General features: G+C 41.4%; 1 protein-coding gene across 13 annotated transcripts; it reads left to right on the forward strand.

The window, feature by feature from the left end:
* The first annotated feature begins 9,967 nt into the window (after nt 1–9,967).
* Nucleotides 9,968–204,930, forward strand: fam49bb (family with sequence similarity 49 member Bb). Of its 13 annotated transcripts, none has more exons than XM_080193839.1 (13): nt 9,968–10,032; nt 125,502–125,537; nt 153,212–153,324; nt 157,718–157,800; nt 171,583–171,704; nt 172,598–172,703; nt 181,851–181,987; nt 183,683–183,760; nt 187,874–187,990; nt 188,193–188,272; nt 200,467–200,593; nt 201,175–201,245; nt 204,176–204,930. In XM_080193839.1, exons 4-13 carry the CDS (start codon nt 157,728–157,730, stop codon nt 204,237–204,239), a joined length of 975 nt encoding a protein of 324 aa, XP_080049965.1. In that variant the 5' UTR covers nt 9,968–10,032; nt 125,502–125,537; nt 153,212–153,324; nt 157,718–157,727; the 3' UTR covers nt 204,240–204,930. The 13 variants fall into 13 exon arrangements, with proteins under 13 accessions (XP_080049965.1, XP_080049964.1, XP_080049960.1 ...); XM_080193838.1 differs by lacking the exon at nt 9,968–10,032 and adding an exon at nt 10,130–10,222; XM_080193834.1 differs by lacking the exon at nt 9,968–10,032 and adding an exon at nt 10,340–10,434.
* Nucleotides 204,931–288,358: the final 83,428 nt, after the last annotated feature.

Raw genomic sequence — 288,358 nt, forward strand, 5'->3', positions numbered from 1 at the left:
TGCTCTTTGGTTCCTATATCATCCCTTGCTACCACCCTGATGCTATCCTTAATCAGCAGAGCTACGCGCCCCCCCCCCCCCCCCACTTTTTCCTCCCGCCTATCCTTCCTAAACACTTGATACCCCTGGACATTCAGCTCCCAGTCCCTGTCACCTTGCAGCCACGTCTCTGTAATGGCCACCAGATCATATCCATTTGTGCTGATCTGCACCACCAGCTCATCCACTTTATTCCGAATGCTTCGTGCATTCAGATAAAGTGCCTTCATCCCAGCCTTCACCTGGACCCTATTTGCCAGAACACCACCAACCATACTCACTTTATTATTGGGACATCCTCGGCCTCTTCCCTTACCTGTACCCTCTCCTTAACTTTAGACCCCGTAATGTCACGTACCCTCGCACCCTCCCCCCCACTAATTAGTTTAAAGCCCTACCTACAGTCCTATTTACACGATTCGCCAGGACTCTGGTCCCAGCACGGTTTAGACCAACCCCATCCCACCCGAACAGGTCCCACCTACCACAATACTGATGCCAATGCCCCATAAATTCAAACTCATTCCTCCCACACCAATCCCTGAGCCACCTATTCACTTCCTTAATTTTATCAACCCTACGCCCATCTGCATACGGTTCAGGTAGTAATCCAGAGATAACCACCTTGTCGGTTCTACTTTTTAATTCCATTCCCAGCTTTTCATACTCCCTCCCCAGATCCTCAGTTTGCATTTTACTTACGTCGTTGGCACCCACATGTACTACAACGACCGGATTCTCACCCTCCCACTCCAGGTTCCTCTGCAGCCCAGATGTGACATCCTGGACCCGAGCACCAGGCAGACAACACACCCTTCTGTGCACTTTGTCATTGTGACACAGGACAGTGTCAATACCCTTAACCCCACTATCCCCAATTATGACTACGTTCCTTATCACCTTCTCTTTGCCTATATCCTGCGTCTGCATCACTGTACTGTGTGCAGTTTGCTCACCAACCTCACCTTCCTCGTTCTCGTCCAGACTGGAAGCAAGAACCTCAAACCTGATATACAGATTGAGAGGCTGAGGCATCCGGTCCCCACCGTCCTTCCTCCGGTCCCCACCCTCCTTCCTCTGGTCCCCACCCTCTTTCCTCCTCTCAGCAGCCCCCTCTTGTTCCTGACCCTTAGAGTTAGCCAGTCTAGGGGGTTGGATGTCTCTTGCACCCCATTGACAATGGCACCCTCTCTCCCCCTGATGAGCCTCAGTGTCTGAAGCTCAGAGGCCAGCTCATCTACCTTGAGCTGGAGCTCCTCCAGCAACCTGCACTTACTGCAGACATGGTCACTCGGAAGGACCTTGGGGTCCACCAGCTCCCACATCATACAGAAACAGCACATCACATGCCCCTCCATTATTCACTGTAGTAGTATTGAAAATTTCCACACGAACTTACCTGGCCCTTTTTCTCCCCAGCCCTTTGATCCTAAGCCCTAATAGCTCAGTCTGCTTCCCTCTCACTCCGCTGCCCGCTCTGACGCTGCCCGCTGTCTACACCAGGCCTCCTTTTAAACCTGGTGCTGTTTTAAAGCCTGCTGACCCACAAATCCCTGCTATCCACTCCCTTAGAATTCTTAAAGCGGTAAATACAAAAAGACCGCAAAAATGCTTTTAAATGATTTAAACAATTCTACAAGGTAAGTTCTTATTACGAAAGTGCTTTAAACTTATTTAAACAGGTTTTTAACAGGTAATTTCTTATCTGACTCTCTGCTCCCTCACTAACACATTGACCATTTGAGAAGAAGAGAGATACCCCAGCAGCCAGTTTTGCCATCAGGAGCTATTTTGCCATAAGGAAATGTTGCTGACTGTTTTAGCACTGAAGTATTTGGTTGTCCTGTGTTAGGCACCACTGGCATCTCCATGGAAACAGGTAGAACTGAACTGCCTGTGTCTGAAGAGCCACCTTCATTGTGGTTTTGGCTGACAGCAATCCTGTGGAAGCACCACAGATAGAGGAGCTACGCAGCGCCACAAGAATTTGGAAGCTTCCTGAAAGATTTGATTAATAATTGACTAAATTTATGTGCTAAATGTTCAATTATCTCGACTTTGTAAATTGAATATTGGCATTTGTATAAAGGGACTTAAAGGAGAAGGGATGTGGTGAATGTTCTTTTAAGGATCAATCTGCAGAGCAAAGGTCACATGACTTGGTGAATCAATTGGGGAATAGCATTGGGGAAAACCCTGGAAAGCAGGGCTTCTGGACTCAGAGCCACCTCAGTAGCTGATTGCATTTTAATCTTAAACAAATTAGTTGTGTTTTTTCCTGAATAGAAAAAAATGAGCATCTGTAAATTTGGTGGCAAAAATAAAAAATTTCCTCAGACCATGAGTAACAGTTTAGATTGAAGTTGAGAAAGGAAGGAAGTACTTACCAAATGCCCCTTTTTGTCCAGACAGATCCATTAGACTCCTCCATGGAGGACTGGACACAATATGTAGAGCACCTTGGGTATTACTTCCAAGTGAACAAAACAGGAGAGGAATCCAGGATACCAGAATCTCATGCTTCCTTCTTGGCTGCGAAAGAACAACAGGAGTCCTGCCAGCAGAGTTGTTAATAGACCATCATCTCAGAATGAGACTGAGTCTCGTGTTTCCAAATTGGCTGGGAATAGGCCAGCCAAAGCAGTCAGGAGGCATGTCATAATTCATATAATTCAACATGATTGTTTATGGTGTCTGATGTCGTATATATGAGGAAGTTTGGTACTGGGTCGAGTTGGATCCATGAAATTGTTGTCTCTAAAACTGGACGTCTGTCTTATCAAGTGGATGTAGAAGGAAGGATTGTCCCAAAACACATCGACCATTTGAGAAAAAATGAAAATTCCCAGCAGCCAGTTTTGCCATCAGGAAGTATATTGCCATCAGGAAATGTTGCGGACTGTTTTGGCTCAAAAATACCTGTCATCCTGGCACAACCAATATCTCCATGGAAATCAACTGCCTTTGCCTGAAGAGGTACCTGTCATTGTGGTTTTGACTAACAGCAATCATGTGGAAGCTCCTCAGACAGAAGAGCAATGTCGCTCCACCAGGATTTGGAAACCCCAGAAAAACTTGATTAATAATTGACTAAATTTATGTACTAAAGTTTAATTTGATTTGATTTATTATTGTCACATGTATTGGTACAGAGTGGAAAGTATTGTTTCTTGTGCACCATACAGACAAAGCATAACGTTCATAGAGAAGGAAAGGAGAGAGTGCAAAATGTAGTGTTACAGTCATAGCTAGGGTATGGAGAAAAAGATCAAATTAATGCGAGGTAGGTCCATTCAAAAGTCTGATGGCAGCAGGGAAGAAGCTGTTCTTGAGTTGGTTGGTACGTATCCTTAGACTTTTGTATCTTCTTCCCGAGGGAAGAAAGTGGAAGAGAGTATGCCTGGAGTGTGTAGGGTCCTTAATCATAGAAAAAAAGAATCATAGAAACCCTACAGTGCAAAAAGGGGCCATTCGGCCCATTGGGTCTGCACCGACACAGTCCCACCCAAGCCCTATTCCTGTATCCCTACATATTTACCGACTAATCCCTTTAAGCTACGCATCATGGGACACTAAGGAGCAATTTAGCATGGCCAATCAATCTAACCCGACATCTTCGGACTGTGGAAAGAAACCGGAGTACCCGGAGGAAATCCACACAGACACAGGGAGAATGTGCAAACTCCACACAGACAGTAACCCAAGTCAGGAATCAAACCCAAGACCGTGGAGCTGTGAAGCAGCAGTGCTAATCACTGTGCCATTGTGCCACCTGTGCTGGCTGCTTTTCCAGAGTCAGCAAGAAGTGTAGACAGTATCAATGAATGGGAGGCTGGTTTGACTGATGGACTGGGCTTTGTTCACAACCGTTTGTAGTTTCTTGCGGTCTTGGATACAGCAGAAGCCAAATCAAGTTGTGATACAATCAGAAAGAATGGTGTCAGGAGTGAAATGGTGCATCTGTAAAAGTTGATGAGAGTTGTAGTGGACATACCAAATTTTCTTAGTCTTCTGAGAAAGTAGAGGTGTTAGTAGGCTTTCTTAACTATAGAGTTGGCATGAGGGGACCAGGACTGGTTGCTGGTGATCTGGACACCCAAAACTTGAAGCTCTCAACCACTTCTATTTTGTCCCAATTAATGTAGACAGGGGCATGTCCTCCACTCAGCTTCCTGAAATTAATGACTATCCCCTTCATTTTGTTGACACTGAGGGAGAGATTATTGTCATCGCACCAGTTTACCAGATTCCTTATCTCTTTCCTGCACTCCATTTCATTATTGTTTGAGATTCAACCCATTGCAGTGGTGTCATCAGCAAACTTGAAAATCGAGTTGGAGTGCCGGCACGGTAGCACAATGGTTAGCACTGCTGCTTCACAGCTCCAGGGACCTGGGTTCGATTCCTAGCTTGGGTCACAGTCTGTGTGGAGTTCGCACATTCTTCTCGTGTCTACGGGGGTTTCCTCCGGGTGCTCCGGTTTCCTTCCACAGTCCAAAGATGTGCGGGTTAAGTTGATTGGCCATGCTAAAAATTGCCCCTTAGAGTCGTGAGATGTGTAGGTTAGCGGGATTAGCAGGTAAATATGTAGGGATATGGGGATAGGGCCTGGGTGGGATTGTGGTCAGTGCAGACTTGATGGGCCAAATGGCCTCCTTCTGCACTGTAGAGTTTCTATCATGAAGGAATTTTGCCACATAGTCACAGGTGTATAAGGAGTATAGTAAGGGGCTGAGGACACAGCCTTGTGGGGCACTGCTGTTGAGGATGATCGTGGAGGAGATGCTGTTGTTTATCCTCATTGAGTGGGGTTCGAACTGTGAAGTTCAGGATCCAGTCACAGATGGAGAAGCCAAGCAGTTTGGTAATGGGCTTCGTAGGAACTTCATAATGATGGATGTCAGAGCAACTGGACGACAGTCGTTAAGGCACGCTGCTTGACTTTTCTTTGATACCAGATGATGGTCATCTTCTTGAAGCAGATAGGAACCTCAGATTGTTGTGAAGAGGTTGAAGATATCTGTAATTATCTGGGACTCTGTAAATTGAGTATTGGCATTTGTATAAAGGGACTTAGAGGGGTAGGGATATGGTGATTGCCCCTTTAGGGATTAATCTGCAGAGTAAGGGTCAAATGACCCAGGGAACCAATCAGTGAGCAAGGTGGGGATCACCCTGATAAGCTGAACGTCTGGACTCAGAACCATCTTGGGAGCTCATTGCAGCCATAAGACTGCAAGCTTGTGCACATTTTTAACCTGTAAGTAAACGAGTTGTATTTTCCCTAAATTGGTGCCAGGCATCTTTACACAAAATGAAGGAGAAGATTATCCCACTACTATCATCTCTTCCCTTTGAAACAGATAACATTAAAATAGTGTGCTTTGGCAATCCTTAAGTGCTCTTTTCTCCATGGGCAATAATGCTGTTGGCCTTTAATGCCACTTTAAATCAATTTGAATGTGAAACATGAAAACAATTGAGAGCTGCATCACAGCACGTGTGTTAATATGAAATATGAATGTCAAATGAGATTCAGTCTCATTCTGTACAACACTCAATACTGTTAATTCAAAACCTGAAGTGAAACACTAAAATGAATGTGTACACTGTACTAAATGAGCAGCGATCCTGCTAAATCCAGTAGGATCTGGTTAGAGTCCAGTAAATCCCCTTTTTCCATTGCCTGTGTGCAGGAGTTACCACACATTTTAGCTAAATGGAAACCTCCAATTTCTGTAGGCACTGTATTTGTAATTTTGTATTCAGTCTCTTACACAGTCCTGTAACCTAGATAGTTGGCCAAGCTAGAAGATGAAATTCAATTGATAAGCCTTTGATCTGTCTGCTAATAGTGATTATAGCAGTCCACATGTTTGTTTATATTGCTTATGAAACTGGATACTGTTATAACTATTCTACTAATGTTTGAGATTTTTGCATTTTCCCTCTTGTACATCCCTGATTTTAACTGCTTCCCCACTTGTGAATGTGCTTTCAGATATCCAGCCCAAAGCTCTGGATTCCCTTTCCTAAATTTTTCTATCAATGTCTTCCTCTTCCTTTAAGACATTGCTTAAAACCTACTTCTTTGACCATGTTTTTAGTCCTCTGTCCTGTTGCTCTTATTGTGAAATTTACTGATTACATTAAACTATGTTCAAATACCCAATGTAAGGTAGAACAAATATTTTCAAGGACCTGGGATCAATTCAGAAAATTGGACAGCAGAGTTCAAATAGATATGACAAATGAATATGATTTAAAAAATCATTAGGGAGTGGGATAGCTTGATCTTGGGTTTGCACATAGCTCAGCACAACATTGAGGGCCAAAGGCCTGTACTGTGCCGTACTGTTTTATGTTTCTGTGTAAAAACCAAAATGTATACAATGGATGAGTTCCTTTCTATGATAGGCCTATTAATTAAGTTAATTTGGAATAAGAATCCGTGTGGTTCCTTGATGTCCTTTAGGAATGGAAATCTGCCATCTTTACCCATTGTTGGGTTCTGCTGACATGGAACAGAGACCCAATACTGTACATATTTTAAAACCTTATCCTTCTTGTTGTTTCTTATTTTTAAACTGGACTTTCTACTGAACAATGACAATTAGGATGGTCTATCTCAGAGTTATCTCCAGCAGTCTTCAGAATGAAAGAATTCTCCCCTCAGTTTAGGAACTGTCATCTTCATTGTGTCTAAAAGACAACCTGGGACTGGTTAACCAATTTATCTCCACTTCTGTGGAGAAAGAACAGAGCTAATGTTTCAAGTCTGGATCCAGACTCAAAACGTTAGCTCTTTCCATAGATGCTGTCAGACCTGCTGAGATTTTTCAGCATTTGCCGTTTTTGTTTCAAATTCCAGCATCCACAGTAATTTGCTTTTATAAAAGAATTCCTCATTAGACTCTTTTAGGAAACTGGGATTTTAGGAAACTGGGATTCACGTGAACCAACATTCAGTTTTTTCTGTGATCCCTGTACTGTCAACATCCTTTACGCTATTTCTTCTTTACTGTGTGAGTGTGGAATGGGGCTTTGTGGACACATCTTTCGTGGATTTTGAATGTAAAAAATAAAGTAACCTTGTGAGTTAGTATTAACTTGAGTTTGCAGTGGATTATTAATAAAATGGAATCATACAAAAATTAAGGGGTTGGGAAAATCATATCACCACTTACTCGTTGAAGCAAACTAATTCAAAACACCTCCTGCTTATGGATAGATAGTAAGAAGAAATCAATACTGTTGGAACTGATTTCCTCTCCTGTCCGTAATACCAGCCTGGTCCATATGTGACCCCAGACCCAAGGCAATGAGATTGACTCTTAACTGCCTTACGTAATGACATAGCAAGCCATGCAGTGATAACAAATTTTTTACGATAAAGCCCGACCTAACAGCATGTGGATGTAGGTCACCACCTTCACCACCTTCTAAATGATGATGTCATCAGCGATGCCCAAATCCATGAATGATTGAATACAATAGAATTATGAATTTGGACAAAATTCCAATCCCCATGTGGTTTGATCAAGCACCTCCACTAAAAGGGCCCCACTAAAGATTCAGGTTGACATGGATTCCACAAACTGATCTTTAAAACAAAATATCCAGTTTCAACTGAAATATTAACAATATAGGAAAAAAAATCAAACAGTGGTATCCTGTGGTGCCCTCCCATCTGAATAGGGTACGATAGATGGTTCCCATTTTAATTGTTATAAAAAATTGTGGGATTACACTTCCCCAACCACACTGGGATACAGATCCTTCTCATTGAAGAGACAATGTCATTAAGACTTTGGGGAGTCTTCCCGTCCCTTCCCCACATATTGGTATTTGAACAAAAGTAATAAAATTAATGTAAGGTTTATGTACGTTTGCAGTACATACATTAAACACACTGATTTATGGGATGATTTGTACTCCTATTAAGGCAAATCTGATCCTTAGATGCATTTGATTACAAATGTTAACAAGTTACTTTAATACTTTGTAACTCATTGGCAAAGACACATTTGGAATTCAAGTTTTAGTTACCCAATTCTTATATTGATCAACAGTTAGGATTAATAGAGAGATGGGGTTAACTCTGGGATTCAAAACAATACATTATAATGATCAAAACAATAGAATACATTAGAAAAAACAATTTGAGAGGCAATGTGTCTTTAAAATGTTGAAACAAAAAGGAATACTTTTCACTTAAAATATGACAGTAAAGCAAAATGATTGAGATAATGTTTTCCAAATCATTTTCTGGCACAATCAGAGTTCTGAATGCTGAGCGGGTTGACAATTGGCATTTTCAATGTTTAACTTTTTGTTAAATTTATAAACATTTGCAACTTCCCAAAATGTCAGTTTTCCAACAATGTTTGATGGAACTGGGAAACATCCAGGCTGAAGAGATGGGGACTGGCTTGATACATTAAAGTACTTAGGTGGTTTAAAAAAAACTCATATTAGCTCATTATTCTTTTATCCTAGATTTATTGGTTCAATAATCCACAGTACCAGACAAGCAAGCGTAAAATGAGTGATCTCCAATCAACTATTGCAGGGAGTTTAAATAAAGTCTCTAAAAATTTGTTTTAGATGTGCAAGTGCCTCATATCAGTTATGTGGTTAATAAGAAGATAAATTGATTAATAAAGCATACAGGATCCTGGGCATGAAAAGTAGAAATATAGAGCATAAAAACAAGGAAGTTACAGTGAATCTTTAGAAAACATTGGTTCGATTTCCCCTGGAGTATTGTGTCCAATTCTGGGTGCCACGTTTTCGGAAAGATGTCAAAGCTTTAGTGAGAGTGCAGAGAGACTTATTAGAATGCTTCCAGTGAAAAACAGACTTCAGTTATGTGGAAAGGCTGGTTTTGTTTTCTTTAGAGAATGAAATGGCTGAGAAGAGATTTAATCGAGTTGTGCAAAGTCTGAGTGATCCGTTCAGAGTAGATGGAGAGAAACTATTCCCACTGCAGAAAGGGTCAAGAACCAAAGAAAACAGATTTAGGTGAATGGCAAAAGAACCAATTATGATATGGATTTTTTTGTGTTTAGGATCTGGAAATGCATTGCCTGAGTGTGTGGTGAAGCCAGATTCAAGTGTGGCTTTCAAGAAAGAATTGGATAATTATCTGGGGAGGAAAAAAAGACACAGGGCTACAAGGAAAAGGCAGGGAAGTGGGGCTAGGTGAGATGCTCTTGCAGAAAGCTGGCACGGACATGGTGGGCCGAATGGCTTCCTTCTCCACTGTAACCATTCTATGATTCTATAACGGAAAATATCAATCCTCCAAATTCTGCAATATTGATAGGTCCGCACTAATATGCAATCCGGTCCAGATCTCACCTTATCCAGTTAAATCCTAGTCACAGACCGCTAACTTGCATTGTGCTATCGTTCACAACTCGCATTATGTTAGAGAAAGTTACTGATAGCATCAAAGGATAAGCCTCAATGTCAAAGCCAGGCATTCAAGGTGACGGCACACATTTAAAGGGACCCTGTCATTGCTTAAGCCATAGTACACAGATACTTCATCAGAATTGTACTCAGAGCAATAGCCAATTATGTGACACCATTCTGGAACTGTAACATGTCTGCTGGTGAGAGAAACATCGTTTGTTCGAAGTGTAATTGCAGGTTATAGAAGCGAACAGGAAATAACATTACAAAATGCTGTGCTACTGCAGAAATAGCATTTGCCCAGTGTCTTCACACTGGCCATGGCGCAATTAATTTCTAAGCTTTCAGATGCTGTTACAGGAACTGAGACTGCTGCCTCCCCAAAGAAATTCCAATGCACTGACAACGCCCCTTGTAAAGATAGTCTTCTGAAACAGCCCACTTTCGTCCTCGAGATAAACAGGATCGCTACACAATCATTGTCCAGTCGTAGTGCTAGGAATTTCCCTTTTTTTTGGAAACGTACGTAGATTGATTTTCGAATCAGTGGCAACTGGTCTGATGTCTGGCAATGTAAGCTCGTTATTTCGCTAATTCATGCTTCCTTTTCTCACTCGCAGGAAAGAGCTGCGTGATTGTGAAACCTTGTCTAGATTAGCTCTATACTGGTTGGACAAGGTTTTTTTTAATCCACCTTTTCCTCCACTGAACAGTGAGCAGTTCTGTGTATCGTGTATGTCATGATTTTATACATATATGAACGGTAAGTATCAGGACCAAAGCGCTTTTGGCAACTGATTCCATTTTTAGTCATTTTGTGACCTAGATGGTGTTACAAACCTGAACCAAATGACGTACAATTGACCAACCCGGAAGTAACAGTTCTTGCACTTTCAGCTTGAAACTGCCTTTTATTGAAGATTACTTCCCGTTTTAACAAACTGTACGCTTTTTTTCTCTCTTCCTCTCGGTAAGGTACTGTGCGATCGTTTTATTTTTCATTAATGAAATCACGAATACCGTATAAATGTATTATTGTTTGTGACTGTGCTTGTTAGAATATGATGCACAGCCTTAGTTGGATAAGATGAAAATCCTCGCACCTGGGGAAGAAATTGCATTAGAATTGTGCAAAGGATCGTGAAGGAGACAGATTTTGCAACGTTTTATGTAGTTTTCTAAACAATACAAGAAATGACATTTTGAATTGTGGCAATCGTTGATGTAGATACATTTCCGCAGTGTCCTGATTTTTCAAATATATTTCTTTCCGGATGATACTAATTCGGATCTCAGTGAATGAGAAGCATTCATAGCCTAAAGGTTGGAGGAGGATAGTGCAGCTGTAAGAGGGTGACATTTCCTCTAGGTCCAAAAGCCCGCCTTTGAAAGCGATGCCTCCTATTTTTGTCTGCTTGTTACTGTTTCTGCAGTGTGTGTAGGCCTGCTTTGCAAGATTTAAAAATATGTTCAATATCCAGCATGTACAAACTGGTAATGCAATAACATTGCACAGTGGAAATAAGTTTTGGTGATAATTACTTTTCAGTTTGTGGACATTGACCTTAATGCTTTTTATAAATGCTATAAATGTTTTATAATTTTGCCAAATGGAAAAACAATATTTTTAATTCATTTTCAGGACTGGAATAGAGTTAAATTTAATACCATAGAAATATCTTCTATAGACTTTCTTTACATTTATTCAATGATCATAAGCGTCATATGTGATCAATGGTAAAATGACATACAATTCTGAATTTTTCCTATTGTCTACTAGCCAAAATGTGTTATTAATTTGACTTAATTTATTCCTTTAAATCTGTCCCTGTCAAAACTGAGTGGTACAAATTAGAAATATGCTTTTGGTTGGGAAGAACATCAAACCTGCATGGAATGATATAGTGATGATCTTGATAGGCGTCTCAAAGATGTAACAAAGTGTGACTTTCTTGCATAATGGATGGAGGAAAGCAGGAAAAATTAGTTGATGAGCCACCCTAAGATGCGCTTTTTGTACTTTGCATGGTCAGTTTTAAACTAAATTTGGTAGAGATCCCAAAATGCATCACCAATCTGATCTGTGTATAATACCAGGATATCTAAATGAAAATGTTATATATTAAGAGATGTTCTGTGACATTGCTCATGGTACATCATGGGACACAGTCAGACTTGATGTCAGAAATATGATGGTTCAAGTGTGGACATTGACAGGAAGCGTACATTATATATGAGACTTTTAATATGTTACCAGTGGCATTCACGTGTCAAGTTAGACTATCTTGTGTTGTTGGTACTCACTCTTACCTACTTGAGTCTCTCTTTCTCTTCTCTCCCTTGAACTTGTTACTTCTCTTTTTTTGTTGGACTGGGAAGCATGGGTTGGTATGGCATTTGGAGTGAGTGTTAAGGAAAACATATATGCTTCATCTCTTCAAATCCATCACATTGCTTAACCCATCATCTCCTACTGTCCATTGCCCTTGCTGCCATTCCCTGATGACCACCATTATACCCACATCTTCCTCGAAATAAATGACTTACCTATCAAATTCTCATTTCCTCCCTTCTTCTTCTCCACATGTATCTCACTCTCTAAGCTGTTTTATAGAGACGGGAACAATATACTTGCAATGCACAAGGCAGTATTGTTGAAAGGAAGTGGCATGTAAATTGACCTGATGCTTTACGGCCTCATGAATACATGCTGAGGTCAATTATAGACCTGTCATCTATAGACCTGTACAGCTATCACGAAAACCCAAAAAAAATTTCTCTGTGGTAACTTATTATTTTTTCAATGTTTATAATTCAAAGCCCTTTCCCCAAGTTCCTGAGCTGTCCTTATCATTTAGAACCATAGAAAATTACAGCTCAGATACAGACCTTTTGGCCCTTCTTGTCTGTGCTGAACCATTTTTCTGCCTAGTCCCACTGACCTGCACCTGGACCATATCCCTCCACACCTCTTTCATCCATGTACCTGTCCAAGTTTTTCTTAAATGTTGAAAGTGACGCTGCATTTACCACTTTATCCGCAAGCTTATTCCACACTCCCACCACTCTCTGCGTGAAGAAGCCTCCCCCCTAATATTCCCTTTAAACTTTTCTCCTTTCACCCTTAACCCATGCCATTGGTTTTTTTCTCCCCTAGCCTCAGTGGAAAAAGCCTGCTTGCATTCACTCTATCTATACCCATCAAAATCTTATACACCTCTATCAAATCTCCCCTCATTTTTCTGTGTTCCAGGGAATAAAGTCTTAACCTGTAACTCAGCTTCTCAAGTCCCGGCAACATCCTCGTGAACATTCTCTGCACTCTTTCAACCTTATTTACATCCTTCCTGTAACTAGGTGACCAAAACTGTACACAATACTCTAAATTCGGCCTCATCAATGCCTTATATAACCTTACCATAACACTCCAACTTTTATACTCAATACTCCGATTTATAAAGGCCAATGTACCAAAAGCACTCTTTATGACCCTATCCACCTGTGATGTCACTTTTAGGGAATTCTGTACCTGTATTCCCAGATCCCTTTGTTCAACTGCACTCTTCAGAGTCCTACCATTTACCCTGTACGTTCTACTTTGGTTTGCCCTTCCAAAGTGCAATACCTCACATTTGTCTGCATTAAATTCCATTTGCCATTTTTCAGCCCATTTTTCTAGTTGGTCCAAATCCCTCTGCAAGCTTTGAAAACCTTCCTCGTTGTCCACTATACCTCCAATCTTTGTATCATCAGCAAATTTGCTGATCCAATTTACCACATTATCATCCAGATCATTGATATAGAAGACAAACAATGGACCCAACAACGATCCCAACAGCACACCACTAGTCACAGGCCTCCACTCAAATATTTAAATAAATATTTATTTTCCTTATCTTTAGCCTTTTGGGACAGGGGATCCTATGTTCTCATATCCCTTTGAGTAAAGATCTTTTTTCTGGATTCATTTTTAACTAGCTTCTCATACCAGAGGGAAGTGTCTCTTCCTCTTTGCCTCTAGCAGTTCAATTTATTATTTTCGAACACCTTAATCAGATAACCTCCTCATAGCTGGGAAATATAATCCAAGCTTGTCTAGTATAGCGAAATCCCTTCAGTGCACATCTTATCCTGGTAAATCATCAGAGAACTTTCCCTAATACTTGCATATCCTGTCTAAAGTGGGTACCCAAAGTGAAATATTTGCTCCAAATGAAGAATTAATTGTTCAGTAGTACTTTATTGCTTATATGTACTATATATCTATAGTGCCAGTAGTTCATTTGCTTTTTACATCCGTGAATTAGCTTGTAAATGGTTTTGATCACTGAACCCACAATACTTTGATTGTGTTCCAAACTGCATTTCTTGCATTACAAGGTACTGCCTGTAGTTTATTACCACAGCAATTTATATTCGTACAGTGACTTTAAGATGAAAAAATTTTCTGAACAAGTATATAGTAGAAATAATGGATACTGAGCCATAGAGAGCCTTATTAAGAAAAAAGAAACAAAATTTTGGTCATAGTTGGTTTTAAAGAGGGTCTTAAAAACAGAGATTGGAGTATTTGTTTGAAGGAAATTCTTCTGGAACAAAGTTGAATGAAGGCATGGCCACAAGTGATGGTGTCAGGGGAGGTGAATTTGCAAAAGTGTTCTGAATCATCAAAAGTATGGAGTCAGAAGCTTAAATCAGGCCAAATTAAATGATTAATTGTTTTAATGGTTTTGGAGTCTTGTTCAGCCTTTGATGATGATGATGATGATGATGTAGTTAACAATGAGTTTGTGGCATTGGTCTTTCCGCAGTTTTCCTACATTAAACTGCATTGGCTTATTGCCTAATATCTTTATTGACCTATTTGAAATTTTCTGCTCTTTATCAAAGTTGGTTATGCCTCCTAACATGCATCATCTCCAACCTCTGTCATAAATGGTGTATAGTGGACACCATTAGTTGACTGTTTGTGAATTTGAAAATATCCCAGTTATCCAACTTTTTGCTTCCCACCTTCTAATTAGTCTCATACAAAGTTGTCACCAATCCCGTGTACCTCAAATTTTGCAAGCAATCGATTGTACAAAACCTTATTGAGTGCTTTTCAAAAGTTCACCTGAATGGCTAACAGAAACTCTTAGGTTAGGAACGTTGGAGCAGGAGTTTGCCATTCAGTCCACCAAGCCTGCTCTACCATTCAATATGATTGCGGCTTATTCAAGACATTGAAGTCTATTTCAATGTCTTTTTCCCTACACGATCCTTTATGGTGTTGGTATTTAGAAATTTGTCAATCTCAACTTTAAACATATTCAACAGTCCTCTAGGCTAAAGAATACCAAAGGTTCACTGCCCGCTGAGCAAAAACATTTCACCTCATCTCGGTCTGAAATGGCTTCCTCCTTATTTTGAAATTGTGTCCTCTGGTTCTAGACTCCCAAATCAGGGGAAAGACTTTATCTGCACCTATCCTGTTTATCCTTTTATTTTGTAGGCTTTAATGAAATAACCTCTCATTCTTTGAATCTCTCAAGAAAATGGCCCCAGTTTGCCACTTCTCTTCAAAAGACAGTTCCACCATATAGAGAACAAGTCTGTTGAACCTACATTCCATTCCTCTATGGCAATAATATCCTTCCTAAGGTCAGGGACCAGAACTGCTTGGATTACTCCAGATGCAGTCTAACCAAAGTTCTGTACAATTGATGCAAAACTTGTTACTGTTGTACTTAAATCCTTTGAGATAAAGGCTAACATACCATTTGCCTTCCTAATTGCTTGCTGCACCTGCATGTTAGCTTTTAGTGACTTAGTGGCAAGGGCATCCTTTGTATATGTACACTTTTAGTATCTTACCATTTAAGAAATAATCTGCAAATCCATTCCTCCTACCAAAGATAACCTGATATTTTTTCCACATCATATTCTGTCATGTTCTTGCCCACTCACTTATTTTACAAATCCTCTTGAAGCCACTTTGCATCTTCTTCATAACAAATATCCCACCTCACTTTATGTCATCTGCTAACTTGGAAATATTACATTTGGTCCCGCATCCAAATCACTGATGTAGATTGTGACCAGCTGGGGCCCAAGTACTTATTCTTATGGTACCCACTAGTCACAGCCTGCCAATGCACAAATGACCACTTATTCTTACTTATTGTTTTCTATATATTACCCAATCCTTAATCCATGCCAGATATTACACCCAAACCCACGTGCTTTTATTTTGATAACCAACTTCCTGTGGGGAACTTCATCAAACTCCATCTGAAAATCCAAGTAGCCTATGTCCACCGACTGCTCCATTTACCAATTTTATTAGTAACATTCTCAAAAATTCCAACAGGTTTGTCAAACATGATTCTACATTCATAAATCCATGTTTACTATGCCCAACCAGATCATTATTATCCAAGTGTCCACTTACCACAAACTTCATAATATATTTCCCTACTATTGATGTAAGGCTAGCAGACCTGTAGATCTCTGTTTTCTCATTCCCTCCCTTCTTAAATAGTGAGGTAATATGTGTTACCTTTCAACTTGCAGGAACTGTTCCAGAAGAAATTAATGATGATCACCAATGCATCCACTATCTTTTTAGAAAACTCTTTCAACACTGGAATGCATGACATCAGGTCCTGGGACCTCCAGTCCCATTAATTTTTCCAATACAACCTTCTTACTAATTTCTTCCAGTTCCTCATTCTCCCTAGTCCCTTAGATCTTCAAGTGTGGGAAATTTCTTGTATCTTCCTCAGTGAAGGCAGACACAAAGGCTGGAATTTTACGAGTATGAAGTGGCCAGAATTGGGGCGGGCGAGGCTCGCAGAACAGAATTTTCTGTTGGCCTCGGGCGAGATTTTATGAGCCTTGCCCGAACGAAATCATAAAATCCTGGCCAAAGTAATCGTTTAGCTTTTCTGCCATTTCCTTATTCCCCATTATAAATTCTACTAATTCTGACTGTAATTAACCTACATTTGTCTCAGCTAAACCTTTCCTTAATATGTACCTTCACAGACCATTTTTATATTTTTTGCTAGTTTACATTCGTATTTGATTCTCCCTTACCTTATCAGTTTCTTGGTCCTCCTTTGCTTTATTCTAAATGGTCCCATCCTCAGGTTTACTACTATTTCAGGCTCTTCATAGGCCTTTTCTTTTAATCTTATATAATCATTCCTTTCTTAGCCATGATTGGCTGACTTTTCTTTTTGGTTTGTTGTGCCTTGAAGGAATGTATAGTTACTGTAAACTATGTAATAATTCTTCAAAGATTATCTATTGCCTATCTGTCTGTCATACCTGTTAATGTATTTTTCCAATCCCCCCTCAGACAATTTTCCCCTCGTACCTTCATATTTTCTTTATTCAGATTTAACACTCCCTGGCTTCAGAAAAATTCTATATTATGGTCACTCATCCCTAAAGGTTATTTTACAACAAGATTATCAATTAGCCCGTTCTTGTTACGTGCATGATTCAATATCTAGATTAGCCTGTTCTTTTAGCTGGTGTCTCAACAAACTGCTTTAGAGAGCCATCCTTAATACGATGCAGAAATTCATCCTCCACAGCGTTAGTGCTCATTAGATTTCCCCTGTCTATATGCAGATTGAAGTCACCCAGCATTACCCATGCTACATGCTTCTCTAAGCTCCTGATTAATACCATGCCTCACTACCATTACCGTTTGGGTACTATGAACAACTCCTACCAATGTTTGCTGTCCCTTGCTGTTCCTTGACTGCAACGAAGAAACAGTATTCTGTTCTTCCAAACTGAGATCTTCCCTTACTAGTGTACCGATCCCATCACTTATTATCAGCGCAGCACCTCTTCCTTTTCCTTGTCCTTCCTAAATGTCAAATATTCTGGAATATTCAGTTCCCAGTCTTGATCACCCTGTAGCTGTTTCTGTAATGGCAATTAGATCATAGCCACGTACCTCTGTTTCTAGTGAATGCTGGTGCATTCAGGTAGAGTGCCTTAGTTTTGCCTTTTTGATATTTATCCTGGATTCTAAATGTAATTGATAGCTTACCTGCCATCTAATTTCACTTGCTACTTTTCTATTTACTGTTACCAGCTTTACTTCCTTCCAATCTGAGCCACCCCTCAGGCTCCCACCACCTGACCAACTATTTTGAACTTTCCTCTATTGCACTAGCAAATCTACAGGGATATTGGTGGCAATCCTGTTAAGGTGTAACTTCTCCAATTTGTGTAGTTTGTGACCAAAAGAGAAAATGCTGGAAAATCTCAGCAAGTCTGGCAGCATCTGTCAGGAGAGAAAAAAATCCAGATGACTCTTTGTCAAAGATCAATTTGCGATCGAGTTGGGCCTGCTACCCATTGGGCTAAGTGCAGTCTGCCTTGATTCTGTGGCATTTCATTCCAATTGTTTAGTTAAATTTAGGTACTCTAGGCTTCACCCATCATAGTCTATCACATCCCACGCACTCATCATGCCCCCGTGCCAAACTAATGCCAAGCCATGGCTCCCACCCACCATCATGGTCTCTTATATCCTCCAGACCATCTCATTTCTGTGTTGCCCCCTTCAGAAATGCCTTCTAAAGATCCACTGTAATGGCATGAATTTCTCTGTACCTCATCTTTCTTTCTTCTATTATAGAGATCAAAGCTAAATATTCAAATAGTTGCTCCCTTAAGTCCATATCCTGTATTATTGCAGTACCTTACTCTGCTTTGCCATATTCTTTATTTTCAAGGACTTTAAATAAATATTTGCTGTTGTCCCTCACCAGGATAGCAAGATTCTTTATATTCTCCTCCTTTACACTCCAAATTATTTCCTTGGTCAAATTCTACAATTTTCCATCCTTATCACTATTTTTAACCTTTAAATGTGTCTTCTACTTTTATTTAAATTTTGTAAACCAATCTGCACCATCTCAGAATGAGCTCTTTCACTTTTCAGGATTTATAAACTGCACTATAAATTGTTTCATAATACACTTAAAATAATTAGGAAGTCATAAGTATTTTTAGAGGTTAATTATTTTAGGATCATATAAATACATTAAATTGTTTAGAACAGGTGACAAACAAAAGAGAAATCAGCAGCAGATGCCTTTTTTTCTCCTTTATCATAATCTGGTGACATTTTAAAATCTCACATTTCAAATATAAGACACTGTAGAAGCAAGATTGTGAGTCTAAATTAGTAAAAAAAATTAATGGTGGTTGTCAAAAACACAAATAATTTCATTGTTAAATGTACACATGTTGTTGTAAAATAAGTTTTAAAAAATATTTTTGATATGCTTGTGACCTTTAATTTGTAGTTAAAACAGAAAACACAGGAAATACACAGCAGGCCAGGCAGCATTAGTGGCGAGTGAAAGAAAATTAATGTTCCAGATCAATGACCTTTCAGGCTGATGACTTTGTTTATCTCTATTATCAAACTAAGAAAAAGTCAGATTGAAAAATAAAATTTAAAAACGGTTTTAAAATATTTGATTTGTTCACCTTTTTCTCCTTTCATTGATTAGTAGAAAAATGACAACCAACTAGACCAGCTCCCACAGTTAAGTGTTATATTCTAATATAGCAAATGGCCTAGTTCCAATTTCCATCCTCTTGGTTTATAATCAAACTAAATAATTAAAATGTAACATAAAAAGGAGAGGAAGGTCATGTATTCTGAAACGAGGCTTCGAACTGTGGCATCATCTCACTCAAGTCCGTTTCTTGCATCACTCTGACAGTTCCAAGATCATTTGTACAATGCTAACAGATTATTTTTGATATTTCTGTTGTATTAAACTTATGTCACCTTAAGCTTGTTTTCTTCCCAAAACTAAGGCTTGGTGGAAATTTTGAATCAAAACTGACTCAGTCTAGAATTTGCATGACTTTTGAAAGCATTTTTGTGGTTTAAAAACTACAATTTTTATGAGTAAGTTTTGTTGCTAACTAATCACTTTTGCAGTGTAATGTTATTCAGTAAATTTACAACCAAATTGATTTGATTTATTATTGTCAGATGTAGTACAGTGAAAAGTATTGTTTCTTGCGCACTATACAGACAAAGCATACGGTTCATAGAGAAGGAAACAAGAGAGTGCAGAATGTAATGCTACAGTCATAGCGAGGGTGTGGAGAAGGACCAACTTAATGAGAGATAGGTCCATTCAAAAGTCTGATGGCAGTAGAGAAGAAGCTGTTCTCAAGTTGGTTAGTATGTGACCTCACATTGTGGTTTGGATGATTTTGTGCACAATTAGATAAATGGTCAGTCAACAAGGTGGCCACTGACGGAGGCCAGAAATACCAGATAAACTATGCTGCCCCAGCCATTCACCTCTGTACATTTGTAGACACAAATGGCTATGGGGCAAGCTCTGGTCTGGCTGGCCGCTGATATAATTAATTTAAATGAGCACAAAACACTGTTGTAATTGCAAATAATTACTTTATTGATTAAAGTTTGGTCATAATTACCAATAATAACTGTACTAACAACTAATTGTTGTAGTAGAATAGTTAATAGGAAAATGATTAATAACAGTGCAACCAAGGGTAGCAGATGAATGAAAATACATGCAAGTTGCCTTCTAAACCACACACCGCCCTGACTTGGAACTATATCCTGTTCCTTCATTGTTGCTGGGTCAAAATCCTGGAAATCCCTTCCTAATAGCATTGTGGGGTTACCTACACAATATAGACTGCAGGGGCTCAAGAAGCGGCACGATGGCACAATGGTTAGCGCTGCTGCCTCACAGCTCCAGGGACCTGGGTTCAATTCAAATCTTTGTGTGGAGTTTGCATGTTCTCCCCATGTCTACACGGGTTTCCTCCGAGTGCTCCAGTTTCCTCCCACAGTTCAAAGATGTGTGGGTTATGTACATTGGTCATGCTAAATTGCCCCTTAGTGTCCCGGGATGCATAGGTTAGAGGGATAAATATGTGGGTGTCGGGGCCTGGGTGGGATTGTGGTCAGTGCAGACTTGATGGGCTCAATGGTCTCCTTCTGCACTGTAGGGTTTCTATGATAAGGTGGCTACCACTACCTTCTCAAGCGCAGTTAGGGATGGGTAATAAATGCTGGCTAGCCAGCAATGCCCTCACAATGATTTTTTAAAAGTTCAAATTTCTTTTCATAAGTTATTGGTTCTATGAGGATTGTAACAATGGAAAACACATTCTATATGAGCATTCTTAACAGTATGGAGAATATATAGAAGCTCATTTTCCTAACGTTGGTAAATTTTTCTCCTTGAGCTGCTGAAAAGTTTTGGATACCTCTGTTCACTGGTTTTGTAACCAAGGAAGGCTATAACGCTTTCCACAATACCAACTTCTTTACACAGTGTATCTAAGTCAGTCCCTTTAAGATTGCACATTTGAGCACCATCACAAGATTATTCAAAGGACATAGCATTCACAAAGGTTAAGTTGAAAATTCTGTTGTGAAAGCTAGTTTTAAGTCATATCTGTCGCCCATGTACTTATTGACTCTTCTGTAGAAAGTATAAAGTCTCTCTCACGTTTTCCTGCCAATCTGTCATTCACTGCAAACCCAAAAAACTTGAGCCAAATCCTTCTCTTAGATTCCTATTCAAGTCACTCAAGAGTTTGTACACCAAGAGGACCCTGAATGACTTAGCCTCTAAATCTTCAATATGCTCCTTGTATTCTTTCAGAGCACTGCAGAGAAAGGGGAAGTAAAGCTCAGCCACTTTGCTATCCTTGTTCATGATGCATCTCTAGAATATTTTGGAGCAATCTTCCTCATCTACATTTGAAAATGGATTGTCACAGGTTGTCAGCATTTCTGTAAGTTGACAGTAACCAGTAACAGGGAAGTCACCTGGTCACAATGTGACTCAATAGATTGCAGTCCACTTCAACAAAGTCATAGATTCCCTCAATTGCTGTGTTCTGCTTACTAAAATGATCGAGTAAGCACGTACTTGAGAATGATGTTTTCTGCATTAACATCAAAGTTTTCCAACATATTGCAAGAAGGTATTGAACCAAGCAGTTAGCTGCAATTTGCCCTTTTGAGTACCTTTTAGTTTTTGGTACATGCTGATATGATTTCTGTAATTAATACTTGCATTGTCAGCTGAACATGTAGAAAGCCTCCCTTGGTTGAGGTCGAAAGGACTGTGTTTGGATAACGTTTCTGTTCTGATTTCTTCTGAGATTTCCTGGTTATTACTGTAGAAATCCAACAGTAAATGCCAGACCCCCTTCTCAAAATTGAAGCCTTAGTTCTGGGGAAGTTGCTGCACCATTGTTTGAGGCATCAGTTACCAAAGAGAATAAAATATATTTGCTTTAATGTAACCTAAGTGCTTCTGTTCAGTGGCACCGGAAGTTTCCTGTTCAGTGCTTTCACCTTTTGTTTTCCCACATTTCAGGTCAATCACTATGGAGGAGATGCTGTAGCTTTCTTTATTACATTTTATGCTGCAGTCAGTTCTCCTGTAAGTTTGGTAGTGCCTCAGCAGCAGTCACTGTATCATTTTGTGGTAATGCAGGCAATATAAAAAAAAGCCCAATTTAGAGGTTTATAAAATGTTGAGAGGAATAGATAGAGTGGATTCTTGGAGGCTATTTCCCAGGGCTGAAATGGTCGCTACGAGAGGACACAGGTTTAAGGTGCTGGGAAGCAAGTACAGAGGAGATGTTAGGGGAAAGTTTTTCACTCAGAGGGTGGTGAGTGAGTGGAATCGGCTGCCGTCAGTGGTGGTAGAGGCGAACTCGCTGGGGTCTTTTAAAAGACTTCTGGATGAGTATATGGGATCTAATGGCATTGGAAGTTAGATAGTTCTATGGCTTGGTAGGTATAGATGTGATTGGCGCAACTTGTGGGCCGAAGGGCCTGTTTGTGCTGTAGTGTTATACGTTCTATCATGCATCTGCACTTTGAGTGTTAAATTTGTGCTTTACTGACGTAATTTGCTGATTTATATCTCTCCTTGGTGGCTGACATTGAAGTCACATCAGTACAAGGTGCAGATTGCATAATGCTCTTCCCTTTTGTTTTTTGCTGTAAAGTCACTTTCTTTTGACCATTAGGCATTTTGAATTAGTATAAAGGTGTCCCAACCTGGAACAGTATTTGTGGTGGTGTTTAATTTGTTTTCAGGAATGGCGTGAGGTGCCTTGTGCAAGATCCAATGAGAACATCATAACAGGAACTAGCCCAGTCATAGTATAACACTTATTAAAGACTATTTATTACAATACAGAAAAGACATGTGCAGGACTATAATGAACTAAGTACTTTGAGAACTACTAAATGCACCCAGTAGAAATGAGCCTTTTTTATCCATAGTACATTAGGAGGTCTGAACTCTTTCAGGACTTCCCTCTTCCCAAACAACATCCAATTCAATAGATCTATAAGGAAAGGATAGCTTATAGTTACCATACTCTGTACGATTGAGTGGTCATTCTGGGAATGTGTCTTCTTGGTTCAGAAAAGATATGGGAGAAAACATGAGCCCGCATTCGCCGTCCATGTGAATGCTGGCAGGGGCTCAAGATCTGGAAGTCACAGTTTTCCTGTGAGATCTCAACTTTCGGATCTTCCCTGCCCCAGCACCTGTGATGTCATCAGGTTCATGCCTACAGTGGGTATGAACCTACTTTGCATGCGTTAGCATACATTTTGATCTTATTAATCCACCACCCGCATGCCAGATATTGACACCACACTGATGTGATATTATGTCGGTGTGGTTCACAACAGACATTGGGGTCTCTCTGGGGATGCAAATGTTAGTATAGCTCCCAGGAGAGAGGGACATGGCCAGCAGTGCTCTGGCCATGCCTCTTGGTAAAAAGTCTGACAACACCAGGTTTTAGTCCAACCTATTTACCTGACGAAGGGGCTAACCCGAAAGCTAGTGAGTATATTATCAAATAAATAGGTTGGACTAAAACCTGGTGTTGTCAGACTTTTTACTGTGTTTACGCCAGTCCAACGCCGGCATACCCACATCATGCCTCTTGGCACAGGTTGGCACTGCCAGGTTGGTACCATGCCACTCTGCCACCACAGCAATGCCAACCTGGCAGTGTCAACCCGCTCCAAATAGCGGGCCCCAGTAGAAGCCAAAAGGAGGAAGATTAATGCTGCTGTGCTCGTGAGCTGGAATCAGCCCGACGAAGCGGAGGCATTGGTGATGGCCGTTGTGGGGATGGTGGGGCTCCAACTGGAGGGAACGGGGCCAATAATTGTGGAGGAGAGAAAGGGCCGATGATCTTGGGGGTGGAGGGTTGGAATTACAACTCAGTATTAGGGGTGGGTGGGAAGTAGATCCCCTGAGGCCATGGTGGTAGGGTGAGGGGAGGGGAGGGGAGGTTTATTGCAGTTTTGATCGAAGCACCCTTTAAAGATGGCACCCTGATCTCTGAGCAGCCAGGTTTTGCTGGCATACTTAAGCACTGTCCACTTCTATGATGGCATTTTTTTTGGGGGCAACCCCAAAAGCTTGTGAGTTTACTATTAAATAAACTTGTTGGACTTTAACCTGGCGTTCTGAGACTTCTTACTGTGTTTACCCCAGTCCAAGGCCGGCATCTCCACATCATGGCATTTTTTTTGACAGAGTCTTGTAGAATCTGGTGAGAAAACTGACTGGTTTCTCTGGGGAGATAAACAACAGATAGTAAGATTTCGCCCATGGTTTTTAACTGCTTCCAGAAGCAGTTGCGGAACTGTTGTTTCTGCACTCATGCTTCTGATCTGCTAGCTAGAAACGATTTACAGACTGCTAGATGGAAACAGCCTCCCTGCTTCCATTGAAAAGGCTGCCAATTATACTATTATTTCCCTTTCATGGTTCTTTCTGTGTATTTGCTGTCTGTCTCCTCAGCTTCTGTAGTTCTAACCAATTAACATATGTATATGTTTCCTGGGTGGTGTAATCACCTATCCCAAAGTGTTTCTTATTAGTAGGGTAGAGTATTCTCTGGTCAATCTAAAACTGCTGATCTTGTTTTTGGAACTCACATCCAATGAGATATCTTTTGAAATGCTGGTGGCTTTTAACCTGCTGGCACATTTGGGACTTGTGTACAGAATGACTTGTTCAGAAGCTAACTAAATCGCTTAAAACCTAGTTTAGCACAAGGATACGCACAATAGTTAAGAAAACCCAGGAACAATTTGGACCAGCAGTAGTTGTAAATGGGACACAACTATTGAGAATACTTGTTAATATATACCAAAGATTGGTCTACTTCTCTGAACTAGTGCACACTGAGATTCTTGAGCACAATAGCAGCATAACTAGCACTCTCTACACTATGCAGAGTTTTAAGATATAGTACTCAGGTTTTTAAGGCTTTGTAAATGCTAATAGAAGAGTAAGAGACAGTGGGACACTTGTTAAATACACATTCCTTTAAAAAAAAGTTGGAAAATGGATTGCTAAAGAAAAATTTTACTTTGCTGATTGTAAATTATTTGATACATATTTGGTTAGGTAGCACAGGGAATGGATGATGTAACATGATGGAAAAGTCAAGCTCCAAGACTTTGTATTGCTGTATAGCAATTGAAATTGAATTGACACTATGCTTAGTTACTTTTTAAAATTAGTTCCTTGTTGGAAAGGGGAACATTTATTGCCCTTGAAAAGGTGGTGATGAGCTACATTCTTGTACCACTCCAGTCTATGTGATGTTCATACTCCATTAATTCTAGGGAGGAGCTCCAGGATATTGGCACATAGATGATGAAATAAAAATAATATATTTCCAATTTAGGGTGGGGTGACTTAAGGAACTTAGAGATGGAGATATTCTAATGTGTCTGCTCCCTTGCCCTTCTGGGTGATAGAGATCATAGATTTTCATAGGTGGAACAGTTTGCGCCTGTTGCACACTGCTGCTGGATGGACTGAATGTTTAAAGTGCTGGATGGGATGTCAATCAAATAGGTTGTTTTGTCCTGAATGACATTAAATTTAAGTTCCCATCCAGACAAATAGTGATTATTCCGTTATATTCTTGATTTGTGCCTTGAAAATGGTGGGAAAATTTTGAGGAGTCAGGTGGTGAGCCAATTACTACAGAATACCTAGCCTCTGATTTGTTCTTGTAGCAACAGTTTTCCAGTGACTGCTCCAGTTATGTTTTTGGGAAGTGGAGGACCCTTCATATGTTGATTTGGGGGCATTTACAATAGTAATGATGTTGAATGTCAAAGGGAGGTGTTTAGATTCTTTCTTGTTGCAGGTGGTCATTGCCTGTCACTTGTGTAGCACAAAAATTGCTTGCCACTTTTTGGCCATAAGCCTTGTCCTGGCAAAAACTAAAGGAGAATTTGAGGGTAAAAACAGAAGAAGAAAAATCAGATGGGTCATTAACTTTGAGATGTGGACTTTGGGAGGCTTGAAGAAAGCCTGAAAAGAAGCAAGATGGTGCCAATGGCCCCACGATAGCTATGGTAATGATGAACAAATGAACCTTATTAGAAATGGATCTTCTGCTAAATAATCACAGACTGGTATTAAGATTGACAATGATGCTGGCAATGGCTTACAATTTTCAGCATTGTGTATTAAGAATATTGTATGTATGTGACTTCTCTAGGAATAAAATAAAAGCATTAGGAAATGCCCTATTACAGTTCTATGTATCATAGTAGTCTCCCTGTTATCTAGAAATCTCACATGCTAATGGTATCTTTGAGAAATCCTATGTTGTAGGTTCCAACATAAAATTGTGGTGATTCTTTAGTGACACATTTTTTGGTTGAAGTGAAATTTAACTTTGTACCAGTACCTTTAGAGATAATTGGACTACTTTAAAATATATATACGCAATCCCTGAATTAATAGCAAGATTCCTTGGGGCAATAAGAATTCTTGAAGTCCTCTGTTCTTCTTGCCCTTTATGAAATGTTTCAATAACTGGAAGATAATTCTGGAAATCGGCCTGCCAAAATTATGCCTTACTTAATCCATGGTGATTAGGACCATTATGACTTTTGTTTAGCATTTTGCAATTCTCGCAATCATTTAATTCAGACGTTATATGATTATAGTATAGAATATATTATTTGACCTATCTGCAGAGATTCTGTATGTTTTAGTATAATCACTTAGCTGGAGGAACCTTCTGAACTTAGGAAATCTCTCTGAATGAGCTTGCAGAAATTTGGAGTTTTCCATACAGATGTAAATCATAGAACCATAGAAAATAGAAGCAGGAGTTTGTTTCAAGTGTTGCAATCCTGGATTCAACACTTGAAATCCTGGTAAATATTCAGATCTGTGAAAGTATTAGGCTCTTATTTGGAATTTTTGTTATAATAATAAAAATTGCTGGCTATGAAATCACAATATCATGGGTTTGAGAACTACTCCTAACTTGTATGGTGAGACTTGGAGGCTTGTGCTGTATTCGAGTTCTTAGACAAGAGCCATTACTGCATCAAATGTTACAGGATATGGGTTCACGCCTGCAATTTTCGTCATTGTGAGTTCTACATCTTACCTGGGTTGCCATCTGGAGATGGCAAATGATGGTAAGGCATCTCCCAGCCTAGCAGGGAGAGAGATAGTTGGAAGCATTTCAGATACATAGTTGGATGCCTTTCAGATACATTTTCTAAGAGGCCATATTTTGATCATTAATTGGAATTTTCTTACTCTTTTGGTCAGACAATTAGGTGTAGTGCAGGATATATAAAACGGGAAAGCATAATGTATGTTGTATACGAATACAAAGACTGGAAATTTCAATCATAAGGTGTATAAGCTGTCAAATACAATGTGCATAGTAAGATTATTAACACATTACTATCCCAATAGACCTGTAAGAACAGGATTATTGTTAGCAGTTGATGTTTGTGTGTAGTAATTCAGTCACATGCCAGTTTTGCGTCACCAACACCCTTTATTGTACACCAAAGGAAAAAGCCACTCCCATGGTATAGTCAGCTAGTCTTCACTTGTGCCCTACAACACTGGTCTGGGTAGAGTTACAAGCTTAAGTATCCCTGCTGGCTGCTTCGCATTGGGTGAGCCTCTGCTCACTCAATAAGGCAACTTGTATTTTCCGGTGGCCTTCGTGGTCATCATAATTGTTTGATTGCATAACAAACCAGTCATAGGTGTCACTGGCAGAATGTGGTGCACTGAAGATTATTCAGAAAACCAGTTTATGTGGATGTCTATTAATCATGATAAGAAACTAGGGGGCTGTTTGAAATTCAGGGATTTTTGAAGTCGTGGAGACAATTTGAGTGTTGGTGCTCTATGGAAGCTGAGTGCTATAGCCACATGGTGGATTTGTCTGTTTTGTTTGAAATCTCATGAAGATACTTAATTTGGAACATTGAGATGATAAATTAAGAATGGTAATGAGATGTAAAGATATGGAGTAAGGATTGGCACCACAGCTATCCTGCATGACACTGTTGACACTGCATCGAGTTGTGGTTTTGGAGGACTTGGGCGGAGGAGGTATGGTCATGGAGAAATTAAGGTTACGGCTTAGCGTTAGACTTTTGGGGATATGGGAATTATTTTGTACTGAGAATTGTGGGAATTGTTGATGCTGAGAATTGTGGGAATTGTAGTTGCTGAAAATTGTGTAGGATCTGAGAAGTCACCACTGTTATCTGCAGAAACTGCTTTTGACAACTACTGTTGTTACTAATTTCATCCTAATATAAAATGTAGGGTGAACCTCTCAAAAATAATCCTATGAACACATTAATCATTTGTGCATGAATATCACCAATAATAATTTGTAATTCAATGTGTTTACATAATTCTGCTTTCATGTTTTATTTATTTGTACTGGTATACTGAAAAATGATTGCAAAAAATAACCAGTTTAAACAAGAGATACTGAAGTCTCCTGACATTTCAGGTTGAAAATTGGTGGTGTGAGTGTTCTATAACAAATTTGCATATCTGAAAAAAAAATTTACGTGATAACTATATTTGTTGCATAGCAACTTGCAGATGCTGAATCAGCAATAAGGGATTCAAATATGGATGGTGAATTTATTTTTAATTTGGTGAAGCAATGGCAGAACTAAAATTTTGGGTGTGAGCAGTATGTGATGAATATATGCCTATTTACCATCACTCAGAATTTAGGAATTGCAGTATTTTTATAAAGTAAACAGATGCATTTCATGGTTTCAAGTTTTAACACAATTAAATATTGCTACACAGGCAAGGACTAACCTGGTTGTCATGTTTTTTCCCTCTTTTTGAAGTTTCCTTGCAGCTTGGGCCTTTCATGGCTGTTAGATGATCTGGAGAGCAGCTGGAGGTCTTCTGTGAAATCTTAACCTTAAAATTGTCTGGCACAAGAAAGAACCTGCATTTATATAGTGTATTTCATGACCTTATGGCTTCACAGTCAATACTTTTGAAGTGGATCATTGTTATAACAATGGGAAATGGGCATCCAAGTTCAGTTGATGATGCTGAATTCTATTTGGCTATCCCAACTCTACAAAGTCACTAAATTGGTACATTCTTGGTTCAGTGGTAACACTGTAGCCTCTAAGTCAAAAAAAAGTCATTTTCCAGATATAAGTACATAATCCAAGATTCAAGTACACAATCCAGATACTTCAAGGTAGTACTGGTGGAGTGCTATGTTATCGAAAGTGCTGCCTTTAAACTGAGACGTTAAATTGAGGCCTGTTTGCCCTTAAAGAAGGGTAGAAGAATTTTATGGTGTCCTGGCCAATATTTATCCATAGAATCATAGAAATGTTATAACACAAAATGTAGCCATTTTGTCTCATCATGTCTATGTTGGCTCTCTCCTCTGTGCTCTCTCTGCATCCTTGCGCATACCTCCTTTTCAGACATTTAGAAAATGTAGAAATATTCATGGCACAGAAGGAAGCTACACTGCCCTTCTAGTCTGAGCTGGCCGAGTAATGAACAATACAGCCTAATCCCATTTTTCAGCAATTGGTCCATAGCCCTGGATGTTATGGGGCTTCAGGTGTCTATACTTAACTGAGCAGGCCCTTTGGCAAAGATCTGGGACATTTGACAAGACGTTTAATCATATGGTCATCTATTCAATAAACATCTGTGGTTTTACTGAGGAACACCTTGCTCGGTATTAGTGAGTGAGCAATTACACTTATTATGAACTGGGGGCTGGAATGTGGAAGTGGGTACATATTGAACTAGTGCAGTGAAGGAGTTTTCAAAGAAATTTGTAGACTTCACTTGACTATTAAAGAGCCAATTTTTTATTGGTTCATGGAAAATAAATTTCCCCCACTGCAATGTAATAGATAAACAACAAACTCAGTTGCTTAATTAACTATTTTTGTAGAAAAGCTCATTTTAAATTCTCAGTATAAACAAAGCACAGGTATTTTAATTGTCTAATGAAACTTATTATTTGTTCATATAAGTTATTACTTATAAGTTATCATAAGCTATGACTTATTATTTGTTCATAAGAACATATATTTTTATGTTCTTATTCCTATCTCAAGGAAAAAAACACCTTTGATCATTTTCATTGGAACCGATTATTCAGAGAGATTTTTTAAATTCATCTTCCAGCTTGATATGAAATCATTTGAAAAAACAAGCAAACATAAATGCTGTTGGAAGCACACTTACATTGAGGAAAAATAACATTTTATAAAATATAATTCTATTCAAATTAGTGGTTTAAATAAAAATGCTACATACAATCATACGTAATCATATCCTTTCATCTAGCCAGCATCTTTTTCAAGTGAAAATTAATAGCATTAAATTCTGAAATCCTATTTTGCACATGCTCAGATTACAACATTGGGAATAGCAAGCATATTTGTACTTGTTAATGCCCTTCAACTGGCAGATGATTCTGAGAAAAATAGCAATGCAAATTAGTTTTGTAAGAGAGGTTCAGCCCTCTATGTTAAAATATTAAGATATTCAATGGCCATTTTATAGATACAGTTAATAATATTATTATGACATGTTTTTATTTTACAAGAAACCTTTTGAATTGATGTGCTTAAGCTTGTTGGGAAAAAATAGCAAAAGCAAGATGCATGAAAAACTATTTTGGTTTATTTTGATTGGTTCTTTTTTTTTCAAATTGTATATTTTTGACTTTTCCCAGGCTTACAATATTTTGTGATTAAAAGGATTTAGGTTCTCTGAGTAATTTGATTTGTTGAGTTCTTTTCCCTCTATTCTTTCTTGATAAATTTTGCTGACCATTGATAGATATGTTCTTTTAATTTAGTGTTTTAAGAATATGATAAGGGTGAAATTTATACATGTACATAGATACTATGTGATTAAAATGTATTCAGTTTATATCTTTAATGGCATTTTTAATGGAGAATCCAAGGTAGTGTTGGTTTGTTATTTTACATCAAATGTACAGCACTGAAGCAAGCTATTTGGCCCAACTGGTCTATGTCAGTGGTTTTCCTTCACGTGACCTTCTTCCGATTGTACTTTAACTAATGCAACCAGCAAATTTTTCTATTCCCTTCTTCATCGTATACATATTTAATTTTCCCTTATGTACATTTATATTATTTGCCTAAACCACCCCATATGGTAGCAAATCCCATATTCTAACCATTCTTTCAGTAAAGAACGGACTTAATAGCGACTTTCCCATATCAAGCTTTAGACTTCTTCACTAGTGGAAACATCTTTTCTATGTCCACCCTGTTAATGTTTCTGTGTCCCTCACTCTTTCATAATTTTATAACCCTCTATCTGGCTATTCCTTAGTCTTCTCTTCTGGGGAAGAGTGCTCCAGTATACACCTGATGATTATAATTTCCGTTACAATCCCAGATGATCTTACTCCTGGACAGCCAGGTCCAGAATGGAGCTCTGGTTCAACAGACTATAACTTTACTTTTTTTCAGAAACATAGGTGAACAGAGTGACATGACAGTAATTAGCTTTCTGCAAAATAATATAACATTTATTAAATATGAAGATGGAGGCTGAAATTTTCCTGTCCCGCCTGCCATGGGAATTGGAGTGGGCAACGAGGGGGGACTTTGGAAAGGTCTGTTGACCTCGGGCAGGATCTTACGATTTTGGGACGAATGAAGCTGTGTCCACTTTGGGATTATAACATAATACTCTTTCACCCCACCTATATCTTCACAAATGTACACATTTGTTTAAGGTACAGAATATATTGTATACTATATTGTTCTCAGTAAATACATACCGCCTGTAAACCAACAAGTCACTGTGGTCACACACACCGCACTCTGAAATCAAATGGCATACACCATCCAATACAATTTCTGTGTATTTTTCATCAAATTCCTCCAGATGATTATCACAATATGAGCCAGCTGGTCTCACTGGAACTCTAGCTTCCACATGAGTGTTTCCAAACTTCACTCTCGAAAAGACATGTCTTCTCCCAAACAGTGCTTCATTCAGATGCTTCTAGGATTTCAATCTCCTTTCAGTATTCTCTGTTTTGAATTGCCGTGTACATTTAACTTCCACACAATCTCTAAGGTACACAGCCACACCAACAGAACATCACTGCTTCACCAGCCTTAGAATTATCTCAGGTGTCTGGATTTTCATAGTTAACTTCACCAGGTCTGCACCTTTCAGCTCTAACTAGGATCCTCTTTCTGCTCTTCCTTTAACTTTCGTTAAGAGTACCTTGTTCAATTTTCCTTTTGTGTCTTTGATTTGTCTTCCCAGAACTTCACTTTTCATTCCCTGGCTTCTAAAATATCTGTTCTTTAACTTCTGTGACTTGCTTTCTTCCCAGTACTTTATTGTTCTGCTCCTCTGCTTCTGGCAGTCTCCTGAGAGATGTTTCCTCTTCGGCTACTGAATTCCAATTGCCTTGGGTCCAGTTTAAAACTCATCTCAAAAGGTCTTTCTAACTTAAAGTGGTCCCTGATTGCTAAGCAATAACCCAGTCCTTCTTTACACTTGTTTATTTTCATGTTGCAAACATATAACAGTGCTGGCACAGTTAGAAATGAAACCAAAATCCCCATACAGGCCTTGATCTTTAACATGACTCTCATTAAAGTTTTGACCCTTTCTTACATAGACACACACAATTAAACTCACTTAAATATATACTTTATTGCTAATATCTTAAAATACAAATATAGATTACTTAAAATGATCTGTTTTCTGACATCTAGTTATGGAATGATACTTATATTTTTTTCTTTCATCTTTTCCAGTACTTCTATATCCATTATGTAATACAGGTTCAGAACTGTGCACTGTACTCAACCAAGGTTCTATACAGGGTCATCATAACTTCTCTGCTTTTCAGCTTTATTTCTCTAGAATTGTATCGCAATGCTTGGTTTACATTTTTATGGCCTTGTTAACCTATGTTGCTGCTACTAATGATTTGTAAATCTGCAATCCTAGATTGCTTTATTCCTCTAGTCTATTTATATTCCATGTCATGGCCTTCTTATTTCTCCTCCAAAAATGCACCATTTTACACTTACCTATGTTAAAATTCATTTGCCATTTATAAGACAATTCTGTAAGTTTATTAACATCTTCCTGTATTTCTTTGCAGTTACCCCATATGAAAATTTTGAAACTGTATTTCTGATTCTGAGTCTAAATTGTTTCTGTAATTGGTGAACAACGGTGCCTCTAGCACCAATCCTTGTGGAACACCACAGGCTGACGAAACCAGATTCCAGTCTTGCAGGTCCCACTGTGTCATGCTGGGGGAGGTGGGTGGGGGTTCTCAAACAATCCCTTTATCAAAAACATCTTTTAAAAAGAACCCCCATGAATTTGAACCCTCTATTCCCCCCTTGCAATGCCAGGGGGCAGTGCCTAGGCATTGCCAGGGCATGACCTTCTCCCCCCCCCCCCCCCCCCGCCACCTCCGGGAGCTGTACTTACCTGTGCACCATCATTTTCAAAAATCTCTTGTAAATCCCGCTGACATAATGTCACACTAGCGAGGTGGGGGAAAATCCTTATGTGAGGGGACAATTCAGTGGGGAGGCCTGCTAAGTGTAGGCTACTGTATGGTAATGGAGTTCCTGATCTTTCATGATGGGAACCCTATTATGTCATTAGTGGGAACAATAACAGGGGAAATCCTGAAAGCAGTTTTAGGACTCCCTTGATTCTTTTCCCCGACTGCCATCTCCGCCTGCCAAAAACAGGGGTAGAAAACCCAACCTTGTATCTCAAAATCTAATTGACAGTTTCAATAAAACTTGATACTTTGAGGGTATGGCCCAAGGAAGAACTGTTTAATTTTTGGCAAAGATGTGGATATAGATCCTGGTATCTTTTAAAGGTTGTTAATATTGTTGTGGGTTGTTTTATTTGGATCATTGTTGACTATTTTAGAATGTTATGGATTGTCTAAACTGCTATGGTGGAATTTATCATAGCTGTCAAAATGTGAGCAGAATTTTCAAAGCAGGTTGTTGGATGTGGATTGGCCTGGTGCCTTCTCAATGAGATGGAAGCTCTTAATAAAAATCTATTTTTATTATAGAGCACCAACCAGGCAGGGAAAAACTCAAGAAAGAGCTGTGTAATTATAAAAATATTGAGTTAACACAGCATGGTGCAATATGTACCCTACTGAGTGTCCTCTTCACTCCTCTTTTTATTGATTGATGGTGTTTTATAGTTGGCTAATTTTTATTTCTTTTGAAATATATTTCTGTTGCTGTTCAATTCTTTTTTTCCCCACTGGTATATTGTCAATATTGCTTCCTAGTTTATCTTTGCTTATCCTATTTTCATCCCTTTAAAACTAGCATTTATCCAATTTAATTTTTAGTCTATGAGAAATACATTAGTGATACAACCATTATCCTAAAGTTTATTATGTTATGGTCACTAATACTTAGGTGTTTCTCTCTGCTAACTTAACTGCTTTAGCTAATTTTCCATTAATAGATCCAGCAGCGATTTTTTTTTCTTGCTGGACTTCTTACTTATTAGATGAGTCCTGTACACAGTACAAATTCCACTCCTCCTATCTATCCACTCCTTTCCCTATCTATTCATGCCAGTTTATTTAGGAGTGATTGAAATCACCTTGATTATATTGTTTAGTCAGTCATTGCATGAATTTGCTGACAATTATTCCTTTCTCTTTCACTTTTAGGTGGTTTGTAGAATATCCCTATAGGTATGACTGATCTTTTATCTCAATTTATTTGGATTCTGTTTCTATCTTAATGTTAATTGTGCCTCTTTATCATACCACCATTATGCTAACTCTATTTTGTGTAGCCACCTTCATTATCCTTTCTAAATATGTTGTAGCTCACAATATTTAACTAATCCTGTTCTTTATGTCACCATTATTCATTCATCTACATCAGATTTCTCCCTATGAATTACTGTATTTGGTTCCCTCATTTTGTTTTGAATGTCGTACACATTTCTGTTTTTTATTAATCATTTCTCTTCATTTTTTAAAAAGATATTTATATTCCACAATTCTATCTATTCCCTTACCCCTTACCTTGATCTGAGCTATACCCTCATCCCTTTAATCTTTTGGCTTCAGCCTTATATATTTTAAACATCCTGTCTTATGAGTTTAAAGTTTTGTCCATAACTGGAATCATCCTTTCTGTTAAGACTCTGGACAAGGTGGAGTCCATCCTGGAAGCACAGATCCTTTCTGTTCCATTACTGGTGAAAAGTGTCCCATGAAATGGAACCTCTCCTTTCTATCTCATTAATGCATTCAGCTCCTGATATGCCTTTCCCAATGCCAGTTAACGTGTTGTAGATATCGCAACATTACCAATAATGGGGCTTTGTTTTTTGATTTAGTTCCGATCTTCCAATACCCTCTTAACAGCTCTCCCTGTATCATTGATCCTGACATGGACCCTGACCCTGGATCTTCTACCTCCCCTTTCAAGTTCCTCTCTAGTTGTTCCTTCGTATCCTTTACCCTTGCATCAGGTACGCTGCACAACTTCTGGGCATCTCGGTTACGTTTTTCCTAATTACTGAATACTCTAGAACTATAATCTTTCTGTTGTGCCATACTTGCCACAACTTTAGTCTGCCATCTGCTCTGTGGTATCATGGTTAGCATTCTAACAATGTCACAAGTACATTGTATCTTTTCAATAGGACCAGTATCTGCCTTGTTCTCTATCTCCTCTTAATTCTTCCTAGCCTGCTAACTTCATGAATGTGCTTTTTTCTGAGATGAGGTACTATCCAGATATCTCTTCCCCCTCCTTTACATGTCAGAGTGTATCTTTCTCTCTCCAGCCCAACGACTTGATATCTGAAAATCTTCATTTCCTGCAGGTATAGTCTAAGACAGTCTTAGAACATCTATCCCAATATGCTGTCTGTGTCACCATTTCTAATTATTTATTTGTTGGCCGTCATTTATTTCTGGATCTAATAGAATCATGGGAGGTCTAGCACTGGATTTGTTTCTTCAGTAATTTACTAATTATTTCTGTATAATAGATTTTCAATGCAAATTGAATTTTTTTAATATTGGTTTTTCCTGTTCAATTTATTTTTCTCCTTTGATATATTTAGGCTATTAACCTCTTAAGACTGTTTCTTTACCTGAAGGATATCATTCTCTTAATACGTCAGATAAATGATAAATTAAGCACTTACCTCTAATTCATGAATTCTGGCACTCCCTACTCTGTGCTAACCATGTGTTTTTTGAATTTTTGAAAACGTCTTATCGAGTATCTGTTATCTGTTGCTTCTTTAGCTAGTGCTGAGATTCCCCTGTTTTTTCTTTGCTGTCACTACTTGTAAATTAATGCTTTAAGGTTGTTGGCATTTCTATCATGCAATGCATTGTTAATCTGTTAGCATGAATGGATAGTTCTCGGATGTGGTAGCACTGTGTAGGGAGAGGTCCTGAGATCTAAGAACATGGGGAGCAACTTGCCAACTTTGAGTTGTCCCAAAATCTAGCATCACTGGAGATTCTATGTCTGACAATGGTGAGCAGAGGAGAGGGTCTGTGAGCACCATAAATTAACCAGAATGGAGGCCTACAGGAAAGGGTAAATGTTTGTTGCCTCAGTTTGAACTGAGACACAAGCAAGTTAGTTAAACATAAAACATCTCTGATATCCCAAACCCCAGGAGATGAATTGTTTCTCACATCTGGCTGGTAGTTTGGACTTGAATAATCTGAACACCAGGGTTCCAGGGACTCAGGTATGAGAAATAGTTACACAAATGGGTTATCTTTCCTGCAATTTAAAAGACCAAGGAATGATTTAATTGAAATTTTCAAAATATTAAGCGGAACTGATAATGTAGATAAGAACTATTGCTACTGATTGGAGTACTTAGGACTCGGGGATAAAGCCTAAAATATAGTCAGTTCTTTCAGGAGTGACGTTAGGAAATGCTGTACATGCAAAGGGTGGGAAAAGTTTGGAATTTTCTTCTCAAAATGGCAGTTGTTACTAGGTCAACTGTTAAATGGGATTTAGATTTTAGTTAACCAAAGGTATAAAGGATACGGGGCAAAGGTTTGATCTGAAATTAGCCATGTTCTCATTGAGTGGCAGAACAGGCTCCAGGGGTTAAATAGCCGACACTTATTCCTATATGGTAGAAGGTTAAACGTTCAGGAACAATTGGGAGTCAGAAGAGTCCTACAATCTGTCAGCACTTATGCACTTGACAGGGTGAGAATATGCTCTTGATTCATTCTCCACTGTTGACTTCCAGCTCCATACATATTTATGACCGTAGAATCATAGAATCCTATAGTGCCGAAGGAGGCCATTTAGCCCATCAAGTTGAATTGATGAGTCTAATTGATGAACAGTCCCACCCAGGCCCTATGGATAACGTCATGCGTTTACCCTAGCTAGTCCCCTTAACACTAACGGGCAATTTAGCATGGATAATCCACCTCACCCACATATCTTTGGACTTTGGAGGAAACCCACACAGATGCAAGAAGAATGTGCAGACTCCACACAGAAAGTGACCCAGACCGGGAATCGAACCCAGGTCCCTGGCGCTGTGAGGCAGTAGTGCTAACTACTGTGCCATCCATACGTACTCTCCACAGAATATGGCTCAGGATAGTGCTCAATTTTATGTGGCTGTTTGGTTGTCTGAGCTTTTTATGCTCAAAATTGGCTTTATGCAGAGAGCTGGACTGACAAATAAAGAATGCCACATGTTGTTTGGGAGCAAATTGGGTTAAGATGGCTTGGAACTGAAATGATGTCAATGGGTTATGATTGAGTAGTAAGGCTCTGATAAAGGGTTACAGCATTTTGAACAGGCCAATAACAGATTTTTAAAAAAAATATTTAGGATAAGTAGGTTGGCAGTGTTGGATTGCAGGACCCTAGCCAGATGACAACAAGGTTTTTAATATATCTCCAATCATGTTGATCAGGGCTGCACTAGAAACTCAAAACACCAGGCTCAGCCAAAATTGAGCATTGTCTTCAAGACTTCATTGATAGGCAGGAAGGTTTCTTGCGATACATCGGACAAGTATTGAATGATTAAATGGTATGGACTAGTTGGGCTTATATTGTTTGAACTAATAAAATGGTATCAGATCTCCCCATTGTCACAAAATAGCCATGAGTTACTTTACCCAGTGTGATTAAAATGTGAAACTCTCAGAGTCATTGAGACGAATAGTATAGAGGCATTTAAAGGGAAACTAGATAAGTACAAGAGGGAGAAAGGAACAGAAAGATCTGTTAATAAAAGCAAAATACTACAGATCCTGGAAATCTGAAATAAAACTAAGTGCTGGAAAAACTCAGCCAGTCTGGCAGCATTTCTGGAGAAATAGAATTAATGGTCAGAATTTTACCACCCTGCCTGCCATGGGAATCGGAGTGGGCAAGGGGCAGACCATGGAAAGGTCCATTGACTTCTGGTGGGATGTTATGGTTTCAGGCAGAGCGAGGCCGTAAAACCCGGCCCAATGTTTTGTGTTGAATATGACTTTGTCTTCAGAACAGACAGATATGTTGATTGGTTAGTTGAGGGTGAAGTGCTGATCGGGTGAGATGAGGGCGAAGTGCTGATCGGGTGAGATGAGGGCGAAGTGCTAATCGGGTGAGATGAGGGCGAAGTGCTGATCGGGTGAGATGAGGGCGAAGTGCTGATCGGCTGAGATGAGGGCGAAGTGCTGATCGGCTGAGATGAGGGCGAAGTGCTGATCGGGTGAGATGAGGGCGAAGCGCTGATCGGGTGAGGTGAGGGCGAAGCGCTGATCGGGTGAGGTGAGGGCGAAGCGCTGATCGGGTGAGGTGAGGGCGAAGCGCTGATCGGGTGAGGTGAGGGCGAAGCGCTGATCGGGTGAGGTGAGGGCGAAGCGCTTATCGGGTGAGGTGAGGGCGAAGCGCTGATCGGGTGAGGTGAGGGCGAAGTGCTGACAGGATTAGATGACGGTGTTTGGGAGCAGACCCAAGTGGAGCATCCATAAATCAGTGGGGCAGAGCTCTATTTATGCTCTAAATCCTGTGGCAATGACAGTTGCATTCCCCCACCCCCCGACCCACAGAAGGTGGGCACACTCAAATAAATGGTTCAAGACAAAGTTAACAAATGATGTAACAAATGATTCAGGACAAACAAAACAGTATGTGTTTAAAAGGAAACTGTTCCAAAGATTATAGCATCCCTCTGGTGCAGAAGGAGGCCATTTGGCTCATCGAGTCTGCACTGACCACAACTCCAACCAGACCCTATCCCTGTAATCCGATGTATTAACCCTGCTAATCCCCTGACAGTAGGCTCAATTTATCATGGTCAATCTACCTAACCTGCACATCTTTGGAATGTGGGAAGAAACTGGAGCACTCGGAGGAAATCCACGCAGATATGGGGAGAATATGCAAACTCCACACAGACAGTGACCCAAGCTGGGAATGGAACCTGAGTCCCTGGCACTGTGAGGCAGCAGTGCTAACCACTGTGCCGCCCAATGATCAGTGTGCCAATGATATGGCATCCAATACCTAACGGCCCTGAAATGGATGAAGCAAACCAGTGGGCACAAGATGAAGCCACTGCAAAGTGGGTGAAGAAATGTCAGTGATTAGAGGAGTACAGGCTGATGACAAGTGTCAGTGCCGGTGACTAAAAGGTTCAACTGGCGAGCAAGAACAGAGTTGAAGGTGGACGGAGCTGGCGCTAGGACAGTGTGGAGCAGGCACAGGGCAGGTGGGCATGTCTCGCCTATCTGTATGCGATCGGCACCAGCGAGGCCTGCATGTATGGAGCAATTGAATGCGCGGCGGCAGCAGCAACAACAGGCAAGTGGTGGCATGGCGGTGTGTGGCGGTCACTAGGACGGCGCGGCGGCATGTTGTACCTGAAGGGCGCGGCGGTACCCTGGAGCCGGCACGGTGTGAAGGGAAGCGCGAGCCCTGCAGCCTGTTTTAAGCTGAGGAGCTCGAGCCGGGACGGTTGGTGCGCTTGCTCGCAGGGCAGCGGCTCGCGCGGCGGCGGGGGCATGGGGGGCTCGCTGTGAGAGCTCGCGGGCCGCAGGTGAGAGGCGGTGTGGGGGTGGGAGTGGATCGGTCGGTCGCCCACCCACCGGCGAGGCGCGGCCTGGCCTCGGCTCACAGTGGGCGTTGGGGAGGGTGGGCAGCGAGGAAGCACACCGCGGGGCTCATGCCGGCTCAGCGTGCCGTGCCCGGCCTCTACCATCCGCGGGGGCAGCCCGGGCACAAGGTGACAGACACCGATGGGCTGCATTGGTGAACACTTCCTGGTCAAATCAGCCCCCTCCCCCACCCCCTTAGAGGGCAACAGCTGTAAGGGGTCGGGGGGGGGGGGGGGGTTGGTGTGGGTGATCTTGCCCTGGGGGAAAGGGGTGGCGGGTGGGGAGTGGATCCAGGTTCTACCCTGGGAAAAAGGGGATCTTGTCCTGGGAGGAAGGGGGAATGGTGCTCTCAGGGTGTGGGGGAGGGGACCATTCCCCTCTCTTTGCCCTCAGGGTGTGTGTGTGGGGGGGAATAGTGCCCTCAGGGTGTGTGTGTGGGTGGGGGGGGGGGAATAGTGCCCTCAGGGTGTGTGTGTGGGTCGGGGGGGGGAATAGTGCCCTCAGGGTGTGTGTGTGGGGGGGAATGGTGCCCTCAGGGTGTGGGGGAGGGGAATGGTGCCCTCAGGGTGTGGGGGAGGGGAATGGTGCCCTCAGGGTGTGGGGGGGGGGGGTGGAATAGTGCCCTCAGGGTGTTGTGGGGGGGGGGGAATAGTGCCATCAGGGTGTGTGGGGGAAGAGTGTCTTCAGGATGTGTGAGGGAATAGTGCCCTCAGGAAGTGGTGGGGCGGGGAGGAATAGTACCCTCAAGTTGGGTGAAGGGAGGGGGAATGAGTTTAGGCTGGAGATGCAGTGTTCTGGGTTAAATGGAGATCAAGCAGGGAGGTGCGGGGGAGAGAGAGATCCTGCCCTGGGTGGAGTGGGGAAAGGAAGTGATTCTGGAGGCAGCACTGGGGAGAGCGGGATCCTAGTGGAGAGGGTTTTTGTTGGGGGAAGAGAGGGAATTTGCCCCGGGAAGGTGGAAGAGGGTCAAAGATGCCCTAGCCCAAGGTAGATGTGAAAGTTGAAGAAAAAGAGGTTGTACCAGCATGGGGGAGGGGAGTGGGCAGAAGGAATGGGGAGATGGGTTGTATCCTGATGCCTCAGGGGAAAGAGGGGTATCCTGTTGGGATGGGAAAAATCCTGCTTCCTGCTGGAACTGGGGAGATCCTTGTTGAGACGGTGTGCAAGGAACACTGCCGAATGTGATATGGGGGGTGGGAGCCTGCCCATTGTGATGGGGAGTCAGGGACCCTACAAGGAAAGAGGGGAAAGACGAAATGGGGGTAATCCTGCCTGTTGTGGGAGAAAGAGAGAGAGGGGAACTGGGACCAAGTTAGGGAAGAGAGGGATTTGATTGTGGTGGGTTGGAGAAAGGATTGCCCAAAGGTAGGATTCTGCGGGGTAGAGAGAGAGGAACGCTCTACGTGCCTTGGATATGTTTTAGGAGAGGAATGCTCTCCTGGGAAAAATCTGTTTATCGTACACCCGCAAAATGATAATTTCAAATTCCCAAAGAACCTTTGGCTCTCCATTCATCACAGTATTTCTGCAGCTGCACATCTGCTCAATCATAGCCTCTCTTCAACTTTTCCTGAGTGAAACCCGTCTACTCTCCCTGTTCAGCTTGTATCTTCACTCTCTCAAATCCTGTCAAGCAGACTTGAATATTTAAAGGTGTGTAACTGGTTATGCTATGCATGATGTGGATATGCTGGCGTTGGACTGGGGTAAACACAGTAAAAAGTCTGACAACACCAGGTTTTAGTCCAACCGATTTATTTGATAGTAAACTCACTAGCTTTCGAGGGGTTTCCCTCTTCTTCAGGTGAATGGAGAGTTCTGGCGGGAAAGCCCTTGAAAGCTAGTGAGTTTACTATCAAATAAATCGGTTGGACTAAAACCTGGTGTTGTCAGACTTTTTACTATGCTATGCATCACAGCTTTGGCTGGATCGCACAAAATCAATATCACATCTTGCTTTTCTCTCCCAGAGTTGTTCATTATTCCAGATCACCATGGACAAAGATAACCCTCGGCTCCTCTTCCCCTTGACAAACTTCCTAGGTATTGTCCCTCATCTCCAATGCTTTGATGCCTTTTTAACCAAGCTCGGGACTGTCAGTTCAGTTATGTCAGCTGCTTCTCTAGCCTATCAAGCTAAACTTCCCCCAGTATTCTGCCCAGGCCAGCATTGAAATCTTTCTAATTTCTTTCCTAACTCCCGTTATGGCCTTGCTAAGCTTACCTGCCCCCCACCTCCCCTTGTTAGCTGTTGTTTTAATGGTTTCCTGTCAAGTACTGTTTCTGTCCATATCAAATCTACTGTCATTGTGCACATTCTCTAACAACCCTCTACCTCTCTTTCAGTTGAACCGTGTCCAACCTTCCTTTCCTCTTCAGTTCCTGAATGTCTTGTCGCCTTTGACATCTGTACCAATCTTTCCCACAATTTGATGTTTGAATTCTTCCAATCATATTTCCACCCCTGTAAAAGCATTAACATTTTATGAGTGTGGCAATGGTGCACTATCATTCCTAATTCATTTTTACCCTTCTGCAGTCTTTGACATAGTTGATCACACCCTCCTCCTGCAACCACTTTGTTATAAATCTGGATGGGAGTACACTCATCTGGTTTTATTCCTGTATTCCATTCATAGTTTTTCTTTGTGTTCCAAAGCCATTACCCCTGGAATTCCCTGTTACTCTGGGAGTCCCCAAGGATTTATCTGTGGCCCTCCTTTGCGTGACTCATAACTCATTTGCACGTTTTCCTATGGTGGCAACATCTAAAACCACAACATTAGGCTCTTTGTGTATGGTGACAACAGCAACTTGATTTCACTAACTTGCATCTTGCTGCTCGTCCAATATCTACCATTGGATGAGCATGGATTTACTAAAAATGGAAATTGGGAAGATTGCTTTTGATACTTGCTACAAACTCCATGCAACTGCCAGTGACTCTGTTCCTCTGGCTGCTGCCTGAGGCTGAACCAGCCTGCGTGCAATCTTGGTGTTCTATGTGAAGCTGAGCTCTATTTCCTATATCCTCTTCGTCACTGATATTGTCTAAATTCATCTCTAACGTTTCTCCTCATGCCTCAACTTTGCTGCTGAAACTCTTCTCTATGTCTTTGTTGCCTCTAGTTTGACTATTCTGATGCCGTTCTCTAAACTCTCAGCCCGTATAAACTTGAACTTTTTCAAAACCTTATTGCCTGTATTCTAAATCATCCTGTTTATCCTTCAGCCTGGTCCTTGTTAAATTGGCTTCTAGTGTGGTAACATCTTGATTATGAAATTTTCATTTTTTTTTCAGATTGATTAGCCCTTCCCATCTCAGTAATCTTCTCAGCCTTGAAACTCTCATGAGATCACTGCTTTCCTCCAATTCAGCCTCTTGCACATTACATCTTGCTTTACTGTTGGTGCATCAAACCAATTGTTGAGGTTGTAAATGTAAACCAGTGATCACAAGAGTGTGTGAGTGGGTAATGTGAATGTCACTATGTGTTTCAACAGGAAGGTTCAATATACTTGCTTTGGGGCAGATGTTGCCTTTGGAATCGCCTGTGGAAAAGTTTTTTTAGGGTTGCATGGCTTCAGGTGTACCTCATTATTAACTTTTATCAGGCAGGACTCCTTTTTGCAAGTTCTTATGTCTGAACAAAAATCAATGAGCATTTGGCTGAAGAACTGAGACTGAAAATTAGCTGGGCTAAATTTTATTACTGCCTGTTTACTAGTGCTATTTTGGCCTGAAATTCTTTGTCAATTATGTTCTTGGGACATGTTGGTTCACGTATGTTGAATATTATTCATAAAATGCATCACGACATGAGTTCCCAAGTTGCTTACAATGTGTGTTTAGTCATTGACTTATCTGAAGGTTTCTTAAATGTTAGAATGTGGTAAGATGGCAAGAAATGTTGATTTTTTGGGGGATATTTATATGGCTGGAATTGTTTGGTAAGATATCTCTCAACAGGAGGCACGTTACAGGAGTTCTGGCATGTGGATGAAGAGGCAGTGCAACAGCATAAATGGAAAAGCAAAGTACTGCAGATGCTGGAAATCTGAAATGAAAGCAGAACTGCTGGAAATTTTCAGCGGGTCAGACAGTATCTGTAGAGAGGGAAGCAGAGTTAACATTTCAGATTGATGACCTTTCTTCAGAAATGGAGGCTAGCATACTGTCAAAGTGACAGAGTGCATCAAAAGACAGAGGTGGGAAGAGACTGAGCAAGGGGAGAGTCAGTAGGTTTGGGATAGGAATAATCAATTCATGGGGAGAGGAATAGGCTTAAATGATAAGTATAGCAGAGCAATTCTGTTTGTGAATCTTGGAAGCAGGTAGAAGTGGGTTGTTTAGATTTGGTGGATTCAGGTTAGAGACGTTGGAGAGAAGATCTCCAGAGGAACTGATGTCAGTGGTGTTTTGGAAATGATTGATTGGTAGTGATGTGATGATCCAAGAGGAGGTAGAAGGAAATGTCAGAGAGTAGGCATTTGGCCTCTGCTAGGTAGAGATCAGTTCCTAAAACAACAGCGACACCCCAGTCAGCAGGTTTGATGATGCTGTTAGAATTCGATCTGAGAAAACAGGAAGTTGAAGGAAACAGTTAGAGCAAATAAGGGGAGTAGAGAAATAGAGATGGCTGCTGTCTTGCCAGCAGTTCTCAAGGACAAAGGGGCAGACAGAGAAGGAAAGGAGAGGGTGCAGAATGTAATGTGACAGTCATAGCTAGCAGAGAAAGATCAACTTAATATTCAGTAGGATTACGGCTGATCTATGCTTTGATTTTCCACATTCAAGTCTTAGGAACCTATCTACTTGTGCCTTAATATTCAATGTTTCTTGCCTTTACTGCCTTCTGAAACAAACTTTCAAAGGTGCATAACCCTCTGAGAAAAAAAATCTCCTCACAACTGTCCTAAAAGGTCAACCCCAAATTCTAAAACCATGTCCTCTAGTTCTGCCCTCGCTCACAAAAGGAAACAATCATTCCACATCCACCTCGTCAATACCATTCAGGATCATGTATACTTCAATCAAGTCATCCCTCATCTTCTAAGCTCCAGTGGAACCAGGCCTAGTCCTCATAAGATAATCTGCTCATTCCAGGTAACATAGAATCCCTACAGTGCAGAAGGAGGCCATTTTGCCCACTGAGTCTGCATCGACCCTGCGACAGAGCATCTTACCCAGGCCCACACCCTACCCCATTCCCTTAGCCCACTGCCCACCCCATTCTCTTAACCCACTAATCCTCCTAACCTACACATTTCAATACACCAAGGGGCAATTTAACATGGCCAATCCAACTAACCTGCACTTCTGTCTAGTAAACCTTCTCTGAACAACCTCCAAAGCATTTACAACCTTCTTGAAGTAAGGAGACCAAAACTGCATACAAAATTTGAGATGTGACTTAACCAATGCCCTGCATAACTGAAGCATAACATTCTTACTGTTATGTTTAATTCCTCTCATAATAAAGGATAGCATTCCATCAGCCTTCTTGATTATATGCTGCACCTGCATACTAACCTTTTGTGACTCATGCAGTGTAACATCTAGATCTCGCTGCATTTCGCAGCCATTCTCCATTTAAATAATACTCTGCTTTTTTATTTTTCTTGCCAAGGTAAACGACTTCACATTTTCTCACATTATTTGCCATCTGCCAGATTGTTGCTCATTCATCAACCTATCTACAACTGTCTGTAACCTCCTTATGTCTTCTTCTTTTCTACCTTTCTTTGTGTATTCTGCACATTTAGCTACCATTGCCTTCACACCCCTCATCTAAGTCATCTGTATAAAAAGTTGAGGCCCCAGTACCTGCGGACTCCACGTATCACATCCTGCCATTCAGAAAAAAACCTATTTACGCCAAGTACAGCACACCTACAGGCTCCCCTTTATCCACAGCACATGCCACTCCTTCAAGGAACTCCAGCAAATTGGGTAAGCATTGTTTCCCTTTCACAAAACCATGCTGATTCTTCCCAATTACCTTGCCTTTCTCTAAATGTCCAGTTAAAACTTCCTAATGATTGATTCTGACATCTTCCCCACAACGAACATCAAGCTAACTGGCCTATAGTTCCCTGCTTCCTATAATTTCACTAAGTTCTCCTCTCCCTTCCACCTCTTGATTTACAGTTATTACTGGAATGTTTTTTGTATCCTCTGCAGTGAAGGCAGAAGCAAAATATTTGTTAATTTCATATGCCATTTCCTTACTACATACCATTAACTCCAATGTCATTCTCTGGAGGACCAACATTCACTTTTTAAGTACCTACAGAAACTCTTGCTATCTATTTTTACATTTCTAGCTATCTTCCTCTCGTACTCTAATTTATTCCTTCTGATTGACTCTGCCATTCTTTATATTCTGACCAATTATCTGACCTGCCATTCATCTTTGCGCTGTTATATGCTTTTTCCTTAAGTTTGATTCTTTCCTTAACTTCTTTGGTTAACCACAGAGGTTGGTCTTCCCCTTAGAATCTTTCTTCATAGTAAGAGTAAACCTGTTCTGTGTGTTCTGAAATATCCCCTTAAATGTCTGCCACTTCATCCCTATTGATCTGTGCTCTAGCCTAACTTCTCAGTTCATTGCACCTAGCTCAGCTTTCATGCCCGCATAGTTGCCCTTATTTCAGTTTCAAATTCTAGTCTTCTCCCTTTCAAACTGGATGCAAAATTCAATCATACTGTGGTCTTTGTTGCCCAGGAATGCCTTCACTCTGAGGTTATTAATTCTGGCACATTACACAATACCAAGTCTAATATAATTTGGTTGATTCCAAACCCTGTGGGTGGGTAAAATGGCCCATTGGGCGGGGCAAGACTCCTGGCCAAAGATTTGGGATGCTAGGAAAGGCGATGGGAGAAGAGTTCAGCTTCTTTCCAAGCTCAAAATCCATTGAGGTGGTGACATAAGGAGATGAAGCTGAGACTTTTGCTAAGGACAGATTGTTCCAAGTTCCAAGAAGAAAAATTGGTGAGATTGAGAGAATGGATAAGGTCAGAGGGAAGTTGAGAGAAAGCAAAATCCAGAGGAGGGTTTGTACTTTTGAATTTTGAAGTATCAGTTGAGTGTTGACTGACAAGCAGGAAACAAAGGATTAGGATTAATGAGCGTTCTCCGATTAAACAAAGATTGGAAGCGATGGGTCAATTTTGTTATATGTGGAGGTAGGTTTTTCAGTTCAAAAATGTGCTGAATACACCAATAGAGAATTTGGTAAACAGGAAGGATCTTGAAAGAAAACAACAGATTAATAGAATAAAAAGTTTATTGTCAAAAAGCCATTTAATGTGGAGATGGCAATGTGATATATTTTTGAGAAAAATAAATAAGGAATTGGACTATCTGCTCAACGGAAAACACAGAAGAATATGATTGTATAGAGACTGAGGAGTTCAAATTATCCTTATAAAAGTGTAAGGCCGCATAAATTAGGCTATTTAAAAAAAGTAAGCATTTGAGGTAGTATATGGTGGAAGGATAGGGTAAAAGACTGAAGAAATAATACATTGATTTATTTAAAATATTGATTTGCCCTCAGTTGGAGTATTATATGCAGTTCAGACTGTCCCTTTATAGAAAGGATATTAATGCTGTTGAGGTTGTTTAGCTTAAATTCACCAAGATGATTGATGTCAGGGATGAAAAACAGTAGTTAGTGGGACTTGAGATCTGGAAATACTTTCACTGACACACGGAAGATTTAGAGCTTTTAATTACATGAAATGTTTTGATTCAGCAAATAGGGAAAACTTGTGGAGGAGTCGGTGATGAATGAGTTATCACCATTAGTTATGAGTGTATAGGTGAGGAAAAATTTGTTTGGCAGGTATTTGGAGCATGGAATACTTAACTTCAAATATTTCTCCAGTTTTCCCTTATGCAATGCAATGTTTTCTACTTCACCCACCCTACATGGCAGAGAATGGATGATGCATGTTGATGGAGTGTGCAGACAAGGCAGTGAATTTTTTGGATTGCTGTAGCAAAGAATTGGAATAGAGATAATTAACCAGTTGGATTCTTAAAACTTCCATGGTTCTAAAGTGTATCCATTTTCCTCTACTCCATCTATTCATATTTACCATTGGCAAAATGATGAACTGGTTTAATTGTTTAGAACTTAACGTTCTGTGAGACATTAAACCTTATTGCTATATTGGAATGACTGACTTGGTGCATTCTATGGAGACAGACTCTTACAGTAGCTAACTATAATGGCACTGTTCTTTTAGCTCAAAGTGAAAATTCAGGAACCAGATTATTCCCATTGTCAGTTCTAATTTACTATGAAGCTGAACTCTTCTTAAGAGGGAGTGAAGTTCATACAGTTAAGCCAAAAAGAGAAAAAAGAACCAGCAAAACAGGTGAGCAGGATGAAGACAGTTACTCAAACGTAGTGACTGGAATCTTACCACCATTTATACTGGCGGTATTTTCCCATCCTGCTGCAGTGAACAGAGATTTGACTCGCCGCCACATTTTCTGACCTAGCTGCAGTGGAAATGGCAGATAAGATCCCACTAGTGAATTTTGTATGCATATGCATAAAGCATAGGAAATAAAACAAGTGAGTTAAAGTAGAAACTTAGCTTAAAGGGTATGATGTATTAGATATTACAGAGACTTGGCTACAAGCTAAAAATAATTGGAAACTCAATATTTCAAGCTATAGGATCTTCAAGAAGGATGAGAAGTTTGGAAAGGATGTGATGTACCAGTGTTGATAAGACTTAATCCAACCGATAAAAAGAAGGAATTTTAATTAGTAATGGTGAATAAACAGTGGGGACATGAGACTGCTAATCTTGATGGGGTAATGGTAGGAGTGAATTAATAATGAGACCAAGAGAAGCCTCTCGTATGTTGTGGTTCAGGTTAGAAATTCCACAATGAGAGAGAGAGAGACAGACAGACACTTCAGCTTGATGACCTTTCTAAAAAACTAAAACTTGCAGCTCAGAACTGAAAATGAAACAACTTCTGTCATCTGACCTGCAAACATTCTTCCTCCTAACAATGCAGGGTCATAAAACTAATTTCCAAAGTAAAAATAAACAAACCCCATTCAAACCACTGTAGGACCAATAAAAGGACTCCTCTTGGACAACTCAGTCCCACAATGAGAGCTGAGAACTACAGAGAACATGATTTAAAAGAACTCTTAAAGGTGCACTAAAGGTAGTACTGGTATAACAATCTGGATGAATTAATAAGGAAATCAAGAGAAGTCTCTAACAAAAACAACATGGTTATGATAGAGGTTTAAGTTTTCATTTAGACTGAGGGTATCAGAAAGCTCAAATTGTAAAATTTCTCGAATTTTCAGTCAACAGAGAAGTGATACTGCGAGTTGCGGAGCTCGAAGAGAGATGCTCACAGAGACCTTGTAAGCTCTGGGGGGTGGACTTCATTTTTCCCCTTGCTAATTTCATTCTGGCAATGGATATAGGAGATCTCTGGCATCCAACTAGTGATGTCATTAAGCAGACAGTTGCATTGCAGAATCCTAATAGACAGCAAACCTGGAAATAACACTCAGATTTTAGCATTTGCTTTTTGTAATTTACAAAACAAAAATTAGGATGTACACACTGGATTAGAGTAGAAACTGAAATAAGCTTTAAAAGACACAATTATTTTAAAGATCTCTTTTTTGATTTTGGAATAGTGTAATTTTGCCTTCCAAAAATATAAGATTAGTTTTTCACAGTCAGGGATGTTGTTCAGGAGTAATTATTGCTTAATACGTCATCAAAAACCCAGTTACACTTCATTCAACAATACAAATGTTTTCAAAGTTTTTTACAGCAAGATGATAGAATAAGGAGTGCAAATTCACATCCGTTCAGTGTTTTTTTTTCTTTATTGATCCCTATTGCAATGACTTCAACTCATGCAATGGAGTATTAGGGAATCACTGACAGCAGTTTCTCAGTTTTTGCATTTAATTGCATAAGGTTGGATGTCAGAAGTTGCTGTCAGTTTCTCAGAATAATGACGGCAAACATTAACTGTTATGCTGTTATTATGACTGAAATCCAGACCAGTGTATTTAGAAATAATAATGGAACTGGACATATTGATTTTAGTTTTGAGTAATGAACGAGAGTTGGGGAAAATCTTGTGAATAGGGACAATAATATGATTTGAATTTAATATTAGGCTTGATAGCTAGAAGGGAAAGTCTCAAACCAAGTTTTTAAAGTTTAAAAAAATCTTCAAGGGGATGAGACATAAATTGACTGCAGTAAACTGGCTAACTTATTAATAGGTAAACTTATAAATGGTGAGAAGTATTCAAACAAGTATATGGTGTAATGCAAAACTAGTACATATCCCTAAAGGCCAAAAGACTCATTTGTGTAGTTAAGCAATCCGACTGAACATGTGAAACGCATAACTTATTGAAGTACAAGCTTAGACACAAAGGAAAGACAGAGTGGAAATACAGTAGGCAAGAAGAGCTGTAAAAATCAACAAAAGGACAGGGTTAAAAGGGGATGTGCGTCCTTAAAAAAGATAAATGCAAGTAAGACTATAATAGACAAAATAAATAAATGTTCGTTGTGTTAATTATGTATTTTGGATCTGATTTCACAGTACAGTAAAAAGACAAAATACTACTGGTACCACTAATCCTAAAAAGAATGAATGGAAGGAACTTGCGGTAAATAATAGTTTAAAAAAAAGTAATGGAGAAACTAATAGGACTTAAAATAGCCAAATAGTGTCTGACGGTTTGCATCATGGAATTAAAAGGAAAATTGCAGAACACATTAGTGATACATTTTCAGAGTGCTATTAATTTGAGAATTGAACTTTTTGGATTGGAAAATTGAAAATGTCACCCTGTAACCTAAGAAAAAGAAGGATAAATCAGTCAACTACAGACTTTTCAGTTGTAGGGAATTACTGAAATTTGTTATCAGGGATGGAGTGCCTGTGCACTGAGGTAGATATGTGTTCATCGAAGAGAGTCAGCATGGATCTGCAAAGGTAATATCTTATAGAACATAGAACATAGAACATTACAGCGCAGAACAGGCCCTTCGGCCCACGATGTTGCGCCGACCAGTTACAAAAACAATGACCCACTAGCCTATACCAATCCCTTTTCGTCCATAAACCTATCCAGAGATCTCTTAAACGCCCCCAAACTAGACGCATTTACAACTGCAGCAGGCAGGGCATTCCAATCCCTCACCACCCGCTGGGTAAAGAACCTACCCCTGACATCCGTCCTGTAGCTACCCCCCCTTAATTTAAAGCCATGCCCCCTCGTGCTAGCTTTCTCCATCCGAGGAAAAAGGCTATCACTATCCACCCTATCTAAACCTCTAATCATCTTATATGTTTCAATAAGATCCCCTCTTAGCCGCCTTCTTTCCAACGAAAACAACCCTAAATCCCTCAGTCTCTCCTCATAGGACCTCCCCACCATACCAGGCACCATCCTAGTAAACCTCCTCTGCACCCTCTCCAATGCCTCCACATCCTTCTTGTAATGCGGGGACCAGAACTGCACACAGTACTCCAAGTGCGGCCGCACTAGAGTAGTGTACAGTTGCAACATTACACTGCGACTCCTAAATTCAATCCCCCTACCAATAAACGCCAATACACCGTACGCCTTCTTAACAACCTTATCTACTTGATTCCCAACTTTCAGGGATCTATGTACACACACACCTAGATCCCTCTGTTCATCCACACTATTCAAAGTCCTCCCGTTAGCCCTATACTCGACACATCTGTTGCTCCTACCAAAGTGAATTACCTCACACTTCTCCGCATTAAATTCCATCCGCCACCTCTCGGCCCAGCTCTGCAACCTATCTAAGTCTCCCTGCAGACTATGACACCCTTCCTCACAATCTACCACACCTCCAATTTTGGTGTCATCAGCAAATTTACTAATCCACCCAACTATACCCTCATCCAGATCATTAATAAAAATTACAAACAACAGTGGCCCCAAAACAGATCCCTGAGGCACACCACTCGTAACTGTACTCCATGATGAATATTTACCATCCACCACCACCCTCTGTCTCCTATCTGATAGCCAATTCCTGATCCAACTTCCTAGATTACCCACAATCCCATACATCTGCATTTTCTGCAGAAGCCTACCATGGTGAACCTTATCGAACGCCTTACTAAAATCCATGTATACCACGTCAACTGCCTTGCCCCCATCCACCTCTTTGGTCACCTTCTCAAAAAACTCAATAAGGTTAGTAAGGCACGACCTACCCGCTACAAAACCATGCTGACTATTTCTAATCAATTCATTACACTCCAAATAACTATAAATCCTATCCCTAATAATTTTTTCTAAAACCTTGCCCACAACAGAAGTAAGACTCACCGGTCTATAATTCCCGGCAAAGTCTCTGTTCCCCTTCTTAAACAATGGGACAACATTCGCTATCCTCCAATCCTCCGGGACTACACCAGAGACCAATGACGACCTGAAGATCTGAGCCAGAGGCTCTGCAATCACCTCTCTAGCCTCCCAGAGAATCCTAGGGTAGATCCCATCCGGACCAGGGGACTTATCTATTTTCAGCCCCTCAAGAATTTCCAGCACATCCCCTTTATCAACCGTAATACTGTCTATTTTACACCCCTGCAACCCAATGTCCTCCTCAGCTATATTCATGTCCCCCTGCGTGAACACCGAAGAGAAATATTGGTTCAATACTTCTCCAATCTCCTCCGGTTCCACACACAACTTCCCCCTGCTGTCTGTAACTGGCCCTAATCTTGCCCTGACCAACCTTCTGTTCTTGACATACCTATAGAACGCCTTAGGATTCTCCTTAATCCTATCAGCCAAAGTCTTCTCATGTCCTCTTTTAGCCCTTCTCAACTCACTCTTCAACTCCCTCCTAGCCAATCTAAAGCTTTCTAGTGCACTATCTGAGCCCTCCAATCTCATCTGAACATAAGCCTCCTTTTTCTTTTTAACCATCGACTCAACTCTTTTAGTGCACCACGGTTCCCTAGATCTACCAAATCCACCATGCCTGACAGGGACATACCTATCAAGGACTCGCAGTAGCTGCTCCTTGAAAAAACTCCACATTTCAGACGTTCCCAGACCCTGTAATCCCCTAATCCAATCCATGCTTCCTAACTCACTCCTGATAGCCTCATAATCGCTCTTACCCCAGCTAAAATTGCTGACCCGAGGTTCATGCCTATCTCTTCCCATCACTAAGGTGAACGTAACCGAATTGTGGTCACTATCACCAAAATGCACACCAACTTCCAAGTCTAGCACCTGGTCTGGCTCATTTCCCAGCACCAAATCCAATATAGCCTCACCTCTAGTTGGCCTGTCTACATACTGAGACAAAAAACCTTCCTGCACGCTCTGTACAAACACTGACCCCTCTAGCGAGCTAGAACTATAGCAACTCCAATCAATATTCGTAAAGTTAAAGTCCCCCATAACAATTACCCTATTACTTTCACTCCTAACCAGGATTGTCTCCGCAATCCTTTCCTCAACCTCTCTAGAACTTTTAGGAGGTCTATAAAAGACTCCCAACAGGGTGACCTCTCCTCTCCTATTTCTAATCTCCGCCCATACTACCTCAACTGACAAGTCCTCATCAAACTTTCTCTCCGACACTGTGATACAGTCCTTGACTAGCAATGCTACCCCACCCCCCCTTCTACCTTCTTCTCTACTCCGACTAAAGCATTTGTACCCCGGAACCTGCAACATCCATTCCTGACCCTGCTCTATCCAAGTCTCAGAAATGGCCACAACATCAAAGTCCCAGGTACTGATCCACGCTGCAAGTTCATCCACTTTATTGCGAATACTCCTCGCATTAAAGTACACGCATTTCAAACCCTGCTCCGCCCCACCCCCACTATGCCGTGCCTTGCATTCCCCAACTATGCCCCCCTCACTTTCACCCCCTTTCCTCACTATCCCTCCCCCCCTCCGAATCAGTTTAAACCTTCCTGCATCGCTTTTGCAAATTTACCCCCCAGGATATTGATTCCCCTCTGGTTCAGGTGTAGACCATCCCTCTTATAGAGGTCCCACCTTCCCCAGAATGAGCCCCAATTGCTCAAGTACCTGAACCCCTCCCTCCTGCACCATCCCCTCAGCCACGAGTTCAAACTTTCCCTCTCCCTATTCCTCTCTAAACTATCCCGTGGCACAGGCAAGAGTCCAGATATAACTACTCTTTCTGACTTCGCCTTGAGTTTCCACCCCAACTCCATAAATCTTTGCTTAATATTCCCTTCCCTTAATCTCCCTATGTCATGTGTCCCCACATGAACTATAACTTGGGGTTGATCTCCCTCTCCCCTAAGAGTCCTGAATACTCTGTCCGATACATCCTGGACCCCAGCCCCTGGTAGGCAACACACCAGCCCAGAGTCCCTACCCTTACCTCCAACTCTCCTATCCGTCCCCATAACTGTGGAGTCCCCAATCACGAGGCCCAATCTCTTACCCCTAACCACCTGAGGCTTGCCAATAGGCTCACCCCCAGAGACCTGCTCCCTTTGGCTATCCCCAGTTGATTTCTCCTCAACTGTAGCCTCCAGGACCGAAAACCTATTTTGGAGGGGAACAGCCCCAGGGGATTGTCCCCCCAACTGCTTTTTGCCCCTCTTCCTGGCAGTGACCCAAGACTTATTCCTAGGAGTGACTATCTCCTTATAACTCCTTTCTATGTCCTGCTCCACTTCCCGAATTATACGGAGCTCCTCTAATTCCCTTTCCAGCTCCTTTACACGCTCCTCCAGAAACTGCAATCTAACACACTTCCCACAAGTAAAATCACCTGAAACACTGTGGGAGTCCCTCACTACATACATCCCACAGGAGATGCAGCTTACAGCCTGAACTGCCATCCCTGAATCAATTACCAGCAGAAAAGTAAAAATATATATAAAAAAAAACTTCCCTCACACTTATAATTAGGTTAGAGGAGGTGGAAGGGTGGGATTCTCTACCAGTGTAGAGAATCGGGAATCCTCTCTACACTAATTTATAGTGTTAGGGGCACGAGAAAAAAAAACTACAACTACCGGTAAGCGTCCTAGTGACGACTTCCGGTTTCTAACTAATTTAAAAAAAACCGCCGAAACTCGCGACTTAGCACTAAAAATAAAAAGTTAAACGGAATAAACAGAAAAATATACCTTGTTTTTGCCTCCTCGCACGCCCAAAAATCGCTGCCTCTCGACTCTGCTCCACAGGAACAATGAGGATCTAGTTATGATCTAGTTGAATTTTTTGAAGCAGTCACCAACATGATCATTTGGGAATCATTATTGGATGTTGTCTTCCTATTTTTCCAGGATATTTGTAAGATTTTATATTGCAGATTATTAGTAAAAAAAAATAGTACACCAAATTGAAGGTAACCCAATAGCATGTTGGCAGTTGATCAAGAAGTAGGGGAGAGAATTGGGATAAAATAAATAATCTTGAATTGACGGAATGTGAACCACTGTTCCCTGAGATTTCTACTGAGGCTTCAACTTAAAGTATAATAATGACTTAGAATTGAGTTATTAATTCATGTTTGCAGATGGTAAGTTAGGATGAACAGCAGTTTGTGTAGAATGGAAGGGTGAATGGATGAACCGGTAGATGGAGTTTAATCTCGAGAGGTGTGAGGTCGTACACTTTGGATTGAAGAGAGACAAATATAAGTATTAATGGTGAAACCAAAGGGATTTGGAGTTCTTATATTATTATGCCCTTTGTCACTAATCATGAAAAGCTGGTGAATAGATAGAAAAAAAATCAAAAATGCTTATTGCCTTTATCTCAGCAGCATTAGAACTCAAAAAATAGGATGATGTTCTGTGGTTCCACAGAGTCACGGTCAGACATAATGTAAAACACTTTGCATTCAGTTTTGGGTACCACATCTTGAGGAGCCTGAATCTTGGATAAATAAATTGGATAGGAGGTGGCTTGTATGGAGCAAAACACTGGATCATTTAGGTCAAATGGCTTAATTCTGTGCTGTAAATTCTATCCAAGTTGTACCAGGATGTTGCCTGGTATGGAGGGCATTAGCTATGAGAAGAGGTTGGAGAAACTTGGTTTGTTCTCACTGGAGCGACGGAGGTTTCGGGGAGACCTGATAGAAGTCTACAAAATTATAAGAGGTATGGACAGAGTGGATAGTCAGAAACTTTTTCCCATGGTGGAAGTGTCAATTACTCGGGGACATAGGTTTAAGATGTGAGGAGCAAGGTTTAAAGGAGATGTACGAGGTAAATTTTTTTAGACAGAGTAGTGCGTGCATGGAACTGGTTGCCGGGGGAGGTAGTGGAAGTGGATATGGTAGTGACTTTTAAGGGGCACCTTGACAAGTACATGAATAGGATGGAAATAGAGGGATATAGTCCCCGGAAGGATAGGGGGTTTTAGTTAAGTCGGGCAGCATGGTCGGTGCAGGCTTGGAGGGCCGAAAGGCCTGTTCCTGTGCTGTAATTTTCTTTGTTTAATTGATTTGGTTTACATCCTTTTAATTCCATTTTGAATTTGCTTTTGGTTCCATAATACTTCATATTGTGATATGATACTGTGCCTTTAAGAAATGTATTTTAATCATGTTTCTTGTATGGGACATGTTTAAAATTCAGCTCTGTTTTATATGGTGCCAATTTGTCCAGGCAACAGGCAGCTCAAATGTTGAGAATGCTGGATAATGACTGATTTTAGCTAATGGTATGTTTGTCTAAACAGAGTTAATGCATTTGTGTTTTTTGGGTTTCAGTGTAGGATGCTGAACAATAAATAAAAGTTAAAGCATCAAACTAGAGTGAATGAATGTCCTCTCTTGTCCGGTATTTGCAACTTTATTTGCTCTGCTCTAAAAATTTGGAAGCAAACTAATGATCAAATTTTCAAAGCTTTGCTTCAGACTGACACTTCAATCTTCTTTATCCAACTGCCCAAGAGTCTTTCAGTGCCTAACCACAGACTATTTGGCTTATTCAGAGTGGCTACCAGATCTTGGCAACCTGCCTGAGTATTCTTCAGACTTTTGTTTATTGCCAGTGTAGTCCTTTCTCAAGTCTAACTTATGATCATTCACCCAGGCCCATTTCTTACCTGACTGGTAACAGTGTCAAATTATCATTTAAGTTTAGCCTACCTTACAAACCTGGGCTTCACTGGGAGAGTTTCCAAACACACCAGTGGATAGTACTTTCCTATACACCAGAATGTGCTAAAGTAGAAGAACGTCCTCTCTTGTCCAGTATTTGCAACTTTATTTGCTTTGCTCTAAAGATTTGGAAGCAAATCAATAAACTAACACATATTTCAATCTTCTGAGACCTTTCTTACGTTTGGAAGCAAGGCATATTGTTTAACTGCCTTTGTTGTAAGAGCGGGAAATATAGCTGCTGCCCTGGAGAAAGTAAAAACAGGTATTAAAGTCACCTTTGATTTCAATGGACTGGGATGTTTAACTCTCGTGGTTTCCTGAGGCTTAAGAAAACTTCCAAGGTATTTGATAGATTGGTATATGAAATTGGATATTAAACCAGAAAAATACAGGTTTAGAGGAATAATTAAAAGTTGAGCCGAAAAGAGGGCTTTGATGTTTTTTGAAAGAATAGAGTGGTTTGAGGAAGAATTCCAGAGTATAATAGTCATAGTGAAAACACTGCTGCAGTGGTGAGGTGCAGGAGATTGGGAATCAAAGCAATGGAGACTTTGGGCAAGGGATTGATAGCTAATGAATGTTGTGTGGACAGGTAAAGCAAGGTAATGGAGTGGAAATTTTAAATTTGGGACATAGGTTCCCTACTCCACAATGTAGCTCAACAAGAAGGGGAGTTAGGAACAGACGAGACCTGGTAGCCCCTGCTCCACTGGATCATGATGGATTATCAGTCCCCTTAGCCACATTGAATAAGGTGCCAAAAAAAATTTAGCCCTCAAGTTTTATTTTAACAGCTTAACCTGCCTGCAACAAAAAGGCTCCATTTTTTCACCAACTTTGCTGAAACAATAGTTGTTAAATTTTATGCATGGTTTTTCACTTTGGATATTAAAAGAGAAAGGTGGAGGATGCCCATAATGGATCTCTTCTCTTTCACAATTTCTCTACAACAGAGAACAAAGAGCAGTACAGCCCTTCGACCCTCTAGGCCTGCGCCAGTCACATTGTCCTATCTAGGCCTGTATCTCTCTATTCCGCCCCCCCCCCGTTCATGTATCTTTCCAGATAAGTCTTAAATGTCGCTAATGTACCTGCTTCAACCATCTCACTTGGCAGTGCATTCCAGGCCCCCACCACCCTCTGTGTTTAAAAAAAACTTCTCCCCGCACATCTCCATTGAAGTTTCCCCCCTTATCTTGAACTTGTGCCCCCTTGTAATTGTCATTTCTGCCCTGGAAAAATGCTTCCAACTGTTCACCTTATCTGTACCCTTTAAAATTTTATAAACTTCTATCAGGTTGCTCCTCAGCCTCCATTTTTCCAGGAAGAACAATCCCAGTTTATTAAATCTCTCCTCATAGCTAATACCCTCTATACCAGGCAGCATTCTGGTAAATCTTTCCTGTACTCTCTCCAAAGCCTCCATGTCCTTCTGGTGGTGTAGTGACCAGAATTGGACACAGTATTCCAAATGTGGCCGAAACCAACATTTTATACGATTGTAACATAATTTGCCAATTTTTATACTTGATGCCCTTTCCGAAGAAGGCAAGCATACCATGTGCTTTCTTCATTACCTTTTCCATCTATGCTGCCACTTTTAAGGTTCTGTGGACCTGCACGCCCAGATCTCTCTCTCTCTGTCTATGCCATAGCACATGTTGGAAGTTTCTGCCTGGTTCTCATATGATGAAATATTGCAGTGCACGATGGATACCGCAGTTCCACAGAAAGAGGCCAAAAATTGTAACTGGAACAATTCATTTCCTTGCCAACTCCCAAAATGACAAGTAGTAGCAGAATGACACCAGTACCTGGACCAGAATTTGCAATATCAGTCTCAGGTCAGATGTTCTGTGGGTAGCCTAGATAGCAAATTACCAAATTTACAGGTAAATGTTACTGATATTTACTGTGTATTTATGACATGAATGTTGTTTCGTGTGTAGACTTGGCTTTGAGTAGAATGACTTGTGTCACAGGGCGTGAATAACAGATTAGTGCTGTTGAGATTATTGCAAATAGAATGCTAGGATAAATTGCCTGGGTGATTAAATTAAAATACACAAGATACTATATTTCCTCTGTGCAAGACCTTGATTAGATCTCATTTGGAATGTTGTATCAATTTCTGCACCCCTCACAAGGTGAGGAATATAGAGGCACTGGAAAAGTTCAAGGGAAGTTCATTAATCATAGAATCAATGGTCATGTCACAGAAGGAGGCCATTCAGCCTGTTTATCCTGTTCTGATCCTACAAGAACAATTTAGCTCGTGCTGTTCCATAGTATTTTATAGCCCTGCATTTTTCCTTTTTGGGTTAGGTGCTTTACATTGATCTTTTGAAAGCCATGATTGAATCTGCTTCCATCACTCACTTGCTACATAAAAAATGTTTTTCCTCCTGTTTCCTCTTTATCCAGGTTGATACCTAATTTAAAGACCCTCAATTACTATTATGAATTTAAGAAATTTTTTAAAAACTCCTATATTAAAAAAGTAGACTTGAGATTTGATAGATCAGACTTAATCCTTTAATTATTTTAAAACTACGTGGATTGGGTATTTGAGTTAGATGTTTTAGGGAAGGAAGAATGATATGCAATCTGTGGGTATAAAACTAGATTAGATGTGTATTTCATGTCACAGAGTTGTTGACACCTAGAGCAAAATAAATGTGCAGTGCATGCAGATTGGTTGTAGACATTCAAGAGGAAATTGGGCGAGTTCCTTATTGCGACCAATATCACTACAAATAGAAGATAGGTGGGCGTTGGGGCTGTGTTTTTTAGACTCTAGATGTTGTGGCCTGGAACTTCTTCGTTCATCTTTCGCAGTGTGTGTGGGACAGGCAGATGGTTGGAGAAACCTCTCTTAAGCTGGTTTAAATTTTTTATCTCTTACCTCTTAGAGGTTGTTTGGCTGGCAGCTTTGGGGAAAAGAATTTGGGGATTTGATTTTGTTTCTGTTAGTTACTCATTCCACATTTCCTACTTTTTCATTTGTTCAAGCTTAGTCAAACATGTATTTTATTGATTGTTTTATGCAATTATGTGTTACTGGCCACTAATAATTAAGGTCAATAGTCATTAGATTCAGCTCCTTTTTAATGTTGAAATGGACATTATATTGAAAATGATAAAATAATTAAACTATGTCCATCTTGCAATATTTTTAGCATTGTAGATCACAGCATAAACACAACCCCAATTTTTCAGTGCCAAGATCATATTTTTCTATATACCCAGGGTATAAGTTGATCTCCCTTTTCAGCTTTGAAGTGCTACCCATGCATTAGTATAGTTGTTGGCCTCAATTTTGGACCCCAGAAATGCATTTTTACTTATCTTGTACTGTAAATCGGCAGATGAGATCAAGCAGGTGACACAAGCAGGTGTTCAAAGATACATGAGCATTCAAGACACATCCCCATAGAGCAGACCATGTATGACATGGCAAATGACGAACAGAAATGGATTCCCCAGCAAAGCATATGAAGTATAAAGCTGATTTCATGCAAAAGTCGTAATATTTGCTAACTTGTCAAAAAAAACTGTGCTGTAGTGAGGGAATTCTGTGTTGATGGTAAAACTGGTGCAAGAATAATGAATCTGCCCTGAATATGATGCCTGGGATAAATGCACCATTAGAATAGAGATTAAGTCACTGGTCTAACTTTGGGAAGCCTGCGTTGAATGAGCCCTTGAAAATCATCAGAATGGTTACATTTTCACCAGAAATGCAATGCATATAAATGTAGATAATTGGACCAAATCTAATCTTGAGTCCAGGATAGATTTCACACTTATAGTTGGTGTAGACCAAGATTGCTGAAAGACTACCAAAAGACATCAATACCAAAATGGACAGTTTCGCTGCACAATGGTTAGCATTGCTGCCTCACAGCGTCAGGGACCCAGGTTTGCTTCCCATCTTGGGTTACTTTCTATGTAGAGTCTGCATGATCTCCCCATGACTGTATGAGTTTTCTCCAGATCCTCCAGTTTCCTCCCACAGTCGGAAAGATGTTCTGTTTAGGTTCATTGGCCACGCTAAATTCTCTGTCAGTGTACCCGAACAGGTGCCAGAGTGTGGTGACTAGGGGATTTTCAAAGTTACTTCATTCCAATGTTAATGTAAGCCTACTTGTGACACTAATAAATAAACTTTAAGTTAAACTCAAGTGATTCATCATCAGAAAGTGCCCATTAACTCACATCTGCAACATGAATGAAACACCTCTACATTCCCAGCAGCCAAACAGTAGTGGAAAAGTTCAAAAACATTTCTTGTGAACACAACAGGACATGAGAAGACAAGATTCAGGTAGCACTGGCCAGCATAGCCAATGGAACAAAATAAAAACTTGTAATAATATTCAAACATAAAAACCATGTTGAATGTCAAATTTCCTGAAGGGGTATTTGTGCGCATCCTTGATAACAGCTGGATGGATGGGAATGGAGTCAAGTTATGGACACAATAACGTATGGAATAGACTTTCCAGTGGCCTATTGTGAAGAATGCCACTTGTTAGTGTGTGACATGCTGATGTCCCACATAACCATTGTGATCAAGAGGTGTCTGTGAAGAAAAATTTAAGTTTAAAGTTTATTTATTAGTGTCATGAGTAGGTTTGCATCAACACTGCAATGAAGTTACAGTGAAAATCTAATATTCGCCACATTCCGGTGCCTGTTCGGATACAGCAAGGGAGAATTTAGCAAGGCCAATGCATTTAACCAGCACATCTTTCTGACTGCGGAAGGAAACCGGAGCACCTGGCAGAAACCCATGCAGACATGGGGAGAACAACTTCCAGAATATGCACAGTGACACAAACTGGAAATTGAACCTGGGTTCCTAGCACTGTGAGGCAACAGTGCTAACCGTTGTGCCACCGCACTGTTTTGCAGTTATGCCAATGTCTATGTTCAACTTTCAGGATGCATGCTTCAACAAGCCATTCAAAGATCATGATTATGTCTAATGAAAAAGATAGGTGGTTGACAGAAAACAAAACCCTCACTGAGTGGAAATATGCCTGCTGCACCAATTTGATTCAATTCAATAGATGATGAAGATTTTTTTTAAATGGAGGGTTGATTCTGAAAGTGAAACACAACATCTGATCTGGAGCAGAATGAATTTGATGAACTCTGCATTGAATTCTGAAGATGATGGGTGGAACTTTATAATTTTTGAGTAAGTGTCAACACAGGTGAGAAAGCAGCATGTAGCCTACCAGTATCACTATCTACTTTCCCTGCCGTATTTGTTGACATGCAAAAAGGTTAAGGAGGTGGGTCCCACAATGTCACATCGGCAGAGCAGGCTCTAAGTGAACCCATCCTGCCAGCAACACCAGCTACTAAATGACACTCTGATGTCAGAAAATAAAAATAGAATGGGGGAAACCTATCCCCTCCCCCATGGATATAGAATGCCCTTAACCTTGGCGCTGCCCTTGAAATGACCTGCTTCCCCCCCCTCCCCCCCGCCCCGCCCCATACTTGGTGTATAAATCAACCTTTACTTTTGAAAGATCTTTGGATGCTTCAAAGGTCAATTTAAATGCTGTAATATGTAAGTAATTTAATCAGCAATGGTGAAGTTGTGTTTTCTAACCTGGATCAGGGCAAACATCAAAAATTTGTATCAAGAAATGCAAACAAAATAAGTCGAAAGAAGGTAAAATAGTTGGCACGTGCTGAGATTGGAGTTTGCTTATTGCATGAATTGGAAAATTGAGATTGTAATTGTGGCAAATAGCTAACTGATGCTTATCATATTTAGTAATAGTGGATTTATAGAACAGAAACATGGCAAATGATGAAATAGAGGGAGAAACAGGAATGCGCATGTAGTTCAGAATTGGGCAACATTTTTACTCTTTGGAATCATATATTTGTTGGAAACTAAAATGAACTCAACCAAAAGAAAACTAGTTGGTGAACAAGGACGATGAAGTACTGCATATTGTGCAGGTTTTATTTATTTCCTGAACAATCAAATGAAGGCAAAGTGTTGTGAATGCTTCCATCAGTTGATGTGACAATCTGATAAGATTTCTTCCCCTGGCTGATTACAATTTTAATTCTCAATTCAGTGTGAACCACCTATTTGTAAAGCACAATGCCTAGCTTTTTTATTAAATCATGTTGTAGATTGCTGAGAAATCTGCAGATTGTTTTTGTATCACATAACTGATGTGATAATATGAAGATTCTGCTTCAACTTATAAATTCTCAGAATCCATGTTATTAATGCTTTGTCAGCTTCATATATATTTACAGTATGTATCCGTAACCATTAAAAACAAAATGGTGGTTGATGTGGCTCGTTGCCCTTGCTTTGTCTTCTGGCTTGATGAGGCTTCTCTTACGTAGCAAATGACGTCAGTATTTGGATTTTCTTAAATCTGTTTATTTACACTATTTACATCCATGACCTCATGGTAAGTATGTTATTGTCTGGACAATCTTGCTTTCTTGGAACCTCTTGGTCACCTGACCCAGTATGATGCTTATATCATAATTAACATCATTGTCTAATTAACATAACAGCCCATTACCCTACAACTTCCCCCCTGCCCACAAGTATAATCTCAAAACTGTTAAACTATTTTAACTATTTACATTTCCACCGTCTGTATCCCAAAATCAAGATTGCAGGTTGAATGTTGACTCAAACTGTGGATGGTTGTCTGAGACGCTCCAATCGTAGAAGAAGTCCTTAGTATCAACCAACTTGGTTTCAGCAAGGACCAGAGCATAGGGGAGCAGGTACTGGACCTTACCATTTGCATTAAAAATGCCTTTCAGGAAAACTTGAGGCACATTGGCCTCCTCCTGGAGCTGCCATGAGCTCTCACCCTTGAGTGACTAGAAGCACCAGATCACTGTTGAACCAAAGGTTCAGAGTTGACCTTAGAAAGGCAAAAAGTATATTGAAAAGACAAGCCAATGGCTTAGTACTGGCTCTAACCCTGTTCAACTTGTACACAAATGATCTTCCAAAAATTACCTCCCAAAAATTCATATATGCTGATGATAGCTGCCTTGCAATTCAAGCCCCTGACTTCGACACTTTGGACTGGACCCTAAATGATGACTTGTCGAAACTTGAACAATACTGCATGGAGATACAAGCCAAGCCCTTCAAAAAAAAGTATACAGCTTATTCCATTCTCACAATGAAAAGCTAATAAAGAGCTCAACATCCAAATGAGTGTCTATAAGTTAAAGCATAACTGAATTCCAATATACTTCGGAGTGACCGTAGCTAGGACGCTGACTTCTGGGAACACCTAAAAGCAACTGCAGCCTAATTCAAGTCCAGAAACAACTTGATTTGGGATGTTGCTACCCCATCCTTGAAGGGCAGCACAGTGGCGCAATGGTTAGCGTTGCTGCCTCACAGCGCCAGGCACCCAAGTATGATTCCCAGCTTAGCTGCCTGTATGGAGTCTGCATGGGTTTCATCTAGGTGCTCCATTTTCCTCCCACAGTCTGAAAGACGTGCTGGTAAGATGCATTGGCCATGCTAAATTCTCCCTCAGTGTATTTGAACAGGTGACAGAGTGTGGCGACTAGGGGATTTTCACAATAACTTCATTGAAATATTAATGTAAGCTACTTGTGACACTAATAAATCAACTTTTAAACTTAAACTTTAGCACTCATTCTTACTTAATAGCAGAATACTGCAACCCTGTTTGGTCAAGATTATCATCATTCACACACAGGTGCAAGCATGCGCGCGCACACACACACACACACACACACACACGCACAGAGTTGACACCCAGCTGAATGTTACCATGTGTATTATTAATGGAACACTATGCTCAAGACCACTTACTCCCTTGGGATGAATTTCCCCACCTGGTTGACCATGCTTAAAAATTTTTGTCACACACTTCGGCTGTGGAAATTTTTTAATTGCCTTGGTCTTTTCTGGGGGAGGTCTACTGTTATCCTTTTTTTTGGTGTATAATATGGCCTAAAAATCTGATAGTTTTCCCAAACTTGCACTTTTCAATCAAAGCGAGGTCTGCTTGTGCAAGCACTTTTAAAATCTCTTGGATTCTGATGGTGCTCTTCTTTGGTAGCACCATGGATGAGCAGGCTGTTTGTGGAAAATTATTCCTTTTCTACCTTTGAGCGTATTGGACATAATGGGTTGAATGATTTCTGGCACGGAGGAGAAGCCAAAGGGAAGTTGATTGAAACAAAAGTGACGGAAGGGGGGCTAAAAATGGCCAACATCAAGGTTGTTGACAAAGGGGAATCTGTCAAAATGTGCTGTTGGTATCCAGCTTCGTAAAAGAACGCTTCTGAAGAATTTTGCCAGATTCTCATCAACAAAAGACATTGGGTGTATCTCTTTGAATGACTTTATTTGACTGTGCCAGGTCCCAACACAGAGCCTGATTTTGTCATGAGGTTTTGGGACTGTCAGTAAGCCATTTTGTTGGCGCAAAACAGCAAAATTCACTTCTTGATGCAGCATACTGTCGGTCTGCTCTTGACTGACTTGATTAGCAGATGTGAAACCTCCAGGTGGAAGTAAGGAGACAGCTTTGGCATCTGGGAGTGTAGTGATGTGGCACTCAGTTTTGAACTTCAACAGTCCACAAAAAATTCATTCATAAATATGGCTTTGCTGTCATCCTGTATTAACTTATCGACACTTTGTAGAAGATGAAATCCTGAACATGTTGTCCTGCTGAGCGAAGAAAGTTGCTGCTTCTGTAGGATATGAAGCTTCATTAATTCTTTATCTTTATATCTAAGAATTATAGTGAGCTGATGCTTCACTTTGAGTGTGTGCCTTCTGGTTCCTGTAGCTGTACTTTTGATAGCTGGATTTCAGCACCATTAAGTCAGTCCAGTTTGTCTGATAAGACCGTGACTGCAACCGCAGTGTTCAGTTTAAATTCTGTGTCCTTTGACTTCCAGCTCTACAGACTAGAATTGGATTTTTGCTTTCTCCCAGGAAACCTTCATCATCAATGCTTTTATTTGCAATTTACTGTATTTCAGAATAGTTGAAGACTTCAACCAGTTATCTTCCCTTAAATTATGCTTTAGATCTCCAGAATCATTTTAAACATCTGGCCTTGCCACAGGTAAAACATTCGACTCATCCTGCTTTGTGCTGATGCCTTAGGAACATTTTAAAATAGTTGGAAAGGACTTTCCAGCCCCTTCCGTGGTTTTGGTAGTCTTTTACACTGGCTTTTCAGTTGGTGAAGTTCTACTTTGGGCCTACATACTGGATTGACCCCTTCTGTCCCTCAGTGTTTACCCAAAGTACAGTCTGATTCTGCTTTTGCAGCTGTATTGGCCTTGCAAACTGCAGGCCTTCTCTGATGTGAAATCCTCATAGACTTATCAACTTCTGTTTTGCCAGGACATCATCAGCTGTGGCCCCAGTCGTAAAAGAGGACTGGCCTGGTGTTTTGTGTCCACTCATGTAAGCCTGAAGCTGTTCAGTACCCTTCAAACTTGTCACCAGAGCTCCCAAAGTTGTCTTTGCTGTGGGACCTCAGTGTGTTTGAATGGTCCTGGAACGGGTAGCATCTATTCAGTGTAGAGATTGTGAGTGGTTTATTTGCTGTCTCCTACCAAGATAAGTCTATTTTTTGTTTTTCTTTGAGAAGCTGAGCTGCTTGTAAGTCTTCGCCTGTGTTCTCAGTTTTCTTAAATGGTGGCCTCCCCCATGGCTTGGCTTGTTACCCTTTACTTTTATTGTATTCTGGCTTGTTGAGGTTTCTCTTACATTATGAGTGATTTGGAGGGCACCAGTATTTAGTTTTTTAAAAAAACTATTTATGCTATTTACATCCAGCTTCAGATGGGCAATTACCCTGCACTGAGAACCATCTGAAAATTTCATTTTTAAATTGTGAACTTCAGATGGTTTCAAATTGAATCAATTAACATCAATAGTTACCCAAAAAAAGGTTAGAAGAATTAATCCAGCTTCTGACACCCTACCTCCCAAACCCTTATTGGACTCTTGCCGAATGTATTTGACTGTACAAACTGACTTTCTCCCTGGCTTGAAAGTGGCTGGACCTTTTAAACTTACCTGATTTATGATAGCTGGTGCTGTTAAAAAAGGAGGCTACTTTCCAATTCTATAATGCTTGACTGAAGGAGTCACTGCTCTGTACAGTTGTCACCCAGTCTGAGTCAGAAGGTTAGGCAAACAGCATCACCAAGATTTTGAGGTCAGAAAGGAGCAGAGTGGTTATCCGAATTTGATTGATATGCTGTGGAATTTGAGGCCCATTTTTCTGCATCATCTTCCCTTGTTGTCTTGGTCATCTGATCATGATGTCATGTTTACATCATAATTAACATAATTGTCTGATTAACTTGACCGTTAACCATTTACAATTTAGAGACTTTAAGGACTCTGGTAAAGGCAGCTTTCAGCCGTTGCATCTCCTTTTTTAAATATGTATCTTGTTGGTAGGTTTTAAATGATTGTGGTTCAAGGATTTTAATTGCTGAGGAGTATTTTTATTGAATGGTTATGTACATCTGTTGGTTTAATGTTTTTAGCGTGGCTTTTTTTTTGATTATTGCTCAATTTCATATCTAAATATTACTTTTCTGCTTTGCTATCATTTAAAATGACTGGGTATGTGTGTAGCTCAGCAGCACTATCTAGTGGTAAATGCAAAGTACGTTGTATTGTAACTTATTAATGGCAATCTATCTGCAATGACATAAAATTGTCTCTTATTGTGCATAGAAAAGAGTTTGGTAATACTTTTACCTTCGATTTTGCAGCACAGTATTTAGTTCATTAGCTTACACATTTCAAACTCACAACACCATATTCAACTTGATAGGGATGGAAATTCTAAGTTAAGGATGTTTAGATGATCAAATATATGCTAAGATTTTGTGATTATGTTGATTTTCAATTTACTTTGAGAGATTTTATATTGTATGTTTCATTACTTCAAGACATCCCAACGAGTTTTACAGCCAACGAAGTCCTTTTGAAATTTCACTGTTCTAGTTATTTAGTTGATCAGAGCAGTGCTTACACCTTGACTAGTATGACATTACAATATCCGCATTTCTAGTTACGTCTTGGATATCTGCATGTAAAACATCCTTCCTAAATAGCTTTGCTCAATTTTGAAGTCATTAAATCCAAGTAACTCAGTCATTGGAAGCAGAATAAGAAATTTGTTTTGGCTGCTGTGAAGATCTTCCAACAAGTACCATCAAACAATGCTGAATCTAATGTACCTACTGACTCCTTTTAAAAAACTGTATTCATGAGGAAACCTAGAATTTGTCTATAAATTTATGTGGGGCACTTTATAAATTGTAAAATTATATTGTATAAACTTAATTAATTCTGACATCTCTGGTATAAAAATTGAGATTCCACGGTTCTGTAAACTCATTGAGTGAATAAATGGACCAGACTAAAGAAAATCTCTGCTCTTGAAAATTAGTAAACTCAGCTGGAGCTGCAGGAAGGGAGAGAATAATGAGAATACAATTGGTGTTATAATGAGTATTCTTGCTCTTCATTGCATTTTGAAAACACTACTGGATGTGCATATTTAGGTGTTGAATGAGAGCAGAACTGAATTTGGTTTTGATGCATTCTTTTTCATACTCTCCTTTCCCCTCCTCTCTCCGTGACTCTTTCTCTTCCCTCCCCAAGCCAAATAAAAACAATGTAGTTCTGTTCTTTGCAACTTGTACACAAATAATGGTTATTTATGCAAATTATTCAAACATGCCTCTTGTCCAAGAAGGGACAAGTGGCATACTAGGATGATGTATTTTTTTTCTTGAAGTCTAAGCATTTTTCTGATGCTGATCACAGTTTGAAGGCTGTTCCTGTTGGCAATCTAAAGTATTTTGTGAGACAAGTACTTCACTATACATGGGTCAGTATACTCAAGTTTAACATTTATCCCTTAATGTACATGGTTCATGGCCCACAGTCTTTTCTGTTTCTTCTAAAAACTGTCAAATCAATATGTTTGTCCAAATTATTTGGTAGGTTGTATAGGTTCAATAATGTATATTGGCCCTGTGAGAAAACAACAAATAAGCATAATGTTTAAAACTAATAAGCTATTTAGATAGTCTGTTTTATGTTTACCTTACAAAGTCACCGGGATTTTAAATAAAGCACAATTGTCTATTCCGATGGTCAAAAAGGACCGTAGGAGGAGAGGTAATAAGCCGTGGGTAACAAAGGAGGTGAAGGAAAGTGTTAAATTAAAAGCGGAGGCGTTTAGAGTAGCTAAGAGTAGTGGGCGAGAAGAGGATTGGGAGAGGTTTAAATGTCAACAAAGATTGACAAAGAAATTGATAAAGAAGGGTAGGAGAAACTATGAAGCTGGGCTAGCGCTTAATATAAAAAAGGATAGCAAGAGTTTTTATAAGTATATAAAAAGGAAGAGGCTGGCTAGGGTGAACGTTGGACCCTTAGAGGATGAGAAGGGGGACTTAGTGGTAGGGGATGGGGAAATGGCTGAGGTCTTGAATAACTTTTTTGTTTCGGTCTTCACGGAGGAGGACGTGAATAATTTGCCGGGTGTTAGAGATGGAAAGGCGGTAGGACTGGAGGGTCTCGATGACATTACTGTTACTAGAGAGGCGGTGCTCGACAGACTGGAGGGGCTGATTGTGGACAAGTCCCCAGGACCAGATGGAATGCATCCGAGGGTTCTGAAAGAAATGGCAGAGATGATAGTGGATGCCTTGGTGGTTATTTTCCAGACGTCGCTGGATTCCGGGGAAGTGCCGGAAGATTGGAAAGCGGCTAATGTTACGCCGTTGTTTAAGAAGGGTGCCAGGCAAAAGGCGGGGAATTATAGGCCGGTTAGTTTAGCGTCTGTTGGAGGTAAAATGTTAGAATCCGTCATCAAGGAGGAAATAGCGAGGCATCTTGAGGGGAATTGCTTGATAGAGCAGACGCAGCACGGTTTCGTCAAGGGGAAGTCGTGTCTGACGAATTTACTGGAGTTCTATCAGGATGTGTCTAGGGCGGTGGATAGAGGAGAGCCGGTGGATGTGGTCTTTCTTGATTTTCAGAAGGCGTTTGACAAGGTACCTCACAAGAGGTTATTGCAGAAGGTAAGGGGGCATGGAGTTGGGGGTAGGGTGTTAGCGTGGATAGAGGATTGGTTGTCAAATAGGAGGCAGAGAGTGGGGGTCAATGGGTGCTATTCGGATTGGCGGTTGGTGACTAGTGGAGTGCCTCAGGGGTCGGTGCTGGGGCCTCAGCTATTTACCATTTATATAGATGATCTGGAGGAGGGAACCGAGTGTATGGTGTCGAAATTTGCTGATGACACCAAGATTGGAGGAACGGCAAATTGTGCGGAGGGTGTGGAGAGTCTGCAGAAGGATCTAGATAGGCCGGGCGAATGGGTCAGGAACTGGCAAATGGAATTTAATGTTGGCAAGTGCGAGGTGGTCCACTTTGGTAGGAATAATGGTAGGAAGGATTATTACTTACGTGGAGAAAAACTGCAGTAGGCGACGGTGCAGAGGGACCTCGGGGTCCTTGTGCATGAGTCGCAAAAACCCAGCTTGCAGGTGGTCAGGAAGGTGAATGGGATGCTGGCCTTCATAGCGAGGGGGATTGAATATAAAAGTAGGGAGGTCTTGCTGCGGCTATATAGGGCACTGGTGAGGCCGCAGCTGGAGTACTGTGTGCAGTTTTGATCGCCGTACTTACGCAAGGATATTTTGGCCTTGGAGGGAGTACAGAGGAGGTTTATTAGGCTGACGCCGGAGTTGAGGGGGTTGAGCTATGAGGAGAGGCTGAATAAACTAGGCTTGTACTCGTTAGAGTTTAGAAGAATGAGGGGAGATCTCATTGAGACGTATAAGATGATGAATGGGATGGATAGGATAGAGGTGGAAAGACTCTTCCCGCTCAGAAAGGACAGTAGGACTAGGGGGCACAGCCTCAAGATAAAGGGGGGGCGGTTTAGAACGGAGTTGAGGAAGAACTTCTTCACTCAAAGGGTGGTGAATCTCTGGAATTCTCTGCCCGTTGAAGTGGTGGAGGCTACCTCGCTAAATATTTTTAAGACGCAGGTTGATGGGTTTCTGATAAGCGAGGGGATTAAGGGTTATGGGGAGAGGGCGGGAATGTGGAACTGAGCCACGACAGATCAGCCATGATCTTATTGAATGGCGGGGCAGGCTCGAAGGGCCAGATGGCCTACTCCTGCTCCTATTTCTATGTTCTTCTTATAAGTGTCATTAGATTCCATTCCAGATATGGAGTTTGGAGCTCCTGCAGTGACTGAAGTTGTGCATAAAGGATTGTAATTTGGAATATGGAACACCTTTGTTACAGCCAATAATTTGACATTAACAAAATGTTAAGCTGAGACAATGACTTTTGAATCCTTCTGATGCCGAGATTTTAAAAACAATGACAAGAATTTTTAATTAGAGTTGTTGCTGGACCAAGAGCCAGAGTAGGTTGGCATGCATAATGGTGATGACTGAATGAGACTTGATGTGGTTCACAAAATAGGGGTAATTTATTAAAATGCAAATATTAATTCTTGAATAAAATCCAATGAAGAAATGTGAAAATTTTACCTTGAAAGAGGCTGTTAATAGTTTTCTTTTGCAATTTTAAAATGTATTTACTTTTATTAGTAATATTTTGTGCTTATCGTATATGCTTTTAATTGTATTTGGGATCAATATAATGGTCATGACAGTAATTGGGCAAGTCAATTGAATGAATGCTCCAAAATGTAGTTGACAAAACCATGTTAATTCACAAGAGGTTGTCTGCTTTACTATCTTTGTTCTTTTTAAATATTTAAATCTTTGAAATTTAAATCCGATTCACTGATGCAGTTCATTTCAGTAATGCAAGAATTACATTGATATTCATTGATATTTCAATTAGCATGTTTTATTCTTCTACTTTTTGCTGAAGGTTTAGCTCTTAATAAATGTGGTATTTATGTTGTCCAGACATTGTGAGTTTTTCATCACCTTGAATGTGACCTGTAATTTGGATTCTCTTTGTTATAAGAAATTTGAAGTGCTGTTAATTCACAATTTTTTGGGTTTGCCATGCAAGCATTTGAAATAGTATATTCAGTCTGCATTTTGAAAGAAATTGTATAATTTGGTCTGCTATTTTTCTAGCTAGTTTATTTTCAAAGGGACAAGCTAGTTAATGCAGTCTGAAATAGAGAAGTTGCAGATGTTGGTGTAAATGAGGCTGTAGACTCCCGATATTGCAGAACTCTTCCTGTTCCTCTCAGCTATGACTATTTCCCTGTTTTTAAGCAAATATTTCCTTTTTATGCTGTATAGTTCCTTTTTCTACATTAAATATTATAAATGTTGAGAATGTTCTCGTTAGTTATGCTGTCATGAAAATAACTAAATATTTTTAGATGGTATAGCTAGCTCTATCTATAAACAACTATGTCAATATGGTTTGTTTTGCTAGCCTGATTTGAAATTTGAAGGCCAAAATCAAGGTTTACTGTTTTATTTAAGTTAATTTTTCAGCTGCATTTTATTAGCACTGAATTTGCATTTAAGTGTTATCTAGCTGTTAAACATTTTCAAATTTTTGAATTGATTGCCCTCCCCAGCTCCATTCTTATTTATTTAATCTCAGGCAATCATCTGTGAAGGTTTCTATTCCGGCTCCTACATCTATCCTTGGGCCTCTCATCCATATGTTGTCCTTCGGTGATCCCATCTGAAAACATTGCATCACTTTCCACATGCATACTGGTGGCACTCAACTCTAAGTGTCAATCACCATCTATCTTGATTCTTCACACTATTCTGTAGTCTCTAAATTGTCACAGTTCCTTTTTGACATCCAGTGCAGGATTAATTAAATATTGGAAAGACCAAACCCATTCTCTTTGATTCTCCCCCACAAACTCTATTTATTAACCACTGACTTCACCCCTCTCCTCGGCAACTGTCTGAGGCTGAACCACTTTGTGTGCAACCATTGTGTCATAATTGAGCTTGAGCTTCCAAATATATCTGTGCCATCACTAAGACTGTCACAAAGCCTGCTGATGTTATCTGGCAGGGTGTCCCAACCTGGAACACCAGCTCATTATGGTGTGTAATTTTGTTTACAGGACTGGTGTGAGGAGCCACATACGGGACCCAGTGGGAACAATAACCAGTCCTATTGTGGTACAACACTTGTTGAAGAATATTTCTTATAATAAAGAAAAGACACATGTACATGAACAGGACTATAATGATCTAAGATGACAGTTATGTTTATGAACTACTAAGCACATCCACATTATTTAAATAGAAATTACCCTTTTTTGATTCAAAGTACATTATGAGATCTGAACTCTTCCAGCACGGCCCTCTTCCCAAACAATATCCAACTCAATAGGTGTATAAGTAAAGGCCAGCTTATAGTTACCATTCTCTATATGTTTGAGTAGTTATTCTGGGGACTGTCTCTTTGTTCAATGAAGTTATGATTTTAATTGCTTCTATGAAGATTTCTGCACTCTTGTTTCTGGTCTGCTAGCAAGAACCAACTCACAGGCTGCTGGAATCCACCTCAGGCTGCGAGGTGGAATCTGCCCCTCTGCTTCCATGAAAAGCTGCCAATTATACTATTATTTCTCATTGATGGTTCTCTCTGTGTATTTGCTGCCTGTCCCCTCAGCTTTGGTTCTTCTAAAAGGTTAACTTATGGATTCCTTCCCTAGATTGGTGCAATCACCCAGCCAAGGTGTTTCCTATTAGTAGTTAATAGTATTCTTCAGGCCAGGCTACACTGCTAATCATGTGATTCACCTCCTGTGCAATACCTTTTGAAATGTTGGTGGTTTTTAATCTCGTTATACACCTCTGTGACATCATCCATCTCTGTCTCATTCATCAGCTACTGAAACTCATTTATGCCATGGTTACCTCTGTATATATATGATTATTCTAATGCACGCCTGGTCAGCCTCCACATTCTACCCTTCATAAACTCCAAAACTGTACTGCCCATTTTCTTTCTTGTACCAAATCCTTTTCACTCAAAATCACTGTGCTTGCATGACCTATTTTGGCTTTTGGTTAAGCAAAACATTGATTTAAAAGATTCTCACTTGTTTTCAGTTCCCTTCATGGCCTCTTTGTTCTCAATCTCAATAATCTCCACCTGTCCCTTAACCCTAAAATATCAGCATCCCTTCAATTCTAGCCTTCAAAACATTCCCAATTTTAATTACTCCACCATTGAAGACTGTGCTTTCAGCTGTCAACGCTTGAAGCTGTGAAATTCCCTTTCTCCATCTTTCCCCTCTCTATCTTGCTTTCCTCCTAATGCATCTTAAAAATCCACCACTTTAACTAACTTCAGATCATCTGCCCTAATATCTCCTCATGTGGCTCAGTGTCATGTTTTGCTTTATAGTGCTCTTGTGAAGCTCCATGAGAGATTTAATGAAGTTGAAGATGATAAATGCAAGTTGTTATCATCAACTTGACTTATTTTCACAAACATCAGTAGTTGAATAAGCCATTTGGGAACAATGTGAATACCAGAAAACAATGGCTGATGTCATCAATTGGCAAATCATAGAATCCCTGCAGTGCAGAAGGAGGCCATTCAGCCCATTGGACTTGCACTGACAACAATCTCACCCAGGCCTTATTCCCACGTATTTATCCTGCTAATGCCCTTGACGCCAAGGGGCAATTTAGCATAGCCAGTCAACCTAACCTGCAGATCTTTGGACTGTGGGAGGAAACTGGAGCACCTGGAGGGAAGTCCCCTGCTCTTACCACCTACCATTGGCATGTGTTGGATTTTGCAGGTTGTTTGCCTGTGCATTATAAATGCACCTTTCCTTGGTCATCAAATCCTGGGGTTGAACTTGAACCTAGAACTTCTGTCTCAGAGGCAGGGACTCTACCCATAAGACCATGCTCAGACGTACATAAGCCAAAAACCAGTGATGGCCCACTGGCAGAGTTGAGCATTTGCCAGTTAATTAAACTTTTACTGCAATTTGTTTCCAGAACAAATAGATTTCCTTAAGCAGGATTTTGTGTCCTAAATCTGAAATTATTCTAGACCAGCCTGCACTGAAAGTGTAGGATACAAGAATAAATACTACTTTTGTTGTTTGATCAAAAACAATGACATAGGTTCTATGAACCTATGTAAAAAAAAATTATTGATCCTAATTCACTCATTGAATTTCATTATTCAAACTTAAATTCTAGTGACCTGTCTTTCAGTAAACAGTAAACTTGACGTGATTTTAAGCTAGACCAGGTAGTGGTCGTCATATTGGGAAAGGACAAATTAAATGTTCTTTTCCTATTCCTAAAGCATGTGTTAATCATTTATATATAAAAATAAAGAGCATTGTGGCTGCTTCAGGATCCTAGTAATGCATATCATGTAAGTGTAAGAGCACATCCTGAAATTCCACCCTCTCTCCCTTGGAGAAATGGCTGGCCTTGACTCAATATTTTCCCTCAGGAATATTGCTAAGATTGGTGGCTTTTAAATGTAGATTATTGATTTTTTGTTTCACCAATGCCATGACAATTTCCATTGCAATGTATCCTGCAATGCGACTGATTCATTCAAATTGTTATCCTGGAATTTAAGTTTCAATGAGTTGATTAAATTGTGATGACTCAACTACCAATCCTCAGAAGGCAGATTATTGATCGGTTACAATAATTTTCCTCAGCTTCTGCTATAACTCAACAGTGTACAGCATTTATTCTGGTTACACATATAGCAACAATATACAGAATTCTTATGGTGCAAAAGGAGGCCATTTGGCCCATGTGTTTGCACTGGCTAACCAAATGTGCAACTCTCTATCATTCCCCTGGCTTCTCCCCATAACCCTGCACGTTATTTCTTTTCAGTATTTATTATACTCTGTACCTGCTATCAAAGTTGGCATAGTTGGAAGCTATAGATACTGTAATTGGCCAGCATGACACACATTTTGAACATAATTTGACCATCAGTTCAAATATCTGTAATTGAAAGAGTAATTTAGCAAAGGCAAGCTGCAGGTTTAACCAGTTTTTTTTAAAGCCCCACATGTGCTAAAATAGAAGCGCTGCATTTTCTTTTGGGTTTTTCTTGCTTCCTCTTCTGACACTTGGTAAGCTTCCTTTTTTGTATGAGACAGGCTTGTAGTGAGGTCACTTTTACAGAAATGAGGAAGTTGAGGACAGTTGCAAAGTAACATCCAGCTCACACTCATAGCAGAAAGTTAGCAGAGCTGTGTCTTTTATGATATCTGTCAAAAGAATAACTGATAATTTAAAGGCTTTTTTCAGTATCGAATATTTGCTGCCGCCTCAGAAGGTTAGTATTAGGTTGATTTCTCTAGATTGAAAATTGTAATTTTGTTATTGCCTACATTATATTTCTTTCACATGGTTTAGTCAGTACTGATTCTTTAGAGTTTGTGCATGTTTTCTTGGTTCTTCTGGTTAATGTTGCTTTAATTGTACTGTAATACTTTGAGAATAGTTAATGACACTTCTGTATCAAAAAATCACAAAAAAGATGATCAGATGTTATGAATCAAAACTGATCTATTGTGCTATTTTAAGACTCTGCTGCTCTTTAACTGCTTTGTTATATGCTTCACTAAAAGGTATTTACTGCTGGCTTGCTTGTGCCATCAATCATCTGAATAAACCAGTTCTCTCAATGTGGTAATAATGTTTTCAAATGTTTAGCAAACTTTGCAATCTAAATGACTTCCTCTTAGTGGACTATAGGTTACATGCAGAAAATGACTTGATGAGAATCATCTTATTCTGTCTCTGTAAATAATAATGTGAGAAATATAATTGACAATTAGTAATGTAATTAAAAGTCTGAGCACTATGCCTTATGGTGAAGTATTACTGATAGAATAGGTAAATGTAAATTATGGATTTTACTGAGTTTGGGTGGGACAGTAGTTAGCATGACTGCCTCACAGTGCCAGGGACCCGGGTTCAGTTCCGGCCATGGGTGACTGTACGTGTAGAGTTTGAACATTCTCCCCGTGGGTTTCGTCCGCGTTCTCCTGTACCCTCCTACAGTCCAAAGGTGTGCGGGGTAGGTGGATTGGCCATGCTAAATTGCCCCTTTAGTGTGGGCTTGGGTAAGATGGTGAGTCGGTGCAGACCTGATAGGCTGAATGGCCTCTTTCTGCACTGCATGAATTCTATTCTATTCTATTCTATTCTACTCTGTGAATGTTAACCCTTCTGCACACTGATTTAACAACTTAGCATGATTTTGTTTGCTTGATTGATTTTATGCTAAGAGCGAAAGGAAGAAATTTGGAGGGATGATGAGTTTGGGCAAAGAGTTAGATATTTAAGAAGGTGATTAAAAGATGTCAGTAAAATAGAAGGATAGGGAGATTTAGGAAGTGATGGAGAAAATTAGGAAATGAATTTTAGACCAAGTTTAAGACATGGCTTCCAGTTGTGGCCTCCCCTTGAGGGCAATTAGGAATAGTCAACAAATGTTCACCTAGCCAATGTTCACATTGCATGAAAGAATTTTAAAAAGTATGACAAAGAGAGGGTGAATGCCAAAGAAAATGGACCAAATATATTTAAGGATGGGATGCATTATCTAACTGAAAGAGGTTAAAGTGATTTGGAAGGGCAAAGCCTGGGAGGAAGCATTTTAAATTTTAGACTTGGGGATTTTAGGATTGGCACAGAAGAGTTCTGGATGAACTAACGTTTATGGAGTGTGCGAAGCTGTCAGGAGAGTATAAGATTAGTCAATTGTCAAGGTGACACGGACATATTGTGGGTTTTTGCAGGCGATGGGCTGAGGCAGAAGTGGGAGGAGGGAATGCTATGGACATTCAGCTCTAGGTCAAATAGGATATTGAAGTTGCCAACTTTATTTGAACCTAAGCATGATCGAAGAAGAGGATGGAACAGATGGCAAAAATGGAGATGCTCCATTGTATTTGGAAAGATACGATGAACAGCAGAGATACAAGAAGGGAATACCAGAAATACAACTTGAGGGAAATTATGAACGCTGAAGGAGAGAAATTTGTTTACATAGCAATGTTCATGTGGTCCAAGGTACGGACTGTTCCAGGGAATTGAGGCAAGCCTGTATAGTGAAGCTAGAAGTAATACCAAGCAAATTAATTTCTCCCCTAAATGCTTTACAGTTATACCACAAGAGGTATTTATATGGATCAACCATACTTAGCCCAACTCGGTTGTAACTCTATCGATGTGGTGTGAATGTGTGGCTTGCCAGCTCAGATGAGCACCTCAGTGCCTGGTATTTTGTCCTGCCATCTGGTCTTCAGAAGCTTGCAAAGGCAGTTTAAGTGAAACTGATTGAGCTTCTTGAACATTGTAATGGTGGTGGCTAGGAATGGATAATAAATACTGGTTTAGTCAGTGACGCTGACATCCCATAAATGAATTTTTAAAAATTGCCCCTGAGAAGGTGAGCTACCTTCGAGAACTACTTCAGTCCCTGTGGTGTAGTTACATCTACAGTGCTGTTAAGAAGGGGGTTTGAGGATTTTGACTTTGCAACATTGAAGGAATGGCAACATAATTCCAAGTTAGGATGGCGAGTGACTTGGAGGGGAACTTCCAGATGGTAAGGTTCCCCTGGTGTTCCTCTCAGTTCTAGATTGAGTAGCTTCCTGTCCTTGTGATAATGAGAAAATAGAGCTATTTAGGGGTCTTTGTATAAAAACACTAAAAATTAGTGGGCAGGTACAAAAATTAATTTAAAAGATCAGTAGACAGGCATAGTGGTAATGTCACTAGACTCGTAATCCAAACGCTCAGGCTAATGTTCTGGAGAAAAAAGGACAGAGAATGCTGGAAAAACTTAGCAGGTCTGGTAGCGTCTGTGAGGAGAGAGAACACTGTTTATGTTTTGAGTCAAGCTCTTCATCAGAACTGAGAGAAAGGAAACATTTATTCGATATTATACTGAAGAGATTGGATCTAAAGTGTACAAAGAACAAAGAACAGTACAGCACAGGAAACAGGCCCTTCGGCCCTCCAAGCTTGTGCCGCTTATTGGTCCAACTAGACCATTCGTTTGTATCCCTCCATTCCCAGTCTGCTCATGTGACTATCCAGGTAAGTCTTAAACGATGCCAGTGTGTCTGCCTCCACCACCCTACTTGGCAGTGCATTCCAGGCTCCCACCACCCTCTGCATAAAAACGTCCCTCTGATATCTGAGTTATACCTCGCCCCTCTCACCTTAAGCCCATGATCCCTCGTGATTGTCACCTCCGACCTGGGAAATACCTTCCCACTATTCACCCTATCTATACCCTTCATAATTTTGTACACTTCTATTAGGTCTCCCCTCATTCTCTATCTTTCCAGGGAGAACAACCCCAGTCTACCCAATCTCTCCTCATAGCTAAGACCCTCCACACCAGGCAACATCTTGGTAAACCTTCTCTGCACTCTCTCTAAAGCCTCCATGTCCTTCTGATAGTGCGGCAACTGAACACAGAACTGAACACAGTACTCCAAATGTGGCCTAACCAGCGTTCTATACAGCTGCAACATCAGACTCCAGCTTGTATACTCTATATCCCGTCCTATAAAGGCAAGCATACCATATGCCTTCTTCACCACCTTCTCCACCTGTGCTGCCACCTTCAAGGATTTGTGGACTTGCACACCTAGGTCCCTTTGTGTTTCTATACTCTTGATGGCCCTGCCATTTATTGTATAACTCCCCCCTACATTAGCCCTTCCAAAATGCATCACCTCGCATTTATCTGGATTAAATTCCATCTGCCATTTCTCTGCCCAATTTTCCAGCCTATCGATATCTTGCTGTATTGTCTGACAATGCTCATAGCAAGTCCAGCCATCTTCGTGTCATCCACAAACTTGCTGATAACACCAGTTACACCTTCTTCCAGATCATTTATATATATATATATCACAAATAGCAGAGGTCCCAGTACCGAGCCCTGCGGAACACCACTGGTCATAAGAACATAAGAAATAGGAGCAGGAGTAGGCCATCTAGCCCTTCAAGCCTGCCCCGCCATTCAATAAGATCATGGCTGATCTGAAGTGGATCAGTTCCGCTTTCCCGCTTTTGCCCCATAACCCTTAATTCCCTTGTCTATCAAAAACCTATCTACCCATGACTTAAATATATTTAGCGAGGTAGCCTCCACCACTTCAACGGGCAGGGAATTCCAGAGATTCACCACCCTTTGAGTGAAGAAGTTCGTCCTCAACTCCGTTCTAAACTGCGCCCCCCCCCCCCCTTATCTTGAGGCTGTGCCCTCTAGTCCTGCTGCCCTTTCTGAGCGGGAAGAATCTCTCTACCTCTACCCTATTCATCCCTTTCATTATCTTATACATCTCTATAAGATCCCCCCCCATCCTTCTAAACTCCAACGAGTACAGACCGAGTCTATTTAATCTCTCTTCATAGTCTAACCCCCTCATCTCCGGTATCAGCCTAGTGAACCCCCTCTGCACTCCCTCCAAGACCAAAATATCCTTGCGCAAGTGCGGCGACCAAAACTGCACACAGTACTCCAGCTGCGGCCTCACCAGTGCCCTGTACAGTTGCAGCAAGACCTCCCTGCTTTTATATTCTATCCCCCTCGCTATACAGGCCAGCATCCCATTCGCCTTCTTGATCACCTGCTGCACCTGCAGACTGGGTTTTTGCGACTCATGCACAAGGACCCCCAGGTCCCTCTGCACCGTAGCATGCTGCAGCTTTTCACCCTTTAAATAGTAATCCCTCCTACTATTATTTCTGCCAACGTGGATAACCTCACACTTGCTGACATTGTACTCCGTCATTGGAAATTATAAAATTAACATTGTGGAATATTATGAATCTGGGTATTCTAAGTTGCAAGAATGGAGTATTGGAAATTCATTCTCGATCCTGATAAACTTACACAGATCTTGACTTGGGTAAATCCTGATTTGAGCATTAAATCATGTCTTTAATTCAATGCTCTTAGATAGAATTCAAGGACTCTCGATGAGTAGAGCCTATCCCTTGTCGTTATACCTGACTTTGTTGTTTCCTGTGTCTGTCTTTATTACACCTGTTCTTTAATATAGCTTCACAAGTGCTAATGTTAGGTGATGTAGATGAGGAACAAAAGGTTGAATTATCTACAACCTAATTCAGTCAATTTATTTAGACTTTTGAGATGATTATTTGTGAAGGTTATGCCCTTGACACACAGTTTTGCCTTAGCACAAATTACAGAATTTTTCATACTTGCAAATTTATAAGTTGGCATTTTGTGCCTGAAATACATTTTTGCCTTTGTTTCATAACTTTTGAAAGTGATTTAAATTTTTAAAATCTTTTTTATTTCTTGTTCACCCAAAGCCTCCCTTAAACATTTTGATCTAAAATGAGGACCTGTAATGTGTAGTGAGGTGCGGGAAGAGAATTGAAATTGGAAATGTGTAGTAATGAGCAAAAAGTCCAGATTTTATTTGAGGCTTATCAGCAATTCCTGCTGTGTAGGAGATGATTCATAATAGTCTTGGAACTTGAAAGAATTTGCAATCAGGGATCTTAAAAATAAATTGCAGAGTTTCTGTACTTGTGAAAAAAGAGGAAGGAGACCCGATTTCAAATGGCACTTGTAAAATTGTAGTTTTTTTTTGAAGAACATGTTGCATTTTTACTTGTCACCAAGTCATTTGTGCAAACCATAAAGTAACAAAATGTTGATGTGCTGCATTATAATGTTTGCTGATACACTGAGTCAGAATAAACTGCAGGCAGCCAATTATGGAACTATTGTGTTGTTACTTGCACCTCCTTCCACGCCAGCTTATTGCCTTTGCTGAAAAGTTTGGCCTGGATTTTATTGTTCTTTAGGTTTCATACAAATATGTCTTGCATTTGAATTCTGTGTTTGCGCCATTTACAGTGATGAGGGAATTACTTGAATTCAAGAATGCAATCTAAAACTGGCTCCCTTGGCCACTGCTCCATTTTATGGAATGCAGTTCTTAGTGCAATCTCATTCTTAGTAGTGTCATATCATGAGTCCAAAATATCATTAATTTCAGCACAGACCATAATACTGGTGTCTGGCAGGTAAGGACACAAGTGAGGATTTGGCCTTTCTTTTCCAAGCCTTCACTAATTGTAGCAGGGTTTCTGTAATGATTAAAGTGTCAGTATGGAACCATTTATGTGTTGATTGCAAAGAACTCTGTCTTGATGGGCTTTCTTGAATTTAAACACAGAGGTTAGTTTTTATTGTGCTAAAAACCCACCAAGGTAAGGATATAAAGATATTTAAAAAGGTAAACATACATCCTGACCTTAGTAACACACACTCTCAAAAATGTAAAATTACAAGTCAAAGGTTAGCTCTTGACCAAATTAAGATTCAATGAAAAAAGGCAAAAAAAGTTCACTATTCTTTGCTGGTGTTTGTGAATAAAGCAGTTTTTTTTCATGGTGGTCTTGAAATTCTTGTGGGGTTGCAGCTGATGTCAACTGCAATTTCTAAAGACCACTTCTTTTAAACAGTGATTTATCTTTTCCATAAGTTGGTACTATTGCACCTAAGCTTCCTTTCATTTTGAAATTCTCTATATTGTTGATGGATTCCATATTGTAACACTGACAGTACTCTGAGCTTTACAGCAGGGAGAGAGATGTTATTTGTCAATTTGCAGACTTGTGCTATATTTGCTAAAGCAGCCAGAGTGTTGTAATGAAAGACATTTTAAAACAGTAATTCTGGAACACATGGCCTCTCTGTCAAAGATGTATTCCACAGAAGGTAATTGATCAGCTCAAGTCTGGATAGACCTTGACTACTGTTTTGTGGCCTAGATGGTTAATTTCTTTCATGTTGCAGCCAACTGAATAGACCATTCCTTCAGTGCCATTTTTTCAATGATGCGCTATACTGACACATTGTGTATTTGAATATGTGAAGCAATCTTTCAAATTGCTCAAAATAAACTTGAGTTCAGAAAACGTCAATCTTCTTCAGTCCTTGATTTCTTATGAAATGTGAAAAAAGAATTCCACCCCATTTTCATTGTCACCTTTTTGTCCAAGGTGACTAACTCTTGTGAGAAAAAAGGAGCACTTTGGCACAGTAGATTGTGCAAACAGGGAAGGGGGTGGGTATTAGATGGTGTTGATGAACTTGTGAGCAAACCTGAGAGAGGGACATGTTTATTGAGTTAAAGCTTTTTTAAAACAACTCGAAGGAAGCAAAGTGTGTTGAAGATTATTTAAATTAAATAACATTGGATAAACTCTATTATTCAATAGGTTTGTACAGCTAGCTAGGCCAAGAAGGTAGCTGATCTCGGTTGAGCAGTGGTAGGGATGCTACAATTTTGGATCAAGCCAGTCTTGAACTTGAAAGGGAAAAGTGAGCCAAAATACCAATCACCATCTAGTCCTCTTTGTTTCCAATTGATTTGAACAGAATCAATTTAGGCTGTGGTGTGGATGAATAGTATGTTGATGTTTGTTTTTCCACTTAGGTATTATTATAAGAACAAAGAAAATTACAGCACAGGAACAGACCCCTTGGCTCTCCAAACCTGCAACGACCTTGCCTGATTGAAGTAAAATCCCCTACCCTTCCGGGGACCTTATTCCTCTATTCCCAGCCTATTCATGTATTTGTCAAGACGCCCCTTTAAAGTCATTATCATATCTACTTCCACCACCTCCCCTGCAGCGAATTCCAGGCACCCACCACTCTCTGTGTAAAAAAAAGAAGTGCCTTATTTATCTCCTTTAAACCTGCACAACTTAAACCTATGTGCCCTCGTAATTGACTCTTCCACTCTGGGGAAAAAGCTTGTGACTATCCATTCTGTCCATGCCCCTCACAAACAGTGATGTTGATATTCCAATAATACTATCAAGAAAGAGAGAAAATTAAAAGTGGAAATCCTTTTTATAATTTAGCATTTCTCTGTTATTTTGTTTTCCATACTATTCTCTCCCCGCTTATCCTTATTTTGAGTGAAATCCACTGTCTCTATGAATTATATTATACCAGGCCAGGTGCAGCTAGGGTTACATGCAGATTAAAGCTTATTTTCACTATCTCAACAATGCAAATCTGGATGTTTTTTAAATGTGTGTCAGTGGACGTTTTTAATTTTCATTTCCTGATTTAATCAGTTCTAGCCTATTCATGAGACACCTGCAGCGCTGAAAATTCTTTCATTCCATGACCTTTACATTTGCATTTTTCATTCACAATTTATGATCAATCTCAGTGTTTTCATGCGAGTCTCAACTGTATGAGCATTTTCAGCTGTTAATTTTTTTTTGATAAAATGCTGAAATACAGTGCAAATCATTGAGAGAGCTGTACTAATGCTGCATACCGACTTCGTGAAGGAGACCTATGGGAAGGATGCTCTTTCTTCATCCTGATAGCAGCTGGGTTTAGGTTTGGCTCCTCAGCCTGTAAGCGTCAGTGATCTCAAACTAAAAGCTCTTTTATATTCTGCTGGGCAATGTATCCAGTTTCAGCAAAGCAACATTTGTGCGTAATTCTTTTTAACATTCATACAGGGGGTCTGGTCTTGCTATGTGTACTTCACTTTGCTTCTCTTCAAAGGCTCTCCACAACACTGTGTGTACAACTAATGTATCCTCCTTCCGCCTTTTCAGTTCCTTGGTTCAAATTTCACTCTGCAATGCCAATGTCGAGCTGATCAGACTCCCTGAATTGATGAAGCAATACTGTGTTATCCATGTTCTCTGCAGTCTTTTAAATCTTCTTAATGGAACCCCCGAGGGGACAAATATACAGGACTGACTCATTTGCTTTACATTATCAAGGCAGGCTCTTTGTGCTCATTGTACCTCTTTGGTTCAGGCAATGTGTCTATCTGGATTGTAGAATTCATTCTTGTCCTTTCTTATAATGCAAGCTAATCAAGGTGTTTTACTAAGGGTGCATTAAAACTGCAGCTAAATACACTGGTAGCTATAGTTTGAATTAAATCAAGCAAGTCTGTGTTTATGTTGCTCAGCTCCTTCCTGGCTGGAACTTGAACTATCTTGTTTAATGGAGTGCTCTCGACATGCCTGACTGAATACTTGTGTGTGTGCAGAGCTGCTTCTGAAAAGTTTGAAAATGGAAGTGGGTGGAGAAGAATCTCTGCTCTAAATACTTGTATTCAAGTCAGGTAAGTTCACAAGAGTATTCAGGGGTCTACTAAAAAGTCCACTGTCAATCCGTTTGAATGGGTGCTGATGACTTCAGTACTAGTATTGTTCTGTTAATCAGCCAGCAGAAACTAGCTTCTATGGAACAAGCTCGAAGTAATTTCAGTTTCAGCTGCGTTGTAATCTGGCCCAAATTGTTGAAGTATGTTACACATGCCGGTTGTCAAATCAAAAAGTTTCTGTGTGTTGTCCCTTTATATATGTGCTTATTTTCACAAAAATGTGGTTTCAAGATATATGCTGATATTTTAGCTGCTCTTCTGATTTGCATTAAGGAAACTTGTGGCTTTGTTTTGTACCCTGCTTTGAATGTATGGAATGAAAATGGTTTAAGTAGTGATGGTCTCCCAAACTTGTGCTCAACAGCATAATTGAAATCTATCATTAGGTTAAAGGAAAAGTACTGCAGATGCTTGAAATCTGGAATTAAAATGAAGCGCTGGTAAACCCCAGCAGGTCTGGAAGCATCTGTGAAGAGAGAAAAGTTTTGATCTTATTTTACTCGTCATTAGGACTAGGGAGAGGGTGATGTGATGAGTTTTATGCCGATGAAAAAGACAAGGGGCAGGTGAAACAAAATAAAAGGTTGGGATAGGTTGGAGCTCAGGAAATATTAAGTGACAAAGGTGTCATGGAACAGAGACAAAGGGAGTGGTAATGATAATATTGAAGAATAAAGCAGGTGTTCTTGGTGGAATAAAGGTCAGCACTGCCTGAAGTCAAAATTGCAGAAAAAGGGGTCAGTGGGGGTGGGGAATCAAAATGTTGGATCAAGTTCATGGTCTGAAGTTGTTGAACTCAAAAGTGATCCAGATTGCTGTAAAGTGTCTAATTGGAAGATGAGGTGATGTTTCTTCAGGTTGCTTTGGGCTTCTGTGCAACATTGTAGCAGGCCAAGGACTAAAATGTAAGCATGAGAGCAAGATGGTGAATTGATATGGCAAGCGACAGTAAGATCTGGGTCATGTTTGTGGACCAAGTGAAAGTATTCCACAAAGTGGCCATTCAGTCTGAGGGAAGTCTTCCCAGTTTAGAAGAGGCTACACTGTGAGCAGTGAATACAGTGGTCGAAATTACTGCTGCACCTGAAAGGAATGTTTGGGGACTTGGACTGTGAGGAGGTAAAGGGTTAGATGTTACATCTTCTGCAATTGCAAAGAAAGGTGATGTGGGAAGGGGTGTTGGAGGATTGGAGCAGGATGTCATGGAGGGGACGAACCTTTGGAATGCTGATGGGAAGGTGAGAAGATGTGCTGAGTGGTCATGCTGGAGTTGGCGGAAATTGCAGAGGATAAGCTTTTGAATATGGAGGCTGGTGGGGTGGAAAGTGAGGATTAGGAACCCTATGATGGTTCTGTGAGAAAGGGGAAGGATTAAGTACAAGATTGTACAGGATTGAGGACCCTGTCAGCTACAGTGGGGGAAAACCTTGATTAACGGAAAAGGAAGACTTGTCAGAAGCCATTGTGGAAGATAGCATCATCAAAGCAGATGCGACAGAGGTGAAAAAACTGGGAGGATGGAATGGAATTCTTCAGGAAGAAGGGTGTAAGGAAGTGGGTACAAGCATACAAATGCTGCCAGATCTGCGAAGTTTTTCCAGCATTTTTATTCCAGTTGATTATCGTAAATAAGTTGTTTACCCTTAATGTGGTCAATTGTTGGAATCATTAGTGTTTTAATTCTATCATTAACAGTCTACCAAATAGAATGTTGAATTTGTGGCACTAAAATGGAATTATATACTTGCCTCCCCTTCAGAGTTGATATTTTACAAGTGGGTGGGCTGAGTAGAATGCACATTTTGGTAAATGTTTTGGTCTTAGCAGCCATGTTAACGTGGGCTCATCATGATCTTCATTCTAATTGGAATAAAACAAATACTTGGGAATGTGGTGCTGTGAATAAAGATAGTTCTGCAAGCAGACCGGTTAGATTGTTAACTACTTTTGTTCCAATGCAGTGAATGCACTGAGACTTTTCATTGTGACTTCAACATTACTTACATTTTGTGTAGCAATATGTATTTAAAATTAGGGAATATTAACTGTTTCTCCAAACAGGTGTTCTCCTTTAAAGGATCATGGCAAGGGTTGAAGTGAATGCCTGTAGTACATTGGGGAAAAATAACTCCTCAATCTTTCTAACATATAACATGCACCTGGATAGTTCATAACATAAGGAACTCAGTTTTTTAAAAGAAAACTAAACCTTTCTTTCCATGCAAGTGGATGAAAGTTTTCAAGCTATGTGTTGTGGAATTATGAACAAAAAATGATTAGTGTAACAGACGTGGGAAAACAAAGTGTTGGATCATTTAGATTACTCAGCTCAGCACAATTCAATGTAACAGGTTTCGAGGGAGAAGGAAAAACACTTAATCAGCAATTTACTGGGATAGAAATAAATAGGGAAATTTATCTATGAATAAACTTTAGGAATAATCCATAAAATTTACAGCAGTCGTTCTCGATTTTTGCTTTTGAGGTCCCCCCCTTCAATATTATAAAACTTCCATGGACCTATGTAACATAGCACAAGTAATTTTTCTGTGAGCAAAAACATTAAGAAAAACAAAAATAATAAATATTGTAAAATTTGTTGCTGAATTCTGTTAGATTATGGAAGCATCTTTGATCTCAGATGCATGGCATGTTCACTGTTCGTCTGACTCAGTCCTTTGTTTTTACTGATGTTATTGCTAAAATTCTGGATTAAGAGTTTGCACTAAATATGTCCAATCCTTTTAGTGTTCAAGAAGAAACAGTACTGTAGCATTGAAGCATTCATGCCTGGATTCCTTACTCTCTCCAATATCTGTGCTCTTTACCAAAATTCTATCCTTATACATACCAAAAGTTCAAACAAAAGGGTTTTCGCCAGCAATTCAGAACCTTGATTTGGCTGGATGGGGGTGGGGGTTAGCATTGAGAGAGAATGTTAATAAATCAAACATCATGCAGTCATAAAATTTCATTTTTGGATTCAAACAGTCAAGGTGCATTAAACATATCAATGGCAGTTTAGTTTTAATATTGAATTGTTGAATTATGAGAGAGGCGTGAGATGACTGGTAATAGTGCTAACTCTGGCTGTTTATCAACAGTTGGCAAATCTGGAAGTTTTATTGGTGCTGCTGGGAGAGACCACTGGGCAGTGGCCCTTTTGAAATTTTCTTGTAGACCCCTGATTGAGAACCCCTGCCTGAGAGCATCTCTCCACTCATGGTCTGTCAATATATTATTTCACATTAGTTTTTGCAGTAATACCATAGATCTTAAAGGCATTTCACGTTTAATTCAACTGTTGCAGATTCGGAATTTAGGTGACCCAAAGATTGAAAGTTGGTGCTGCTGATGGGGTGAGGGAATGAATCATACTTTTGGTTTGTCCCGGTGGATAATATTGTTATTCACTGGGGAATGCACTGAACTGCTCAGGAGTTGGCTTTATACTCAAATCTGTCCTGAATTATGCATGCTCAATGCTAGTTAAATCAAATCTTCTCAGGAGTCGGAATAACTGATGTTATCCATGGGTCATTAATGTTTTCAGGTTTATGGCTGGAAAGTGGAGGAACTTGTGTTGTAAGGTAAATTTTAGAAAGCAATTTGTGTTAAATTACAGTATAAAAATGTGGAAATTTGTGCCTATTGGAGTGTAGACAGTTAAGAATTAGTAAAATTTTTCTGTAGCTAAGTTACATTCTATGTAAGTGATTCAACTTTGGATAAAATGTTATTTTTTAATGCACTTGTTTTATTGCAAAAAAATTGATAAAACATGCAGACCTATCATTGTTTATGCTGCAAAAATGTCTTCATTGATTGCCAAGTGATGTTATACTATGTTTTAAGGGTATGTATAATGTTTCGCTATCTCGGGACTTTTAATAATTTGTGTGGCATTTTGACGAAGGCATGAAGTAATTGTTCAAGTCAAAAATAATTCATATTGTGTGCCTGGCCTCATAATATTGTTAAAAAGGGACTGAGTTCTTAAATTTATTGGTTAGTTTCTCTGCATTGGAAATATTCTGTTCATTGTACTTCTGCCACATTCATTCTATTTTAAACAAATCTTCATATTTGAAACAGCCCTTCTCAATCCTGACATCTTAAGTTTTATTTTTTCTGTAATATGATTTTGTTCTACTTTATTTAACTGACAGATATTCGCTGTAACATATTTTAATTATTATGCATTTTTCCGATTACACTTCAGAGGCCATTCCATTTTTGAATTTAAGTGGGGTACTCTGGGATGTGTTATTGTGGTTGCTACCATGATCATAGAGGTTGAGCACTGAGTGATTCAGGAAACTGATGGGTAGGAGAAGATCTGCTGGTCCATTGAGATTGTCTCATATAGTCTCACGGGACGAGTGAAACAAGTTCTAGAAAATCAGTGTGACCATGGGCAAAACCAGTCAAAATTCCAGCGGAAGTTGGGCAAACTTCTGACGTTCTGCTCCAAAATCTGCATAATGTTTATTTTGATTTTGGTTTGTGCCGACATTTAGAGGTTGGTTAGATTAGTGCAGTACAATCATAAACACTAGGAACAAACCGTTCAGTCCCTCAAGCTTGCTTCACCAGTTAGTAACATCATGGTTGATCTTCTACCTCAGCTGTACCTTCACACACTCTTTGCATCTCCCTTGATTCCTTTAATGTCCAAAAAATCTATTGATTTTTGACTTAAAAATGCATAATGACTGAGCATCAACAGCTGCCTGTGGTAGAGAATTCCAAAGGCTTGCAACTGTTTGGAGCGAAGAAATGTCTCCTTGTCTCTGTTTTCCATGGACAACCTTTTACTCTGAGACTATGATCCATAATCCGTCATTCTAAATTCCTCAAACAGGGCAAACATTGTCTCAGCATCTGTCCTATCAAGTTAAATTATGCTGTCAAACCTTTAAGAATTTTATATGTTTCAATTATTCTTCTAAACTCCAGGGAATATAGGGTTTGTCTACTTAATAGTCACTTAATAGTCTTAGATGTGATCGGCGCAACTTGTGGGCCGAAGGGCCTGTTTGTGCTGTAGTCCTCATAAGAGAATTCCCTCATCTCTAGAACCAGTCTTGAACGTTCATTGCATTATCTCAGGAGCAAATATGTCCTTCCTTGGATAAAACAAATCACACAGTGCATCAAGTATGGCCTCACCAATGTCCTGCATAATTGTAGGAAGACTTCTTTACCCTTGTACTTCAATCTGTTTGTAATAAAAGGTCTCCTAAACTTTTCTTACATAATTGGTTGTTGTACCTGCCAATAATGTTCCGTGATACATGTAAAAAAAAGTATTCAGATCCCTTCCCAGGTCAACATTTCATGGTGTCTGATTATTTACAAAAAATGCGCTTCTGAAATGTTTTTGTGTCTTCAAAGTACCTGTTTAATGTTTCTTCTATTTCCTCATTCCCCATTATTAATTTTGCCTCTAAGGGAACAACATTTACTCTTGAATCCTAATTTCTTGGTGATCTTTGCTGAATTTTAAAATTATGCTAATTCTCACAACTCTATTTTTAGCAACATTATAAGCCTTTTCCTTTATCTTGCATTACCTTTAATTTTCTTATTGGCATTAGCAAATTTGGATAACTTTTCCTGTGGGTTGTTTTATTATTTAAGAAAATTTATAATCATTACAATTTATGATTTATTTTTAAAATGTTTGCCACACCCAAGCTAATCTCCTTTCTAATTGTTTTCCTTATTCTATCCTTCGGGGCAAGCCCCCCATTCTTTTCCATTTTGCCTATCTTTTCTAAAGGTCAAGTGAAATCCAGAAGCTTGTTTGGGTTGGCGGGGGGGGGGGGTGTTTTTTTTTTAAATCTTTTAGTCACAGGTAGGCTTACATTAACAATAACACTATAGCAAAATTACTGTGAAAATCCCCTAACCGTCACATTCTAGTGCTTGTTCGGGTACACTGAGGGAGAATTTAGCATGGCTGATGCACCTAACCAGCACGTCTTTCAGACTCTGGGAGGAAACCGGAGCACCTAGATGAAACTGACGCAGACATGGGGAGAAACTGCAAACTCCACACAGACAGTGAGTGACTCAAGCCAGGGAATCGAACCAGGGTCCCTGGCAATGGTGAGGCAGCAGTGCTAACCATCAGGCACCATGTTGTCCACAGTGATCCAATCCTGAAAACTATATCCCTAAAGGCTATGGGACCAAACCCTATTCTATTTGTGTTATTAATTCATTTGTTTTGTTATGAATGCTTTGTGCATTCAGATATAGTACCTTTAGTTTAATTATTTTTTGATCATCTCTCTGAGGCCATCCTAGCCGTTAATTTATTCCTTCTTGACACACTTTGCTGATTTTTTTTACTCAAATCATTCAGCTGAACTACAGCATTGCCATTTCTCTTGCTTTTATATGTATCCTTGAATCCTCCCAGGCCAATTTCCACCAACCTTTTGTTAATTTAAAGCACAGTAGAACATTGTTTTGTGGCCTCAAGGGAAAGAGCGCTTGTGGTTGAGTACTTTCGTTGATGAATGTAGTTGTAATGCCAAAGCAGAAATCAAACCTTGGAGGACAAGAGAATTTGAATAATACTGTTTTTGAAAAGCAGACCCTGAGACATCAGAAATCTGATCAATCGTACAAGGTCATTGTAATTTGTCCGTATTGTATGGCATCAGAATTGTTGTTATAAAGTGTTGTTGAAATTATGGTAATTTAGTGAGAAATTCCGTATGCAACCAGTCTCTTCCTGCAAATTTAGCAGTGTTGTCAGCTCTCCATCTCACTCCAATCAGTTAATTTTCCTCACTGTTGGTGATGAACACTGTTGTCGTCCAATATAGGATGTAATGAAAGAACTGTTGTACCAAAAGTTTACTTCATGAACAAAGGAAAGATTACTTTGCCATTTGAAATATCATTTGAACTGACAGTTGGATACAACTATTTGATGTGTTTTCTTTTCAAACTCTCATGATATTTTCTAGTAGTGTATGTTTTTATATTCAGTGAGAATTATAAGAATCAGATGTGATCTGCTGGAGCTGCTTCATTGTAAGTCTTTTAATCTCAGTGAAATGCGATGGAATTAGACTACATCCCATTTATTGGTGGAGTGTTAAAGAGCTAGCCAAATACCTGAAAAACACAGCCAGTTGAAGACTTTGCTGACACTGTGGTAATATCAACAGTCTGATCATTTGCTTTTTGGTGCTGCTATCTCTTGAAACATTTGGGAGAAAGATGCCATTGATAAAACAGGATCAGTTAAATTCTCCGTAGTATTGTCCTAAAGAGCTTTATTCTGCTATGTGGAAGGGACATGTTATGGTCCTTGCATACTGACAAATTGGATGGAATCTTCCCATCTCACTTGCTACAGGAATTGTAGTGGGTGGGACATGAACCATGCAAAGTTCCTTGGGCAGGATTTTCGGGTCTTAGGGTGAGTGCTGCTGGAAAATCCCACCCATTATGTCTGAAGGTGAGGGTATGGAGACCAGCTTGTGGACTATAGATCTCAATTTAGCCCAACTGGAGCCACCAAAATCCATCTTCATCAGGATTTTATCTGGTGCCTCCAAACTATTCATTGATAGTAGTAGCAAAGCTAAAGAACTACCTGCACTTTTTCCCCCCTATGATTTGACCAGCTTGGACCTCTCATGCTGTTGGAATTGCCAATGCACCTTTGATTTCATTGCACATGCAAAGATGGTTAAAAATGTTTTGCAATTTCTGAGCAACTATGCATGTCTAGATCTTGTTGCTAAATATTTGATGATGAAGAACAACAAATGGGTCTTTAAAACACTGATTCGAAAGATAAATAAAAGTTGTGTAAGCACCATAGCATACAGAATGTCTAATTGCATGGTTTGGATCAGTTAACCGGAGAGAGCATGTTAGCAGTGTTGTGCTATGCAGCCAAGTACTGTACTTACAGCTTGTCCATTAATGTGTTAACATCATGAACAAATAGTTAAATCATATAAATTTAAGCATATAAGGAGACCATTTTAGCTTCCTGCGCCAATGCTAAATCTGTATCAGTGCTCTCCACTGTAGTTCTGATTTTCTGCTCGTATAGTGACTTAATATTTTCCTTCAAGTATTTATCTAACTGAATATTTCTATTTACTTTTAATTAAAATAGTTGAAAAACTTTAAAAACCACTTATGGTAATGTATTTACTAACTCTTCATGTGGCAGCCACACTCACTTTCTTTGTGCTGCTAAGTTTAAGTTTATTAAATGTATTTTTTCACTTAACTGATTCACTGACTAACAGGAAGAGATCTTATACTGCATTTCAAAGGTGTTCATAATTTCAACCATTTCTAATGTAGTTCCTTATAAGCTTCATTGTTCCAATGAATAAATCTCAAATCTTTGGAAGGGATTCTCTGGCCTCCCAGCCACGTGTTTCTAGGTAGTGGGAGGTGGTGTGCCATTTGCTGGCGGCGAGATTCTGTGGTCCTGCTGCTATCAGTGGGATTTCCCATTGAAGCCACCCCATGCCTCTGGGAAACTCATGGTCAGGGGTGTGCTGCTGGCGAGACCAAAGAACTTTAGGAGGGATGTGAACGCATTCGAGAGGGTGCAGAAAGGATTCACAAGAATGATTCCAGGGACGAGGAACTTCAGTTATGAAGAAAAATTGGAGAAGTTAGGACTGTTTTTCTTGGGGAAAAAAAGAAGGCTGAGAAGAGGTTTGATTGAGGAATTTAACATGAAGGATCCAAACAGAGTAGATAGGGAAACACTGTTCCCACTCATGAAAGTTTGGAGATTAAGAATGAACAGGCATAGATTTAAAGTGACAAGTAAAAGGAACTACTTTACGTAGCGAGTGGTTAGAGTTTGGAATGTGCTGCCTCAGAGTATGGAGGAGGCAGGTTCCATTGAACAATTCAGAAGGGAATTAGAGTGGTATCTGAAAAGAATAAATGTGAAGGATTACACAGAGAAGGTGAGGGAATGGTTTTCGGTGAGTTACTCTTATAATGAGCTAGTGCAGACAAGATGGACCAAATGGAGACCTCCTGCACCGAAACAATTCTGGGATTTTGTAATCCAAATGTTTGAATCTATGTTGAATCTTTCTTACTGCTTCAGTGTTCCTTCTTTTGTCTGGCCAAAGCTGCACACACTGTTCCAAATGCAAATATAAATGTTACATTTCATTTTAGCCTGACTTATTGTGCTCTTGCAATTTCAAAATTCTGAAGTTCTTTAAGTAACACATTATAATAGCATCCAATTAATGTCAGATAATTAATTCCTTAAATGATATAGTACTACTTATTTATTTGTTTCGTGTGTGGGTGCCTAAAATCAAACAGTTAAAAATTTTGACATTGCAGTTTCAATCTTGCTGCAGCACTTCCTCCTTTCGGTTAGTTGGTTTCTGCATCACATCAGCCACTGCATCTTGCTTCCGTTATCTGAAGGGCTCAAAAGACTGATATTAGCCTACGTTACTTTTATTTATGGTTCTTTTTATTCCAGTATCCACAATGCACCTAATCCTTTGACTCCTTTTTAGACACTCATACTGGCCATCTTTGTGGCTCTTTTGAGAATTTATGAGTCCGTGCTTCCTATTTCAACCATTTTCTTTCTTTTTCTTGGTCTAGTATTTCAGTTGCACTAATACTTTTACAATGATGTCAGCTTGTCACTTATTACCAGTATGTTTCAATTATTTTTCAAAAGAGTTTAATTATTTTATGAGGGCATAGGTTTAAGGTGAGCGGGGAGAGATACAGAAGTATCCAGAGGGGCAATTTTTCACAGAGGCTGGTGAGTGTCTGGAACAAGCTGCCAGAGGTGGTAATAGAAGCGGGTACAATTCTGTCTTTTAAAAAGCGTTTAGACAGTTACATGGGTAAGATGGGTATAGAGGGATATGGGCCAAATGCAGGCAATTGGGATTAACTTAGGGGTTTAAAAAAAAGGGTGGCATGGACAACTTGGGCCGAAGGGTCAGTTTTCATGCTGTAAACTTCTGTCTATGACCAAGTTTGCAGTCAGTTGTTCATTCAAAGTCAGTTTTTTGCACTGAAAAATAATTTAAATCAAGGAGTTAGAAAAAGTAACAGGCAACTTTTTGCGCAATTCAAATGACCAAGTAATTCAAATTAAGTGAATTTGAATGAACATGAGCAGATTGTAGCTCCAAGCATTAGTTGTGCTTTTGCTCAAATACTTTATGATCTCATGTTAGCATGATATTCAAAGTTATTATTCCCTCAACTTATCCAAATCATTGAAACCACTTCTATCTGTTCTTCTGACTGGAATGTGAATTTCTTAAATAAAAACGGCAAATGCTAGATAAACTCTGCAGGTCTGGGAGCATCGGTGGAGAGAGAAGCACTGTTAATGTTTCAAGTTCATATAACCCTTCGACAGAACATTTTGGTGGCCTTCCAGCCACACGTTTCTCGGCAGCGAAAGGTGGCGTTCTTTCACTGGCGGAGGGATTCTCTGGAGCCACCGCTGTCAATAGGATTTCCCATGTTGCCACCCCACACTACCGGGAAACCAGCAAGCAAGAAACACACTGGTACGAATGGCTGTTGTCTTCTGTGACAACATGACAAAATTTGTAAATTCATCAACTTTCCAGACTCTTATCGACAATGAAACTACTTCTCCAGCTTCCAGCCTAAACATGTTAAAGAAGCCATCCTCTACAGATAAGCCCTCCGTATATACAGGATCTGCTCAGATGAGGAGGATCGCAACAGACACCTCCAGACGCTGAAAGATGCCCTCATAAGAACAGGATATGGTGCTCGACTCATCGTTCGACAGTTCCGACGTGCCACAGCAAAAACCACACTGACCTCCTCAGAAGACAGACAAGGGATACGGTGGACAGAGTACCCTTCGTTGTTCAGTACTTCAGCAAACTACCCAGACTTCAGGGGAACAGTGACCACAACACAACACAATGCTGCCACAGCAACCTCTGCAAGATATGCCCCATCATCAACATGGATGCCATCATCTCACTTGAGAACACCATCCACCAGGTACATGGTACGTACTCTTGCAACTCGGCCAACGTTGTCTACCTGATACGCTGCAGGAAAGGATGTCCCTAGGCATAGTACATTGGGGAGACCATGCAGATGCTACGACAATGGATGAATGAACAGCGCTTGGCAATCACCAAGCAAAACAGTTCTCTTCCTTTTGGCAAACACTTCAGCCGTCATGGGCATTCGGCCTCTGATCTTCGGGTAAATGTTCGCCAAGGTGGCCTTCACGGCACACGACAGCGCAGAGTTGCTGAGCAAAGACTGATAACCAAGCTCCGCACGTATGAGGACGGCCTCAACCAAGATCTTGGGTTCATGTCACATTATTTGTAACCCCCATGACTTGCCTGGGCTTACAACATCTCACTTACTGTCTTGTCTGGAGACAATACACATCTCTTTAACCCATGCTTAATGCTATCTCCACTCACATTGTCTGCACCTTTAAGACTTGATTAGCTGTAAAGACTCGCATTCTGATCAGTATTCTGTAAACTGAGTCTGTGCCTTTTATATGCCCTGTTTGTGATCAGAACTTGCCACTCACCTGACGAAGGAGCAGCACTCCGAAAGCTAGTGGCGTTTGCTACCAAATAAACCTGTTGGACTTTAACCTAGTGTTATGAGACTTCTTATTGTGATACATTAAAGCAGAGAGACAGATGTATCTGGGGGAGCCATCCACCTTCATTCCCCAAAGCCAAAATTCCCCAAAGAAGCACATTCAGCTCCGCTCCTATAGTTGCTGGGTAAAGAAACCCTACTTGATTAAAACTGTTTCTTTCATAAAAGTTTATTTCTATCTCATGCTGACCCGTACAAACTGATCATACTGGCCTCCCAAATCACTGTGCAAGTGAACAGCAAGAAGGATTTTTCTTTGCTGCCCCTTACCCATATGCTTTTTCAGCCCCAACTCTGCCATCATCACCTTCCCTAGGCTTTTGATGGTGAATACGCTGCTTTGGGGAATTTTGGCTTTGGGGAATGAAGGTGGATGGCTGCCCCAGATACATCTTGTCTCTCTGCTCTACAGTATGTCAGGCAGGTCTGTGAGTCCCATTTGTCATTGAGTATGGTAAATGTGAGGTGATAATGGCTGTGGAGCAGGGAGAGGTGTTCATTATTAGATTGATGTCAAGTCATGATGCTTCAACTATCATGCTTGTAGAGCAGCCTTGATGGATCAGCTGGTCTTATCCTAATTGTCCTATTTGGTTGTTCTAGAAACCTGTAGGATGTTGAAAATGCTTAACCTGGAGGAACAGAGTTCATGCAAAGTTACAGTGCCAATAATCATTGGGAAAAATGATTTGAGTCAACACTCAGTTTACATGGGGATCATTTGAGAGTTGCTTCTGCTACCCTTTTTATAGGCTGAGTTATATGTACATTTATGGGAACATTGTCGAGGTAGAATAATTGGGCAAAATTAAGGAATATGTTGGAAGAAGAATTGAACTTAATAGCATAATACTAACATTTTGGAAAATACATTGTCAGAGAATTTTGAAGTGAATTTTCCTTTCCTTCTGTTCAGTATGGAGAAACTAAATGAAAAAGTTTGTCGCATATTCAAGAAAGGTTTCAGTTATGTTGAAAGCTATTGGCGAGATTGTCCGATTTCATCTGTGGCCATCCAGCTGCAAGTGACAATGGAGAATTTAGCGTTCCAGCCAAAACTTCATTCATTGCAATGCCACCAGAGAATCCCAGCCCTAGACGAGACTGGAGGTTTTCGGCGCCTTTCATGTCAGCAGCACCATAGAATCTCAGTCGTGAAGGAGGACAGGGGTTTTTGGTAATTATAAATTTGGAAGTTCTAGATGTGCAATAATAGTTGGTTAATCAGTCAGGTTTTAAACTAGATTTCAAAAGCCTTCTGTCAAATTATTTCATGTGCAACTGCACAGTGTACTGAAATATATTGTAAAGTCATTATATTAAAAAAGACTGCGGTAACATGACTTATGCTGTTGTTGCAATGTTTTATTATTTTAATGCTTGCAATGTAATGTCAGCTGATGAAGAAATAACATGGTTTCAGTTTTATTAATTCACGTTCTAACTACTTAGTTTGCGAATAGGTGAGCGCTGTGTGTGCCCTAATGTGCAATCTTGGGATTCTTCTTGTAGAGTTTCAAAGCTGGGAGGCTGAGCATTTCACAGATGTGTTGTTTCTGCTTTTTCTTCAATCCTCACCCCATTTTGCTTTGTTCCCTCACATAATTCCCAAAAAAAAACACCAGAACTTCAGCTGGCTGATTTGTGTATCCATTTGCGGCCTGAGACTTCCTCTAAAAGTTAACGGTCAGCTAGCTGATTTCTGTATGCATTGGGTCTCTAGTTTCATGACAATTCCTTGTTAGAGAAATACATTTGTAGTGTGTTGAAACTACTGCAACCATGATAGTTCAGGTGCACATTGTGCTATTTCTGGAATTGGTGGTGTTGGGGATATGTGAGAGAGAGAGGGAGAGAGAATTGTTCTCTGAATGTGAACAACATTGGCTAGAGTATTTAGGATCCACCATCCACAATTGAACTGGATATGTGTATAGGCCAGACCGAAGATAGTAGGTTCCTTTTCTTGAAAGACATTGGTGAACCATTTGGCTGTTTATAGCCCAGATTTCATGAATTTAGTTTTTCAACTTGCTGTGTTAGGATTTGAGCGCTCAATTTCTGGGTTGCTACTCCAATATCTAATATCATAAATGTTATAATACATTTGTGGTTTTAAAAATATAAATTCAGATTGATTTCATTTTTGGGAGTTCTAATGTATTGTTTCAGGATTTATTTTGCTGGATTGAGATCACATACAGTTTTTGGAATATTATGAGAAACTTGAAATTGGTGAGTGATTGGTAGAGTGGCTAGGGAATATTTAAACTTTAAAAGTGTGTAGGTAAAGTTTGATTGGTTAAAATATTGTTTGCATGTTGTAAACTTTGGCAGATTGGGCCTGCATAGATTTAAGTAGAAATCTTGTGGTTTGAAGGACTTACATTTCCTAATGGCACCTGAAAAAGCTTATTTTCACACCCAAATGCAATTCTTTTGAGATAAATAATCTTTACAGTGCTAATATATAATTGCTCACCATTAGAATATTAATAAGTCGCTGCTTAAAATCAGTTTCCATTCAAATTTGACAATGAGACTAACAAAGAGAGCATGAACGAACCATCCGGAAGTATCACCCACATGCAGGCGTGGTGGTGCATGACGCGGCACTTTGGGAGGAAGTGTGGCGCACTTCTTTGTTGGGCACCCAAGCTTTGTTAATAAACCTATCCAAATAAGGACATAGATAGGAGCTGCAGTGAGCAAATTTAGTTGCGTTTCATTTGAAAGTTAGTTTTGGCCTATTAATACTGATGAATGCAGCAGCTGTAAGTATTTGAAAGTGCACTGCTCCACTTTTGCATGTGATTTAGGTAAAAGTTAAGAAATGAATTGTCTGGCTAAAATTTTCCATTCAGAATTTAATCACCAAAGTTGTACATTCTGGTAGATCGTGATTATGAGGAATATCCCTTCATTCTGAAAAAATAGCTTTTTGTATGTACAATGCAAGCATCTTTGCCTTTAAATAGATTTGACTCTGAACAATTCCTTTCTCTTGGTAAATAAGATTTCAGCCTGATTTCTAGTGTCTTACAAGTTAAAAGTTAGCAAGTGGTGTTTCGATTCATATATTTAAACAGTGGTATGCTATGATAGCATTACTCTTTTGAAATGTGTACTAGCTTACCCAGTTGCATTCTCGTGCAGATTTTGCTTTTCAGTGTTTGCAATTGCAGTAGACTTACTGCGTTTAGCTATAAATATATTTTCGGTCTACTAGAATTTTTTTGTATCACTTTGCTTGTTCGATTTGCATTTTCCATCAGAGCTCCAGTAGGAAGTAGCTTTGAAATAAAATAGAAATTATGTTCAAGAATGCCCTTTTGAAGTAACTATTTCAATTACTTTATGCATTAAATATTTTATTGTGACATGTTGCATGGCACAATGGCAATTTTGTTTATCCAGTAAAATGTTTTCTTACGTTATATTGGGCGAGAAACGGTTCTTGTGAGGTGAACATTTGTAAAGGGCAGTAAAAGGCCAAATACATCATAGAGGCCATCCCACTTAATGATGCAACCTTTACACACCGTCATCTGTCTTTTCTTTCCTTTTTTACCCCAGTGCAATAGTGGATTCTCCTAAGAGAGGTGAAGCAAAAACCACCTTTGACCAATTTAGGAAAACAAAAAATCTGAAATTTATCCATGTTCAGGAGATGGTGGGCAAACTGCAGGAGACTATGCTGACTGGACAATGTTAACCTCAATGACCTACCTGCCTTTGATATAGACATTTTCTACCCCTGAACAATCTGTTTAGCTGCCCTTGGGATTCTGCATTCATGCCAGCAATTGAGTTGGGATTATCAATGCTACAAAAAATAGCACCTTTCAGTAGTTAACCCAGTTTTAAGCTTTTGACTTATTTGCACAGATTCTAAATTTTCTAACTCAAATAGCTTGTCCGTTGGACTAAATCAAATCCTTTAATTTCTGGGGAGGACCTAGGCTTTTCTATAGTTTAAAATAAAATTCCAGCTTTCTCCTCTGCACTGATTACTAAGGACCCATGAACTAGGTTTAAGCCCGGCTGAATTTTCCACCATGTGAGCATGTGAAAACAGTATATACTATTGTGAATATAATTTGATCCAGTCTTACAAGGGCATTATTTCTAGTTTTAAAATGAATTTGAATGCCTGATTTTCTTTTTATAAAGCCTCAATATTGTGTACTGTTATGCAACTTTGAATCATGCATTGAAGTCCTTGTTCCCTCTCCTGAACAGTAGCCTTGAGCATTCAAACCTCTACAGTATATACGTGTGCATTGAGTTGCCTTATGCAAATTCATCATATATATGTCTATAGACAGCTGTAGGAAGCCCAGTCCTGTACTTGCATCTCGCAGTGCTAGGGTTAGCATATAACTCTGAAAATTTACAGGGAATTTTACCTTTGCTTATATCTAGTTGCTGACCAAGGTCATGATGGATAATGATCCTAAAACTGATTCCTCTGGAAATTCACTCATGATTAACCTTCAAATCAATCATACCTGTTTCCTAACTTTACAAGTGTTTCTTTTTTTATCCAGTCCAAAATCTAACCAATAATACTTTCTTAATAACCTTTAGTGCGGCACCTCCGTGTGGCATGTACAAACTCCACAGTGTGGAGTTTGCACATGCCACAGTGTGGAGTTTGCACGTTCTCCCCGTGTCTGTGTGGGTTTCCTCTGGATGCTCTGGTTTCGTCCCACAGTCCAAAGATGCGTGGATTAGATTGATAGGCCATGTTAAATTGTCCCCAAGTGTCAGGGGGACTAGCAGGGTAAATATGTGGGTTTGCAGGGATAGGGCCTGGATGGAATTGTTGTTGGTGCAGAATTGATGGGCCAAATGGTTTCCTTCTACATTGTAGCGATTCTATTATGCAGTATGTCAACAGGTGGATTTTTCTAATCAGAACATAATTTCAAACCAATGGAGTGAAAGCTTATGTCTGTGGCTATGTGGTTCTGTTGCTAATAGAATTTGAGAAGTCTTGACCCAACTGTAATGAACTCAGAGTAGAACTAAGCTGTCAAGCTTGTTGAGGAGTCATGAGAATGGCAGTTGTATGATATGTAAATGTTACACTATTTAGTTGCACTAGGGTATGAAAGTTTTAAGCTGCTTCGGCCTGCAGTGGTTCATAGTGAATGCTGAGTTCCTGAAATAGAAAAATGTTCCATTCCACTAACAACCCAGATCATCTTCAATACGAACATTCACTTTAAGCAAAAAGCATAGAAAATGTTCTGCTCTAATGGCTGCTGAATTGTGTTGCCTACAGGATTTTCAAACTATGTAAAGAAATAGTTTTTAAAAACTGGCAGTATAATGTTTTGTTGAAGCAGTGGTTGAGAAAGTGGCACCAGATTGGTGTAATGGTAAGGAATTATTTCTGCTGCAATTTATCTTTTCTACAAAACATTTTCATGTTTGTTTTGAAAATGTTGTTAAACTTGCTTTTGAAATAATAGATTTTAAATTTCCAATAGTAAGTTAAGGAAAATAGTAAAGCAGGAAAAACACATTATAGTACAAAAAGAATGGCAATGTACAAAATAGCTCCTCAAATCAGCTTGGAAGCCCCTTATTCTGTCACATGACATAATGCAGTAACTACCATCCAACAATATGGCTACTATTTTGTTCAACATTAATCAGTTTTTCTTGTGATCATAAACTTACAGTACTGTGAAAGGAAGCACAGGATGGATAGCACTTTCAGTGCCTAAAGCATGTCTCTATTACAGATATGTTTGTACCATAGTGAGTTAACTTGAATGAAATACAGCAGATTCCTAAACATCTAGGAACAGCAAATAAAGTATTAAATTATTTAATTGAAATACAGCTTTTAGAGTGAAATGAAACAAATTGTGTTTTCATTTTAACAGTTTGCCACATCCTGTTCTGGCTGTGAGTTCCTGCTTCAAATTTGTTAAAACTTTAGTGGCAACTTCACATGTTCAAAGGCCACTACTTGTCAACAGTTATATGATAATGCAGTATGAATTACTGACTTGTTTTGCATTAACATGTTTAAATGTTAAATTTAGCTGTATCTTTAATTTACTGTGGCTTTCCCAGATTACGGTGTTAATGTAGCAGTTGTGACAATTTTTCCTGTTCTTTCAACTTGTATTTACAAACCGGTGCTGATTTCTTTTATATTATTCCAAATTGAATTCAACCAAGATGTCATTCTGAATCATTGAATGTTTAGCTAATGTGCTGTGAAATTGCAAAAGTGAATTGTCTTTACTAACTGACACTACAAGAGTAGGTCAAAGGCTAGGAATCCTGCGGTGAGTAGCTCACCCCTGACTTCCCAAAGGCGGTACACAAGGCACAAGTCAGGATGCAATGGAATACTCTCCATTTGTCTAGGTGAGTGCAGCTCTTACAACACCCAAAACTTGACACCATCCAGGTCAAAGCAGCTGGCTGGATTGCTTCCCCCTACCTCCTACAACAAGCACTGTGGGTGTACCTAAGCTTCAGGGACTGCAGTGGTTAAAGAAGGCAGCTCATTACCACATTCTCAAAGGCAACTAAGGATGGGCAATAAATGCTGGCCTAGTCAATGACAGCCACATCCCAGAAATGAATAAAACAAAAAATTCCTCTTTGGGATTATATATGAACGAATTCAAAAAGTGGGTTCATTTTTTTGATGGCAAAATGTTTTTTCAGCTTTTTTGCTTGACTGGGAGCTTTTAAGTTTGCTTCTGAGAGTCTTGAGACACCAGGCCTCCAAAGTCTAACTTACAAAAGACCAATATGAAATCTGAGTTGAAGACAGCTAAGTTATACTGGTGTTGCATGCCATTATGCAGTGAACGCCTATCCTAATTTACACTCATGGAACATAAGTTTTCTGGAGCAATCCCAGGGGCAAAAGCATCCTAGCCCATTTGGGCAGTTTAACACTTGGGTTTGCTATAGAACATAGAACACTACAGCACAAACAGGCCCTTCGGCCCACAAGTTGTGCCGATTACATCAATACCTACCAATCCATAGACTTATCTATAACCCCCAATCCCATTAAATCCCATATACTCATCCAGAAGTCTTTTAAAAGACCCCAGCAAGTTCGCCTCCACCACCACTGACGGCAGCCGATTCCATTCACTCACCACCCTCTGAGTGAAAAACTTACCCCTAACATCACCTCTGTACTTGCTTCCCTGCACCTTAAATCTGTGTCCTCTCATAGCGACCATTTCAACCCGGGGAAATAGCCTCTGAGAATCCACCCTATCTATTCCTCTCAACATCTTATAAACCTCTATCAGGTTTCCTCTCAACCTTCGTCTCTCCAGGGAGAAGAGTCCCAGCTCCCTCAACCTATCTTCATAAGGCATGCCTCCCAATCCAGGCAACATCCTTGTAAATCTCCTCTGTACCCTTTCAATAGCTTCTACGTCCTTCCTATAGTGAGGCGACCAGAACTGCGCACAGTACTCCAAGTGGGGCCTATGTTGTGCTGTTTTTTCAGTAATCAGTGCGTGCATCAATGGATTAATACAAATTCTGTTGTTCAGTATGAAAATGAGGTTGAAGGCAAATTCCTTAATACAGTAGCGTTTTTGGAAGAGGAACACATTGGGTGTGATCTTACCGGCTTGCTGCACTGCTCGATGAATATAGCGAGCCAGAAAGGTCGCAGCAAGATGCAAGTTGGTTTGTTATCCCCCAGCCATATTCAGCCAGCAAGATTGACTTTGCACCTAAGCCTATTAACATGAAAGTAAGTTGACTTACCTGCTTCTGCACAGCATCTTCTGGCCTCCTGGAATCTTCCCCTGTCATGCCGACAAGAATGACAACAGGTCTTCACCACTGGAGATGAGGTGCCAAGGCCAAGCTGGTGAATCGGAAGTCATTGAAACTCCTGGGTGGTCGGGGGCATGGCCTGGTAATTCCCATTGGGCACTGGCACCTTGGCATTGATTAACTACCAAGCTTGTACTCCCAAACAATCCCCCGATATCTCCAAGTATACTCATTTTATCTCATATCCATGATTCAGGAGCAATTCTGTAAGTATTAACATCAATGATTCTCCACTTATTTAATGGCATTATGATGATCTTGGCATGTTGAATATAGTATTGTGAATAGGCCCAAAGCATTGTAGGTTACCCTTAGAGATACCATAGTCGTATCATATAGTAAAATTTTAGCTTTTCCAATCCTGACTGACCCATCTCAGGGAGGGTCCACTTGGACATTGGGTAGGTTTTTGACATCCACAGGTATTAAGCTGGTAACATCTAATATCTCTACAATCAAATCTTATATATTACGTGTTTACATTGTTCTTGACAATGATGGCCCTAAAAGCCAGGTTCTATGACATTGAATAAATATTTCCATGAACCTAGCATTTGAACTGTATATCCCTTAAATGCTCACTGAGTCTTTATCATCTGAGTCCCACCTCAAAAGATGTTATGAACAGATGGCTCCTTTTATTTCCCTCGTGAATCACCAGGCTGTGGGGAGGTTATAGTACTAGGTTCTCATCCTATTGTCTGATCCTTTCTCAGATGATCCACAATCTGGCTCAGTGATTTGGGTTGACATGATGACTGGTGGTCGCTTGATCCAGCGTCCAGATGTTGGGTTTCTTTATCCATTCCCTTGTTCCTCCAGTGGCAGCTGATGTATACCATAGTCATCAGAGTAAATAGATACCTATGAAAACATAAATGCTGGTCCCCACCAGTCAGATGGTCGTCAGGTTTGTTAGGGTTTTCATATATTTTTAACATAGGATAATTTTTTCACAGACTTCCTGTCTTTGTATTTACAAGTGCATGTGTATCACCTGTCCTAATTACCTGTTATGACCCATGCCATTGGAGACCATTGCGCTCAGGTCCCATCTTCACCTTCACCCCATGGCCCACTTGTATTTTGCTTGAATAATTAGACTGATGCTCCTTTCTGCCTGACACTCTCCACTTGCAGATCATTTCACTCAATATCATTCAAAATAATATTATGCTTAGTCTTAAAATATTCCTCATGCTTAGACTTGAAATATTCTCCATCTCTCCATTTATCTGCATCCATCCAATAATCTGCATCCAATAATAGATATTCCTTACCAGGTTCATTTGCTACTCGGCCCTTAAATTGTTCCAATTTAAATGATTTACCCTTTCATTTTAATGTTACCTTTTTTACAGATACTGATGTGTTTAGTTCTGTCCCAATTGTTTTGAAATAAGTTTCTGTATGGAGTATGTGTTAGTACTTGATCATGTGATGGTGCTGTTTGATTCTACTGCTCCCCTTTAACCATTTCATGCCATGTTGTTTGTCAAGTAGTGTGCATGTCAGCGACCTGTTCTTGAAGCTCTTCCAAACCCTTAAATGGTCAAATCTTTGCCCTTCTATCCACATATGGTCCAGATGCCTTGGATGGCGGTCAGTATATCAAATTCTGCTCTCTTAAAAACATAGGCAAGGAAACAGATATCACCAAGAGAAAGCCATCAATTTACTAGCCCATCTATACTTTCACTAGAATATACATCAGTGCCAAGTCGAAATATTCCAATTAATTGAATTGTATTCAATATCCCAATTCCTTTATGCTGTTTAATTTCTAGTCTCTATCTTCTCAATTACTTAAATTTTTTCAGTGTGCTTCATAACATCTATAAAACAGAAATCAAACTTTTTTCTATTTGATTCCAGGCAGTAACATATTTTGATTACTTGTTCTTTGTCTTAAATAGCATCATTTTTGAGGTAGCTTGCTTACAGCACATTTTCCTTTGTCAGAATTGTCCCAAATTCAAAAAAAAGGTTTTGAGCTTTCAAATGTCCATTAGTGCCTATGTTATTTCTTCTTTTTAAAAAAAGCTTTGTTCTACACCCATAGCTAACTACCTAAACTGTGTTTTTATTTTTTCCCTCTCTTAGAATCCCTTTAAATGACTGTGTTTTATCACCATTGTTGTTCTCATTATCCAATATTATCCATTAAATGAATCACACCTTTGATTCTGTCCTACCCTGTTCAACTATCAGCTGTCCTATAACATCTCTTCTATTGCCCTGTTGATTTCCTCACATCTCATCCACACATCACATACGTGGTCTTTTCCTTCATCTATTCCACCAGGTTATTTCCCTCGTCCCTAACTATAATAATCTGCCAGTTTGGTGGCAGGAGCAGGCTTTCCCATTGAGCCCACCTTGCATCTGATACAGTTTTCAATCTCCATATATTCAAAGTTTGTACCAAAGTGGGTTCTGTGTTTGAAACCATTTCTCCCGGCATTGTGATTGGTTCACTAACTTTGAATATCCACACCACACAGTCAAACTAGAATGCTGTTGAGTCACTATGGTGGTGTAATAATTCCCATCATTATCTGACAGCCCTAAAGCTGGTGCTGTTGTTAAAAGTTGTTTAATAGTGGTATAAGCAATCTCGCACTCCCCCGCCCATTCTATCTTTTGTAGTTCTTCACTAGAGGCCCACCTACCCCTTTACCAGATTTTGATTCAGGCTGATAATTTCTGCTACATTGAAAGTCTACAAATAAATTCTTGAATTTCATGAAGCTACTGCAAATCTTTTTTTTGTAGTTACCTGCAAAACAAAAACATGACAATTCATCCTGCTTGGGACAGAATGGGTTAATTAATCTGAGCACATCTAATACTTCAAAATTTTAAAATTTTGCAAGTCCCAGTTCCTATGTAAAAGAAACTAATCAGCTGTTAACAGATAGGGATTAATTCTCTGCTAGTTTCAAAAGGGATGGAGTAAAGTTCTCAAATGGATGTCATTATGTCATCATCCCTGGTCCGGGAATCATTCTCACTCTCTCTCATTTTCCCCATTATCTCATTTCAAAATCGTCCTTTTCGTGATTCTATTTGTCAGGAATAAATCTTTCGGCTGGATGAAAAGTTTTAACCCAGAATCAATTCAACACCGGATTTGTCATAATCATTTCAAATATCCCAAATTTTAATCAACCATTCCAATTAAAACTATCTTAATTTCGCGTGTGAATTTGTATCCAGTTTCAAATTCCCACATGTTTCCCAAAAAATCTTGATATTCTGTTTATGGCCATTGAAACATGAATCCAGGTCCATAATCTATGAGAAGTAACTTCATCAATTATACTTTCATTTTTTTTTAATCTATTTGACTTAAATCACAAATTATGATCGTAAAATCATGCAAAAAGCATTAAAGCAGAGAAACTTAGCACCCACTTTAAAGCAGCAATGAATTCCATAAGCATTCTCATGGTTCTGTTTTTAACCTTCTAAATTCCTGTAATTAAAAACACATTCTCTCCCCCAGATGGAAAAAGCTTGAGTTCAAAACCAAAATAAACGAATCTATGAATGTCCAGATAACTTGTAATTCAACCTTTCCTCATGGTGGCACAGTGGTGAGCGCTGCAGCTTCATTGCAACAGGGACCCGGATTCGATTTCTGGCATGGGTCACCGTCTGTGTGGAGTCTGCACATTCTCTCCATGTCTGTGTGGGTTTCCTCCAGGTGCTCTGGTTTCCTCCCACCATTTGAAAGATGTGCTGGTTAAGTGCATTAGCCATGCTAAATTCTCCCTCAGTGTACCTGCACAGGCACCAGAGAGAGTTGACTAGAGGATTTTCAGTAACTTCATTGCAGTGTTAATGTAAGCCTCCTGGTGACAGTAATAAATAAACTTTGAAATTGGTACCTGATTTAAGAGAGAGCTTGGCTGTCTTGGATTTGTCTCCTTCCTATTCAGTAATTAATTCAAGTTCTGCCTTTTCAGCGCTCGCCTTTTTGGCATTCGTCTTCTCAGTTGCCATAGCTCTTGGCCTTATTAAGCACCATGTGCTATGTTCACCTTTTCACTCCCTTTGTCTGGTCTACTTTACTTTGGGTTCAGATTTCACTCTTTAAATTGACTACTTTTGCTGGATTTACGATAACTCCGCTCAGAGTATCAGTCAGGTGACTCGTACTCACTGCTATCCTCATCCTGTCACAAAATCTGTTAGGGGTGTTACGATGATTTTCTTGTATTTAAAATGATCATTTTCCTCAAGTAAGCAAACAAAGTAACAGAGTGGTTCCAAGATGAACTTTACCACAGTCAGCTGTAGGGCCCTGAATGTCCATTGAGGGCATTCAGAGTGACAAATTCAGAAATACCAAGGTAATGAAAGTCTCAGCGTTGATTACAAGTAATTAGCATATTTCAATAAAAGAATAGGAGTTATCTCTATCCAATCATAGTTATGGTTACATCATGCATGCTTAAGGGTATAATGGCTTGACACAAAGGGGACTGCACAAAATGCACAAAAGACTGGGGTGGGGAGGAGGGCATGGTGGTTGCTGTGCACAAAGATGATGAGGCTGCGCACGAAGAAAGGCGTGGCTGTGTCTGGGTGTGGCTATGATGGTGTAGTATGCAATGAAGTTACTGCGAATATTCCCTAGTCGCCAACTCTAACACCTGTTTGGGCACACTGACGGAGAATTTAGCGTGGGCAGTGCACCTAACTGGCACGTCTTTCGGACTGTGAGAGCAAATCGAAGCATCTGGAGGAAACCCATGGAGACATGGAGAGAACGTGCAGATTCACACAGACAGTGAATCAAATACTGGTCCCTAGTGCAATGAGACAGCAGTGCTTGCCACCGTGCTGCCCATTCTGTATCTTTTTATATCTTTGGGCTTTTTAGTCATTTTTTGTTACTGCTTGTATGCCCTTTATTCTATCGCATGAATCTGTACTGGATTCAAACTTGGGGACGTTTATAGGAAGTGGAAACTAGTTAATTTAGTTTTGCAACCTTTCTTAACCATCTGAACTTGGAGACAGCTTGGGTGCTGTGAATGCATTTTGTGGGGGGAGGGGAGGAAGGATTATTTGCATTTGATTTTTTTTGTGCTATCAAGATTTCTATATTTTTTCCCCTAACCTCCACCCCAGGGAGGTGTAAGCAAGAAACATGAGCCCATTTACTGCACCTCTGGAATTGAATCAAGAGACAAGCACTTTAAAATTCTTTTTCTGTATCATATGTGCTATGAAACTATATATGTTGCTTCTGCAAAAAAAATCTTAATTTTGCTGTGTAAGTGGCCTTTGGTTATTTTCCTGCTTTGTGTAGATTTTTTTGGGCCACTATTTGTAATGAAGCAAATTTGCATAACTGATCTAAATGTTAGAAACAGTGCAAACTACCAAGCTTCCAGATTTTACAGGAGAAATTACACTAGCTTTAATTGTTATACAGTAAAATGCAAAGAAATTCCACTTTCTGGCTGTTTTTAACATAGTGCATTCCTTGTCCTACACTGCAATACTAGAGGAAGTATGTGCCAATAAATTGCCCACAATCCCATCTGTCGTCAAGGCAGTTTTATTTACTATTTTGCACCCACTATGAGAAATGTTTGTTGGTTTTGCTTCATTAGTGCCAACAAGATCTTGTATTTATTGCCTTTAACGTAGTAAAAGATCTGAAGGCATGTCATGGGAGTGTTATCAAATAAAATCTGATATCATGGCACATAAAGGAGATATTGGGGCAGGTGTCCAAAATTACAAATCTCCACCCATCTCTGCACCTGCCTCAGCCTATGTCCAATGTTAAACCCTCTCCATGCCTTTGTAATCCCTAAACTTGTCCATTCCAAGGCTCCCCGGGCTAACTTCCCATCTTCCACCCTGTGTAAGTGCTGCACCATTGCCGGCTGCCTCTTAATTGCTTTAGGCTCTAAACTTTTTCACCTCTTCATCAGGTTTTAATGTTGTATCTGTATCCAAATAGTCATTTGGGAGTACACAATTTGAATATTACTAAAACATACATTTTGTTGAAGTTTTTCATCTTGCATGCATTAGGACAGCCTCGAGAATACTAATATCGGGGGAAGCAACAATTTTGTACTTAATGAGAAGAGAGTGCTGCGTGGTCGGTAAGTAGACTTTGAGGTATTACCATGTCGAATGCACCAATCATGGTGACTGACAGTTAACAGCCAAGCATTGTTTGAAAATTTAAACCAGACGGCTTGACTCTGGTCAGAGTATTGCCCTGATGAATGAACCAATGAATGGCCATCACTTATTTTGTTCTTGTTTAGCTAAACAGGTGCAGTATGTGTACGTGTTTTTTCTGTCTGCAAAATAAGGGAGCCCCATGTATTAATATATATAGCTTCCAGTACATACAAATGTGCCACGCTGTAAGCCTGAATGGTTGTTAACATAATTTTTAGGACACGAAGGATTATATAGAAATGTCATCCAGTCGGGAAATCATGCTTAATGTTTTGAGTTTTGCAAGCCTGCATTTGTTATATTTAAGTCTGTAGCAGCATATATAATCATTTCTTTGCATATCTTAATGGGCTCCAAATGGCTTTCAAATTCAGCTTTAAAATGGAGCAGTCAAATGAATTTCCTATCCTTGATGTACTAGTTGAGAAATCTACCAAGGGGTCCTCTGCTGTGTTGTTTATGGAAAGCCTACCTTCACTAGTCAATATATGCATTGGAATTCCTACAGTTCCACATGGCATACAATTGGCCTTAGCAGCAACCAGCAACCCTGTCATTAGGGTCCGAGCCATTTGCTCACCATGCTTGACACTGAAATGAGCCACGTCAAAGACATGCTCTGGGATGATGGCTAACCTGTTCGGATCATTTTGCATTGTATATCGTGCAAACTCATTAAAAGGCCTGAGGTTGCCACTTTTGGAAAAAAGGCCAAAGTATCACAAACATTTGAGCAGTAGGTGAAGCCAGCTGTTTCACACCTCTCCTATACAGTAGAAACATGAATAGTAATAGGATGCTGCCATCAAACCAAAAAAATGTTCTGCCAATCACACAAGTGAGTAATGTATCTATATTTCAGTGCCAGCAAGATGCTGAGCATGTAGGTAGTACACCCTGAAGACTGCCGGATCATATCAAACAGCATGTCCCCCCCTCTGTTCACAATGGGCAAGTTACAGATTGTACCCAACTAGCCTGTGCTTGCAAAACTCAAAACCGAGTGTCCCAACATTAGATATGTTTTTATGGTTGGACAACATTTGTTAAATATTGCTCAGTGTGCTAAAAATTACGCTAACAATCAATTTAAAATTGTCAGTTGGGTTTGCAGTGTAGTGCATTTCTGTGTATTGGAAGCTATGTATATTAAACAACAGGACCCTGTTCTTTGCAGACAAATGGAATGTGTACACGTTGCACCTGTTTCAGCTGAACAAAATAAGTGAGACCTGTTTGCTGGTTCATTTGGTCAAGACATTGCCCTGAGGAATCAGAATCAAGCTACCTGATTTAATGTTTCAAACAATGCTTGGCAGTTAACTATCATGCACTTCTTGGTGCCATCGTCAGGCAACACCTAGTCCACTTGCTAACTAGTCAGCACTCTTCTTATGCATTGTGAAATTTTTTCCCCTGGCATTGGTATTCCTGAAATTGTCCTGATGCATGCAAGATGAAAAGCTCCGACAAAATGTTATTTTTCAGCAATATAGCTATATCAGTTATGTCACCCAGAAGGGGTGCTTTTCTGCGGATGAATTTCAGTCTTTTATTGGGGTGTTGAGTTTCCTTGCTGTGCTGTTGGGTTTTCAGCAATTGGGCTGAGCTAGCAAACTTTGCTCACATTCTCTGTAAGGAGGCTAGTGTTTAGTTGACCGCAAGACACATATTGTAACAGTGATCTATTGTCACTTGAAATTTATTTTAAGCTCTTTAATCTTGTACTTCATTAAAAAATGCAAAATGTGAGTGCTGTTTTTTCTATGGCTTTGCTTCATAACAATTGCACATTGAAAGAATTCAATATTCAGATCCCTAGTTTCTAAGTTTCGTTCATGCCAGAGGATTTAAAAAAAATCTACAAAAATGATGAGATATTGAGTTTTGCTTTCTATACTTTTTATTTGCCTCTTTAAATAATTCTGTAACCAGCAGTAGATATCTAGTTGGAAGCTGCTTTTGAAGAATAACACATACATGCTGTGGTGGTGCATGTTATTCGGGGTTGTGACATATTTTGCCTCGCCATGTGGTAAACTCTTAATTACCACCTTTATAGCTGTGGAATCCAGATGGGGGGAGGGGAGCGTGGGCTGCTCTGCCCGGTTTCTTTTTCCATTCAGTTGTAAACAGACAATCTATTGCAATTACTATTCACTCCCACAAAATTATCTATGAAGCCCCTAGAACCTTTCCTTGAACCCTTTCTACTTCTCATCTACATGCTTGTCCTTGGTGACATCATTTAAAAACACAGTGTCAAACTCTACATGTGCACTGACATGGCATGTGACATGTGACAAGACATGGCAGAATTTTCCCAATATTTCTCATTGTCAGGTTCAGACTGAAAACTGGCATTCGTCCCTCCTGGTGCACAGCCGAGTTTTCAGTCTGGATTTTCTGAAACTGTGCACTGAGAATCGGGGTTGTGGTTTGCGTTGTCACTCTGATGGGTTAGGGCCTGATACTGCCAGCAAGTCTGGCTCCGCAGAGATCAGGGCTCCATCTTTTAAGAGCACACCAATCTGCATCTGGGAATAAATAAACTTCCTCCCCCACACCCCCACTACATAAGCATCGGGGCATTCCCACACAATGCAAGCAAATTCACAATCTCTCTTCTCCCCCCCCAACCCCCCGCCCTGTGTCTCTCCAGAGAGCCTACCTCTTGCAGTGCCACCCTCCACCCTGGCACTGCCAGGCTGGCACCATCAGAGGGCAGTGCCCAGGCATGTCCCTCATCACCTTGGAGCTATACTTGCCTGTCATCGTCCATCCCGTTCCTACCCCACCTTGGCATGGTCATTCACAAAGTGAAAACCAGTAGTGATTCAGGCTGATACGGCAGTACGTTGAGGACAGAAGTAGCGGCGAGAAGCCCAATAATATTCAGATATGTTTAAAAAAGTTCTAATCAGACACGTACCCTTGCTGGACATGAACCATGAGGAGGGCTGGGTAAATTACATTCTGAAATCTTGCTGGTGTAAAACCTGTTTTTGACCTCTTGTGAGATTTAGCGGTGTCATTATTGGATTGAGCCCATGGTTACTGTTTTACCATGTGGTCTTCTCCTGCTCCTATTTAATGTTCAACTCATAGCCCCTATTGGATTAAATGAATGTAAATTTTCTCTATTTGAATACCTGGATAATCAAAGCCTTTTTCTTTGGCTACTACTGCATAATAATTTCTCTATACATGGATATCATTCTCCATTGTGATCACTCTCTCACAAAATGCTGCAAACAGCTAGGTTCAGTTTCAGAGTTGTGCCTCTGACTTGTATCCTCTCTATCACTAGCGTTGCCAAATTCCACCTCTGATATCATCTGACTTAACCTGTCTCTGCCTCAGCCCATCTGCTGCTGAAACCCTCCTCCATGCTTTTGTTACCTTCAGACTTGACTATTTCAATCCCCTTCTAACCAGTCTCATATTACCCACTTACCTTAAATTTCAGCGGAACTGAAATCCTGCTGCCAATATCTAATTTCAAATTTGTACCAAGCCTAGCTCATCCATCACCTCTCTGCTCATTGACTTCCAGGAATTCTACTCTTTTTAAAGGTCTCATCCTGGTTTTTCAAATCTCTTAATAACATTGCCTCTCCCTCCTCCAGCTCTATAACCCTCTATGAACATGTTGCTCCTATAACTCTGACTTTTGCTTCTGCAATTTTCATTGCTCCATGATTGGCAGTCATCTCTTAAGCTGCCTAAACCTTAAGCTCTAAAATTCCTCCCTAAATCTCCCTGTCTCTTTCTTCTCCTTAGAACACTCCTGAAAGTTTGAGCTTTTGGTCCCCTCTCCTAATAATTCATGTGGCTCAGTGCAAAATCTTATCTGCTCATGTTCTTGTGGATTGCCTTGGGATGCCTTACTATGTTAAAGATGCAATGTAAATGCACGTAGTTGGAAAGAACGTGATATCTCAGCAGGCAAAGAAGGAAATTGCTGTAGGTTTCAATAGGAAACGATTGAACAGAGAAACTATTTCCTGGCTGGGGAACCCAGAACAAGAGAGCATTTCTAAAATTAGAGCGAGGTAATTTTGGAGTGAAATTGGGAAGCACTTTCTCACGCAAAAGATATTGAAAATGTAGAACTCTATTTTACTCCCCAGTAGATGAAGGATATTGGGTCAGTTATGATTTTCAAGAATTAAAAGTTTTTTTTTGGATAAGCATATTAAGGGCTATGGACCAAAGGCAAAGCGAATGTATAGATTAGCTATGATTGAATGCTCGAATAGTTTTGAGGGGTTAATGTCTACTGTGTTATAAAATAACTCCCATTAATGTAGAGTACGGAGCAGAATCAATGGAGGGTTTGCAAGTTGCTCTGTGCCTTTTTTTAACCATAGAGACAGAAAAGTTGCTTCTTAAAGAAGAAATGGTGTGAAGAAGACACTAAAAGGACACATTTTCACAGTTGTACACTGTAATAGGTCAATAAAGTTGTTGCATAATGCTGAAACATCTGAACCTGGTTTCATTTCTAATCATTATTGAAATAGTTTATATTCTAGTCCCATCATCTGACCAAGAACACTCAAGTAATTATCTGAATAAGCTAAATGTCCTTCACCAAAAACATCAGTAACTTGCCTTTCTCCAGTGGTTGAACAGCAAAAAGATAGGAATCCTATCTTATATTAGAACGACATTATGTGCTTTTATTAGGAACACATTATGTGCTAATAGGTGATAATTTCTTGCTTGAAAGTTTGGTACTAGTCTTCAGAAATAAAAAATATGTGGGCACTGTTGAGGTACGCATGAATTAAGAACAGGAGTATTTCACTCAGCCTCTTGAACCTTCTTTTGCCATAGAATAAGGTCAGGGCTGATTAGATTGTAATCTTGATTCTGCATTCCCAACTACCCCCAATAAACATTCACCCCCTTGCTTATCAAGAATCTATCTAACTGTGCCTTTAAAAACATTCAAAGACTCTGCTTCCAGCGCCTTTTGAGAAAGAGATTTCTAAAGACTCTCAACTCTCAAGAGAAAAAAATGTCCTCTGTCCTAAATGGGTGGCCCCTTATTTTTAAACAATTGCCCCTAGTTCAAGATTCTCCCACAGTATGCCACTCTGTAGCTGTTCCCTGCATTGATATTTATCTTATCTTCCTGCTGGCCCTTGTTAAACCTATTCAAAGTTTTCATTTGACAGCCTGGGAATGTAGTGTAAATAAAAGCACTAGTGCTGGAACCATTCCAGTAAAAATGGGCTTGGTGTAGGAGATAATGAATATCGGACATTGGTTTTCCCAACAGCAAATTTTATCTGCATTTACACAGTGGTACAGAAGAGCTTTGTGCTAAATCAAAACAATATCTAGAAGAGTTATTTGGGGTGTAATACTTTGTTTAAACTGACAATATCCTTCCAATTTTTAAGCATTGCTTCTTTAAAATATTTTTAGATTTAATGTATTTTAGCATGTGCACAGTAGCTGTGTCACATAGTTATGGAAAAGTAATGTTTTATTTACAATTTGTACTTAACTTCAGATTTGTCCTCAATACTACAATGTTTCTGAAATTGTAAAATGATCTGATCTGCTGGTAAATATCTACTCAGCTCACATTACCCTCTTGAAACACTATTTAGTTGAGCAGTTCAACCTTCAAAAAGTAATTTGAAAATATGTTTTGAACTCTTAAACTTTCACCTAACATCATTTAGAACTTTTTGTCTATATAATCACTAATAAAAAAATCTATTTTTATTTGTCAGCATTGTTACATAATGCTGAAACATCTGAACCTGGTTTCATTTCTAATCATTATTGAAATAGTTTATATTCTAGTCCCATTATCTGACCAAGAACACTCAAGTAATTATCTGAATAAGCTAAATGTCCTTCACCAAAAATCCTTCACCAAAAATGTCCTTCACCAAAAGGGGCACTTTCCCCTGTGGTTGAACAGCAAAAAGATAGGAATCTTATTTTGTATTAGAAACACATTAGGTACTTTTAAACTTTTTTTGATTTCTCTTCTGTTTCTCCCCACCCCTGTCTCCAAATGCATGTGCACATGCATGCACAGGCACATAGTAATATCTAATCTCCAGCTGCAGAGGAAGGGGATGAAGCTCTTTTCAGTGACATGCTGTAAAACGTCACTGTAAAATTTGTTAAGTGACTGAAGGTAACCCTTCTGTTTTACTACTTTATAGAGCATAGAACACTACAGCGCAGAACAGGCCCTTCGGCCCACGATGTTGCGCCGACCAGTTAAAAAGCAATGACCCTCTAACCTAAACCAAACCCTTTCCATCCATAAGCCTATCCATGGATCTCTTAAACGCCCCCAAACTAGGCGCATTTCCAAATGGAAGCTTCTGATTGGTGCCTCCCCATGATGGAGATGGCAGCACCCAGACAAAGGAACTTGGCTGTGAACTTGCGTCTCTTGCCTTGGCACAGAATTTTGGACATGCACTGCCAAATAAGTTGATTTTCAAATTTGGGTCCTTTTACTTGATTATTTGGTATATGCCTCATGTACTTTTCATGATATATTGTCTAGTTTTCTACATAACTTTTTACAAAATATTTATGGATGTGAAAGCCATTCAGTCCATTTTGTTGCATCGAACCAAAAAGCTTTTAGGGTCCTTTCATTATTTGTGACTGTGAACTGGTTTTGAAAACAACTTGAATATCAATTTTTAAAAAGTTGCTCCTGTGTATTTGAAGTTGTAGATAACAGTACTAATGTACATGTGATTGTACATAATGTGAAAGGGAAAGATATATGATGTATCTGTATTGTGTCACTTTACTTCCAGAAATTATGTTGATTTGTATGAGATTCAATAAACTTCTAACATTATAAAAGGAAAACTACTGGCCATCCATGTTTTGAGCTCAGGAGGTTATTGTGGTATTGCGTTGTGTTGCAGTGAGTGCATAACACTCTAAAATACTGCAATAACTATTCAATTTCACATTGTAAAAAGATTCTGTTTTGGAAGAAGCTAAATTATTTAATGAACACTTAAACATCAGCTAACTTATCTGAGAACTTGTAGTTGTAACTGAGAACACCATATGTGCATTGACTTAAATTTCTCGGCTAGTCTGTAGGAAGTTTTGCAGGGATTTCTAAGTGGTGGAAGACTTTAGTGCAAACGCACTCAACATAAATTTGAAAGTTACAAACTTTAATTAGAATATAAAAGCATAAAATGAAAAAAAAATCAAGAGCAAAATCGTTTACTACTCGTGCCCAATACTGAACTTTATTCAGCCTTCTGAGGAAAGTGAATTATCTTGGGCAAAACTTCCAGGATGGTAATCTATCAACAACCACTTTGCTTAGATTCATTGTTTCCTGACTGCAAACAAACTTTCTTTCCAAGATGTTGCATTTCTTATGATACAACTAAATCTTTGATGAGTTTTCTGTGAGATAGCTTATCAAATACCTTGTGAAATTCTGTATAAACTTTTTCTACATCTATCTGCCCAACTGACCATCTCAAAATAAGCAAATTCATTTTTCCTTTGACAAGTCCTGGCTGGTTTTCCTTAATTATCACCAGCCCCTCTAAATTATTAATAATTTGATCAAATTTTGGAAACTCAAAAGTTTACTCACAAATGATGTTTCTGAACCAGTTTTTAGTTACAGGATACATTCTCCTTTTCCTTTTTGATCAGAGATATTACATTGGCGATCCTCCAGCCCTGTGACCAAAGTTCCCTGTGACTTCTATTTGCAATAAGCCAACATTTCAAAGCCCTGCATTAGATCGATGCATGACCACACATATACACATCTTAAAGGGAACTTTGCTTTTGCATGCTCTGTTCATTGCACGGTGCATTTCTGATTGCTATGTGACTGCGCACTCTCACTGTTTTAGAGAGAATATTGTGACATTATTTGCATTTTTAAGATTGATCATTTTTGATCATTGCATTTTGAGTTTTTTCAACAGCGTAGGACGTTAGTTCACAGAGGCCTGGTGGCGACCCATACTGACTTTTTAAGAGCCAGTTTGTTTTTTTTTATAGTTATTTTTAATAATTTTGCATCCTACTCTACTAATATTCCACCATCACCGTAAGACAATAGATGTAAAATATTTGTTTCCTGTTTATCTAATAACTTCCTACTTCACATTTGGATTCTGTTTTCATTCCTTGAAAATTCCTATTCCATTTATATTTTCTTTGCTTTAGTTATTCATAAATATTCTTGTGAGCCTTGAAAACTGGAGTGGCGGAATGGTCGGGTTGGGTGGTAATTGAATTAATGGGGAGCTATTTGAAAGGGTTGATTATGGAGCTACCCAGGTGTTCAGACCAAGTTTTTAAACTGTCTAACATTCCCTAGATAATGGCTAAATTAAGTTGTTTGGGTCTGTCCCAAGTTTCCAACTGTAGCTAAGAATAACCAATTCCCATGCAAGTCCATGCATCAGGATTTCCACAGGGTCACAATGTGCATTTTCAATCCTACATCTGCCTTTGATATCTGGAGACCAGAGGATTTGGCCCATTGTTTTTATTTTTGTTCTTGTACTTGGGTATTTCTTTTAGCAGTCTTATGAACTGCTTCCTCTCTCACATCTTCATTGTTTGATAGCCTGCTTGAATTATATCATCCTCCTCCTTCTTTAATTCTGTCCATATGGATTTTGTCTTGGTGCAAACCCTTAGAACTTGCTTAAATGCTGGTTATTATACTATTATTATCATCTTCATCTTGCCCCTCCCAATTTTATAAAAACAATTGATATACTAGTAATAAGTTCCAATCTTGTCCAAATCCTAACCATGTTTCCATTATAGCTCCTAGATCATATTCTTCTCAAGCCAATAATGATCCTAACTCTCTTGGCTTTGTTTTGAATGCTTTGTGCATTCATATTTGTTGTTTTTTTTCATTTTTCTTTATGATATCTCTTGCCCTTTCTACTTTTTTTTGTTTTCACAATTTCAAAACAATTTCTCTTTCTCCTCTGGTAAATATTTTTTCAAGTAAGTGTCCTCCTTCTATGTTAACAACATTATTAATCCTTCTCCATCTTTAATCCTAAGCATAGACTTCCCCCAACTTCCACATCCAGGGAACTTTGATCTACTTATTCAGAAAATTTCAAGCGTTTTGTTTAAGTTTTTGTTTTATAAGTTGTTGACTTACACAGTCACTTGGAACAATTGAATAGGAGTGGATTTCGATTAAGCAATGGTGTTATGCTATGGTGTTTGAATTGACAATTGTAGATATTTGATAATATTAAAGAATGTATTATATAAAATCAAAGTTCAAACCTTTGTCTTTTTGCAGCAATTCTTATTAGTGACTTTGACTTAGCAACTTGTGTGTTCATTCTTGGTGAACAGTTGATCATGATTGATATTTACTGCAAAATATAACTGTAGTCTGATATCTCAACTTCCTCATCATTTTTATAAAAAGATTTGATTGACCTGATACACAATCCATATGGAATCATAATCTTATTAAGCTCCTCTGGATTAGAATAAAGAAGAATATGCATTTATATCAAACATTATCATATGTTCAGAATGTTCCAAACAATTTAAAGCCTATTATTGGCAATGGTTATGTTGGCAAAAGAAGCAGCCAATTTATATACAGGGTGGTCTCAGACAACAGATGAGTGAATGACTGTGCAGTGTGTTTTGGGTGGAGATAATTGAAGCTAGAATGTTGGCAAGATCCCAAAAGAAAATCCTTTTTGAATAGTGCTGTGGAATCTTTTGCATCTGTATAAGGTTGGTTTGTTTGTTTTGTATCTCCACACTTTATTTTCCCTTTGGGGAATTGTGGGGAAGCATGTGGAAAGATTAGCAGGTTGATTATCAACTTGTTGGAAGCACGTAATGAGCACCGTCTGTGGCCAACAAGTTGAGGAGTGGGATTTGAACCTGGATCTCCTGGTTCAGAGGCAAAGTTGCTACCTATGGGCCACAAGATGCCCTGAGGTATAGTTCCATGGATGATTGTAGCCTTCAATAGCTAAGTATGAAGATAAACATTGAGTTGTATTTCAGCACAACTTATGGAAATGCTTGCTTGCTCTTATTCTCATCCTGAAACCAATAGAATTGCAAAGAATGAATAATTTACTCAGTGTAACTGGTACTGCTTTCACTGAGCAGACTAACCAATTGAACAATTTAAAGTGAGTTGCTCTTTGAGCCCACAGTATCTTTCAGACATCATGCAGAATCCGCCTTCATTGCAGTGCGTTTTGAACACAAAAAAAATCATGTTGGGATGTAATTTGTAATACACAAGTATCAGGAGCTATTGATGAAGAAAGCGTACATTTTTTTGCTTGTAGCAATGCATGGAGTTAGAATATTGACTTTACATTTGTGTCATCACACATCAATTATATGTTCATGATAGTTATTTTCCAATACTATCCAAAAATAGTGGATTCGCTGTTTTTAGTTGATCCTAGTCTATATTATTGGGAAAAGTTTGTTATGGATAACATGTGTTAACTTATTCTTGTTGCACTGTTCAAAGGCAAGTTTATGAAAGTACTCATTCGAACAAGAAAACTAATGTTTGACTTTGAAAGTGTTGGACAAGTTATGTCACACATTTCAGATGTCTGCAAAAACAAATTAACGTGAAAAGTGTCAGTACAGAGCGGCAAAAAGTTTCCTAACTATTTTGGCTGCCCAGTGGCATGAGAAACAGTTGAGTAGTGTGGAATCTGCTTTCCAGTATCTCTGCCTAGACTTGTTACTTCCACCACAAAAGGCACAGCTCAAAGAACAACTGATTTTTGATGACGTTGTAGATCCGGATCCTGGGATTTTTTAACGGATTCATTGACATTGGGAGGTAGAAAAAAATTGACATTTTGTTTAGAGCGATGTGGGTTGTTTTATTTAGAATGCGGTTGACTGTTTTAGAATGCTGTGGATTGTCTTAGCTGCTGTGGTGGAATTTGTCACAGCTGTCAAAATATGAACAGAACTTTCAGAGCAGGTTGTTGGATGTGGATTAGCATGAAGCTACCTCAGTGAGATGGAAGCTCTTAGTAAAAAGATTTATTGTTTTCAGTTTTGTAGTTACAAAGCATCAACCAGGCAGGGTAAAGCTGTGTATTTGCAATAACATAAACACAGTGGCAGAAGGATGTCCTTTTCATTTATATATCCTTGAGCCTTAAGGTGGTGTCTGGGCATTGCTGAGATCATGATTTTGCCTTGTGAGAAATAGTGTGTATGGAATTTGCAGCTTTCTTCATTCGCAGTGCACTACTGTGCTGCACCTCCCTCAAGTATTTATATTGCACTGTAGAAAGTTAAGCTTATATGAGACGGAATGTGGATTTATAGCAAAATGCGTAGCAACGGGAGCAACTTGATGGTAAAATCAGGCCCTTGATTTTATTTTAATGCAAGCTGTGCCCTCTAATTCTTTTGCACAGTGTGTGGTAGCTTGTCATGGTTTACATTATTTATTATCTTTCAAAATACTATAGAACAGCTCTTGTATCTCCTATCAATCTTCTCTGTTCCAGTGAGGATATGCCTAAATGACATAATTGCTCCTCATTATGAATCTGTCCCTCTGAATACTCATTCTGGTTGCTCTCTTCTGTATGCTTTGATTTGCTGCAATATTGTTTTTGTCCTGCAGTAATCCACACTGCACATGGTATTTTATAGTAATCAGATCAGTGATTTATAGAGAGGCAGGGTTACCTCACTATTTTGGCTTGATATTGAAATTTTAAAATGTTTCAATATCTAATTTGCTTTACTCACTGCACATTGTTGCAAAAGCTTCAGTTTCTAATAAAAGAAGGAACTTGCATAAAAAGCACCTTTCTCGATCTCCAGATGTCCCAAAGTACTTCACAGCCAATTAAGTACTTTTTGAAGTACAGTCAGTCTTGTAATGTGGGAAACATGGCAGTCAAGTTGCGCACAGTAAGGCCCCCCACACGTAACAATGTGATAAGGACAGCCAACCTGTTGTTGAGACATTGATTGAGGGACAAATATTGTCCTGCTCTTCAAATCGTGCCATGGATCTTGTATGTGCACTTAAGAGGGCAAATGGAGTCTTTGGTTAATGTTTCAGAAAATCAACATCTCTGACACTTAACACTTCCATAGTACTTCACTTAGGTGTCAGCTTAGACAATGTGCTCAAGTCACTGGAGTAGAAGTTAGTTAATAACCTCCTGGCTCAGGTGAGTGTGCCAAATTGAGCCATTTCTGACACATGAAGCACTTTCCATGTAATTACGTTTTGCTATTTAAATAATTGTCCCTTTCTGGACTTTTTTTTGTGAAGCATGTTGCATTCCTTTGGAATTTCATCCTATATCTTTCTACTCAATTCTGAACAGTACACAAGTCTATCTTGCTTATATTCAGCTTTACAGTTTACCACCTTCATTACATTCATTACATTTTCACTCCTTATCATTCAATGTAATTCTTGTTTTTTTTATTCAAAACCATTTATTAATGGCTCAAAAGGTCAAGCATTAATTAGCACATGGCTGTTTAATGGTACAGCTGCAGAGTAGGGCCCAACATGTCCCTCCTTTTACTCTGAACCATTTATACAAAGAATTATGAAGTGTAGCAAGGGTAGCTGTAATCAAACTGAGACTGGAATCAGATTGGTAGACTGATAATATTGATTAACGAGAAGTCCCCATTGTACAATATTGTTAGCCTAGATTTGCCTTTTTAAGTAAAGTATTTAGTTATATCCAATCAAAGTCTCTACCAGCAAGACATTACAGATCCAAGCTGACAAGACTGGCTGCCCTTTTCCTGTCTTGGGCTTTTGGGCAATCTACATGATCCAAACTGATAGGAGCAGGCATTGCACCCGCTCAAGTGCTTGATCTCATTTGCATCTTAGCCAAAAGGCCTAGATGCTGTTTTTAAAAAATTGCTTCAAATGAAGCCTCAGTGTAACCTCATTGACTTTTAACAAGTGCAGGACAGCAAAACTTCACTTGATCTTAGCCAAAAGGCCGAGAAGCTTCTTTCTGGTTCTTCTTTTTGTTCTTCTTCTGGTTTGTCTTTCGAATTTGTGTCTGCCTGTTTCTCTGAATATGCTTCTGAGCAAATCTCACACATTTCCCACCTTTCATTAGATGTTGAATTCTTCGCTCCATTATTATGCTTTATATCAAACTTTATGGTGCCTTTTTCCAAGGGAGGTTGGGAATGGTAGTAGTGTGGAGAGGGTCGGACTGGGAATAATAAGGCAGGAGGGCAATGTGGTGGGGAATATTCAAATTAATCCAGTGATCTCTCTGTTTCTTACTGTGAGAACAGAGCAATCTCGTTCACAGGAATAACAAGGATATTCCTTCCTTGCAGCTTCATTCAAAAATATGCTGTCATTGACAGCAACAGCAAGCAGCTAATGAATCGAAGCAAAAAAATCTGACAGCACAGCAACTGGGCATAAAATGGGTTATTTATTTTAACTGAATGGGGCTGTCTAAAGTTGCTCAGGTGTTTCTGAAGAAATTGACTCAAATTTTAAATTGCCAGATATCTGAAATGAAATTATTATAATGTGCATGTATGGCCAGGTAAATCTAAAGGTTAAATAAAATTGCTACACCTCATAACCATCATGGAATGTAGTGGTTGTAGACCAATAGTCTAAAAATAACAAAAGATTAAATTTTTATGAGAGGTTTGTAATAAGGATAAAGTGCAAATGGAGTTAGTGTACAAGGTGTATTCAATTGTGTCCCAACAACAAATGCTTCGTAACATCGAAGCAAATATCCAAACGTATTTCACAAATGCATAAGGAAAAACAAACACTATTGGTAAAAGACATAGTAAGAGAGACGATCAAACATTTGATCAAATAGGTACTTTTTAAAGAGGGTCTTATAAAATGAAGATGTGAGAGCTAAAGGAGAGAGTTGCAGAGCAATGGGTCTTTGATGGCTGAAGAAGTGACCATCGGTGGCGAGGCACAGGGAAGGCAGAAGTTGTAATAGAGTAACTAGTTACCTGTCTCTTGGCCAGAGGTGGATGATATGAAGGTAATGCTGAAAAAGAGGTAATTTGAAATGAAGGACGAACGATAATGTGTAAACACTGAAATAGTATGCCACAATAACCTAAAGATCATTGAGATTTTTAATACCAGGCCAGCAAATATTTATAAATTGTGAATGACATTATTTGATTTGCAAAATTGCAGAGATGAACATGCAGACTAAAAAAAGTATTTTTTTTAATAATTCCAGACTGGGACTCAACAGATAAAGCAGCAGAAGTTGTAGGTAAGTTCTTATTTTTTTATTTTTAAAAAGTTGTATATAATCCTTAATAAGTGAAAGGCTGATACTGCTTCTTTGAATAGAACGTTGAATAATGTGGAAAACTGCATCTATAATTATTGTAAATAGTTCTCATGATTTGATCAATTTAGTTTTACTAAAAAAATACTTTTTTCGAACAAAAAGTAATTGTAATCAAACTGAACAAATCACTTTATCTTTGCTTAAAAATAATCAGTGCCATGCAATTTGAAAGTATAAAATGTGACAATACTATGCCTTTAAGAAATATGTCTTATATGATGTTTTGGTGAAGGTTGTGTTTCTACTTCAACTCTGATTTCAGTGCCAATTACTTACAGCCGGTAGCTCACATGCTGAGCATGCAAAAGGTTACTTTCTCCTAATTATTGTTGCGTTTGTTTTAATCTGGGTCAGTGCAGTTTTATATTAGGGTTGCACCCTGGAGTTTTCAGAGTACGGTTTGGTTAGCTTGATTGACAAGAAAATCATGTGTGTGGGTGGAGCTAGACTTACAGAGGAGAAAAAAAAACAGGCAGTTGCAGTTTGAATTTGACAAGGTGCAGGAGCTTTTTCCTTTTTTGGAAATTGAAATCTGGAGCCTGCTAGAAAATAGGTATCTTTCTCCAGAGGTCCGCAAAAAAGCAAGAAGTATGTTCTCCCTCTCTCATTGGAGTTCTGCTGTATGAAGACAGGCTTTCCTTTGGAGGCTGCTGTCTGAGAGTCAGAAGAAGGGTGTCTCTTTGTATCTCTGTCCAGCGGGATTAAAAAGCTGGAGGACTGGGAATTCACGTAAGTCTATGTGACTTACTGATTTTGAAGATGAATTTACATCTGCAGGAATATTGCTCAAATTGAAACTAGTATAAATAGCTAGCAATTAAGAATTATATTGTCATGTTTAAGTATTTCAAGTGGTAAAAATTGTGCTATTTCTTCTGGTTATGTTTTAACTGTTGTTAAATAAAGTTTGTTTTAATAAAAAGATCACTAGTGGATCAATAGAATCACACCTAGAGCAAAACACCTTATGATCACACTGATGCCAAAATCAAGAAAAGTTGGGGTCCAGGTGAATATACCTTGGAGTTTCTGATATGATCCCTAACAAATTGGGGGTGCTTGTGGGATTACAGTCTGATTCCTTGTTTGGGTTAGAATTATTGAACTCAAAGACAGTGGGCAGGATTTTACAGTCTCACTCGACCTAAGACTGGAAAATTCGCCTGAGGTCAATCGACATTTTCATTGTCCGTGGAATTGGAGCGGATGGGATGGTAGATTTCTGGCAAGTGAGTGTTGAGTATTTGTGTTTTCTCTTCAGGGGTTGCATTTGGTTAGTTTAAATTGGGAGTGCCTTGTGGAATAAAGACCCTTTCAGTGGCTAACGTTTTTCTGAGTGTGGAAGAAGCCAATCAGTGATTTACAAAAGTTGGTTAAAGCAAAGCTTTTGAAATTGATAGACAAGCTGCAGTTGATACCTGAAGGAGCAAGGAAAGAAGAGATAACTGGAGTGAGAACTCAGCATTTGAAATTGTCGAACACAGTCGGAATCATTGGAAATGGATAGAATTCAATTACAAATGAAACGGCTTGAATTAGAAGCAAAAGAGAGACTAGCAAAAGTGAAAGCGAGAGAGGCAATTGCAGCGGAACAAAGAGCAAAAGAGTTGAAACAGTTTGAATTGCAAAAAGAAAACAAATGAAACTGTTTGTATTAGAAGCAATGACAAGGGAAATGGAAATGAAACAGTTTGAATTGTGATTAAAATTGAGGAAAGGGAAAAAGAAAGAGTAGCATTGGCAGAACAAAAAGAAAACAAAAGAATATTTGAACTTCGGAAACTGGAAGTAAAAAGTGAACGTCTGGTGGAGTAAAGGTAAAAGTTGGGAATAGTGATGAGGAAGAGCGAACTCCTCGTAATTAAAGGCCTTGTGAGGATCTGTTTAAATGTGTCCAAGCGCTGACAAGGTTTGATGAAAAGGATGTGGAAGCCTTTTCTGTTTGATTTGAGAAAGTAGCTAAACAATTGAAATGGCCACAAATCATGTAGGTATTGCTGATTCAAACAAAGCTGATAAGTTGAGCTAGTGAGGTGTTTGCTTCACTATCAGAGGAGGTATTTGGGGATTATGATTATCTCAGGATAAGCTCCTGTTTAAGGAAGCAGCAGATGGGAAATTATAGGCCAGTTAGCCTGACTTTGGTCATTGGCAAGATTTTAGAGTGCATTAATAAAGATGAGATTGCGGAGTACTTGGAAGTGCATGATAAAATAGGACTGAGTCAGCATGGCTTTGTCAAGGGGAGGTCATGTCTGACAAAGCTGTTAGAGTTCTTTGAGAAGGTAACAAGGAAGTTAAATAAAGAATAACCAGTGGATGTGATTTATTTAGATTTCCAGAAGGCCTTTGACAAGGTGCTGCATAGGAGACTGTTAAATAACTTAAGAGCCCATGGTGTTAAGGGTAAGATATTGGCATGGATAGAGGATTGGCTGACTGGCAGAGGCAGAGAGTGGAGATTAAGGTGTCTTTTTCATTGGCAGCCAGTGAATTGTGGTCTGCCTCAGGGATCAGTGCTGGGACCACAACTTTTTACGATATACATTAACGATCTGGAGGAAGGAACCGAAGGCACTGTTGCTAAATTTGCAGATGACACACAGATATGTAGAGGGCAGATAGTATTGAAGAAGCAGGGGGGCTGAAGGATGAGTTGGCAAGGTTAGGAGAGTGGATAAAGAAGTGGCAGATAAAATACAGTATGGAAAAATGTAAGGTTATGCAGTTTGGAAGGAGGAATGGAGGCATAGACTATTTTGTAAATCGGGAAATGCTTAGGAAGTCAGAAGCACAGAGGAACTTGGGAGTCCTTGTTCAAGGTCCTCTTAAGGTTAATGTGCAGATTCACTTAGGAAGGCAAATGCAACGTTAGCATTCATGGCGAGAGGGCTAGAATATAAGAGCAGGGATGTACTTCTGAGGCTGTATAAGGCTCTGGTCAGACCCCATTTGGGTATTGTGAGCAGTTTTGGTCACCGTATCTAAGAATGATGAGCTGACCTTGGAAAGGGTCCAGAGGAGGTTCACAAGAATGATCCCGGGAATGAAGAGCTTGTCATTTGAGGAACGGTTGAGGACTCTGGGTCTGTACTTGTTGGAGTTTAGAAGGATGAGGGGGGATCTTATTGAAACTTACAGGATAGAGTGAACGTGGAGAGGATGTTTCCACCAGTAGGAAAAACTAGAACCAGAGGGCACAAACTCAGGCGAAAGGGATGATCCTTTAAAACAGAGATGAGGAGATTGGAGGTGAATCTGTGGAACTGTTTAGCCGCAGAAGGCTATGAAGCCCAGGTCATTGAGTGCCTTTAAGACAGAGATAGTTAGGTTCTTGATTAATAAGGGGATCAGGGTTTATGGGGAAAAAGCATGAGACTGGGGCTGAGAAAAATATCAGCCATGATTGAATGGTGGAGCAGACTCGATGGGCTGAGTGGCCTAATTCTGCTCCTATGTCTTATGGTCTTATAGGTGAAAAAAGCCATTCTTAACTGCATATGAACAAGTGCCAGAAGCCTACACACAATGGTTTAGAAATCTAAGGAAAGAATCAGGTCAAATGTACATAGAACTTGAAAGGATCAAAGAAAGTTATTTTGATAAGTGGATAAGGGCTTTGAAAATAGACCAGACATATGATGCTCTTAGGGAAATGGTTATTTTGGAGGAGTTTAAAAATTCACTTCCCAAAGAAGTGAGAACCTGTGTGGAAAAGCAAAGGGTTAAATTCCCTATTTTTCCAATAAAAAACATACATTTTGCAATTGACCTTCAATAACTAATTGCAGCATATAACAATGTTGGTGACTTGAGTTGGGCATACTGGGAGGAACCTGCCTCACCAGCAATGTACTCAACAATGTATTGTGCAGAAGATCATATTTCATTATCTATTTACTGAGCAAACTACTTATGGTTAGCACAAACAAAAATGAACTAGGTGAGTTATTTTGGTTCTTAGTCTTTTGAAGAAAAAATGATCTGGGTAGCTCAAAGAATCATAGAATCCCTACAGTGCAGAAGGAGGCCATTCGGCCCATCGAATTTGCACTGACCACAATCCACCCAGGCCCTATTCCCCTAACCTTTGATATTTACCCTGCTAATCCCCTGGCACTAGGGTTAATTTAGCATGGCCAATCAACCTAACTGTCACAACTTTGGACTGTGGGAAGAAACCTGAGCACCCGGAGGAAACTCATGCAGACACAGGGAGAATGCGCAGACTCCACACAGACAGCGACCCAAGGCCAGAATTGAACACAGTTCTCCAGCGCTGTGAGGCAACAGTACTAGCCGCTGTGCCAACATGTTACCCCAAAGCTATATTTTGAAATAAACAAATTTAACATTAAGAAGCAAATGATGCTCTTAATACTTTAGAAACCTGAGATTAATGTCATCCAGCAAAGTTAAGAGTAATCATGGGAGTATTATCATTTCCAAATTCCACTTGAGTCATCCACATCCTGAACTTAGACAACAATATTGCTCAATCATAGCTATTGATTTAAAATAGTGGAATTCCTCGCATGACAAGAAAGCAGCATCACTATAAGGTCTGCAATGGTTCTAAAAGGCAATTCACCACTATCTCTCAGCAACTAAGGAGGGAAAGTAAATGTGGCTTTTCCAGTGACACCTACCACTCATGAACACATAATAAAGAAAACCCATTAAGATTCAGAACGTTGAAGGTACAGCTTTTGAATTACTTGGAACTGAAGTTTAAATTGTGAGACCTGTTGTGCAGGAGAGGAGTAAATCTGTTAAATGCCAAAGATCTTGGATGTCACCTATCAGAAACCTGACATGTTTTTTAGTCATTTGCAAAGCTACGCTCATCTCCTTTGTCTTTCTTCTCTGTGGTTTGAGACCCAAGAGAAGCACTTGCATATCTTCCTTTCATCCCAAGCTGTATAGCCGGGGTATGGGAAAATCCGCCATCAATATTACCCCCAAACAAGAAAAGTATACATAATTTTTCCGGTCTCCTCCCTTCCTAAACTAAATAGCCTGGAATGATACCCAAGATTCCTCTGCCCAAACAAAGGAAATATGTGTTCATTGTCTTGCTTAAACTAGAAAGAAGTACCAGATAAATAAGAATTACATTCACTTATACAATCGTAAAATTATATAAAAGATTACTATATGTGAAAGGGTTGCTTGATTTTGGGATAATATTGTGCATGTTCACAAGGGATGCAAATAGCAAAAACTTAAAAAGAAATGCATCTAAATGACAGTAGATTCACATCTTTCTGATATTGAGTTTGGACCAAACTCTTTGGGGTTTATTGGTCTTTCATATACAGTGGAACCCTTTTCCTATGACATTTTGTTTAAAAAGTAAGGTGTTGGTGGATTTGAGTTGAATTGCACTTCAAAACGAAGAAAGCAGGTTTGGTATTTGGCTTGTGCTGCATTAGTTTGAGGCATCATTGTAGTTTCTTGTTCTGTGAGAGTATTATAGAAACCTAGATGTTTACCACACAGATGGATGATGTTCATCCTATTGCCCATCATGTCTGTACTGATTCTTAGAACAAACCAAAGCTAATCCCACTTTCTCCACATAGCCTGTATCTTTCTCTGCTTCAATTTGTTATCAGTTTTCCCTTAAGAGGTGTAAAGGTCTGTACCCCAAATGTTTTGTGCTTCAACAACCTTTTGTGTAAAAAAAAAAATTTTCTTAACTTTCTCCATCAGTTCAACTTTTAAATTGTTAGCCTATTGTCACTGACATCCCAGGCTAGACTTTCCTCAAGTGTACATATGTGCTCAATTCTACCACCATTTACAAAATGTACAAAATTGCTATTTGATATCACAATTACCTTGGTCCACAAAATATAGAAATCTTCCCCAATAGCCCTGTGTCTCATTATCTATTTCGTAAAAACTTCTAAAATCCTAAAGATTTCCTTTTAATAACTGCTGCTCCATTTTCATTTAACATTTTTAGTACATCTGATCATGCTTTTCAATTCCAAACTGCACCTTTATACACCTTAACGTCTTCAGCATTATTGGCCCTAACTCTGTCACATTTGTCAAAAAGTTTAAAAGTTTATTTATTAGTCACAAGTAAGGTTAACATTAATACTGTAATGAAGTTATTGTGAAATTCCTCGAGTTGCCACACTCCGGTTCCTGTTCGGGTCAATGCATCTAACCAGCATATCTTTCAGACTGAGAGGGGAAACTGGAATACCCAGAGGAAACCCATGCAGACACAGGGAGAATGGGCAAACTCCACACAGCCAGTGACCTACTGGGTGGGAATCGAACCCGGGTCCCTGGCGCTGTGGGGCAGCAGTGCTAACCACTGTGCCATCATGTTACCCCAGTCTAAACTAAAATTTATTTAGATTGCATTTCTTAATTTATCTACAGATCGCTAAACTGTGCTGCATTTGCTCTTCATCATGCAAGAATATGTTCAGCAGTGCAGAGCACATCACATTCCTATTACTGATATGTCATCTTATTTGCCAACTTCAATGACCAGTTACTTTGATCAAACCAATCCACTTTTTCTTTCTTGCTGAATTTTGTCTTATTCTAGCCAAACACCCTCATATATGACTTTTCATTTTAATTTTCTTAGATTGAACCCTACTCTTTCAAGCAGTTGTTTGTTCTGTTATTACATTATTAACTATCTTACTGCTGCCCATTGGTTGAACACACTCCCAAGAATACAACTGACATATGCCGAGTATATGGCTAATTGTGGCAGATGCTATGATCCTCATAGAGACTGATAACTTTTAAAAATGTATTTGAATTTCAGTGAAGGGATTACACAACTAGATTTAAAGTTTTTAAGATTTTTACCTTAACAAACAAATTAAAGGCAACATTGTCTAAACACTTTTAAGTAGGCAACTTATATGATAAACTAAAAATTAAATTCCCCTTTTGACTTCTAACATGAACAAAAATTTCATGCTACAATTACAAAAATAGGACTAGAGGGCATAGCCTCAAGATAAAGGGGGGGGCGGTTTAGAACGGAGTTGAGGAGGAACTTCTTCACTCAAAGGGTGGTGAATCTCTGGAATTCTCTGCCCGTTGAAGTGGTGGAGGCTGCCTCGCTAAATATTTTTAAGACACGGGTTGTTAGTTTTTTGATAGGCAAGGGGATTAAGGGTTACGGGGAGAGGGCGGGAATGTGGAACTGAGACACGACAGATCAGCCATGATCTTATTGAATGGCGGGGCAGGCTCGAGGGGCTAGATGGCCTACTCCTGCTCCTATTTCTTATGTTCTTATACGTTCCAATGTACCTTATTTGGACATTATTTTCCTGGAGCCAGTGTAAAATTATTCTCAGCTCCTGATGACTTGGCTTTTTTCTTACCTCGGCTTGGCAACCTTTTGGATAACCAATTCCAGAACTTACTTTCACTCTGAAGGTTATACTGGAGATTTTTTTCTCTCTAGTCAAAACTATGTGAACCTTCCAGCTTTCTTTAAATCTTCATAACTTATTCCTTTCAATCTGAGCACCAACCAAACCCACACATGGATTGTGTGGTGAACGATCAGCATTTTCTCTTTGGTTGCAGGGCTGGCTCAATCTCTGTCCTGCCCCCTGTCTCTTAGATGGCTGCAGATAGCTTTGTGTCTGTGAGGTTCAGTGATAGCTTAGGAAACCCTGTACCCGATGCAACAAAGCATTTCTATGAACTCCTGCCTCCTCAAAGCCAATCTCCGTGACTGTGTGAATCACATGGGCCTTATACCAGGTATAAATGTTAATTGCGTATCCTGTTGACCAGTAATTCAATTTTATTATGGAATTAAACAGACAGTTTAAAGTATAACCATTTACAAAACCTAAATTCATAACCTCCCTATGAGACTTGGAGACAAATGGTCTGCCTACAGTCAGATGCTGTCACCATTGTCTCTATAGGTATGGGCATTTAGTACTTTCTCAGAAAATATTTTGACTTGGGCCCTTCTTGTGCCCGTTAGCAATCAGTCCACTCTGGTTTGATGTTGGGCAGAATTCAGAATGAGTCACATGACCCCCTTTTAATTTCTCCATTTTACCTTAAGTTAAAGTGATAGACTCAAAACACTGCAATCTTTATAAACTCTGTATTGTAACACTGAGCATGTAGAAAATCTGATCTAAAAACTCAAGTTTACAGCACTTATAAGTGTGGATATGCTAAGAATCATTTATGGTTATATCTCTAACTGCATTCCTTATGGGGATTTCCTTGAGTCAAACTTAAGTTACACAAGACAAGGACAGGGGAGGGGCAGGAAGTTTTAAACCTAATTATTAAGAAGTTTGTAACAGGACATTTGGAAAATCATAATGCAATCAGGCAGAGTTAACTTAGTTTTGTTAAAGGAAAAAGTGTACTTGACTAATTAGAGTTTGTGAGGATGTAGCAAGCTGGGTGAATGAAGAGGAACCAGTCAATATGATATATTTGGATTTCCAAAAGACATTTGATAAGGTGTCACAGCTTATGATGTTGGAAGTGATAATTAGCATTGGTTTACTAATAGGAAACATATTCGGGATAAATGAATCATTTTCAGGTTTGCAAACTAACAAGTGGAATGTGGTGGGGTCAATTCTGGGGCTTCAATAATTTACAATATATATTAATGACTCACCTGAAAGGACCAACTGTATTGTAATCAAATTTGCTGATGTTACAAAGATAGGTTGAAAAACAAGATGTGAGGAGGATTTAAAAAATGCGTACATAGGGATATGGAGAGTTAAGTGAGTGGACAACAATTTGCCAGATGGAGTATGAGGTGAGAAAATATGAGATTGTGAGGGCAGAAAGAATAAAAAAGCAGAATATTATTTAAATGGAGAGAGACTGAAGAATGCTCCAATACAGAGGGATTTGGATGTTTTTATGTATGAATCATAAAAAGTTAGCATGCAAGTACAGAATATAATTAGGAAGTGAAATGGAATGTTGACCTTTATGACAAAGGGAAGTGCAAAAGTTGTTATAACTATACAGAACATTGGTGAGACCGCACCTAGAGTACTGTGTACAATTTTGGTGTTTTTAAGGAAGGGTGTATTTGCATTGGATACATTTCGGAGAAAGTTCCTTAGGCTGTTTCTGTGAATGTAAAAGTTGCCTTATGACAAAAGGTTGAGCAGATTGGGCTTATAAGCATTAGACTTTGAGAAATGAGCAGTGATCTTATTGAAACATGTAAGGTTCTGAGGGGGCTTAAGAGGTAGTCTAAGAGCTAGGAGCTATGGCCCGATTTACCATTGTGTTGTGCCTGTTTTTGAGCACAAAAACTTGGTAAAGCCAGGCGTGAGGCGATTAGCACGATCCGTGTGGTGCAGATTCCCATTTTACCAAGGCCCGAAAGTGGCTGTGTTCGCAACTGTACCCGAAACAGGCATTTACATGCATTTAAATTTAACTTAATGAGCTGGATGCTCAATCTTACCTGCATTTCTCCCGTTACCATTGCATTCACCCGTCCAGATTCAGTGCAAAACAGACATGCTCAGTGAAGGTCTATTTTGAGTGCTCCAGCTTCTGAAAAGAAGCTTTCAGTGGCTCTCTAACTCAGATCGATGGTGGGAGGGAGAGGGAAGCAGGCCAGATCATTCTCTGGTGGGGAGGGAGGAGGAGGAGGCAGTTCATATGTATCTCGGGTGCAGGGGGGAAGAGGGAGGCCAAATCATTCTCTGGTTGGGGTTGGGGAGGGCGGTGCAAGAGGAGGGGGGGTCAGATCATTCTCTGGTGAGGGGGGGCATTGGAGAAAGGAGGCCAGATGGTTCTCTGGTGGGATGGGGGTGAGTGGAGGAAAGGCTAGATCATTCTGTGCTGGGGCAGGAGGGTGGAGGAGGCCAGATGGATCTCTGGTGGGGAGGTGGAGAGAGTCTGCTGCCTTTCTGTGGGTAATTGATGTTGGGGGGGGAGCTGCTGCAACTCTGTGGGCGATCGGTGTGGGGGAAAAGGGGCAGGAGGTCGCAGTCGGTCTGGGTAGCAGGGGGGTTGGTTGGATAAGTTCTTTTTCATTTTAAAAGAAATGGAATGTGGCTTGAGGTAGATAGGGTCATGAGGTGACAATGGGAGGAGCTAAGATTGTAGCAGAGAAACATCTGTTCAGTTCTGGCTCAGATTTCTGTGAAGACAAGTTTTCTATAAGCTGCTGTCTCCACAAAATCTCTATGAAAGCTTTAAGTGTGTCTACGTTTAGTATAGCAAGGATATTTATAGTTGCTAACTGTATTTAGAGGGCCTTTTAAGTCTGGAAGAGAAACATTGCTAATATAGAACTGAAACAGACATAAGCTAGAAATTAAAGTTGTTTCCTTTCATTTTTAAATATTGCTCAATGTTGATAGTTAAACTGTTATCAAATTAAGTTTGTTTTACTATAAAAGATCCCTAATTTGTCAGTAGAATTACTCTTGGAGTGAAGCATCCCAGGCTCACATTTATGCAAAAATAAAAAATTGTTGGGATCTAGTGTGGCCAATACCAGAATGTTGAGGTTCTGGTTGAGGACCCTAACAATTTGCAAGCAAAGCCCTTGTCATCCATTACATGATTATCATGAATTGCACTGATGTAATAGCCTTGTTTGAAACTTGGGCTTATAAATGACAACATCTTTTCCCAAACTGAAGCCTTCAGTCAAGCAATATGCATCTCTTGCCCAAGTCACACTGTTCTGGTGGGGGTTTGGCCTTTATTATGAAATATTAATTTCATATTAATATGAAGGGGAACCGGTGGATGTGGTGTTTCTCGATTTTCAAAAGGCGTCTGATAAGGTTCCGCACAAAAGGTTGCTTCAGAAGGTTAGGGGGCATGGAGTTGGAGGTAAGGTGTTAGCGTGGATAGAGGATTGGTTGTCTAATAGGAGGCAGAGAGTTGGTATCAATGAATGCTATTCTGATTAGCAGTTGGTGACTAGTGGAGTGCCGCAGGGATAGGTGCTGGGACCTCAGCTATTTACCATTTATACAGATGATCTGGAGGAGGGGGCTGAGTGTAGGGTAACGAAATTTGCTGATGACACAAAGATGAGTGGAAAAGCAAATTGTGCGGAGGGTGTGGAAAGTCTGCAGAGGGATCTGGATAGGCTGAGCGAGTGGGCGAGGACCTGGCAGATGGAGTACAATGTTAGCAAGTGTGACGTTATCCACTTTGGCAGAAATAATAGCAGGAGGGATTACTATTTAAAGGGCGAAAAGCTGCAGCATGCTACGGTGCAGAGGGACCTGGGGGTCCTTGTGCTTGAGTTGCAAAAACCCAGTCTGCAGGTGCAGCAGGTGATCAAGAAGGTGATTGGGATGCTGGCCTTAAGAGCGAGGGGGATAGAATATAAAAGCAGGGAGGTCTTGCTGCAACTGTACAGGGCACTGGTGAGGCCGCAGCTGGAGTACTGTGTGCAGTTTTGGTCGCCGCACTTGCGCAAGGATATTTTGGCCTTGGAGGGAGTGCAGAGGAGGTTCACTAGGCTGATCCCGGAGATGAGGGGGTTGGACTATGAAGAGAGATTAAATAGACTCGGTCTGTACTCGTTGGAGTTTAGAAGGATGAGGGGGGATCTTATAGAGACGTATAAGATAATGAAAGGGATGGATAGGGTAGGGGTAGAGAGATTCTTCCCGCTCAGAAAGAACAGCAGGACTAGAGGGCACAGCCTCAAGATAAGGGGGGGGTGCAGTTTAGAACGGAGTTGAGGAGGAACTTCTTCACTCAAAGGGTGATGAATCTCTGGAATTCTCTGCCCGTTGAAGTGGTGGAGGCTACCTCGCTAAATATATTTAAGTCACGGGTAGATAGGTTTTTGACAGACAAGGGAATTAAGGGTTATGGGGAGAAAGTGGGAAAGTGGAATTGATCCACTTCAGATCAACCATGATCTTATTGAATGGCGGAGAAGGCTCGAAGGGCTAGATGGCCTATCCCTATTCCTAGTTCTTATGTTCGTATTATCTTGGTCTGTACACATTTCTCTGGCTTCACTTCCTTCTTTTGCTTTCTTCCCATCTCTCTGGGCACTCACATGTATTGTGCTGATCTGTCGGTCAGAGATTGCTTATGTAAACAAATGCACCAACATCATTTTCGTTTAATGATCATATTAAAGAAACTTTTTTTGTAAGCCTGTTTGTATGTGCTTATGATGTGGAAGAAAATGTCACTAAGAAAAAAGACAGTTGGACATTTTAAAAGTATCCTCTTGATTCCATTTAGTATTGCTTTCAACAACAGAAGCACTTGAGAGTGCTTCATGAAGTGCAGTTGATGCTTCTTGACTGGATGTTTTGGTATTCTAGTATTTGGTACTCTACTCCTTCGTAAAGTAACTGGTGTTTTTCTTGTAGCACTTGCATTCTTTAACTATATTGCTCACAAAATGTAATTTTCATATATTGCACTGTAATATCTCTCCATCCCTGCCATTTTTACTTTTTTTCCAGAGGACATTGAACCCTTGTTCTAGAACATGTTTTTACTGGTTTTACTTTGTCAAAATGATCTTTATTAGACAGTGGACATTTGTGACACTGTCACTGCCAATCCTTGTGCTCACAAGGGGGCACAGAGTCTTCACTGACAACAATCCCATTCAGACCCAATAATCCCATAATCCCACTTATTTACCCTGCTAGCCTCCCCCCAGACAGTAAGGGCAATCAAGCATGGCCAGTCAACCTAACCCACACATCTTTGCACTGTGGGAGGAAACTGGAGTATTCGGAGGGAACTCGCACAGACACTGGGAGAAAGTGCAAACTCCACACAGAGAGTGGCCTGAGGCTAGAATTGAATCTGGGCCCCTGGTCCTGTGAGGCAGCAGTGCAAACCACTGTGCCACCGTGCTGCCCCTCGAAGCTTATTTATCTTTCCCTGAGATCAGCTACCAAAGCAAAGCCAAAGCACTTCTTGTCTGTATGGCTTAATTATTCACTCCATTTTAGTTAAATTATTTAAAGCAGTAGTTAAGAGTTGTAAATCATTTTATGGAAGGTAAGATTATGTTCTTATTTAAGACACATTTGTTGCAAATGGGCTTAGATGTTTCCATTTAAATATTTTGTTTCAAATTTGCTGCTTTTATAAAAATAAGTATGCTAGTGCATCTGCAATTGAATCTTGTTACCCAACTAAAATACTGAAAAGTAGAATCGCAATTAAAAAAAATACAGTGGAGTCTGGAATTTTCAAACTTTGATGTATCAAATAGCTTTGAAGTCTTAGTCTTGAGGGAGCAAGTTTATGGAAATTAACTCACTTATTGATGTATCAAAGCCTCTGTGCCAAGCAGCAGCAGCAGCAGCACAAGTGCAAAGCTGCACTTGGGAGAATGGGACTCTAAAGTTAGAAGTAGAGCAGATGTATTAAAACCAGCTCCCTGCAGTAACTGCAGGGTGGCTCCCCAGAGTCTGGGAATTTTATTAATGTATTTCAACTTCCCTGCACAGCTGCTCATAACTCCTCTTACAAAGTAGCTTTCTTGTTATTGGCAGCAATGTGTTTATTGAAATCAAGAGAACATTTCAGGAGCTCCAGGACATTTTTTCTTCACCCCTCCGCCCCCCCAAACACAAAGGAGGATTCTTCTTTTAGCAGCAGATTATCCGTACAATAGAACATAAGAAATAGGAGCAGGAGTAGGCCATCTAGCCCCTCGAGCCTGCCCCGCCATTCAATAAGATCATGGCTGATCAGATAGTGGTTCAGTTCCACTTACCCGCCTGCACCCCATAACCCTTAATTCTCTTATTGGTCAAAAATCTATCTATCTGTGACTTAAACACATGTAATGAGATAGCCTCCACTGCTTCAATGGGCAAAGAATTCCAAAGATTCATTACCCTCTGGGAGAAGAAGTTCCTCCTCAACTCTGTTCTAAACTGACTCCCTCTTATTTTGAGGCTGTGCCCTCTCGTTCTGGTTTCCATTCTAAGTGGAAATTATCTCTCTGCTTCTACCCTGCCTAGCCCCTTCATTATATGTCTCTATAAGATCTCCTCTTAGCCTTGTAAACTCTAATGAGTACAGGCCTAGTCTACTCAATCTCTCCTCATATGCTAACTCGCTCATCTCAGGAATTAACCTGGTGAACCTTCTCTGCACCCCCTCCAAAGCTAACATATCCTTTCGTAAATAAGGGGATCAAAATTGTACACAGTACTCTAGATGCAGCCTCACCAGTACCTTGTACAATTGCAGCAAGACCTCCCTGCTTTTATACTCCATCCTTCTTTTGGTAAAAGCCAACATTCCATTTGCCTTCTTGATCACTCGCTGCACCTGCAAGCTGAGTTTTTGTGATTCATGCACAAGGACCCCCAGGTCCCTCTGCACAGTAGCATGTTGTAATTTTTCACCATTTAAATAATAGTCCATTTTATTATTATTCCTTCCAAAGTGGATAACCTCACATTTGCCAACGTTATACTCCATCTGCCAGATCCTTGCCTACTCTCTTCGCCTATCCAAATCTCTGCAGATTTCTGTGTCCTCCACGCAATTTGCTTTCCCACTCATCTTTGTGTCATCTGCAAACTATGTTACCCTACACTCGGTCCCCTCCTCCAAATCGTCTATGTATATGGTAAACAGTTGAGGCCCCAGCACCGATCCCTGCGGCACGCCTCTAGTCACCAACTGCCAACCGGAAAAACACCCATTTATTCCAACTCTGCTTTCTGTTAGATAGCCAATCCTCAATCCACACTAACACTTTACCCCCAACTCCCTGTACCTTAATTTTATGCAGCAACTTTTTGTGAGGGACCTTATCGAATGCCTTCTGGACATCTAAAAACACCACATTCACCGGTTCCCCTCTGTCAACCGCACTTGTTACATCTTCATAAAAATCCAGTAAATTCGTCAAATGTGACTTTCCCTTCATGAATCTATGCTGCATCTGCTTGATTAAACCATTCTTTTCCAGGTGTCCTGCTATTTCTTCCTTAATGATAGATTCCAGCATGTTCCCAAATACGGATGTTAAGCTAACCAGCCTGTAGTTACCCGCCTTTTGTCTACCTCCCTTTTTAAACAGTGGCGTTACATTAGCTGTTTTCCAATCAGCTGGCACCTCCCCAGAGTCCAGCGAATTTTGATAAATTACAACTAATGTATCTGCTATTTTGCCGTTCCTTTTAGTACCCTAGTACCCTATCAACTGTTTGAAATTTCACTACAATTGAGAGTAGTTTTGATGCAATAAGAAGTTGATTTTTTAAAATTTTCCCGGTTGTAGGGAGCTGCAATACTGTTCACAGTAACTTCCAACTTGGAAATTAAACTCATCAGTTTTAATGCAGAGTACTGCTCTGGAAGAGCGCACTCAGAAATTCTATGCAGCTGATTTTAATGTGAGCAAGTTCATGTTTTTTTTGTGTCTCTTTTGGGTCACCCCCGTGAACAACCTGCACTCCAGTCAACCTTAGCTGGGCTTCCTCTCATTTCTGCTTCCTCCCTGGTCCAAAGCCTGCAGTCCGACTCCAGTGGAGAATCCTACCTTTAGCACTTTGGCACATTAAAGGTACGAAATAGGTTCAATATAAATTGATTTTAGTACATATTAAAATTGGTTTGCTTCAAACAAATACTGCAATTCATTGGGTCCGGCACGTTACAAAAATAGGGCTGCTTTCTGAACACTGAAACAAATTGAAATTATCAAGCTTTGTTATATTCTTGGTCAGTCCACCCACTTTGCTATCTAAAGACTCTGCTATCCTCTGGACCCCATGGTTTTTTGATCCCAAGTTTTTCTTTGTTCATGATTCCACAATACAGGTACGTCAAATAAGATAGAAATGCTTTGGGCTAGAAATACCGTTACAAAACATGGTCAGTTGACATTGATTAGAATGTTTGATTAGAAGCTCAAAAGTGCCACCAGCAGGCGAAATGGAGTATAGCTGTTTTGAATGTGTAAATTTAAATATAGGGAATGTTACTGTGATTTTGTTATATTATAAATGTGAAGCTTCCTGTAGCAATAAACACCACCCCCTTCCCAATGCAGATGGCTTTGAGCTTTCTGGAGCCAATTCCAGTTGCCCTTCCATTCCATGGAGTAACCCAGGGGCCCACAAGCACTGAGAGGGAGGAGGATCTGCTGGAGCATATCCCAGGCCTTCCACCCCAGAGACCCAGGAGTGCTTGGCCAATCTGAATCCCCCTTTCCTGAGGCCGGCTCAACACAGGCACCGTGGGTGAACAGAGTGACACGACACGACCAATGTCACCCGAAAGTAGACCTCCAAGTCCCGGCCCTCCAGCGGACGCCCACCAAGGGCATTTCAGGCGGCAGGCTGTAGAAAGCAGCAGGCTGCTTCCACCTCTGATGTGTAGTCTGGGAATACACCTAAACATAATGGGAAGATACACAAATGCATGTAATTGTAGGGGCATAGCATGGATGAAGTCAGGCACAGGTAGTTGGAAGGCATTCACATTTGTTAAATCTGGACATGTCACTGAATTAACTATTATGTTTCATTCGCAGTGATAGAATTCAGGCATACAAACAACAAAGAACAACACAACACGAGAAACAGGTCCTTCGGCCCAATGAGTCCACGCCGCCATTTTAACATTATGAGTCCCCTCTCCACCCATGACCCTGGTCTATGCTTATGGCATTCCACATTGGGGGAAGACTAATTTAGGGGCAATTTGTTACACCAATCAGCCTAAGAGCATATCTTTGGGGTGTGGGAGGAAACAGGAGCACCTGGAGAAAACCCATGCAAGCACGGGGAGAATGCGCAAACTCCCACAGATACTGGCCCAAATCCATGTATCTGCACAGCAAACAGTGATAGTCACTGAGCTGTCGTGTTGCCCAGCATCTGATCCAGTTTAAGCGTACACTCACGACGTGAAGTACTAGGCTATTCTCAACATCCAACAGCAGCCCTCGTACGACCTTCGCGTGTATGCCCCTTGTTGGACAACAAGGCGGACCGAAGCACCTGTGGATTAAAAGAGAAAAACATCAATACCATGCACATCCTTATACAAACATTCAAGGGAATCCCCAGAAGCTCAAAAGTTAAACAAGTGAGCCAGAAAATATGTTGGAAGGTCCATAGGAATCAGTTGATTCCCAGGGACGTCCCAAGGCGCTCCTTATTTAAAACAGTCTTCCACATCCCTCCATCTCCATCCCGCTCATGTGCCTATCTAAGTAACTCTTAAACAGCTCCAGCGTGCCTGCCTCCACCACCTTGCTTGGCAGAGCATTCCATACCCCCACTACCCTCTGTGTGAAAAACCTCCTTCTAACATCCAAATTATACCTCGCACCCCCCGCCCCCGCCCCCGCCCGCCCGCCCGCCCCCCCCCCCCCCCCCCACTAAGCCCGTGGCCCCTCGTAATGTACGTTTCCAATCTAGGAAAAAGCTTCCCACTGTTTATCTATACTCTTCATAATCTTATATACCTCTATTACATTTCCCCTCAGCCTCCGTCTTTCTACGGAAAACAGCCCCAATTTGCCCAACCTTTCCTCATATCCCAGTCCTTCCATACCAGGCAGCATCCTGGTAAACCTCCTCCGACTCTCTCCAGGGTCTCCACGTCTTTCCAGTAGTAAGGCGACCAGAACTGGATGCAGTACTCCAAATGCGGCCTAACCAACGTTCTATACAACTGCAACATTAGACTCCAGCTCTTGTACTCTAGTCCCCTTCCTATAAAGGCTAGCATACCATAAGCTTTCTTCACAACCTTCTTCACCTGCACTGCCACCTTCAAAGACTTGTGCACTTGCATCCTCAGGTCCCTCTGCGTTTCTATACTCTTTATAGGTCTACCTTTTATCACATAACTCCCCCCTACATTATTTCTCCAAGGTGCATCACCATGAGTCTGTGAATCCAAGATCCTCATTCCTAATCCCCTTTAGAGCAAAGGGACAAAAGAATATCGGACAGAACCTCCGTCAGACGTGAGCCCGGGAGTCAACGCACTGGCAGCAGACAAGAATCAGACACCAGTAGCTGAGGAGCATCACATTAGCGTTCCTCACTGCAAGTCATCATCACCCTCCTGCATTGACCAAACAGCAGGCAGCCTAATGATTCAGAACTGAGCCATCTTAATTTCCTGATTGTAGAGCAGTCACAACATTCTGGGAGTCAGGAAGGGGGCGTCAGGTATCACTATGTCGGATAATAAACTAGTCCTCCTCCATAGAGCAGGAAGCATTGAGGACATCACTCTCACCCTTGCCTGGTCTCAGTGGGTTCTTCCTGAACGTCCTCCTTGTCCGAAGCCACGTGCCGCTTCTCGAGGCTGCCCTCAGGAATGATATCACTGTGCTGCAGAGCCAGGTTGTATGAGACACAGCAGACCACAACAATGCGGGATATCCTCCCCAGGGGCCATATTGGAGGATTTTATTGGGCCTGTTGAGTAGCAGGACCTCATCTTTAAGAGGTTGATGCACCATTCGATTACAGAATGGGTGGCACTGTAAGAATGATTCTCGCTGGCTTCCACTGCAATCTCTGCCCTCTGCGCTGACATCATCAGCTAAGAGCTGAGAGGATATTCCTTGTCCCCAAGAAACCATTCCTGTAGCTTGTGGTATCCCTCAAAAAGGCCAGGCTGAGGGGTGACCTAATGGAGGTATTTAAAGTTATGGAATTTTGATATAATACATAGAAAGAAAGACAGAGAGTTTTGAGTCACTTGGAATAGCAAAACTAGAGGCCATCAATGCAACACTGGTACCAAAAAAAGTCAAATACAAAGTAGAACTCCAGGGTCAGGGATGCACATAGAGCTGCATCAGGTGTGCATCCTGGTATCATTACGCACATATGATAAGTCCAGAGCCCTAGCATGATGCGCATCCGTAACCTCATGGATGCACTTGTGGATGGAGGATGGCTGTGATATTCCATGCCGACCATCCGTGTAGTCTTGGAAGGACCTTGTTGCGTAGAGGTTCGTAGCTGTTGTGACCTTCATGGCTTCAGGGAGAGGTGCCCTCCACTGCCATGTGGCACCAAATGCATAAGGACATTGCACAGGTACTACAAAGCCTCCCTTGTGAGGCTGAGACTTCTATGACACATCTTGTCTCCACTCCTGTAGACCCTTGGTCTTTTTCTGTGTCTTTGTGCCCCCTGCAAGGTTGGTGCAGCTTCCCATAGCAGTAGAAATGTTGTAGTAGCTGGATCACTGCCTGGAAACACTGGGAGCAGGGTAGTGGGGTCTTCTGCGGCCTCTTCTACCTTGCTAGCTATATGCCTGTGTCTGTCCTCCCTCAGGTTGCTCCCTTGGATGTTGCTTGCAGACGCCTGGCCTCCTCTACATTCTGCCCCTGTCTTCCTCCTCAGAGGAGCTCCCATTCATGGATTAAATAACCCCTATCACCAGAGAAACAGAAAGCTGTCTGGTGACTGGAAGGCTCCACATTGCCTAAATCTTTGCCTTGGAGACCCCAATAAGTCTGAAATTAAGTCTATGTAAAGACTGAAGCGAAAAACAGAGATAAATCATAGAATCTGTACAGTGCAGAAGGAGGACATTCGGCTCATCGAGCCTGCACCAACGACAATCCCATCCAGGCCCTGTCCCTGTAGCCCCATGTCTTTACCCTGCTAATCCCCCCTAAAGCTGTCAGGTTTCACTAAGCAACCATCAACAAACTATCCCCTAAACTACTCACAATTTTGCTGGCCTGGACCCTTTTTATCCTGCCCTTGGATGACATCATGAAAAAACACATTGCCTGCCTGCCCGTTTTGCCTGTGCAGCGAGTGTGAAATCGCATGGGTAATGTAAAATCTCGATCAATAGGGATTTTAATGCCTTAATTGACCCTCTAATTGTCAGTGGGCACAGCTCCAATTCTAGTGCATGCCCACCAATCTTAATATTTCATATTGCACACGTGTGCAATGATATCAGGATGCATGCCTGACACAGTTTTATGTGCATTCCTGACTCTGGAATGTAAAATTTAGGCCTCTAAGTTCTACCTTGTATTTGATTTTTTTTGGTACCAGTGTTGCACTGATGGCCTCTAGTTTTGCTGTTCCCTGTGATTCAAAACTCTCTCTGTCCTTCTCTGCGTGTATTATATCAAAATTCCACAACGTTAAAGACCCCTATTCAGTCACCTCTCAGCCTTGTCTTTTCAAGAGAAAAGAGAACCACTGGTATTGTCCATGTATATCTTTCTTGAACCTTCTCCAGTGGATCTATATATCCTTCCTTGCAATTTTTTAAGCTGGAACTGTGCAAAGTATACCAGGTGTAACTAGCCAAGGTTTGATGCAAGCTTATCGTTTCTCAACTTTTCAATTCTGTCACTCTGTTTCTTTCTCTTCTGGCCAATAAAGTAGTAATGATAATTGAAAATGACGTTTACAAAATCACTTGATAGTTAGACTAGTACTAGTTTCTTAGTGAATTTGAAACAGAACATTGAGGTGTGTTGAGAGATCATGATTGTGGCTGGAGGAAGTTGAAGGCTGGGTGAAGCTCTCCTGTTTCGCGTAGCCCACAAGTGGATCTGATGCTTGCCTTAGAGAATTGCACCTCAGACCACTGCTGAACGCCCCCTGACATACAATTCGGTTTACTTTTGAATGTTGATTAGGCCTCCCGTCTACATTTTGCCGAGTCTTGCTGCTGGCCCAAGTTTCTTTTAAACTATCAAAATTGTTCTTGCAGAGAACTAACACAGATTCGATGGGTTGACCATCCTCCTTCTGCAACGCAACAATTAAATGATTATATTCTATGAATTGCTGGGCATATGTTAAGTTTGCTTGGAGTTTTTTTTTGCCCTTTGCGGGGTAGCAAGGTTTAAAATTAAGGCTATAATTTCTAGAAAAGCGAAATACTGTGGATGCTAGGAATCTCGAATATAAACAGGAAATACTAAAAATACTCACCAGATCGGGCAGCATCTGTGGAGAGAGAAAGTCTACAGACCATTCCCTCATGCTAAGAGTAGTGGGCGAGAAGAGGATTGGGAGAGGTTTAAATGTCAACAAAGAATGACAAAGAAGTTGATAAAGAAGGGTAGGATAAACTATGAAGCTGGGCTAGCGCTTAATATAAAAAAGGATAGCAAGAGTTTTTATAAATATATAAAAAGGAAGAGGCTGGCTAGGGTGAACGTTGGACCCTTAGAGGATGAGAGGGGGGACTTAGTGGTAGGGGATGGGGAAATGGCTGAGGCCTTGAATAACTTTTTTGTTTCGGTCTTCACGGAGGAGGACGTGAATAATTTGCTGGGTGTTAGCGATGGAAAGATGGTAGGAGTGGAGGGCCTGAATGACATTATTGTTACTAGAGAGGTAGTGCTCGACAGACTGGAGGGACTGATTGTGGACAAGTCCCCAGGACCGGATGGAATGCATCCAAGGGTTCTGAAAGAAATGGCGGAGGTGATAGTGGATGCCTTGGTGATTATTTTCCAAACGTCGCTGGATTCCGGGGAAGTGCTAGAAGATTGGAAAACGGCTAATGTTACACCGTTGTTTAAGAAGGTGGCAGGCAAAAGGCAGGGAATTATAGGCCGGTTAGTTTAACGTCTGTTGTAGGTAAAATGTTAGAATCCGTGATCAAGGAGAAAATAGCGAAGCATCTTGAGGAGAATTGTTTGATAGAGCAGACGCAGCACGGTTTCGTTAAGGGGAAGTCGTGTCTGATGAATTTATTGGCGTTCTATGAGGATGTATCTAGGGCGGTGGATAGAGGAGAGCCGGTGGATGTGGTGTTTCTTGATTTTCAGAAGGCGTTTGACAAGGTGCCTCACAAGAGTTTATTACAGAAGGTCAGGGGGCATGGAGTTGGGAGTAGGGTGTTAGCGTGGATAGGAGATTGGCTGTCAAATAGGAGGCAGAGAGTGGGGGTCAATGGGTGCTATTCGGATTGGCGGTTGGTGACTAGTGGAGTGCCCCAGGGGTCGGTGCTGGGGCCTCAGCTATTTACCATTTATATAGATGATCTGGAGGAGGGAACCGAGTGTATGGTGTCGAAATTTGCTGATGACACCAAGATTGGTGGAACGGCAAATTGTGCGGAGGGTGTGGAGAGTCTACACAAGGATCTAGATAGGCTGGGTGAATGGGCCAGGAAATGGCAAATGGAATTTAATGTTGGCAAATGTGAGGTTGTCCACTTTGGTAGGAATAATGGTAGGAAGGACTATTACTTACGTGGCAAAAAACTGCAGCATGCGACGGTGCAGAGGGACCTCGGGGTCCTTGTGCATGAGTCGCAAAAACCCAGCTTGCAGGTGCAGCAGGTGGTCAGGAAGGCAAATGGGATGCTGGCCTTCATAGCGAGGGGGATTGAATATAAAAGTAGGGAGGTCTTGCTGCAGCTGTATAGGGCACTGGTGAGGCCACAGCTGGAGTACTGTATGCAGTTTTGATCGCCGCACTTACGCAAGGATATTTTGGCCTTGGAGGGAGTGCAGAGGAGGTTTACTAGGCTGATTCCGGAGCTGAGGGGGTTGAGCTATGAGGAGAGGCTGAATAAACTAGGCTTGTACTCGTTAGAGTTTAGAAGAATGAGGGGAAATCTCATTGAGACATATAAGATGAGGAATGGGATGGATAGGATAGCGGTGGAGAGGCTCTTCCTGCTCAGAAAGGACAGTAGGACTAGGGGGCACAGCCTCAAGATAAAGGGGGGGCGTTTAGAACAGAGTTGAGGAGGAACTTCTTCACTCAAAGGGTGGTGAACCTCTGGAATTCTCTGCCCGTTGAAGTGGTGGAGGCTGCCTTGCTAAATATTTTTAAGACGCGGGTTAATAGGTTTTTGATAGGCAAGGGGATTAAGGGTTATGGGGAGAGGGCGGGAATGTGGAACTGAGACACGACAGATCACCCATGATCTTATTGAATGGCGGGGCAGGCTCGAGGGGCTAGATGGCCTGCTCCTGCTCCTATTTCTTATGTTCTCATCTGTCTCTCACTCGCTCCGACTACTGTGGTGGGCAGAACAGGAAAATTTGCCCAGAGTTTCAGATCAATAACCTTTCATTTCTGATGAAAGGTCATCAACATGAATCTACAACTTGTTTTTCTTTCTCCAGCAATGCTGCCTGACCTGTTATGCATCTCTAATATTTACTGTTAGTATTTCCAAACAGTTGTATGTATTGAGCTTATTGTCATCTTGCAGAGATTTGAAATTTGATTGAAAACAAGTGAAACCAAGAGTGTTTATACAGTTCAGCATTTAGATGTGCAGTCTCTTGGGGTTGATCTCGCATTACTGTATTCAACCTGAAAATGGAAACATTTTATACTATCTCCAGTCAAAATGAATTAAATCAGGCTTTACAAGGCGAAATATAACACCAGCTTTATCACACGCATCCAAAATGTGCTATACTTAAAATGATAAATGTAGACCATATTATAAATGCTTATTCCCAAAACCAGCAATGGTGAATTTTGCATTGATGAATTGTACTATGATATTTCTAATCGACACTTTAGACATTTCCATAAACAAATACCAATATTCAGATTTTGGCAGATGACTTTTAGAAGCTGATGCGATATTTTCAGTTTAGGAAGGTTCAACTCCTTTAGCATTTTTATTATGGAATTGGAACAATTCAAGATAGCTTATATCAAAGCAAGTGGAATACAAGTTTTGCATATTAGTACGTGCTCTCTGTGTGATTTCAGTGTATGCAATTATCCAGTCCCACCTCTTCACACATTTTAGAACTTCATCTGATCTGTACAACCTACTTTCTGTTCAATTCGGCATTCGGTTTTACACTAACTAAACTTACTGTTGGGGAAGCACTAAGTTTCTAATCATGCAATTTGCAAATGCTCTGATCTATCTAGCTTAATGTCCATGGACTACTTTTCATTCAAATAAAATATTAGTGTTTTGAAAATGATGCTTCTAAAATCTGAAATCTTGATCTGATGTAATTTCCTTGCAGATTGCATTGCTAATGTGTGTTAAGTGAAGTGCTGGGGATAGATGTGCTTAGCTATGGTACAGCTTGCCTGAATCCTGCCAAGTGAACAGACCTACTTTATGATTAGGACAAATGTTCCTGATTGTTTTGTATGTTGTCACATGGTGGCGCTAAATCTCAGTTTACCATCTCAGATATGCTATTGTTCAGAGTGCCTGATCATTTTTATGTTCAGACTAAAATAATATCTCTTCCGTTAGGACAAGACTTAATTAAATGTTTAAACTGTTTAAGGTACGTATAAAACAATTGTCCATACTGAGTAAAATTGATCAGATTTGAGGTAAGGCTCTTGTTGTTGGTTAATATGTCACAACAACCCTGGGTGATTTCAGTTAATTCTGTGTTCAGTAAGAGCATTCCCTGAATGTGGAATTGTTGATCTCAGCTGGATTGTTAACAGTTATGAATAGTGATGCTGTTTATATGGGTGGAGAATGCAGGTCCAAGTGGCCAATCAAGATCTACAGTGATGGCCATCATTATTCATCAGAAAAATTGCCTAATTGCAGGAACTAATTTTTTCAGAAACTTTGGATGACAGGCCAGTATTGATAGTGAAAGATACAAAATAAGTGAAATAATGGGAACTTGTTTTAGAAACATTATATGTATACTAAAGAATATATATATAATTCCATCGTTTTGAAGTCCTGAGAAAACAACGTCCCAAGACATTTCACAAGAGAATTATAAAGCAAAATTTGATACCGAACTATTTAAGGCACGTTTGAGCTGATGGTCTAAAGCTTAGTAAAGTAAATAAGTTTAAAGGAGGAAATTTGAGGTAGAGAGATGGAAAGATTGAGAGGGAATTCAAGAGTTTGGGGCTGAGGCAGCTGAAGGCACAACCACCAGTAATGGGGTGATTAAACTGGGATGCTCAAAGTCCAAATTAGAGCAGTGCGAATATCCTGGGAGAGTAGTGGAACGAGAGGAGATTACGTAGATGGGGTGACTAAGCCCATGGGGTGATTTGAAAGCATGAGTGAGAATTTCAAAATTGTAGTGTTGCTTGACTGAGAGCCAACATAGGTGAGTGAGCCTAGGGGTGGTAGGTAAAAGTGTGAGTAAGGATATAGGCAGTAATGTTCTGGATGACCAAGTTTATGGACGGTAGAATGTGGAAGGATGATTTTTGCCAACCTGAGAGACAAGGTTTCCGTTGTATATCTCATTCAAAATATTTCTGGCAAAGTTTTAAACTGTTCATTCCACAATAAAGTAAATTTATAGACTAATACTTATGATCAGTTTCACTTGGTTCAGTTGGCACAAAACATCTTGATGTAGTTATACAAAATTAAGAACACACCTTTTTTTCCTCTTATTTTGTTTATTTTGTTTAAACAAGAAGTCTCCTAACTACCCTGCAACATGGATAACATTTTTTTTCTCAGTGCGGGCCATCAGTTTGTTCTTAACGAATCACATTGTCTCCTCTTAAAAACTTGTCTCTCCACCTTTTAAAAAACCTGATTCTAAGTTAGGTATCATGGAGCTCTTGGATGTTTTATTTCATGATATTGGTGTAATTGGATTTGCCACCATCTGCATCCTGGATCAATTTTAAAACTCTTCTCTCTGCATTGTATGTCATTCCCACAATTACATTGTATTTTAGGTAATTTTCACTCTTGCTTTTCTTGCAACATTGTAAGATTTGGTAAAATTCAGTCATGCTGTTCAGCTTATTGTTTGATAATTTATTGGCACCATTGGTTCAAGCCCAAGCCTTTTTCAGAATGCATTGTGCAAAATTGTTGTAGATGTTGTATATTAGCCATATTTCTTCAAGTTATTTTGTACAAATTTCAAAACAGTAAAATTCCATCATTCACAACTTCCGCTTTCATGAACAAAAGGCCCAACTGTTGCCTTATGCCTGGTTTTAAATATAAAAAATAGAAGCCAATTTTGGGAAATGCTGAAAAATAAGTAAAATCGCCTAAATGAAGTACAGAAAAAGGTGTCCATGATGTATTTCCTGCAGTAGAAAATGTGCACTGTGCATGCATCATCTGCATGTGGGTGTTCCTTGTTGCTGTGATTTATTTCCTGATCACAGTCCACCTGCATTCTCAAGTAAACTACTTAATTTTGCATTGTTCTTGTTTTATTAAACAATTTCCCCAGAACCATTTTCTTTTAACTTATTAGATACATAATTTTTATTGCCTTTGATCCATTACACATGTCAAATTTTAGATTGGCTGGAACCTATCTAATTGACTCCCATTGTAAAGTATGTTCGTTGTTCATAAATGACCCAAAAACTACAAAATGCTCAATGTTGAACATTCAGCAAGGCTTGGTAGCCATTTTCACTCTTGATATCTGTCTTTGATTTGGCAAAGGCATTGTGGGTCAAGGGTGAAATTACATTGGTGGCATTTTTGAAGATGTTTGTTGATTGGCTGCAGTCATTGGCAATTGTGATAGAGGGTAAGATAGCTGAAAGAAATGTGTGGAAAATTCAAGTTATGCTATATAGTAAAGTATTATTTCTCATCCAGTAATAATAATGAGAAATATGAATGAAATACCTTTAACAATATTGTAAATATCTAGCTGGAATATTTCAGGATGATCTAGTTCATTCCAACTTTAAAAGAAACACATGAGCATCTACAGTTAATCTAATAACCTTCCATAATCATGACAGATTAGAAGGACGATTTAAAATCAGTTTGGTATGCAAGGGAATATAAAATTTAAGGAAAAGGAAATTGTTTTGTACCCAATAAGCTTTTACTTTTGGATAAATTTCAATCTCACCTACCCACCTTCTCAACATATTACTCAATGCCTTCTGTTTCTACAGAAGCACATCTAGTTGCTTTTTGAAACCATTTGTATAGTTGCTTCAGTAAGTTTGCCAAGAATTCCATATGTCAATTTGCCTTGATGCTTATTCAAGAATTCTGCATGAGTTTCTTTCTTATTCCTAAACTCTGGATTTTTTAACAAGCATCTACAAGCATTTCTACACTGAAATTATTGGTAAGACGTCAGAATTACCAGGAATTTCTGTAGGTGGACAGAATATAAAAAAAACCTGAGATATGTAGATGTCACACAGCAGACACAGAGGAAGATCTACGAAGAAACTGAGATGTCAGTTGAGGTTTAGCCAGACAATGCACAAAAGTGGAACATAGGCAAACAAGGAGAATTTTTACAAATTATGACCAAGATAAACTTGAGTATGTATTAGGATAGAACATCTGGCAGTGACTGGTGTAGTTGACGGCAGCAGAGCAAGAGGGAGACAAAGGAGGAATTACACTGATAAGTTAGGAAGAAGAACAGGTACAAGCTTTGAGAACAACACCACGATGTTGGCAACTTGAGCAAGCTTTCCTGGTGATGGATGCCTATTGGTAACAGACCTCAACATTCAAAATGGAATGAAAGGGGAAGAATTGGAAAGATGAATGAGAGGAAACTGTTAGCTATTTACTGAAAACAATTTGGATGAATGAAGGGAGGACTTAATCATGTGAGGTCATAGCTTAATTATTCAAATTATGTGTGAAGAATACTTTTCTTCTTCCCCAATTTTTCCTAATGTTTTTCTCCTTCATTACCTCAGATGGCAATTCATACTTGGGGCAGCCCTCTGGTACCTTGCTGAAGTGGGCAAGTTGTGACTGGATGCAGTTGATATTATTTGCAACCCACACATAACTGTACTCTTCCCTCTTGGTAAGAAAATTACAAAATATTGCAGTACTGGTATATAATTTATCATTTGTACTAATGAAGCTTTTTAGAGATACTGTTATGATTTTTAATTGCTGAAGTTCTTGAATCACTTTGAATTATTTGCAATTATATTACAACTGTGGAATCCAAGTGTCTTGGACTATTTCCTTAAAATTGTCTTATGCCACTTCCCTAAGTTTGATTGCCAACTTTACACCAAATAGCACAGCAGTTTATAAACTATATGTCAATTTCTGCTGCATGGATTCAAGGTATGATATATTGCTGTCCCCCTGTACATGATCTTGTACTGTCTCTCTCTCACTCTCAAAAGTCCCCTAACATGCTTTCACTTGCACATTCAATATGCCTTTTTATTCATCAGGAGACTTGGATAAGAAGTTTCTTGAAATTAATCATGGCATGGCATTGCATTTGAATATCTTTAATAAGGTAGTTGGCTCGTCCTGTGCAATCTTTTTCACTATACCTATTCAAGTTTATGTGAAATGGGTAATGAGAATGTGCACTTGTTTATCAAGGGGTCAGTCTCCATCCTGATACTATTGAAACATTTTGTATTTTCAACCATTGGAATAGCTATTCATTGTGATTTTGTACAAATGCTGTAGTCAGGAGGAAGCTGGCAATGCAGTTACACTTTAATGGTAAGCTGTGCTGTTCCTGGAATTCCTAGTATATGGTGTTAGTTATTCTAGATAACCAATAGCAAACATTAGACTTAGTGATAACCTAGAAGTGAGGGTAGGATAGACAAAGAGTGGAAAATGTACACGTCCCCTTTGCTGTAAATGGCATTGTTTTAGCTTGCTAAAAACCAGCAAGTATTCAAGCACATAATGGAGGTTTCTGAATCTTTGCCCTTGCCAGCCAGCACCCAACACATTGTCAGCAAATACATCATTCATGCCTATCAGGTGTAAATGTTTGTTCTTTTTGATAAGTTGATATTGTCCGAACTTTGTAACATTGCAGTGATAGTTATTATCCAGTGTGACAGTGCTGTATAATTAGTTGTTTGATGATTTAACAAACAAATGATGCAAACTAGCAACCTTTGAGCAATTTCAGGACAGGTCTTGTGCCTTGACTACAACAAAGCTTCAAGGAAAATTGTTGTAGTGAATAATTTGTATCTTTTCATCCTTCAGAGAGACCCCCCCGCGCCACCATTGGTGACATATCTTCTATTGGTAACAATATGAACAAGACAATTATTATATCAACTGGTTTAAATTATTTTCGCTTATTAATGGTGGTTGAATCTTTCACAACAATATAAGTTGATAGAATCCGGGTGGGGATGGGTGGGGAATGATGGTGTAACGTTCTTTCTTGGTTATGTGTTCTTAGAATTGATCAGAAATATATTTGAGAGTTCAATCAACTGTAGTGTTTTAAGATGAAATGTTTTAACCTCCCAAGGAGTTATTTGGAAATGATTTGAAGGAGCTGGTTTATAACTGCTCTTTGGCAAATGTGTATGCAGGAGGTTATAAAGAATTATAAGTTCTCTTGAAACTTCACTGTACATTTATTAAACATTATAGAAGTTCGTTTTTTTCTGCACACTAGGTTAACTTTGATCACTGTATAGTTTTAATAATGCCAAGGCAATTGTAAGAGCAGGTTTTTGCTTTCTGTGCAACAAGGACCTCTGTACACATAGGGTAATATCAAAAGCAGCTAGGTACTATATTTACATTCTTGGGTTTGAACAATGTGACTTATATGCATTTATTCTTTCAAGGTTATGGGATATAAGGAGCATTATTAAAATTAAATTCAATATATTTTTTAAAATCCTGAACTGGAAACACTGTGGTGTCACACCTCATAGATTTGTGGTGCTACATTCAGTCCCTGATCAGTAGTCTTAACCTGGCAGTGATGGGAAGCCACTGATGATCGCAGTGTCCCTGGGTTGGGGATGAAAGTCAAAGGTCACTATTCTGACCAAAATGTGAATGAGAATTGCTCACACCTGGTGTGTATGGAATTGTATGAATTACTCCTTTCAGGAGAGGAGAGAATGGAAGCAAAAAGGCTAGAGGTATAAAATCTCTAGTTTGTTTTATGCAGCCATTTTGCAAAGTATATGAATTGTTTATTTCAAATGTTGAAAAGCACCAATGGGTATAAATTTAATTTTAAAAAAGACTTGCGAGCAGCGTTTTGGCTGGGATGTGGGAAACCATTTAAAGTCCTGGTTATCATATTCCTTCAAAGGCAGCAGGATTTGCATACTGGATGAATTGTCTGTTAGCTTTGGGAAGTTATTCTTTGTGGGTCTGTGTTGTATTTTGGGTGTTTTGTTTTGTTTAACAGTTATCTTTCTATTTCCAGCACTAGCTGCATTAAAATGTAGAAGTATCATGCATTTTAAATGTGTAAATTTGTACAGAGTAATAATTTTATTCATATTACTGAATTTTGCTGCTATCCAGTGAAATTTGTACATCGTAACCTTGACAAAGCTTTCTGAGTGTTAAATCAGCCTTTATTCAAGCTATAGAGAGGAAGTCTACCTTCCACAAGGTGGCGTACAGTCTTACTGAGTGATACTTGGTATGAACAATTATACCTTGCTTATCTTGCATCTAATTTGCATATACTAATTACAAGTAAACATATGTTCTGAGGTCATTGGTATCCAATTGCAACCCAATCCAGTAATAATTCTGATTACTTCATTTATGTCAGGTGAATATAGTTAACCAGTTACAGCCTCTATATGTTTGTATAGTTATGATTAATTACTAATGAGGTATACCTACATGGCTACACAATCTTGCTGTTATGGCTACCATGTTGGGGTTATCAAAGTTCTCACTCTCTCTTGTCTCTTTGTTAACCTGTTTGCGCTGCCCATCTGCAAGTGTGGGAACTGCACTGAAACCATCTTCACAGCAGCTTCCCAGGAAACTATGCTGTACTTAATTCACAGGTGAACCCTATGATATTCAAAGATTTTAACCCCTTCACAAATATATTTGGTCTTTCTCTTAAAGTATGGCATATCAGGAGAAAAACATTATTCCTAAATTGAGAGAATGAAGAGGTGACCAATTCCGTGGCCTTTGCTAAAGTTGATTTAGTGTGTGGATGAACTGAAACACTGCCTTGAAGGCATGGCTGACATTGAGAAGTTGCCAAATGGCAAATAGCAAAAAGAAACTGCATGTTAACTCTCTGGAGCAGTATATTGGAAGATCAGCGACACAGTGTGTCTCACTTTTTGTGTGTTTAAAAACTAAATTTGGTTAAAATGCGGCGAGGTGTTCCTAGCTCATGTTCAGTTAATTAAATGTAAAAAGAAAATAATCCTGAATTTGGTTGGAGAGAATTCTTATTAACTGCTATAACAGCAAAAAATGCATTTCTTCAACAGCTGCTTTCTATTTAAACTGTCTAAGCCCTTTTACTGTGATCTGGTTAGTGAACTTGTGCCGTGCAGTTATGTGTTAGCTAAAGTCAACTTCCGTAAAGGCAATTTGTATGAAAGTACTTCTGAGAAAGATGTTTTTATTCTCTCCGATGTGGCTCAACAGCAACATTTCAAGAAGGACAGTGATCGTACTGAGGCTTTGTTTCAAGGAACTGCGCCTCAGCAGCAGCAAATCTCTGAAAAACCACATTCGATGGGTGGAACCCCATAGAGCCAGCATTGACTGAACCCTGGGCCCTATTGAGAATTGTTGGAACTAAATGATTTACCATTTTATTTTTAGGTTTGCTGACATGGGTAATCTGATTAAGGTGCTAACCAGGGACATAGACCACAATGCTTCACATTTTTTCTTGGATTTTGAAAGTAAGTTTGATCCTTCACAGCTGGTGTATACAAAATATGTTCTGTCTCACCAGAGTGAAGGCCAGTACAGGTATTAGAAACGCACGCAACAGCGGGATACTGTCACTTAACAATGGTTGCATGACCTCTCCATTGTGGCTGCAAACTTCATCCCATGATTTAATTGTCTTTTTTTTGCTTTTATTTAAAAAGCTTTTTAATTTCCATTCACCGATTCTCAGGTCCTCCTTGTCAGGGTGGCTGTAATGCCTGCAAGCAGCTTTAACTACTTGAACACCTCTGTCTCCGGGGAAGGGGATAAACGTTAGTGACATCTGGCACATGTTGCTGCTTACAGTGTAACCAAGAAAAACCACACAGCATTTCTAGTTTAAGCAGTTGGCACAGCTGGTAAAATGCTTTACCTGTAGATGATATAAGCCATGTGAGCTGATCGTGAATTTCTATCACATGCCTTGTAGTCTTTTAAAGACTTTTTTTTCAGTGCTCCTCAGTTTGGGCTGTTCTACATTTAAGGGGAAAAAAACGTTTTTTTTTTCTTCCTTCTTGTCTTGGCAGGTACCTTAACATGGGGAACCTTCTTAAAGTTTTGACATGCACAGATCTTGAGCAGGGGCCAAATTTTTTCCTTGACTTTGAAAGTGAGAATGCTCTTCATTTTATATTCTTTTCCTGCCTGCAGTAGACTGCATCTCTTACACTGCACTTGTATTTGATGCATGTTTAAATTGCTTTGCATGGTAAAGCTGAAAGGGTCAGCAATGTTTTTCATTTTTAATTTCCAATCTGACCTAATCACTAAATTCTTGCAATTATACGATGGGGACTGAAGGATGTTGCATAAGAGATGAGCATTCAGATGTGGCTGACCGGTGAATATGAAGGGGTAAAATGATTTTTTAACTTAAAAAGCTCCATTCTGTGTGTTCACAATCAGATGTGATGCCTGTACACAAAGTTAACTTTGCACCAACCTGTTGGGTCTGAAAGTCTTTAATTCTTGTAGATTTCTGTTTGTATTTACCTTTGTTTCATTTAACTGATAATATGTCTCTTTAATTTGTAATAGGTTTAAATTTTTATTTGCTACACTATTTTGACTATTGTTGACTAATTTAAATAATTGGACACTTTGTTCATAAGTAATTGCTAGACTTATACTTGTGGGGGGTGAAGTTGTGCAAATCTTTTTTACACACTTCTTGTTTCTGGATGGTTCAGTGTCCAAGTATGAAATTTTTTGGTGGGGGGTGGGGGGTACTTAGGTCTTTAACATGTTGCCCAGTCAGTCATATCTGCTCATCTCAATTTGCATTTAGCTGCCATCTTTATTGCTGTAGTTGCTTTGCTTGCAGTAATGTACAAAGCATGTTGTACAAGTGTCTGAAATAAAACAGAATTACATAATAGCTTTGGAGCTCTAGGCGCCCTTTTCCTGCTTTCTGCTGATGTTTCTGAATATGAAATGTTTCTGAACATGGAGTGTAAATTAATAGCTGCATCTGCATGCTAATTGCAGCGGTGTCAGAATATTATTATTAAATCTATTGCAGAGCGTTACGTCAGTACAGGCACCATGAAGTATACATCATAAAGTTAATTTTAAATACACTTTGACTACACACAGCCATCCTTCCAAGTCCCTAGTCTGTCAATGAGCCTGAGTGTTTAAGCAAAAGACTTTTCCGCTCTTCAGTGCCAACATAACTTTATTCAGTTGCTGAGAATTGTACTTGCTGGCAGGATCAGTTTTGTTTTTGACTACTGCCGTAAGATGTGCTACAACACTTTAAAACCTAGGCAATAATTTGTTAAAACTCATTTCAGTTGTAGCTGACAACACTGATATGTAACCTTGTGCCTGCAGTTTATCTGTATGGACATGTAAAAATACAGTAGAGATGGCTGCTGTGAGATTATTTGGCTGATAGTATTTAATGGCTGAAGCATTGAAGTTTCATAAGGTATAAGCTCCCAATACATGTGCAGGCAAAGGGTTGGCTCAGTTGGCTGACAGTTGGTTTGTGATATGGAGCAACGCCAACAGTGCAGGTTCAATTCCCATTCAGATTGAGGTTACTCATGAATTAGATACTGTTTTGCCAGAGTGTGTTGCCCTGTATTTAGTAAAAAATATGTAGTTTTCTGGAGGCCAACATGGGGACCCTACTGCCCAAGTCTTTTACTGCATGGTGCTTGTATTTCATCCTGGTACCTCTGTGATTCTCTATAAAATCTACAATAATCTTGTGAATTGGAACCAACATTCCGCATGCTTTCTGTGCATTTATGTATATCATCTTTATTTGTTGCTGTGTTTAGGATTGGGATGAAGGAAAATTATACTTCTCTGTGCTTAAAAAGTGTTGAAAATAATTGTGTACTAATTGACATCACACTGAGCTGTTTTTGCTATTCCATGATTACTATTTTCTTCCCCCGTAAAGCTAATAAAGTCATGTTCTTTGGTTTGTCCACACTGACAGTGCCCATCAAATTTAAAAGTCGTTTGCTAGAGACCAATTATTTGTCTGGAACCTGAAGTGCTTTGCCAGCTATTTAGTGCACTGTGTAGAAATCCGTAAGATATTGTGGCTTTTCATTCTCTCTTCCTTGCCGTTTTCCTGTGGATCCTATTCACAGTTAATTCCCATTAAGGTACTCAGCTGATGTTATCTCACTGAAGAACAAGCCCCCCCATAATATACTTCAACAGTGATAAATCTGGTCAAATTGATCTCTGTAATAAGAGTCTCTGAATTGCCTTCTTCCCTCACCTTCTCCTTGATAAGTAAAATCATATGTCATATTTATGTTACAGGATTACTTCAGATAGAAGCATGGCTTGCCAGCACTGTGAAACCCAACCCACTAACATTGCAGGACATGTTCTATAACCATGATAGCAACAATGTGTAGTTGTTCAGAAACACCATTTCTGAACAGTCTTCAGTCCTCCTTTAATCGCTAGGGATGTTCCATGCTGCCCGGGACAGCGATTAAATTGCTTCTGTTGGTCTGTTGATATTGAAGGTGTAGGGAAATCTCTGGAGGCAGTGGTTTCCCCTCACTTGCCTTTAAGCACTACCCCTACCTGGGCTACTGTAGACAGGCATGCCCACAGAAGAAGTTTTTTTCTGTAACAGATAGGTAAACCAACAATTAAGTCCCCCAATTAAATCAAAGATGCCATCAATTTGAAATTTGCACAGACTGAGTAACTTTAAAATGTTAATTTGATGCAAAAAGTAAAATACTGCTCTGGGAGACAAAATTGTCACTTCTGTATTTCACTGGTTTGAAAGATTATTTGTTTATTCTCATTGGAAAATAAGGACCCATCTTAAGCAGTTGACTATTTGTCAAAAGTGGGAAATTGCGGTTGCTGTAAAATTAGGCTTTATTAGAAATTGGAGTTTGGAGATTCATCTCATCCCTAAGATCCATTTTAAACATAATATATATGTGTGTGTATGTATACATATATATTTGCTTTACATTTGTGAACAAATGCTTTAAAGTCATTGTTTTGCCATGCTGTGCTATTTGCTGCAGTAGATGAGGCTGGCTCATTAATCTACTAAATTTGCATTGTTTGATTAAGATTATTTCATGTCAACCAGTGAATAAGGAAGATTAGGTGAAGCCTGTAAATCTGATCTTTTTGCCCTTGTTCAGTGGAAATCAGAAGTTCTGATCACTAAATAATTTTGTGCTTATAGCAGATTGAAGCTTCACTGTTGTGGTCATAAGTGCATATGGTCCTTCTGCATGCTAAATGTAAACTTCAGGTGCTTTATGCAATGATTGTTCTTGCTTGTGGTAACATAAAATCATTCATATTTACATTTTATGCAACAAATGCAAACAGTGTACATGGTTGCTGTTTTTGTAGTAAACTTTATGGGTCAATATTTGCTGCAATTAAGTGTTCTGTGTGCATCTATTCTACAGTCTTCTGCAGTGTTTCTGACCAAGCATTTTCAGTGAAAATGCCAAAGACTGTTGATTATACTTGTGTACTTTAGTGTTCACAAAGCCAAAACATTTTGGCACAACTTTTCGTAACACTAAAAAACGTGAAAGCCTACTGTTCCAATGAAGCTAACGTTTTCCCCCATATTACTAAATATAAACCAATTGTTACTAACCTCGGTCAACAGCCCTATTAATTGTCCATTTTTTTTGTCATTTATGTTACTTGTGTCCTTTCTGTCTGCACCTTTTTAAATTTCAGGGCAATGTTTTTGCATATTTCATTAATTGTGGGTTATAACTGATTCTTAATCCATATTGCTTTCTACATGTGTTTAAAATATTTGCAATAATTACAATTCTGTGTCAATAGGTTAACCATGTACCAGTTACAGTAATGCATTATTGACCTCTGATAAATGTTTGATTCTGGAGGCATTTTTATGGATGAAGTGATTTTTCACTAATTGGAAAACCACAAGAATATTTATTTTTACAGGCTGACTGGTCAATGCTAGTGTAGGCTGAAGGAAAAAAATGTTTTAATACAATTGGTGTTATAAGTCGACAGTAACTACCAATGGTCCAATAGAATACTTCAGAATGAAAGTAAATTCACTATATAGTGTCAGAGTTATAAGAACATAAGAAATAGGAGCAGGAGTAGGCCATCCAGCCCTTCGAGCCTGCCCTGCCATTCAATAAGATCATGGCTGATCTGTCGTGGCTCAGTTCCACTTTCCCGCCCTCTCCCCATAACCCTTAATCCCCTCTCTTATCAAGAACCCATCAACCCGCTTCTTAAAAATATTTAGCGAGGCAGCCTCCACCACTTCAACGGGCAGAGAATTCCAGAGATTCACCACCCTTTGAGTGAAGAAGTTCCTCCTCAACTCCGTTCTAAACCGCCTCCCCTTTATCTTGAGGCTGTGCCCCCTAGTCCTACTGTCTTTTTTGAGCGGGAAGAGTCTCTCCACCTCTATCCTATCCATCCCATTCATCATCTTATACGTCTCAATGAGATCTCCCCTCATTCTTCTAAACTCTAACGAGTACAAGCCTAGTTTATTCAGCCTCTCCTCAACTCCGGTATCAGCCTAGTAAACCTCCTCTGCACTCCCTCCAAGGCCAAAATATCCTTGCGCAGGTGCGGCGCCCAAAACTGCACACAGTACTCCAGCTGCGGCCTCACCAATGCCCTATACAGCTGCAGCAAGACCTCCCTACTTTTATATTCAATCCCCCTCGCTATGAAGGCCAGCATCCCATTCGCCTTCCTGACCACCTGCTGCACCTGCAAGCTGGGTTTTTGCGACTCATGCACAAGGACCCCGAGGTCCCTCTGCACCGTCGCCTGCTGCAGTTTTTCGCCACGTAAGTAATAGTCCTTCCTACCATTCTTCCTACCAAAGTGGACCACCTCACACTTGCCAACATTAAATTCCATTTGCCATTTCCTGGCCCATTCACCCAGCCTATCTAGATCCTTCTGCAGACTCTCCACACCCTCCGCACAATTTGCCTTTCCCCCAATCTTGGTGTCATCAGCAAATTTCAACACCCTACACTCGGTTCCCTCCTCCAGATCATCTATATAAATGGTAAAAAGCTGAGGCCCCAGCACCGACCCCTGGGGCACCCCACTAGTCACCAACCGCCAATCCGAATAGCACCCATTGACCCCCACTCTCTGCCTCCTATTTGACAACCAATCCTCTATCCACGCTAACACCCTACCCCCAACTCCATGTCCCCTGACCTTCTGCAATAACCTCTTGTGAGGTAACTTGTCAAACGCCTTCTGAAAATCCAGAAAGACCACATCCACCGGCTCTCCTCTATCCACTGCCCTAGACACATCCTCATAGAACTCCAGTAAATTTGTCAGACACGACTTCCCTTTAATGAAACCGTGTTGCGTCTGCCCTATCAAGCAATTCCCTTCAAGATGCCTCGCTATTTCCTCCTTAATGACGGATTCTAACATTTTACCTACCACAGACGTTAAACTAACCGGCCTATAATTTCCCGCCTTTTGCCTGGCACCCTTCTTAAACAACGGCGTAACATTAGCCGTTTTCCAATCTTCCGGCACTTCCCCGGAATTCAGCGACGTCTGGAAAATAACCACCAAGGCATCCACTATCACCTCCGCCATTTCTTTCAGAACCCTCGGATGCATTCCATCCGGTCCTGGGGACTTGTCCACAATCAGCCCCTCCAGTCTGTCTAGCACCACCTCTCTAGTAACAGTAATGTCATTAAGACCCTCCAGTCCTACCACCTTTCCATCGCTAACGCCCGGCAAATTATTCACGTCCTCCTCCGTGAAGACAGAAACAAAAAAGTTATTCAAGACCTTAGCCATATCCCCATCCCCTACCACTAGGTCCCCTTTCTCATCCTCTAAAGGACCAACGTTCACCCTAGCCAGTCTCTTCCTTTTTATATATTTATAAAAACCCTTGCTATCCTTTTTTATATTAAGTGCTAGCCCAGCTTCATAGCTTCTCCTACCCTCCTTTATCAACTTCTTTGTCAATCTTTGTTGGCATTTAAACCTTTCCCAATCCTCTTCTCGCCCACTGCTCTTAGCTACTCTAAGTTTCTCCGCTTTTAATTTAACACTTTCCTTCACCTCCTTCGTTATCCACGGCTTATTACCTCTCCTCCTACGGTCCTTTTTGACCATCGCAATAAATTTCTGCTGAGCACCAAGAAAGATCTTGTTTGTGGTCATCACAAAATTTACCTTGAGTTAAGCCCCTGGAATATTGCTTTCAATTACTCAATTTAGTTTCCTCAGTCCTACAACAGTTTCATTTGCTAAAAGTATACATTTTGAAAACTTGATTTAACTTTGTGAAGTTTCTTTATGCTAATTTATACATTAGCATAATTTATATGCTAATGGTAAAATATAGCAGCTTTAATCTTAGATGTAGTAAATATTTAATTCAAGTAGTTTGGTAGAAGCATGGAAACCTGGAAGATAGCACCATTAATATAGTCTTGTCTCATAACATTATTTTGCTAAAATTGGCAAGTTTATAAAACTCATAGTAGTAAGCAAGTCACAGTGGTAAATAGTAGAAAGAGAGGGCTGAATTCTTGACTCCTAAAGTAGGTAGGTTGGAGTTGAGTCAGGTCAAAATGTAAAAAATCTGAAACAAGAACCCATGATGCCTTGAAATCTTCCACTTCAGTTTAATGGAGGCAGGACAAGGGGTGAGCAACCTGTCCACTAATGGGAAAAAGATTGCTCATTTAAATATTGTAATCAAGTTATTGGCCTCCACTTTAAAGGCTATTCTATTTTAAATCCTTTCAGTTGGTTTCCCAGGCCATGTGAGATCTGGCAGTTAAAAGGGTGAGAAGAGCCTAAACCATGAGATAATTGTCTTTGCAGAACTGCTTTCAGGTCAGGAGCTGCAGTCTTTTTTCAAACAACCTCAAGATGCTACCCAGGAAACCCATCACTGTAACTACCATCAGATCTGCACCAACCATTTATTTTGATTTCCCAACTTCACAACAGCTCTGCTGTATGGAACCTATCTTCAGGCTAAAAATTTGACCAGATATGTTTAACAGTAAATACATAAAGAGCCAAATGTACGGAGCGTCAACAATTATACAGGAGGTCTCAAATCCCCTTGCATTAATCCTGTAATGTTTGGATAAGAGATAAAAAAGAAACACAGGCATTTTGAAGATTGATTCTTAGTCACACTTATTTGAATGATATTGAAGTTTTGCAGCAATTAGATTTGACTTTGGTATAGAATTAAAATTCTGCCAAAAGTGTTCTGGGTCAGATGAACTGACCATTGTTGTCTACTGAAGCATTTTCTGCACACACTGGAGGACTGAAGCCTAGCTTCATTAATTTGGGGAAAGCCATATGCTAGCATGTACAGAAACATTATCATGTTTTCGTAGATGGGCAGCGCTGCTGTTGTTCTTACTTCTCCCTCCCCCACCACCACATCTTATAAAACCCCATGACCGTCACCACAGCATTAGTTTGGTGTTCTCCCTCCCCCATGTTTCCAAAACTGCTCTGCTGTGCTAGATAATAGCTTTTTCAGGTATGATCCAGCATATCCACAGCAGTTGCCAATCACCTAGAACAAATGCATGCACAAAAAGTATCATATCAATGCTCAGTTTCAATGACAAGCAGAGCTTTTTATGAGTTGTGTGATTGCTGATTTCATTGCAGGTGACTAGCAACAGAATGATACAAAATAAGCAAGGGAAAGTAATATAAATGGTAAAATATAGCAGCTTTAATCTTAGATGTAGTAAAAATTTAATTCAAGTAGGAGCATGGAAACCAAAAAGCATACAACCAGGGTCACAATTGACACTTACCTATGAACTAAATAACTGGGCTGCTACCTTTTTTATTTAACTGCCTTCATTGATCCATGGTAAGAAAACTAACCAAATGCCTCTACTGTTAGAACAGTGCTTCAGTGCCAAATTCTACACAGAACAATATGGCACAAGAACAGGCCATTTGGCCCACCAAGCCTGTGCCGACACGTGATTCTATCCCTCTGTTTGCCTCCTGTTCATGTGTCTATCAACACACTTTTTGACCATTTTGTTCATATTTCCTGAATATCATTCAATCATATTCATATTGATTAGAAGTTATAGGATGCCTCATGGAATAATTCTCACAACTTCACCTAACTGTATTATCAGTTGGACTAATACATGAGTACTGTTGAGGCGATTCCTCCTCCAGTGTCCTGTCTGCTTATGAGCTGACAGTGTGATAATATTCATATGGTAAGATGATTATCTAAAGATAGGTTACTTAATTTGTGTAATAATTCTCATTATTTTAATGATGTGCATTTTCCTTACAGCATGCTTCAACTTAACCATTCTCTTAGGCCGTACTGGATGTAGTCTTTTGAGAATCAGAATATTGCTAGTCAGGTAGAAAAGTAACTGCTGCTTAAGTTAAGGTCTCAACATTTATGATAAAGAAGTGAAAGAGTAGTGGGGATGTTGCTTGTTATGGTGACATTTTAATGTGCATGCTGTAAGCCAACAGGTTTCCCAAAGCCAATCAGAATAGATAGAAAATGTGACGATCCTATAAAGTAGCACCAATTTATTACATTCCCCTAATGCTTGAGAATAACTTAAATAGGTTTGCTATTATTCAGGAAAGGAGGGTAAAAGAAATTGCTAAATCTCAAAACTTATACTATTCTTCTGATTCCTACATATAGTCCATTCCATTCTCATGGCAGAACCCTAGCGCTATTCACCCACTGGCCTTTTATACTTTCGAGTGAGGCTTTGCATGTCCAAATTTTCTCTTCTACCTCCCCAAAAAGAAAAATAGGTTGCTTAGAGCAATGGAATTTTGCACTTTGGCAGCTGTAGTATTTCTACTGGACCATCTGGTGCTGCAGAAAATGAAAAATGGGATCAAATGTTGGGAGGAATTAACAAAAAACTTAAATGTGAAATGCATTCCCTCTAACTTGTAAAGAAAACTGTTACAATGATGTATTAGACCTACTGAAGATAAAGGAAGACTTAATCAGCCTGTAAAATCTGTTAAAAACTAGCTAGATCAAACATTTATGACCTGGTAACATAATCTTAAAGTCACATAAAAATTATTGCATGTTATTAGATATATGTAATTGCACGTACACCAGTCTTTTGAACATTGGTTACAGTTTTTGACGTTTGTATTTAAGCAACTTTTTTCAACACAGCAATATGCCAAGATTTATTCAAAGATCAGTCATAATTATTTGGAAATTTATTTGCATTATACACGCTGACAGTGGTTTATTGGCCCCTTAATTAAACCTGATTTTTAAAATCACTTCTTTAAGCTAATTAAATATTGATCATTGTATTTTTTACCTTCTGTTTAAAAGACTTTACAATAAATTGAAAAGTGTGTTGCTTTTAAAATAAATGCTTTACTATCTGAAGTGATGCTTTATTTTCCTCAAATTGAGTACATTCCTCACCTACCTGCGATTCATTAGTTGTGTTGGAGCTACATGGTGTCAATGAACCATTTATCCCCTTTTTCAAACCCTTATATGATTTGAAATGATAACCCTCATTGGTGACAGTGGTTAAATTTTATTCAATATAAATAAGACTTGACACAATATCAAAGTGCAACAGCGTTATCATTCTACTCGAGATAGAAGTATGATCTTCACAGAAATGCTCCCTTGGCTGCCTCAGTAGATGCCATGGTACCAGTCAATGCAATACATAAGACCTCTACAAATCTCTGCTCAGGAAATCTCTTATTTGTTTTATACCGCAATATCTATGGAGACTGATTTAAACCAATCATTGCCTATCTGTCTTTTGAATGGATGAATTACAAAACTTGTCATTGAACCATCTGTGTCCACCCAAGCTATGTCAAACTTTCAAGATCTTGGCTCCTAATGCCAAGCAGAAAAGATGGTGACCTTGGAAGCCAGCTTTCTTGTTTAGTATTCAAGACACTGCTATTTCTCTATGTCCTCTGAGAGCTGCTTATCAGTGTCTGATCCCTTTTAGAATGTTGTCTGTTTTCACAGATTGCTAGATTACTGCTGTATCTGATGGATAGAAGTATGAAAATTTTGAAATGCAGAGCAGGATTTTCCTCTTTGAATTGGGAAATAAGAGTCAGGCCACCTCCTAATAGATTCCCGACTTCTGAAAGTCAGTCCATTGGTATGGAATTTTCATCTTCTGAATTCAGGGCACACTGGAGTTGTGGCCAGCTACCTCCCAAAGCAGCCTGAGGCGGGAACATAGGTAGTCAGATGCCAAGGCTGACAAATTAGAAGGCCTCCCTCTGTTTGTTGGCACATTGGTCCAATTATTTACATGGTTGTTAGACTTACTAACCCTCAATCCCTACCCCTTCCTTACCATGCTGTCTCTGTACTACCTCATATCCCCATACCCCTCAAGCCAGCTTCATGGCTGCCTTCTCCATACCTTTCCCCCATCCACTCTGCAACCCCATGCTTCCTCCAAATCTCCCATGCATTCTCCATGCCTTTATTCCCCCCTCTCCCGCCCCAGGAATCTCCATACCCACTCATCCATTATCCACTATATACAGAATTCATAGCTATATAATAACATTGGGAAGTTTCATTAGATAAAAAAAGTATCATCCATTCAACTTCCAGTATAGTTCCTCTTAGAAGCTCATAAAATTGTCATTGAAGCTTCTTCTTGAAGAGCAACTCTCTTGAAGTGCTCATTAATCTGTCAAACTAATGAAACAGCCTTTCAAAAACCTCCTCAAAACATTGAATCCAATTATCTACTCCTAAAACTGCCAATCAACCAAAGCATGCCATCCCCTTGATAGCCCTATCCACAACACTGCCAAGCTAAATGTAACCATGCATTTCTAATGCAATTCTGTTGCACAACTGAATAAACAAATCCTCCAGAGCTCAATGCAATAGTCTTTGAAGTTTCTGTAGCAGTTGTTCAGTCATCTGCTCCTTTTCTTTAAAGGCTCACCAGATGAAGTTTCAATCAAAGATATTGGACATCTGCTCAGTTTTTAAAGTTTCTGCAGATATTTCAAATCAATGCAAAAAATCAAAGCATGGTGTCCAGATGACATATGAATCAGCCTCCCAAAGCTATTAATGCATAAACAGATTTTATCCACTGACCCACTTTATCCATGGTTGGATTCCAAATACAGTATTATATTTAGCTCAGCAGGGTTGTGGACAGGGCTTTCAAGGGGTCTGCATGCTTTGGTTGATTGGCAGTTTTATGAGTAGATAATTGGATTTAATGTTTTGGAGAGGTTTTTGAAAGGCTGTTTCATTAGTTTGACAGATTAACGAACTCTTCAAGGGAGCCACTCTTCAAGAAGTTTGTTATTGTGTGAAATCAGTGTTTGGGAACAGAATACTTCCCACTAGTTCTTTCATTGCTGTTATGAGATACATCCCAAGGCAGATTAGCACACCATGTCCTCTCCAAAAATGTGCCTTAGTTTCAAACCTACGTCATTGAGAATTATTTTTCACATCCATTCTTTGGACATTCTTACTACCTTCGTGAATGAAGCTGCTATTTGTACTGTATTATGAGCAATTTTGTGCTTAGGATCTGTTCCACTTGAGGCGCTGGATGGTGACTAATGAAGCGCATTCCATCTGGATCTCTATATCTATTGAATTGGCTATTGAATCACACTTCTCAGGGTGAAAAGCTGCTATGTAAATCTGTTCTAACTGGCATCTTTTGAGATGTCTTTCATAGAATCCCTACAGTATAGAAGGAGTCACCATCCCTCCTAAAAAAAACTTTGATCCTCTATCCTTGCAAACTACTGCCGTATATCCAAATTTCATTTGCTGTGCAAAATTATTCAATATGCTGTTGCCTCCCACATCTGCCTATCTTTCGTGGACTCAATCAAACCAAAAACCATAGAATCCCTACAGTGCAGAAAGAGGCCATTTGGCCCATCAAGTCTACAGTGACTCTCCGAAAGAGCATCTTACCCAGGCCCACCCACACCCCACCCTATCCAGGTAACCTTTGCAATGTTACCATGGTTAATCCACCTAATTTACACATCTTTGGACTATGAGAGGAGAGCACCTGGAGGAAACCCACACAGACACTGGGCGGATGTGCAAGCTCCGCACAGCTACTGAAGGATTCAATGTTTGAATCCCACAGTACTAAAACAACTCTTTTCAAATTCATTAATGGCATTCCACGTGACCATAATCTTGTTGAACTACCCATCCTTGTATGTCTTGACCGGACTGCAGCCTTTGTCACAGTTGCTCATGCCATCCTCCTCCAATGTGAGCACACTGTCATCCAACTGCTATGGACTGCACTCAACTGGCTCCATTTTTATCCGTCCAGTTATAGCCAGATAATGGCTTCTCTTTTCAATCCCGCACTGTTACTTCTGTTGTCCCCAAGTTTCCACGCTTGGTTCCTTCCTATTTCTATGCACAGTGACATAATTGAAAACAGTTTCAGTTTCTACGTGGACATTGAAAATGCCAAGCTTTACCTCACCGCCATCTCTTCTGACCTCTCCACTATATCTAAGTTGCCTAATTCATTGTCTGAGACTCGCTGCTTGTTGAGCAGAAATTACCTCTAAGATAAATATTGGAAAGATCGATCCATTGTCTTACGATCCTGCTGCAAACTCTGTTCCTTAGCCATTAGCTCCATCAGTCTTCCTGGCAACTGTCTGAGGCTGAACCAGACTGTTTGCAAAATTTGTGTGTTATTTTACCTCAGGATAGGCTTTCAACCAATTATCTGCACCATTAGCAAGACCACCAGATTTCACTTCCGTAACAGCACTCCACTCTGCTCTGGTCTTTGCTAAAATCCTCATCCATATCTTTGTTAGAATTGATTGCTTCAATGCTTTCCTGACAGGTTTTGCATCTTTCATCCCCCCATAAATTGGTTGTCATGCAAAACTCTACTACCTGTATATTAACTCACACCTAGTCTCAAAGTACTCATTAGTCTTGTGCTCATTGGCCCTTGGTTAAGCAACGCTTCAATTTTAAAATTCGCACCTTCAGATTCCTCCATAGCTTGTCCCTCTCTGTCTCTGTAACCTCCTTCAGCCCTACAACCCTTTGAGATATGCGCTCCTTCAGTTTTGGTTTCTTGAGTATCTAATCACTCCACAACTGGCAGCCATGCCTTCAGTTGGTTGCTGAGACTAAGATCCTAAGATTAGGAATTCCTTCCCTTAAACTTTCTGCCTCACCACTTTCCTCCTTTAAGACACTCCTTAAAAGCTATCTCTTTAACCAAGTCTTTGATCATCAGCCTTCATATCTCTTCCTGTGGCTCAAAGCAAAACATAACAAATACAAACTAGATTTGACAATGTTAAAGGTGCTGTGTAAATGCAAGTTGTTATTGCTACAAACTAAAATATAGTTTCAAATCAAAATAGCATAATATCCCTGTCAATACTTGTCAATATACCTTTATCTTTTTACTGACAAGTTCCACATAACATATAAACACCATAGTTCCTTTTAAGGGTAGTTTTTCTTAGAGTTAAGCCTAGATCAGTGTAGAATAATTTCTTAGTTAGGTTAACTAGAATCATAATTTTAAATATCCTAAAATCTGATGTCTAAATCACACTTCTAGACATTAATAATCTTTGTAACAATTTTAGCATCAGATTTTGGCAGTAATTTAAAACAAAACAGTTTGAAATTTGACATTTTCAGCTGAAGAACAAAAGCTTCAAGAACTCAAATGCAGAATGCATAGATTTTTATGTGACCTTAACTTCTAATTGAATGTAGCAATCACGTGAATACCTAAAGTTCTTCAATCAGCTTTTAAATTGAATTACTATTTTGAATTTTGTTTATACTGAATACTTATGCACTACTGTTCAGATGCACAGCCTACAGATGCTGAAAGAGAAGTATTTAATCAGGTGAATGTAGTGTTAAAGGATGCAGAGGGAATCCTGGATGATCTACAATCGTACAGAGGGGCAGGACACGAAATAAGAGAGGTATTGTTTTTCTTTGATCACTAAATGGATTACAGAATAAAACCAGTTAATTGTCTATATTGTAACAAATCCATTAAACAGGGTCTGTTGCTTAGTTCATTTCCCTTGGCAATGTCTTGACCAACCTGAGTCGACCTGCTTGGTTTGAATTTAAACAAAAGCTTGGCGGTTAACTGTTCCTGAGTGCATTCACCATGGCAACACCCCTATCAATTAGAGTCCACTTTCCAAATGATCAGCACTCTGTTTTCATGCGGTATAAATCGTTGCTCCCTTTACAATTGGTATCTTTGTGAATTCTGTGCTCATGAGTGCAAGATGAAAAATTGTAACACTAGAGCCTTTAGCTTTCCTTGCAGTGCAGCATGCCAACACAGTAGTCACCAAAACATTCTCCTTGGTATTAAATAGTGAGTCTTGATTGCCAAGCATACATAGCTTCCCTGGAAAATTCCCAGAGGCACCCTTTAAATGTGAACTTGATGCCAAATGCATCAGTTTTGTGGCTTTGAAGTCAAGTTGGTCCAGGTGGAAATTGATATCAATATTAAATTGAGTAGCTTTATGACATTTACAAAATTTGTAAATACAAATGTACCACATTAATAAAGTGAGTAAATAAGCTAAAATTTCCAAACATTATTGACAAACTTGTCATCTGGCACAAGAACGAGATCAAATTTTCAATCTGGAAATCCTGTTAAAACACAATGCATTCATAAAATTCCATTGAAACAAATCTGTCCTTAGAAATGTAGAGATCCAGGATTAAATCCTTTTAAGGTGATCCAGGATCTCATTTCAACTCTCATTATCCCATCTTGGCGCAATAGTTTTGTCCTGTTTTGAGGTGATCTGTGATGTTTAAAATTAATAATTCTCTTCAATTAAAGGCAATACAGCATCCAAGTGATGAAAATTTGCAAGAGAAAGCATGGAGTGCAGTGTGTCCACTAGTAGGAAAACTAAAGAAGTTCTATGAATTCTCCCAGAGATTAGGTACACATTTTCCTTTATTCATAAATGGAATGTATATGCCATGACATCTTGTTAGTCTTCCTTTAATCTTTATATTTCCTTATGGAATGGGACATAATTGTCACAGTTCATTGAAGATAATAGTTGGAAATCAGTATTATGAATCGAAAGATAGTTATGTAAATTAACAAAGTTGATGCGTGGGCAAAATAGTAACTTTTATTCCTGACTGGATAAATTAAGGAATTTAATTTTTGAAATAATTTACAATTTGTGCTTCATAAGATACCAGTAATTACACGTTTATAATTTGTCATTTGTTATAACCAAATGAACTTGGTGGTAACTCAGGATTTTCACATTAAATGATGGTCTGTTGGTGGGAAAATAATATTTTAAGTTAGCATATAAAATAGTTTTCAGTGAATGATCATTCAGCCAATGGTTTAGGTCATTGCTATATTTCATAGGAATGAACCAACTCTTCATTGAGCAATTCAGAAATTTTCACTGATTTAATGGAGTGTGTCTATCCAGTGCTTTTTCAACCCCATGTCAACAAGTTGTACAGTTGCTCTTACGCATCCTTTTATGTTGTTTTGAATTCAGCACGTTAATCATACTGTAATGCGTGAACGCAGGAGTACTTTGTAGTTCATCTATCTGAAGTACTGCTATCTTCTGTGACCTGGGGAAGTGCTCTTTGTTGGCTGAGAATTTTATAACCTCATGGTGCTTTTAAGGTTGTGCATGTTTAGTAGACTCTGGAAACCGGCACCAATTAGCCAGTGCCTTCAGTTTACATTGCCAAATTGAGCTCCTGTATCCCAGTGGCAAATTATATGATTCTGCTGCCAGGGTAAAGAAACCAGATTTGGCAGTCTAAATACAGGAGTTGGCACTTTTCTGTGGTCTCCTACAGTCTGAACTAAAGAAACACCAGTGTTAAAACAGCTTGAAATAAATGAATAACTTTTATGCCTTATTATAGACCTATTTTAATTACAAGTTTGCAGTGGTATCCTAAGGTGTTACATCATGTCATGATTAAATACAGAATCTGTTCACTGATTTCTGCCAAAAGTCATTGTAATCTCACAACTTTTAAGTTTCAAGTCTAGCATCTGGTATTGGCCTTGAGCCTAAGTGGGTGAGGAGGTGGGAGTCAGGTCAAGGGGTGGAGTGATGAGAATGTTGAATGTGTCAGGGTACAAGAAAGGGGAGCAGAAGCAGCCATTGGTGGTGGGGGAGCAGGAAGGACAGTAAATAAACTTAATGGGTGCAGAATAAGGATTATTGATAAAATAAATCTTGTATGGGAGAAGGTCAGTTTCTGTCTGTTGGAACTGGTGGGCACCGTTGTGTCAGCATTAAATGGCCTCAAATGAGAGGTTGAACAACCAGAAATTGTGGTTCACGTTGGTACCAATGATATAAGTAGAGAGAGAAATGAGGTCCTGAAGGCAGATTGATCTATCCATAGCTTCTGATGTGAAGTTGAGACCAATTACAATGTTCAGATCAAGAAGGGATGGAGAGTGGGGAATAAGCAAACCTGGTGAGTGAGTGGATGAGAGTCAGATCAAGGGGTGGCTGGGGTTGACAATGTGGAAAGTGCCAGGGTACAGGAAATGGGAGCAGAAAGAAACAGGAACTTTTTTTATGACGGATGTGATGCAGTTGTAAAGTGGGGCATAAAGCGAGTAGCGCGATGGGCACCTGTTTTCCTGACTGGCATCATGGTCAGCCTCTTGCCCATTTCACAACAATTTATTTGAAATTAAGAAAACACTGTTTTATATCTAATTAGCGAGTCTGGCACTCAATTGTCTGGGCTCGTCTGCCTTTATGGCCTTGCTGGGAGAGGTTCTCTGAGGTGAGGGATAGACATGCTTCCCATGAACAGGAAGCAGTTGTGTTGGCCTTGCCAGTGGAACCAGAGGCCATTAAGGCCTCTCCCGGATAGCCTGGGCGTAAGACAGGGATGCCCCATGGGCATTGCCAGACTGGCACCTTGCCACTGCCAGCCTAGCATCTGGGCAATGCCCATTGAATAGTGCCGGGGGTATGGACAGGGGTGGCTAACCGGGGGGGGGGGGGGGGGGGGAGCTGTTTGCCTCTCTGCAACAATTGAGTGGGGGGGGGGGGCAATAGGGCTGTGATTCCAGAGAGAGGGCAACAAGGCCGTGATTGCTGGAGAGGGACAGCGGGGCCACGATTGCTGGGGGAGGACAGTGGGACCACAGTTGTGTGTGTGTGGGGTTGGGAGGGGTGGAGGGAAGGGGTTCATGATCGGTCTGAGGGGAGGGGAGCTGCATCTCAGGCCAAGGGCCCCCGCAATTGCAGGCAGGAGGCAGGGATTTGAAGCAGCCTGCAGTAGCTAACTGCTAATGCGCATGAGCAGCATCAGAGGTCTGCACATGCGCACTACCTCAGTATAAATACTGTGGCTACAAGAACAGGTCAGAGATTGGGAATCCTACAGTGAGTAACCACCTCCTGACTCCCCAAAGCCTGTCCACCATCCACAAGGTACAAGTCAGGAATGTGCTGGAATACTCCCCACTTGCCTGGATGGGTGCGGCTCCAACAACACTCACTTAACTTGGGTGAGTTAAGACCTGCCCACCGGCTTTGTCGCTCAGAATCTTTCAGCCAGAAGGCATATGGAGGTGCCTAAAAATGTGCCCGAAGAACAGATTGGGAATTTGCCCCATTCTACATCTGCCCGGTACTTAGACTAAAAGTGATACAGTTCCGGCCAAGGGATCGGATTAGATGGTGGGGGAGCAGGAAGGACAATATGTAATCTGGAAGGGAGGACAGTAAGGAGCATTGTACCTCCAAACTCTTAAAAGAAGCCAAAAGAAAATAATAGACAGTCTGATCATCATTTTTCAATCCCCACTGGATACCAGTGAGGTGCCAGAGCTTTGAAGACCTGATAATGTTGTACCTTTGTTTAAAAGGGGAGGGAGACTGAATAATCACAGGCCAGTCAGTCTGACCTTGGTCAACGGCAAATGATTGGAATCATTTGAGGGCCAGGATAAACTGTACTTAGAAATACTTGGGTTAATCAGGGACCAAGTCAACATGGACTTGTTAAGGGAAGGTTAGCCATTTTGACAAATTTGATCGCATTTTTTGAGCAAGTAAAGGATTGATGAAGGTAGTGTGATAATGTGGTACAAGAACAGCAGACACCTGAGAACACAACCACCTGCAGGCTCTCCTCAAGTCACTGACCTTCCTGACTTGGAAATAAATCAGCAATCCAAAGATGTGTGGGTTAGGTGGATTGGCTTTGCTATATTGCCCCATAGTGTCAGAGGGGCTAACTAGGGTAAATGCATGGGGTTATGGAGATAGGGCCAGGGTGGGATTATGGTCGATGCAGACTTGATGGGCCGAATGGCCGCCTTCTGTATTGTAAGATTCTATGATATCGCCGTTCCTTCACTGTCACTTGGTCAAAATCGTGGAATTCCCTCCCCAACAGGACTATGGGTGTCCCTATACTACATAGAACATAGAACATAGAACATAGAACATTACAGCGCAGAACAGGCCCTTCGGCCCACGATGTTGCGCCGACCAGTTACAAAAACAATGACCCACTAGCCTATACCAATCCCTTTTCGTCCATAAACCTATCCAGAGATCTCTTAAACGCCCCCAAACTAGACGCATTTACAACTGCAGCAGGCAGGGCATTCCAATCCCTCACCACCCGCTGGGTAAAGAACCTACCCCTGACATCCGTCCTGTAGCTACCCCCCCTTAATTTAAAGCCATGCCCCCTCGTGCTAGCTTTCTCCATCCGAGGAAAAAGGCTATCACTATCCACCCTATCTAAACCTCTAATCATCTTATATGTTTCAATAAGATCCCCTCTTAGCCGGACTGCAGCGATACAAGAAGGCAGCTCACTAACACCACCTCAAGGGCAATTCCTTTCTCAAAGGATGGGCAATAAATGCTGGTCAAGCCAGTGATGTCCACATCGCATAAGTTAATTTTTAAAATTTGTAGCAAGCTGGGTACCGCTCTGATGAAGGGTCATCCAGACTCGAACATTGGCTCTATTCTCTCTCCACAGATGCTCTCAGACCTGCTGAGATTTTCCAGTATTTTCTGTTTTTGCTACAAAATTGGTCCAGTGACTGGAAACAAAGGGTAATTGTTGATGGATATTTTGGTGACAGGAAAGCTGTTTCTAGTGGGGTTCCACAGGGCTCAGTATCAGGTCCCCTGCCTTTTCTGTTATATGTTAATATTTTGGATGTAAATGTAGGGGGGGTTGATTAAGAATTTTTTAGAACAGCACAAAATTTGGCTGTGCAGTTTGTAGGGAAGGAGGATTGCAGTAGACTGCAGGTAGATATCTGTGGGCTGGTCAGATGGCAGAAAAGTGACAAATAGAATTAAACCCAGGAAAGTGTAAGGTGATGCATTTGGGGAGATCAAAAAAGACACAATTATACAATGAACAGGAAGAGACAGAGGCATAGAGAAAGTGAGGGACCTCGGAGGGAATGTCCACAGACTCCAGAAGATAACAGGACAGATCGATACAGTGGTTAAGAGGACAGATGAAATCCATTCACATATTAGCAGAGGCATTGAATATAAGAGCAGGGAAGTTATGCTGGGACTATATAAAACATTAGTTAGGCCACAGTTTGAGTACATGTGCAGCTCTGATCACCTCATTACAGAAAGGAAGTAATTTGAGTGTACAGAGGAGATTGTCAGGACTGGAAAATGCAGCTATGAGGGATGATTGGATAGGCTGGAGGAGTTTGCCTCCAAACAGATGAGGCTGAGGGGAGATTTGATTGAGATGTATAAAATTGTGAGGAGCTTAGATAGAGTGAATGGGAAGGGCCTGTTTATTTTAGCAGAAAGGTCAGTAACCAGGAGGCACAGATTTAGAATGATTGTAGAAAGATTAGAGAGACAAGGAAAATTGTTTCACCCAGAGGATTGTGAGGGTTTGGAACTCACTGTCTAAAACAGTAGTAAGGACAGAATCCCTCAACTCACTGAGAAAGTGTCTGAATATGCACCATATGTAACCTGCTACAGACCGAATGCTGCAAAGTGAGATTAGGCTGTGTGGCTCATTTTTTGGCCAAGTTGCCTTTCTGTGTCATACAGTTTCTATGATTCTATAAGCGCCCTGAGAAAATACGCAACCATCACAAACGTGCTTAATGGGATCCCAGGAAAATTACACCAGTTGACAACCTAACAACAAATGTATAACTACAGAATAGGATTATGATTTGTTTCAGTTTTCCTATTTGGGAAAAAGCACCAAAACTGAATGTGTTACGCATAATAATTATTCTGAACCAAGTTTGTCCGCATACTATCTCCCACATTCTACCATTTGTAAGCCTGAAGTCATCCAAAACTCTGCTGCCAGTGTCTGAACTCATACCAGGCGCTGTTTTGCTATCATCCCTGCACTTGCTGACCTGCATTGCCTTCGAGTTGAGCTACATCTTGAGTTTAAAATTATCATGTTTCCAAATCTTTCTGTGGCCTGGTCCCGCCCTCTCTCTGTAATCTCCTCCAACCACAACCCCCTGAGATATGTGCACTGCTCTACTTCTGCCCTCTTGTTCATCTCAAATTTTAATCACTTCACCACTGGTGGTTGTGCTTTTGGTTGCTTTTGTCCCAAGGTCTGGAATACCCTCCCTACGCCATTCCACCTCTGTGGCTCGCCTTCACTTCTTTGACCAAGTTTTTGATCATCTGACCCAATAATTCCTTACCTGGATCAGTGTCACACTTAGTTTTATAAGGGTCCTGTGAAGTGTCTTAGGCTATTTCATTGTGTTAAAGGTGCTATATAAATGCAAGTTTTTTTCGTCCTAAAATTGAAAACACATGGCTTTTGAGTCGCCTGTTGGTCATAGTGGGAAATGACTTGCAGATTTATATGAGCAGAATTCAAAATTACTGTTTGTGTCAGATCTAATGTTGCATGGCATTGAATATCAAAAATACCCATTTAAAGGCTACTTACTTGTGAAGCCAGTGTTGCATGGAACTTACTGACTTTAATACTGATTTTAATATTCAATAGGTTTTATACTTTGAGCACAAAATGTGTCTACATCAACGTGGAATACATATTAGTGTTTAACATTTATCTTAAAATTCTCTGCAATTTTAAGCATAAGTATAATATTGTTTTATGCTTTGTGAAATTAATTATCATATTTTAGTCAAGTCCCTCGTGACTGCAGCGAAAGTAGAAGACCATCTTAATAGTTAATAAATAAACATTTATAAATAATAGTGGTTAATCTGTTTTTCAATATAGCTATTACAACAAGCCAGTAGGTCTCAGAGTAACATTCTAGATATACGATTTTGAAGTCAAACTGCAATATAGGAAGTTAAACTAATTTAATTAAGATAACATCCTTCCACTGTAAAATAGAATTGAATATAAGAGGCAAGAACTGCAATGGACTATATATAGACTCGAAGGATGATGTGTACTTAGTTTAAATTGATTTTCTTCAATTAAATACATAATTGGCAGGGCCGTGATTACACAGACAAACCTCAATATAGCACATTTCTCATCTTTTATTAGTTCATTAACAAGTGCTTTTTTTTTGCACCTACATTCCTTGAATCCAAAGTGTCAAGTTGTCTAATTGCAGTAGTGTGATGATGATTAGAACAATAAGAAAATAATGGCCAGGCATAGGAAGTGATTGGGCTGTAGGAATAACGTTTACACAAGCTCTGCGCATTTTGATGAGCTGCTGTGCAACTTTTAATGCCGAAAGATTTTGTTTATGAATGATGCAAGGTAAATTGCTTAATTATTTTGGCCAATTCTTTAAGGACATTTTCATCCAGCACCTTCAGCATCACTGCAAAGTCATTTGTACTTTGTAACAACAATGCTAAATCTGATCAATTTGGGTCCAGAATTCTCCCAAACACGTTCTCGTGTTGAATTTGTGGAAAAACTGGAGTAATTCATGCTGGCATTTTCAGTGGGAGACTAGAATCTCTCACGTTCTGTGCAATGCAGAGGCCACCAGCATGAATATTATTAGATTTCAGGGGCAGGGCCTATTCACACCTGGGAGGCTGAAACCAGCAGGCCTCTGCACATGCAGAGTGGCCCCAAACTGTCAGCCTCCTGTTGGCTGGCCACTTCAGTTGCTGGCGAGGCTGGGACTCCTGCAGTGCTGCTGCTGCCGCCCGCCCCCGCCCCTGACAGTTGCTGGGCCAGACTGGGCTGCTGCAAAGTGCAGCAGCAGCAGCACCACCACCACCCCCCGACATCCAGCCCTGGGAGACGCAAGCACAGCACGGACACTTGCGGGAATCCTGCAATTTGGCTGACAATTGATTCTTCCAGCCTGCTGCGCTAAAAAATTACTGCAGCTGGATGGGAGAGTCACAGCCAGGGTGTTTGTTAGGTCATTGTGCAATTTTAAACGTTAATCACTTTATACATGTAATCAAGGCGAACTGAACAGCATGTGAAAGCATAATTCATAAGCTTTTAGCTAATGCTGTGTTCATGAAATCACTGAACGGCAATTGGGGAATGTTTTTGACAAGTTAGAAAATCGGATTGATCAATGTAACATAGCCATTATGTGAAAGCCTAGAAATTTGAACTGTATTGAGGCATAGAAACATAGAAAATAGAAGCAGGATTAGATCATTCGGCCCTTTGAGCCTGCTCTGCCATTCATTTTGATCATGGCTGATCATCAAATTCAAAACCCTGATCTCACCTTCCCCGATTTCCCATGGTCTCTTTAGCCCTAAGAGCTATATCTAATTTCTTCTTGAAATCACACAATGTTTTGGCCTCGACCACTTTCTGTGATAGTGAATTCTACACAATCACCACTCACTGGGTGAAGACATTTCTCCTCACTTCAGTTGTGCGTTTCTTCTCATCTCAGAATTGTACTCGAACGTTATGAATTATGCTTTCATATGCTGTTTACAGTTGTCTTCTATCATATGTACAGTCAAAATAATCAAAATTTAAAGTTACACAAGGACTTAATAATTATCCATAGAATCCCTACAGTACAGGTCTCACCAACCACAATCCCACCTGGGCCCTATTCCCGTAACCCCGCACATTTACCCTGCTAAACCCCCTGACACTATGGTCAATTTAGCATGGCCAATCAACCTAACCCGCACATCTTTGGACTGTGGGAGGAAACCGGAGTACCCGGAGGAAACCCACGTAGGCATGGGGAGAAGGTGCAGACTCCATACAGACAGTGACTCAAGCTGGGAATTGAACCCGGGTCCTGGCACTGTGAGGCAGTAGTGCTAACCAGTGTGCCCCCAGAGTGAGTGGTTGATCTGATTCTGGAGCCAGAGACTACGGAAAAGTGTGCAGTGGTTTAAAGTTTGGCTTTAAAAGTTGTTTAGGTTCTTTGAATCTCTCGGCCTGCATCTAGGAGTTGCAGTATTTGATTCCGCCAGATGGCACCTTGTTTGTAGTGCTGAGCTCCAACAGGAATTCTGCCCAGGAAAGAGCTTTCTGCATGCAGGTTTAGACGTCTTCCTAGCTGCTAGTGTAAAATAAACCAGAGGGTCTGATAACTAAATCAGAGAGCTTCTATATGAATGTATTTTGAGATGCAGTGAGTTAAGTAAAAATCTGGGATATTGCGTAAATAAGCAGTGGCTTCCACAGCAGTTATGGTTTTGGTGATTCTCCACATAATGACTATTGAAAATGTAAATTTGTGAAGGGATTGACAAAGAAGGAAGAAGTTGTTTAAATGCTATTTGTAACAAAGCTTCACTGCACAGTGAGTGTAAAGTGAAATATCCCTCCTGAAGTTTTATTACTTAATATGATTTTCATTTGCAAGTTGTATCAATTTGGATTTAAAGCATAATGCATACATTTAATATACACCATATTGAAATTTGGCAATATTCTATTCACGCACACTGTAAACAAGTTGATTGAAAGAATTAGATCTTAACCCCAGATTTTGATTAGTTTAAAAATTGCATCTTTCGTAATTCAGCTATCGATAAGCATATGTATTAATTCCTGCTCATTCAGCATGTCATTTAATATATTTAAGTAATCCATGTATTAGCATAAAATAATCCAAACTTTCTTGATGATAGAAGCAGCGTTGCATGGCTTGTTGGGAGCGCTGACGAGCACACCATATAGTCCCACACAACATCTTGAGCGAGAGCAGGCTCTTGCCAAGCAGTTTGCTGAGATCCTTCATTTCACTCTACGATTTGACGAATTGAAGGTAAGCAGAAGTCATTTTGTGATTTTGCAGTGATATGCACACTGAAGCAATAGTATGCCATGGAGTGGATGGACTTGTGCTTTGTTTCCTTTTACTACTCCATTCCACTTGATTTTTGAGCATCATAACTGTGCAGAAGCTGCATGGTTTCCCTGCAAAGCAAATGGAGAAATTAGCAAATTCCGACACCTCTAAGTGGCTGGTCAAAGTAAATCCAAAGGCAGGAACTTTTCTGCTCATGTTGGCAGACATTTGGGATATAGTAGAAGCAAAAATGGGGGTCTTGTGTTGCAGTGGATAGCTTCACTACCTTTGAGTCAGAAATTCTGGGTTTGAGGCCCACTCTTGGGTTTGATGGCCAACAACACCAATCCCAGATGGTAAGAACAGGAAAGTGATGGAAAAAAAAAGTTGGATCCTCCAACATCGCAATCTATAGCTCCAGACTACAGCATGCATGTAAAAGTGCATGTTTTGCTATGCTGAATGGTCTGTAACACACCACCACCAGAAGCTAAAATACATTGGGAAAGGAACAAATAGTATATGCCCTTAATTGGAGAGTCAATATTCTCAACTTTACAGCTGCATAAATTAACATTTTATTAACTTTCATCAGTTACTTAAATTCAACTTGGCTACTCTGAAATTAGCCTTTTTAACAGCAATTGTAAACAAACAGAAAAACAAATTTATTACTTTATTTGCTTTGAAAAATCCAAATTTTTGTGTAACTCAACATTTATTATTATTTTGAAATGTTTTGTGGTGGGTTACAGAAATATATTATCCTAAGTATACTCAGGATAGCTGCTACGTCCCATTTGCCATTGTATGAAGCATCTGGATCAGATACAAACCAGAAAGCATTGAATTCAGGCTTTGTTGTCATCTTCCGTGTGAATGTGTGCGCACCATCAGAACTGGAGAAACATAAATTTGTGAAGAGATTGACAAAGAAGGAAGAAGTATTTTAAATTCTGTTTGTTAATGGAATGTAGTAGTACAATGCAGATACTATAAATATACTATGGGAGGCACAGTAGTTAGCACTGATGCTTCACAGCGCCAGGGATCCGGGTTCAATCCTGGCCTCGGGTCGCTGTCTGTGTGAGTTTGCACGTTTTCCCTGTGTCTGCATGCGTTTCCTGAGGGTGTTCCAGTTTCCTCCCGTAGTCCAAAGATATGCGGGTTAAGTTGATCGGCCATGATAAATTGCCACTTAGTGTCCTAGGATATGCAGATTAGGGGGTACGAGCAGGATAAATATGTGGGGTTACAGGGATGGGGCCTGGGTGGAATTATTGTCAGTGCAGGCTTGGTGGGCCAAATGGCCTTCATCTGCACTGTAGGGATTCTATGATCAAATGCATTTTGTTTCCATAATTCAAGTCGTAGTTTGTAAAGCACTCGAGATATCAACACAATACTTTTTAATGATTTTAAAAACAAAAGCATAATATCATAAGTGCCATAAATATGAAATAAAAACAGAAAATGCTGGAAATACTCTGGTGTACCAGCATCAGTGGAATCAGAAATAGAGTTAACATTTCAGGTTGGCAACCTTTCATCAGAACATTCATGGACATAGTCACATTTCATTGGAGACGTTCAGTAATATCTTGAATTGCTGTTGCAGCTTTCACTGTATTAAATTTAAATATTGCATTGTTAATTGCTTTTGTTCTCCAGATGACAAACCCTGCTATACAGAATGATTTCAGCTACTACAGGAGAACTTTAAGTCGCATGAGGATCAATAATGTTCCAGTAAGTCTATTCTTTGTCCCCTCTGCTATTCACTCTTTGTTAATTGTTTTTCATTATTTGTATGTCATTTTGATGAATACAAATAGCTCAGAAGGGGCCTGAAAATGAACTCAGTATTTTGTGATAAAGTTATAATTTTCTGAACAACATAATTGGCAAATTGACATTTTCTGCCAAGGCAATTTTTTTGGCAGATGTATGCATTCATTGACAGTTTTACAAATGGTGACATTATTTTCATTGCCAATTTGGTATCCAATTAAACTTAGTCACTTTGTTTAAAGGCTAGGTCAGGAACTGTGTGTGTTGATATTGCAACTTGAAATGCAAATTATGCTTCTCTATTAATAATCATTCCTTGAGCTGCCTCAGCCCCAAGATCTGGAATTCCCTCCCTGTAGCTCTTGTAAAACTCTCCACCTCTTCCTCCTTTTTAAGGATGTTGTTTAAAATCTACTATTCTGGTAAATATTTCCATATGTTGTTCACAACAAATTTTTCTTCAAGGACTTTTTTTAGAGGCGCATATAATAATCCAAGTTATTATAAACAAAATGTAAAAATTCTCTTACTATTGTGTTGTGCAATGGCATAGTATTGTGTCTCGTTCACAATACATGATTATTTAATCAGACCATTATACTGTTTTAATAGGGTTACCAACTCTGGGCGTAAGTAATAAAGATACATGGTCATGGGGGTGTTGGTGAGACCATTGTGGGGGGGGGGGGCACGCACACTTGCTGGATAGCCCCAAATTCAAACCATCAACTGCTGCAGCCAACGCTTGCGTAGAAACCAAGCTTGCAGAGATCCAGGCCAAAATGGATGGCGCAGTCACACAGAGTGGTTCACACTGCTGCCTCACAGCACCAGAGACCCGGGTTCAATTCTGGCCTCAGGTCACTGTCTGTGTGGAGTTTGCACATTCTTCCCATGTCTGTGTGGGTTTCCTTCGGGTGCTCCAGTTTCCTTCCATAGCTCAAAGATGTGGGGGTTACATTGTTGGCCATGTTAAATTGACCCTGAGTGTCAGGGGGACTAGCAGGGTAAATGGGGTTACGGGGATAAGGCCTGGGTGGGATTGTGTTTAGTGCAGACTCGATGGACCAAATGACCTCTTTCTGTACTGTAGGGATTCTAAGAAAATGCATCCTGGAAAGGCCCGACCCATGACGCAGGATGAAAATCCAAATTACGGGATGGTTCTGCAAAATCAAGGGCTTTTGGTCACCCTGTCTTTTAAATTGTTCATTAATGCCATCTTTCTGATGCTTTCTATGATTATGTTAAATGATGCAATCCTCTGTGGCAAAACTGCACCTCTAAGCATATCACTTTCAGCCAGTTTGCTACTATGACCTGAGAGGTGTTCTTTCCTAGATAAATGTGGTTCTGTCCCTGTTCCATCTGAGGTGGTTTACAGCAACATTCCCAGTTGTACTTGCTATTCTGACAGTTATTGGACAAACACATCAAGCTCACTTTCACTTGGGTTGCCTGGATTTTATGGCCACGAAATTGCGCTTACGTGCCCTAGCTTGCAAACTGCACATTTTTGGAGTCTAGTTTGAAATGTTATACAACTGGATAAAGATGGGCTTACTTGGAAATAATGTGGTCAATGTGCCTGTGGAGTCATCACAGCTGTATTGTGGGTAGTACTGTATGTTGTTCTGTTCAAAGGAAAATGTATTTTCGTAAGCGGGGTCATTGCATCAGAAGTATAACACGTTGTTGGGTTGCTACTTATATCTATTTCAAGGTACAGGTATGGTTACGATGTAGAGGAGAAGTGTGACTTTTTGAAAAAACAAATGCAATAAATCTTCCACTTTTCTGTTTAGTGTATGGGGGAAAGTACCTTGGTAACTCTGTGAAACGAGTATAATGTGTCCATTTTTGCTGAAAATGTAAAACTAGATGAGAAGGAAACCGAAGACATAAAGAAGCTGCAAAGCGATATATATCAGTTGGATAATGGTCAAAAATTTGGCAGATGCAGTATAATGTGAAAAAATATGAAATTATCCATTTTGGTAGGAAGAATGCAAAGCAGAATATTATTTAAAAGATGAAAAACTAAGGATTTGAGTATCTTTGTACATGAATCACATCAAGTTTACATGCAGTATGTTAGCCTTTATTGCAAGTGGTTTGCAGTATAAAAATAAGGAGGACTTGCTAAAATTATGTAGGGCTTTAGTGCAATGACACCTGGACTGCTGTATATTGTTTTGGTCTCCATACCTAAGCATGGATAAATACTTAGCCTAGAAGGAGTGCGTTAAAGGTTTTCTAGGTTGATTCCTAGGAAGAGATGGTTTTCCTTTGAGGAGAGATTAAGTAGACTAAGTCTGTATTCTACAGGGTTTAGAAGAGTGAGGTGACGTCATTGAAAACCATAATACTTATGTTGGACTTACCATGAGATGAGATGATATCTGTTCATTTGGAGTTGTGAATCTTTGGAATTCTTTACCCCAGGGATCTGTGGATACTCTGTTGATGAGTACCTTTGGGCACTAAGGTAATGAGTTAAGAAAGTGGAGTTTATGTAAAGTTTAGCCTTGATAATTATAAATGACTTGAGGGACTGGATGGCCGACTCCTATTTCTTATGTTCTTGTGTAATCTTTTACTAATGCTAATTTTCAATTGCTCTTCATTATATGGTCCTTTTACATGCAATTTATTAGTATAGTGTTTATTTTTGTTCAGCCTGTGCTCTCCTCCCTCTTTGTTGCACACCTCAATTGTTAGTTAAATTATAGTTTTCTCTGACAATCGTTGCATGCCTCAAGAGTTTTCACAACATGATTTATCTGCCTTCTTGAAAATAATTACAATTGCCACATTCCTGGAGTCAGGTTGGAATTATTTTTCCTCCCAAACCTGTAGGATGAGTGCATGGAGTCTTGATGTGAGCAAAAGTCCACCAACTTGTAAGATCTCCAACTTGTAAGATCTCCAACTTGTAAGATCTCCAACTTGTAAGATCTCCAACTTGTAAGATCTCCAACTTGTAAGATCTCCAACTTGTAAGATCTCCAACTTGTAAGATCTCCAACTTGTAAGCTGGAATTCCAACAGGGGCCACAGACCAGTTTGATGGCTTGTTGCAGTTCTTCCATCAATGGTGGGCTTACTCATGGATTGTACCACCAGGAACTGGAGGATAGCCTGGAGAGTAAAGGCTGGCACTGTGAATTTACAGTTGAGGAGGTGTTGAAAATATTCTCTCCAGTGTTGACAGATGGCACAGTCATCTTGAAGAAGAGAACATCATCTTGTGTGCTAAGGGAATTTTATCCATTTGACCTTGGTCTATAGGTAGCCCTGGTGGCTTCAGCAAAGCTTTGCATGTCGTGATGGTTGGATTTCTTGGGCTTCCTCTTCCTCCTTGTACTTCCCAGTTGACCATAGCAAGGAAAATGCTTTCTTCTGAATCACTTATTTTATGTAGCTGAGGAAATCCACTCAGGAACATTGTGTGGCTTTAGATTTTCCAGAGGAACCTTTGACGTAGCCTTTGTTGTGAGACAAATCCAAGAAAAATATCAAGAACTCCAGGAACTTTTCATTGTGTTTATTGATGTGACCAAAGTACTTGACTCAGTAAGTTGAGACCTTGTGAATTATGCTGCAAAGATTTGGATGTTTAAGAAACTTCATCATCCTGCAATTGCTTCTTGATGTTCCTGTGTCTTGAGTGGAAGATCTGAAACAGTCACCTTCAAAATCCAGATCAGTGTCATGTCAGGCTGTGTGGCAGCCCTTATACTATTTACATTTTATCTGACAGTTGCTATTTACCTTATTAAAGATCAACTGTCCTCTGATTTTACATCTGTATTTTGAATTCATTAGTCCTAGTGCTTTTAAGGAAAAATGCCGCTTAAACCCAGATTTCAGAATTTATTTTTAGGTTATTTCAATAACTGCCAATAGCACTGCCTTAAAGATGGTTTTCTTTAATTTGGAACTAGATTTCTCTGAAATCTACAAATGGAGGTAGTTTACAGGATAATAAATGTTCCTTAACAGCTTTGCAATTCTTGTGTTCTAGAGCAAAACTTCTCAAGTGATTGATTCCTGTTTTTTTTTATATAGGCAGAAGGAGAAAATGAAGTAAATAATGAATTGGCCAACAGAATGTCCCTGTTTTACGCTGAAGCAACTCCAATGCTGAAAACCTTGAGTGATGCCACAACAAAGTTTGTTTCGGATGTAAGTATAATGTGCCCTGATTTGCCCACGGTTCAAGGAGAAGCTAAGGGCTTTCACATCTATATTCTAGATATTGGCTAAAAGACTGCAATTCATTAATTGAATTCCATACTTTAGAGGATTCACAAATATTAGACCAAGTTCAATATAGTATTGTATTGATTCAAATGACCAATAATGCTGCTTTCTTCATTTCTTGTAGAACAAGTCTCTACCCATAGAAAACACCACTGACTGCTTAAGCACTATGGCAAGTGTATGCAGAGTTATGCTGGAGACACCGTGAGTAGGACATAATGCTTCTTATTGATAGTTGTTTCAGAGGGGTTAGGACATCTGTTAGAAAATTTCCTGCATCCTTCAACCTGAATGCACTTGCTTTATAACTTGCTGGAAATGCAAACTATTAAGTGTGATAAGACAATGAGGCATCTGGACAATGGGACCAACAATGCAACTCTTTAATCAATGATATTTAAGGATTGAGGCAAAATGAGGAATGAAAGTGTTGTGTATTGGAGACGTGATACACGAGACAGACTTTGGTTTAAAAACAAACAGAGCTTTGTTAATGGTGTGTGATCTCTTCCATGGTTGCTTCTCTTTCTTGCGTGGGCTAGGTCTATTACATAATTTCCAGTGTATACATTAATACAGCAGAGCTCTGCATAGCCAATAGGAATATTACAAATACATAACATTTCCTTCCCACTTAAATTGAATGGCCCCAAACAAGTTCAAAATAAGTTCAACGTGCACAGTAGTCAATAAGTCTGTCACTAATAATAAATCAGACAATTTGGAGGTTGTAGCTCTGGAATCATTGACAGTGAACCTCTGGTATCTTTGTCTTTGCACTGATATCAACAGGGGTTTGTTTAACCGGTATTGACGAAGGAACTGGAGTTGTCTCTGCGTCTGAGCAGGTGAGGTGTTGTTTTCCTCAGCGGTGCCTGATAGTATAGGGGCTATAGGAAGGTTCAGGTCAGGACTTTGTAAGTCTGATCCTGAATTTTCATTAGGCTCCAGATTTGGCAGATCAGTTCTTTCAGTTTGGTCTGCATATCTCCTCCAGGTAAAGTCATCTCTGGCCTGGACAGTATAAGATTCAGGTCTAGTCTGTGCAAAGATGGTGGCAGGAACCCATTTCTTCCCTTTGGAGTAGCTCCATGTCAAAACTCCTTTTCCTTGGTGGAAAATTCTGTTTTGCCTTGCCTTCCCACTGTTCCACTTGTGCTTGTTGTTACTGTTGCACAATTTCCTTCATTTTTGGAGGTTTTAAAAGGTTAAATGCAGAACACAGCTGCATTTTTAATCATGATTAAGACAGGAGAGGTCTTGGTCATGGGAGATGTGGTATTCCAGTAGATCCACGAGGAACTTGTTAAGGCATTTGATAAGCGAACCTTGTTCCTTGGTTGCTTTCAAGGTATATTTCAGGGTTTGGATGAAGCATTCTGCTAGCCCATTAGTAATGGGCTGATACAGTGTGGAAGTAAAGTGTTGAATACCGTTCTCTTGTAGGAAGTTCTCAAATTCCTATGAGACAAATTAAGGTTTGTCATCGCTTTCCAGTTGTTCAGGAAATCCAAAGCGACTAAATACTTCTCAACTTCTCAATAGTCCTCTCAGATAAGGTAGATGTTATCACAGTAACCTCTGGCCATGTGGTGTAAGCATCAACCATTCCTTTGAAAGATCCGGCAAAATCCACATGTGCATGTTGCTAAGCCTCTTCAGGCTATTCTCATGGATGCAGCATTGCTCAGGATGGCAGGTTTCTTACCTTTGCCTAGGGAAAACATATTCTAGTTTTCTCATCAATTTCCACATCCAGTCCACGTTACCAGAAATAATTTTTTGCTATTTCCTTCATGCGTATGACTCAGCAATGGCCCTTGTAGCTTCCCTAACACCAGCTTCCTCAATGGTGTCAGAATGATCACTCTGAGCCCCCATAGAAGGCATCCTTTCTGTACTGAGCTCCATTCTCCCAGAGCAGTATGGTTTCAGGTTAGATGTTAGTATCTCATAAAACCATATCTATCACTTCTAAGAGCATTGAATCACTCTGAGTGTGTTTATTCTCACTTGCCTAGAAGTGACAGGTGTGTTGTCTACTTGTTCAAAGTAGAAGATATTCCCCTTCAAACAGTCCGAAGAACTACCTCGCAGCGGCAATCTTGAAAGTCTATCCACGTAACAATGTAGACTTGACTGTTGGTACTTAATGGTGTAAGTATAGGCAAACCAAGGCAATGCCTTTGCATTCTACTTGCCACATGTGACAGAATTCCTGTGTGTAATCCAGAAATGGTAGTGAATGGACAGTGGTCCGTCAGCAATGTAAACTTTCTTCCATACAGAAACTGATGGAATATATTGGCTCCAAAAATGATCCCAGTGCTTCCCATCTAATCTGAACATAGTTACTTTCAGCTTTGTTTAAAGTTCGAGAAACAAAAGCATTAGGTCTTCCTTCATCTGATCGGAGACCATTGCTCCAACAGCATAAAGAGATGCATCAGAGGCTAATGGGGATCAGAATAGTGCCAACCATGATTGAATGGCAGAGCAGGCTCGATGGGCTGAATGGCCTAATTCTGCTCCTATGTCTTATGATCTAACTGTATGAGAAAAGTAGGATCAAAATTTGTGAGAACATCAGATTGAAGTAACACTTTTTTGGCTTGCCTGAAGGTATTATTGCATTGATCTGACCCCTTCCACATCTGGTTCTGGCACAAGCGGTTATGTAATGGCTTCAGAATGGTTGCCACGTTTGGAACAAATTTACCGTAATAATTCAACAATCCCAAGAATGGATGTAACTGATTAGTATTTTGAGGTTCAGGCACCTCTGTGATGGTCTTAACCTTGGAAGGAGATTTATGAAGGCCAGTGTCATCAATCAAGTGTCCCAAATACTCAACGGAGGATTGGAAGAACTCATACTTGTCCTTACGAACTCTCAGACCATAGTCTTCCAATTTCTGGAGAGTGACATCCGAGTTTCAGAGGTGTTCCTCTTCCTCTCTTCCAGTGACTAGGATGTCATCCAGATAGTACTGAACTCTGCTCATTCTGCTCAGGATCTGATCCATTGCCCTTTGAACTAATGCAGGTGCAGATGATCAAACTGCAGTCTTTGGCACCGGAACAATCCTTAAGTGTCATGACTGTTAGAAGTTCCTGTGAATGCTTGTCCACGTTCATCTGCAATTGGGCCTGGCTTAGTCAATCTCGCTGAAAGTTTAACCTCGTGCCGATCCCACAAACAGGTCTCCAATGCAAGGTAATGGGTACTGTTCAGCACGTAACACTGGATTTATGGTGACCTTGAAGTCTCCGCCAGTCTTTCCAGATTCATCTTTCTTGATCACTGAAACAATAGGTATGGCCATTCACTGATGCTGACACGTTCCACAACTTCAATCTTCACCAGTTGTTCCAAGTCAGCTTCCACCTTTGGCCTAGTAGCATATGGTACAAACCTTACCTTCAAACATTTCACCTGGCTTGTCTTTAATTTTAAGTTTGACTGTAAAGTCTTTCATGCTCACTAATGCTTCACCAAAAACAACAGTTGGGCTTCTTTAAAATGTTTGAGGCCTGATTCACCATTGTTCATCACATTGACTTCAGCCCAGTTCAGTTGAATCTTTTCCAGCCCTGTATGACCCATCAACACTGGATAGTTTCCCTTTACTACATCTAGCAACAAACTTCCTGTTTGCCCATTGAGTTGCACAGCAACTTCAGTTTGGCCCTTCAGAGGAACCACTTTACCTGTGTATGGCTTCAACACTATGCTTGATGGCCTTGAGGGAATTTCTCATTGTAGGTAGTCTCTGGCATCAGTGACACTAGTGCTGCAATATTACTTGCAGTCTTACTGGCTGTCCATCCAGCAGTGGAGTGACTCAATATCTTCATGTAGTGCCAGTGATGGCTAGCACATTTCATGATAACTCCTTCTCTGTGAATCTCTTTACCCTGTTGTACAGCATTGATGTTTCTCCTATTTTGTTTAAATGCTGTCTTGCTATGTTCTGGCTTCTCATATTTATTCATAACTTGCTTTTTCTTCCAGCGGGATTGCTTTGTGTCCTTTTTTTCCGCAGCTTGGATGTTCCATGTCTTTATACCAGCATTCACAGCAGAATGCCCTGGATTTGCATTCTAGTAACATGTCTATGTCTTAATGGCTTTGGGTGTCGATTCAGTAAACGTTTTGTTTATTCAAGTATACAAAATCAATGGCTAGGCTTCCTTTGCAGCCAGTTCCATCGAAATAACGATTTCAATGGCCTTCTGCAGTTTACAATTACTGAATAAACGTACGTTTTTGTGTTGCTTCGTTGCATAGACTACGAACAGATCTGTCCAGAAAGGTGTCATTTAGCACATCTCCAAACATTCAATATTCTGTAAGCTCTTAAATACTGCCACGAATTGCATGATTGACTCTTGGTTTCCTCCAAGGAATCTAAAGCGCTCTGTAATCACCACATGATAAATATGCTTGCAGAATGCACACATAATTTGTTTGTACGTTTTACTGCTGGGTTTGTCGGGTTGCACTAAACTACAGTGGCGGTTAAAAGCTTTTCCCCCATCACGCTCGGGAAAGTGGACACAATAATTTCCGCAGCTATTTTGTTTGCCTGCACAAAATAGTAAAACGCTTGCCATTAGAGTTCCATTGCGACACGTTTTCATCAAAGGATCCCATGTTGTCTAAAACTTCCACCATTTTTTCAGTTAAGCAGGTTTTTCACATGCACGCTTTGCACCCAGGTTTCCAGCTGTTACCTCAATTCTTTTACACACAAGGTATCTAATCGAGCTTCAGCCTCTTATTTATCATAGCCAGCTCTATAATCAGCTTGTAGAGTATCTTTACTCAGGTCCACCTAACTTGTTAATTTCCGTAACACATGTGGAAGTTTTCTTTTTTTAAATTTGACTTTCCCTCGGTTAATTTCTTCCTTCCGGGTGGCCAGCAAGCACATGTCCGTAGTCCTTGTTACCAGTTTTTGGATGTGATTCACGGGCCAGACTTTGGTTGAAGATAAATGGAGCTTTATTAATGGTGTGTGATCACTTCCATGGTTGCTCCTCTCTCTGTTTCCCACTAGGCCTATTGCATCACTTCCATAGCATACATTAATACAGCATTGTTCTGCATGAGCCAGTAAGAATAAACACAAATATATAAGAGGGTGAATTAATATAATCAGGAAGATAAAGAAAAAGAATCAGAAAGGAAAATCGGATTGAGAGAGAGAGAAAATGGAAAAAAACGAAATGTGAAAAATTCAGAGCCTGTTGATTTGCAACATGCAGGATTGAGACTGAACAGTTTAAATTTCTTCCTCTCTGAGTTGGAAAGATTGATGCAATCATTAGCAATTATCATTTAAATTAAAGAATAAGTACAATGTTAATAAGGAGTCTCAACTTTCTGTGGAGAGCATAAAGGATAATTGATGTGAAAATCCAGAAAATTATTAAAAATGGGAGTAGGTAAAGGCAAGATGCCATTTGTAGAAGTGACATGATGAAGTGACAGAAATCACCCAGCAAGTTTGAGATTCGCAATTCATGGCATGTCTTATTTCCCTGTGTTATCTGGCTGATTTGCATAGTAATAAAGGTGTGTGTCATTAACACACTCGTGTTTTTCCAGGAATATTTAATCTATTTTGGCATTTGAGAGGTTCTGGGTAGGAATGTTCCATATTGGCTATTGAAGGAGATAACTGATGTGTGTAAAAATGGTGCAGCAGTTTAATCTATGTGTCAGTTGGTGAAACCAGGTCGGTCAGGCAGCCTCGAGAAGTTTATAGAATGTATCCATGATAATTTCCTTGAACAGTATGTAATGGAACCTACAAGGGAGCAAGCGATCCTACATCTGTTCCTGTGTAATGAGACAGGAATAATTAATGATCTCACAGAGATCCTTGTGGAAGGAGCAATCACTGTATGGTTGAATTTAAAATACAAATGGAGCGTGAGCAGGTAAAATCCAATACCAGTGTCTTGTGCTTAAACAAAGGACATCACAATAGGATGAGGAAGAGGTTGGGAGTAAAGACTCCCAACAGATGGGACAGTTGAGGCCAATGGAGGATTTTCAAAGCAATTTTTCACAGTGCACAGCAAAAGTACATAGCAGTGATAAGGATGGATTAGAGCAAAAGGGATAATCAGCCATGGCTATCGAAGGAAATAAAGGAGGATATCAAATTGAAAGAAAATGCATTCAAAGTGGAAAAGATTAATGAGAAACTGGAGGATTGGCAAATCTTTAAGGGTCAACAGAAAGCCATGAAAATTAAAAAGAAAGTAAGATAGATTGATTTAGCTCAGAACATAAAAACAGATCGCAAAAATCTGTAAAACAAAAAAGAGCAGCTAATGTAAATATTGATCCTTCAGTGGATGAGAAGGGGGATTTAATAACAGGAAATGAGGAATTGACTGAGGCATTGAACAGGTATTTTGTGTCAGTCTTCATAGTGGAAGACAAAGAACATGCCATAAATTGATGACAGGAAGGCTATGGCAGGTGAGGACCTAGCAACTATCATTATCACTAAAGAAGCAACGTTGAGCAAGCTAATGGGGCTATCCTGGCATCCCAGGGTACTCAAAGAGACGGCAGGGGAAATAGCAAACGCGCTCGTGATAATTTTCCAAAATTCGCTGGACCTTGAGACGGTTCCAGCGGATTGGAAAACAGCAAGTGTGATGCCACGGTTTAAAAATGGAGGTAGACGAAAAGTGGGGTCACAATAGGCCAATTAGCTTAACTTCTGTAGTGGGGAAAATGCTTTAATCTATCATCAAGGAAGAAATAGTGAGACATCTGGATAGAAATTGTCCCATTGGGGTCATGAAAGGCGGATCTTGTTTAACTAATTTAGTGGAATTCTTTGAGAACATTATGAGCACGATGGATGATGGGGAACCAGTGGATGCGGTGTATCTGGATTTCTAGAAGGCATTTGACAAGGTGCCGCACAAAAGGCTGCTGCATAAGATAACGGTGCACAGCGCTGGGGTAATGTATTAGCGAGGGTAGAGGATTGATTAACTAACAAAGCAAAGACTGGGGATAAATACGTGTTTTTCTGGTTGGTGATCAGCAACTAATGATGTGCTTCAGGGATCAGTGGGACTGCAATTGTTTATGATTTACGTAGATGATTTGAAGTTGGGGACCAAGTGTAGTATGTTAAAGCTTGCAGTTGACAATAAAATGAGTGGTAGAGCAAAGTGTGTAGAGGATACTGAATGTCTGCAGTGGGATATAGATAGCTTAAGTGAGTGGGCAAGGGTCTGGCAGATGGAGTACAATGTTGGTAAATGTGAGATCATCCATTTTAGTAGGAAGAACAGCAAAACAGACCATTATTTGAATGGTAAAAAATTGCAGCATGCAATGGGGCTAAAGGTAGACAAGTCTCCTGGCATCCCCGGGTACTAAAAGAGATGATGTGGGTATGCTGGCGTTGGACTGGCGTAAACACAGTAAAAAGTCTGACAACACCAGCTTTTAGTCCAAACGATTTATTTGATAATAGACTCACAAGCTTTCGAGGTTTCCCTCTTCGTCAGGTCAATGGAGAGTTCTGGCCTCAGACAGAGCATATAAAGCACAGACAGTTTAGAGATTACTGATTAGAATGCGAATCCTTACACCTAACCTGCTGTTCAAGACCTGAAGTGGCTGACAATGTGAGTGGAAGGAGCACTGATCACAGGTTACAGAGATGTGTATTGTCTCCAGACAGTACAGTAAGTGAGGTTTTGCAAACCCAGGCAAGTCACGGGGGTGACAGATAGTGCGACACGAACCCAAGATCCCTGTTGAGACCGTCCTCATGTGTGCGGAACTTGGCTATCAGTCTCTGTTCAGCGACTCTGCGCTGTCGTGTGTCGTGAAGGCCGCCTTGGAGAATGCTTACCCGAAGGTCAGAGGCTGAATGCCCGTGACCACTGAAGTGTTCGCCAACAGGAAGGGAACGGTCTTGCCTGGTGATTGTCGAGCAATGTTCATTCATCCGTTGTTGTAGCGTCTGCATGGTCTCCCCAATGTACCATGCTTCGGGACATCCTTTCTTGCAACGTATCAGGTAGACAATGTTGACCGAGTTGCAAGAGTATTTACCATGTACCTGGTGGATGGTATTCTCACGTGTGATGATGGTATCCATGTCGATGATCCGGCATGTCTTGCAGAGGTTGCTGTGGCAGGGTTGTGTGGAATTGTGGTCACTGTTCTCCTGAAGACTGGGTAGTTTGCTGCGAACAATGGTCTGTTTGAGGTTGTGTGGTTGTCTGAAGGCAAGAAGTGGGGGTGTGGGGATAGCCCTGACGAGACGTTCGTCTTTATCAATGATATGTTGAAGACTCCGGAGAAGATGTCGTAGCTTCTCCGCTCCGGGGAAGTACTGGATGACGAAGGGTACTCTGTCCACTGTGTCCCGTGTTTGCCTTCTGAGGAGATCGGTGCGGTTTTCCGAAGCATGGTACACTGGGGAGACCATGCAGACGCTACGACAACGGATGAATGAACATCACTCGACAATCACCAGGCAAGACTGTTCCCTTCCTGTTGGCGAACACTTCAGTGGTCACGGGCATTCAGCCTCTGACCTTCAGGTAAGCATTCTCCAAGGCGGCCTTCACGACACACGACAGCGCAGAGTCGCTGAACAGAGACTGATAGCCAAGTTCCGCACACATGAGGACGGTCTCAACAGGGATCTTGGGTTCGTGTCGCACTATCTGTAACCCCCGTGACTTGCCTGGGTTTGCAAAACCTCACTTACTGTACTGTCTAGAGACAATACACATCTCTGTAACCTGTGATCAGTGCTCCTTCCACTCACATTGTCAGCCACTTCAGGTCTTGAACAGCAGGTTAGGTGTAAGGATTCGCATTCTAATCAGTAATCTCTAAACTGTCTGTGCTTTATATGCTCTGTCTGAGGCCAGAACTCTCCATTGACCTGACGAAGAGGGAAACCTCGAAAGCTTGTGAGTCTATTATCAAATAAATCGGTTGGACTAAAAGCTGGTGTTGTCAGACTTTTTACTAAAAGAGATGACAGGGGAAATAACAAATGCGCTCGTGATAATTTGTCCTTGTGCATGAATCACAAAAACTTGGTTTGCAGGTGCAGCAGGTAGTTAAAAAGGCAAATGGAATTTTGTCCTTCTTTGCTAGAAGGATGGAGTTTAAAAACAGGGAGCTTAAGTTGCAGCTGTATAAGGTGCTGGTGAGGTCACACTTGTAGTACTGTGTACAGTTTTGGTCTCCTTACTTGAGAAAGGATATACTGCCACTGGAGGAGGTGCAGAGGAGATTCACTAGGTTGATTCCGGAGTTGAGGGGTTTGGCTTACGAGGAGAGACTGTGTAGACTGGGACTATACTCGTTGGAATTTAGAAGAATGAGGGGGGATCTTATAGAAACTTATAAAATTATAGAGGGAATAGATAAGATAGAAGCAGGGAGGTTGTTTGCACTGGTGGGTGAAACTAGAACAATGGGACATAGCCTTAAAATAAGGGGAAGCAGATTTAAGACTGAGTTGAGGAGAAACTTCTTCACCCAAAGGTTGTGAATCTGTGGAATTCCCTACCCAGTAAGCAATTGAGGCTACCTCGTTGAATGTTTTTAAGGCAAAGATAGAGAGATTTTTGATCAATAAAGGAATTAAGGGTTATGGTGAGCAGGTGGGTAAGTGGAGATGAGTCCACATAAAGATCAGCTGTGATCATATTGAATGGCAGAGCAGGCTCGAGGGGCCAAATGGCCAACTCCTCCTCCTAGTTCTTATGCTTTTATTAAGCTCCGACACCATAATAGTGTCTACACTTCAAAAATACTTAAACTGTGTTTTGAAAAACAGTGTGTAAGTACAATGCATGTAAATTTTTGGAGCCTGATTCATGCCAATAAAATCCAAATTAAGTCAGAACATCGAAAGTAAGACATTAATGTATACAGGGCAGGACTCCAGGAAGAAACATATTCTTAATTGGGCTAGCGCTTAATATAAAAAAGGATAGCAAGAGTTTTTATAAATATATAAAAAAGAAGAGGCTGGCTAGGGTGAACGTTGGACCCTTAGAGGATGAGAAGGGGGACTTAGTAGTAGGGGATGGGGATATGGCTGAGGTCTTGAATAACTTTTTTGTTTCGGTCTTCACAGAGGAGGACGTGAGTAATTTGCTGGGTGTTAGAGATGGAAAGGTGGTAGGACTGGAGGGTCTCAATGACATTACTGTTACTAGAGAGGCGGCGCTCGACAGACTGGAGGGCTGATTGTGGACAAGTCCCCAGGACCGGATGGAATGCATCTGAGGGTTCTGAAAGAAATGGCGGAGGTGATAGTGGATGCCTTGGTCGTTATTTTCCAGACGTCGCTAGATTCCGGGGAAGATTGGAAAACGGCTAATGTTACGCCGTTGTTTAAGAAGGGTGGCAGGCAAAAGGCAGGGAATTATAGGCCGGTTAGTTTAACATCTGTTGTAGGTAAAATGTTAGAATCCGTCATCAAGGAGGAAATAGCGAGGCATCTTGAGGGGAATTGCTTGATAGAGCAGATGCAGCACGGTTTCGTTAAAGGGAAGTCGTGTCTGACAAATTTACTGGAGTTCTATGAGGATGTGTCTAGGTGGATAAAGGAGAGCCGGTGGATGTGGTCTTTCTTGATTTTCAGAAGGCGTTTGACAAGGTACCTCACAAGAGGTTATTGCAGAAGGTCAGGGGACATGGAGTTGGGGGTAGGGTGTTAGCGTGGATAGAGGATTGGTTGTCAAATAGGAGGCAGAGAGTGGGGGTCAGTGGGTGCTATTCGGATTGGCAGTTGGTGACTAGTGGAGTGCCCCAGGGGTCGGTGCTGGGGCCTCAGATGATCTGGAGGAGGGAACCGAGTGTATGGTGTCGAAATTTGCTGATGACACCAAGATTGGTGGAACGGCAAATTGTGCGGAGGGTGTGGAGAGTCTGCAGAAGGATCTAGATAGGCTGGGCAAATGGGCCAGGAATTGGCAAATGGCAAGTGCGAGGTGGTCCACTTTGGTAGGAATAATGGTAGGAAGGATTATTACTTACGGGGCGAAAAACTGCAGCAGGCGACGGTGCAGAGGGACCTCGGGGTCCTTGTGCATGAGTTGCAAAAACCCAGCTTGCAGGTGCAGCAGGTGGTCAGGAAGGCAAATGGGATGCTGGCCTTCATAGCGAGGGGGATTGAATATAAAAGTAGGGAGGTCTTGCTGCGGCTGTATAGGGCATTGGTGAGGCCGCAGCTGGATTACTGTGTGCAGTTTTGGGCACCGTACTTACGCAAGGATATTTTGGCCTTGGAGGGAGTGCAGAGGAGGTTAACGAGGCTGATGCCGAAGTTGAGGGGGTTGAGCTATGAGGAGAGGCTGAATAAACTAGGCTTGTACTCGTTAGAGTTTAGAAGAATGAGGGGAGATCTCATTGAGATGTATAAGATGATGAATGGGATGGATAGGATAGAGGTGGAGAGACTCTTCCCGCTCAGAAAGGACAGTAGGACTAGGGGGCACAGCCTCAAGATAAAGGGGGGGCGGTTTAGAATGGAGTTGAGGAAGAACTTCTTCACTCAAAGGGTGGTGAATCTCTGGAATTCTCTGCCCGTTGAAGTGGTGGAGGCTACCTCGCTAAATATTTTTAAGACGCGGGTTGATGGGTTTTTGATAAGAGAGGGGATTAAGGGTTATGGGGAGAGGGCGGGAATGTGGAACTGAGCCACGACAGATCAGCGATGATCTTATTGAATGGCGGGGCAGGCTCGAAGGGCTAGATGGCCTACTCCTGCTCCTATTTCTTATGTTATGTTCTTATGTTATGTTAATTAGGGAGATTTAATATCAGGTTATCATTCACTGATGGACTATTTGTCTCAAAGCTGTCTACTCAGAGTATTTCTCATTTCAGATAAAAAGACACAGCAGAAAAATAAATATTTAAATTGCCACTCGGAGCAGAGGGGAGATAGAAGCTCATTTGTCAGTGATGAATCCTACTAGCTTCCAGCCAAAAAATAGATTCCTTCAGACATTTTAGCTTCCAGTATTGACCCATAAATTAGAAGTTTCTGGTTAGCAAATTGGTACTGTTCAGAGAAAAGTGTTTACCTTTTCAACCATTTTACCTTTGAAAGCTGCTTTTGGTACACTCGGTGAATAAATCTCAGCAAATTCTTGATGCAGTCAAACTTTACTCTGTGTTTGCATGATTAAAATTATAATGCTTTCGCAATTCTTGAGCCTGATCCAGTCCAGATCAGCCCAACCTTGTGAGATCAGATAATTGGGTAAGAAAGACAATTAGCTGAAATCATTTCCGTAATTACTTATAGGTTGATTGTGATAGCTTGCCAGGGTGATGTTAATATCTGGTTTATTTTTTCAATGTGCAGGGAATACCGAAGCAGATTTGCAAGTGAAGAAACGGTATCATTTTGTCTGAGGGTGATGGTGGGTGTCATCATTCTTTATGACCATGTGCATCCAGTTGGGGCATTTGCTAAAACGTCCAAAATTGATGTGAGTTTATTCTGCATTGTATCTGACTTTGCTGCCATCATATTTTGAAACTGTTACTTTGAAACAGTAATAAAGTTTAAAGTTTTTTTATTAGTGTCACAATTAGGCTTATGTTAATTTTGCAAGAAATTACTTTGAAAATCCTCTAGTTGCCACACTCTGGCGCCTGTTCACGTATACTGAGGGAGAATTTAGCATGGTCGATGCACTTAACTAGCACGTGTTTCAGACTGTGGGAGGAGACAGGAGCACCCGGAGGAAACCCCACGCAGACAAGGGGAGAACAACATGCAAACTTCGCACAGACAACGACCCGAGCCGGGAATCAAACCCAGATCCCTGGCGCTGTGAGGCAACATTGCTAACCACGGTGCCACCAAAGCATTTGTGTTTGGTAATTTCTCTATATTGTGGGTGCCACCTTGGCAGACAAATTATTCCTTTATAGCTAAACTTCCCAAATAAGTTGCTATAACAAAACTAAGCTCAAGTATTTGTAAATATATGTATGTATAATCTACTCCAAACTACTTGTGAATCTGGGCAAATTGATATTGTACCTATTCAATTTTTCCCTACAGATGAAAGGGTGCATAAAAGTCCTAAAGGATCAGCCTCCAAATAGTGTAGAAGGCCTTCTGAATGCTCTCAGGTAATTGAAAACATTTGTGAAACCTGCTAGGACATACATGTTCATAAATAGATGCTGTGATCTGCATGCTGACTTACTTTGTGAAGGATTTGAATATCTACTAATGAAAGTGGCATTCTAGCTGCCAAATTCAATTTATTCATGTTAATCAGGGCGACACTCCCAAAAAACATTCTAAGTGTTGAATTCACGTGAAAACTGGAGTAAATCCTGCTGGTTTTTTCAGGAGGAGTTTTAAAAATGAATCTCCCACACTCTATGCACTGCAGAGTTCACTAGGGTAAGTCATACTGAAAATCAATAACAGTCCTATTCCCACTGGAGAGACCAGCAGTCTAGCACAGAGCGGGCCACTGCACATATGCCAATCGGTCAGCGTCAAGATTGGCGCATGCGCAATGGTCCGTGTTTGCCAGCCTCCTGGTTGCTGGCCAGCTTGCAGCTTGATCGCTGGCCAGCTCTGTGACCCCCCCTCGCATCACTGGCCGTGTGATACCTGGGCCTATCTCCCAGCCTGTCTCGATCTTCCCCCAGCAGCTCCGGCCCCTTCCAGCAGGCTGCCCCCCCACCTGATGGCCAGCCTCGATTGCTGGCCTCTCTTCCTCCCCCACCAATCCCAACTGTAGAGTGGCAGTGGGATCTCCCACCCCCATGCTCGGCCCCAGAAGCCCTGCATGTACATGTAAAATGGACAGCTGTTAGTCAAATAAAATAAGCTTTTGTTTTCTTCTTCCCCCCCCCCCATTAAGTAGAGACAACTTGAGGGGATTTGGCGGACAACTGGTTTGACCATACATTGCCACATCTGCCTGAACAACATTAAGCACCATCTAGTCCTACACTTGTTTATGAACTATTCCAGGATGATTATGGAATACAAAAATAATCCCAGTTTTTTTCCTACTACAAACTTTTTTTCTTAAACCCTTCTATCCTGTCTTCTTCACCCTCAGTTCCAATAAGTATGAGGAGCAAATGCACTTATTTGCCACTAAGATTCTGAGCATTTGACCACATCTGCCACTTCTTTCCTTTTCCCATTGAGAGTTGTCACCTGCCCTAACCCGAGCTCACATCTTTCTCTTTGTTCCCTAACTCCCCTGTGCCCCCTGGTCTCACAGACAAGATGATTTCAATCTCCCGCTGCCTCAACCCTCTTACCACTAAACTGCTGACCACCCAATTTTCCTTCCTGGCTCCTATGTTAACTGACCTGGATCTGCCATCATTATCCCTGCCTCAGAAACACCCTTTAATTTCTCCATCAGTGAAACTGCTGTCCCATTTCAAATATTCTTATACTCTCAAGTCGAAGAAGGTGTTGTCACCTCCACATCGGTCCTTCCTATGCTCCGCCCTTCACCCACTCTGATTCCTGTGACAGCGAGACAGTAAAATTCTGGCCCTGATGTGAATGAAAAAGGTAAACTGTCCCTCCTCATTTTTTTCAACCGAGCAGAAGAAACAGGTAAGTTGCCCGGAGAGGAATGGAGTTGGTAACCAGGGAACAGAACTTGAGGCAGAAACTGGATTTGCCTTCCCAATTTTTAGTTGGAGGAAATTTCTGCTCACCCAGTACAGGATGTCAGACAAGTAGTTTGATAATTTAGAGACAATGGAGGGGCCTAGAGTGATGATGAGGTAGAAGTGGGTATCACCTGAATACGTGTAGAAATCCATGCTGTGGTTTTGACTAATGTCAACAAGGTCAAATGATTAGAAGACTCCGGAGCTAATGATGCTTCGTTGGGAAGAGGAGTCGGGTCGGGGAGGGAGGTGGGGGATGGGGGTGGGGGTGGCGGGGGGTGCGGTGGTAGGTGAGATGCTGTTGCTGCAATTGGAAAGGCAAGAACAGAACCAAACAAGGGCAGCCATGGTGAGCTGAACAGTGGAGAAGTGTCCGAAGCAGATTGTATTATTGATTATATGAAAGAGGTTGATAACGGCACAGAGGGAAAGTGCACTATTCCACTGTCACAGAGGCAAGGGCAGAGCAATGAGTAGAGAGATTTGAATACGCTGGTAGACCTGGATTTGGTAGGACCTTTGTGGGTACACAGAGGCTGAAGATGGCATAAGTAGTTTGCAACATTCAAGAGTAAGGATAGGATTTTTTTAAGGAGGTGCATGATGACAACATTTTAATCAAATCTTGAATGTCCTGCTCTTCGAGACACAATTTGATAGCCTGAATGCACCTTTACAGCACAGAGACAGGTCACTTGCCCATTTGGTCTGTGCTGGTGATTATGCTCCACAGAAGCCTTTTCCCATCCAGTTTCATCTAGCTCTTTCTGTAAATCATTCTATTCTTTTCTGTGGCATGTATTTAACCAGCTTCCCCTTAAAGGCAAGTATGTTATTCATGTCAATTACCTCATGTGGCAGCAAGTTCTACATTCTAACAGGTCCCTTAGTAAGTAAGTTCCTTCTAGATTCTTTATTGAATCTATTATATTTATGACGCCTAAATATTAAACTTGCCCACAAGTGGAAGTATTTTCTCTGTATCTAGCTGTATATATTGACAGTCACCTCACATTTTTGGATAGTATTTTGTTAAACCGTGTTTATTTTGCCCATGTATGATTGTTTCTGAAAGCCACCATAGTCCCAGAGGACCATAGGCTGCTCTCCCCTTTGAGTGAGAAAGAGCTGACTGGTGGTGATTTTAACCTGAGGGTCAGCACATCTCAGGCAAGTGACAAGTGTGTGGAGGCAGGGCCTTCTTGGATAACTTCAGCCAGTACTGGAATTGAACCTGCGCAATTGGCGCACTCTGCATCACGAACCAACCGTCCAACCATTTGAGCGAGCCAGCCCCCATTGGATTGTACAATACCTCCATACAAAATATTATGTTCTTATTTCTAGGATAGGTTCATTGAATATGAAGCATTGTTTGAGAGATGTAGCATTCTGCTTTTCAGGTACACCACCAAACATTTGAATGATGAGACTACCTCCAAGCAAATTAAGACAATGTTGCAGTAAAGCATAGCAACAGAGCTGGCTACAGAACAGTATTCTGCAATGTTTGAGATGCACAAATATGTTTTTAATGTTTAAAGAATGCAACTGCTTTTTTCTTTGTTTTTTAAAATGTGATCCTGCTCTTTAAAATTCGCTAAACTTATTTTCTGTGCCAAATTCTCTTTAAAAAAAAACAAACTGTGCAAAAAGTGTCCACTTTGTTTTGCGTTTGAATGAATGGATGATCATGGAGCACATTGGCAGCTACTATTCTAAGTTGGGTGTCTTTGTATGTGTAAGGAAATTCAGTAACTTGGCCTAAAAGACAAAGAAAATCTTTTCTGTTTCTATTGATTAATATTTAATACAGCTTCTGCATGACAGTCTTTTCATGCTGTGTACAACTTAAAAAAAGTCATTTTCTATCGCAGCTTCATCGTGTGCAGCCATTAAAAAAATTGAACAGATGTTAAATTAACTATATATGTTTTATTGTACAAAAAAGGTACCTAGCACAACAGACTACAAATTATAGTATTGTCTGTTTTGTTAATACTTCAGTTTGCATTGACTCATTTTGTACGAGTGTATGTAAGTTTAACATTCATTAAACTAACGTTAAACTGTGATGTGTGCGTAACAGATGCGTATGCATGTACATGTAAAATGGACAGCTGTTAGTCAAATAAAATGAGCTTTTGTTTTTCTAAAACCTGACTGTTGAGATTTATGTTTTTTCTGATCATCACTGCACACTTTATTTACTAGACAACTACAAATCTACATTTTTAAATTCAAAACTTGACAATTTACCATATCCATCATATTATCCTTCATAGATTTTATGCTATTCAGCAAAAGGTGAGGTGGTAGTGTATTGTCACTAGACTAGTAATCCAGAGATCAAGGTTAATGCTCTGGGGACTCAAGTTCGAATCCCACCATGGCAGATTTGAATTCAATTAAAATCTGGAATTAAAGGTCTAAGGATGACCATGAAACCCCTGGTGTGAAAACCCATTGGTTCACTAATCTCCTTTTAGAGAAGGAAATCTATTATCCTTATCTGGTCTGGCCTTCAAGGGGTAAGCTGTTCAGAACTGAGATGAAGAAGAACTTTTTCACTCAGAGTTGTGAACCTCTGCCACAGAAAGTTGTTGGGGCCAGTTCACTAGATATGTTCAAGAGGGAGCTGGATTTGGCCCTTCTGGTTAAAGGGATCAAGGGGTATGGAGAGAAAGTGGGAATGGGATACTAAAAGTGCATGGTCAGCCATGATCATATTGCATGGTGGTGCAGGCTCGAAGGGCCGAATGGCCTACTCCTGCATCAATTTCCTATGTTTTCATGCAACTCCAGATCCATAGCAATGTGGTTGACTCTCAAATGCCCTCAGGGATGGGCAATAAATACTGGCCCAGCCAGCAACACCACACCCATGAATGAATAAAAAAAACAGATTATTTTCTCCATTAAAGAGTAGGTTTAAAATTTGAACTTGTCAACAAGACCCATGTAAAAATGTATTTAAAACATTTGGCAAAATCCACTCAACAGAAGATTAGGGAAACGTGTTTACTTTGATCTAATGCAAGCAACCTAACAATATAGTGGATATTGTACTTTACTGCTCATTATAAAAGCAGTTTATACAAAATTCCAGCTGAACAGATTTAGGCTATAACTTGATAATATGCTATTGCTCTACATGCTGATCTATTGCTCTCACTTGGAGATTTGATAATCAATAAAGAATTTGAGGATATTAAATATGGAAAAAGGGAAATTTGTTAAGTCTATTCTTCCCATCATCCATATTGAATTTGTGTTAAGGAGTCCATTTGTTCAGCCAACTTAGGAGATGCCAGGGGTGGGATTCTCACCCCCCCTCAAAAAAAGTGTCAGATTTGTGTGAAAACTAGAGTAAATCCCGCTGGCGTTTTCAGCGGGTGTTTCTGAATCTCCCACATTCTGTGCGCTGCAGAGTGCACTTGCATGATTCACTCTAGAAACAAGTGGATGGGGCCTATTCCTGCTGGAGAGAGCAGCAGCATAGCACTGAGTGGGCTACTACACATATGCTGCTCTGTCAGCACTGAGATTGGTGCATGCGCGGTGGCGCCTGTCTGCTGGCCTCCCAATTGTTGGCCAGCTCAATCACTGGCCAGCCCCACAAGCCCCGTATCACCTTCCCTCCCATGGCTGCTCTCAGTCTGATCGTTCATCTCCTGGACATGTCTGGGCCAGCCTAGCACCCCCCCCCCCCCCCCCCCCCCGCCCCACCTGGCACCTTCCAGCTCGCCTTGATCTTCTGTTCCCCTCTCCCCAGCAGCCCTGATCGCCGCCCACCCCAGATCGCTGGCCTCCCTTCCTACCCACCAATCCTGACTGCAGAATAGGAGTGGGCCCTCCCACTCCCACAGATGGTGCTACACACATCAGGCCCTGCCCCATTTGGTCCTGACCCCTTGACACTGTGCCATGCCTGGGCAGTGCAAAGGTACCCTTGGGTATTGGCACTTTGCCCCTTGGGCTGCACCAGGGGGCCAGGCTGGCACTGCCAAATTGGCAATGTCCCAGGATTGTCAAATTGTGGCAAAGTGGAAAGAATTATTACCCATGACCTAATAAAGTAAGCAGTAATTAACACAGCTTATCCTTCCCGTTCCAGCTATAGGCAGTGTAGTACATAAAAACCTAGACTGAGTTTCTGTTGGAGTCGTCTTAAACTCTGACTTTGTCTTACATGTCTCTTTGGTTAATGTTCGCTTTTTGTACTTTGGATCCTGAGTCGAGGGTGGCACCGTGACACAGTGGTTAACCTGAGTAGAGGGTAGCACGGTGACACAGTGGTTAACCTGAGTAGAGGGTGGCACAGTGGTTAACCTGAGTAGAGGGTGGCACAGTGACACAGTGGTTTGCACTGTTGCCTCACAGCACCAGGAATCCGGGTTTAATTCCTGGCTTGGGTCACTGTCTGAGAAGAGCTTGCACATTCTCCCTATGTCTGTGTGGGTTTCCTCTGGGGTCTCTGGTTTTCTCCCACAGTCCAAAAGGCATGCTAGTTAGTTTCACTGGCCATGTTAAATTCTCCCTCAGTGTACCCGAACACTGAAGTGTGGTGACTAGGGGATTTTCACAATAACTTCATTGCAGTGTTAATGTAAGCCTGCTTGTGACACTAATAAATGAACTTTAAAGATAGTTCATTCTTTTTTGGAATGCGTTTTCTCTAAAATTAACCTCCTTTGTAGTACCCTAACGGTTAATTAGTCCCCACTATTACAGACCATTTGAGCCAATTAACCAGTTAGCAGGATACACAATTGATTTTCAATTGTTTCCTGGCATTTGCATTAGCTTCTAATCTACCAGATTTCTAAAGAGGATCCAGACACCTTATCCATTTGTATTAGTTTTAATTAGGCTGGTACAGTTCCAGGCATTTAAAAGCGAGTATGCAAGCAATGATGACAAAGGTGGCCCTAGATTCTAAATTATACTGATTGAATGTATTGTTAAAGCTGCATCATTTGAAAATATGATTTAATTATTTTACAAAGTGTAGCTCTGAGGCATGATTTTTTTCACAGCTGTCAACAGAAGGTGGTGGACAAAATGTAATTTTCACTTAATTTGCAATAGATTTTTAAACCTGAAAAGCTAAAATAAATTGGTGAAGCAATACCTTCTATCAGGAAACTTGTGATCACACTGAAAGAGGATACAGAGAAGGTTTATAGGGATGGAAAATTGTATCCCTGAGGGAAGATTGGACAGGTTGGGATTGTCTTCTTTGGAACAGAGGAGGTTGCAGGGATATTTAATTGAGATGTGTAGAATTAACAGGCCTGAATGCACTTCCCCTTAGCAGAGAAGTTAGTAATCAGGAGGCGCATAGCTTTTAAAATATTTGGCAGAAGGATTAAAGGGGGAGTTGAGAATTATTTTTCATTTGAGGTGGTTGAGGATTTGGAAGCAGAAGCTCTCATTACGATTTTTTAAAAAATGTTTGGACATTATTTGACCAGGTAAGGAGGAATGAGCCAGCTCCCTCAGGTTTTTAACGTTCTTTTCCCCCGAATCCTTTCCCAATCCAGAGATATTTACCAAAAGGCAGCACAGTGGTTAGCACTGCTGCCTCAGCGCCAGAGACCAGGCTTCAATTCCTGGCTTGGGCCACTATCTTGTGGAGTTTGCACATTCTCCCCATGCCTGTGTAAGTTTTTTCCCGGGTGCTCTGGTTTCCTCTCACAATCTGAAAGATGTGCTGGTTAGGTGGATTGACCATGCTGAGTTGCCTTTAGTGTCAGGCGGATTAGCTAAAGTAAATGAATGGGGTTATGGGGATAGGGCCTAGTTGGCATTGTGGTCTGTGCAAATTTGTTGGGCCAAATGGCCTCCCTCTGCACTGTATGATTCGATGATTCTACTGTTTAATCAGAAGACAATCAAACCAGTTTTTTTTGAGTTGAAGAAAGAGCAAGTTTATCAACGACAAAACCCAAGTAAAAATAGCAAAAGACGTGACGACACATATATTCACATCTCAAAAATAAGAAAAGCAAGTCCAAATAAAAGTTAAAAGAATACACGATCAAGTCCCCTGCTTGTTTTTGAGGCATAGATTATGGTACACTGCGGCTATTTGGAGTTAGCTGGTTTCCTTTAGAACCCTGGAGTTGAATTGAAGTCCAGATAACTACTTTGCTGGAGATAATCTCCTTCTGTGATCTGCCTCCCACAAATTGCTGGGTCTCTCTTGATTTGATTTTACACAGTAATAGCCACAAGAGCTGGCAACTTTGCCTTTATTATTTCTCCAAATTCTGTTTCTTGTTTTTGCCTACTTTTAAGAAAACGTTGCTGTGTGAATTATTATCGATTTATGGAGTCATTTGAATGTGGCTAAGGAAAGATCTGATGTTGTCTTATGGATAAGTCTACTAACCTGCAGTCATGAAGCAAGGATCAATAATGCTGCAGTACTAACTTTAAAGCTAACACCCACACAGCCCTGGGTGCAAGTCTATTGGAGCATAATGACAGTATCTCTTGAATTCTAAGAATTCTCTTTTCTGACATTGACATACTGGTGGAGGCTATCATCTCGAGGAACACAGCTGATCAGTTTTGCTATCAGTCGCAAAGGCAACTTGATTAAGTAGAACAGGCAGCTATTGGAGCTGGTGAAATAGACATAACCCATAGCAGGACTTTCTCATAATCCAATGCAAAGATGTTGAGGGCCTCATCTATCCCAAGAGGCAGATAATGTCTTTTATTGCATTGAGGAATTACATAGTGTTATCAGCAGAAGGAGGGATCACTTAAACAACACAAATTTCTCCTCTTACTCCCTGTCCATAAACAGAAAGATATTTTGATCTGTTATTCTATTTATAAGTGGTAATATACGTCCTAACCCCCCCAGTTTTGGCATGATCCAGTTTTCTATTAATAACCCCAGGAGGATAGGATGAACTCAAAGGGTTAGTTTATTTACATTCAAAATGCAGAAAGGAGGGTCACCTTGTATTCATACAGCAAAAAGAGGGATAGAGAGAAAATGGTTTTACCGTGCAGAAACGATTTACTAGGATGCTACTGGAATTTGATAGTTTGAATTTTCAGGAGAGACTGGATAACTGGGGCTTTTTTCCCTGGAGCATAGAAGGCTTCGGGGTAAACAAAGAAAATTACAGCATAGGAGCAGGCCCTTCGGCCCTCCAAGCCAGCACTAACCGTGCTGCCTGTCTAAACTAAAATCTCCTATCCTCCTGGGGAATCATATCCCTCTATTCCCATCCTATTCATGTATTTGTCAAGACACTCCTTAAAAGCCACTACCGTATCTGCTTATGCTACCTCCCCTAGCAACAAGTTCCAGCACCCACAACTCTCTATGTAATAAATCTGCCTCGTATATCTCTTAAAAACCTTGTCCCTCGCACCTTAGACCTATGCCCCCTAGTAATTGACTCTTCCACCCTGGGAAAAAGCTCCTGCCTATCTACACTGTCAATGCCTCTCATAATCTTGTAGACTGTAGGTATAGATTATTGAACACTGTGGCCATTTGGTGTTAGCTGGTTTCCTTTAGAAACCTGGAGTTGAATTGAAGTCCAAATAATTACTTTGCTGGAGGTAATCTCCTTCTTGTGATCTGTCTCCCACAAATTGCTGGGTCTCTCCTGATGTTGCTGCCAGTTTTACACGGTAATAGCCACAAGAGCTGGTAACCTCGCCTTTATTATTTCTCCAAATTCTCTTTCTTGTTTTTGCCTACTTTTAACAAAAAGTTGCTGTGTGAATTATTATCAATTTATGGAGTCATTTGAATGTGGCTAAGGAAAGATCTGATGTTGTCTTATGGATAAGTCTACTAACTTGCAGCCATGAAGCAAGGATCAATAATGCTGCAGTACTAATTTTAAAGCTAACACCCACACAGCCCTGGGTGCAAGTATACCAGAGCATAATGAGAGTATCTCTTGAATACTAAGTCCAATCTGTAAAGGTTTTTTTTCTGACATGGGCATACTGGTGGAGGCTATCATCTCAATGAGCACAGACAGCTGATCAGTTTTGCTTTCGGTTGCAAAGGCAGATTATTTAAATAGAATAGGCAGATTGCCCCTCAATCTCTATCGTTCTAGTGAGAACAAACCAAGTTTCTCCAACCTCTCCTCATAGCTAATGCCTTCTATACCAGGCAACGTCCTGGTAAATCTTTCCTGTATGCTTTCCAAAGCCTGCACATCCTTCTGGTAGTGTAACGACCAGTATTGAACATTATATTCTAAGTGCAGCCTGGCTAAGGTTCTATAAAGCTGCAACATGACTTGCCAATTTTTAAATTCAATGCCCCAGCTGAAGAAGGCAAGCATGCCGTATACCTTCTTAACTATGTTCTCCACCTGCATTGCTACTTTCAGTGACCTGTGTACCTGTGCACCCAGATCGCTTTGCCTATCAATACTCTTAAGGGTTCTGCTATTTACTGTATATTTCCTATCTGTATTAGACCTTCCAAAATGCATTACCTCATATTTGTCTGGATTAAACTCCATCTGCCATCTCTCTGCCCAAGTCTCCAACTGATCTATATCCTGCTATATCCTCTGATGGTTCTCATCACTATCCGCAAATCCACCAATCTTTGTGTCATCCGCAAACTTACTAATCAAACCAGTTACGTTTTCCTCCAAATCATTGTTATATATTACAAATAGCAAAGGCCCCAGCACTGATCCCTGAGGAATGCCACTTGTCACAGCCCCCCATTCAGAAATGCACCCTTCCACTGCTACCCTCTTACAAAGGTGATCTTACAGAGGTCTACAAAATAATGAGGGATATAGATCTGCAAGATAGTCAACATCTTTTCCCAAAGGTGCGGGGGGAGGGGTCTAAAGCTAGATTTAGCATTGATTTAAAGTGAGAGTGGGGAGATACAAAAGAGTCCAGAAGAGCAATTTTTTTCACACACAAGGTGGTGAGTGTCTGGAACAAGCTGCCAGAGATAATAGTAAAGGCAGGTACAATTTTGTGTTTTAAAAAGTTTAGACAGTTACATGGGTAAGATGGGTATAGAGGGATAGGGGCCAAATATGGCCAGTTGGGACTAGCTTAGTGGTTAAAAACTGGGTGGCATGGACAAGTTCGATTGAAGGGCCTGTTTCCACGCTGAAGCCTCTGTGAGTCTATGAAGAAGTCACAGAGAGACTAAATATTGTTTTTAGTCTAAATATTATTTTTAGAGTTCATAATCAAAGCCCAGTGAGATGATCCTTCACGGAAGTCAGTGGGCTGAAAACCAATGTTGTATAATTTACCTTCCCAGTGGAACTGATGAGGTAGATAAGTGGAGATGAATAGTCTGCAGGCGATACAGAATTTCCAGCAAGAGCAGTATGGATGCAGCCAGGTATTAGAGCTGGGCAGAGCTCCTTGTCTATGAGGCTGCAAATCAGATGATAAAGAGCAGATTGAGCTATTCAGCTCAGCAAGACAATATTAACGTGTTCAGCAAATCAGTGGCCTGCATTACATGCTCCCCCCTCCCTACTACCAACCCCTCCCCCCCCTCAACAATCCCCTCACCTCTCCACCAGGACTCCAAAGAAGGATTGTGGCTAGGTTTGTATGGTTGCTAAATGTCTGTCATTATGAAATGACTAAGAAGTTTCACAATGCCAGGTTAAAGTCCAACAGCTTTATTTGGAATCACAAGCTTTCGGAGCACTGCTCCTTCATCAGATGAGCCTCAAAAGCCCGTGATTCCAAACAAACCTGTTGGATTTTAACCTGGTGTTGTGAGACTTCTTACTGTGTCTACTCCAGTCCAACGTCAGCATCTCCACATCATTGACAAATTGAAAAAGAGGTAAAATTGTTTATTTTGTCCTAGCTGACCACCAGTTTTCTGGCCAGCTTGGGTTATTAAATGCGGGTGACCTCTGTATTGTGTTTTTTTGGAAGTTGGGCTGTAGAGTCCACAGGTGGTAGTTAGTGGCTTCTCAGAGATAGCGAGGTGAGAGTTTCCCTGAAACTGCAACATGGCACCTTTGTTCAGGGGCCACAGACGATATAGGTTTGGGCATTTTAAGATTTTTCTGATTTTAAAATTCACGAATTAGCGATGAGGATACCTCCATATAGATCAGGGTGTAAAGGACACAGATCAAAATAACAAATTACACACATTGGAGAAATCACAGGCAAATGATTAACTGGACGTTCACTAATCCACGGTGGCACAGTGGTTAGCACTGCTGCCTCACAGTGCTATGGACCTGGGTTTGATTCCTGGCTTGGGTCACTGTCTGTGTAGAGTTTGCATATTCTCCCCATGTCTGTGTGGGTTTCCTCCAGGTGCTTGGGTTTCCTCCCACAGTCCAAAAGTTGTGCTGCTTAAGTGTGTTGGCTGTGTTAGATTCTCCCTCAATGTACCTGAACAGGTGCTGGACTGTGGTGACTAGGAGATTTTCACAGTAACTTCATAGCAGTGTTAATGAAAGCCTACTTGTGACACGAATGAGCTTCGATAATTTTTAGGGAAATAAATGCACTTAATTTCAAGTTGTCTATGGGTGCAGAATAAGGAAGAATCAGCAGCAAGAAAGTTTCCTCTGTCAGTTTGGGTAGTGAAGTGGATAATAAGGTCAATGTTTTGGTTTCCTGCATGATGCAGAGATATGTTATTTAATCACTGAAAAGTTTTTCCTGCAGCAATATCTAGTTTCTGTCAATGTTGTCCTCTGCTATAGGTGGCCCTCTTGCTCCCACTTACATGCAACATTTTGGAGCATAAAACAATCAATAATGATTGATGGAGCTGAACTGTGAGGCATCCATGGGTTATTATGGGGATTGGGCCTGGATGGGATTGTGGTCAGTGCAGACTTGATGGGCCAAATGGGCCCCTTCTGCACTGCAGGATGCTATGGCTCTATGAATACATCAATCACAGAATGGTTACAGCACAAAAGGAGGCTATTCAGCCTCGCATGTCCTTGCTGGCCCTCTGCAAATGCAACTGAGTGGTTGGGAACCAGGAATTGGCTCATGGCGGGCCGCGAGAGGAACCTTTGGGGTGGTGGCCAATTAAGAAGCCACCCATAGGAGGCTAAGGTTGGCAGCACAGACAGGAGGGCCAATGGGAGTGTGGGAATATCTGGCAATCCCATTGGGAGAAGTGGGCAGGTCACAAAGACACATCAAGGTGCAGATGCCATCTGGAGACATATACAGTGTCAAAAACTATTGTGTCCACAGCTGCCAGGCCATCACTGCAGGGGGGGGGGGTTGGAACCACAGGATGGCTTACAGCTTCAGCTGTGCCCATTATAGTCCATACTGGACTGCTTTGCGGGATGAGCCCCTGGCCTTTCCTGACCGGCTACCATGCATGGGGACCCCTGCTGGCTATCTGGAAAATCCAGACAGTGTGTGAAGAACACTTTCAGTTGGCACTATAATGGGTTAACTGTTTCTGGTAAGCAGGTAGTCATCACCGCTCTCTCCCTCCACCCCTCTCACCCACCCAGCCATGTAAAGTGAAAGTTGGTTGGAGATGGGGTGAAGCTGGCAGACTGAAACATTGGCCTTGAATGAGTCATTGCCACCTCCAAACCCACTTCTGCCTTGGAATGAAAATTCAGCCCAGCTCGAGCCACTTCCCTGCCCGTTTCGGGTAACCCTGCAAATATTTTCTCTTCGAGCGATTATCTAATTTCCTTTTTGTGAATCATGATTGAATCTGTCTCCAGCACACTCTGACCACTCCACCTCATTCCTAACCACTTTTAGCATCCACCTTAAACCCACTGGTTCTTACCCCTTATTTCAATGTGAACTTTTATCTAATCTGCCTAGCTTACACCCTGACCCCACCTCCCGCAACCTCTCCCCTGCGCAGCCCCCCTCCCTCTAACCCACCCACAACCTCTCCCCTGTGCAGCCCCCCCTCCCTCTAACCCACCCACAATCTCCCCCATGCGCAGTCCCCTCCCTCTAGCCCCCTGCAGTCTCCCCCTGCGCATCTCCCTCCCTGTAATCCACTCACAACCTCCCCCCTGCGCATCCCTCCTTCCTCTAGTCCCCCCGCCCGCAATCTCTCCGTGGGGGGACCCCCCCTCCCCGCAATCTCTCCATGGGGGGACCCCCCCCCACCCGCAATCTCTCCGAGGGGGTCCCCGCATTCTTTCCCCTGCGCATCCCCCTCCCTCCAGCCACCCCGCAACCTCGCTCCTGTGCAACCCCCTCCCTCTGCCCGCTGCAACCTCCCCTCTGCGCCGTCCCCTCCCTTTGCCCCTCCACAACTTTCCCTCCCGCTCATCTCCCCCTCACCATAACCCCTCCCACAATCTCTCCCTGTGCACCCCACCTCCCCACCATCACCACCCCTCTCCGCATAATTTTCGACATCTCTATCAAATTTCCAAATGTAGAACCCTTTTTTACTTTGGACATAATAATCAAGCGGTGCATCTTTAAGAAACATAAGAACAGAATCTTTGATAGGTATTTTCGATAGGCCGGAAACATGCACAATGGAATTCCTCAGTAGAAGTTGAGTTTAAAAGTTTATTACACTACATTTGGCAATGCAAATCCTGCATCACTGGTGTAGGAAAGCTGTCAGGAGAAGGCAGCACTGCACAAGACAGCGGGAGGTGGCAAAATGCGATCACACCATTGCTGCCAGTGCAAACCATCTCAGTCCACACTGATTTTAATCATTATGATAAATGAAATGAGTATGCAGCAAGTAGCTTTCTTGTCATTATATCATTGGAATAAGAGTTTTTGAACATTTCAGCCAAGGTAAGTGGTCAGCAAGATTCGAGTGAAGAGACCTAGATTTGGGTGAGGCAGGCAGACTTGGAAGGTGGCATTGCATGCAACCACTGCAATGTTATCGCCGGAAAATGTACGTTATATGCATTTAAGCTTGGTTGATCTTGCTGATTATTTTCTTTCCAGTGTTCATCATCGTTGCAGAGTAATATAAATCCTGCAGGTGGCGGTCTTCTACCATGAACTGCTCCAGTCGGGTTAAGGTGGGAATGGACAGCTTCGGAAGGTTATCTGGGACGCTGCAGAGGATAAATTTGCATTTCAAACTCTCAGAAGAATGTGAATTTTTATCCTCTCCCTTCTGGCTAATAATTTCAGGGCTGCATGAAAAGAAATACAAATAAAAGTCAGGTAAAATAAACCTGATTTTGCAGATCACTTTTCGTGTCTAGTTGCTCTTCTATTTAAGTTCAGTTCTAGTGAATCATTAATCATTAGGCATCTGCAAATGCGGCAGTGGAGTTAGAGGTATGAAGGTTTTTCTAACTACTGCTGAATGTGTTTTCACTCCCCTGTACACATGGAAAAGATCATTTTAAAACATGTACTTCTAATTCTGCATTTATCCTTTCCTCTGTTTTAGGCACCAGGATTTATGTATGTATGTGTCTCCTTAGATCAGTGGAGGGTAACCTGCAGCCCAGGGGCCACAAGCCACATCTGGGTTCTGAGTGCGGCCCACAGGATGCTTCTTTTGTTGACCATTGCCCACGTGCAAGGGTTGCCACATTTGCCTGGTTTCATCCTCGCAACCTTTTTCTTCCCAGTATGGCTAAAGTGATAGGGGTCTAAAGCAAGGGCAAGTGAAGTGAGGTGGGTACTGATTGCTCACAACATTGCCTGTGCGCTCCAATTAAGGTGTAATTATTTCTTTTGCTTTTACCATTTGAATTTGACAGTTTTATTAATGTGTGAATGATTAACCCATTATGAAATATTTGACACGCATTTTTTAAAATTCATTTTAGGGGATGTAGGCGTCCCTGGCTGGGCCAGCATTTATTGTCCATCCCTAACTGCCCTCCATTCTAGAGGGCATTTGAGAGTCACCAACATTGCTGTGGCTCTGGAGTCAGCCAGACCGGGTAAGGATGGCAAACTTCCTCCCCTAAAGGACATTAGTGAACCAGATGGGTTTTTATGACAATGGTTTCTTGGTCATCATTAAACTTTTAATTCCAGTTTTTTATTGAATTCAGATTTCAATTTGAGCTTGAGTTCCCAGATCTTGCTCTGGGCCCAGTGACAATACCACCACGTTACTGCCTTCCCCTCTATGTAAAAGTATTCAATCATTTTCAGGGGGTCATGGTTGGTGACCAAGCCTGATTTCAATCTTGGAGCCCATTGAGATGAAGGAGGGCCACTCACTCAACCCGCTCAGCATCATAGGTTACCCATCACTGATTTAGATCAATTCTGCCCTGGAGGGTGGCAAAGCACTTTGGTATCTTTTTGACCCATTTATGCTTTTGCTCCCTCCTCTCCAAATTGTTCCCTACTCAGTGAAAAGGGTCTATTTCCTGTATTTTGTTTATGTCTCACTGTTTTAAAGGATGTCAGGTATTCACGTAGATAACATTAGTTTTATCTGTAAACACAATGGGTGAACATGATGTGGAAATGCCAGTGTTAGACTGGATTGGGCACTGTAAGAAGTCTCACAACACCAGGTTAAAGTCCAACGGGTTTATTTGGAATCACAAGCCTTTGGAGCATTGCATTTCATCAGGTGACTCACTTGATGAAGGAACAATGCTCCGAAGGCTCGTGATCCATCACCTGATGAAGGAGCAATGCTCCGAAAGCCCGTGATCCGTCACCTGATGAAGGGGCAGTGCTCCGAAAGCCCGTGATTCTAAATAAACCTGTTGGACTTTAACCTGGTGTTGTGAGCCTATTTACAGTGGGTGAAAGTTAATGTGTTGCTCCACCCCTAGCAATAACCAATTCTGATATTAAAATCTACTGCAAGCCCCAAATACACAGCAGCTATTGTGATCCAACAATATATTTTAAAAAAGGATTTAATGGTGGGCTGCAGGGGTTAAAATAACCTGGCAAGGACAAGGAGGGGGAGGTTCTTTGCTCTGATATAAAAGGTGCAAGTTTTTGTATGTGAAGGTATAAATCAGATTTTAAAAATAACTGCAGTGCGATAGGACAGCTTCAAGTGGCCATTGCAGTGTACTTCTCCTGTCTTTACTTCTGTTTTATAAACTTGTGCCTATGGCGCCAAATCAAAGGGTTTTTTTTATAACAAATATTTATTTGGCTTTTTTGCTATTCACTTTCTGAATGAAGGCATTCTATTCATTTTCTAAATTGACACTTGGATTATGAGCCATCCGGTGCATGATTTGACACTCATTTCATGTGTACCTAATCACTCTCCTGTCTAAAACAACATAGGTGATTTCTGTGTGTGTGTGTGTGTGTGTGTGTGTGTGTGTGTGTGTGTGTGTGTGTGTGTGTGTGAGAGAGAGTGTGTGTGTGTGTGTGTGTGTGTGTGTGTGTGTGTGTGTGTGTGTGGAGTGTGCTAAGGCTTCTCTTAATCTCTGGAGGTCAAATCAAATCCTTCGAAAGTGTAATCATTATTATAGCGTTAGTGCAATGATATAATATGCAGAGTGAGATATGTTAGAAGAATGTTTTAATCCTTCATCAGCCCGACCTTTAAAATCCACTGGTTCTGATTTTCATCGTGAGTGTGTATCTTCCCAGTTTGATTGTCAAATCTTCTCACTTTTATTTGCCCCCCCCCCCACCTCCGTATCCTGTGATTACCTCAGTGAAAGGCTCTCTTTCTTAGCCTGAGAACAATTAATTCCTTTCTCCCTCCCCTCCACATCATTCTCATTTCCCTCGCTGCTGCCTTGTCTGTCTGTCTGTCTGCGCTGACTGACTCAAACAGCTGGCAGGAAGATGGCTGACATCCCTTTGATCTGTCTAATCCCTCGACGCCAGCGTTTACACGGGGGAGATGGAATGCTGGCCCGTTGCCCGCTGCTGACTGCAGCTCACTCAGATCAGCTGATGATGCCGTGAGGGAGAGTTGCAGAATCTCCCAGTCTTCTGAATAGTTGGCCTTCCCCCCCTCCCCCCCGCTGCACTTTACCCTAATGCTATCCACATTCCCCCGTGTCAGGCACCAAGAAGGTATCCCTTAATCCCAGATTTATTATCTGCTGTTTAAAATGTGGTGCCAAATGAACAAGAATTAGATGGAATAAAATGTGCTTTCTGACCAATTGAAATTTCCTTTCAATCTGCCTTTAATGGTCACAGCACAACATTTAAAAAGTATTTAGATGCACACTTGCGATGCCAAGGCATACAAGGCTAAGGATTAGGTGCTGGGACATAGGACTAGAATAGTTGGGTGGTTTGTCCAGCACAGACCCGATGGACTGAAGGGCCTTTTTCTGTGCTGCAGACCCCAGTGACTCTATGACTGATTCCAGCCAGCAGATGATATCAAAATAGTTTTAAAGAAGACAGGTTTCTTGGAGTTGGGTAAGGTACTCAGCAAAAAAGGATGAATGAAAGCATAAACCATTTCTGCGATGGTTGGAATAGCCAGCTCGCTGCCAACCATTCATTCTCTCACCCATCATCTCCAGCAAGTGGGTGTCAGGCATTGTTTGGGAGCAAGAGAGCAGGCTGTCCCCCTTCCTTTCCATATTCTCTCCCCCCTCCCCCTCCCGCTCCCCATTCCTTCCCCCTCCCCCTTCCATTCCTTTCAATATCTCCTCCCCTGCCCTCCCCTCTCCCCGCTCCCCCCTCCTCTCTTCCCTCTCCCCGCTCCCCGTGTCTGTGTGGCTTTCCTTGGGTGCTCCGGTTTCCTCCCACAATCTGAAAGACGTGCTGGTTAGCTGCATTGGCCGTGCTAAATTCTCCCTCGGTGTACCCGAACAGGTGACAGAATGTGGCAATGAGGAGATTTTCACAGTAACTTCATTGCAGTGTTAATGTAAGCTTTGTGACAGTCATCAATAAATAAAAATAAATAAGTATCATTCAAATTTCTGCAGCTGGCAGCAACATTACAGAAAGGAGACAAATATTGAGGCCTAATTCTCTCTGATGCTACATGTGATACAGTTTGCCAGTAGTCAGTGCAGAATTGACTTCTGAGCAGTTCACTGAGGATCTTGTGTGTCTAGAAGTGAATGCCTGCCCACTCACCATCCCAGAGTGAGCCGGTGGCCTGATAATCAAGGCATGGTGTGTGTGGGGGAGGGTGGTTGGGTGGTCAGTCACGCTCCCCTTCACGACCTTAACGGGGAGTAATGCTTCCCTCCTCGCTGCTCCAATGAACTCCAGCCTGAGAATCCGTAGTTCCTGGCAGCACTGGTTTCTGGATTCCTGATAAGCAAGGGATGGTGGCCAAAGAGGGAGATCGAGACAGGGAAATCAAAAGAGCTGGAAACAATGAAGAGAATCATTGAAATCATAGAAATGACAGAATCCTTAGAGTGGAGTAGTAGGCCATTCAGCCCATCGAGCCTGCACTGACAACAATCCCACCCAGGGAACCCCACATATTTACCCCCTTAATCACTCTAACCCACACATCCCAGGACACTAATTGGCATAGCCAATCAAGCTACCCCACACATCTTCAGATCACCTTGGTCCACTTTGCATGACTGGTTGGCTATTTTGCGATTATATTCGATTATATTTCAGACGGAGGCGAGGAGATTTTTTTTCTCCCTCAGAGGGCAGTGAGTCTCTGGAACTCTCTTTCTCAAAAGGGGGCAGGAGCAGAGTCTTTGAATAGTTTTAAGGCAGAGCTAAATAGATTCTTGATTAAGAAGGTGGTGAAAGGTTATCAGAGGTTGGTGGGAATATGGGGTTGAGGTTACAATCAGATTAGCCATTACCTTATTGAATGCTAGGAGGCTGAGTGGCCTGAATTTGTATAACCTCAGATTTAATTTTGTTCAGTCTGACTGACGGCCCAAATATTCTGCTGTTTTAATGGGTATTTTGGAGCGTACTTGGCTCGAGCTTCTTGTACCTGGCAGTAGATATTGTGAACTGTGAAGGTATTAAAACAGTGGCCACCAAATATGAAATGAAATTAACACAATTAGAATGAGTGCGGGTTTGGTATTGTGATAAAACTTTGGCACCTTCTCATTCTACTAGGCGGAGATTGCCATTTGTATCTGTGAGTGGCAGTAGAGCACTTCCAGAGAAATGGTGTCTAATATTCAATACTGAATTCAGAGAACAGTACACACTGGCTACAATCTTTCACAAAGATAACACTGAGTTATATTATTTTTCAAATGAATAATGTATAAATTCAAATGCAGGGTCTGAGAAACTGATATTCCTGTAAGCTGAATTCAAAGATATTTCCCTCTTCCAATCATCCCTCATTTGGAGTCTTTGTAAATAACACTCTGCAGCGGAAGATAAGTTATGGGACTGGCTGGATTTGTCTGATGGAGAGGGTCAGTCAGTCTAGTGGAGTGAGTCAGTGTATAACAGAATGGGTCACTATCTGCTGGAGTAGGTCACTACCTTCTGGAGTGGGTCACTGTCTGCTGGAGAGGGTCAGTCAGTCTGATGGAGTGTATCTGTCTGCTGGAGTGGGTCAATGTGTCTGATGGAGTGGGTCAGTGTCTGATGGAGTGGGTCACTACCTGATGAAGTGGGTCACTACCTGATGAAGTGGGTCACTACCTGATGAAGTGGGTCACTACCTGATGAAGTGGGTCACTACCTGATGAAGTGGGTCACTGTCTGGAGTGGGTCATTGCCTGATGGAGTGGGTCACTGCCTGACGGAGGGGTCACTGCCTGATGGAGTGGGTCATTATCTGATAGAATGGGTCATTGCCTGATGGAGTGGTCACTGTCTGCTGGAGTGGGTCACTGCCTGACGGAGGGGTCACTGCCTGATGGAGTGGGTCATTGCCTGATGGAGTGGGTCATTGCCTGATGGAGTGGGTCATTGCCTGATGGAGTGAGTCACTGTCTGATGGAGTGGTCACTATCTGCTGGAGTGGGTCACTGCTTAATTGAGTGGGTCACTGTTTACTGGAGCAGGTCTGTCTGTCTGCTGGAATGGGTCACTGTCTGCTGGAGTGGGTCAGTTTGTCTGATGGGATGGGTTAATCTGTCTGAGGGATGGGTTAGTCTGTTTGTTGGGTTGTGTTCTATCTAACGGAGTGACGATAAGTATTTGTGGGAAGTTTTGCTCTCCCCTCAGCTCATTCAAGGCCGTACTCCAATCAATAAACTGCCTCAGGGTGAGCGAATCATTCCACGCAGGGAACGCCAATCCGCTGTGATGTGAACCCAGACTGTGGCTTGGGGACCAGCACCTTCCCCCTCACAGCAGAGTGTTTATTACAAAGTTAAGACCAACTTTGATACTATTTTGAGAGCTATTGGTAGAAGTCTGCTGTTTGTGAGAAGAACTTCTAGAATTCTTTTACATGAGGGGGAGAAAGACACTGAACATAAATGGGAATGGGGTTGGAGGGTGGGGATAACGCACAGTTGAAAAGGTCAATGTTAAAAGATATTTGACAGGAGCGATGGAAACCAGCAAGATGAAGTGATTTAGGGAGTCAATTCCAGGCTGAAAGTGTGGCCTCCAACAACAGAAGCAACGGGGAGTTTGGCGCATGAATTAAGTTAGTGTCAGTCGATTAGGCTGAAGTAAGCAGCTGGAGAGGGTCACTGGTGAGAAGATGAGGTAAGGCTGGGAGGCAGTTCGAAAAGGAGGGTGAAGTTGATGCATGAAGGAGCAGAGATGTAGAGATGTCGGTGTTGGACTGGAGTAAAAAGGCTCACAACACCAGGTTAAAGTCTAACCGGTTTATTTGCTAGTAATCCCACAAGCTTTCGGAAACGCTGTTCCTTCGTCAGGTGTGTGGAAGGTTCTGATCAGAGAAAGGGTGTATAAAGGCACACATTCTGCAGAAAGCCAGCAGAGTTTGGTGAGGATGGGAAACTCAGCCAGCAGACTTCAGCGTTAACTGGCGGGTGGAGGAGGGGAGACCTAACAGCGAGGAAAACTGTCAGAGAGTTTTCCAACTATTATCATTCTACTCTCCTTCTTCTTCTCCTCCCCACTCCCCCCGAGTAACAGAAGTGCAGCCACTGCTGGAATTCTCTGAACATTGTGTGGATGAAGTCATCGTGAGCATCAACACTTCTCCTTTTTGGCAACTGTTCAAAATCTATGACCACATTTAACACATCGAACCAGTTCATCCCCATTATTTCTCTCTCCCGCTCTGCCACACCCCATTGGCCTTATACAATATATACCAACCATCAGAATTTCACACTGACAGAGTTGTTAAGGCTTAGTTAGCTTGTCAGCATTAGTTAACCTAAATCAGTGCAGCCTTGCACTATCTTACACTGATACTTGTCATGATGATAGGGAGCTATGGCTGAGTGAGAGCTACCTGTACCTTACACACAAACCATAGACGTGTTGAAATATTTAAAGACCTTTTTTTAAGCAAAGAAAATACATTGATCAAAAAATGGCTGCCATGAGTCACCTCGGCCGGAACTCTTGCCTGTCATGGAATTGGAACGGGCGAGGGCTCGACAACAGAAATCTTCGTTGACCTCGGCTGAGAATTTCTGGTCTTGCTGGAGCGAGGCCATAAAATCCCACCCCTGATGTCTGATATTGTAAGTCGACCACTTCCTTGGAAAGTGTCGAGTTTAGTTGTATCGCAGATCTGTTGCATGGAATTTCACACCTGGGGAGCATCAAAGTCCACTTCAAACAGTAACTCTGTTGAAAGGACTGGCGTGAAAGGTGCAAAGTGATAGAGTTAGATCAACTGTAGTTCTACCAAGTAAACGGGAGCTTCTGGCCAGGTAAATACTCATTGAACATTCAAAACCTCCCGTGGAGAACAAGACAATCCCACATCCCGCTGACTCCTATCCTGAAGTTTTGGAGATGAGGAGATTAAAAGATGGGATAGCTTGGTCTGAAACAATGACTGCAAAACACGCTGATCAAAGTCCTTTCTTGGAATATACAGACAGGAGCTTTAAAAACTGATTTTGTTAAGCAGAACTAGGAAGGAGGAGGAGAAAGAAATGTAAATTCTGGGGGTAGGTTTGCGACAGGAGGGGGGACAACAGGTGAGAGGAATGACTATCACCGTTAGCTCTTGTGGGTTTGGGTGTTGGATGAGTGCAAGAACTGGGAGAGTGGATGGAAAATTGCAACATAACTAGTTTGGGAAGAGAGAGGAAAGAGTGCCAGTTGGTGTTGATTTGCAAGAGAATGTGTCAGTGGAAGAATGGGGAGTTGATCAGGACTGGCCTGGGTTAATGCTCCCTGTGGTGGTCCACTGGCTGGAGAGCCAATGCCAACCCCACCCATTTTCGGCAGACCTGAAGCGACTTAAATCCAATCCAGCCCGCTATAGGCTGACAGGCTTCCTGGGGCCTTCAAGAAAGATATCACATTCCCTCAAGCTGCAGGTCAACCAGGGGCTGGTGGCTTCTCAGTACCAGCACTGCCGCTGGAAGTGGTGGCCACTCTTGGTACTGCAGGAGGCCTCGGAGGAAACAGGGCAGTTGATGTCCCCGAACACAGGTAATTGGGGGTCCTCACTGGAGCCAAGCAGGCAGGCTCCAGGAATAGGGAGAAGGCCGCCTTCTCCCTACTCCTGGAGGGTTAGACATGGGTGGCTGACTCACTGAAGGCACTTCCAGTAATTGATGGTCTGATTGGCTTATTGAAGTGGCACAGTGGTTAGCACTGTTGCTTCACAGCGTCAGGGTCCTGGGTTCGATTCCTGGCTTGGGTCACTGTCTGTGTGGAGTTTGCACGTTCTCCTTGTGTCTATGTGGGTTTCCTCTGGGTGCTCCGGTTTCCTCCCACAGCCCAAAAGACATGCTGGGTATTGGCTAAATTCTCCCTTGCTGTACCCAAACAGGCACCGGAATCTGGTGACTAGGGGATTTTCACACAGAAACTTCATTGCAGTGTTAATGTAAGCCTACTTGTGACACTAATAAATAAACTTTAAGCTTTTTGCAGAAATCAAGTGTATAGATCATGAAATAAAAATAAACTACTTAAAATGAAGCAAGATGCATAATTTCAAATTTAAAAAAACCATGTTTTACTGAGGCTGAGGGAGGATATCTTTTCCCTTCCACAACAAAGGATGGATCAATGAATAAACCTAATGTTTATGTTCCTCTGGTGAAAATGAGACAATTGCATTTAGTTCTGACTGTGAAATTCGCATTGCTTTGAAATTAAGATTTGACTGAACCTTTTAATGGCCACAAAGGGAAGCAGTTATTGCTGAAAATATTTAGCGGACTGGATATTGTCCTTTAATGATTGGAATCATTGGCTCACGGCAAATTAAGATTAGGAGTAGTTGAGTTTGGCCGTTGCTTGCTGCAGTATTTTTGCTGGGCACAGCAATGTTATATGTTTAATTCCATTGCTTGCCTTTCTTCATACTCCTGAATATACTTTGTTTCCATGTAAGCAACAATCCCTCTTTGAAACACCCCAATTAATTTTTGCGTCTGTGGTCTCACATGTGTTATGTATTTGCTTAACCCTTTGTGTGAGGAGCTAGGCTCACGTCTATGCAGTTTAGTTTAAATTATAACATTATGCTCCCTGGTTCTGGATTCCCTAACTGGAGGGAAGAGGCATTCCATCCCTTTCATTACTTTAAACATCTTGATCAGGTCATCCTGTAACCTTGTCGCCTTCAGGGAATACAACCCCACCCACCCGTGTTCTCGTGACAGTTTGTTTCTGAGTGGGTATTAACCTAGTAAATTAGTACTGGCCTTTCACCAGAGACAGTGCGGCCTTTCAAAGATGGAGCACCCAAAATTAAACCTACTGCCAGGGGGATCTTCCCTTTCTGCCAGAGATGACCCCCACCTGGTGACGGAGGGGAGTGTGAGGAGAAAATCCCAACCTATATTCTAAATGGAATCTGACCAACCCTCTCAATAAGTGCTATTTCCTTGATTTTATATTCTACACTCTTATAAAGTCACCCATCCCATCAGCCATTTTTGATTGCTTTGGGTACCTGTAACTGAACGACTATATAGTTGGACTCCTAAATCGCTATATTCCACTGCATTAGAGGGGGTGCAGAGGAGATTCACAAGGATGCTGCCTGGAATGGAGCACATAAGAACAAAGAACAACACAGCACGGGAAACAGGCCCTTCAGCCCAACGAGCCCGCGCCGCCGTCCTACTATCTCAGTGACCTATTCATGATTTTAGTCTACGCCTAACGTGCGAGGATCAGGGAGGTCCAATTTAGGGACAATTTAGTACCCAATCAATCAGCCTAAAAGCACATCTTTGGGGGATGTGGGAGGAAACCGGAGCACCCGGAGGAAACCCACGCAACCACGGGGAGAATGTGCAAACTCCCACAGACAAGTTATGGGTTGGGTTGTTTTCATTTGAGCGGAGAAGATTGAAGGCGACCTGATCAAAGTGTACAAAATTACCAGGCGCATAGACAAAATGGATAGGGAACAGCTGTTCCCCTTAGTTGAAGGTCAATCATGAGGGGAGATAGGTTCAAGGTGAGGAACAGGAGTTTAGGGGGGGATGTGAGAACAAGAGGGTGATGATTGTCTGGAATGCGCTGCCTGGGAGGGTAGTTGGGGGGGGATGCCTCACATCCTTTGAAAAGTATCTGGATGAGCACTTGGCACATCATAACATTCAGGGCTATGGGCCAAGTGCTGAGAAATGGGATTAGGTGGGAGTTCAGGTGTTTCAGTGTGCCAGTGCAGCCTTGATGGGCCGAAAGGCCTCTTCCACACTGCATGATTTTATTCCACTGTGCCATTATTACATCAGATGTATACAACCACATACTTTGTTTGGTTATCCTGCATCTGTTCCACCCAATAATCCAGGTCCATTTGCAATTTTTTGCCCTTTTCTTCACCACTCCTTATATCTCTGAGATTGGTGCAGCCTATAAACATGGACATATTTCCTTCTATTTCTGAGTAGAGGCTGGGAATTTGGTGGTGAGTGGCTCAGCACTGACTCTGCAGTACCTATAAGACACAAATCGAATGGGAGGGAATAATCGCCACACAGCCGGCTGGCCACTGATCAGCCCTCAAGAAGTTCAAAGAGCATCTAAAACATTCTGCTGAATCTGCAGCCTATCCATTACCACTCTCTCCAGCATTGCCTCATGGTGTCCCATCAGTAGAATACATTGCAGCAACTCATCATGGCTTCTGTGGCAGCACCTCAAAATATGTGACTTCCAGCGCCTAGGATAAGGCTGCATATGTGTGAAAACTCCACCATCTCCAAGTTTTTCTCATTGAACCACGGTCCTGCAACTCCCAAGCTAAAAGCACTCTGAGTGTATCATTATGACATTCACCACTGCACGGGGTTCAGGAAGGACAATCCCCAACATCTTCTCAAACGCAACTGAGGTGGGCAATGAATACCAACCTTACCGGTGACATGCACAACCTGAGAATCATTTTAAAGCACTCAAGGTGACTTACAATAGAATGGAACATGGGCCCTGCACCAGTTGATGGAGGTTATCACTTGTTACCATCAAACAAGGGGCTAAATTTTCTGGCCCTTTGCGGCAGGGGGGTGTCTTCCAGTCCTGCTGATGGCAACCCAACCCCATGGTGGATTCCCCAGCAGCATGGCTGGCGAGCAATTGAAAATGCTGTTGAAATCAATGGGACTTGAAGATCCTGCTTCCATTGAAAAGCGAGCTGCCTCCGCAACCAAAAAACGTAACATGGAATGGCACTGGTGATGTGGGAATCCCACCCATTGTAGCTCAACAGCACGACCTTCCCAAAACTTTGATATACACTTTATGAGTTACCTCAAATTCCAGTTTTACTCAGCAATCTCTTGTGTGGAACACCATCAAATATCTCTTGAAAATCCACAAATGGTATTGAAAGTAATCCATACAGCATGAACGAGTCGTTAAAAAACAACTTAGAACATTTACAAGAAATAGTAACGTTCATCTGTATGGGAATATTTTGTATGCCTGGCACCTTCTCGAGCAATATTTTGCAATGGGGATCTTGCAACTCCGAGAGGCCAAGCTTCACGGCACATTGCAGCTATGTGAAGAGAATCAGTAAGTTAACAAATTTCCAGAAACATCTGTGCCTACAGCTCCCCAAACTTGGTCTATTATTATTAATTCTCATTTTTCCACCAATCTTTGCAGGACCTTCCCCTGAATCCAGTTATGTAACGTGCCGACAGCAGGACGCAGGAAGCTATTACTGTAGCTTTCAACTTTAAACTTTGTTGTTATGTGTTGAAGTATCAAAGATACACAAAGCACAATGTTTTGAAGTTTTACTGAAGGAGCTTATGACAGGAAGAATTATAAAAATAGCACGTCAAGAGTTGCTTATATGTGTAATGTATGCTCCTTAAAGGCGACTTCAGTTACTTACTGTGCCAGTGATAGATTCCTCCTACTTCTCAAATTGCTCTTACCACTGTCTCTCAGGGTGTTATCCTGGTGTTTGGCAATTATTTCCAATGGCCAAGCCTAGATCTAGGTGTTCAGGTGTCTCTGAATCACTGAAAACTTATCAAAATCCAGCCAACAACTTGGCCGTATGACTCAGCGGTAGAACATGTGCTTCACACGTATGAGGTGCCAGGTTCAATTCCTGGCATCTCCAAAAAGCTACAATTTATTTATCATTTCTCGGCCTTTAGGTTAAGATAAAACATCGGTTGGATCAAACCCATGATGGGGCACAATGCCTTTTCTTGTCAGCTTGGATCTTGTTTGTCTATCTTGTGGAGAACAGGAATTGGATTCAATTGAAATTTGTTTTTTGGGACAAACAAGGAGATGGATTTGGGTTCATCCAGTCCAATCTGAACTTTGTAACTTTAAGAATGGTGCAAAAACTAAACCAAAACTGAATAAATGTAACTTTGCCATATTTCCTGTAACCAATCTCCAGCTAAAAGGAATCATGCAATCACATGGTTGAGCTGCTGTTATTCTCTACAATGCAGAAGAGGCCCTTCGGCCCACTGAGTCTGCACTGGATCTCTGACAGAGCACCCTACCAAGGCCCTATCCCCGTAACCCCAAGCATTTACCCTGCTAATCTACACATCTTTGGACATGAAGGGACAACTAACATGGCCAAACAACCTAACCCGCACATCTTTGGACTCTCAGAGGAAACCAGAGCACCCGGAGGAAACCCATGCAGATACAGGGAGAATGTACAAACACCACACCTGTCACCCAAGACTGGAATTGAACCCAGGCCCCTGATGCTCTGAGGCAGCAGTGCTAACCACTGTGCCACCATTATATGCTTGGGTTATTTTTCTTTATGTAGCTCAAGTGTTTGAGGGTAAGGATTCTTCACAAGTTTATCTTTACCTGCCTGAAATGGGTGAGAAAACCACTAATTACTCAAAATACATCAAGCAAATTCTCCTCCAAACTACTGACCATCCTGACATGGGAATATATCACCATTTCTTCACAGTCGCTGGGTCAAAATCCTGGAATTCCCTCCCTAACGGCATTGTGGGTCAACCCACAGCACATGGACTGCAGTGATTCAAGAAGGCAGCTCACCACCACCTTCTCAAGGGCAACTAGGGATGGGCAATAAATGCTGGCTAGCCAGTGACGCCTATGTCCCGCGAATGAATTTTAAAAAACGTGGTCAAAAAGTCAGCCAGACATGTTCTCAGTACATGTCTGGCTGACTTTTGTTTCACATTTCTTCAGTGGAATTGAGCACACCTCTGCCTGCATTCCCTCTGATGCCAGTGCCGCAGGAGACTCACGAGGTGTGACTATTTCTTTTTCTATTACTTCACGGACAGATTGTAATACCATGACATGTCCCCACTGCTTATAGCAGGGACGACCTGTGAAGGCAATCTCCCCGCTACAGCTGATACTGATGAAGTGGGGAGCCTCCTTCATACTAAAATTAAATTTAACAGCATCTGACAAAAAAGTGAACTGATGCAGCAGGCAGTAACATCACAATATGTTCCTGTATCCAGGTCGTTCTTCAAACAGCGATTAATATTTCATTTTCAAACAGCTCAGCAAGACGGCAATAAATGTTCAGAGCAGTGGCGGGAGTCCTGCAGGCTCTTTATAATCATTTCTTCTTGTTAAACTTCAAGACACATGTTCCTTTAGGGAAGGCAAATTAATTGAGAAATGCTCAAATGGAAGTCCTACTTGCAGGCAGTGAGTGACCTCATTATTGGTAATCACGAGGTGCCAATAAAGCTCTTGAACTTCCAGACTAGTTGTCTGGCTTAACATGGTGTGAATGGCACATTTTTAATTGATGACTATGGTAGCAAAATTAATCACATTTGTTCTATAATATCTGAATTTTAATACTCCCATTTTTGTTTTCAAATCCCTCCAGAGTCTGACCCCTGCCACACTCTGTAATCTCCTCCAACCTTACAGCTTTCCAAAGGCGACATGATGGCACTGCTGCCTCACAGCGCCAGGGATCCTGGTTCAATTCTGGCCTTGGGTGATTGTCTGTGCAGAGTTTGCGCGTTGTCCATGAGGCCGGAGAATCCTGTTCTGTGTCTCTCTCTCTCACTCACCACAGATGCTACCAGGTCAGTTGAGTTTATCTAGCATTTTCTACTTTAATTTGTATCATTTTATGTGGCTACCTCTTAAACATGACGTAATCAGAAAGCATAACTGGTAATAGTGACAGACATTCCAATCATGGCAGCCTACTCATTGTGAATTGTTAGAGCTTCTGCCCAGTTTGGGATTGACACATGCATGAGGATGGCCTCAACCAAGATCTTGGGTTCATATGACACTATTTGTAGCCCCCACCATACTGCCTGGTTTGAACTGTCCTGGCTTGAGACAATTCACATCTCTTTAACCTGGGATTATCCCTCTCTCCACGCACACTGTTCATACCTGTAAAGACTTGATTCCCTGCAAAGACTCGCAATTCCAACCATTCTTCACATTCCAATCTGTAATTATCTTGCAACTGTGTCTTTCTTTATATATGCTGTCTTTATGAACCTACCTCCACTCACCTGATGAAGGAGCAGCGCTCTGAAAGCTCATGATTCCAAATAAACCTGTCAGACTTTAACCTGGTGTTTGTGAGACTTCTTACAGCTTGGGATTAAAAGAGTTAAACGGTCTGCCTCTCTATCAGTGATCTGTCCCTCATTTCTAACATGGTGAGTGGGTGGGTGTGATAGGCTGGGCATGTGCCATTCTGTACACTACATTGCACTTCCCACCAACCTCAGTTCGGGACACCTACTGGTACTCCGAGAGTTACCAGGATGCTTTTAAAAATAGAATTATTTCGAACATCCCTGACTTTCCGGCTTCTAAACCTGATACATGATATAGTTGTAAAAGTGACTCTGACTAAAGTTCTTGGCACTTCCTTGAAGTGAATGAGTACCACAATGTGTCTCTGTTCCTCGCGTACTCTGAAATGAATCCACGTCTGTATTTTACTCCTGGCTAAATTAAGAATTAGGAATTCCATATATAGAGACACATTGAAATCAGACTACTATAGAAATGTGCATTTGCTGATTAGAAATGTGTTGCAGTTTCATCGTACAACATTCCATTGCCAAAATTAGACTTCTATCTCAAAACTACTGTCAGATGTAATAATTATCCAATTTGCTGATTTCACTCAGTAAAGAGAACCCAAAATGTAATGAATAGCTTTACTGTTTACAAATGGGAGTCTTAAAAGATTAAATTAATAGCAGACTGGTAGCCTCAGGCCCACAGAATGTTACTCATAATGCAAGAAAGGGAATGATTACAGCTGATTTGGACCATTTCTTCCCTCTTTTCAACTTCAAATGTTCAAACACTAAATAAAAACACTGGACACTTAGTGTGTCAAGTTACTGCGGGTCATGGGTAAGAGAAACTTTGAAAATAAAGATTTTCAGGGCTGTGAGGAAAGAGCGAGGGAGTGGGACTAAATTGCACAGCTCTTCCAAAGAGCTGACACCACCACGATGGGCTGAGTGGCCTCTCTTGGGCCTGCGTGGTCCTACGATTCTGATTGGAATAGAACTTAGCTGAATGTGCATTTTAACCTTCAGGTCAACTGGAAGTGAAACAGATTGAGTGACTGGGAGACCTCACTCACGGCTGCCAAAGGGGCTATCGTACCATCACACGGGTGGGTTCTGAGGGCCAATCTAGTTCTCAGCAAGCAAGGATGATTTTTTAGGAAAACTGTGTTGCAAATTCGCTCTCTTTATCAACACCGTCGCACCTAAACAATGGTTTATTCCCCAAGAGACAAGCGATCACTTTGCCTTTCGGTTAGCCGGGTGCCTGATATGCGGTGAAATCTATCACAGAATCATGGAATTCCCAACAGGGCGGAAGAGGCCATCTGGTCTACTGGGAATACACTGGCTCTCCATGGGTTTAAAAATTGCCAGTTTCTGCTAGTTTGCAATGGAACATATACGCCCTCCTTCTAAATCTGCCTAAATTATGAAACTTTGGCTTATGTTGCAAAAGGGATCCTAGCTACGTACAATGTGATCTTTAATGAATTGAAACCACAGAAACCAATAATAACCCACTGCTTATCTATCTTGTGCTATCCCGCTGGTCACTGTACTGTTTTGCAGGGTTATTATTGTAATATTCCTTGATCGATACTTCTGAACCAGATAAGCATGTCGTAAAAATCTGCCTGACCATTGGAAATTAAGTTCTACACAGGCCGAACACATCAGGGTTAACAGCGGAGGCACTCAAGGATCTCATAGAATCCCTACAGTGCAGAAGGAGACCATTCAGCCCATCGAGTCTGTACCGACTACAATCCCATCCAGTCTCTATTCATGCAACACCACATATTTACCTTGCTCGTGTCTCTGATACTACGGTCACTTTAGCATGGCCTATCAACCTAACCTGCACATCTTTGGACTGTGGGAGGAAACTGGTGCACCCGGAGGAAACCCACGCAGACACGGGGAGAATGTGCAAACTCCACACAGACAGTGCCGGAATTGAACCCAGATTCCTGGTGCTGTGAGGCAGCAGTGCTAACCACTGTGTCACCATGCTGCCCCACAAAGATATGGGCCAGAATTTTCCATCTGTTCATTCCGGTGGAATTTTCACGATGGGGCACCTCTGCTGCAGGTTTCCTGTTGCTGTGGGATACAGCCAATGGGAAAGCCTATTAACAGTGACAGGACTGGAAGATCCCAATCGCTGATGAACGATGTGCCGCCTCCCTCCGCGGTGTGGTCAGATAATCCCATAAGTTCATAAATTCATAAGATATCGGAGTAGAATTAGGCCTTTCGGCCCATCGAGTCCACTCCGCCATTTGATCATGAATGATATGTTCCTCATCCCCACTTTCCTGCCTTCGTCCCATAACCTTTCAACCCATTACCAATTAAAATCTGTCTAACCCCTCCTGAAATTTACTCACTGCCCCAGCATCCACCGCACTTTGGGGTAGAAAATTTCACAGATTCACAACTTTTTGGGAGAAGTAGTTTCTCCTCAACTCTGTTTTAAATTTGCTATGGCTTATCCTAAGACTGACCTCTTATCCTAGAATGGCCCACAAGAGGAAGCATCCACTCCACATCTACTTTATCCACACCTTTTATCATCTTGTATACCTCAATTTGATCTCCCCTTATTCTTCTAAATTTCAGACAGTATAGGCCTAAACTGTTCAATTTCTCTTCACATAACAAACCCCTCATCTCTGGAATCAACCTACTGAACCTCCTCTGAACTGCCTCCAATGCCACTGCCTCTTTCCTCAAATATGGGGACCAAAACTTTGCATGATACTCCAGGTGTGGCATGGATCAGCCATGATCTGTGCACAAAACTGTGCAAAATACTCCAGATGCGGCCTCACCAATGCCTTGTATGGTTGCAACAATACTTCCCTACCTTTATATTCAATCCTTTAGCTATAAATGCCAGCATTCTATTCACTTTCTTTGTTATCTGCTGGATCTGCATGCTAGTTTTCTGTGATTCATGAACGAGGACGCCCAGGTCCCTCTGCACTGGAGCACCCAAAAGTCTCTCTCCAGTTAGATAATAAGTTGGCTTCCCATCTTTCTGACCAAAATGCATGACCTCACGCTTACCCACGTTAAACTCTATCTGCCACATTTCAGCCCACTCTCCTAATCTATCTAAATCCATTTGTAAGGTTCTTATTCCCTCATTGCAACTTACTGTCCTGCCTATTTTTGTGTCATCTGCAAATTTGGCTTTGGAGTCTTCTATTCCTGTATCCAAGTCACTAATGTAGATTGTAAATGGCTGGGGCCCAAGAACTGAACCCTGTGGCACCCCACGAGTCACTTTTTGCCATCAAGAAAAAAAAAGTTTATCCTGACTCTCTGTCTTCTGTCCATCAGCCAGTCACCTATCCAAACTAATAAATTACCCTTAATCCCATGTGATCTAGCTTGTGAATTAACCTTTCGTGTGGCACCTCATCAAACGCCTTCCGGAAGTCCATATATACTACATCTACAGGATCCCTATTATCCACTTTGCTTGTTACGTCCTCAAAGAGCTGTAGCAAAATAGTTAAACATGATTCGCCTTTTATAACACCATGCCTACTCTGATGGGTAGTGTTTTGACTTTCTTGATAATTGATTCTAACACTTTCCCAACAACAGATATTAAACTAACTGGTCTGTAATTTCCCACATTTTCTCTCCCTCCCTTTTTGAATAAAGGCGTTATATTAGCATGGATTACATTGGAAGACTTTCAGGGTCTGATTAAACTTCCGTATTCATTGACTTGAGTTCAGGTCATTTCAAAACAGCATGCAGAATCCATAGGGCACTTGGTACCCGAAAGACCCCCCCCATAGGGCACTTGGTCAGCAGATGCAGAGAAAAGGATATGTACTGTGGTTTATCAGACATAGAGTGAGCAGACTGAATTGTTGAGTTGGTGATCGCATCCACTCCCACGGAATCATTCCTGAAAAATCTGCCAGACAGACGCAAAACATATAGCGTTAAAGAATGGATGTATGTGATCCTCGTGGGTCGGTACAAAGAGTTGCTGATTGCACATGAGGTTCCAGCCCATTCTTGGTCCACAATCACACCCAACCTCTTTCATGCCTATGGCACTGACTTCATCATCATAGCTGACTGCTTTAGCAAGTACCCAATTTTTTGCTAATTGAACAGTACGTCAAGCACAACTGTCACACAAACTTTACGTGCTATTTCCAGTATATTTGGTGCATCAGGAGACATTATCACTGATAACAATCTGTAATTTATTCATAAGCCATTCATTTCAGGAAATATGTGAACAGTAGAATATTGATCGCACTACTTTTCCTTCTCATTGCCCCAGATCTAATGGCTTGGTTGATCGAATTGTTTTCCCTAGAAAGACGGAGGCTGAGGGGAAATCTAATAGAGGTATACAAGATTATGAAGGGTATAGATAGAGTAAACAGTGGGAAGCTTTTTCCTAGATTGGAAACGCACATTACGAGGGGCCACGGGCTTAGGGTGATGGGGGCAAGGTATAATTCGGATGTTAGAGGGAGGTTTTTCACACAGAGGGTTATGGGGGTATGGAATGCTCTGCCAAGCAAGGTGGTGGAGGCAGGCACGCTGGAGTTGTTTAAGAGTTACTTAGATAGGCACATGAGCGGGATGGAGATGGAGGGATATACGAGACTGTTTTAAATAAAGTTCAGGAGCCTTGGAACGTCCCTGGGAATCAATTGATTCCTATGGACCTTCCAACATATTTTCTGGCTCACTTGTTTTACTTTTGAGCTTCTGGGGATTCCCTTGAATGTTTGTATAAGGATGTGCATGGTATTGATGTTTTTATCTTTTAATCCACAGGTGCTTCGGTCCGCCTTGTTGTCCAACAAGTGGCATACACGCGATGGGTCATACGAGGGATGCTCTTGGATGTTTCTAGAGTAGCCTAGTGCTTCGCATGGTTAGTGTACGCTTAAACTGGACCAGATGCTGGGCAACACGACAGCTCAGTGACTATCACTGTTTGCTGTGCACACACATGGATTTGGGCCGATGCCTGTGGGAGTTTGCGCATTCTCCCCATGCTTGTGTGGGTTTTCTCCGGGTGCTCTGGTTTCCTCCCACACCCCAAAGATGTGCTCTCAGGCTGATTGGTGTAACAAATTGTCCCTAAATTAGTCTCCCCTCAATCTGGTTTCCAATGTGGAATGCCATAAGCATAGACAAGGGTCATGGGGGAGAGGGGACTCACAATGCTGAAATGGTGGCGTGGGCTCGTTGGGCCGAAGGGCCTGTTTCCCAGGCTGTGTTGTTTTTTGTTCTTTGATTTTCATAGTGAAATCCTTAATTCTCAAATGTGGACAATCCAAGCAGACACATTGCACTGCTACATCTGAGAGCAACATCTTTAAGTACAACTATTCAATCACTAACAGATCTCATGTTTGGCAGACTAATTTACCTACTTTTACCCATTCTACTCTCTCAGAAACTAGAGAGCTACTTTGAAAATTGCAAGAGAAGATGACCAACATGCAAGATAAGAAGAGGTACAGGATTGCCAAGTTTAAAGTTGGGCAACAAGTCTGCATCCAAGATACCACAAGTGACAAGAATTTGTTCAGAACCAATACATAAAAGTGCAATATGAGGTGCAATTGAGGACAAATCAAGTGCTCAGCCACTGTATAGTTCAATGCATCTAGGAATAGACCCCAAATGCAACTATGAATAACATCCAGAAATGACAATCCCAGTGATTACTGTGAGCAATTAAAGATACCTCCAGATGAGGTTACCATTACAAAACCTGGGTGCACCAGCGGATTACTTTAGAGCCTCATTGATTCATCAGTTGTATACATACTTATGTAATGGTAACTAAACGTGAACTTGCACTGTAAATAGTTATACTCCTTTGGAAAGGTGGGGGGTGGAAGTATATTTTTTAAAAAAGGGGATGTTATAATATGCCTTTACAGGGCAGTAGCATGATATCACTAGAAGGGAAGTGTGTCATGTGATCGAGCCTTAGTTTTACTTTGGCCTATGAACTGGACGCACCAACCTGCTGCCGATGTCTTCGAGCGTTCCACCCTTTGCAAAATAAGTCCTGGTATGCCTAGTCTACATAAATGAAACCACAATATGTTTACACATCCCTTAACTGAGTTTGGTACCTTTACATCATAAAAACACAACAATTTTCTGCATTTTTAGAGAATTCTATCCTCGCACTCAAAGGTCTCCCTGTTTAGATTCCATCGCTGAGGTGGGCTGATTGGCCAAACAGTAATGTGGATGTAATTTTCATTAACCTACTTGCATCAGAATTCCCAACAGCACCCATGTGCCATTCCTGAACTTACTGTATGAATCTAAACAGCTAGCAAAGAAAGTGAAGGAAAGAACTTCACACTTCTTAGGGAACTCTCCCCAACACACTTGTCATCCGCCAGCTTTTTCTTTATTCAAGAGCAGAGTTAAGCGTCAATTTTGGAAAAATGCCTTAGATTGTGTGTTAAAAAAAAATTTTGCTTGTTAATGGATATTACAATGCAATCTCTCCAGAACGTTGTGTGTTCCAGATTGTGTCAGATATTCAAGATAAATCAGCAACAAATATTAAATCTCCACAGCAAGACAGCAATTAATCAAATCTACACAAATATCTGTGGCAGCAAAAACATTTCCAACGGGCTTTTCTGAATGCCTTCCAATGGGGTTTTATTTAAAGCAAATTATCAGTCAAGCATAATGTAATTATGTTACTGTTAATCTTGTTACTGTGTTCTTCTTATCATACAAGATCATAATAATTACAGATTACAGTTTCCAAACACTATTCAGTCCATGAAATACAGTAAAATGTTTTCAGGACAGCTCTACTGAAGCTAAGTGAATCCTCTATGTGAGGTTTGCAGTCGTCAAACAGAGATACAGATCTGAAGTAAAAGCAGAAAATGCTGCAAAGACTCAGCTGGCCTGGCAGCATCTGTGGAGAGAGAAACAGAGTTCATGTTTCGAGCCCGTGTCACTCTTTTTCAGAATCATACTGACTCGAAACATTGAGCGGGATTACTCCAAGCCCCTGTCTGTGGGTTCAATGGGGTGGGAGGTGGGAGAATACAGTGGGAAAGCCAAAAATTGGTTTCACGCTGGGTGTGAATTTACAACGGGATCTTATGCCAGTGCCCACCATGGTGGATTGGGAAGCACACCAGAGACTGGCGTAAACTTTATTGATGTCCCATTAATTGGATACAGATTCAAGCCCAACCCTTCTCAACACCACCCCCCTGCCAGACACTCTGCAGTGCCAGTGGGACAATACACCAGCGTGAAACATGTTTGGAACAACATGATGTGCAGATGCCAGGACGCCTCTGAACAATGCCTGGGGCTGTCTTTGGAGTTCAAGATGGAGGCTGCTGCAATCCTAGACCCCGGAACATCACAGCAGTGGGTCAGGGGACCTACGAGACTCGGTGACTAGGAGGGGGTCCATTTTCCAGCCGCAGAATGTTCCTGAAGATCCCTCTTTGTTCTCAGGAGGTTCACCTTCTTTCTTCAATGGTGGGTCAGTGCATTTGGGCACCTTTTCAATATGGCACCCAGATACGATGTTGGACTATGCACCATCCAGGCCAGGCCCACCACGGAATATGGGATAAAACACACTGATGCATAATTAATGAATTTGGTGCATTTCCCCCAGAGACACACCAGAGACTGGCGTAAACCTGATTGATGTCCCATTAATTGGATACAGGTTCAAGCCCAACCCTACCCAACATTGCCACCCCGTTCCCATGACAGACACTCCGCAATGCCAGTGGGACAATACACCAGCGTGAAACATGTTTGGAACAAGAAGCTATTGATCATGAAATGATTGTCGGAAAAAACCCATCTGGTTCACTAATGTCCTTTAGGGAAGGAAATCTGCTGTCCTTACCTGGTCTGGCCTACTTGTGACTCCAGAGACACAGCAATGTGGTTGACTCTCAATTGCTCTCTGAAATGGCTTAGGAAGACGCTCAGCCAAGGGCAATTAGGGATGGGTAATAAACGCTGGCCAGTCAGCAATGCTTATGACCGATGCGAGAATACAAAAACATGTCAAAAAACCTAAATATGATGAGAAATAATTGCAGATCTTTCCTGGGAATGCCCTGTTAGTTTTTGTATCATTGAAATTTTCTCTTCTGTTACGCATTAAATGATTAATCAGAAGCACTGATACTTTTTAAGCAGCCTTAGAGTTACCTGATAGTTGCAGCAAGAAACACTTCTGACCAATCATTGTTTTGGAAATCACTTAGCGAAGGGAAAGGCCACCCTTGAAAGGCCAAACATTCCTCTTGCCCTTCTCCAAACATACCCCGGGAACCCAGCAGGCACAGCATACCTGAGGTCCAATGTGCTCCAAGGGGATGGGTGTCTCTGAGTTGCTGAGCTGTGCTATTTGTATGATTCAGGTGCATTCTTGACATTAATGTGTCCCTTGGCACGGCCTTTGCTTGGGATTGGGAGCTGAGGATGAAATTGCTGGCCTTTTGCCAATTGGTTTTACAGGGCATCTTAAAGGCAGAGAGAGGTATGGAAGCTGAGAGGAATGGGGATAGAACATTTTGTGATGCTGATTAGGATCAATATTGATAGCCAGAACACACTGCACTGAGAGGATTACTTGTCATGGGTATTGGAATAATCTGCAACAATCGGACTTGTTTACTGAGACATTGCAAAAGATCCTGCAAGGGTTGATTCATTGCACAGGAACCAGGGCTATAATCCAGCAGTTATAATTCGGGGGCCAAGAGAACTGGCTGCGAACATTCCTTAATCTTTCACAACTCAGCAATGACCACATTGCGAGGAACAGCAAAAGGGCTCAGTTTATGGGATTGCAAATGTCCGCAGATGTAGAAAACAACATTTGGTGTTCATCCAATTTTTCCTGTATGGAACAAAAGGCCCTATTTTACGCATCTGGAACCTAACTAATGGCCGGAACACACAGCTCAGTGAGAAAGCTGATGGACAGCAGATTTTATTTTGCCAAGTACTGCAGTGTGTCGTTCTTTGTGAGATAAATGTCACAGGCTGATGGTAAAGGTAGCCAGCAAACAGCAGCGTTAGGGAGGGCTGCGTTGAAAAACTATCTGAAGGTGGAACCATTGAGTGTGTGACTGTGTTCAAAGTTTAGGGTATTACTTTATAGAAACAGAATGAAAGCACATCAAGCCTCCTTATACACAATAAAGAAACTATGTGAGCTGCAACCCGTCCCGATGTGTTCACATCAATATCCTGTGGGTCACCACGGACCAGAAACTGAACTGGACCCAGCCATATAAATAACTATAAGAACAGGTCAGAGGCTATGAATGCTGCAGCTAGTAACTTAACTCCTGACCAGCCCCCCGCCCCCAGAGCCTGTCCACTAGGTACAAGTCAGGAGGGTAATGGAATACTCTCCACTTGCCTGGATGAATGCAGTTCCATCAGCTCTCAAAGAGCTTGACACCATCCAGGACAAAGTAACCTGCTTGATTGCCACGCCATCCACTGTCACCTTCAACATTTACCCTCTCCAGCATCAATCAAGAGTGGCAACGGTGTGTACCATCTACAATGACCATATGGGTGGAATGGTACAAAGAAGCCATCTAGTGTCTAATTGATGGTGACAGGCTCTGGAGGAGGTGGTGGTGGGGGGGGGGGCGGGGGTTGGTGGTGGGGTTGGTCAGGAGGTGAGTTACTAGCCACATGATTCATATCCTCTGACCTGTTAGAGCGACATGGTAGCACAGTGGTTAGCACTACTGCTTCACAGCTCCAGGGACCTGGGTTCGATTCCTGGCTTGGGTCACTATCTGTATGGAGTTTGCACATTCTCCTCGTGTCTGCGTGAGTTTCGTCTGGGTGCTCTGGTTTCCTCCCACAGTCCAAAGGTGTGCAGGTTAGGTTGATTGGCCATGCTAAAATTACTCTTAGTGTCCTGAGATGCGTAGGTTAGAGGGATTAGTGGGTAAAATATGTAGGGATATGGGGGTAGGGCTTGGGTGGGATTGTGGTCGGTGCAGACTCTATGGGCCGAATGGCCTCTTTCTGTACTGTATGATTTCTATGTTCTTATAGCAACAGTATTTATATGGCTGGGTCTAGTTCAATTTCTGGTCAATGGTGACCCAGTGCATACATGTGAAGGAGAAAGGAAAGGGAGGGAGGCTGAACTACAAAACCTCTTAAAATACAATATCGATGGACATTGTTTGTTTTCTCATAGAATCCCTACAATGCAGAAGGTGGCCATTTGGCCCATCAAGGCTGTACCGACTCTCTGACACAAGATCCCACCCAGGCTCTTTTCTCATTACCCCAGGTATATAGCCAGCTAAACCCCTAACAACTCTTCCTACTGTGCACTCGCCTCAGTAGCTTGTCCTTTCATGCAAACCGTTTCCCTCCCTTGCTAGCAATCCTCTTCCGTGACCATTGATCCTGCCGTCACTTACCCTCTGTCAGGAATCTACACAATTGGTGAAGGTCCAAGTGTATAACTAGCAGCAGGCACCAATCCTGCTCCAAAAGAGAAAATGCTGGAAAATCTCAGCAGAGCTGACATTGTGAGTCCAGATGACCCTTTGTTCAAAGCCTGCTGCCAGGGATGGAGGGCATCTGGTCTTTGATTGGCCAGTCAGCTCTCAGGGATGGGATTTTTGCCTCACTGGGGAAGTCACAGAATCGAGGAATCATTGTATCCCGTGGAGCCTGGAGCCATAGCGGCAGAATTCCTGCTGCAAATAAGGGATTCCCAGAGATGAAGTTAGAGGGGGTGCCACCCATTTTGGGGGTGGATTCAGCTGCCCCCATTAAATCCACCTTGGGTATGGAATCAGCAAGAATTTACCCACACGTAGAAAAAGCAATACTTGCATTTAGGTAGCGCATTTCACAACTTCATGACTTGTCAAAGTACTTTGCAGCTACTGAAGTACTTCTGGAAGTGCTGTTGTTATGCTATAGGATACATGGCAGTCAATTCTCACGCTGCAAGCTCTCACAAACAGCAACATGGTAGTGGCCAGCTAATCTACTTTCATAATAATGCTTGGGGGATACATAACATCCGGCACACTTGGGATGAATCCATTGCCATCACTTGGGAGAACCGACGATGTCCCTGTTTATCTTCTCATCTGAGTGACAGCACCCCCACCTATCATAGAATTTATTGTGCAGGAGGCCATTCAGCCCATCGAGTCTGCACTGACCACAATCCCACCCAGGTCCTATCCCCATAACCCCATAGATTTACCCTAGCTAGTCCGCCTGAGGGTAATTAAGCATGGCCAATCCACCTAAATTGCACATCTTTGGACTTTGAGAGGAAACTGGAGCACCCGGAGGAAACCCATGGAGAACATGCAGACGCCACACAGACAGTGACCCAAGCCAGGAATGGAACCTAGGTCCCTGGCACTGTGAGGCAGCAGCGTTAACCACTGTGCCAGCACATCACCCTTAAAACAGCACCCCACCAAGCCCTCCTTGCCATACCATCCCTGTAACCCGTGCATTTGCCATGGCTAATCCTCCTAACCTACACATCTTTGGGCACTGTGGGGCAGTTTACCCACTGTCCACGAAGAACTCCAAACACATGCCATTTGTTGAGATAATAGGGTGATTAATTCTTCCTAGCAGAGTGAGAAACTTGAAGAGGGCACAGACTGGACCTATCTAGCCCTAACTTCAACCTGACAGCATCACATCACTCTTAATATGAATGATACAGTCAATTAAGGATATATAGCTGATTTTCCAAATCAATAGTGAGCACATGTCATGCAATTGCACGTGCACTCCTCATGACTTTACATGCATGAATATTAATGCAAGGAAACCTGGCAGGGGGTTGGGGGTGGGAGCAAAAAACAGGAAATGCTGGAAAATCTCAGCAGGTCTGACAGCATCTGTGGAGAGAGAATAGAGACAACATTTCCTGTCAGGAGGACCCTTCGTCAGAATTAAAGGCAAAGAAAGAAGAACAAGATTTATACTGTTCGGTTGAGGGAGGGGGAGTATAATTGACAAAGGTATCATGGACAAAAAGGCGAAGGGAATGTAAACCTTTGACATGGCTAAAGTTGTGGTGATCATGGCTAAGAAGGGTGCTAATAGCGGCCTATTAAGGGATCAGAATGTGTAAATGGCAGGGCAAAGGCACAGAGTGTCAAAGGAGAACCTGAGACATGTGGCAGATGCCCCTAATGGGGATGGGGGAGGGGAGGGGACGAGGCACAGACATGATGGGAAGTGAGATTTTTTAAGAACTTGACAAATGAAATGTTGGAAGAAATGAAAACGAAAAAAAAACATAATATCATAAAAATAAATAAATAAGATAAAAGGGAAATGGAATAGAATAAAATAAATGGGAATGGGGTGAACGTGGTAGGGAGAGTTCAAGCTCTGAAGTTGTTGAACTCAGTGTTCAGCTTGGAAAGTTGTAAAATGCCCAGTTGGAAGATAGGGGTAGTGCTGGACATTCTTTATGGTTTTAGAGTCCATAAATTGAACAGAGAATTGTTACAACACAGAGGTTAATCCCCTGTACCTCACGTCGTAATCTGGTAAAATATTTAGGGAAATGTTATCTGTTCTTAATTAGCGTTTAGAGATTCATTAATATAAAGGCCTGACACTCGCTTTAAGTGAATAATTAACAAAGTATTTTGTTTAAATAACCAGGAACTTTAACTAAACAAGTCATATATTAATTAAGATAACTGAAATGCTGTTCAAATAATACAAGGAACATTCATTACCAATTCAGTAATAATGGAATTTTAGTCACTCAAAGAAATTATACAACGAAAGCTTGATGGAATTTGAAAGCATTGGAGTTCTTCTGTAGTTTTCTGCTGTCTACAAGGTCTTTCTGACTCAGTATCCTTCTGTTAGATAACTGGATAATTAAGAGATATTTAAACTGGCAGGAGTGAAGAGCTGCATGAGGGATGAATGCTGGCTTTTTGACTGGCTGCCCTGAGCTTTGGAGATGTTTCCTTGAAAAGGCTATTGCTTTGGCATTTAGACCTGCAAAAACCTTACAATTTTCTCACACCAGGATTGGTTTGATGCTGTCAACACCACCAAATTCAAATCTGATAGGCTCTTAATAGTCGATGGCCCTTTTTAAACTGATAGGCAGGCCGAATGCAAAAAACTGTTGCCAAGTCAACTCTGATGCTTGATTCTTTTGAAACAAGTGTTGGCACCTGGAGTCTGTGTGTATTCTGCATTTTAACATAGACTCAAAAACAGCTTTTGTAGGGACCACACACTGTTTTCTTTCCCTCTAGCATATTTTACAATTCTTTTATATCTTTACAAACTCAACTTCACAACAGAATATTGTGGAGTATTCAGTTCAAATATAGCCACGTTTAACATTTCTCTTTGGATTTCCAATCTCCATCCATCTTTCCTTCTTATTCTCACAGCTGTTTTGTGCAACTCACAATACCAGTGATGACTTGTGTGATTTCCAGATGTGGTGGAAATGGTGAGAAAGGAATACAGTGGGACAGAAGGATCTCGGGGTAGGTGGGCATCACCGAAACATTAAGGATCCGCGGACCAAATGGACAAGTGGAGGGCACCTCTGAAAGGGCACAGGTCATCAATAGCTGGAACAAGAGGGAGTGGCAGATCACCCACACTGGACGGGAGTGTAAGGTATTAGATCTTGTGTCTGTGGAAGTTGGAACCAGCCATTAGCAGGTGATGGATTTGACTCTTCAGTCTGAATGGGTCCTGGAGAAAACACAGAATGTCCCAATTGCTGATTATGGTTAAAGAAAACATGGATGTTTACTGAATGTTGCCTGCTAATTTGTCAAGGATTCTGCACAGCTGCGTGTATAGGTGATATGGATGCAAATGAAGGATTGAGATGATGATAAATATTGTTGGCTGACAGTACAGGAAGGGACAGGTAGTATTGAGGAAGCCAGGGGGCTGCAGAAGGACTTGGACAGGATAGGAGAGTGGGCAAAGGAGTGGCAGATGGAATTCAATGTGGAAAAGTGTGAGGTTGTACATTTTGGAAGGAGGAATGGAGGCATAGACTATTTTCTAAATGGGAAAATGCTTAGGAAATCAAAAACGCAAAAGGACTTGGGAGTCATTGTTCAAGATTTTCTTAACGTTAACGTTCAGGTTCAGTCGGCAGTTAGGAAGGCAAATGCAATGTTAGCATTCATGTCAAGAGGGCTAAAATACAAGAGCAGGGATGTACTTCTGAAGCTGTATAAAGCTCTAGTCAGACCCCATTCAGAGTATTGTGAGCAGTTTTGGGCCTCATATCTAAGGAAGGATGTGCTGACCTTGGAAATGTCCCACAGGAGGTTCACAAGAATGATTCCTAGAATAAAGAGCTTGTTGAATGAGGAATGGCTGTGGACTCTGGATCTGTACTTGTTGGAGTTTAGACGGATAAGGGTGGATCTTATTGAAACTTACAGGGTACTGCGAGGTCTGGATAGAGACATGGAGAGGATGTTTCCACCAATAGGAAAAACTAGAACCAGAGGTGCACAACCTCAGGCTAAAGGGACGATCCATTAAAACAGAGATGAGGAGGAATTTCTTCAGCCAGGGACTGGTGAATCTGTGGAAGTTTTTGTCACAGAAGGCTGTGGAAGCCAAGTCATTGAGTGTTTTTAGGACTGAGATAGATAGATTCTTGAGTAACAAGGGGGTCAGGGGTTATGGGGAAAATGCAGGAGAAAGGGGTTGAGAAAAATATCAGCCACGATTGAACGGCAGAGCAGACTCGATGGGCCGAGTGGCTTAATTCTGCTCCTATGTCTTATGGTCTGTAACTGATACTGTTTTGCAGAACTCTGTTAGAACATCATAGTAAAATTCACTGTGCCTGTTCTCCTTTACTCCTTACTTATGGATGGCACAGTAGCACAGTGGTTAGCAGTGCTGCTTCACAGCTCCAGGAACCTGGGTTCGATTCTCAGCTTGGGTCATTGTCTGTGTGGAGTTTGCACATTCTCCTCGTGTCTGCGTGGGTTTCCTCTGTGTTCTCCAGTTTCTTCCCACAATCTAAAGATGTGGGGGTTAGGTCGATTGGCCATGCTAAAGTTGCCCCTTAGTGTCCTGAGATGCGTAGGTTAGAGGGATTAGTAGGTAAATGTGTAGGGATATGGGGGTAGGGCCTGGGTGTGAGATTGTGGTCGGTGCAGACTCGATGGGCCCAATGGCTTCTTTCTGCACTGTAGGTTTTCTATAATTTCTATGATACTCGCAAGAAATAAAAGCTTAAAAGATTTGAGTGCTCACTGTGCATTGTCTGGTTAATCCTCAACACACCTTGACTCCGAGATGTCAGGAGAGTGGTCATCTCTGCAACTGTGATTCCCCCTCCCTTATCAGAGAAGTGACAAAGCTCTGAGGTCACGGCACATCATGTGGCTAAACTGACTCCACTTACTGGGCCAGACAGCCTAATTTCTTTTGACTTCGTGGTTGGCGTAGCCAAAGTACTTCTTCTGTGCCATCCCAAGCCACCCAATGACTAACAAGTGATACCAAAACAGCAATCACGTGTGAATCACGTGCAAAGGTACATTGGAGCGCTGATTATATCACTAGACTAGAAATCCCAAAGGCCTGTGTAAACAATCCAGCAAACATGCACTTACATCCCACCAACAAAATAAGGGGGAGCAGTTTTATAACTGAGTTGAGGAGGAACCAAAGGGTTGTAAATCTGCAGAATTCCCTGCCCACTTGAGACTACCTCATTGAGTGTTTTTAAGGCAAGGGATAGATAAATTTTTGAACAGTAAAGGAATTAAGGGTTATGGTGAGCGGGCGGGTAAGTGGAGCGGAATCCATGAAAAGATCTGCCAAGATCTAATTGAATGGCGGAGCAGGGTCAAGGGGCCAGATGGCCTACTCCTGTTCCTAATTCTTATGTTCGTATCTGGCAACTTGAAAGATTTGAATTCCGTTTAATAGATTTAGAAGTAAAAATTGGTACCAGTAAAAAAAAGTGACACAGAGTGCTGTTTAAAACCCACTGGTTCACCAATGTCTTACAGGGAAACATTCCTGCTACTGTCGCTCATTTGTTCCATTATGAGACTCCCACCATCAGATTTGTTTTGAGGCAAATTCATGTCATTTAACCACATTTTTACCACTTCAAAAAATAAATGAGATAAATAAACAGCAAACCTGGATAACAAGGCCCTCCAGTCATGCAGTAGCCCTAATTGACGGTTTAATTAATTGTGGCAATTAATTGATGAGTTTTAAATGACACAGTTGTAGCAATGAGTAGAACTGTTTACTGTCAGGGACAAGTGGTGTTATCGCAAACAGGCTAGCATGAGAAGGTAAACTTCTGGTTGTTGTTTAATCATTCTGCTTGCATCAACAAGATTGAAATTCAGACAAGATTCTTGATGGAGTTTAAGTGACGTAAAATGAAAATAAAGAGACAAGACTAACATTCTTTTCAGCGCTGGAACTTTTGGAGCTGATGTGGAAAGTTAAAGCAGATCGTAAATGTCGTCAGGGGAGAGCCTGTGGGTGGCACAGTGGCACAGTCGTTAGCAATACTGCCTTACAATGCAGGAACCCGGGTTCAATTTCTGGCTTGGGTCACCATCTGTGTGGAGTCTGCACGTTCTCCCCATATCTGCATGGGTTTCGTCCAGGTGCAATGGCTTCCTCCCACAGTCTGGAGTATATGCTGATTAGATGCATTGACCATGCTAAATTCCCCCTCAGCATACCTGAACAGGTGCCGGAGTGTGGTGACTAGGGGACCTTTGCAGTAACTTCTTTGCCGTGTTAATGTAAACCTACTTGTGACAATAATAAATAAACTTTAAACTTTTGGCAGGGTTTGAGGTGAATGATTAGTGAAAAACTCTAACAGTCTGGACTGAATCTTGCAAATTCCCTTAGCCCCCATGCAACGCCAACGCTCCACATCCCCATCCCCACAACTACCCCCAACTCCCAAGAACTACCCCCACTCCCCCCACAACTAGCTCCATCCTCCACAACAATACTCCCATAACTACTCCCACAACTCCCCCTCTGCCTCCTCCATAACTACCCCAACCCCCCCAACAATCCCCCACACAGCTACCCCCAATTCCTACAACTCTCCCTCTGCCTCCTCCACAACTTTCCCACCCTCACAACACTCCCCCACACATCTACCCCCCAACCCTCCACAACACTCCCCCCCACTACTACCCCCAGACCCCACAATATTCCCCCCCCCCCCCCCACAACATCTCCCTTTTCCTGCAGGAATTCCACACGTCCGTTGTTAGTTAAACAGCACTGTATTACTCCTCAGTTTTTCAGATAGATTTGTGAGTTGATTTGGGGGAAATGAAACAACAGCTGTTACATTTTTAAGTGTTGCTTCTGGAACCAAGGCCTTAAGAGTCGTGAAGAAAAATATTGTCCCCCACCCATACTCACCACAAGCTTTGTGCTGATCTTCCACTAAGAATCCTTGCCAAATTCCCCTTCTTGATCCATCAGCTTGAATTCCCAATGTCCCTTTCAAAGCTTTTGGATTGTTGACCAGCATTTGTACAATAGGAGTAATTTCCGTCTTAGACTTTGAAAATATATCAGTCAATGAAAAGTTGAGTGGGGCTGGGATGCAGACATTAGGGTAAAATGTGGCTCCCCAAGCTAACAGATGCCGACAGTGGGACCTGTTCAGTAATTTTGCCTCCTAATTGGCCACCTGTGGTCCCAACCAACAAGTTGAAGATGGCGTAGGGGCTCCTGATGCTGTCGGACGAAGCACAGGGCTGGCAGCTCTGAAGCCTCAGCAGTGGTAGTGGGAGATGTGGTCACTGCTGAGTCATGCAGCAAGTTCTAGAAGCTGGGCCAGGTAAGAAGGAAAAAAAGGCTTAACTCTCTTCTGGAAGGTCCTTCAAGGAGGTTGTTGGGTACTGCCTTTCTTGCCTCTTACGATCAGTGAGGCCTTCTCCTGCCCCTCTCCATCTTCTGCTCACCTGTCCCTCCCGCATCCTCCACTCAATTTCCCACCCACCCTCCCCCCAACTTCCATCTCATCCATTTGCTACGTCACCACGTGTCGGGGAGTGTAAAATTCTGGCCAATGTCTCCCGCCTCCCTCCCTCCACTCCCCCTGTTCGTCTCCCTCCCCTTCTCCCACCGTCCCTCTGATGCCCCCCTCTCCACTTTCCCTCCCAAAATTGGGTAGCATTCCACTTGGGGAATGGATCCTAGTGCAACATACACTACACAGTACAATGTATGGTGTGCAGGAGACCAGCAACAAGATCGTGGCAAATTGGCTTATTAATCTCACTAAGACATTGCTGGTAACCTACAGCCAGTTGCTACCCAGAGTTGCAGGCTGAGGTTCTCTCTTCAGTTACATGGGAGTGAGAGGATTACAGAGGTATTCTCATTCCATCCGGTTTGATATTGTAGGGAGTGTGTTGGAGAGAATGAACAAACTGAGTTTTCCGAGACCACATAGAGCTTCAACAAAAGCTGCTTTATTCAGCGTACATGAGGGAGAGCAGAACTCAGAGCTGTAATTCCAGTTTGCCTCCGAGCTACTCTGCTAATCATAGGTTCTCACATATTCTTATACTTTTTTGTGGCACAAAGTGCTACATTTCGATTAGGTTATCAGATTGTTACTTTAACTTCTTTAAAGTTTTGTTTTAATCATATTATGTTGACCCATTGTCCTGTGTACTTTAACTTTAATTGTTTCCTGGTCACATCCTGTCTACCTGTTTACAATATCAAAGCATTGTGTTTGTCAAACCAATTTTGATGCTGTGTTAATTGTACCCATCTCTCTGATATTTGATTAGTTTTCCAGAGACACAATGGCTCCTCAAGACCTTGTGAAGCCTGGATAAGATATCGATTCTCTTATTGTTGCTGTGACCTCAGAAAGATCTCACCTAGAGTGTAGTTGTGTTAGTGCTGTCTGGGATACGGCAATTTGTCATATCTGCCCACAGTGAGTGTGAATACTACTGTCAGGCTATATGTTTAACCCTTTCCATTCATTCCTCTCCTGCTGCAGCCCATACTCCCTGGGTTTGCCCTACTATAGAGTGTAACTCTGAAGTTGTGGCAAGAATGGATTGAAGCCTGAGAACCTCTGAAGTGCATTTAATGTTTGTTTGAGTATTTTGAATGGTAGATGACACTTTAGCTCCAAACAATTGTGAAGGGATCTATGGTCACAGAGCACACCAAGTCTTCTAGGAATCCCTCAACAGTAGGATAATAATACCACAAAATTGAATAAAAATATTAAAGTTAGGGTCTAATCTAAAACCAGAATGAAAGAACATAGAACATGGAACATGGAACACTACAGCACAAACAGGCCCTTTGGCCCACAAGTTGCACCGATCATATCCATCCCTATCAGGCCTATCTATAACTCTCAATCACATTAAATCCCATGTACTCATCCAGAAGGCTCTTAAAAGACCCCAGTGAGTTCGCCTCTACCACCACCGACGGCAGCCGATTCCACTCATTCACCACCCTGAGTGAAAAACTTACCCCTGACATCTCCTCCGTACTTGCTCCCCAGCACCTTAAACCTGTGTCCTCTCATAGCGACCATTTCAGCCCTGGGAAATAGCCTCCAAGAATCCGCCCTATCTATTCCTCTCAACATTTTATAAACCTCTGTCTGGTCACCTCTCAATCTTCGTCTCTCCAGGGAGAAGACCTATCCTCATAAGGCATGCCTCCCAATCCAGGCAACATCCTTGTAAATCTCCTGTGCAGCCTCTCAATAACTTCTACATCCTTCTTGTAGTGAGGCAACAGAACTGCGCACAGTACTCCAAGTGGGGTCTGACAAGGGTCATATAAAGTTGCAGCATTACCTCCCGACTCCTAAACTCAATCCCTCGATTAATGAAGGCCAGTACACCATATGCCTTCTTGACCACATGCTCCACCTGCAAGGCCGATTTAAGAGTCCTATAGACCCGGACCCCAAGGTCCTTCAGCTCCTCAACACTGTTAAGAGTCCTACCCTTGATATTGTACTCCTTCATCCCATTGGACCTGCCAAAATGGACCACTACACATTTATCTGCATTGAAGTCCATCTGCCACTTCTCCGCCCAGTCTTGCATCCTATCTATATCTTGCTGCAACTTCTGACATCCCTCCAGACTATCCACAACACCACCAACCTTCATTGCTTTTCAGAAGGGGTGTTGGTGGTGGAGTGTGGGGGGATAGGGTGACGCTCTCCTGATCTCCTTCCATCCTGTTGGGAATGGAAAAATATTCCCAAAAAAGCTGAGGTTCAAGAGTGACACTAGAACTGATTCCTGGGGCTAAATTAACTTGGGCAGAAACATCAGCAGCAAATAGTCATTGCCAGCATACCCAGTTGGAAGCAGTTCAGTTAAATCCATGGGTCTGTGGAATAATAAACATAGTTAGGGCAGAGCGCTGGACGAGATGCATGAGCTGGAGTGGATGTTTTTCATTGAGTTGGTATGGTGCATCCTTTTGCAGCTGGCTCTCACTATATCCTGCCATCTGTTTCACGCACCAATCCAGATGCTGTGTTAACTGCATGAGGCACAGCAGTAAAACTTGCTTTGGCAGCCTATTGACGATTGCTTGATTCTCAGTGACTAGGTGCAGAGGTAGACTGATGCTCGGTGGATGTTTTCATCCATTTTGATGTTAGTTTGGTACATGGGAGGCATGGTGGCACAGTGGTTAACGCTGCTGCCTCACAGCGTCAGGGACCCAGGTTCTATTCCCAGCTTGGGTGACTACATGGAGTCTGCATGTTCTCCCTATATCCGCGTGAGTTTCCTCCCACAGTCCAAACAACGTGCTGGTTAGATCCATCTATCTATTCTGTTCTGTCCCAAGGGCAGGTCCTAATTCGGAGATTTCTGAAGCGCTCTGAGACACTGCAGGATATAATTAGTAGAATGCCACAAGCATTAGTACTTGGGTTTCATGTATCAATGCCTTAGCTGAGGAGATTGAGTGCCAGTATGTTCAAGTTTGCTGATGATACAAAGCTAGGTGGGAGAGTAAGCTGTGAGGAGAACACAAAAGGATGCAGACTGGTTAAGCGCTTGGGTAAGAAGATGGCAGATTAAATACAATATCTGGAATTATCCACTTTGTTAGAAAGAGATGCAAAATACTTTTTGAAGGTGAGAAACTAGTAAATGTTGGTATTTAGAAGTCCTCGTACATGAATCCTAGAAAATGAGTATGCAGGTACATCACACAATTAGGAAGACAATTGGTATATTGGCTATTATTGCAAAGGAGTTGGAGTATAGTTTTTTCTTCTAAATTTTATTTATTAGTATCACAAGTAGATTTACATTAACACTGCAATGAAGTTAGTATGAAAATTCCCTAGTCACCACACTCTGGCACCTGTTCAAGTACACTGAGGGCCAATGCATCTAACCAGCATGTCTTTCGGACTGAGAGAGGAAACTGGAGCACGCGGACCAAACCCTCACAGACATGGGGAGAACGTGCAGGCTTCACACAGGCATCGACCTAAGCCGGGAATCAAACTTGGGCCCCAGGTGCTCTTTGGTAGCAGTGTTAACCACTGTGCTACCGGGCCAGTCTTGCTCAGATATATAGATCTTTGGTGAGTCTATGCATGGTGTACTGTGTACAGTTTTGTCCCTTTGCCTAAAGAACAATATACTTGTAATAGTACAATGATGATGCGTGATTACTTCCTGGAATGGGCAGCGAGTCCTATGAGGAGAGATTGAGTAGACCAGGCCTATATTCTTTGGGTTTAGAAGAATGAAGGGCTATCTCACTGAAACAATTCTTAGAGGGCGTCACTATGTTTCCCTGGCAAGGAAAATAGGAGAATGAGGTGAACTTTTGATGAAAAAAAATTGCATAGTCACAACTTCAATTATGTTTTTGTCCCTGTTTTCCCTGGCTGCAGAATATAGAACTAGAGGTCTTGGTCTGATGATAAGTGATCAACCATTTAGGACTGAGTTGAGGAAAACCTTTATCATTCAGTGGATTGTGAATCTTTGGAATCTGCTGGATCCCTTTTTTAAAAAGTTTTTTTTATTAATCACAAGTAGGCTTACATGAAGTTACTGTGAAAATCCCCTAGTCGCCACACTCCAGTGCCTGTTCAGGTACACTGAGGGAATATTTAGCATGGCCAGTGCCCCTAACCAGCAGGTTTTTTGGACTGTGGGAGGAAACTGGAGCACTTGGAGGAAACCCATGCACTCACGGGGAGAATGTGCAGACTCTGCACGGACAGTGACCCAAGCCGGGAATTGAACCTGGGTCCCTGGCGCTGGATGTTTGTAGATATGGGCTGCTTTATCCTGGATGGCGTCAAGCTTTTTGAGTGATCTTGGATCTGCATACATCCAGGTAAGTGGGGAGTATTCCATCACACTCCTGACTTGTGCCTTGTAGATGGTGGATAGGCTTTGGTGAGTCAGGAGTGAGTTACTTGCCGCGATATTTCTAGCCTTTGACCTGCTCCTGGAACCATGTGTTTATGTGGTGAGTTCAGTTGAGACTCTGGTCAATGGTAACCCAAGGATGTTGACAGTGGGGGATTCAGTGATGGTAACACCATTGAATGTCAAGGGATGGTGGTTAGAGTGTCTCTTGTTAGTGATGGCCATTGCCTGGCGTTTGTGTGGCGTGAATATTATTTGCCACTTGTCAGCCCCAGCCTGGATATTGTCCAGATCTTGTTGCATTTGAACATGGACTACTTCAGTATCTGAGGAGTCGCAAATGGTGCTGAACATTGCACAATCATCAGCGAACATCCCCACTTCTGACCTTATGATGGAGGGAAGGTCGTTGATGAAGCAGCTGAAGATTGTTGAGCCTAGGACACTACCCTGAGGGACTTCTACAGAGATGTCCTGGAACTGAGATGACTGACCCTCCACAACCACAACCATCTTCCTATGTACCAGGTGTAACTCCATCCAGCGGTGTGTTTCCCCGTGATACCCATTGATTCCAGTTTGACTAGGGCTCCTTGATGCCACACTCAGTCAAATGTGGCCTTGATGTCAAGGGCTGTCACTCTCACCTCACCTCTGGAATTCAGCTATTTTGTCCAAGTTTGAACCAAGGCTGTAATGAGGCCAGGAGCTGAGTGACCCTGGCGAAACCCAAATTGGGCGTCACTGAATAGGCTATTGCTGAGCAGTTGCTGCTTGATAGCAACGTTGATAACCCCTTCCATCACTTTATTGATGATGATCAAGAGTAGACTGATTGGGCAGTAACTGGCTGGTTGGATTTGTCCTGCTTTTTGTGTGCAGAAAAATTCAAGTGATTATCATTACTGCCTCATAGCGTCAGAGACTGGGGTTCAATTCCAGCCTTGGGAGTTGCAGTCTGTGTGGAGTTTGCACATTCTCCCTGTGTCAGCGTGGATTTCCTCCGTGTTCCGGTTTCCTCCCACAGTCCAAGGATGTGCAGTTTAGGTGGATTGGCCATACTAAATTACCCCTTAGAATCCAGATATGTAGGTTAGATGGGTTAGCCATGGTAAATGTGTGGAATTATGGGGATAGGAGAGGGATTGGGTAAGGTATTGGGTCAGAGTCAGTGTGGACTTGATGGGTTGAATGGCCTCTGATGCACTGTAGGGATTCTATGATTTTATGAATTCAAAATGAACAATTGAGCTTGAATTGTTCAGCTTTTATGTTGCCAATTTAAATATGCCAGCCGGAATTCTACCGCCAGCCTGCCACAGGAATCGGAGCGGGCGGGGAGTGGATCATGGAAAGGTCCGTTAACCTTGGGCAGAATTTTCCAGTTTTGGGTCAGACTGGCTCTAAAATCCCATCCAGTGTTTTCTTTTAGTTTTGGTAAAAAGAGAGTCACAATAGTTTGATTTTAACAATGCTGACATATTGCTTTTGCCGATCTTGCTGTTAAGTGTTTGCAATCTTTCCGCCAGTGTTTTTAATTCAGAATTTGAATTCGTTTTTAATCGTTTCCCGGCGGATAACTTGCTGTAATCAACAGTATTTGATGCTGGGTCTGTTACTCAGCACAGCTCCCTGCAAACTGCAGAACAGGCCAGCAGCCAAATCTGCCGGAAAAGGGTGTGGGAGATTGCCGGAATGTCTTCCCACTGGGGGTCATATTGCAGCACTCACTTCCAGATACAACCACATTGCCATCAATCCCACAAAAAGAGGCAACACCACCCACAGGAATGATAGTTGTTCCTGTTTGTTGTGGCAGGCGATCCCAGTGGGGCCATGTGAATGGCTGGGAAGATTGAGAAACATACAGCTCATCACCAGGCAGTGTTTACCCAGAATGATTAGCAACTGTAGACATTGTGTTGGTGAGTATGCTGTGATGTCCTGTACATGACGTGACTAGGAAGTGACGTGTGGCTAGTGTGGGAGTTTTCTCCAGGCATGGCAACACACTCCGTATGTAAGAACTACTGAAAAACTCTAGTAAACTGTTTATGTCAGTCCTTTGTCACCATTCCTTTACATGGTGTCAAGAGCGGGCTGAGTCAGCTCAAGGACTACGTCACATTGACCCACTTATTCTCAATGAAAATATCGCTGATAATCGGAAGATCTTTAAGTTTTTTAAAAAGTTTATTTATTAGTGTCTCAAGTAAGCTTACATTAGCACTGCAGTGAAGCGAATGTGAAAATCCCCTAGTCACCACACTCTGGCGCTTGTTTGGGTGCACTGAGGGAGAATTTAGCACGGCCAATGCACCGAACCAGCACATCTTTCTGACTGTGGGACGAAAGCAGCAACCAGAGGAAACCCACACAGACATGGGGAGAACATGCAAACTCCACACAAACAGTGACCCAAGCCAGAAATCAAACCCTGAGTCCCTGGTGCTGTAAGGCAGCAGTGCTAACCACTGTGCCTATGTGCTGCCCCTCTTTTCTTTAAAAAGGAATGGTGCATTCACTGTTATGCTGGCCTATCTGATAAATCAAAGGAAGTACCAACGTGTATGCAGTTGGATCTAGCAAGCCAGGAGGCACTTGGAAAATCTGAATTATTTGCCCTCCAAAGAGAAGAAAACTTTGAAGAGCCGAGCCAGAGTTCAGGACACCTCCTCATGAAAAGGAACTTGGAGTGGGAGGGAAGGATCCAGTTGTCATGGTTCACTTTGGATACACTTACACTGGAGGCTTGCAGCAAAGCTTCGCTAAATTAGTCCTAGCGTAGAGGGGCTTGAGCTAAGATGGGGCACAAAGTGAATTGGATCTGGAGTTCAGAAAAATGAGGTGGTCTCATTGAAACCTACATGACCTTAAAGGGGCTTACAAGGGTAAGTGCTGAGAGGTTGTTTCCAGTGGCTGGGAAATCTAAAATGTGGGGGTAAAATTTCAGGATAAGGCACCAATCATTTAGGACTGAAATGAAAATAAATTACTTCATTCAAAAGATTGTGAGTCTTTGCAAAAAGTTTGAAAAATTTTACCCAGAGGGTGATGACGGGCTGGAATGCATTGCCTGGGACATTGTTGTGGTGGGGGATTTTAACTTCCCTTATACTGACTGGACTCACTTAGTGCTAGGGGCGTGGATGGGACAGAGTTTGTAAGGAGCACCCAAGAGGACTTCTTGACGCAGTATGTAGATAGTCTAACTAAGGAAGGGGCCATGCTGGACCTGGTATTGGGGAATGAGCCTGGCCAGGTGGTCGATGTTTCAGTAGGGGAGCTGTTTGGGAACAATGACCACAATTCAGTAAGGTTTAGGTGCTGATGGGTAAAGATAAGTGTAGTCCTCAAATTAAGGTGCTAAACGAGGGGAAGGCTAATTACAACAATATTAGACAGGAGCTGAAGAATGTAAAATGGGGGCAAATGTTTGAGGGCAAATCAACATCTGGCATGTGGGAGGTTTTCAAGTGTAAGTTGGCAGAGATTCAGGACTGGCACATTCTTGTAAGGATGAAGGATAAGTATGGCAAGTTTTGGGAACCTTGGATAATGAGAGATATTGTGAGCGTAGTCAAAGGAAAAAAGGAAGCATTTGTCAAGGCTAAGAGGCTGGGAACACACAAAGTAAATATGGAATACAAGGAAAGTAGAAAGAAACTTAAACAAAGAATAAGGAGGGCTAAAAGGGCCAGATTCCACAAGAAAGGAATGCGTGCTTTGCACTTAATAAGCATTGAAACAGTTGTGGCAAATGGATTTAACCTGCCAAGTACAAGCCACAGCAATTTGGGTGCGGCACGGTGGCACAGTGGTTAGTGCTTCTACCTCACAGTGCCAGAGACCTGGGTTCAAATCCTGGCTTGGGTTACTGTCTGTCTGGAGCTTGCATGTTCTCCCTTTGTCTACATAGGTTCCCTCCAGGTGTTCTGGCTTCCTTCCACAGTCCAAAAGATGTGTGGGTTAGGTGGATTGGCCATGCTAACTTTCCCCTTAGTGTCAGAGGGATTCGCCAAGGTAAATGTACAGAGTCATGGGGATAGGGCCTGAGTTGGATTGTGGTTGGTGCAGGCCTAATGGGCTGTAGGGATTCTAAGTTGCTGCTTCCACAAGCCACATTGTAGCCGTCCACCCTTCCAAAGTTTGGAATACGAACAGAGTAAATGAGCTGGAGGAAACAACCAAAGCACTGAGTCTCTCAAAACTTTTTACTGTTGAAGTGTTTACTTTAACAGGGGCTGTTCACGGGGAAAGATGAAATATTCATAACATTAAAACACAGCAATGCGAAATTTAAACTCAAAATCTACACAGAGTGAAATGTTTTGCTGAAGCTGTTTCTGTGTAGTATTGAGTCCTGTGCTATACTTGGTTCCACCACCAAGGTAACTCACTTCACATATGGCAGGCAAACTATACATATAGAATGTGTGGTCACCCTGCACTGCACACAATGCAAGTTCCAATTCCATGTAGTTGTCCAAGGTGTAAAACCACTGCTGGGTCTCAATGACAGCAACGCACAGGGACTAATCCACCTTGGGCTGGATGTACACAGACTGTGGCACCAAGACCCAGAGATGCTAGAATGCAAAGACCGAAATGACTCAGTACCGCTTGCTGCGTGTCTGCAAGAAGAGTAACCCTTGCCATGAAACAGAAAGTAGTCAATTAATTGAATTGACTGACAAGACTGGGTCTCATAGCCCCATAGATGAAACCATGGGTGGCTGTGGTAAAGAAAGATGGCAAATCAGGATCTGCATTGACCCAGTTCATCTGAATAAGACACTGATGAAATGCACCATCCCATGAAGACTGGTTGAACAAGTCAGAGCTGACATGTCCAATGATAAGGTGTTCAACATCTTGAAAGTGCAAATTTTGGCAAATCCCTTTGGAAGAATCATCCTTGAGGTTCATCACGTTCATATCTCCAGTAGGCAGATATCATGCTCTATGGGATTTCCACTGGTAATGAGGTCTTCCAACAGTCTATAAAACAACTCTTTGCAGGACAACCCTGTGAAATCATCACTGATGACATTCTGGTATGGGGTCGTACAACGCAAGAACATGATGCACATCTATGCTTGGTCCTCAGCAGAATCAGGACCAGACGATTAGAGCTCAACTCTGCTCAATGCAGATTCAGGGTCAACCAAGTTCCTTACAGCATGCTCACAGCTGATGGTGTGAAGTCAGATCCAGGTAAGACAATGACTATACAGCAAATGTGCTCTCCTGAGGACAAGCATGTCTTAGAGCATATCCTAGGTATGACAAATTGTTTATCTAAGTACCATTCCCTGTTACAGTGAAGTGACTGGATCCCTGGGTAAGATGCGCCGCAATTCTACAACCCTGCCCACTGTGGAATCAGAGTGGGTGAGGGGCAGACATGGAAATGCCTGTTGACCTCAGCCAGGAATTTCCAGTCTTGCTCAAGTGAGGCTGTAAAATCTGGCCCATGGTCTTTTGGAGAGTTGGTATAGACTTAATGGGCTGAATGGCTTCCTTTTGCACTGCAGGGATTCTATGATAAGATGGACTGATATTGTGTGGTCAAAAGGTTCGACATCCCCACTTCTCTGCAGAAACACTATCCCATGAATTCCACCAAGGACACCCAGAGGTCGAAGCAACAGAGTGTAGGGCAAAAGAAACCATGTACTGGCCCTTAACGTACAGGGATGTAGCATGGGAGTTCTACCCCGAAGGGCCATACACTCAGCATGTAAGAGCTGCAAAAGAACTCTGGTAAACTGCTTATGTTGTTAATCCTTTGTCATCATTTTCATACAATCCAGCAATTTTACAGCAACAAAATCTGCTTTCTCTATCAGATGGAAGAAGTGGAATGGGAGGAAACCAGAAATCTGAACTAGAAGTGCTGGAAATACACAGCAGAGCAGTCGGGTCCTGTGAAAGGGACTGGCACTTTATGAATGGGTTCTGTGTTGGTGAGTTTCAGGGGGATTAGCAGGGTAAATATATGGGGTTATGGAGATAGAGTACGATTGTTGTCTGTGCAGAATCAATGGGCTGAATGGCCTCCTTCTGTACTGTAGGGATTCTATGATTCTGATAATCAGTCATGAGAATTGATGTTGGACTGGAAAATTTAAATATATTCAAAGAAAGACTTATATTTATGCAGCACCTTCCATGACCTCAGAACGTCCCAACATTCCTCACAGCCAGTGAAGTGCTTTTCACATGCAGACGCTATTGCAATGTGACATCCAATTCAGGCATAGCAAGTTTCCACCAACAGCAATATGATAATGCTCAGATAATCTGTTTTAGTGAAGTTAACTGGAAGCTAAATATTGCCCAGGGCATCTGGTGGGTGGATCTCCTCTGCCCATCGGTGCCATGGCATCGTTACATCTACCTGGTAGGCACACAGGACCTCAGTTTAATATTTCACTTGGAACATGGCATCTCTGACAGTGCAGCATTTCCTCAGTACCTCACTGGAGCATCACATGCAACCAAGTGAACTCTCTTGCCCTGGGGTGGCATTTAAAAACGGCAGCCCAATCTTTCGGGGGCTAAGTTCCGGCATGGTGTAGTCGGATCTGCCACTGGGTTTTTGACACTAAGTCCGGGACGATATGGCACAGAAAGATGACATTGCTGTTGGCGGCTTCAATGCTGCTTTTCCCACCTGTTATCGGCCAAATCCCGGGAAAATTCAGCCCATTGTCATTCTATATCAGTATAGTACAGCAAAAATTCTGCCTGGAGGGCTTAAAAGGTTAGGGTGACCTGATGGACAAGATAAGTAGGAATATCATTCTTCACGTGGTGGGTGAGACAGTAATGGAAGGAAACAAGTTTAAAGTGTTAATGAACGTGGCCTGGATTTTCAGGATGGCGAGTGCTTGGTACCTGTTAACCCTGAGGGTCAATGGGGAATGCATCCCTGCCAACCCTGACAGGCCCGCTGGCATTTCACGCTCAATTGGCAGCAGGTGAGATCTCTGTGCTCACGTGGACAGACAACCCACCTTGGAGAGTTGGCTGCCAAACAGATTGGCCGACAGTTCTTCAGCCTCTGCAGGCAAAATTTACAGAGGGTAGATTAATGGGCAGTGGCGCAGTGACCAGCACAACTGTCTCACCGCGTCAGGAACCTGTGTCCGATTCCTGACTTGGGTCACTGTCTGTGTGGAGTTTGCACATTCTTCCCGTGTCTGTGTGAGTTCCTTCTGGGTTTTCCGGTTTCGTCCCACACTCCAAAGATGTGTGAGTTAGGTGGATTGGCCATGATAAATTGTCCATTAGTGTCAGGGGGATTAGCTAGGGTAAATATGTGGTGTTACAGGGATAGCGCCTGGGTGGGTTTGTTGACGGTGCAGGCTCGATGGGCCGAATGGCCTCCTTCCGCACTGTAGGGATCCTATGATTCTAAAGGCACAGTGCTGCAGTCATCAACAAAGGTACAGCAATGCTGTGCCTGAGCTCAGTTTCTGGGAGTGCACATCAGGAAGTACCAGGGGTCCCTGGCAGGGTTGGGGGCAGTTGTGGGGTGGTAGGGAGAAGGATGTAGGAAAGCTGTGGGCTGGTGGGAGGAGGAGTAAACTCATGGTTGGAGAGTAGTGTGGGGGCGGGGGGAGGGGTGGTGAAGAGGGCCATAGCTTCCAGGTTTTTGAGGGGAGGCTTCCCTAGTCTGATGGGGCCTTCCAATTGATGTTCATCTCTTCCTCCGCTCCTTTGTTAGTTTCCCACCCTTGGTCATTGAGCACCTGTCAGCCTAAAGATTGAGGCTGGGCAGGTGAAGGCCTTAAGTGGCCTTTAAGTGGGCAGTTAGGAGCCTTAACAGGGCTATGAGTGGACTTCATGTCCAGTTTCCTATCCGCCTCACTGTGAAATCATTTGGGTCGGGGTGGGCAGGATCCCAGAGGGAATCTCATCCATGATATTTTTCATTATCCTGTCTTAGAACCTACCAGCAAGGGGGATGTTGTGGTGGTGGGGGGTTAAAATTGTGGCCTATGTCTTCACACAGATACTGTGAAATTGACTCCTGTACAATGTTATTGACATCTGTATCGATATGTGCGATCTTCTTGGAGATCCTCTCCACTTGGAGAGGATCTCCAAGCAGCTTGCGGTGTCGATGGTAGTCATGATATGGAGATGCCGGCATTGGGCTGGGATTACCAACGCTGGCACCTCCACATCAATGTTATTGAAGCAGAATTCATGAACACTTTTCAAAGGCATGTAGTTATCTGCTTGAAGAAGAGGAATATTAAACTTAATGGCTGGAATTTTCCTACCATTCATGCCAGTGGGATTTTCCCATCCTGTTGCAGTGAACGGAGATTTGGCTTGTCATCAAAATCTCTGTCTTCACTGCAGCAGGAGCATGGTGTGAGCGGGCAGTAAGATTGCGCCTAATGAGTTTTGAACAGGAGGCCATTTGTGTAGCCAAACACTAGTATAGACTAGAGTGGGTCAGGGTGGGGGATTAAAACATGTATAGAGGGCTAGGGCTTCAACATTGGAATCAAGACCAACCAGACCATGTCCCATCTCTTTAAACTTTAACAAAGATGAGTCAGGTGATTGACAAGGTTGAGAGATGGGCAGAGTTAAGAAGACAATTCAAGGCCTTTGGGCCTACAGGCTGCAGAAGACAGAGCTGCCAATGGTGGAGCGATTAAAATTGGGGATGTCCAAGAGATGTGAAGTGGATGAGCACTGATATTTAGGAGGTTTGTGGGAATGGAGGAGATTATAGAGACAGAGGGATTGGGAAAGGCTGAGAAATTTGGCAGCAAGGATGGAAACGTTAAAATCAGGGCCTTGCCTGACAGGGAGCTGGGGTGATTTGAACTGAGACACAGGCAGTGAAGCTTTGAACAGCTTCAACTTTACAGAGGGTAGATTGTGGGAGGTGGCGACGTGCCAGAACGGTCAAGTCTAGAGGTAACTAAGGTGTGGGTAAGGGTTTCATCAGAAGATGAACTGAGGCAGAATGCAGGACCAAAGACTGGAGAATTTGGGAATTAGAATTGGGGGATAGTCTTTCTGGGGTGAGCACTGGAAGAGGAAGGGTTAGGGCCTGGAATGAGGATATGGGTGGAGAGTGTTCAGAGTTGATCCTGCTTACAATGCGAATAATGAGGCCGTGTGAGACAGAGAGGTCAAAGGGGTGTGCTGTGAAAATGAATTAGAGAGCGAGAGAATACGAGGGTGAATATGAGGGCAAGGAATGGCTGTTCCCATTTTGTTTTGAGAGGTCAATAGGTCAAAAATCAAGGAATCAATATGATTGAAACAGGCATCAATTTTGACATGCCTATTTTAAATACCAACCATGACCACCCATAATTCCACCTCTGCTAGTTTGGCATCACCTTAGCATGGAAGATTAGTGTGCAGACTGCCCATCATACCGGGTGCCGAGTCACCTGTTGGCAGAATGTGTGTAGCTTCAACACATTTCCAGGCCGCTGCATCTGGATTCAATTGGCCTTCGCACATTGAAACCATCTTCAGCTGCAGTGGAGCCGTACATAGACTCACTGTATACATACATATAATATCCCATTGATTCTCATTCAGCCATTCTGTCTGGATTCCACGCTAAGTATGTTTTGAAGTGGCTGGCCATTTTCTGTTTGAACTTCGTTTATTAACCCCTCATACGCTGTTACGAGAAATAAGAAACTCAACTCCATAATTGAATACAGGCGGAAATATATTTTGTCACATTCATGTTGGAAATACATCTGCATTGGTTTTAGAATCTCATTATATTTAAAAGAACAAATGCTATTGCAACGGGTTTGATGTTCCATCATGTGTTATATCATAAAATTGCCTGCATTTTCTAACCAGATCTATTTTAAATGTGCTTCTACATTCTTTTGTCTCAGAAATGGAAAATAAAGGAATGTACCACAGTGTCTGGAGAATTATTATTGTCTGTGGGTGGGAGTAACGCTCGTCTCCTTTACATTGTTGCCTCTATAAACAGAACTTTCTCAGATCAAAGCTGTTTGGTTAGCAGTTCTTGGCTGCAAACTCATTATTTGCGCATCTTTCCAACTATTCCACAACCCATTAAGGAATTGTCATGCTAAGCAGAAAGCCTGGTCAGCCTGGAATCGAAGCCTCCATTGGGAGTTTCAAATCGGCCATTTACCCGCCCGCCTGTGCTCTCTTCCCTTAGTTGTGAGACAGCTTTTCCTGCCAGGGAATGGGGAGAGTGTAGGCAGGCTGTGCGGTAGGTGTATGAGTGAGAGTGGGTGAGCAGAAATTGATAAGGGCAGTGACTTACCCTGGCTGAGTGGAGGAGGTCATTCATTCTCATCCTACCCTGCACTCCTGACCCCATGCACGGGGAGTTGATGCTTACCAGTGCTGTCACCACTGCCCATGCTGGGTTGGTGACCTTGCTGGAGGGTCTCCTCCCTGCCTGAGGGTGAAGGATCCAAAGCCTTGCCTCTGCCATGTCCAGCATTCTGGTCAAGTCTCGGTCTGAAAACTTTGGCACCGCCTCCCTGGCAGCCATCCTCTGCTTTGGGTTTGGAGTAGGTGCTGGGGAGGCGTTTAAATTGAACACACCCCCCCTCCCCCCTCCCCCCCCAAGTAATTGAAGCCCTCAGCCTGATGGTGAGCCGGGCCAATTAGATTCCAACCGCCACAGAGGCGCCTAAAAATATGGTGGGAGAAGTTGCCACTGTTGCCAGTAGGCAACACTCCTGTTTTCCCACTCAACTTGACACCTTGCTAAAATATTGGAAAATCCCCCCAATTTGAGAGGGACCTCGCTAAGTACTGGAGGGTGGTAGTTGTGATAGACCCTTCTTTGGTTGTGGACGGTCAAGTTTTAAGTGATTTTAAAGGGCACAGCTAAATCTACATGAAGGAATTTGATGATAGGAAAGGGAGGATATCTGCTGCTACCTCCACTATCTTGCCTGCTTTGCATGATCCCAAAGAACAAAAACAGCCCGGGAAACAGGCCCTTCGGCCCAACGAGCTTGCACCGCCATCTCAACACCACCAGTCCCCCTCTCCACCCACGACCCTTGTCTAATGTTTTATGGCCATCCAGATTGAGGGAAACTGAATTAGGGACAATTTATTTCCGCCAATCAGCCTAACAGCACATCGTTGGTGTGTGGGAGGAAACTGGAGCACCCGGAGAAAACCCACGCAAGCACGGGGAGAATGCGCAAACTCCCACAGACACCGGCCCAAATCCATGTGTCTGCACAGCAATCAGTGATAGTCACTGAGCTGTCGTCCTGCCCAGTATCTGGTCCAGTTTAGGCACACGCTAACGACATGAAGCACTAGGCCAATCCTGAACAACCAAGAGCAGCCCCAGTACAACCCATTGCGTGTGTGCCCCTCGTTGGACACGAGGTGGACCGACTTATAACCTGTGAATGAAAAGAGAAAAACATTATTGTTGTACCATATCCATTTGCCTTACCAGGGACGCCCCAATGCTAATGACCCTTATTTAAAACAATCTCCTATATCCACCCATCTCCAACCCAGTCATGTGCCTGTCTAAGTTACTCTTAAATGACTCTAGCGTGTTTGCTTCCACCACCTTACTTGGCAGAGCATTCCATACCCCCACTACCCTCTGTGTGAAAAACCTCCCTCTAATATCTGTGTTATACCTCTCCCCCCTCACCTTAAGTCCATGGCCCCTTGTCCTATGTGCCTCTATCCCAGAGGCAAAGAGGAGCTAAGGTTTCAGGGTGGCCTGGCAGCTGCAGTGCATCAAGATAAAGGGGAGGCGGTTTAGAACGGAGTTGAGGAGGAACTTCTTCACTCAAAGGGTGGTGAATCTCTGGAATTCTCTGCCCGTTGAAGTGGTGGAGGCTGCCTCGCTAAATATTTTTAAGAAGCGGGTTGATGGGTTTTTGATAAGAGAGGGGATTAAGGGTTATGGGGAGAGGGCGGGAAAGTGGAACTGAGCCACGACAGATCAGCCATGATCTTATTGAATGGCGGGGCAGGCTCGAAGGGCTAGATGGCCTACTCCTGCTCCTATTTCTTATGTTCTTATTTCTTATGTAGACACTCCTCTGCTTTCGCTCTTTGCTGCAATCCATTGAGGGTTGGTAATTGAGGCTTATGCCATGATATCAGTGTGGGGCAGGGTAAGGAGGTAGGTCCTGAGAACTCTCTCAGTCAGTAACGGGACTGAACCCGTGCCAAAGCTCTTAGCCAACATGAGCTAACTGGTCCCTTAAGAGGCTGAAAAATATAGAAAGGCACATCGATAGAGTTAGAGAAAGCAGAATTACATAGAATATATAACAGTGAAATTGGCCATTCAGCCCAACTGGTCCATACTTGTATTTATGTTCCACTTGAGCCTTCTTCTGCCCATGCAATGTTTGATGGTCGGAAACGGTATGTGTGGGATATAAATACTGAAATACAGAAGTTGGATGGAAGTTGTGCTCTAAAGTTCTACGTAATTCCCTGTAGGATTCCCTGAACTGTCTAATCCCTACGCCTACTCAGTGGTAAAGTCAAAACATGGCTGCACTCCAAATCTCTACATTATTGTTAGGGTGGCACAATGGTTAGCTCTGCTGGCTCACAGTACCAATTTCCGCTTGGGCCACTGTCTGTGAGGAGTTTGCACATTCTCCCCATGTCTGCATGGGGGGTTTCCTCTGGGTGCTCTGGTTTCTTCCTACAGTCCAAAGATGTACGGGTTAGGTGGATTGGCCATGATAAATTGCCCCTTAGTATCCCTAAATTAGGGACATTAACAGAGTAAATACAGGGATAGGGCGTGAGTGGGTTACTCTGGAGAGTCGGTGCAATCTTGATGGGCCAAGTGACCTCCTTCTGCACTGTAAGATGTCTGTGATTGTTGAAAATGAATTAGAGCCCAAAATAGGTAACCCTCGGTTGCATTCGGGAGGTTCTGGAGAATTGCAATTTCAGGTACAGCTTCTGATGTGACCTCATCATCATATCCCATTTTGTGAAGGTATTTTTTTCCTTTGTAATATTTAAAGATAATTGATGAAAGCCAATGGACCATTGTTTACCCCAATTAGTTTTAAATGTTTGGCCTCAAGTAACACTTGAATACTTATGCACATGATGCTGGCTGCACAAGCAAAGAGTCTTTGGTTTGAGTGTCTTGGCAGTCCATCACTCACGGTGACACAACGGTTAGCACCGCTGCCTCACAGTGCAGGGATCTGGGTTCAATTCCAGCCTTGGGTGACTGTCTGCACATTCGCCCCATATCTGCATGGGATTGTTCTGGTTTCCTCCCACACTCTGAAGGTGTGTGGGCTGGGTGGATTGGCCATGCTAAATTGCCTCTTAGTTGTTGGGTAATGGGGATAGGTCCTGGATGGGATTGTTGACAGTGCAGGCTCGAAGGACCAAATGGCCTCCTTCTGCACTGTTAGGCATTCTATTCTATAAAAACTACTTAAAAAGACTGTTGAATTTAATCAATTCCATCGGGGCTCATTCAGAGAAACAGCTCTCGCTGTGGGACGCACCACCTCAGAGGGGGTGCTATGTGTGTGTAGCAAAACTGATGAATATAAATTGGCCCTGGATGAATGATAGAGTGACATCCAATGATAACTGTGGAGCCTTGCAATGCAAAGAACAATATTATTTGTTTGGATGTAAAAACACAAGGACAAAGCCACTTCTTAAAGCTGCAGTGTATTTTTAGGAAATCAGGGAAGTCTGATCTCCTTTCCTTTCTATTTTTCAGTTTGATGAATCGAGTGATGATAATATTATGATGGAACATTTACTACCTAATCTGATTTTTAACCTGAATTTATTTTTTTGCTTAAAGCGTAAAATGTATTGAATAAATCCAGATTATATCTAAGCTTGCAAAACATGCCTTTCCTATGTTTTAAATAATCAAAGACAGCCAGTAAAGCAGTTGCCTTTGATAATGTCATACATCGTAACATCGGGAGGTAGGGTATTTTCCTGAATTGAGAACACATGACACAATATGATAAGATCACGATGAACAAATTGCATCCTAATTATGAAAATTGGGTCATCATGTCTTGTGTGTGCATATGTGTGCGCAAGAAAACATCAGCTGTTGTCAAACACTCTCCTGCGAGGCCAAATGTCCAATTAAACATGACCGCAGGGCGGTATTACTTGGTAGGATTTTTGTCGAGGGGTTCAGTTCAGAATCAGAACTCCACAGCTTGTAAGCTCTCTGGGCCAGTCCCAGTACCCATTTGGGGTCACACCCATGCTGAACTCACCAGTGTACGCACGATTGGAAGAAGCTAATTTGGCCCAATGGCACAGTGGTTAGCACAGCTGCCTCACAGCACCGGGGGCCCGGGCTCGATTCCTGGCTTGGGTCACTGTGCATAGTCTGCACATTCTCCCCATGTCTGCGTGGGTTTCCTTCGGATACTCCAGTTCCCTCCCACAGTCTAAAAGATGTGTTAATTAGGTGCCCTGGTCATGCTAAATTCTCCTTCATTGTACCAAACAGTTGTGGCGACTAGGGGATTTTCACAGTGACTTCATTGCAGTGTTAATGTAAGCCTACTTGTGACTAATAAATAAACTTTAAACTTTAAGTATGCTCTGAAGATTAGGGCACATCTGCGTTGACCTCCCCTTCCAAGTGACTGAAAAATTGATCCTCCTTTGGTTGTCTTGAATTCTCCAGTAGTCTCCCAGCATTCTCACTGCATTCCTGTAAAACATTTCAGCTAAGTGCGGATGTGCAACACGCAGTGCAAACTGGGAATCAAACATAGTGGGTGGGAGGTTCCAGCCATGTTTGCCCAAAACTGGAAATTCCCGCCTGAAGTCAACAGACCTTTCCATAGTTCATTCCCCCACCCCACCTACCTCCACCTACCCACTGCCCTGCTACAATTCCCATTCCCATGGCAGGTGAGACAGTAAAATTTAGTATCTTTTATGTATGTTGGGGCATAGCCCCTTGAAGGGGGTGGGTCATGTGACCTTGGGTGTGGGGTGAGTTGTTGGGAACCGCCTGGTTTGAGCAGTCAACATTTAGAGTGTGGAGCGAGTAGGCATAACAAAGAGCTGTGTTCCCTGATGCTTGGCGGTGGTGTAATTGTTAAGGAGAAGCCTCAGAGAGGTGGATTTAACAGCATCAGCAATGTGGGGCCTGGACAACTTTAACCCTCAGGCCTCATTTCCATTTGATGCTGGAGGTGTCCTCCAACAACGTCAACAAGGCAAAGCTACTTAGTGGATGTGGAAGCTGGACATATCGTGGCAAACCAGTTAGCAAAATGGTCTGGTTATTCATTCATCTAACACTTGAGCGTAGTTTTAAATGCAGCTTCCATGGTACAAGGTTTAAAGCATTAAATTATGAGTACGGGTTGCTTGTGTTCTCCTGATTTTAGGAGGCTCCTGTTATCAGGATTTGAGAGGGTCAATTGGCTTCTTCATGGCACAGTGGTTTGCACTATTGCCTCACAGTTCCAGAGACCTGAGTCCATTTCCAGTCTTGGGTGACTGTCTGTGTGTAGCATGTTCTCCCCATGTCTGTGTGAGTCTGAGTATTCCTGTTTCCTTCCACATGTCTGGAAATGTGTAGGGTAGGTGGATTGGCTGTGCTAAATTGCCCCTTAATGCCACCAAGTTATGTAAGTCAGATTGTACTTGACAATTTTGAACTTTTTTTTTCCCTCCTACCCACCCACCATGCCCAGTAAGTGGGTATGGTTAAAATGGGGTCATGAGCCTCCTGGTTAGAGTTGCCCACTCGGTTAACATTACACCTTTCATCACATGATCTCCTGCCTCAAACTGACCCACCTCCACACTCCTGCCAGTGAACCATCTTCCAAGCGATAGATTTTCCCATAGCATTTGGAAGGCTAGTGAACCCTTTTGTCAGCTAACCATTAGTCGGCAAAACGTTTTTATTCTCATTGCCAATATTTTTATAACTCGAATTGAAATGTTCAAAGCAATGAAATCGATTGTTTTTTCACACTGCTCCTATGGCTTTTTTTCCATTGTTGTTTGCACTATTGTCCTGTGGGTTAATCTTTAATTCCTGTGAATTCAGATAAAATCCTGGCGGGTTGGGAACTCGAGTTTAAGTTGTCATGTAAGAAAGCAGAGTCCTTCCTTTTCTCAAGGGTGAAATTATGGATCCTTTTATACAGATTGGCTAGAATTCTCCATCTCTCATGCTCCGTCAACACTGCCAGCAAGCAATGAGAACTTGGTGCTCAGCCAAAACTCCATTGACTGCAGCAGAAGCGGAGAATCCCAGCCGCAGGTGAGGTCAGAATTTTCCAGCTCCTATCCCAACATAAGCTCAACATCAGGGGCGGCATGGTGCTATAGCGATTGGCACTGCTGCCTCTCAGCGCCAGGGACCCGGGTTCAATTCCCAACTTGGGTCACAGTCTGTGCAAAGTTTGCACATTCTCCCCGTGTCTGCATGGGTTTCCTCCGGGTGCTCCGCTTTCCTCCCACAGTCTGTAAGATAGTGCTGGTTAGGTGAATTGGCTATGCTAAATTCTCCCTCAGTGTACCCAAGCAGGCAGTGGAGTGTGGCAACTAGGGGATTTTCACAGTAACTTCATTGCAATGTTAATGTAAGCCTACTTGTGATAACAATAAATAAATTTAAATTGAGCCTAAGTCTGTGCCATGCATAACTCCTCTCATTCCATTAAGTTAGAGTGGAGTGTGTACCTTTGATCCCAAGTCTATGGGAAAGAATTTTCTTTCTTCCAGCACTCAAGACTGAAAATTATTTGACAGCAGTATAACTCAATCCCTGTTAAACTGTCAGAAATCAAACAGTCAGCCAGCAGGCACACCCACAGATCCAGCTGGAAGAGGTTTGAGGATAGGTTGCTTCCACAATCCAAGAACGGGGGGGAAAAGTGTGTAGCTCGGTGCAATGTGAAAGGGAAAACAAAAAGAAAGGAGTGGTCCCTTATTGAAGAATTGTGTTTATATCAGGAACTGAGGTCTTGTTAGTATCCTGCCTTAATTAGAGATTCATCACACTACCTCCACCAGTCAGTGTAAAAATGTTTCAAATGCTCTTCAAAGTAAACATTCAACTATTTTGATTAAACCCTTTGTGCTTTCCATTGGCCATGAACCAGCGACTTCAAATATTAAGCACTTCATGGAACTTTTATTAACTCTAAAGCTTTAGAGTGGATGCCAGGTTAGGTAGAGCAAAGCGACCTGGGAGTGAACTGTCAGGTCACTTCAACTTAGCTGACCCCAGATGAAATCTCAGAGTTGGATTTGATCACAATACTGGAGAAAGTATGGTGCAGTGATGCTGAAAACATGGTTAAACACCAGCTTTGTTTTCTTCCACTGTGTCATCCCTGTGTTAATAGAGATATTCTAGATTAATAATTACATTGTTAAAGTGTTTTCAGTAAATTATGTGTCATGCTGAAACTTAAAATTGCTCATGAACAAACGAGCCTGCACACTTTGCATCAGGAAAATGATTGGCAGTACAGTTTGGCAAATGTTTTTACCTCAACAATAGTTTAAAGTTTATTTATTAGTGTCCAAGCAGGCTTACGTTAACACTGCAATGAAGTTACTGTGAAAATCCCCTCGTCGCCACACTCGAATGCCTCTTTGGGTACACCGAGGTAGAATTTAGCGTGGCCAGTGTATGTAGCCAGCATGTCTTTCAGACTATGGAGGAAATCACAGCACCCGGAGGAAACCCATGCAGTCACGGAGAGAACATGCAGACTCCACACACAAAGTGACCCAAGGTGGGATTGACTCTGGGTCCCCTGGCGCTGTGAGGCAGCAGTGCTAACCACTGAGCCACCGTGCTGCCTTTAAATATTCATATCTACTTCTTTCATACCTCTATTGTCACACCTTTTCACCTTTCTTCTCATCTTCATTGTCATCCTTTTGCTCCCTGATCTTTCTTTTCCAACCAGCACAGAACCCCCTCAATCATGTTGCAAGTTCATTTGTCATGCCAGAGATGGGAATTTGCACCGACAGAATGCACCAGCCAGAATCTAGAGAACAGCAACATTAGGGAAGAGGGTTTTTGATTTGGTTTGATTTGATATATTATTGTCACATGTATTAGTATACAATGGAATGTATTATTTCTTGACCACTATACAAACAAAGTGTACTATACATAGAGAAAGAAAGGAGAGAGTGCAGAGTATAGTGTTAGTCATAGCTAGGGTATAGAGAAAGACCAACTGACAGGTAGGTCCATTCAAAAGTCTGATGGCAGCAGGGAAGAAGCTGTTCTTGAGTTGGTTGGTTTGTGACCTCAGAATTTTATATCTTTTTCCCAATAGAAGATGGTGGATGCAACCAAAAGAATGCTTTCTATGATGCATCTGTAGAAGTTGGTGAGAGTTGTAGCAGACATGCCACATTTCCTTAATCTCCAGACAAGTAGAGGCATTGGTGGGCTTTCTTAACTATAGCATCCGTGTGGCAGGATCAGGAGTTGAGGATGATTATGGAGGAGGTATTGTTGGCTGCCCTTACTGACTGCAGTCTGTGGGTTAGGAAGTCTTGGATCCAACTGCAGAGGGAGGGACTGTGCCCTAGTCCATGGAGTTTGGAGATGAGTCTTGCTGGAATAGCAGTGTTAAAGGCTGAGCTGTAGTCTATGAATAGGAGTTTGACATCAGTGTGTTTGTTATCTAGGTGATCCAGGGTTGAGTACAGGGCCAGGGAGATGGCTGAGGACCTGTTGCGGCGATAGGCGAACTGCAGTGGATCCAGACAGTCTTGGCCTCAATTGATTTCATAATTTTGAAATGCAAAATGCTGATGACAGTGTAAAAAGCTGGGATTTAATCATGTAGAAAGAAGGACCTTTAGCATTGCTTGCAGGCAAAGGGAGGTAAGTTTTTGTGTAAAGTTAAGCATGTGAATACTGATCTTTCAGTTACAATTGAAACTAAGGTCACTGGAAAGATGCATCCATTCCACAATCAGTTCACTTCTATTCAACCTTTATTTTCACAGCTAAGAGTGTTTCAGCAACCACAAAACACAGAAGATAGTGAAAAACCTTTTCTTTATCAGGTGAAGTCAAGGGAGCTCATAATAGCTTCATGTGGGTCAAGTGATGTGAAAACACAGAGCTTTCAACAGCATCGCAGATAAACACAGCTGTACAGATAGCGATGCTTACATTACTGCGATGAAGGCTTACATGAACTGTGCATGTGAACTATGTGGAGCCTTGCTGCCAGGTGAAAATCGATTGATGTAGCGTTTTTTTTGGAAAGGCAGCCAAAGCCTCAATATGTTTGAGTGTTCTTCCAGGTTTTAATCAGAGCAGACATTTTTAACAGCCGACATGCTGTATAGATTTAAGAATCAGTACAGTAGCCACCAGGCAGTCCCTAGATCGGTTTCAATCAGGTTGTGGTGCCAGCGTGGCTTTGATTGGAATTCTCTGCCTTGGGAAGATCCTCACTCTCTTAGCGTTTCATACAACTCCAGAAAGTCCACCATACAAACCGAATAGGAAGCAGTGGCCTAATGGTTTTATCGCAAGACTATCAATCTAGAAACTCAGCTCATGCCCCAGGATCCATGTTCGAATCCCGCCATGGCAGCTGGTGGAATTTGAATTCAATAAAAATTACTTGGAATTAAACATTTACTAATGACTGTGAAACTATTGTAGATTGCCGGAAAACTCATCTGGTTCACTAATGTCCTTTAGGGAAGGGAATGTGCCCTCCTTACTTGGTCTGGCTGATATGTGATTCCAGAGACACAGCAATGTGGTTGACTCTCAACTACCCTCTGAAATTGCTTAGCAAGCCAATCAGCTTCAAGGGCAATTAGGGATGGGCAATAAATGCTGGCCAGCCGGTGATGCCTACATTTCATGAATGAATTGAAAAAATGATGCATTTATGAAATGTTCAGAAGATTAAAGGATACCCCAGAACATTATTCAAACTGGGTTCCTCACCACAACATGGTTATACTGCATGAGGTGTCAAACCAAGAAATAGGGTAGCATATTTGGGGAGGTGTGGTATGAAGGCTTAATTCCAACTTTGTGCAGACCAGCAATGATTTTAGGAATGATCAAGTGATCCAGTCTGCAAGCATTTAATTGCTGTAATTCACAGTGCCACTAAGGTTATACATGCCTCCAGTGTGGCAAAACTGTCCATTTCAAGCATTTCCACAAATCCAGCAAATTTTTATCAAAGTCGCAAGACAGTAAATATTTACGAAACACATTCCTTGCAAAAATCAGAAAGTCTGGGAAACGATGACCCTACGAAATTCCTTGGGGAAGTTAGAATCATAGAATTCCTCCAGTGCAGAAGGTGGCCATTTGGCCCATCGAGTCTGCACCAACCACAATCCCACCCAGACGCATCCCCATAAGCCCATACATTTATCCTAGCTAGTTCCCCTGATAGTGTTAATCAGTTAAATTACAAGTTCAATGTATCAATCCTACTTTTAAAATGTACACTGGAGTGGCTGTTAATATATTACCAAATGATCTTGACTGTGTTCAGCAATGATCTATTATCCATCAGACATTAAGTTACAAGGTCCAGATAGCATTTACCTTCCAATTAAAGGCAGAATTATTGCTCCACTTTGTTACATCCAAAATCCCGTCTTGATTAACTTTCCGACTAAGGTTGAGGGAGATCTGGGCAGTGCAGCACATCCCATCCCTGGGACCTATAGCATCAAAAGAAAGGAAACCATGTCCTCTCTCCTTACTGGGTGTGGTTTCTCCAGTTCATCTATGGCATACACCCCCAATATGATGCCATGGAGCTCAGAAGTTACATCCCCAAATATTCTTGCTGTCCCTTCATCAAGTGTGTGGAAAGAACAACATTTCCAAAAGCTTGTGGGTTTACTATCAAATAAACTGGTTGGACTTTAACCTGGTTTGTGAGACTTCTTACTGTGTTTACCCCAGTCCAATGTCAGCATCTCCACATCATTTTTAGTGACTCACCAGGACAGCCAATGAGCGAGAGAGGGAGAGAGAGACTAGTCGAAGTTAACTTAAAAATGATTTATTCAAGGATAACTTCAACCAAATTCAGTCAATAAAACACAGACACTACAATTCCATACTATGGAAAGAAAACTCTAACAGCATAATGTAAATTCTTAGCATTACATGAATTACACAAAAAGAGAAGAATCCTAGATCCCTCCTCAACCTTTACCTAATTGGGGGATTTCTGGAGGCTGAGAGAATATATGCACCAGTCCTCGGATCATTTTAAAAACAAAAGTCCTTGCTGCTGCTGAGAAAATAGTTGATGTCTTGCTTGTTGCTGGATCTTCCTTGTTCTTTCCTCCGCCAGGAAGCAGTTGTCTGGCTGGACACCTGAATTCAATCCTTCCCAAGCTCACACAACTCTTCTGTACCAAACTTCACAGAACTCCTTTCCAATTTAACTGCTGAAAGGTCAACCATCTCTCCCTCCTCTTGGCCAGAGTTTGATATTTTTAAAAGACATTTCCCTTAATCAAATTGGCTGACTCCTCTCATCGGTTAGTTTCAGCGCAATGGGTGCAAAGTGCTTACAGGATGAATCTAATGTTGATCAGTTTCAATGTGAAAGAGCCCAAACTGTTTTAAGAGGTATCTGATGTGCTGCAACTCATGGCCCCCTTTGTTCATTCCTTAATAGTCTAGTAGTGTTGTATATTCCAATGTCTAGTTTGCAGATACGTATGAGAGGCGGATTGGCTGTACTAAATTCCCCTTAGTGTTCCAAGATGTGTATGAGAGGTGGATTGGCCATGCTAAAGTCCTCATAGTGTCCCAAGATGTTTACAAGAGTTGGATTGGCCATGCTAAATTGCCACTTCATGACCCAAGATGTGTGTGAGATGTGGATTGACCATGCTAAATTAATGTTATGTCCCAAGATGTGGATGAGAGGAGAATTGGAGATGTTAAAATCCCCTCAGTGTCCCAAGATGTGTAGGTTAGGTGGATTGGCCATGCTAAATGCCCTTAGTGTCCAAAGATGTGTAGGTTCAGTTAATTGGCCATGCCAAATTGCCCTTAGTGTCCCAAGATGTGTAGGCTAGGTGGATTGGCTATGCTAAATTGCCCCTTAGTGTCCCAAGGTGTGTAGGTTAGGTGGATTGGCCATGCTAAACAGCCATTTTATTTCAATGTAACCTCTTAAAATAATACTGAATAATAAGAATAATAATAATACAGCATAGTGAATTTATATTTCCATATGCTGGTTTACTTGTCTTCACATTTCTTTGCAATTTACTTGACATTACCCTTTTATAATTTGGCATAACTATAAAGGTTCATGTGGGAGATATGGGAGGGATGTCTGAGGTAGGCTCTTTACTCAGAGTGGTTGGGGTGTGGAATGGACTGCCTGTTATGATGTGGAGTCAGACGCTTTGGGAACGTTCAAGCGGTTATTGGATAGACACATGGAGCACTCCAGAATGATAGGGAGTGGGATAGCTTGATCTTGGTTTCGGACAAAGCTCGGCATAACATCAAGGGCCAAAGGGCCTGTACTGTGCTGTACTGTTCTATGTTCTAATACTGCCTTTCCATTTAAAATTGGCCATGTTGTATTAAGTTTAATATATAATCTGTGTATCCTGTGGAGTTCATTCAAATGATGGATTTGTTACATCGTATAGCAGAACAAGATAGTTAAATGACTGTAAGAATGAGTGGAGTGCAAATTTATATCTACTAAGGAAATCTAAACAGCTGTTTGGGGGAGTACAGTTGGGGAGATACTTGTTACTACAATTGGTTATAATTGTTAAGATATCATTATATGATTCATTATTACAAAATATATTTCTTACAAACAACAAAGAGTAGAGAAGAAGGGCCTTGTTGATATGTTTGATATTAAAAGGATTAACTTAACTTAAAGGAGTAAGACATGGTAGGAGAGGTCCAAGCCGTAGTCTGCTCTTCTTGCTCCATGTGGGAGACCAGGAACATTTCTAGTTCCCAGGACCAGCAACTGTGCAGCAAGTGTCTCCAGCTGTGGCTCCTGATAGCTCAGGTTTCAGAGTAGGAGCTGGGGACACTGCTGAGCATTTGCCAGGTGGAGAAGATCGTGGATAGCACATATAGAGAGGTGGTCACACCGCAGGCTCAGGCTGAAAAGGCAGGAAGGGGATGAGTGACCACCAGGCAGAGCAAGACAGGCAATGCAGAAATCTCCTGTGGTTATTCCCCTGCTAAACAGATATACCGTACTGGATACTGTTAAGAGGAATGGTCTCTCTGGGATAACAGCGGCAGCCAAACTCATAGTACAACGGTTGACTCTGCTGCACAAACAGAAGCAAAAGGAATAGAAACACAATAGGGGTTTCAGTTATGGGGGAATAGATAGACATTTGTGTGGCCGCAGAAGAGACTCCAGCATGGTATGTTGCCTCTCTGGTGCTAGGGTCAAAGATGTCTCAAGCAGTTGCAGGATTTTATAAGGGGAGGGTGAACAGCCCGTTGCCGTGGTGCAAACAGCAGATAAAAAAGGGATAAGATCCTAAAAGCAGAATATAGGGAGCTAGTGAGCAAGTTGAAAAGTAGGACTCAAAGGTAATTATCTCAGCTATACTGCCAGCGCCACGTGCTAGTCAGAGTAGAAATAGCAGGATATTTAAGATGAATATGTGGCTGAAAAGATGGTGTGAAGGGAAGAGTTTCAGATTCTTGGGGCATTGGGGCCGGTTCTGTGGGAGGTGGGGTCTGTACAAACTGGACAGGTTACCCCTGTGTAGGACTGGCGCTGCTGTCCTTGAGAGAGGAACTTAACAGAATTGTTGGAGTGGGTTTAAGCTAATATGGCAGGGGGATGGGAACCTATGTGAGGATTCAGAGCAGGGAATTCAAGAACAAGAGAACAAGATGGGAAGAATAATAAACAGTGATAGGTGAAGAAATCAAGGGTCAGAATAGGAATTGGACAAGGAACTTTAAAGGACTAGCCTTAAGGTTTTGTACCTGAACACTTGGAGTATTTGAAATAAAATGGATGAATTAATAGAGGATATGAGTATAGGGATAGAGATGTTTTACTGCAGTTGTATAGGATATTGGTGAGGCCACACCTGGAGTATTGTGTGCAGTTTTGGTGTCCTTATCTGAGGCAGGATGTCCTTGCTGTAGAGGGAGTACAGCGAAGGTTTACCAGGCTGATTCCTGGGATGGCACGTCTGTCATATGAGGAAAGACTAAGTCGGTTAGGATTATATTTGTTGGAGTGTGGACGAGTGAGAGGGATCTCATAGAAGCTTATAAAACTCTAACAGGATAAGGCAGGGTGGATTCAGAAAGAATGTTCCTGATGGTGGTGGAGTCCAGAATTAGGGGTCATAGTTTGAGGATAAAGGGTAAATCTTTTAGGGCTGAGATGAGAAGAAATTTCTGAATCTATGAAATTCACTGCTACAGAAAGTAGTTGAGGCCAAAACCTTGTCTGATTTCCAGAAGAAATTAGATATTGCTCTTGGGGCTAAAGGGATCAAGGGATATGGGGCGGGGGGGAATGTGGAATCATGGTATTGAATTTGATGATCAGCCATGACCAATAAGAATGGTGGAGCAGGCTTGAAGGTCCTACTCCTGCTTCTATTTTCTATGTATGATTCAATGTGTATATGTTGATACTGTATTTGCTGTAGACATGTCCAGACGATATACCATAAATTGTGGAGTACAAGTCGACCTGGTATACAAGACACATAGGAGGCTTGGAGAATTCAGTCCCGGGCCCGCTAAATACATTTAAATTGAATTTAAAATAGAATTTGTGTATCAGCCCCGCCTTCCAAACAATTTCCAGTGCCTTGCAGATGCTGCCAGAAATCCAGACCTGGGAAGCACAATTGTGGCATGAGTGCTCAGGGGGAATTCTGCACATCAGCTGACACATGATTCCCCTGACCCGCTGCACTAATGGGAGAATCACATCCCATATTTTTGTTTATACACTGCTTATAAGTCAACCCCTTTTTCAGGCATATCATGCTATAACCGCATTAATAGTCAAGCTGAATGTATCTCATCACAAATAGATGGTTTACTTGTCAGTATCTCATGACTGTATGCTAGTGATTGAGTGGATGATACAGGTCATGTTGCTCCCCATGTCTGTGTGGGTTTCCTCCGGGTGCTCCAGTTTCCTCCCACAGTCCAAAAGGCATGCTGGGTAGGTGGATTTCTCCCTCAGTGTACCCGAACAGGCGCCAGAGTGTGGCGACTGAGGGATTTTCACAGAACTACGTTGCAGTGTTAATGTTAGCCGACTTGTAACACTAATAAATAAACTTTGAGTTGGGATGTTCGCTGATAATTGCGCAATGTTTTGCACCATTTGCGATTCCCCAGGCAGAGAAGCAGTCTGTTTGCACTTACAGCAAGATCTGGACATCATTCAGGCGCGGGCCTGGATACCTGGAAAGTAACATATGCGCTACACAAGTGCCAGACAATGACCATCTTCAACAAGAGAGAATCTAACCATCTCCTCTATAGCGGAACTTCTCCATTTTTATACTCCGGCTCCCTTGATATAAAGAACAACATTCTGTTTGACTTGTTGGACCTGTATTCTGAGTTATCCACTGATAAACATCAAACCTGTATATTTTGTTCTTATCAGTAAAAATTGTAATCTGTTGATTTGATGAAGATGAGGTGATACTCATTGCAATAGAATGATAAGATTTAACCTGAGGCACTCTGATTGCACATTGCTCTGGCATATTGCCAAATATCCTTTGTGGCCCAGTGAAACCGCATAAGAAACTGCTGCTTCTGATTTCATTGCAGAATCACTAAACTACACAATAATTATTAACATCACGTTGCTCCCAACAATTATTCCACCATTTGTTTAACAAACTAACTCATCATTTTCAGTGAAACGATCAGTATTTTGCAATTTATCTCACTGAGAGATAAATATCACACCATGTAAAGGTCTGTTGACCTCGGACGGAAATTTCCAGTCTTGGGGCGAGTGTGGCCGGAAAATTACACCCTAGGGATCAGCTACCAGTTATATAGTCTCTCTAATTTTCCTATAACTAAAGGCATGGTGGCAGGGACTGCACAGTGGCTCGGTGGTTGGCACTTCTGCCTCATAGTGCCAGGGACCTAGGTTCAATTACGGCCTCGGGTCATTGTCTGTGTGGAGTTTGCACGTTCTCCCCATGTCTGCGTGGGTTACCTCCGGGTGCTCCAGTTTCCTCCCACAGTCCAAAGATGTGCGGGTTAGGTTGATTGCCCCTTAGTATCAGAGGATTAGAAGGGTAAATATGTAGGGTTAAGGGGATAGGACAGGGGTGGAATTGTGGTCGGTGCAGACTCAATGGGCTGAATGGCCTCCTTCTGCACTGTAGGGATTCTATGAATGTTTTAATGAGTGACTGATCTGCCAGCATCACTTTTGCAGCTCTGCCAAAGTTTGAACTCAAGTGCACTGTCTCGCAAAACATATTACGTTAGAAGTTGGGAGAGGATGAAGGCTTAATGCGTCCTTATAAATTTATTTTATCCATTACTTTAAAAGAATTAACATCACCATTGTAATAACAGACAGAGGAAGCTCATATATATTATATATATGTTAACCATCCGTCTGCTATTATTGCCAACAGCAATTTCTAGACTATAATTCCAAAGTCTTATAAACTATTTTAAACACTTTCACATGTTCTGTGAGCTGAGATGGACTGCACAGCTCTCTCACACAAGGTTTCTGGCGAAATGTCATTCCAGGAAATGCCTTGGCCCCACCATCTTCAGCACATGTGTGAAAGCGATTCCAAATTCTAGGAAAGAATTCCTTAACGTACAGCTGGAACGTGTTACATCACCAAATGTGAATCTCAGAGCAGTTACCACTTCATGTGGAGCTAACACACTTGCTTCAAGCTCCCTTAACCCCTGGGTCCTCGGCGCTGACCCTGCGCTGAACCCAGCCTGACTGTCCAAGGATAGAAGTACTTTTCGAACACTGTGTCAACATGAGACATTCCCACAGCTGCACAACAGCGGCAGGGAATTGCACAATCTTTCCAGGATTGCACTGTTTTGACCATACAAGGCCACTGATGTGGTTACATCATTAATGTTTTTAAAGGAGCAGTTCCGTAAGAGCTCTTTTATTTTGACTTACAGTGGACCTTGTCCAAGGATCAATTGCACCAGGTTCATATTGCATTGCTACTCTGAGGTCAGGGACACTTATGCTGATAGGGTAGGGCTGCTGCAAAACATTGGAGGGAGGTAGGGGATCGGTAAGAAATACAGCTGAATCTCAGATTCAGGAGTTCTGGTATGTTAGATTTGTGCTCCCTCATGGTTCCTTTTCAGACAATAGTTTGTTTTTGGCAGCTGGGGAAAATATTCCTCTACCTTCTTTTAGCGTGCATTCAGGATGGTTATTTAATTCTCAAGTATTAGACTGGTCACAAGCCCCATAGCCACAATAGCAATGCTTTCAAAGTAAGTTTTGTTGTGAAAGCATGAATCTAAAAAGATTAGATATGATTTCGAAGAAGACTCCACTACGCTTCTCCTTATATCTTCTGCAGATTCTGCTGATTTTCTGTACTGTTCTAATTCTACCTTTTGGTCCTCCTTTATGCATCGCTCATTGTATGGCTGCTACAGCAGAAACATTCGCTGGGGTGGCCATGTTGAAACTTGATCACCAACCCTATCCAGTTTCCTACAACTCTCTTCTTGTAGCAACCAGAGGCCCATGTGATCTCCAAAATGTGCTTTCTCTGCAGTACACCTTCAAGGTTTTAACTGATGTACTAATGATATTTTGCATTGCACTAATATGTGTAGTATGTAATTTTACAAATTCTTAAAGTAATACATGGTAGGGTGGCACTGCTGCCTCACAGCACCAAGGACCTGGGTTCAATTCCTGGCTTGCGTCACTGTGTGAAGGCTGCATGTTCTCCCCGTATCTGTGTGGGTTTTCTCCGAGTGCTTCAGTTTCCTTGCACAGTCCGAAAGACGTGCTGGTTAGATGCATTGGCCGTGCTAAATTCTCCCTCAGTGTACCCGAACAGATGCCAGAGTGTGGTGACCAGGGGATCTTCACAGTAACTTCATTGCAGTGTTAATGTAAGTCTACTTGTGACACTAATAAATAAACTTTAAAAAAACTAAACATGCTTAGCTAAGTTTTATTCTATGTGATGGCCTAGTGGTATTATCACTAGACCATTTATCTTTGAATAGTGTGGATGAACAGAGGGATCTAGGTGTGTGTGTACATAGATCCCTGAAAGTTGGGAATCAAGTAGATAAGGTTGTCAAGAAGGCGTACGGTGTCTTGGCGTTTATTGGTAGGGGGATTGAATTTAGGAGTCGCAGTGTAATGTTGCAACTGTACACTACTCTAGTGCGGCCGCACTTGGAGTACTGTGTGCAGTTCTGGTCCCCGCATTACAAGAAGGATGTGGAGGCGTTGGAGAGGGTGCAGAGGAGGTTTACTAGGATGTTGCCTGGTATGGAGGGGAGGTCCTATGAGGAGAGACTGAGGGATCTAGGGTTGTTTTCGTTGGAAAGAAGGCGGCTAAGAGGGGATCTTATTGAAACATATAAGATGATTAGAGGTTTAGATAGGGTGGATAGTGATAGCCTTTTTCCTCGGATGGAGAAAGCTAGCACGAGGGGGCATGGCTTTAAATTAAGGGGGGGGTAGCTACAGGACGGATGTCAGGGGTAGGTTCTTTACCCAGCGGGTGGTGAGGGATTGGAATGCCCTGCCTGCTGCAGTTGTAAATGCGTCTAGTTTGGGGGCGTTTAAGAGATCTCTGGATAGGTTTATGGACGAAATGGGATTGGTATAGGCTAGTGGGTCATTGTTTTTGTAACTGGTCGGCGCAACATCGTGGGCCGAAGGGCCTGTTCTGCGCTGTAATGTTCTATGTTCTATGTTCTATGTTCTAAACTCGGCAAAAGTTCTGGGAACCTTGGTTTGAATCCTGCCATGGCAGATGGTGAAATTTGAATTCAATAAAAATCTGGAATTAAGAATCTACTGATGACCATGAAACCATTGCCGATTGTTGGAAAAACCCACCTGGTTTACTAATGTTTTTTAGGGAAGGAAATTTGCCATCTTTACCTGGTCTGGCCAACATGTGACTCCAGACCCATAGCAATGTAGTTGACTCTCAACTGCCCTCTGAAACAGTCTGGCAAGCCAGTCAGTTCAAGGGCAACTAAATGCCAGCCAGTAACACCCATGTCCCACAAACAAATATAAAAAAACATGGAAAATTAAACCTTAATACTGCAAAAGTTTGTGGGCTGTTGCAAAATCTGCACCTGCAAAATTAAAAATGAACAAATTTGATGTGGTACGGTTCCAGACATGATCTATTAATAGAATGCCTTTAATCATTATTGTGTGGAATTCTTCAATATTTACAGACATTCTGAACTACCAGTGCCAGTGTAATGTTTATTGATAGTGCTTAATAAAAGTTCCTCAGTGGAAACTCCATTCATGGAAACCGTATGAAAAGTTACAAAACATTCATGACTGAGGTCCTCATCTCAGAGTTTTCCAGGCGCTTTCTGTAACTTTCCAATACGTCAGTATATGGAATAGCAGAAACTGAGAGGGACAGCCAACACATCCTTCATATTGATATATAGTGAGAGTTGGTTGTCCTCAACCAATCATTAGAAGTGAATGTTTACTATATCAATTGGTGGCTATTTGAGCAGAGTATGTAGGATTTAAGCTTCTTTGCTGCAGCACTGCTCAAACGAAGTTTATTTTACTAATATCACAAATAGGCTTACATTAACACTGCAATGAAGTTATTGTGAAAATCCCTAATCACTCCGGCACCTGTTTGGGTAGACTGAGGGAAAATTTAGTATGGTCAATGTATCTAACCGACACGTCTTTCGGACTGTGGGAGGAAGCTGGAGCTTTTGAAGGAAACCCACGCAGACACGGGGAGAACGTGCAGACAGTGACTCAAGCCAGGAATCGAACTTGGGTCCCTGGTGCTATGTGGCAGCAATGCTAACCACTGTGCCATCATGCTGCGCTCAGAGGCCGATGGGGATAATGATGGGGAGGCAGGCGGATTCAGTAAAGGGTAAATTCAAACATAGTAGGAGAAATGTCAAAGCTGTAGAGTAGGGTAACGAGTTGGGTTAAAAGAAGCAGTGAGTTATGAAGGGACAGAGAATACGAAGTGAGGAAAATCACTTTCCCACAGCGAGTGGGGTACAGAATATAATGCTTCAGTTGTACTGAACGTTGGTTAGACCGCATTTGGAGTACTGTGCCCAGTTCTGGTCACCTTACTACCGGAAGGACGTGGAGACCCTGGAGAGGGTGCACAAGAGGTTTACCAGGATGTTGCCTGGCATGGAAGGACTGAGTTACGAGGAAGGGTTGGAGAAACTGGGGCTCTTCTCCTTAGAAAGACGGAGATTAAGGGGAGACATGATAGAGGTGTATAAAATGCTGAAGGGAATAGATGGAGTCAACAGTGGTAGGCTTTTCCCTAGATTGGGGACAATTACGAGAGGTCACGATCTAAGGGTGAGGGGGCAGAGGTATAATTTGGATACGAGAGGAAGGTTTTTCATGCAGAGGGTCGTGGGGGTATGGAATGCGCTACCGAGTAGGGTGGTGGAGGCAGGCACGTTGGACTTGTTTAAGGTTTACTTAGATAGACACATGAGAGAAACAAGGCTGGAGGGTTATAGTAGAGGGTATTAAATAGGGTCAGAGCCTCGGGACGACACTGGAAATGTAGTATTACATGTTAACGTTTTGTCTTTTTATTCCACAGGTGTCGGTCCACCTTGTTGTCAAACGAGGGGCATGCACACGGTGGGTCCTGCGTGGGCTGCTCTTGGAGGTTCTGGGAGTGGCCTAGTACTTCGTGTCGTTGTGTGTGCTTAATCCTGGACCAGCAGACGGGCGCTACAACAGCTCAGTGACTATCACTGCTAGCTGTGCAGATACATGGATTTGGGCCTGTGTCTGTGGGAGTTTGTGCATTCTCCCTGTGGTTGCGTGGGTTTCCTCCGGGCGCTCCGGTTTCCTCCCACACCCCAAAGATGTGCTCTTAGGCTGATTGGCTTACCAAATTGACACTATTCTCCCCTGAATCTGGCTACATTAGGGGTTCCACTCACATACACACAGGGTAGAATAGGTGTAGGGTGATGCGGCGGCGCGGGCTCGTTGGGCCGAAGGGCCTGTTTCCCGTGCTGGGTTGTTCTTTGTGTCTGGAATGCACTGCCTGGAAGTGTAGGAGAGGCAGGTTCAATCAAAGCATTCAAGAGGGCATTAGATGATTAATTGAATAGGAACAATGTGCAGGAGGAAGGGGAAAAGGCAGGGGAATGGCACTAAGCCATGATGCTCGTTTGGAGAGCTGGTATAGTTTTGATGGGCCAAATAAGTCAGAGTTATAGAGGTTTACAGCATGGAAACAGGCCCTTCAGCCCAACTTGTCCACACCACCCTTTTTTTTGAACCTCTAAGATAATCCCAATTGCTTGCATTTAGCCCATATCCCTCTATACCCATCTTACCCATGTAACTGTCTAAATGCTTTTTAAAAGACAAAACTGTATGCACCTCTACTACAACATCTGGCAGCTTGTTCCAGACACTCATCACCCTCTGTGTGAACAAAATGCCCCTCTGGACACTATTGTACCTCTCCCCTCTCATCTTAAACCTATGCCCTCTAGTTTTAGATTTCCCTACCTTTGGGAAAATATATTGACTATCTAACTAATCTGTGCCCTTCGTTATTTTATAGACCTCTATAAGATTATCTCTCAGCCTTCTATGCTTCAGAGAAAGAAGTCCCAGTCTATTCAGCCTCTATTTATAACTCAAACCATCAAATCCTAGAAGCATCCTAGTAAATCTTTTCTGTTTCTAGTTTAACAATATCCTTTCTATAATAAGGTGACCAGAACTGCACACAGTATTCCAAGTGTGGCCTTACCAATGTCTTGTACAACTTTAACAAGATGTCCCAACTCCCAATGAAACCAAGCATGTTGAATGCCTTCTTCACCACTCTGTCAACCTGTGACTCCACTTTCAAGGAGCTTTGAACATGTACCCCTAGATCTCTTTATTCTGTAACTCTCCCCAATGCCCTGTCATTAACTGAGTAAATCTTGCCCTGGTTCAGTCTATCAAAATGCATCACCTCGCATTTATCCAAATTAAACTCCATTTGCCTTTTGTCAGCCCACTGGCCCAATTGATCACGATCCCATTGCAATCGGAGATAACTTTCTTCAGTGTCTAGTATGCCACCAGTCTTAGTGTCATCTGCAAACCATGCCTCCTATATTCTCATCCAAATCATTAATACAACAATTCTGTGATGGCTTAATATTAGTGAGTAAGGTGACATGAGGAATAAGTTAAAGATAAAGACTCTATACATAAATTAAGGGCTGCGTTTGCAACACCATTTTCCTCCCCTCCCCCTTATTTTTCTCCCCCTCAGCCCCTCTTTTCCTTCCTCTCCACCTTTGATTTGAGAGCCTGAGAGATCCTGCGTATGCTTAGCCCTGTTTGCTTCAGTCTATGCAAAGACTTCATTCTAAGATATTTCTGCCTATGTAACTAACTCTGCTAAGCTTTAAAAAAAATCAACTGCTAACTTGACCTCATTTTAAAACTCAGAAGGCTGAAGGTTAGCTGAAAATGGACTGCATTCCCAAAGAGTGTACAATTCAGGCAAAGAACAGCTGCTGCTTTTTCTAAACAGAGGCAGAATGTGAAAAACATTTCCAATGACGAGATAAGAATTGAAATATAGTTTGGAACCACGTGTTCCGTTTTCAATTTGTTTGAGATCCTGTCCAAACTCGGTTCAGCGTGATCAGTACAGGGACTGGCTTGCTTAGAAGGCAATCTCCAACCTCTTTTTGCTGTTGTCATGTTAATTTTCTTAAGCTTTGGTCAATAAAAGAAATTCATTTTAAAACCCCATACTGGTGCTGTCCCCTTGTCTGTTCAAAAGAATGAATGGACCCAACATAGCCAATGTGGCAATATGGTTAAAGAGTGACCGAAACTGAATATCTCAGGTTATTTGACTTTTAAAAGATAAGCAAAATGGAGAAAGGAGGGAAGGCAGAATGTGGTGGAGGAGGTAACTCTGAAAATAAAGGGTCAGAGATAGAGCGAAAGCACCTTAGATTGGAAAATAGAAACTTCAAAACTGTTTGGGTGGGGCAAAGAGAAAACAAGGTGCAGAAAACTCAGGGGGTGTACATTATTGGACCCAAATAATTGTTGTAGTATAGGGCAACGGAGAATCAGGCAATTAGGGGTGCAAGTAACAAGGGTACTACAGACATCACAGAGGAATTTCATCTTCATATAGACAAGTCAAATCACATTTGCAGTAATAATGTGGAAGATGAATTCATGGAATGCATTCAAGATAGATTTCTGGATCAGTCAGTTGAGGAATCAATGAAGGAACAGGATCTTCCAGATCTAGAGCTGAACAATGAGTTAGGGTTAATTAATAATCTTGTGGCAAAGGAGCTGCTGGGGAATATAATGGAGTTTATAATGGGTTTCAGAGTGATTTAGTTAAGTCCAACTTCTGAGTCTTAAAACAGTTTAGAGCAACATAGAGAGAATGATTAAAGCTTATTTATTAGTCACAAGTAAGGCTTACATTTATATTGCAATTAAGTTACTGTGAAATTCCCCTAAGTCGCCACACTCCAGTGCCTGTTCGGGTCAATGCACCTAACCAGCACACTTTTCAGGTTATAGGAGGAAACCGATGCACCCGGAATAAACCCACACAGACATGGGGAGAATGTGCAAACTCCACACAGACAGTGACCCAAGCCGGGAATCGAACCTGGGTCCCTGGCATTTTGAGGCAGCAGTGTTAACCATTGTGCCACCGTGCCCCCTTTTAGTTGGCTAACATAGTATGAGTACTCGATTAGAAGATTTGATTTGAATTATTATTCATATCTTCTAACATACAGTTAAAAGTATTGTTTCTTACGCACTATACAGACACAGCATACTATTCATATAGAAGAAAAGGAGAGCTTGCAGAATGTAGTGTTACAGTCATAGCTAGGGTATTGAGAAAGATCAATTTAGTGCGAGGTAGGTTCATTCAAAACAATGACAATAGATAAGCAATGGCAAACATTTTTAAAAATCATAATTTTCAGTGATTATTCAAAGAATAAAAACCTTATGGGAAACGTGGTCCAACTCAGTCCGACAGATTTTCCCAGCCCGCTGCGCTACTTCAGCATTTAAATGTATTTAACATACAATTAGTGGGACCGGGAGTGAAGTCTCCGGACTCGCTAGTGTCTCCCTCTCCTCCCCCTGCCAGGAGTGTTTCACTCCGGCGAGGTTTAATATGGCTCCCCGCTTGCAGGGAGTTGGTAGCCTGACCCTGCTGGAATGAAGAGGGACCATCGCGACCCTCGCAGAGGTTTGGGGGTAAAAGGGGAATGACACTGGCCATTGCCAGCTTGGCAGTGCCAGCCTGACCCCTGGCACTGCCAAAGGGGCAAATTAGGAATGCACAGGACTGCCACTGGGCATTGGGCAGTGCCAAGGGGGCAGGGCCTAATAGGGAAGGGTCTCTGGGGGGAGATCGGTGGGGTGGGAGTCTTGCTGCCACTGTGCACTTGGGATTACAAGTAGCGGGAGGAAGGCCAGTGATCGGGGCTGGGCATTGGGGTTGGAGGTGGTCAGCCTGCTGGGAGGGGTTAGGCCTGTTGAGGGAGGGAGAGACTGTGGGAGGGGTGTGTGGGAGTGAGATTGAGGCGGGCTGCGGGTGTGGAAAGGGTTGAGGTTGGCCCTGACATAGTGGATGGGGGAGTGGTTCAGCAATTGGGCCATGGGGCAGTTGGTGGGTGAGAGATAGGGGGTTGCGGGGCTGGCCAGTGATCGGGAAGCCGGCAGTGCAGGATGTCTGCGTATGCGCTGATCTCGGTGCTGACAGATTGGCAGATGAGCAGTGGCACATTCAACACGATGCCAGTCTCCCATGAGGGGAGGCTGGCAGCCACTGATTTTCCGTG

Source organism: Carcharhinus amblyrhynchos, chromosome 8 (genome assembly GCF_965287045.1).
Source record: "Carcharhinus amblyrhynchos chromosome 8, sCarAmb.v2.hapA, whole genome shotgun sequence".
Classification (NCBI taxonomy): Eukaryota; Metazoa; Chordata; class Chondrichthyes; order Carcharhiniformes; family Carcharhinidae; genus Carcharhinus; species Carcharhinus amblyrhynchos.

Bases quoted from the DNA above. Each gene is read 5' to 3' on its own strand.
- fam49bb (XM_080193839.1), top strand. From the start codon at position 157,728: ATGGGGAACCTTCTTAAAGTTTTGACATGCACAGATCTTGAGCAGGGG. The intron at 171,705-172,597 runs GTATTGTTTTTC...CTTCAATTAAAG, and splicing joins CAGGACACGAAATAAGAGAG to GCAATACAGCATCCAAGTGA. The intron at 187,991-188,192 runs GTAAGTATAATG...CATTTCTTGTAG, and splicing joins CAACAAAGTTTGTTTCGGAT to AACAAGTCTCTACCCATAGA.